Source organism: Heteronotia binoei, chromosome 13 (genome assembly GCF_032191835.1).
Source record: "Heteronotia binoei isolate CCM8104 ecotype False Entrance Well chromosome 13, APGP_CSIRO_Hbin_v1, whole genome shotgun sequence".
NCBI lineage: Eukaryota > Metazoa > Chordata > Lepidosauria > Squamata > Gekkonidae > Heteronotia > Heteronotia binoei.
Window position 1 is genome coordinate 70,478,784 of NC_083235.1, and position 288,358 is coordinate 70,767,141.

The window sequence follows — 288,358 nt, forward strand, 5'->3', positions numbered from 1 at the left end:
TCAATATTCATAAGTCTAAAGGTAAACTTCAGAGAGGCATGCTTTTTGGGGGGAAATATAACAGTTGCTTCAACAACCAGTTGCAACCTTCCACCCAAAGCTTATTCTGCCTTGTTAGAATTTGTGCTGTCAAACGAGGATCAGTATGTTTCTTGTGATGCTGCGGTAATCACAGTGCAATTGTGTCTGTGTGAAGAGGAATTCAGGCGGTTAGCCATGTTGTCTGAAGCACCAAACACAAGAGAAGATCACAGTTGAAAACAATGAGCAAAAATCAGACTATTGACTATACAATAAATAAATCACTGGTATTTAAATAATTATACTATATTCCTCATGTAAATCCAAAGAACAAACCTAGCATAAATCACACATAAGATTACTATGACTAGTTAGAATGATGCACCATGCTGAATTAAACAGGCCAACAATTTAGTGCAAAGTAGTGTTGACAGTCGACACAAAGTAAACAAATGTACTTCAAATCATAATTCCACAATATAAATCAAAGTCCAACATTGACAGTCCAGCTAGATGATCCATCTTCAGATGAATATACAAAAGTTCTAGCTTGGTCCCAGCTGATAAGCTGCTGGCTTTTGGGCCTGTTTCAAAATACAATCTTTGTGAAAGTTGGAACAATCTCATGGTTGTAATATCAAACACTTGCACTGGAACTTAACAAATTATAACAGTGTCACAATATATAATTGAAGATTTCATGTTTTCATGGCTGGTAACATCATTAGGGTTTGTAGACGCTTTCGGGCTCAAGTGCCGTGTTCTACTGGAGAAAGTTTTCCTTCCAGACGTTTCGTTCTCAGCTGCGGAGAACATCCTCAGTGGCGTTGCAGCCGGAGCAGGCGCTCTGACCTTCTTGGCTGCTGTGCATTGAGTGCTCCGGCTGCAACGCCACTGAGGACGTTCTCCGCAGCTGAGAACGAAACGTCTGGAAGAAAAACTTTCTCCAGTAGAACACGGCACTTGAGCCCGAAAGATTCTACAAACCCTAATATATAATTTCTTAAATATCAGTGGTTTGTTTATATGTTGATCTGAAGAAGCCGAACAAAGGTTCAGATGTATCTGAAGAAGGGTGCATGCACACAAACGCTTATGCCTTGAATAAAACTTTGCTGGATTTAAAGGTGCCACTGGACTCAAGCTTTGCTCTGTGTGAAGACAAGTCATCCAGCTGTATCTAATAATGTGAATATTCAACATCTGATTTTAGAGGCTCCAGAACACAAGTTGGACAAACCCTTGAATAATAGAACATTGTTGGGACTAATAACTACATTGATGATAGTTTCTTACACAGGAAAGCAGATTAAAGTCGAGGTCAACAGTTCAGTGCTCTTATCTACAAAGGCAGGCTGTAGGGCCATTGCAATCTTGTGCCTTGATTCTAAACAATATATTTAGAACATTTCTATACGGTCTCTATAGAGAATATACTTGAGCTGACAGACTGAATTTAGGCAAATCTACTACCAACGCAATGGTTTGTTAGATTCAAGCAGCTTCTTGCTATTGATGTTCCAATGAACGATTGCGACTGTCGTTGCACTTCGTTTATTATTTGTTTTATTCAATTTCTATAATTGTCTTTTGTTTAAAAGTTTTCGAATAAGTTTACAGACTAACGCCAGCCACAAAGATCATCCTAATAAAAAAAAAAAAAGGACTGGAAACAATAACAACAGTAAGATGCCTTATGTATCCAGAATGCAAGTTAGCCAGCAAATTTAAACCGATCTCCTTCAAAAGCATAGTGGAAAAGGATGATGTTCACTTCCCCCCCACCCCTGAATGAAAACCAGGGAACTAAAGGGAATATTCCCAGGGTTTTTCTTTGTAGAAAAAGCCCAGCGGGAGCTTATTTGCATGTTAAGCCACACCCCCTGATACCAAGCCAGCCAAAGCTGTGCTCCTGCTAAAAAAAAAAAAGGCCTGAATATTCTACAGTGTTGGGGTGACCCAGCTCCTGGCAAATTTTGGGACAACTTAAACCAGTACGAATAGCTGAAGGGAAAGCTGCCACCATCCAAGATAGGACCAGGAGTTCTCAACAAATCTACAACTAGCCTAGAAAGACTAGTTCCCTTAGAAGAAATGTAGTTTTGGAGGGTACGCTTTTATGACATCACATTCCTGCTGACTTCCCTCCCCTCTCCAGACTGGAGGGGAGCTTTGTCTCACTTTCTGTGGGTCTTCCTTCTCAGTGGTCCAGGGGTTAGTCAGTCTCAACTTGTGGGAAAAGCTCTAGGAAGGAAAGCCTCTCTAGGCTGCAGAGGTTGCTGCCCCTCTGAGGGAGTGTGCAGTAATGCCTGGAGGAGGGTCTAAATCTGCAGACTTGTAGGTGAGAAGTACACAGACTCTCATTCACCTGCTAATTGTAGAAGCAGAGACTGTGCCCTAGGGAAGCCTTCCGGAAAAGACAAACATAGAATCAGTTTCACAAAAGGGGTCACTCCTATTAAGGTAGAAGCTCCAGACAATGCTGCTCCTTCTCCTAAGGTGCTTAGGACTAGGGCAGAAGGAGGGGAGAATCAGGTCCTCCAGTCTATGAAAGAATGAATTTACTTTTGGAATAAATGCTGGGTCTGAATGGAGCCCTACTCCATCGTTACAGAAGATGCAGAGCTCTTTCTCCACAGAAAGAGCCCTAAATTCTGATACTGTCCTAGCCAAGATGATGCTGATCAGCAAGATGATTTAAAAATGACCTCAGGCTCTTCTTCATCTGATAACGCAACCTCATCCTTAGTTGAGAATCTGATCATTCAGCTTCCTCCTAATTGTAACCCAAGAGAGGACTTGTCTCTTAGCTATTCCAGGTAGAATGATCTAATCTCCTTCTTTTAGATTGAGAGGGAGAGTGGGAGATTCTCTGACCCCCTACTGCAGGATCCACTATTAGAGGGTTAGTGACATCCATATCTACTATGAGACTTAATGAGATCCCTCAAGTTAGGAATAGCCTAATGTCTTCAGAGATTCTATGTTTGTATCAAGGACTGATGCGGGAGCCATGGCATTGCTTGTGCCTAGTCATAAGAACACAAGAGAAGCCATGTTGGATCAGGCCAATGGCCCATCCAGTCCAACACTCTGTGTCACATAAGAACAGAAGAGAAGCCATGTTGGATCAGGCCAATGGCCCATCCAGTCCAACACTATGTGTCACATAAGAACACAAGAGAAGCCATGTTGGATCAGGCCAATGGCCCATCCAGTCCAACACTCTGTGTCACATAAGAACATAAGAGAAGCCATGTTGGATCAGGCCAGTGGCCCATCCAGTCCAACACTCTGTGTCCCATAAGAGAAGCCCTGTTGGATCAGGCCAGTGGCCCCTCCAGTCCAACACTCTGTGTCCCATAAGAGAAGCCCTGTTGGATCAGGCCAGTGGCCCCTCCAGTCCAACACTCTGTGTCACATAAGAACATAAGAGAAGCCATGTTGGATCAGGCCAGTGGCCCATCCAGTCCAACACTCTGTGTCCCATAAGAGAAGCCCTGTTGGATCAGGCCAGTGGCCCCTCCAGTCCAACACTCTGTGTCACATAAGAACATAAGAGAAGCCATGTTGGATCAGGCCAATGGCCCATCCAGTCCAACACTCTGTGTCCCATAAGAGAAGCCCTGTTGGATCAGGCCAGTGGCCCCTCCAGTCCAACACTCTGTGTCACATAAGAACATAAGAGAAGCCATGTTGGATCAGGCCAGTGGCCCATCCAGTCCAACACTCTGTGTCCCATAAGAGAAGCCCTGTTGGATCAGGCCAGTGGCCCCTCCAGTCCAACACTCTGTGTCACATAAGAACATAAGAGAAGCCATGTTGGATCAGGCCAGTGGCCCATCCAGTCCAACACTCTGTGTCCCATAAGAGAAGCCCTGTTGGATCAGGCCAATGGCCCATCCACTCCCAACACTCGGTGTCACGTAAGAACATAAGAGAAGCCATGTTGGATCAGGCCAATGGCCCATCCAGTCCAACACTCTGTGTCATACAGTGGCCAGGAAGAAAATATACACACACACTGTGGCTAATAGCCACTGATGGACCTCTGCTCCATATTTTTATCTAACCCCTTCTTGAAGCTGTCTATGCTTGAAGCCGCCACCAGCTCCTGTGGCAGTGAATTCCACATGCTAATCACCCTTTGGGTGAAGAAGTATCTCCTTTTATCCATTCTAACCCGACTGCTCAGCAATTTCATCGAATGCCCACGAGTTCTTGTATTGTGAGAAAGGGAGAAAAGTACTTCTTTCTCTACCTTCTCCATCCCATGCATAATCTTGTAAACCTCTATCATGTCACCCCGCAGTTGACGTTTCTCCAAGCTAAAGAGCCCCAAGCATTTTAACCTTTCTTCATAGGGAAAGTGTTCCAAACCTTTAATAATTCTAGTCGGCCTTTTCTGCACTTTTTCCAATGCTATAATATCCTTTTTGAGGCGCGGTGACCAGAATTGCACACAGTATTCCGAATGAGACCGCACCTTCCTTCAAGTGGAAGGAACCATTTTCCCTCCAATGCTTCTGTTACCACCCTCAAATGAGAGTGACAAATGGCTCTTCACAAAGTCAGTCATAAATCCATGTCACCAAAGAAGGATTTAGTGTTCTCTGAAAGCCCTCAGCTCTCTCTGTGGAAGACCCACTCAGCCAAAGGCCAGTCAGGTAAAGGTGGAGGCCACTCATCTAAAGATTGGCATTAGCGATACCAATTATTTGCTGAAGGATCTGGGAGCCAATGCTAGTCCAAAAAATGAAAGTGCTGGTCCCAAACTGAGAATCTGAAAAAGAGAGAGAGGGAGACCTTTCAAATTAGAGGTCAACCTGGAATGTAGATAGATCTCAAGTCTATGAAAAAAAACAAATGCCCCTGTTCAGAATTTTTACAATGGATTACAGGGAACCCATCCAGAACTGAGGGAGCTTCAGCAACTGGTTTAGAAACTGGGACCCAGAATGAGTTGCCATTTCCTGTTCCTTTTCAGAACCAATCAAGAGATTTATAGACCTAAACCACACTGATTTGAGGTAATAGATTCTGTGGCCCCTAGCTCTTGAAGATGTCAGAGCTTGAAAAACTAATTGAAAACCTTGTCTGACTAGAAGAACAGAAGAGCTGAAGGAACCTTCTTGGAGGTGAGGCAAACTCTAGTTAAAGACCCAAGAAAACTGCCCAGAGGATCCACTGATCCTGAACAGACTGTGCTCATTGAATGTTTAGTTCTTGCAGCTCACTTCCTACCCCCATAGAAAAGGCATCATCTCTAACTGTGGCATCTCGCTTAACTCTTGGACTGTCTATTACTGCCTGAGTAGGAACTAGATGATGGCTAGAACCTGTAGGAAAGTTTGTAGCAATTCCAGGAAAATCTGCTGTAGACCTGGGGGTTCCTAGAAGGTCCAAATGCTCTAGAGATCACAGAGAAAGAGCCCAAATGTCTGGATCCTCTCCTGAAGATCTATGGTCTGAGAGTGGAAGACCTTCTGTTTAGTCTCTATTAGAATAACTTCTAGCTTGTCCCCCAAGAACATGTAACCCTTACAAGGAGTAAGATGCCACTACGGTCTTAGCTGAAGCTTCCATCAACCAGTTCCTCAGCCAGAGGATTCATTTGGCAACCATGGTAGGACCAATGGCGCTTGCTGAACAGTACAGCAACTAAAGTGGTATCAGCTAGAGTCCAGGGCCTTCTCTGCCCTTATAAGGTAAAAGGTCAAGTTTGGGGGGAGGGGGAACAAAACCCTTTTTTTGCCTCGTGCACATCTGAAGAAGGGGCATACAAGCTTAAAAAGGCCACTGAAGCTTAGAGAGGGCTCTGGTCTCATAGGCGCTGTGCAGGGCTGTGTCGCTCCCATGGACTGCGGCCTCTCTAGACGTCCCTCCCTCCTCCATAGCCAGTCTGATCTGGATGCCAGCTTGGTCACAGTAGCATCCATGCCAGGATAAGTAGGAATTAGTCTGTTGAAGTTGGACAGGCACGACATTCCTTAGCCCAGGGGTGGCCAAACTGCAGCTCGGGAGCCACATGTGGCTCGTTCACACATATTATACGGCTCTCCACGCCCCCACCGCCCTGTCAGCCAGCTAGGAGAAGGCATTTTTCTATATAAACCACTTCTCCAAGCCAAACTAGCCAGAGGCTTGGAGAATGCATTTAAGATGTTTTCTTTTCACCTCTCCCTCCCTCCATCCATTTGCCTTCCTTTGTCTTGTGGGTCTCAAACATCTGATGTTTATTCTATGTAGGGTGACCATAATGTCTGAAGGCCAGCCAGGGACACGGGGGGGGGGGGGGTTATAGAGTGTTTCGAGCCCGTCCCTGTGGCATCGGTCCCATCGTTGTGGGACCCAGGGGGCCGGCGCAGCGGCACGCCGAAGCAGCCTGTCACTAATAACACCGGTCAAGATGCAGGACAGGAACCTGGAAGTGACCGACAGGCTGCTTCAGCGTGCTGCTGCGCCGGCCCCCTGGGCCCCACAACGATGGGACCGATGCCACAGGGACGGGCTCGAAACACTCTATAACCCCTCAAAAGAACAGCAGTCTAGCTCGCTTCCCCCGAGCCCTGCCGCCATAAGCCTCAAGGGGGCTCATTTTGCGGCATCTCCCGGCGGGAGGGTGGCACCCGCACGGGACACATATCAAATGAAAGAGGGGGCGCAGGGCTCTCAGAAACAGCCGGCGGAGGGAGTCGGGAGACCACTCCACTGGGGGATCCACACCCCGAAAGTGATGAAAGTGGCGCAGATAGAGCCAACAGAGCCAACAGGACAAAATAAATAGGCTGCATTATGCAGCACAGTTGAGAAAGTGCCTTATCCCATATACTGATGAAGTAAATACAGGATCTGAGAACAAAATTGCACTAGAAGACACAAACACAAAGCTCCCTTACACTGAATCAGTGCTTGGGTCCACCAAAGTCAGTATTGTCACATAAGAGAAGCCCTGTTGGATCAGGCCAGTGGCCCCTCCAGTCCAACACTCTGCGTCACATAATAACATAAGAGAAGCCCTGTTGGATCAGGCCAGTGGCCCATCCAGTCCAACACTCTGCGTCACATAACAACATAAGAGAAGCCCTGTTGGATCAGGCCAGTGGCCCATCCAGTCCAACACTCTGCGTCACATAACAACATAAGAGAAGCCCTGTTGGATCAGGCCAGTGGCCCATCCAGTCCAACACTCTGCGTCACATAACAACATAAGAGAAGCCCTGTTGGATCAGGCCAGTGGCCCATCCAGTCCAACACTCTGCGTCACATAACAACATAAGAGAAGCCCTGTTGGATCAGGCCAGTGGCCCATCCAGTCCAACACTCTGCATCACATAACAACATGAGAGAAGCCCTGTTGGATCAGGCCAGTGGCCCATCCAGTCCAACACTCTGCGTCACATAAGAACATAAGAGAAGCCCTGTTGGATCAGGCCAGTGGCCCATCCAGTCCAACACTCTGTGTCACATAAGAACATAAGAGAAGCCCTGTTGGATCAGGCCAGTGGCCCATCCAGTCCAACACTCTGCATCACATAACAACATAAGAGAAGCCCTGTTGGATCAGGCCAGTGGCCCATCCAGTCCAACACTCTGCATCACATAACAACATAAGGAGGGAGGGACGGAAGGAAGGAAGGAAGGGAGAAAGGGAGGGAGGGAAGAAGGGAAGAAAGGAAGAAGGGAGGGAGGGAAGGAAGGAAGGAAGGAAGGGAGGGAAGGGAGGGAGGGAGGGAGGAAGGAAGGGAGGGAGGGAAGGAAGGAAGGAAGGGGAGGGAGGGAGGGAAGGAAGGAAGGGGGGAGGGAAGGAAGGAAGGAAGGAAGGAAGGAAGGAAGGAAGGAAGGAAGGAAGGAAGGAAGGAAGGAAGGGGGAGGGAGGGAAGGAAGGAAGGAAGGCAAGGGAGGGAGGGAAGGAAGGAAGAAAGGAAGGGAGGGAGGAGGGAGGGAAGGAAGGAAGGCCGCCCCCCGCCCCCCCCCCGCTTTCGGCCCCCTTACCTTATTCCAGGGCGGCGGAGTCCAGCGGCGGCGGCGGCGGGGAGTCCTCCGGCGGCGGCGTCGCGGCGAGGGAGGGAGGGAGCTGCCGGCGCTGGCCTCCAGGGACCAGCGCCGGCTGCTCCGCGGCTTCCCCGCGGCCTCCGCTGCTCCCTGGAGGCCCTCCAGAGACTCTGGAGGGCCTGCAGGGACCAGCGGAGGCCGCGGGGAAGCCTTCGCTGGCCGGCGCTGGTCCCGGAAGGCCTTCCAGAGGCTCTGGAAGGCCTTCCGGGACCAGCGCCGGGTGCCCCGCGGCTTCCCCGCGGCCTCCGCTGGTCCCTGCAGGCCCTCCAGAGACTCTGGAGGGCCTCCAGGGACCAGCGGAGGCCGCGGGGAAGCCTTCGCTGGCCGGCGCTGGTCCCCGAAGGCCTTCCAGAGCCTCTGGAAGGCCTTCCGGGACCAGCGCCGGGTGCCCCGCGGCTTCCCCGCGGCCTCCGCTGGTCCCTGCAGGCCCTCCAGAGACTCTGGAGGGCCTACAGCGACCAGCGGAGGCCGCGGGGAAGCCTTCGCTGGCCGGCGCTGGTCCCCGAAGGCCTTCCAGAGCCTCTGGAAGGCCTTCCGGGACCAGCGCCGGGTGCCCCGCGGCTTCCCCGCGGCCTCCGCTGGTCCCTGCAGGCCCTCCAGAGACTCTGGAGGGCCTGCAGGGACCAGCGGAGGCCGCGGGGAAGCCTTCGCTGGCCGGCGCTGGTCCCGGAAGGCCTTCCAGAGGCTCTGGAAGGCCTTCCGGGACCAGCGCCGGGTGCCCCGCGGCTTCCCCGCGGCCTCCGCTGGTCCCTGCAGGCCCTCCAGAGACTCTGGAGGGCCTACAGGGACCAGCGGAGGCCGCGGGGAAGCCTTCGCTGGCCGGCGCTGGTCCCCGAAGGCCTTCCAGAGCCTCTGGAAGGCCTTCCGGGACCAGCGCCGGGTGCCCCGCGGCTTCCCCGCGGCCTCCGCTGGTCCCTGCAGGCCCTCCAGAGACTCTGGAGGGCCTGCAGGGACCAGCGGAGGCCGCGGGGAAGCCTTCGCTGGCCGGCGCTGGTCCCGGAAGGCCTTCCAGAGGCTCTGGAAGGCCTTCCGGGACCAGCGCCGGGTGCCCCGCGGCTTCCCCGCGGCCTCCAATGGTCCCTGCAGGCCCTCCAGAGACTCTGGAGGGCCTACAGGGACCAGCGGAGGCCGCGGAGAAGCCTTCGCTGGCCGGCGCTGGTCCCCGAAGGCCTTCCAGAGCCTCTGGAAGGCCTTCCGGGACCAGCGCCGGGTGCCCCGCGGCTTCCCCACGGCCTCCGCTGGTCCCTGCAGGCCCTCCAGAGACTCTGGAGGGCCTGCAGGGACCAGCGGAGGCCGCGGGGAAGCCTTCGCTGGCCGGCGCTGGTCCCGGAAGGCCTTCCAGAGGCTCTGGAAGGCCTTCCGGGACCAGCGCCGGGTGCCCCGCGGCTTCCCCGCGGCCTCCAATGGTCCCTGCAGGCCCTCCAGAGAGTCTGGAGGGCCTACAGGGACCAGCGGAGGCCGCGGGGAAGCCTTCGCTGGCCGGCGCTGGTCCCCGAAGGCCTTCCAGAGGCTCTGGAAGGCCTTCGGGGACCAGCGCCGGGTGCCCCGCGGCCTCTCCGCGGCCTCCGCTGGTCGCTGGAGGCCCTCCAGAGTCTCTGGAGGGCTTCCAGCGACCAGCGGAGGCCACGGAGAGGCCTCCACCACTGCCGCCGGGCCCCGCGCGCGGGCGGGGAAGGCGGGAAGTGAGGGAGGGAGCGTCCCTGCGCGTGCGCAGGGGCCCTGCGCAGGCGCAGGGACGCTCCCTCCCTCACTCCCCGCCTTCCCCGCCCGCGCCCGCGGCCCGGCGGCTCCTGGGCTGCCTAAACCGGGACCTTTAATGGTCCCGGTATAGGCAGCCCGGGATCCGGGATTGGGTGGCCAGATCCGGGATTGTCCCGGGAGACCGGGACGGTCTGGCCACCCTAATTCTATGTGACTCTTATGTTAAGCAAGTTTGGCCACCCCTGCCTTAGCCTGAGCCACCTGAAACCTGGAGTGAAAAGGCTCATCCTATTTGTTTCTCAGTACCTTTCTAGATACCTTATTTATTATTTATTTATTTGATTTATATCCTGCCTTCCCGGCCGAAGCAGGCTCAGGACAGGATAGCCTCCGCTACTAGAGTTGATCACAATCACCTAGAACTTCTCCTAGACAGGAACTCCATCCTCCTGATGTAGAAAATCCACCACAGGAGTAGAAAGTTTCAGGAACTTTAGGGCAGGGGTAGGGCAGCCGCCCTGACACCGCCAGGGGAGGGCAGGATATAAATCCGATTGAATAAATAAATAGGACTTCAGAAGACCTCAAGGTTTGCTGGGCATGGGAGGAGAGGCTGTGACCCTCATCACTGAGCTGACCTTCCTTCTTTTTTTAGACAGGTCAGGGTTACTATTAGAGAGAATAGGGAAATTGCCCAACTTTGGCAAGTAGTCTACTTGTGAGTAACCTGTAATGATCAACATTTGCTTTCATGAAAGTTAGGTGAAGACCTTGGGTGGATTCTGTCCCTCTCCAACTCATCTTGACCACTTAATACTATTGGGTTGCCTCTGTGGGGAGAGCACAGGTGTTTGCGGCTGCTGTGAGCCCTTCTGCTCATACCCCCTTCTAAAAGGTTCTAGCCACTGTTGGAAGCCCCTCCCCCGGGCATCCCTGGGGGGAGTGGGTCAGAGTACTCCTGTCCCAGTTCTGATGTCACCTTGTTCAACCCTTGTGCAGGGGAGAAAGGCGTGGTTCCAATCTGGTGGGAAGAACACACATGCCTCCTCTGTTGCTCATTGCATTCTCGTTCCTTGCCTGCTCACTTGCAGAACAGGGAAAAGAGGATAATTATTTTGGAAGAGCTCAAAGTCCTGATACAGGGCTCTGAACATAAGAACATAAGAGGAGCCATGTTGGATCAGGCCAACGGCCCATCCAGTCCAACACTCTGTGTCACACAGTGGCAAAAAAATTTATATATACACACACACTGTGGCTAATAGCCACTGATGGACCTCTGCTCCATATTTTTATCTAAACCCCTCTTGAAGGTGGCTATGCTTGTGGCCGCCACCACCTCCTGTGGCAGTGAATTCCACATGTTAATCACCCTTTGGGTGAAGAAGTACTCCTTTTATCCGTTTTAACCTGTCTGCTCAGCAATTTCATCGAATGCCCACGAGTTCTTGTATTGTGAGAAAGGGAGAAAAGTACTTCTTTCTCTACTTTCTCCATCCCATGCATTATCTTGTAAACCTCTGTCATGTCACCCCTCAGTCGACGTTTCTCCAAGCTAAAGAGTCCCAAGTGTTTCAACCTTTCTTCATAGGGAAAGTGCTCCAGCCCTTTAATCATTCTAGTTGCCCTTTTCTGGACTTTTTCCAATGCTGTAATATCCTTTTTGAGGTGCGGCGACCAGAACTGCACACAGTACTCCAAATGAGACCGCACTCTGGAAGCTCAGCTGAGCACGTAAGACAACCTGCTTCAGCCCAGAGGTCAGAAGATCCTGCTGACAGCTCCATTGGCCAGCTCCCCTGCTGTTTCCATGCGATGCCTTAATGGCTTTGCAAGACCGGAGAGATCGCTGTAAATGCAGAATGTAAGCTTTTGTGTGCTGGAGGCGCACTTCATCAGACAATAATATGGAATGGCAAGCAGTCTGAAATATAGAGGAAGTGGGCAGTGAGTTAGTATGGATAGCCATGGAAATGTTTTTAACGGATTAAGAGTCACAAGTTGTTGTCTGGTGTTTGTTAGTTTATGTTAACTGGGCTGAAAAAACGACGAAGGGTAATTAAGTTGGACTAGCAAATTGATGTCCATGTACTAAACCCATTAAGTATCCTGGGTGTGAAGTGAAATAACTTTGTTGGTCTCAAAGGTGCTACTTGACTCTTGCTTTGTTCTACTGCTTCGGACTAACGTGGCTGCCCATCTGGATCTATCTGCTGTAAATACAGACATTGGACTTAAAAGAGGGCTCTGAAAATGAAAGCACTCCGAGAGCTCTCTCCAAATGCTGCCTTCTCTATAGGCAGGAAGAGAAAATAGAACTTCCCTCTTAATAAATGCTAGGACAGGAGAGTTGAACTCATTTGTTATGAGGAACAAATCTGACATATAGGAGACCTTGTCGGGCCGGGTCATGTGTGTCATAAAATGTGATGCCAGATAGCGGAAATATAACCTTTATGAAGGACACAAACACAATTAAAAGATTTTTTTAAAACCTAAAAATAAAACATGCTTAAAACATTAGCACTTCAGAAGTATTTTATTTAACAGCCTGATAACCAACACCTCCTGCTCTGAATTACTGCATCAAATTCTGGAGACAAGGTCTGTGCTGCAGCGATCTTGAATATGCTGTTCAGGTGCGTATCTGAAAGTTGCCCTGTGTATTTTTAAAAAGACTCCCAACCTAAAAAAATCCTGGCTATGCTCTTATTGCTTCGTGTGCCGGTCAAGAACACATAAAGGCACCACGACACAGACTGAGGGCTATGTGCAAAATTATAGTCTTCCCCAGAGAAATAACTACAGCTCCTATGAGGCAGTGCAAGAATAGAGAGACAGCAATGTATAGTGGTTGGGATCAGCTTACCATCAGTGAAGTCCAAGTTCAAAATCCCAAGTCTACAAAGGAAATGTGCGGGGTGAACTTGGTCTGGACACACATTCTCAGCCTAATTCACCTCACTGGCCTGTTGTTATTCCTCATCTAAACAGTTCACATTGTTTTCCTACTGAGAAAGACTGGATTGTGAGAGCATGAATCCGGTGAAAGAGGGAGCCCTGGCATAATGAGCCCAACAAAACACACACACTCTCTCTCCGTAGCAAGGCAAAAAGGTCAAATCTTGAATAAAGCTTTATTGGTCTTAAAGGTGCTTTGTATCTCTTCTGTGTGATTGAGGGAACTGGACACAGTAAGTACTTGCTCTTTCCCTCCCTCCCCCTCTCTTCTTCCCCAAGGAAGGAGCCTCAGTCAATTGAGGGAAGAGGGTCTTTGCTGTGAGATTGAGAAAGCTTGGCAAAGCAACCTGTGACACAGAAGAAAGCAGGAAAGAGGTAGAAGGAAGCAGAAGAGAGCTGATTGCTCGCTGGATGGATATGAGCCCTGTGGGGGCTGGGTCTATCTTGTGGGCTGCTTGTTTGACACCCCTGGTCTAGGAGGCTAGCTTGAGCATTATCCTGAGAGGTTTAAAGCAAGAGTTCCTGCCAGGTCAGACTCCAGTTGTGAGCCATGTGGGGGTGGGGAGAGTGGCTCAGTACTAGGTTTTTTTTTTAACGTACCAGAAAGACAAAATTAAAGAATCTACCCGGGGATTCTAGTCAGGGCCCCTGCGTACTGAGATTCAGGAGTTCAGCGAGGACTGGAGAAACAGCTAAGCCTCACACTTGCTGCATTCAGCTGACACGGTGAGCTTTTGGAGGCCACACAGAGGGCCTGGTATTCTCCAATGTGGCTGCCACAATGGTCCTGTTGTCAAGAGCAACAGATCAAGAGCAACTGAGGAAGCTCTTGATCTGAAGGCTGTAGACCCCGCAGCTTAGGAGGATTCTGGGGGACAATGGAGCTGGGGGGGGGCGTGGATCCCTCATGCTGTGACTCCTAGTTCCTTCTGCTGCTGAAAAAACTTGGTGCATGGGGGAGGAGTGGACATGAAATTAAGAGTAGGAATTGTGGTGCTCAAAATGGAGCACATCAGACGATGTCTATCTGCCTGAAGGCAGGATTGAAGACTGGGGTCCAAGACAAAAGGTCCCTCCCCCTCCAAAACTTGTACAAATACTGAGGACCCTGCCGGTCTCTCAGAAGTTGAGATTGTTCCACCCAGGACCACTCGAGAACTTCCAGAAATGCCTGCAAGTCTCCAGAAAGTTTCCAAGCTGGAGGTGGCAATCCTAAAAGGAACCCGCTACCAATTGCATATCACTAAGGAACAGAAAAAATAAATACAAATTATTGCTAATGGAGAATCAATAACGCTCTTCTAAAAGTCTGAATGAGCAGTATTTTTATTTATTTATTTATTTGAGATTTATATCCCGCCCTTCCCACGAATGGCTCAGGGCGGCTTCCAACAATTTAATCAAACATAAAATTTAAACAATATTAAGTATAAAACAATTAAATATTTAAACAGTTAAAACTTTAAAACAGAATATTTCAATTTCCTGTAAACAGATGGCTGGCCAGTTACATCAGCTGTCATCATAGCTAGGTGTAGGCTAGCCGGAAGAGGGTCGTCTTACAGGCCCTGCGGAACTGCGCCAAGTCCCGCAGGGCCCTCACCTCTTCCGGCAGCTGATTCCACCATACGGGGGCCATAACGGAGAAAGCCCTTTCTCTGGTGGCTTTCAGACGGGCTTCAGTATGATGGACAGAAATGTTAACTGCGAGACAGATCTAACAAGGTCATTTTTCCCATTGCAAAACCTGCTTCAGTGACGATTGGAAACTTCCCTGTCAGTTTCATTCTCTTCAATCTTCTCTCATCGCCCAGTCTCTCTTTGGCAGCCATGGTCTGCCAGATCGAGAAAAATTAACGAAAGGAAGCCAAACAAGTTTATCTTGATATCGATTCATTTTTAAATTGTAATTTTCATTAGTTTTTCAAATGCCTATCGCTAGTCTCTAATCCGTCTATGCTAACAGGGGAAAACAGTGATAGCTTACATGGCAAGCACACAGGGAAGAAAGAGGTTGATGCAAGCACAAATTAGAAGCATATCCCAACATACTGAAGAACAGGGAGACCATGCTGTAACATATCGGCAAGGGAACAGACTTACTAAAGACTATCCAGCTACATTTAAGAACATAAGAGAAGCCATGTTGGATCAGGCCAATGGCCCATCCGGTCCAACACTCTGTGTCACACAGCGGCCAAAAAACCCCAGGTGCCATCAGGAGGTCCACCAGTGGGACCAGTGCACTAGAAGCCCTCCCACTGTGGGCTTTAATTTTAAAAAATTAAAAATTGAGTACATTGTAAGAATTAACCTTAGCCTGGGTGCTATGAAGCACATGTTAAAAAAAGAACTCCCAAGGAAAAGATCGCCCTTATTTTGCAGACCAAGGCTCAGAGACAGAGAAAGTGGCTGCCCAAAGAGTCCTTCACTCACATTCAGACTTACTGCTTTGGACAAGGCCAGAACAACTTTTCCTTCAGCTGTCACAGCCGGACTATTCAAAGCATATTCTGCCCTTCAAGCAGCAGATGCCAAGCGCTCTTCAATGGCAGTCGGGTCTCAGCAGTCTTGACACATGGATTCAGGGACAGGGCAAAAGCGTTAGGGTAGGTGCTATACAACTATGAAGACCAACCCTGAGTATGTGTAATTTTTACCATTGTGGTTTTACTGCTGCTAAAACTGATTTCTCACTGTTCAGAGAAACTGGATCCGTCTTCCTTTGAATGAGTCAGCTCGGAGGCTGCGGCTTCTGGCTGCTGTTCCGTCAGTAGTGGTCAGTCACAGTGTGTCCTGTCTCCCGTGTATTAGCCCTGCAAGACAACAAAAAACCCAGACAACCCCACTCTATAAAATAACCCAGACATCACTTTTATATGCTCATGATTCATTCAGTTAAGGCCAGTGAGTCAATCACATACATATTCTGTAATAAGACCTAATTTTGAACTTATAGCTTTTAAAGGCTTTTTTTGTTCAGATCCAACAAAAATATCCTCATTTTGAGTCATGATCTGCTCCAGAGCAGGAAAATAGGCTGAGATTGAATTCTTGGAAGCCATGTCTGCAAGCTGGACATCAGGATTTCCCTGGATCCAAAAAGGTAAAGGAAAGGTCCCGTGTGCAAGCACCAGTCGTTTCTGACTCTGGGGTGAAGCTGCTTTCACAATGTTTTCATGGCACACTTTTCACAGGGTAGTTTGCCATTGCCTTCCCCAGTCATCTACACTCCCCCCCGCCCCCCCCCCCCCCAGCAAGCTGGGTACTCATTTTACCAACCTTGAAAGGATGGAAGGCTGAGTCAACCTTGAGCCGGCTACTTGAACCCAGTTTCTGCAGAGCTTGGACTGCAGAACTGCAGCTTACCACTCTGCACCACAGGGCAGCAATTTCCCCAAATCCTACTAAAGCTTATTATCCATCCTTCCCATGAAGCCCCCAAGTAAATTCTACTTGCTTTGCTTCACGAGGGGTGATACCAGCTGTTTCCAGAAAGAAAAATCTGCCATAATCATGGCATCGGCACAGGTGTACATTCAGAGCACCCTGATCAGATTTTAGGCAAAGCCTAACAAGAGGGTGTGATGACAGTTTTCATTACAGAACTCTTTGAAAATACACCACTAACAGAAGAGAGGTAAGCTGAGGCCTATATACTCACGATCGATAAAATAACAAGGGTTAGAGAACAAGAAAAGGCATCCTGATGCTTCACTCCCCCAGCACTTAACCAAGGTTTCAAAAAGATGGGTTTAAGGAAAATATGAAATAATTGACCTATTGGCCCTAAGTTGTCCAAATCTACACAAGTTGGGGAGACAGACAAGCAGCTACTCACACATGGTAGAGGTCCCATTCCAATTCAAATACCTTTATTGGCATAGAAATAAAAAGTACAACATGGCAAATTTACATAGAGTTTCAGTTATAAAAACCAGTCAAACGTCAAGAAGGGGAGCTAGTCTTTTGCTCCCCGATTGTTATGGCAGCCAAAAGATACTTTGCAACTAGGCTTGTGATATGAGAACATCAGTCAGGTAGCAGAAAGAAAACTAACTTTCCTTCAGATAACCCATAAAGGTTAAATCCCCATGTCGTGCCTTTGGAATCTATCCGTCCTCCCACAATACTGATATTCCACCATCTTCAACAGAGCCCCAAATCATTTCCAGTTCTGATGATTTATTACATCCACCCTCAAAGGCTCCTCCTCCAATAATGATATCCAAAAATTCCACCAAAAATGGCAGTGTATTTCTTGACCAGGGGAGAGTTCTGGATAAGATATCAGAGCCCGATTGACTATTCAAAAGTGCCCAAGAACCAGTCCTAAAGATCTTATCCTGGAATATTGCAGGTTGGAAGAAAAAGTACAGACTTTCGGACTTTCCTCAAACAATTTGATATGTCAGGAAACTTGGGCTCCGAGTGAAATACAGCTTGAAGGTTATAAGTCCTATTCCATGCCAGCAGTTAAACAAATGGGCCGCTGTAGAGCAGGCCTATGCTGCTTAATCTCTTACCAGATTAAAGCAGAAACTATTTCTCTGACCTCTTGCTCGTCATTGGCCTGGGCGCTTTTGCTTAAATTGTCGGCCCTAATCTTAATAATGATTAATGTATATCTACTCCCTTGTCTAAATAGAGGGGTCCTTTCAGCAAAATGGAACAGTTTCAGCATGTATATTGAGAAGCTTGAGCAGGAATACCCCTCTGCTGAATTTATAATTATGGGCAATATTAATGCTAGAATAGGCAAAGATAATTATGTGTTAGGTAAATCCTTGGGTCTTGACCTGAACAGATTCCCTCCCTGAATTCTTGATCTTCCCAAGGAACTCCAAAGACCCCCATGTTAATGCTGCAAGAGTATTCCTGACAAACTTTACTAAGTATTCCTGGCAAATTACTAAAATTTGAGGCTGTTAGCCATTCATCTTTGGCTATTGTTATGCCCGCCCCCCCACAAGAGTTAGATTGTCAGAGAAAGTTCGAGAGAGCATTAACCAGTTGCTCCAAACAAGTAAATTAACGGAACTAAATCAACAACTGGGCGAAGCTGAAAACCCTTCTGAGGCCCTCCAAATTTATAGCAATATAACTTCTGCTATAATTAACTCCTATAAACAGCAATTGACTGCTAAATCCAGTTCCTCTGCTCGAAATACAGACCCATGGTTTGATAAGGAATGCCAAAAACTGAAACACCAACTGCATGCAGTATAACACACATTGTAACAGCCTTGCTGCCAATATCCCCTTGAGCGACTTTGAACTGAAAAATAAGCTTAAAAGATACAGTGGCTCATAAGAAAAGACAATTATGTATTAAGAACTGGGATTTACTTATCACTGCCCCTAACAGTAAGCTTTTCTGGTCATTCGTTACTGGTGCTTCTAACATGAAGAGCCCTTGTTTCAGACATCCCATCCCTGCTGAGGTCTGGATAGACCACTTCGAACATTTATTTTTTGACCCTCTGTCCATTGTGTTGGATCAGCAAGAACAAATCCCCCCCAATTTAGCTAAATGGCCCCCTATTACTCCCAATGAGATTAATAATCTAATCAGTCATTTGAAGGCAGGGAAGGCCCCAGGTCCAAGTGGACTCCCACCAGAATTATTTACAAACAATTCTGACCGGTGGGCTTCCCCTCTGGCAACTCTCTTCCCAGTAATCGATAAAACAGGGACCATGCCTGAATCAGGGACAAATTCCATAACGGTCCCAATTTACAAGAAGGGTGACCCACAAGCACCAGAGAACTACCGCCCAATTCGTCTGCTTGACACAGAAGGCAATTTATACGCGAGATGCCTCTTGGAAAAACTTACTTCATGGAGGCAAGAGCAAAATCTCCCAAGTAGGGAACAGATTAGATTTTGCCCCGAGAAGTCTACGCTGGACCACTGCATAACTCTTAACTATCTGATAGAGAAATACAGTGGTACAGGGGGGAGAAGGCTGTTTGCAGCCTTCCTCGATTTAAAAGAGCCGTTTGACTCTATTCCCAGGGACCTTCTCTGGAATAAACTAGACGTCATGGGTCTGGACAAATGCCTACTTTTTCTTATCTGTAAAATGTATTCCCGTAATAGCTGTCAAGTGCGGTATAACGGCCTAGGTGCGTTAACTCCAAAGATCACTTCCGATCAGGGAGTCAAACAGGGCTGTATTCTAGCCCCTTATCTGTTCAATCTATTCTTGAATGATCTGGCCCCCTCCCTAAATGCTATTGATGGCCACTTCCCTAAATTGGGGGCATACGTTATCCCTTTATTGCTTTATGCTGACGTTCACTCTTTCCAGCCAAGACAAGCAGCAGCTAAGCTGCAAAAAGAACCCACCCCTCTTTAGGCTTCCCTCCACCCCTCTTGGAGAACTTGGATAACGTACAAATCCCATAAGGCCTGCTGGAAGAAGAGACTGCACGAACCACCGAATTTATCAACAGCAAGGAAACATAAATCACAAGCCATTTTCTCTCCTTTATTACTACATCTTGATAAGCCAAACAAAGTTTGCAAGTAAAAAAAAAAAGTCACAAATTACTTTATACAGATATTGTAAGCAACCAAGCATCCACAGCTGCAAAAGTAACACATCTCTAAGCATTGCCCAATAGCCAGTCCCATCGGTTTTAAATACTGTACAGAATCAAGGCTAGAAATTGATTTTTTTTGTGTAATATTTCTTTCCCCCCATCCCTCCCCAGCATTTAACAAATAGAGGATTTTAATTTATACATCACAATCATGTAGCCCATCTCAAAACTAACAATATGCCTCATGCTTTGGCTTCTGTGTGTATTTAAGCATTTGTCTCCTGGAAATTCTCTTCACTCTTTATTACATATACACCAAAAAAGTTACATAGCTGCAGTGTGCTCAAGAGCAACTGCGTAATCTAGAGCTTCACATTATCCAAAAGCTTATAGAAAAAAAACCTGTAAACTTCTGTGCATGCCTCTGGTAGGGGCTGACCGCAAGGACAAAGGGACAGTGCTTGATCGATGCAAAAGGCGACAGCAGAGCCCTAGGAGGCTAGAGAAAGCGACATCTTTCCAGGGTTACAACCTCTAAGGTCAGACAAAGCTCTCCCTCGCTCTTCAGGAAAGGGAGTCCTCTAGCTCAGCTCTCTGCAGTTGATAGTGACATTGAGTAGCTCTACAATTCTCTGGCTATTCCTGCCTTGCTCATCTGCTTCAAATAAGGAGCGTGGCCCTCTGTTCAAGCTCAAGTGGGCCACTGTGGGACTGACATTTGGGGATGTTTGTGTCTCTGATGCATCATAATGATGTGGTCTGCTCACCTCTTAGGGAGACGAGGAACCAAATTCCCAGCAGCAGGAGGATTGTGATAACATATGAACATACTGCCTTTTTTTTTTTAAACTTCTTTTCCTCTTTCCCAAATTGTAGGCACCCTGGCTGCTATTTCTCAGGGAAAGAGGACTGGATTTTCTTTTTCCTGCTGAATAGCTTATCCCTTCACCATTGTGAGAGAAAAATGTGTACTTATGTTGCTTTTTTCCTAAGCCATCTATGCTGAGGAAATGAGGGTCAGAGTGAAAAAAGCCCTCTTACTTCCCCTTGAATAGCTGCCCCAGTGCTGCATGGGGGGGCAGGAAGCCTTGACATGACATAGAACTACACCTAATATGTAGCTTCACTAATTGTTCTGCTACTCTTTTACTAGCATGGCATCCCTTGAGACTTATCATTGGGCGGCCACAAAAACATATGTGCTGTCACCTCCCAGCCAGAGAATAAAGCCCGTCATAATCCATAGCACTATGGTGACTAATATCTGAGTAGCACAAGACACGTCCCATCCTCCCTGGTGTTTCAAACTAGATACATGTATTGGAAGGATGAAAGAGGGGAAATTAGGTCAGTATCAGAGAACAGAAGTACATGGGTAAACTGATACCATGCAACAGTGTGGGAACAGTGAATGAAAACCAGAAAGTGAGAATATGCATGTACCCCCAGCTTTGATTACGAACAAGTACAGGGCTGGGGTTTCTAACACCTGCTCTGTCATGGTATCATGTCATATCAGAGAAGTTGCAGACTAGGAACAAGAGACAGGAATTAACAGTGGCTTACAATGAAGGCTGTTGGACTAGAGTAACCCATTGTCTACCCATAGCATATAGGCTTGCGGCTGTGAAGTTGATATGAATCTGTGAAGACATGGAAGTCAGAACCTACTTGGCAAACCCATTAGTTAAAGCAGAAACTGAAAAAAAAACACCCCACAATTGTTCTAGCGCCATCCTGAGGTACCTTGGTGTACATGGTTCAGTAGATAGCCATTTGTTCATGTATCCAGGAGAATAGCAGGCTATACTATATACACTATTCCCCTGCAAGGCAAAGTGGAAATAACTGTTCTGTCCAGAAGTCAAGTTTCCGAGGGCTGGCCACATCAAGTTCACCTTGCGTAGCACTTAAGGTTTTGCCTCAAAATGGCCAGTAGTGAACTAGACTGTCAGGAAAAAGGAACAGGTTATATTCATCACTTAAATGATCTCATGTAGGAGTCCAAATCTAACACCATCTTCCACTGTTCTCGGAAGAAATGATCCATCTAGCTCAGAGTGGTATAAAGCGAACAGATCAGGAAAGGGGCGCATAATTAAAATGTGGTGCGCCAGAGCAACCACCAGGCTCCCCTCCCCCCTTTAGTAAACTTGGGTAAGAAGGCGGAGGAATAAGTAGAGCATTACATTTTCCTCCCTAAACAACCATCTTCATCCTTCACACATAGCAAACGCCCAAGAGGATCAAATGACGAGAAGGGAATTACTTCATACAAGCAAGAACTGAGAGGATCCCACTTCCAGGTTTGCATAAGATCTGGAATAGAAAGGCCTCAGCTCCTAGTCTCTCAGGATCAGACACAAAAAGAGAACAATGGCAGGGGTGTGTGTGTGTGTGCGTGTGCACACAGAGATGCTCAACCGTCCTGTGCATCTGGAATGTGGAAGGGAAGAACCAGCCTAAAATGAGTTATGGGATCTTCTGCTTTCTCTATAACAAACCAGGCCAAGGAGGAATGGGTGCAGCATGACACAGTCTATTTATTGTTGACAACTTTCGCTAGTTTCCTCCTCCCTGCTTCCCTTCTTTTCTGTGCATCTGTCTGTCCCCTATCACCTGATACTTTTTATTTGTCTTCTGTCCACTCTAGGATGTTGGCCTCTACTAGAGCAGCCCGGTACTGCTGCAAGACACCACAGATGCTCTTTATGAACCCCTTGGAGAGTGGGAATAGAGGAAACCCAATGTCGGGGTAGCCACTCCTTTCAGGAAGGAAGCTCCTGTAGCTCTTCCTCCTTTTCTTTGGTTTCACACTAGGCTGCTGAGATACAGAGTCCAGAGTGCCTTTACTCTCATCCGTAAGGTCTCTGGCAAAGCGTGCTGCTCTGGCCTGACCCATACTCTCCGAGTCTGAATACTGATGGATGTCACCAGAAGCAAGTGTTGACGTTCCACAACCGGAGTCTTCCAGCTCCTCTCTGTCTTCAGGCAATGGGTTAACTGCTGCAGCTGCCCCTAGCTCCTCTTGCTCGCTCAGTGGCCCCATGCTGTCTACAGGGCTCTCGGGGAGAGTGCTGCATGCTGAATGCACAAAACAGGAATCCCCCAGACTAGCTTGGTCGTGGCTTCTCTCAACCAGCTCATTTGTCTCCACCCAGGACTCAATACGGTGGACCAAGCGCCAGCCATTGCAGCAGAAGTGCTCATAGATCTCTTGTTCAAAGACTTCCACTGGCTTGCGCAGCAGCTGCATCATGGACTGCACCACACGGATCAAGGCCATCTCATTGTAGCAACGGCTGTTCTCATAGCCCTCTTGCAAGCCCCGGTCACTGTCAAAACCAGCCTCATTGTAATAAGGCTCATTAACTAGGATAAGCCCTGTTGGAAAACAATGAGAGGGGGAAGAGGGAGTGGGGAGAACAAGACGTTTAGAGCATTGTGATTCAATGGAAAATGCACACATGCTGCTGTTAGATTTGCCTTCTGAAGACAAAAAATCCCCAGAGCGAGGGGCTATTAACACATGCACGTGTTTGGAAAAGAGAAATCTGTGTGGCTCATACTTGGCGAACGTGAAGGTCTCAATCCATCCATCCAAATTCTTAAGAAATTCACTGAGTGTGATTCTATTATTACAACACGCAGTTTTTGAATAATACGTCCCTCTGTATCCCCAGTGAAGTTTGACAAAAAATGTTTCAGAGGCTTAAATGTTTGACATGTTCTTCTAAGTTTCAAGTCTTCCTAACTGTTATGTCACTCCTCCTCCTTCAAAGAAATAAAACTCTTGATCCCCCCCCCCCCGCCCCCTCCCCCAATCAAACCTCTGTGGACAAATTTGGCAATCTTGGGCCAGCCACTGCAGTCAGTACCTCATCCTGCACCCAGAGTCAGGGCTCACTTAATGTTTTGTTTCAAACAGCTCAGTACTTCTTAGAGGTACAACTGAACATGATGTTCCTCATGACGTACAAGGAACAATGCCTGTTGAAACTTAACAGCCTGTAACTGCAGGCTGTGTGTCTGCTTTTTCACCTCTGTAAGAGTAGCTCCAGTGGAAGGGAAATTGTTGTGCTGCTATGCAGAGAGAGAAGAAAAACGTGGAAACAAAAATGAGCACCATGTGGGCTGCTCTAGAGGTCTGATGGATTTTTAACAGCCAATCCAATGAGTTATTTGAAGCCCACTTATGGGCTGGCAGCTTTCTAGAGGTGGCCGTGGTTTTACCGTCAAGGCACGAGCAGTAAGCACCTGGATATGGATGGCTGCACTTATAGCGAGAGAAAAAGGAATGGAGAATGTTAAGAGTGGTGGGGGAATTCAGACTGCTAGAATGGGTACTTTGGAAACATTTCATTCAGGTGAGTGGGCAGGAGATTTAGCAAGCACCCTGCCCCGTAATCTCTTGCCAAAGCTAAATTCCGAGTCCAGCTTCAATACTGAAAAATACCTTGGATTGAGATGAGCACCTGGAGAAGGCTGGATTTGCTGGTCCACCTCTCTGTGCCCTGGAACAGACAAAATTATAGTGAACAGGTAGCAGTGAGGGCTAAAAGAGCATCAAAATGTAGGTGAGAACTAACTGGGGGCAAGTATTAGAGAACGTTTTAGTACTTATTTTAAAACGTCGTCATTTTGACCACACCCCGCTGGCATTACGTCATGCAAACGTGGCTTTAATCTACCTGTTCATTTGTAGAACTGGGGCTTGAGCAAGAACTACAGGATCCACGACGCTCACAAAAAACTCATCAAGCTCTGGCAAACTGACGTTACCTGCTCTGAGCCAGCTTTGAAAGAGCGGGTTATAAATCTAATAAAATAATAATAACAGCAGGAACTATGAAGCAATGGTCATTTGAATTCTTACCTTCCCCTTTCTGGGGGCAAAAACAGCAAGCAGGTTTGGTGTCGCAGTGCAGTGCAGTGCTGGACTGGCACACCCAGCACCCTCACCAATGGAAAACAGGGCCGCACTTATCCGTAAATGTTGTTTATCTTCTGTGCAGGCAAACTTGGGACTGCACATGGGCCAGAGCTGCATATCAGTAGGTTTTACCGCTAAAAGCCTCCGGGGGCACTGCGTGCCAGAGCAGAACTTGAGACCATGAGCTCCCACCTCAGACACTCTTCCACTGCTAAAGACAACACGCAGCTGGGCAGGAGGGAAGGCACGTGTGCTTGCGCAGAAGATACTCAATGAACAACAGTTACAGGAAAGTGAAACCCTGTTTTCATTGTCGATCCTCTGTGCAGTCCCACATGGGGATTTGAGCAAGCGACATGCCTATTTGAGCATGGACTGAAGGACCACCTTCCCCAGTTGAGCTTTTTGCCTTGCCTGCCGGTCTAGAACATATTGGTGAATGAGGTGTCTGCAGATGGCCAGGTAGCCACTTGACAAATCTCTGACAGTGGAACTCCACTCCTGAATGCAGCAGAAGAGGGCACAGCTCTAGTAGAATGTGTGGGCACCTCTAACGTGCATGGTATCTCGGCTGTGGCTGAGAAGCAGATTAAACACTGCTCTATTCCTATGGAACTTAAACGTCTATGGAACCTAGATACAACCTTGAACAAAAAACTGAGGCTTGGGTGAAGTGTAACCCTCTCTGGGAAGAACTTCAAAAAAGGGTGCTCCACTCAAAGTGTTGCTAGCTTGCTCACCTGTCTGGCAGATGTAACGGCAACAAAAAAAACAACCTTTCCTAGAAAGCAGAGCTAATGGGCAGGTAGCCATAGGCTCAAAGCCTGTTCTATGGGAAGGGCGGGCTAAAAATCGAATTAAATAAATAAATAAAGGGTTTACCAATCAAGTCGTCAGAACCAAGGAAAAAGACCATTGAGGTACCACAGGCTCCTTAGGTGGACAGATATTAGAGTGTCCCTTGAGGAAACTCTTCATCAAGTGATGGGGGGAAAGGGATTTTCCACCCATGCATGAAAAAAAAGAAATTGCTGCTAAGTGTACCTTTAATGATGAGAACGCTAAGCTTTTATTTTTTTAGAAATAAAACATACTAGGTTTTTTTTCCTGAAATCAGGCAATATATGGAGACCCTCTCTGTTCACACCAAAGAATGAACTGTTTCCACTTATAACCATAAGTCTTTCTGTTGGTAGGCTTTCTAGAATTTCATAATACGTAATTAACCTCCTGGGAGAAACTCAAGTTCCTGTCCTAATTTTCCAAGCTGTAAGCTTGAGGTGTTCCTAGTTCATGGTACAGTACCTTGCCAATACTGATCAGATCTCTGTGTTTGGGAAAGGGGATATAATGGCCATGAGAGAGTTCCAAAAGGCTCTGAAACCAAATTTGGTGAGGCCAAAAGGGGGCCACTAGAATAATCTCTGAACATTCTCTTCTGGCCTTCTCCAGAATCCTGAATAATAAAAGGAGTGGAGGAAATGCATAAAGCAATTTCCCGACCCAGGAACCCTATGCCCCTACCAGTGTGGGAACAGAACGTCCTGGCCTTCTCATTGTCCTGGGTTGCGAACAAATCTACACTCAGGATAACCCACTGAGCAAAAACTGGTGCTAGGGATATGGCTTTCAGAGACAACTCACTGCTTTAGAAGTAAATTTCTGGCAGTCTTTGCAGTTGGACATGTTGTGTTCCTCCCCCAAACAAAACAGACAGAAATCACGCTAGTTTGTCTGACTCATTTTTGCATCACAGCAAGTGCATTTCTTAAACAAAGTCTTCTAAAGTCATTCCAGAGCCCGGAAAATGATCCAAGGACACAAGAAAAAAGCTCCTCACCACAATGAACCTAGGAGACTCATGATCAACAAACCAACTTCTTCAGCTGCAAAAGAGGGACTGAGGTTAGGGGGCGCTGCTGTGCAAAGAATACGTGGTTCCTGGGTGGGAACAAGTTGTGCTCCAGCATGCTGCGTGCCTGGAGGCTTTTAGCTGTTAAACCTACGGATAGGCAGGCCTGCTCCATGCACAGCCCCCATATGTGGGTCTGCACAGAAGATCAACGATAACATAAACATTCTCGCATTAACAGATCCCCCCACTCGATAATAAAATCTGCCCTTAGTCTGACTGACCTTGCAGCCGAAGCCTCCATTCGTGTTTTAAAGGTCAGCTGGAAACAACCTGCCTACTGCAGAGTCCTCCAAAGCGTCATGCATGCTCAACAAGTATTACCACTAGCAGTCTTTGCAGTGGTGCCTTCAGGGCCAATTACTACCACTCATCTACCATGCCTCGAGAAATTTCCAAGAAAGAAGCAGGGTTCTGAAAACATGCTTGCATTTATAGCACATGCTTCTATGCGTCATGCAATCTCCCCCAGAGGACACGAGCAACTGGTATAATGAACGTTGCAGATGGGGCTGGACACCCTGTGTTATATAGATGGGTCTCTTTTATATTAAAGGTGGCCTCTGCCAAGCATCAACATGGATATCAATGTCACTGCCATGCAAGATAGGGATTGACTTGGGATTCCCACATTCAACAGTATATGGTCTTTAGCCACCATACTTACATCAATTTGGGTTCTCCTTACTGGAAACCAAATGAAGACCAACTCAAGGCAACTCAAGAGAACAGCTATAATTAAAATATTTCTTTCTCCCTCTTCTCCCACAAAGGGTGCCCAAGGCAGTAACAAAAAGATACACTGAACACTTCTAGTTACTTTCTGACCACATCTGTTTGTATTACCTTGCCTATCCATGTCCCCAGAAGGCTTACACAGACTTTTCCATTATCATACAAGTTGGGGTTCAGTCTCCCACTGCACTGGGAGAGGTAGCGGAAGAGAGGGGGGACAGCTGGGTAGATGTTGGGGAGCTGGATGTCAAATAAGAAGAGGCCATCTTCATATGGTGTGCGTGTGGGTCCTTTGACTAATGCCGAAAACAGATCCTGTGAAGAGGCTATATGTAAGATCAAGCAGCATTCCACAAAGAGAAAACACAGTTAATGAGGAGCTAATTGAGTTAACACCAGTAGGAAAGTGCTTCAGCCACCCCACTCAAATCTCTTCAGGTGTCTACATGCCCAGTTTACACTCTATTCCAAGATCCTCTAGTGTGAACTCCAAAGTGAAAACTTAAAAAGCAAATGGCGGAAGGCATCTACTCTACTACCTAACGCATTTCTTCTACATTTTCTTAATATGGCTAGGTGAATCAGAATGTCAGAAAACAGTTAAACTGACTCCACTACAGCTTTTAAAACACTGCAGAAAAGTGTGGAAGGGATGACTTTGTCTGAGGCACAGTAGTTCTACTCCAGCTGGTAAAGTGAATCTTTTTAAAGCATTTGGCCTACTGGTCAGAAAATAGCAAGGGGTTGGGGGGGGGGGAAGTTGCTGAAGACTCTTCCCTTATCCTCTTGCATGGTCATCCTTGATATAGAAAAAAACCCTTACTTTGCTCAAATCCTGTTCAGAGCAGCTTGCTGATCAATCCAGCAAATTTTTAAAAAAACGTGCTAGTGCTTAAAGTTTGAATGTTACAAATATCATTTTTTAAAAGAGTGATACGATGGCTGAACAGGAGTATGTGAGTCTTCATAGTGAAAGTAATGAACCCCGCAGAGGGCATAGCGGCATTGTGTTGGTGACTTATGTTTTAAAAAATGATGCATCAAACCGTAAGTTGCAAGATGGGTTATTTTATCAATTAAGACGGTACCGAAGGAATTTTTTGAAAAATAATTGTGCTTCTCTTCTTTTCATGACTTCTTTTTATATTAAATTTTGATTGAATGTACAATTTCCACATTAATATAAAACAGAGGTGGCCAAATTTGCTTAACGTAAGAGCCACGTAGAAGAAACGTCCGACATTTGAGAGCTGCAAGACATGAACATGACCAGACTCGCTCTGGACTGCCAGATCCTGAAACACCAACCACCCCCCCCCCCCAGACAATTCACTGTGCAGTTATATATTAGTAGCAAAAAGGCCCATTGTAAGATGAATTGTAAGATGAAATGAAATTGCTGAGCAGTCGGGTTAGAACAGATAAAAGGAGCTATTTCTTCACCCAAAGGGTGATTGACATGTGGAATTCACTGCCACAGGAGGTGGTGGAGGCTACAGGCATAGCCAGCTTCAAGAGGGGGTTAGATAAAAATATGGAGCAGAGGTCCATCAGTGGCTATTAGCCACAGTGTGTACATATTTTTGGCCACTGTGTGACACAGTGTTGGACTGGATGGGCCATTGGTCTGATCCAACATGGCTTCTCTTATGTTCTTATGTGACACAGAGTGTTGGACTGGATGGGCCATTGGTCTGATCCAACAGGGCTTCTCTTATGTTCTTATGTGACACAGAGTGTTGGACTGGATGGGCCATTGGCCTGATCCAACAGGGCTTCTCTTATGTTCTTATGTGACACAGAGGGTTGGACTGGATGGGCAATGAGTCTGATCCAACATGGCTTCTCTTATGTTCTTATGTGACACAGAGTGTTGGACTGGATGGGCCATTGGTCTGATCCAACATGGCTTCTCTTATGTTCTTATGTGACACAGAGTGTTGGACTGGATGGGGCCATTGGCTGATCCAACATGACTTCTCTTATGTTCTTATGTGACACAGAGTGTTGGACTGGAGGGGCCATTGGCCTGATCTAACATGGCTTCTCTTATGTTCTTATGAAATACAACAGGCTTTAGAAAAAGGCATGGCTTGATGAAAGTATAGCCAGTAGGTAGGGAAAGCATGGGGTAGTGTACTATAGGCAAAAGAACAGATGTGGAAGTGAAGGACAGCATACCTTTTGGCAGTAGAGAGTCAGTGTTCTCTGTGGTTATATGATGCAAGGTAGCAGTGCCCATAATCAGAGTGTTAATGAGTGGAAATGGGGCTATGTTGGCTGGGAAACCCAAGACAGCAGGCACCGTAGAGAAAGTTCAGCATCTGTGCAGTCTGGGAAGTCGTCTGGTGTTCGAGCTCCGTGTCAGAGCAAGTGGCCACCATGTCCACCTTGTAAGAGGACAGCTCTCAAGGGAAGTGGGGTGGAAGGAGCTACGTAGTGGTAGCACTCTATGTAGTGGTAGAACTCAGGGCAGGAGCGATGTGATGGCTGAACAGGAGTATGTGCTTATGAGTCTTCATAGTGAAAGTGTCAAGTGGGCACCCCGCAGAAGGCATAATGGCAGTGTGTTGGCGATTTGTGTTTTGGGCAAGAAAGTGAAAGTAGGGTAGAGTAAGTGAAGGCATGCATAGGCAATGTACATTGGTTGGCCAGTGAACAAAAGTTCTGAATGTAGTGTGGACTGTGAAAGGGAAAATTACTGTTGTGTGCAGCCTTTACTGCATGATAGATGCCTCACATGTGTGTGCAAATAAACATTGTCTGTATGGATTATAGAAGCGTTGTAACATTGTATACCAGTGGTTGGAAGAGGCAGACCAACACAGAATGACTGAAACCACAGATGGAAAGATTATGAGAAGTACAGGACCTCTTTGCAGACCACATTTCTGCTGAAGACTGTTGTCAGAATTGAGAGGGGTGTTGGTGATGGCAGGGGGGCCGTGCCCGGCAAGGTGCATTAGAGCGGCAGGGCCTGTCTTGAGTGTTGGGAAGGCGCTTGAGGCTCCGTGCCTGTCTTCCGGACCAGCTTTGGATTGTTCTAAACCGCTCAGTCTGGAGGAAGTTGACAGAATCCTCTCTACTGTGCGCCCAACAACATGTGATCTGGACCCTTGCCCACCCTGGCTGATTAAAGCTTGCCTGGGAGAGCTCCGATATTCTATATGGGATATCATAAATAGATGTCTCTCGGAAGGGCTTTTTCCAACGTCTCTTAAAGAGGTGGCGGTCTGCCCTCTCTTGAAAAGGCCCACTCTAGACCCGGCCAAAATGGTACACTACTGGCCAGTCTTGAATTTACCCTTTTTGGGTAAAATTATTGAGAGGGCAGCAGCGCTACAGTTACAGAGCTTTCTGGAGGATGCTTCTGTCTTAGATTCCCACCAGTCCGGCTTCCGTCCAGGCCATGGGATGGAGACAGTTTTGGTTGCCCTGGTGGATGACCTCCGGTGGCATCTGGATCGAGGCGGCTTGGCAGTACTGATGTTGTTAGACCTATCGGCTGCGTCTGATACGGTCAACTATCAGCTGCTGACCCACTGTCTCACCAATGCAGGGATCCAGGAGTTAGTCTTACAGTGGCTCTCTTTCCTTTGCAATCGGGGAGACAAAGGGTATTAATTGGCGGAGAATTGTCTTGGAGACACACCCTTAATTGTGGTGTGCCTCAGAGGGCGGTTCTATCCCTGATGCGGTTTAACATCTATATGCGACCCCTTGCCCAGATTGCCTGGAGGTATGGGCTGGGTTGCCATCAGCACGCTGTTGACACCCAGCTCTACCTACTGATAGACGACCAATCTGATGACGTCCCAGTAAACCTGGACCAAGCACTGCAAGCTGTGGCTGGATGGCTTAAACTGAGCCGACTGAAGCTGAATCCGACGAAGACAGAGGTCCTTTGCCTGAGTCATGGCGATCTGGGTCGGGAAACTCCCCTACCAACTTTTGACGGTGTGCCACTGACAACGGCACACAAGGTCAGACGCTTGGGGTGCTACTGAAGTCCTCCTTGACAACGAAGGACCAGATAGCAGCGACTACGAAATCCGCCTTTTTTCATCTTAGGCGGGTGAAACAGTTAGCTCCTTTCCTTGACCAAAGCGACCTGGCAAGGGTGATCCATACAACGGTCACCTCGAGACTGGACTACTGTAATGCCCTCTACATGGGGCTGCCCTTGTCACGAACCCAGAAGCTTCCAGCTAGTGCAGAACGCGGCAGCCAGGCTGTTATTGGGGCTGCCCAGGTGGGAGCACGTACAGCTGGCGCTGCAAAAACTGCACTGGCTGCCAATAGTATACTGGATTCGCTATAAGATGCTGGTCATTACCTTTAAAGCCCTTCATGGCCGAGGACCTGCCCACCTGAGCGACTGTCTGTCCCCACACGTTCCCCAGAGGGTACTAAGATCGGGAACTCAACATCTTTTAGTGATTCCCGGGCCCAAAAGAGGTGAGACTGACGACTACCAGGGATCGCGCCTTCTCAGTAGCAGCCCCCCACTGGTGGAACCAGCTGCTGGAAGAGGTTAGGGCCTTGCGGGACCTCGCTCAGTTCCACAAGGCCTGTAAGACCATACTCTTCTGGCTTGCTTTCAACTGACCCTTGAGACCTACAACAGCAGGAGGAATTCAGGAAATACTGACGCCATCGTAACTGAATAACACCAAAATGTTATTAGCACCAACTGTTTTAAATTGTTCTATTAATTAATGGTTTTAATTATTATGAGGTACCAATGTGTTAGTCTTTTATTGTTTTTACGACTAATGTTGTCAGCCGCTCTGAGCCTGCCTCGGTGGGGAGGGTGGGGTATAAATTTAATAAACTAAACTATTATCAGAGCAAGGGGGCCAGGGGCAGGTTCCCTGAGCCTTAGAGGGGGTGGAAGATGGCTGTTGCTGGAGTGGTGGCCAGGGCATTCTGGAGGGTGTGGCAGAGGCCGAGGGCTCAGTGAGAAGTCTTGGAAGGCTGCCAGAGAGAGACAGGGGCTGTGTGGGCCTGGAGGGCAGCCGTGTGGACTGGTGATTAGCTTTTTGGGAACAGCAGCTGCAAGGATGGTTGGGAGCTGGTGTAGAGCAGCAGCCCTGTCTGAGGCATGTTGACACAGAGAAGCATCTCTGAGGTAAGCCTGAGTAGAGCAGCAGTTCTGTCTGAGGCATGAACAGAGAGAAACATCTCTGAAGTAACAGAATTTTGATGGGTTTTTGCATCGCTTCCAGTTCTGCAGTGGGCTGGGGCAGGGCAGTCAGACAATTGTAGGCCAGAGACAGTGTCTGAGCCACAATGGGCCAATAGGAGACCTGGATTTGGCCACCTCATAGGGCTTTTATTATAGAGAGGATTACAGAGAGGGGGGGGGGAGGGAGCATCAGGCAAGAATAAAAGCAGCCTTGAGTTGCTGGCAGAGCATTTATTTATTTTATATGCCATTAAAGGTTGATTGATGATGATGATGATGTATTTATTTCAATTTTTAACTAATCTATGATGGTAATAAACTGGCTAGAATTGTTTCCTGAAATTTTTCTTGAAAGCGATATATTTTGGCAAGCATTCTCTAGCTCCCACAACCGGAAATGAGAGGCAGAGGGAGAGGAGAAGGGGAAGAGACGAGACGAGACTGGGGGAGGGAGAGAGGGTAGGAGAAAAAGCAATTTTAACTTTAAATGCGTTCTCCACATCCCCTGTGCTGGCTGGCTTAGTGAAGGGATGGCTGACAGGGTGGTGGGAGCTTCGAGAGCCACACAATATGTGTGAAAGAGCCACATGTGGCTCCCGAGCCACAGTTAGGCCACCCATGATATAAAGGGCCATTCTCACCTGTGACAATCAATGGCATTAAATGCATCTACTGTAAAAGGAGAGGGAGACGGGAGAAAAAAAAATATGGGACTGGTACCACTGACTGCAATGCCATGAGAGAAATAAAAGCCCCTTCTGGGTGTCTGAAGATCAAGTTAACAGATTTTCAAACACAAATTGAATCCTTTAAGGAAGACAGACTCAGGCTTGTGCTTCCTTTGGCCAGCTCTGCACAGAAATACGTGGACTCACCATTCTGTCTTCAAACGTTTTCACCATGATACCATCCGGCAGTGAGGTTGCTAGTAGAGCCATTTCTTTCCTTACTGTGCTGAAAAACTTCTTGGCTTCTGGAGGTTGGAATTCCATTTTCTTAAAGGCATGACTATCTAACAAAGCAAGGAGAAATCAAGGCAGCAGGTTTAAATGAGAATTTCCCAACAAATGCAAATATTCAGCCACCTTTAAAATGGACAATTCTGCCCCCCCCCCTTAACACAGAAGTTATTTAGAAGGAGAAAAAAAGCTGGTTGGTGAAGGAGGCCACGTTGTTTAAGAACTGACATTGAGGCCATTTACAGTTAAGGGAAAGAGAAGATACCCCTAGATTAGTGAACATTTTTATGTTCTTGGACTGTCAAGGAACAAGATGACATTCAGCCACACAACTTTCAGTCTGGCCTGACCTGGGATATTACTTGTTGAACTGATGCAAATGTACCAGAACCCCACAAAATAGCTTGTGAAGAGCCTTATCTCTTAAATAATATAGGCAAGCTGCTGCTTAGACTCACCTGGAGCACACTCCAGCACAGAGAACACTTCTCCCTTGGCACTGGTGAATGTGACTCCAGGCTTGCCACCACTCTGCTGGCAAAGCACAGGAGTCTCACTTGGCCACTCTGATGCCACTGGGGTCTGCGCCTGTGCTTCTCTCTCTTCCTTCTTCTCTGCCTCCACCATTGCCTCCATCTTCTCCTCTTCAACAATAGCTACATTGTCAAGAGTCTTCTTCAGATTCTCTTGCAGCTTTTTGATGTCATCCAGGAACTTCTTCTCCCGGGTGGGCTTCTCAGGCTCTACTGTTGGAGAAGTCGGGTAGCCTGTCAGCAACTGTTCGACTGTCATATTCTTCAGGCTCTCCAAGATCTTAATGGCCTCCTTCAACTCTCGGAAACTTTTGGGTGTCCCTTCTTTGCCACACTTATCTGCCGCTAGGTCTGCAACTGCCATTGCCACGGCACCTTGCACTTGTTCTTCCACTTTCTTCACCTCTTCCACAGGCGGTGGCTCCTCAGGCTCCCCTTCCTCAGTTTTTGGATGGTCGTCTTCCATAAGGCCATTGTCCGTCTCCCAGCTGTCACTCTCATCCTCCCACTCGTCTGAGGAGGCACCACTCGTACTGCCATCTATGGAATCGAGATCTGTTTCTTCATCCATCTCAGATTCTATGTTGTATAAGTGCTAGATGCCAGAAAGGGAGAGAAGTACAGTAATTAGGGAGAGACTGAAACAAAACATAACCAGCCAGTTTAGCATTGCTTAAGAGGGATCAGCTGCAGCATATTCCTTTGCTTAAAGTGTGCCTCAAATGGGGTGACATTCAGATGGATCCTACTTGTCCTAACTGCTGGTCTTATGCAATACTTGACTACAGGGCTCTGACTCAGCAGCTTACCCTCAAGAAATAGGGTGTCTGGGCTTAACGAGGGCATCTTATAAAAAGTCTAATGCAAGCAGCGGATTTTGCAACAGGCTAGAGAGCCACGCACATTACTTCTGATAGCCTGAAGACCTCTGCACACAGAACCCTTAATAATTCTTGTATTTTGCTGCATTTACCAAATGTCTCCCTTCTCATTTTTGCTTAAGCTGTTTATTGCCTTGTTTAAAAAAAAATGACTGCCAGAACTGAATCCCTCAAGTTCATGAGGATTTCTGAACTTGTCAAAAAAAGACATTATCATCCTGCATAATCTCTGTGATTTAAACAGTACCAGCTGCTATCCTTCACCTGTTTAAAATGACCAAAGATGTTTGTCTTAACGTGGAGTGATGGTTCATCTTTTGATCTTTGTCATTAATCTTTTGTGTATCATTTAGAACACAGTATGCCGTCCCCACCCCCCATTTGCTTATCAATTAAACCACAGAAGGATGCTTTACACACACGACTACCTTTCCATAAGGTATAGATCAAGGGTGTCAAACTAATTTGTTATGAGGGCCAAAGCTGACATAAATGAGACCTTGTTTGGCTGGGCCCGGCCAGGCCATGTGTGTACCTATTCAAGATTAAGTAGCAGAGATATACACTTTATAAAGGACAAACACAATTAAAGTTTAAAAAAAAATTAAAATAAGACATGCTTAAAACATTAGCACTCGTTGGTCTTAAAGGTGCTTTCTTTGTATCTCTCCCATGGGATCTGGGGAAGTGGGCAAAGGAAACTCTGGCTCTTTCCCTTCCTTCCCAGGGAACCAGGAGGAGGAACAGTCAATAGAAGGAAGAGAGGCTTGGCTCAGTAGCTCTGCTGTGCGATTGAGAGAGCCTGGCAAAGCAAGCTGAGATGCAGAAGGAAGTAAGAGAGAGGGAGAAGGAAGCAGACAAGAGCCAGTTGCTCGGGGGCCTGATAGGAGCCCTCCAGGGGCCTGATTCAGCCCTGAGGCTGCATGTTTGACACCCCTGGTGTAAATAATGATGCTGAACTATTTTTGTTGTTCAGTCACACAGTCGAGTCCGACTCTTTGCGACCCTATGGACAAAGTCACACCAGGCCCTCCCATCTTCCACCATCCTCCGAAGTCTGCTCAAATTCGTTTTTGTTACATCAGTAATGCTGTCCAGCCATCTCATCTTTTGCTGTCTCCTTCTTCTTTTGCCTTCTGTCTTTCTCAGCATCAGGGTCTTCTCTAGTCAGTGCTCCCTTCTCATTCGGTGGCCAGAGTATTTGAGCTTCAACTTCAGCATCTGACCTTCCAGGGAACAGTCTGGGTTGATTTCCCTCAGGACTGGCTGATTTGATCCTCTTGCAGTCCAAGGAACTCTCAAGAGTCTTCTCCAGCAGCACATCTCAAAAGCATCTATTCTTCTGCGCTCGGCCTTCCTTATGGTCCAGCTCTCACAGCCATACATTACTACTGGGAATACCATCGCTTTGACTATACGGACTTTGGTTGGCAGGGTGATGTCTCTACTTTTTATTATACTGCCCAGGTTCACCATAGCTGTCCTCTCAAGGAGCAAACATCTTTTAATTTCATGGCTACAGTCACTTTACAGTCATTCTGCGAATCATATTGTATAGATCTGATGTTAAGATTTTAAGGTTTTTAGGTTTTAAATGTTTTGACTTTTTCAATGTTTATATATGTAATAATGATTTAAATTGTTTTATTGTTTGTTGTGAGCCGCCCTGAGCCATTTTATGGGAAGGGCGGGATACAAGTCATAGAATAAATAAATAAAAATAAAATAAATTCTACCCCATGGCGGGAGAGGGGAATAGAAGCAAGTTTCCTGAGGAACTACATTTGCTATGACACTTAACCTACTGTCAGAACTCAAGAACTTCAAACGGATCCCATACTTAGTTACAAAGCTAGGATTTTATTGAAGAGAACTAGGTGCTGGAAAAGGCAAGATAACAGTAATGGCGAGAGCCAGCATCAGCTTGATTTTATACACGTAAAGCAAACATCTCACAAAGCCACAATTCACATTGTAGGGCGCAGCTGTCTTCTCACCATCACTATCAGTAGAGAGGATGCCTCCCTACTCTGAAGGCCATGCTGTTCGGCTTCAAAGGGTCCCAGTGTGAGAATGTGCAGAGACAAGACATAATTCATTCTACAGCCCCAAATATTTTGGATACCAGTGGGGCAAGGTTAATTACTATTCAGGCACTCTGGGTTAAGCAAAGGTTACAACATGGAGTCAGTTTGGTTCAGTAACAATACAGCTCTAAGCCACAATAAAACTACCATACAGCATTGGTTACATTATAGAGGACCAGCAGCAAAGATACAAGTTCTGACATACTGCCCCCCCTAAGCGCCCCCTCCCGCGGGGCCGGCCTTGGGCTTGTGTGGGTACAGTAGGTGAAACTTTTTCAGCAGTTGCGGAGCCACTACGTTCTGAGACTCGACCCACTCGTCACAGCTCGGGGGGAAGTGTTTCCACCTGATCAAATAATACAGTTTCCCCCGTTTGACTCTGGAGTCCAGGATCTCCTGGACTTCATGGTGACTCTGACCCCTCACTGTCGTCGGAGGGGGCGGTGGGGCCCTGGGATGGAAGGACGTAGCACCAGGGTCTTTCCGAAGCAAGCTGCAATGAAAAACAGGATGGATCTTACTTAGAGATTTGGGTAGTTCGAGTTCCACCGTTACTTTATTTATCACCCTTTTGAGGTGGGCGAGCGTGGGGAACGGCTTGCCCTCGTAGCCATTGATGATTTGAAAAGGGGAGGTTTTGGTTGAGCTATGGAGGCTATTGTTGTAGCCGTATTCTGCAAAAGGGAGGAGATCCACCCAGTTGGACTGCTGGAAATTAATGAAACAGCGGAGGTATTGTTCTAGAAGGCCATTAACCCTCTCCGTCTGTCCGTCCGACTGGGGGTGGTAGGCAGAACTCAGTCCTTGCTCAATGCCAGCTAGTTTGCAGAACTCCCGCCAGAAGTTGGCAACGAACTGCGTTCCGCGGTCACTAATGACCTTGTCTGGGAATGAGTGTAGGCGTACAATGTGAGTGAAAAAGAACTGGGCAAGTTTTTTGGCTGTAGGTAACTGTTTGCAAGGAATGAAGTGAGCCTGCTTTGAAAAGGTGTCGACTACGACCAAGATGACTGTTTTGCCTTGTGAAGGCGGGAGCTCGACAATGAAGTCCATGGAAACTACCGACCTTGGTCGGGTTGGTGGCGGGCGAGCCAAGCTGAGCCTACTACCACGTCGAAAGAGCAGGAGGGGGCGATTACGAAAGTCTCAATTCCCCAATGCTCCTCGGTCCCTACCGGGACCGCCTGAGTTTCTAAAGTACATGGTTCCCCTCTCATGGGCCCCCCGTCCATTTGCTGGAACTGCATCGGTTGTGGCAGGGGCGAAGTGGCTAATCCCAGCGCCTCAACTAGGCGGGGGGTGATCAAGTCCCTGTTACACCCTGAGTCGATTAGCGCTCGGGCGTGCATGAATCTCTTTAGGTTCGGGTTAAGGAGGGTGACGGCCATGAAAAGTAAACCCCCAGTTGCTCTCACCGTGAGGAGTGCCGGCTGTTGTTGGACCTGCTTTGCGGCACCCATTAAAGCAGGTCGCTGTCGTTTCCCGCCTACTCGGTATCGTCCGACTCCTCGGTCGATTCTTCGACTGCCGCCAGGCTGGTGGTAAAATCCTCGTCAGTCGCCAAGCAAGTGGCGACGGAGCCCCGACTGGGCTCCTTCGATCGGCTGCTCTTCTTCTTCTTCGGGCCCGGGGTGTTTGGCCGCGCCGTGGGTGGTGTGGAACCCGCTTTCCCAGGGCAGTTAGCAGCAAGATGATTTGGGTCCCCGCATTGGAAGCACTTGCGGGCGGGAGACGGGGTGGAGGTCGTCGGAGCCTTCTTCCCTTCGGATTTAGTTGGGGTGTGTTTGGCCCCCTTCCTCGCTAGTTGCTGTCTCCTCATCCCCACGTGTTGGAGGTTGGTCTCCACCTCCCCGGCCAGTTGGATCCAGCCGACCAACGTGTCGGGCCTTCCCTGACTGTAGCAGCGGTCGAGGATGCTCGGATTCAACCCATTGATGAACGCGGTATATTTCATGACCTCGTTCCATCCCCTCGCTGCCGCACAGTACCCTAGGAATTCGGTGGCGTACTCGCGGGTGGAGCGGTTGCCCTGTTCGATGCGTTGAAGGGCAGCGACCGCCTTCTCCTCCCGTAAGGGATCTCCATACTGGCGGAGCATCGCGTGCAGGAACCCTGCCACGGTAGCTAATTCGGGCTTTCTCCCCATGAAAAGCCCCACATACCACTTGCGGGCCGCCCCTCTCAGTCGAGATGCGATGTGGTACACTCGGCTGGCCTCGGTAGGGTAGTCGGCGCCCCAGTGGGTGAAAAACGTGTCGCACTGAATAGTAAAGTATTCCACGTCCTCCGGATTCCCATCGAACGTAATCTTCAACTCCCTTCCCCGTCCCTCGGCCCCTCCTGGCGCTCGCGGCGCCCCAGCCGGCGGTGCTGGGCCCGGTAGGGCCGGCTGGATCGGAACGGGTGGTGCAGGCGGCGCCGGGGCGGCCGGGGCCCCTGGTGCGGGTGGCGCCGGCGGTGCCGGGGCGGCCGGAGCCGGCGGAGCCGGAGGTGCCGGGGCCGCTGGGGCCGGCGGCGCCGGGGCAGCTGGAGCCTGCGGGGCGGGGGCCGGCGGGGCGACCGGCGGTTGCCCCAGTGGCAACACTCCATACGGTATCCCCAGGACCGCTGTTTGCAAAGTGCGGAGCTGGTCGTGGATAGCGCCCAGGTTCTGCTGCATCTCCTCGGCCATCGTCACGCGGGAACGGTGCACATCGCCGTGGATCTCCCGCACCCAATCGAATAATTCGTTGCGGAGGGTCCGGATCGGGTCTTCCCCCCCTCGGGGCTCCGTGCCCTCCGCCTGGCTCTCGTCGTCGTCTCCTGCCCCTCCTTCGCCCAACATGCTTCGGTACCGCTGCTCCGCGGCGTCGATTGCTGCCGTGGACTTCCGCGGGCTCCAGGTTCGCAGGGCCGGGAAGGCGGCGTCGACCGAGAAGGGCGCTGGAACCTTAATTTTGCGTCGGACCCCCGTCACGTTTGGGTCGAGCGGCGGGTCCTCCGATGGGGTGGTGGGCTCTCCGTCCTCTGGTACTTTAGCCGCCATCGAGCCAAGCCTCCAGTACAGATAAGCCACGAACAATGGGATTACTGTTATAATGTCAGAACTCAAGAACTTCAAACGGATCCCATACTTAGTTACAAAGCTAGGATTTTATTGAAGAGAACTAGGTGCTGGAAAAGGCAAGATAACAGTAATGGCGAGAGCCAGCATCAGCTTGATTTTATACACGTAAAGCAAACATCTCACAAAGCCACAATTCACATTGTAGGGCGCAGCTGTCTTCTCACCATCACTATCAGTAGAGAGGATGCCTCCCTACTCTGAAGGCCATGCTGTTCGGCTTCAAAGGGTCCCAGTGTGAGAATGTGCAGAGACAAGACATAATTCATTCTACAGCCCCAAATATTTTGGATACCAGTGGGGCAAGGTTAATTACTATTCAGGCACTCTGGGTTAAGCAAAGGTTACAACATGGAGTCAGTTTGGTTCAGTAACAATACAGCTCTAAGCCACAATAAAACTACCATACAGCATTGGTTACATTATAGAGGACCAGCAGCAAAGATACAAGTTCTGACACCTACAACCACCAAAACCAAATGTAGAGCCATTAGATGATTTTGTTAACTACATATATATTATAGAACTTGGAAAACTATGGCAAGGTATATTTTCTTTGTTGAAAGGTACCCATACTTTAGATTCCTCATGCCCAAATTCCGTGTGACATGAATGGGAAGGAAGACAGGTGAGTGCTTTGTATTCCATCGCTATAGGGCAAGCATTGACTATTCTACAGCAGTTAAGGCAACTGTCATGAGCGACGAGGATGAGTTGACATCTGAGCCCATAGCTGGCCCTGCTAGTGCTTCTGAGCCTGTAGCCAGTCCCTCTGGTGCTCCTGAGGTTGACAGCTTGCCACCAGCAGACCTCGCACCTGATCTGGCAGCAAAGGAGGAGGCACAGCTGCAAGCAGAGAGTCCGCCTGACTTGCCTCCTTGGGTAGTGTGATTGAGGGAGCGATTACACCTGACTTAGCAGCCCGGCAGAGAGATGCACGCCTACGAGGAAAGCGGTTGCTGAGCCCCGAGTATTGCCAAAAACAAAAAGCGGAATGCTCACGGTTAACACAAGCTGTGAATAACTATAGTAGTTACCATAGACAATAAAGAAACAATATGACTACAAATTTCTCGAAGAATTACAAAGGATGCCGGTCCCATACATTGTAACAGACAAAATTCAATGCGGACTTGACAATAACGCAAAAGCACAGGCAAGAAAACTTAGTCCATTTCCAAGAGCTCTCATTCCTTTCAATGTCCTGGCGTTGAAAAGATGAAATTTCTACTGGTCTCCGCACATACAATTAATGCAACAGATCGCCAGCAGTACCATGCTGTTTCCCAGAGGCTCCTTCAGGCATGCATGCTCTCAGGACACACTTTTCCAAATTCTTCCAAGAGTCATGCAAAAGGCTGGCGTCAGTCAAGCTGCTCAGCTCAGCCGCTGTCCTGAGAGCACATATGCCTGAAGAAGCCTCTGGGAAATAGCATGGTACCGCTAACAATCTGTTGCATTAATTGTGTGTGCAGGGACCAAGAGAGATTTCAACGCCAGCACACTGAAAGGAACGAGAGTTCCCTGGAAATGGACTAAGTTTTCTTGCATGTGCTTTTGAAAGTGCGCTATTGTCAAGCCCGCATTCAATTTTGTCTGTTACAATGTATGGGATCTGCATCCTTTGTATTCTTTGAAAAATCTGTAGTCATATTGTGTCTTTATTGTCTATCACAAATATAGTTATTCACAGCTTGTGTTAACTGTGAGCATTCTGCTTTTTTTGTTTTTGGCACTGCATTATATGGATTCCTCCTTGGTTACTTTGAGCCCTGAGTATTAGCAGGAGCTTCCCCATTGTTAACTGGAGCACCACTGGAGGCCCATTTAGCCCCCTGCTCAGGGCTGGGCTCCCCGTGGAAGCAGCAAGTCGCTTTGGCATGATGCACGTCCACCTCGGCTCTTGCATTCTCGCTTAGACTCTTTGGCTTCCTGACTCTTAGCTCTAGACAACCTCGCTTTTTGCTCCCTGACTCGACTGTTGGATTCCGCTTTTGTTTGAACTTTTGACTTGACTCTGAACTAGACCTGGACTTTGCTCACGCCTGTAACCAGCCCCATGACAGCAACACCCAAGTTCTGATTTCCCAACGCTTGCACATACAAACTGGATAATGAGCAAGAAAAAAATTCAGCATGGCTATAATGAGATGCAGCCGTTTCCCAAAAATAAAGGAAAAGGCAAAAGATGGCACTTAATACTGAGCTCTCGGTTTTGGGACAGAGTCTCCCAGTGGAGAAACATGCCATGACTACGCAATGCTGATCCGCAGTGCACTAGACAGAAACAACAGCTAGTTCGGGGGAAATAAGGCAGGCCATGCCCTCCAATGCGAATTCTGTAACCAGTGAAGCCTCTGCTTTGTATCACATTTCCCCTTAGCTATTGCTTCTTTTATTCCGCTTGATACATTTCCCTTTAGCTACTGCTTCCTTTGCTTCCTCTTAGCTACTGCTTCCTTTACCAAGTAGTTCATTCGTCGCATGTATGGAGACATGATATTGCAGAGAACTTCAAATGGGATTCTGGAGAACCCTGGCTGTCATGGAAGCTTAAGGGCTCTCTTGATGAGAGGGGCCAATAACTGTGGCTCTGAAGGAGCTATTTATCTACTTCATTTCTACGTTGCCTTTCCAAAGCAGCTTACATTGTTCTCCTCTCTGCCATTATTTCCTCACACATTTTATTGACTTTCTGAAAAAATGTGGGGTGGTGGAAAAGGAGAGCAAATCAGAAATGCAAGTCAAGATTAGGATACGTTATGGACAAGTGGCACTGCGAATGAGGGTGGGGGCTACTGGCAGCATTGTCCCTGTGTACAGAATTCTCTTTCAGATGCATTCAAGAAGTCCCCTTGGCTGATGAAAGCAACAAGGTGGCAGCAAGTTTAATTTCCAAACCAAAAATGATCGGTGAAGCCACTTGTGGGTGTGAGATTCTGCAGCAGCAGGAATTATTTCCCCAGAAACAGTGTAAATAAAGCTTGTTAAATCAAATCAAGGAGGAACAAGCAAGTACCTCTTATTTGCGAAGCAGAGAGAAACACAACTAGTCAGTATGGCGAGCCAAAGAGTAATGCAAACTACTTACTATATGGCACAGGGACCTACAGTGGATAGCCATTTCACCCAGTGGCAGCTCACCTGTGGCAGAACAATGGTCCTGGAGTTATCAGCCCACACAACTTCCACTTTGCTGCTGAAATCCACACGAGCCACCTGTCCCACTGAAGGCTAAGGAAACAAAAGCAACAGGCTTTAGAGCCATCCTTAGGCTCTAGAATATGAGCAATAACCACTTCTTAGTAAGCAAGCATTCTACAAAAGAGTACAATTGTCAAGGAAGGACTTCCCGCTCCTAGAATTTTATATATGAAGAGATCATGCTCAGGGAAGCCTATATTACGAATATCACAAACCCTGTGTCAACAAACCCATTTTTAAAAACGGATTAAACGCTGTGGAAGTCTCACCATCATTCCTTTGAAAGGGCTGCCACCCACTGGTGGTTTAAGGGATTGGTGTTTGGAAAAAAAGTCTCTAATCTTCTCTTAAAGATCAATATTTATTGTGGCATAAAAGTTTTTTACAGGCCAGAGTATGCTTCACCAGATGTGTGAAGTGTGTCCTCAATCAGGCCGATGTGCCTGTAGATGAGCATGGTGGAAAAATACTGGAAGTGAGATCACCACATACAGACTGGTTCAAATGTACCCAAGATAAATAGTGATCATTCACTGAAGAAGAGGCAGGTGATGACTGACTTGCTAGGACGATTACTCACCGATCACCGCTGCTCTGAATGATCACAGTGCTTATTCTCGTGTAAAGGTGATTTTTGCCTCAGAATGGCAGCCTGCAGCTACTACCATCTAACCTCATGGATCTCACTTTTTGTCTCTGCACCAGGACCTTTATTTAACACAGCATATTTATTTAACATACTTATTTCCAGGGCCAGTGCAACCCAATAGGCCAGCTAGGCCAGGTGCCTTCTTCCCCCTCCCCGCTCATGCCCTGACACTCCCTGTATGCTGGGAGCGCCTCTGAGCCACGCTGTCGTCCCTGCTCAGCCCCTTCTGGGTCTGTGACAAACCACAGACCTGGGAGAAGACTGAGCAAGGGTAGCACTTGGCATGTTTGCTTGCCTCAGAGGTGCTTAGAGCAGCTCCGAATGCCTCTGAGGAGAGCAAATGCACTGCACCATTGTCCCCGCCCAGCCCCTTTGAGGTCTGTGCTGAAGAGCAGAACCGGGGGAAAGGCTGAGCAGGGGTGGGGCAGTTGCTCCCCTTGGAGGTGCTCTGAACACTTCTGAGGCACTGTGGTGTCGTCCCTGCTCAGCCCATTCAAGGACAAATGCACTGCACCATTGTCCCCGCACAGCCCCTTTGAGGTCTGTGCTGAAGAGCAGAACCGGGGGAAAGGCTGAGCAGGGGTGGGGCAGTTGCTCCCCTTGGAGGTGCTCTGAACACTTCTGAGGCACTGTGGTGTCGTCCCTGCTCAGCCCATTCAAGGACAAATGCACTGCACCATTGTCCCCGCACAGCCCCTTTGAGGTCTGTGCTGAAGAGCAGAACCGGGGGAAATGCTGAGCAGGGGTGGGGCAGTTGCTCCCCTTGGAGGTGCTCTGAACACTTCTGAGGCACTGTGGTGTCATCCCTGCTCAGCCCATTCAAGGACAAATGCACTGCACCATTGTCTCCGCACAGCCCCTTTGAGGTCTGCGCTGAAGAGCAGAACCGGGGGAAAGGCTGAGCAGGGGTGGGGCAGTTGCTCCCCTTGGAGGTGCTCTGAACACTTCTGAGGCACTGTGGTGTCGTCCCTGCTCAGCCCATTCAAGGACAAATGCACTGCACCATTGTCCCCGCACAGCCCCTTTGAGGTCTGTGCTGAAGAGCAGAACCGGGGGAAAGGCTGAGCAGGGGTGGGGCAGTTGCTTCCCTTGGAGGTGCTCTGAACACTTCTGAGGCACTGTGGTGTCGTCCCTGCTCAGCCCATTCAAGGACAAATGCACTGCACCATTGTCCCCGCACAGCCCCTTTGAGGTCTGTGCTGAAGAGCAGAACCGGGGGAAATGCTGAGCAGGGGTGGGGCAGTTGCTCCCCTTGGAGGTGCTCTGAACACTTCTGAGGCACTGTGGTGTCATCCCTGCTCAGCCCATTCAAGGACAAATGCACTGCACCATTGTCTCCGCACAGCCCCTTTGAGGTCTGCGCTGAAGAGCAGAACCGGGGGAAAGGCTGAGCAGGGGTGGGGCAGTTGCTCCCCTTGGAGGTGCTCTGAACACTTCTGAGGCACTGTGGTGTCGTCCCTGCTCAGCCCATTCAAGGACAAATGCACTGCACCATTGTCCCCGCACAGCCCCTTTGAGGTCTGTGCTGAAGAGCAGAACCGGGGGAAAGGCTGAGCAGGGGTGGGGCAGTTGCTTCCCTTGGAGGTGCTCTGAACACTTCTGAGGCACTGTGGTGTCGTCCCTGCTCAGCCCATTCAAGGACAAATGCACTGCACCATTGTCCCTGCCCAGCCCCTTTGAGGTCTGTGCTGAAGAGCAGAACCAGGAGAAAGCTGAGCGGGGCTGGCAGGGCATGCCTGGGGTGCCGAAAACCCTGGCACCAGCCCTGTACATTTCCATGTTGTCTTTTCATCTAAATAGGATTTCCAAGGGGGTTAACATCAAGCATTAAGACATTTACAATAAAGTATATGCACAATAATTCAACAGAAACATAAACAGATATGATACTAAAACCCAGCGTGGAGGCCAACAAAGGTTATTGGAATTATGCCAAACAGAAAAAAAGCCTTCACGTTTTGGTGGAAGACCACTATTGAGGGAAAACAGAGTTACACCTACCTGCAACTGTTGTTCATCAAGCAGTCATCCGTGCAGGCACACTTTGTGTGTGTGTGGGGAGGGGCTCCATGTGTGCAGGCCAGCCAAAGAACACTTTTCCAAAGCTTTCTAGTAGACTGGGAATGCTCCTGCTCCCTCTGGCACTTTCCTGCCAAAATGATCACATGACCAGGAGGAGGGGTGCTACTCCCTCAGTTCTCTCCATGCAGCTGCCAGAGATCCCAAGAAACTAAAGTGCCAGACAGTTCACAGTGGGGCAGGAGGGAGGGATGTGTGCCCGCAGAGAAGACCACTTGATGAACAACAGTTAAGTGCAATTTTGTTTTCATCATTGTGGCTTCTGTGCAGTCCCACACTGAGAGATTGTGGGTGTGAATTTCTTAAAGGAAGAGACCATGGAGGACCACCTTCTCAACAGCTGTTTGACCACCCAGAACTGTCTTATGACTGAGCAGGGAGCTTACTACAAGTGTCCCAACTGAAATACATGCAGGAACGTGGCAAAGAAAAATAGCACTCTTTTGAAGAGAGAACCATGATACATAAAGTGGAATTTAACAGCCATGAACTCAGGACAGAGTTTGATAGTCTCTACTGACCCACAACTATGGGTTGTGTGAAGATGCTGACTATATGGGACACGAGGACTGAGAGAGAATCCCTGGCGAGGGATCTTGGCCAGAATATTACCTTCTGAAAGGGGCACGGGCCACAATGTCCTCATTCCGCAGCTGGAAGTGCTGCATACTAAAAACAAACAACCCCCCCCCCCCCCCACACGCTATTCTACATGAAGCACCAGGGGAGTGCAAAGAAAAAAAAAATCAAGTAAGGGGTTAAACTTGTGTTTTGTAACATCTTTAAAATCCAATAAGGAACAGGAAAGTTTAAAGAGTTTGGATCCCAACTAGTGGCCAAAACATAATCCACAACACAAGCAACAGGGTCCAAACCTTGTTACAGCTGCAGTAGAGACTCTTTTTCACTTGGAGGTGCAAAATATGGTAGCGAAGGAGTGGTGCTTGCCATTCAGGAAAGTTGAGAGGCTACTGTTACAATGCAGGAAAGGAACTTATCGAACTACCAAAGTTGTCAGTCGGAGTGAATATAAACAGATCTATGCCATTAATAATGAAGTCAGTGTAAATAAGCTGACGTGGACAAAGAAAGGAAGAACAGGATGCCCCATAAATGAGCCTTGTGCAGCTTGCAGAGCAATCCATAAGTGAACCTTGTGCAGCAATGCAGCTAGAGAAAAACCATAAAAACAGATTATCTTGCAGAGGGATTAGAAGGGCATTCTTCAATGACATGGACCAAAGCAAAAAGGACAGGGCATGGAATTTCCCACTGTGGGGCAGGCCAAATAGCCCAGAGTATCAGAAAACTGGTCTCCGCTAGTCAATTAAAACATAATCAATTACATGGCTATGTGGAGTGTTTGCACTAAAATAAAAGACAAAAAGTAAAGTATGTCTGGTGTTGTAGGTGAAAATAGCGGTATGACATACTAATTTTGCAGAACACCAGGAGCCACTGGGAAACACATTCCCATAGCAGGGTTTCCATGCTATAGGGAAGGAGACACCTGAGATGACGCTAACTTCTAAAGGCTTTGTCATGATCCTGGGCCTAGAGAGGCCTGCAGGCCCCAGGGAAGCCTGCTTAGGAGTTACTGGGAAAAGCCTACATCTCCCAGTATCCCCTCTGATTGGGTAGTGAGAGTTTTGGAGGGAAACAGGCCCAGAGAGGGGTGGGGCCTGGGAAGAGAATATATAAAAGCCAAGCCCAGGAAGTGGGTGTTCTTTTCCTAGGAGGCAGAGCTGAGGAAGGCTGCTGCAAGGAAGAGACCCTCACCCTTAGAGGAAGGGTGAGTAGGCCCAGATCTGACTGAGACAGTAGCGACTGTATAGAGAGACGTGTTAGGGCATTTGTTTATTTTCCCTTCACCCCTTTATTCTTCAATGCATCTTGTTTGTTTATACTGCACTGAACTTCCCTCTTAAAAAAAACCCTTTTTGTCGTTGTTCACTCTGCCTGGTCCTCATGCCTATTATTTGGCCTAAGCTACAGGAGACCTGAAGGGCTTGGGAGGGTACGCTAGGCCTTCTCAAGGGGAACCCTTAACCCAGAGTGGTGGCAGCAATTGGTAATACTCCCCTGAGTCGTGACAGGCTCAGAGTCAAAAGAATTGCTCTGAGAAAAATGCAATACTGAGACCACAAGAATGGTGCCTGTTAAGTCTTTTCCACGGCTGGCCTGCGCACATACAGCCTCCTGCTCCCCAATGTGAAACCGCACAGAAACCGTGATGATAAAACAGATGAATCTCCCTGTAGAACAGTGAGGCGCTTACTTATAACTGTTACTCACTGAGCTGTCTCTGTGCAGTCACACAGGGGACTATGCAGGCCAGCTGCCAGAAGACTTTTTAGCTAGCTGAGCAACAGAACAGGAGAAGCCCCTTCTAGATGGGAGAGTCATTTTTCTGCTCAACTCCATTAACAACTGTTACAGGTAAATACAACACTGTTTTCATATTTGTTGTTCTGCGCAGTCCCACGTGGGAGACTAGCACGCTGATTTACCAGGCGGTGGGATGAGCAATTCACTGGAATATTGAATGCAAGACTGCCAGCCCCACTGATGTCTCCCTTCTTCTAAGTGTCTGCAGAGGGCAGGAAATGCGGTCTGAGACTAGTTTAGGGGCTGAAAAGACAGGCTACTCTACTGGGGATGATGTTTTTTTGCAGCTGGGTTAGCAGATGTAGACAGAGCCCTCTCCCGTAAGGGGGCCCTGAGGTGGGAGCTGCGATGCACCCAGGCTTTTGTGTAAACTGCTGGGAGATTTTACCCTGCTGCAACATTGTGGTTCTCCCCAAGGCACAGAAGACAAAATTACTGCTCATCCATCTAAGTCATTTTTGTCGAACAGGATGAACATTTTCAAAATAATGACACCTTTTCTCAAAAAACCCGCAGAACTAAACTAGGCTTATTCTTATCTAGGCAGCAAAGAGAGAACCTGAGGGAGATTGTGGACCCCCTTCTTGGAGCACGTGACCACTGAGTGGGAAAACGGCTCTGTCTGGGGCTCCTCGTGCTCTGTTGGCTAAGCGTGCTAGAAATCTTCCAGGAGCTGGCCTGTGCAGTCCCACGTGGGATTACACAGAACAATGAAGATGAACATCCCCTTTTCAGGCTGCCACCTATCCAACCTCAAATGGCCAGAGCACCAAAAGAAACCACGACTCGCCTCATTTTCATTGACCGAAGCACTATCCTCAGCATTGCCGATGCGGATCACAAAATCGGTAGTGCGGAAGCGGAAGTCCGGGTGATCAGCGATATCGTACACACTGACATCCTCCTCCTCCCCAACAAGCTGGCAAAAAAAACAAAAACAATAATAGCTTAGTGCCTTTCCATGGATGCTTTTCAACTCTTTAATGCTTCTAACCAAGAAGAAGTCAACACCCTATGACTCAATGACATTTGTATTTTGTTTTAAAGAAGCACCCTGTCATTTCCTGCAGGTATTGCTACTATGGTGCAATATTTGAGATAAGATTTCACATCTTTATAACTTTCCAGTTTGCTCTCATAGTACGTTCAAAATGGGTAGGTACTCACACCACTGTATGGCTTCGGAATGCTTTCTTTTTCTCCAGATTTGTCTATTCTGCCACCCTGTTATTATTTATTGAGTGATACTGAGGGGGTGGTTAGTGAGGCTGTGGCAAAATTTCTGGCTGACATCCTTAAATTTAATTCTGACCATGTTTGAATGCATCTGTAAGCTCGGTTTTATTTTGATTTTATCTCCAATGTTTAAATTTTTATATTCTGTGTCTTTTTATTTGAATCTATTATGCCATTAAAGGTTTGGTATGGTATGTGTATGTTTGTGTGGGGAACTACAGGTTCATAAGTGCCTCTACAAAGACTCCTTTCCTGGGGAGAGCTGACACTCTTTTTCTATATGGAGGGGAACCCTTGGAGCATTCTGGGTGGTAGAGTCAGATGAAAGGGGCTTTACCACATGACAGCCTATGTATTTTTATCCACTCAGAGCTTCTGCACTGCATTCATGCCAACTGTCCCATTTCTCCTAATTCTGTGAGAAGGCAAAGGGTATTTTGAACACTGTGTATGGCTTCAAAGTCAGCTTTGCTTGCAAGAATCCTTCCAGGGCAGCACGCCATATAGTTCAAAACAGGATCAGAAAATGACATAGTAGTAAACATTTAATATAAAGCAGGATTTGACAAGATTCAATCAAGAGGATCTGAAAAAAAAAATAGGCAACATTCCACTGACAGCAAGATAGGAGGTTTTCATTCAGTTCTCACAATTAAATGGGCAAGTTTCATGTTGGAAATTTCTAGGTGAGGGATTGAAAATAGATTCAAAGCTAGGCCATGCTGCCACAAGCTTCAGACTGCCTTCACTGAATGAAATACCACACGAATGGCAAAACAAATGCACACACGGAGACTTTCAGAACATGAAGAGAACAGCATCTACAAGCTTCTATTTCATTTTTTTCAATGATTACTTTCATCAGAGGGACCAGAATATTCCCTAGGAACATCTGTAATGCTGCAACTTCATACTGGGGGACAGGGGATCTGTGGGTTAGGGTGGGGGCTTTTGCTTCTTACCTCCACATCATCCCCACTTGGTTTCAACTTGAACCATTTCACCACACAGGTACGGGCGACATGGTCTCCTGACTGCACCACTCCATACATACCAGGATCCAGAGAACTCTGTGCTATATGGGATTGAAGGAAGGAGAGTATAGTGAAAGAAAACCTGTGCACAGCAGCATCAATCCTCTGAGAACTTTTTTTGGCTATTACCGGTTTATGATGCTTCCATCGTTACTGTCCTCCTTACAACTAGCTCTTCCTCAGGTTTCCCTGGTTTTCCAAAGGAAGCACTGTCACAAACCACCCGGGCTTGGCATGGGAAAAGGAGTTCTTTGAGGACAACCTCCCACCAAGCCCCGTGTTGGCGGACCCTCTCAGTGAGGTGGATTTTTTCAGTGCCTCCTCAAAGGTACCTGTGCAAGAACTGGCACTGCCCACTGACCCAGCAGGGCTCTCAGGCCTGGAAGCCCCAGCATGGACCCACCCGTGACTAGACCTACCACAGTCTATATGGCCGAGGACCTGCCTACCTTAGGGACCGTCCCCATACGAACCCCAAAGAGCGCTGAGGTCAGCTGGGAAGAACTTGCTGACTATCCCCGGGCCGAGAGAGGTAAAGCTTCAGAGCACCCGGGATCGGGCTTTCTCGGTTATGGCTCCACACCTATGGAACCAGCTTCCAGAGGATCTGCGGGCCCTGCGGGAATTTGAACAGTTCCGCAGGGCCTGCAAGACCACCCTGTTCCGATTGGCCTTCACCGATTAATGGAAACTGCTAGGGAAACCTATACGATAGCACCAGTATATTAATTTTAAAGATTTTATTGATTTTAGAGTTTTAGTAGAATTTTAATTGATGTGTTAATTAGTTATGTTTAAATACTTTGTAAACTAATGCATTGATTATGTTGTTAGCCGCCCTGAGCCTGCTTTGGCGGGGAGGGCGGGATACAAATAAAATTGACTTGACTTGACAGTCTCCTGAAGAACCAGAGAAGCAAGGTAAAGATATAGGGCTGAAGCACAGACCAGGAACTGGATTGTGTGCCTGGTGGCCCAAGGCCTCCCCTCTACTAAAGAAATTCTAGAACAGACAGATAAGTCATCACAGATAAGTCATCACAGGCCCCAGTACTCATTATGATTAGCAGAACTGACTCAAGCTTGTGGGAGCAACCATACATGGAAACTCCCTATATAAGGCTGGATCTAGGGTGGGATTAACTTGCTTGCAACCCTGACAATCCTACCGGTTATCTGCCTTGCTTTAAGGTCTTGGAACCTTGCTACCTGACCTTAGACTACTTTTGGACTGTGATTCTGGACTGAACCCCGGACATTAACTTTAAGCTGGAACCCCAGAATCCTTGCTGAGAGGCCTCTGGTGGCCTGGAATGTACTGCACCCTGGTGGCCAGGACAGGAACAGACCAAGGGAACTGTAGAGAAATGCACTCTGCTTTGGACTGCATCACACCATTGAGGGTTTTGGGGACTACAAAACCCCCACATTCATTCTAAGAAGTTTCTCTGTTGACGCAAGGCCAGGAAATAGGAGAAAGGTTAATGGTCTCAAGCACACCCATCCCATTGATGGGTCTCATAGGCACCAAGTACTTGGTTTCTAGGTAGCAAAGAACAATCAAGGGCCATCTCACTCCTTGAAAGGAATGTGATAGCTATCGGATAAGAAAGACCCAGGGATGCCAAATGCAAGAGTGCATCTCTTCCTGGAAAGATCAGGAAGAGAAGAATTGACTTGCGAGGAGATGGAGTTAGAGTGGTAATAAATTCCCTGGTACTTTCATCTGGCAATGCCATGGAGAAAGAAACTCTTGTACCTGGGCTGTCTTGTTGGGGGTCGTTACCACACTGAGCTAAAAAAAGGCAGGCAGCGCAAACTCAGACTTGAAAGTAATGACTGACTGATAGAACACTCTGACTATAACAGTAAAAAGGCTACTGTAGAATAAGAGTCACAGTAAGAGAAAGGACAGAGTACATGTATGCACCTTTTATTTTCGTAGAATCACAGAGTTGGAAGGGGCCATACAGACCAACTAGTCCAACCCCCTGCTCCATGCAGGATCAGCCTAAACATCTTTGACAAATAATCATCCAGCTGTGTTTTGAAGACTGCCAATGAAGGGAGCTCACCACCTTCCTAGGCAGCTGCTTCCACCTCTGAACTACTCTGACTGTAAAAAATTTCCTCTAATATTCAGCTGGTACTTTTCTGCTTGTAATTTGAGCCCATTGCTTCGGGTCCTAACCTCAGCGGCCAAATGGAACAGCTCCTTGCCCTCCTCTAAATGACAGCCTTTCAAATATTTAAAGAGAGCAATCATGTCCCCCCCCCCCCTTCTGTAACCTTATTTGACTTGTTGCTGTGCAGTGTATGTGTGTTAACATTTTATTTTTAATAAATTCCTTATTTTGAATACTGGAAATTTGTTCTTTGAACCACTGTAAGCCTTAGAAATAAAAAGAGCTCCAGGAAAGGGGGGCAACTGGTCAATAGATCATTAGATCTCTCAGAATGTGCAAGTGCTGCAAACAATCCCTGTGAAAGCTAGTGGGAGTGGGGAGAAGAAGAAAGAGTAGGAGTTGGATTTATAACCTGCCCTTTACTCATAGTCTCAGAGCGACTTACAATCTCCTTCCCTTCTTCTCCCCACAACAGACACCCTGTGAGATAGGTGGGGCTCACAGAGTTCTGAGAGAATTGCTCTTAAGAGATCAGCTCTGAGAGAACTGTGACTGACCCAAGGTCACCCAGCTGGCTGATTGCGGAAGTGTGAGGAATCAAACCTGGTTCTCCAGATTAGAGTCCACCACTCTTGACCACTACACCAAACTGGATCCCAAGATATTTGGGCACTAGGAGAGGCTTTAAACAACCGTGCTAGGAGTCCTGGCTCTCTTAATTGCTAATACTCAACTGACCAGCTGCTGGCAGAGGAAATATAACAGGGTAGTGAGAAATCCCTCTGGGAGTTGGGTGGGATAGGGTGTGCCACTGGGTGAAGACTGGGGAGAGCTGCTGCGTACCCTTGACCTCTCAAGGGACATTAAGTAGAATGGCGCTCAAGGCTCAACAGGGCATTATTGTAACAGCAATACTACCTTCCAGAAGCAGCAAGCACAGAAGTTTTTCTGCACATGCACCTACACATTACTTATGGCAATCTACCCACTGAGAGCAAGTACCTAGCTGAATGAAGGTGGTCTCAGGGTCCCAATCACTGATATATCTAAAGAATGAATGAACCCTCAGCAGAACCACAGCTGGTCAGAGTTAATAAAACAGGGAGCTAGATGAAACTCTGGTCTAACTTGGTTATGAGGCGACTCCATATGTTCAAGACTGAGCTAATACTACATACTTATAAAGTATTACAAGGCTTGCTTTTCTACTGCAAACTGCAATGGTTTCAACTGGAGACCTCCCTTCTGGATACTGAACCTAAAGTTAAAATGCTTAGTTAGAAGGCCATCAGGATAGAAGATGAAGGTAATTTCATAGCATTTTCTCCAAGGGGCAGCCTTCCTTGAGTCTCTTTTACAAGAAGAGCAAGCAACACACTGGGCAAGGGGCTAGGATTTCAATAGAATCATATTGGAGAACTTTTCCTGACTGAAGGCAGGGAGAATATTCAAAGTTTTGCCTTCTTACACAAGTATGTTTGACACACACACACACACACACACACAAATAAACAGTCTGCCAAATGCATTAGGGTACTGAATACCCTTTTGTAAGTATCTTATTCCTCAAGTGAGAAGGCTGAAAGAGCAAAAAGTTGGTAAAATCTAATGATTAAATTATTTATGTACATATAGGGGAAGCAAACTATTTAAGTATCAAAATATCATTTTGCTATCATGATATCAGAAATTGGTTTGTGACACTGTCCACTCTCCATATGAAAAGTGGGCATATAATGCCATGCCTTCCAAAGGATGACTATTATTTTAAAAGATGGGGCAAGAACAAAATCTCACCTACAAGACATGATACTTAAGATTCTCGGCACACAATTAGGATGGTTTGGTCACAGATGTATAGATACTGCTAACCCAGCTGTGAGTAGTACATTAGGCATAATTAACGGGCATTATTTTGACGACTGTGTACAATGAACATAGACACACCCAAACAGCACATTCCATCAAATACCTCTTTTATCCACCACAAAATCCCCAGGGCAAAACTCATTGTTATCCAAGTGATGGACGGGAAACAGCTCATTGGAACGAATGTTTTTCTCCACGGTGCCGTCCTGCCACATCACATCAGCTGAAGTCATTGTGGTCACCACTTCTACAGCAACCCTATGACCCAAAATATATAACAAATTACTGAAGAAGCCTCTCACAGCAAGCAGAAAAGAACACACTTGTGCGACAGTAAACCTTCCCCTTAATGTTGGGGCCAAAGAAAAATTAATCATACGACAGCAAACCTCACCTTAAGGAGAAAGCAGATCAATGGAACATATGATTAAGACCACCAGACCACTAGCACAGAGCATGCCATGCCAAAGCTAGATCTTAAAATTACAGTACTTACTCCTATAAGAGTGTGGGTATCATATTCCTGAAACAATCCTGCTTATATATAGCCAGACTCCCAGGCCTGAATTTTTTTTAGTGATTTTTTGAAAACCCCCCAAAAATACACAGACATCTTTATTCATGTAGTGGTGGCAGAAAGAGGAGATACTATTGAAAGTTATATTCCCTTCACTCAGAACATGATATTCAGTTGCTTGTAATGCTCAACTTCAATAAGGCACCATATATTACATCGCTCCCTGGTCCTGATGGATATCTGAATGAGAACATTCTCTTCCCCTTGCTTATCTTCTGCAGCAGCTGGCCAGATAATGAATGAGAAGAGCACCCCTCCTTCTGGGTGACTCAGATCCTGTTCTACAGTGTCCAAGGGTAACTGTGCACCCTTGGTAAAATAGTTCCTAGGACATCAGGCATCCTGAAACTGCATTACATAAGGCATCCGGGGACATCAGGCATCCTGAAACTGCATTACATAAGGCATCCGGAGTGCTAGTACAGTACCTGGGCCATTGAATGGGAAGGCTGGGTAGGGAGAAAACGCCCTCTTTGTCCTACTCCCAAACCATCAGCTGGTCACATCCTGTCAGTGCAGTGGCAGCAAGCTGGGCTAGGATTTGTGAGGAGGGCTTTAGGACTCCTATGGTGTTTCCAATGTTGCCTTTTTAACAATAGTAAGAAAAACAGGTTGCTTACCTGTAACTTATGATCTTTGAGTGGACATCTGTGCAGTCACATGCTGGGTACTCTCCCTGCACTGTACTTTTCATTGGAAATCTCTAGAGTTTAGATTTGGGGTGGACTTTCCTTCAGCTCTGGGGAGCAGGCACTGATTGCACATGCCTGGAGCTGAGCGAAACCCCACCATCCACCTCAGTTCTTTCCTTACACCACTAGGAAAGCCCAGGACAGAAGGTAAGAAAAAGGAGAATGTCAGCAGTGGGGAAGGAAGGGTGGGCACGTGTAACTGCACAGATAACCTTCTTTGTGGTCTCTGTGCAGGCCACACACTGGGTGACTAGTGAGCTGCTGTATCAAGAATGGAGGGTGCTGGCAGAGATAACCCAAGAAAGAAACAACAGGGACCATTAGAGATAAACCAGTATGGTTACAGCAAGACACAAACACATAACAGGCAGTTTTGAACATATGAAGCTGCCTTCTACTGAATCAGACCCTTGGTCCATCAAAGTCAGTATTGTCTTCTCAGACTGGCAGCGGCTCTCCAGGGTCTCAAGCTGAGGTTTTTCACACCTATTTGCCTGGACCCTTTTTGGAGATGCCAGGGATTGAACCTGGGACCTTCTGCTTCCCAAGCAGATGCTCTACCACTGAGCCAGCGTCCCTCCCCTAATATGAACATATGAAGCTGCCTTCTACTGAATCAGACCCTCGGTCCATCAAAGTCAGTATTGTCTTCTCAGATTGGCAGCGGCTCTCCAGGGTCTCAAGCTGAGGTTTTTCACACCTATTTGCCTGGACCCTTTTTTGGAGATGCCGGGGATTGAACCTGGGACCTTCTGCTTCCCAAGCAGATGCTCTACCACTGAGCTACTGTCCCTCATAAGTTTTGTTATGCATGCGGTGTCACTATTACATATTCACAGACATATCATTACTGTGGGTTTGTCTGTGTGTGTTTTTTAACACAGAATAATAAAAAAAAAACCCACTGCAACACCCATTGTTATGGCCTTTATGAGCCTGCATCGGCGGGGAGGGCGGGATATAAATTAAAATTATTATTATTGGCTATATACAATAAATATAACTGCTCTGTTCACTGCAACACATCAACAACGAAAAATGGACTTTAAGACAGCTTGGCCAAAAGCCACACCTTTATGAGCGTGGACATCAAGGGCATAATGGGAAGCAAAAGTGGATGGTTTGCACCATATGGCAGCTGCACAAATATCCTCCAAGGATACTCCAGCCCAGGAGGCCAAAGATGTGGACAGAGCCCTCGTACAATGAGCTCAGGGTAAGGATGGGAAACGGTTACCCAATAACTTATAACATAAGGCAACAACCAAACAGATCCATTTTGACAAGCTTTAGGAAGAAATGGGTTTACTCTTGGTTACCCAGAATATGAAATAAACAGGTGAGAGTTCTGCCTAAAATCTTTAGCATGATCAATGTAAAAAGACAGCACCCTTCTAACATCCAAAGCATGTAAGATCAATTGTCCCTCATCAGTTGGATGAGGGAAGAAAACAGGCAATATCACAGGTTGTGATACATGAAAGGAGGAAACAACCTTGGGTAAGAAAGAAGGATCTGTCCACAACACCACCTTTTCAGGATGGAAGATAGTATATTGTGAGTCAACACGTAGGGCACAAAGTTCACTCACCTGACAGGCAGAAGTCAAAGTGACCAGTAGCAACATTTTCCAGGTCAGCAAATGCAGGGAACAGGTGGCCAAAAGTTCAAATGCCTTGGCTACTAACAGAGAGAACCAACAACAGACTCCATGCAGGGACAAAGTTCCATCGGGGGGGGTGCACAAGTTGAGGAGGCCTTTCAGAAAGAACTTCATCAGACTTCCGGGCTTTGGTCATGGAGGACTGAGCTGCTTCTCAGCTGAGGAGCAGACCAGAGCCTCTGTTCTGGGCAAAGAAGGTGATTTCAACACCTGCTGCCTACTTCTTCCAGGCAGGGAGAAGGCCAAGACATGCTTAGAAAATTCTGAGAGGATTTACTTTGGCCGACGAGGAATTCCAGTGGGGTTCCTTTTTGGCTTTGAAGAGTCCCCGGAGAAGAATTGCATTCCAATGTCTACAGAGGATTTCTGTGGTCATTAAATTGACTTACGGATTCAAAGCTTCTTTGGACTGATTAACATCTATCTTTGAAAAAGAGCAGTGTTCGGAAGGATAGCAGCTTTTAAGGTAAAAGATTTTTATGTATCACTGCGGGACTAATATAAGACTAATTTAAAACCAAATCAAAGGTCTGGATCCAACTACGTCATCTTAAATTAAGGAAGATAAAGGAGGGGGCAATTTTGGGACTTTTGTAATTGGAGAAATAAGGTTAAAAGAGGAAAAACAAACTTTGTTTTGAATACCTGTGGTTGGGTCAGACAGCCCCCTCTGAAATAGAACGGCTGACTTGGTGAAGACGTCACAGGAAATGGCGTCATAGAAACATCGCAAGACTTCTTAACCATCTAAAATGAGACTTCGTGGCAAGAAAGGAAGGAAGAAGCCATTAAGAGAAGGGAAAATTGTAAGCCTCCCAGCCCTCTCTAGGACTATAAATCATAGAGAAGTGCCGGTGGCCATTAAAAGGAGGTCAAAATTTTAAAAATTATTTAAAAGAAAACGGGACTTTAAAAATTAGTGGAGCCGGCAGATATCATCATTAGAAGGTCAAGTCAGTGTGCGTTTGCAATAAAAAAGGCCAACGCCATGCTGGGAATTATTAGGAAGGGAATTGAAAACAAATCAGCCAGTATCATAATGCCCCTGTATAAATCGATGGTGCGGTCTCATTTGGAGTACTGTGTGCAGTTCTGGTCGCCGCACCTCAAAAAGGATATTATAGCATTGGAGAAAGTCCAGAAAGGGGCAACTAGAATGATTAAAGGGCTGGAGCACTTTCCCTATGAAGAAAGGTTGAAACACTTGGGGCTCTTTAGCTTGGAGAAACGTCGACTGCGGGGTGACATGATAGAGGTTTACAAGATAATGCATGGGATGGAGAAAGTAGAGAAAGAAGTACTTTTCTCCCTTTCTCACAATACAAGAACTCTTGGGCATTCGATGAAATTGCTGAGCAGACAGGTTAAAACGGATAAAAGGAAGTACTTCTTCACCCAAAGGGTGATTAACATGTGGAATTCACTGCCACAGGAGGTGGTGACGGCCACAAGTATAGCCACCTTCAAGAGGGGTTTAGATAAAAATATGGAGCACAGGTCCATCAGTGGCTATTAGCCACAGTGTGTGTGTATATATAAAATTTTTTGCCACTGTGTGACATAGAGTGTTGGACTGAATGGGCCGTTGGCCTGATCCAACATGGCTTCTCTTATGTTCTTATGAAATCTATTGGAATATATGTTTTGAATCAAGTTTGATGCAGCCCAGGAGAAAAAAGGAAAAACTTTTTAAAAGGGACAGAAAAGCTGTGGACACCATTTTGAAGAAATTTAAACTTTAAAAAATTAATATCTGGACTTAGGAGCCTCAGGGAACGGTGATTTTGGGCTCATATAAAAGGGCATGGCCCGATCTACAAGATCGTGCTACTGAAAATTAAATCCGTGAGGTCAACTTTGGAGCCTATTTAAGCAATGGGAAGGCAGTGATGCCTGTGCAAAAATCAGGAGCAAAGCAGATTCAAACGAGGTCTGGGTCACTTGAAGAAGCTAAAATGGCTAAATGGCAGGAGGCAATTGATGCTATGGAGGCAAGATTGGTAAAATAATAAAAGAAACATTAACAGAAAGTAAGAAGGAAATAAAAAAAGACATTGAAGATCTCAGAAAAGACTTTCAAGCAGCGTTAAAGAACGTTCAGGAGATGGAAGAAAAGGTGAAAGGCCAAGATATAAGAACGGATACAGTGGATTCCACTATTCGCAAAATGCAGGAGAAAGCACTGCTACAAGACTGCAAACTAATGGAAAATCAGATATGGCTGAGAGGAGTGCCTGAATCTGCTGAGACTGACTTAAGGACATATATAATAAAAAACATTGCTGAATTCTTGGATGAAGACCCAGATGAAACCAGAAACAGGAGGTAAATTCTTCTTTCAAATAAATGAAAAAGAGGACACTCAATTTCAAATTGTGTGGGATACATATAAAGCGGTAATGAGGGGCATTTTAATTACATTGAAGATAAAAGAGCCAAAATAAGCAAATAATGGACATTCAGAAAAAAACTGGAAATAAGGAGAAGAAGCTAAAAAAGCGACCTAGGAAAAAGAAAATTATAAGGGAGATTACAATATTACAAAGCCAATTGAGACATTTGTTGAATAAAGAAGTGGAATGGAATTTAAAAAGACTGCAACAGAAATCTTTAGAAGGATGAATAAACCTGGAAAATATTTGGCCTGGCAAATGAAAAATAAAAAAAGGGAGAATAAAGTTATTAATAAAATTGTATTGGGAGAAAAGGACATTGTTGATCAGGAAGGAATTAAAAGAGAATTTTATAAATATCATGCCAAGCTATTTAAAAGTCAAAAGGTGGATAGAAAAAAAAATGATGTATATTTACAGAAAATTAAAGTAAATCCCTTAACAGAAAATATGGAGAAGGTATTAAATGAACCAATTGAAAAAGGAGAAATAGAGGCGATGATTAATGCAATGAAATTAGGGAAAGCACCCGGTCAAGATGGTTTTACGGCAAAATTCTATAAAGTCCTCGCGGAGGCGCTATTACCAAAACTTCAGAAATTGATGAATACTATAAGAATAGATGGGAAAATTCCTAACACATGGAAAGAAGCAGTAATTTCGTTGATACCGAAAGAAAACAGAGACGCTACGAATGTTAAAAACTACAGACCAATTTCATTACTTAACAATGATTACGAAATATATGCTAGAATTTTAGCAGAACACCTTAAACAGCGTTTGAACAATTTTATCAAAGAGCAAGCAGGATTTCTTCCCAGGAGGCAAATTAGAGATAATATCAGAACAGTTATAGACATTATTGAATATTATGAGAAACATCCTGAAAAAGAAGTAGCATTATTTTTTGCAGACGCGGAGAAAGCATTTGATAATGTGCATTGGGACTTTATATTTGCAGTGATGGCGAAACTGAGATTGGGAGAAGACTTCATAAGAATGGTGAAGGCGATATATACTGAACAACATGCAAGGCTCCGTGTAAATGCAGATTTGACGGAAAAAATGACAATTAGTAATGGAACAAGACAAGGTTGCCCTCTATCTCCACTAATATTTATAATGACTTTAGAGGTTTTGCTAATGCAAATTCAAGAAGACAAAGAGATAGAGGGACTGAAGTTGAAAGGTTTTTCTTATAAATACAGAGCGTTTGCAGATGATGTAATGTTTATAAATGAAAATCCCACTCATGTAACACCATTGTTGCTTCTTAAGATACAAGAATATGGAGAACTGGCAGGTTTTTATATAAAGAAAAGTCAAAAATTTTGTGTAAAAATATGTCAAAAAGTAAACAGGAAGAGTTACAGAGGTTAACAGAGTGTGAAGTTACCTCTAAAGTAAAATATCTAGGTGTGGAAGTAACAACAAAAAATCTTGATCTGTACAAAAATAACTATGAGAAGCTTTGGTGTAAGATTGATGGAGATTTGATAAAATGGAATAAGTTGAATTCGTCTATGCTGGGCAGAATTTCTGCAATCAAGATGAATGTCTTACCAAGAATTATGTTCTTGTTTCAAACAATTCCAATAGTGAAAGATAACAAACAATTTGATAAATGGCAAAGGAAACTTTCAGAATTTGTATGGGCCGGGAAAAAAACAAGAATTAAAATGAAAATCTTGACTGATGCGAAAGAAAGGGGAGGATTTCAATTGCCTAATTTAAAGTTGTATCATGATGCAATATGCCTGGTGTGGATTAAGGAATGGATGACATTACTAAATAGAAAATTACTAGCATTAGAAGGTCATGGAAATGTTTTTGGCTGGCATGCTTACATGTACTATGGGGAAAACAAGATGGATGGGTTTTTTCGCATCATTATATAAGAAGCAACCTATTAAGTACTTAAATAAATAAAACAGAATTGGAAAGAATGCTGTTTGGCGAAAAGGAAAAATTGATTTCAAGAACTTATAAATTATTATTTAAATGATCTACGGAAGATGAAGTAGTTAAATCTCAAATGATAAAGTGGGCGATACACATAAATAAGGAAATACAGATGGAATCATGGGAATACTTATGGAAGAACTCTATGAAAATATCGACATGTTACAATATTAAAGAAAATTGTTTTAAAATGTTATATAGGTGATATGACACCTAAGAAACTGGCAAAAATGAACAATCAGGTGTCAAACAGATGTTGGAAATGTAAAAAATAAGAAGGATCTTTCTACCATATGTGGTGGACCTGTGAAAAGGCGAAACAATTTTGGCAAATGATTCAGCAAGAGATTTCGAAAATTTTTGGTTATAATATCAAGAAGGCACAAGACATTTTTCTGTTGGGATTATAAATGGAAAAATTTCCAAAACAAGATAGAACGATACTTTGGGATATGCTTTCAGCTGCTTGGACATTATATGCACAGATGTGGAAGCAAGACAAAATACCAGAAAAGTGGGAATGGACTCTAAAAGTTATGCATTGGAGTGAAATGGACACGCTTACAAGAATCTTAAAAGAACATGATTTAGAGAAGTTTAAAAATGAGAGGATAAAATTTCAAAATTATGTTGAAAAACAATAGAATGTTAAGGGACACTTGGTGATCTTTGACAATGATTAAACTCTAAAGGAATGTTAAATGGATTATAGTAAAAAAGCAAGACTATGGGAACTTATTTTTTTTTTGGGGGGTGACAAGATTAAAGGACTACTATGAAGATGGATTATAGTTATAAAAACAGGTTTCCTACCTGTAACTGATGATCTTCGAGTGGTCATCTGTGCAGTCACACTGATGGGATATAGGCGCCCGCGCCGATCTCGATCGGTATTCTTGAAAGCTGCGGATTTCCGCGCCCCAGGCCCAGTGCGCATGCGCAGAAGCCCCACCGCGCATGCTCACAGGGACCGGAGCGGACATCCCGCCAGTTCCTTCTGACCGCTGCGTAAGCCCTTAGAGATGGACCGGCAGCGGAGGGGAAGGAGGGCGGGTAGTGTGACTGCACAGATGACCACTCGAAGATCATCAGTTACAGGTAGGAAACCTGTTTATCTTCTTCGTGGTCTCTGTGCATCACACTGATGGGAGATTAGCAAGCCAGAGTCCTACCTGGAGGAGGGTGCAACGGTCCATCAGCGAGAAACCTCTTGAAGCACCGCACGGCCCACTGATACACGTCTACGCCAGTCCAGGTCCAACGCATAATGGCTCACAAACGTATGCGAGGAGGACCAAGTGGCAGCATCACAAATGTCTTTCAGTGGTATTCCTCTCATAAAGGCTGCCGAGGTCGCTAGGGCTCTAGTGGAATGAGCTCTAACCTGTCTTGGCAGGGGTTGTTTGTTCAACAGGTAGCACAGTTTTATAGTCTCAGTTATCCACTTCGAGATCCGCTGTGGCGAAACTCTCACACCTTGCGACGTTGTGGAATATGAGACAAAGAGTCTAGGGTCCTTACGTTCAGGCCTTACTCTATGTAAGTAAAACGAGAGTGCCCTCTTTACATCTAGTGTATGGAGTCTCCTTTCCGACTCCGTACTTGGATTAGGAAAGTACGTGGGTAGGTAAATTTCCGCGTTCAGGTGAAAGGCGGAGGTTACTTTCGGGAGAAAGGTTATATCAGGGCGTAGCCCCACTCCCTCCGCGCTGAATCTCAAATATGGGTCGTCGCAGCGCAGCGCTGCCAGTTCACCGACCCTGCGAGCAGAGGTAACGGCCACTAAGAAGGCTGTCTTCCAGGATAGTAATTGCAAGGAACATGTCGCCATAGGCTCGAAGGGTTTCCCTGTTAAAGCCCGCAACACTGCTGGGAGGTCCCAAGCAGGAGCAGGGACTCGTACCGCGGGGTACAATCTTGCCAGGCCCTTTAAGAACCGTTTCGTATCAGGGTGTGAGAACACCGAGTGGCCTTCAAGTTGCTCATGATTAGCCGATATGGCGGCTAAGTACACTCTCACAGATGACACTGTCAGTCCCTTGTCAAGGAGTGAGAGTAGAAAGTCTAGTATTAGTGGGAGACCTGCAGTCTTGGGTTCCCTGTTAGTTCTAATCACAAATTGGCTAAACCTCGCCCATTTATATCCATACGATTTCCTAGTGGATGATTTTCTACTGTTTAGCATGACATCCAGGGCTCTATCAGATAACCTTGTCACACCAGTCTCCACGCCGTGAGTTTCAAGTGAGGCACGTCGTGGTGAATCACTCGTCCCTCGTGTGATAGCAGAAGGTCTGAGTTCGTTGGAAAGTGGTGGAACATTCCGCCGGACAGCTTCAGTATCGGGGAGAACCATTGTTGTCTGGGCCACCATGGTGTGATGAGGATCCCCTTGGGGCGTTCGAATTGAATCTTGTGAACCACCCTTGTGATTAGTGGGATCGGTGGGAAGAGGTACACATGTAAGCGAGCCCATGGGATCAGTAACCCGTCTCCTAACGATAGAGGGTCCGCACCCCCTCTGCAGCAAAATTTGGCGCATTTCGAGGTGTTGCGTGTGGCGAAGACATCCACTTCCGGTGTGCCCCACTTCTGGAATACCGGTTGGAGGAACTCCCAATTGAGTTCCCACTCGTGGAGTGAGGCCCCTCCTCGACTGAGGTAATCTGCACAGGCATTCAGATTGCCCGGTAAGTGCGTGGCTACTAGGGTAGCGTCCGATTCTCTGCAGATTTCCCAAATCTTTAGTGCTAGAAGGCATAACTTTCGTGAGACTGTACCGCCCTGCCTGTTCACGTAAGATAGGGCTGTGGTGTTGTCTGTCAAGATCGCTACTGTTTTCCCCACAATTAGGTGTCTGAATGAGAGAATGGCATGATGTATGGCCAGCAGCTCCAGGAAATTGATGTGGTAGCGCAGAAGATTCTGAGGCCATCTGCCCCCCACACACATGCCTTCTGCGTGTGCTCCCCAGCCCCATAAGGATGCATCCGTCGTTATGGTCAACGTAGGGGTCTGTCTGTGGAACGGGGCCCCTTGGAGGAGGTTGTGCTCCTCCTGCCACCAGGATAGGGTCCAGACTACCGTCGCAGGGACAGTCAGATGGCGCGAGGGGAGATCTGTCTGACAGTTGAACACGCGCAGGAACCACAACTGTAGTATTCGCATGTGGAACCTGGCGAATTTCAACACTGCTGTTGTCGCTGCCATCAGTCCCAGGAGGCGTTGGACTTGGAACGCTGTGACTGTAGGGTTGGTTAGGAATACAAGAATCAGAGACCTGATGTCCTCCGCCCTTTGTGTCGGGAGGAATGCCTTGCAGGTTTGTGAGTCCAGAATGGCCCCTATGAACCGTACCCTCTGAGAGGGCTGCAGTGCCGATTTCTTTAGGTTGACCTGTAAGCCTAAGTTTCGCAGAAGGGTTAAGGTGACCTCTATATGCTGTAGTAATAGAGGTTGTGAGCTTGCCACCAGCAGCCAATCATCTATGTAAGGAAAGATAGTGATTCCTTGTAGACGTAGATGGGCTGCCACCACCACCATAGTTTTTGTAAACACTCTCGGTGCCGTGGAGAGGCCAAAGGGCAAAGCTTTGTATTGGTAGTGGGAGTCTCCAATTGTAAACCTGAGAAACTTCCTGCAGTCCTGATGTATCGTTACATGAAAGTAGGCATCTTGCAGGTCTAGCGTGGCCATCCAATCGCCTTGGTTCAGGAGGGGTAGGATGTTTTGCAGAGAGACCATTCTGAATTTTTGGTTTGGAATGAACTGGTTCAGGCCTCTTAGGTCCATAATGGGTCGAAGGCCTCCATCCTTTTTGGGAATGGTAAAATATCGGGAGTAGAAGCCTTGTCCCATCTGGTTGGTTGGTACCCGTTCTATTGCGTCTTTTAGCAGAAGGGATTGAACCTCTGTCCTTAGTGTGGGGGATACCCTGGTGTGGATGACTGTGGGAACTGTCGGGTTTTCTCTGAATTCTATTTGATAACCCATCCGGATTATCGACAACACCCATTTGTCTGTAGTGATTGTGGACCATGCCCGGTAATATGGGAAAAGTCTGGTACGGTCCGGGTCCAAAGGGGAGGGGGTAAAACGGGGGGAAGGGCAGTCAAAGACCCTGTTTAGACGGTCTATTCCCTTTTTGTCTGGATTGCTGTGACGGAGTAGGTGAGTACTTCGTTTTGGGGTTGTACGGAGGTTTGGAGTAAGATGTGGAGCCTTTGGGCCTCCATTGTTGTTCTGCGGGTTGCTTGGAGAACGGCTTCTTACTCCACGGTTTGTTCCAGGAACGTCTGCTTTGGGTCCTAGATGAGATGGGAACCCCCAAATTGCGAGATGTTTTAATGCTTTTATCCATCTCCTGTAGCGTGGCATCTGTAGTGGAGCTGAATAATCCACTTCCATTGAATGGGAGATCTTCGATGCAGGATTGAGTATCCGGCTGGAGCGCTGTAGATCTCAGCCAAGAGTGACGTCTTAAGGTGATCGCTGAGGTAAGTGTCTTTGCTGCAATGTCACCTGCGTGTTTTGCCGAATTGATTTGTTGTTTTGCTAATGCAATGCCTTCCCTTTGTATCTTCTTCATTGCCTGTTTAGTTTGTTCGGACAGGTCTGGTAGAGCCGATAATTGGTCCCATAGGGCGTATTGGTAACGGCCCATACACGCTCCATAATTTGCAACTTTTATTCCTAACGAACCTGCTGTGTAGAACCTTCTGCCCAGGTTATCTAGCTTTTTTCCCTCTTTGTCTGGGGGAGCAGCGTGTGTCTTCCTGGCCTTCGAGGATGACGCTACTACTACCGAGTTTGGTTTCGGGTGTGTAAATAAAAACTCTGCTGTGGACTCCTGGACTCGGTACATATGGTCCAGCCTTCGGGAGCTTATCGGTGTTGAAGCTGGTTTGTCCCACGACGATTTTGTGGTGTGGAGCATGACTGTTGTAAGCGGTAAAGCGACGGCCGTCGAGGTGTCTAGCTGGACGACATCGAACACGTTGTCGGTAACTACCGGCTCCGGCTGGACCGTCGGTAGCGACAGGGTGTGTGCCATCCGTTTAATTAGGTCCCCGTACGATTTTAGGTCCTCGGATGGGGATATGGGGAGTTCCTCGCCCACCTTACTCGATGGTGCCGGTTCCTCTGGGGAGGAAATGTCTTGGACTTCCCGGGGGGAGCCTTCCTCCGATCTGGGGGAGCCTTCTATGGACTCCGAGTGCTCCGAAGAATGTCTAGGCGTCTCCGACGCTCTCGGCGACTCAGGGGTCTTCCGGCTCTCCGAACTCCGCTGTCGAGGGGAAGTTTTCTGTGTCTTTGGCGGTGTGTCAGGTGGTTTGGACACCGACGCCGACGCTGTGTGTCTTGGTCGGTAAGATGTCCGGGATCTGACCGAGGCTTCGGACTGCTGGTCCCAATCTAGGTGTCTAGGTGGGAACCAGGGAAACATGGAGGGCATAGGGCAAGACCCATATAGGTATTGCCATTGCCTCTGATCCCACGACATTGGGGGCGGTGGTTTCCGAGGAGAGCGATCTCTGTTGCGAGAGCTTTCCTCTGAATCTCGGGATCGATGTCGGCCCCGAGGGCTACGCCGAGGGCTGCTTGAGTCGTCGCGCCTGGGATCTTTCCTAGGCGTGGTGGATCGATCCTTCTTGGGGCTTCGGGTTCGCCGCTCGTCAGGGCTGACCGACGGGTCTCGGGCCGGTGTTCGGGGCTGAGCAGTGTCCTCTACAGTATGTATTTCTAGTGGACTGCCCTCCGCTCCCGACCGTTGCGACAGATCGAAGTCGCGGTCCGAATCCGAAGAGATGGCGATTTGTGTCGACATCGATGCCAGTGTCGGGGGGCTTGGACGGCGGCGAGGGGAAGCGAACAGCTTCAACGGCGGTACTCTCGCTGCCGATTCCGACGGCGACGTCGGGAGCGAAGTCGCGGACGATCGATGTTTGTCCGACTTTTTCCTCTTCTTCGCTTCCGACTGGAGTCCCTTCTCCTCCCTTAGCCGTTTTGCAGGAGTGGAGGAGGCGGACTTTGATGCCGAGCCCGTTTTTGTGGGGCGATCGGCGTCGGGGGCACTCTTGTCGGTGCCGAGCGATTCTGATGTCGACGGCTTGTGCGACGGCGCCGACATTTTCTTAGGCGACAGAGCTTTCTCCATCAGTGCCGCCGCCAAACGGCCCGCGCGGTTTTTCTTCGTCTGGCGGGAAAACTTCGCGCAGTGAGCACACGCGTCAGGGATGTGTGCTTCTCCTAGGCAAAAAAGGCAAAGAACGTGCCCGTCTGTGGGAGCGATTTTGCTGCCGCAGTTCTTGCACCGTTTGAAAAATCCCCACCGTTGTTCCATGCGGGGGGGGGGGAAGGGCGGGAAGAGAGATTTGAGGAGAAAGTCCCGAAAAGATTTAGTCTTCCCGCTCCCTAGTCTTTACAAAGACTGTTGTGTGGTCCAAGCCAAAACAAAATTTGTCAAAATCCAAAAGAAAAACAACTTCCAAGAAAGGATTCCACCGACCGTGGCGAGAGATCGACTGATCCAAGCGGCGGTCAGAAGAGAACTGGCGGGATGTCCGCTCCGGTCCCTGTGAGCATGCGCGGTGGGGCTTCTGCGCATGCGCACTGGGCCTGGGGCGCGGAAATCCGCAGCTTTCAAGAATACCGATCGAGATCGGCGCGGGCGCCTATATCCCATCAGTGTGATGCACAGAGACCACGAAGAAGATCATATGGTTTTTCTTTTTCTTTTTTTGCTTTATGATGCTTTTTTTTAAGAAGGTTCTTTAACAGATTTATTTGATTACCTTTTTCTTTTTTTTCTTTTCTTTTAAGCAATTTAATTATTATGAAGTAAGATTCTTTAATAGATAAAGTTTTACCTTTTTAACGATTTAAATAAAATACACTGCCAGGGGTCATCAAAAGGGGGGGAGGGGGAAGAAAATGTAATGTATATGTATTAATCTTTAATAACAAATGATGAGTGTGATTACAATACATTACAGTACAATAAATTGTTTTAAACACAGAAAGAACTTCATCACGGGGTGTGAGAATAATGTTGAGGGTCCAATGCCATGGAAAGGTGATACAGCTGACAAATGGACCTTTACAGAAGAAACACTGAGTCTCCTGTGATGACGACAGGCAGCATAAGACAGGACTGCTGGGAGAGTCATCTTGACAGGAGATGCACCTTGAGAGGATATATGAGATGTGAAGCGTTTCCATTTCAAGGCACATGACTTGCAAGTCAATGGCTTTCGAGTGTTCAGTAGAATGTCAGTCAGCCTCAGTGAAAACACTAGTGGAGGATACTCCACTAGTGTTAGCTTGAAGAAAGCTGGGTCGTGATGCAGAATTCAACCACGCTGTTGGGATAAGAGGTCGCTGGCATCTGGAAGCTTGATGTAAGTCTTGTTGCTGAGATGGAGCAGGGTAGGGAACCATGGTTGATGGGGCCATCAAGGGGTGATCAGTATGCATGAGGTTCTGTCCATCCATATTTTCTGCAGTACTTGTATAAACAGAGGGAATGGGGGAAACATGTAAAAGAGGTGACCCATCCAATAGTTCAGAAAGGGACCCCATGGATGTGTCCAGTCTGTTGAAGTACTCTTGGTGTTCAGATTGGTCATGAAAGCATTGATGGCTGGCATGCCAAATGCCTGAAAGACTAGAGCTAAGTAGATGGAACTCAGAGTCCACTCATGTTCCAGTGAATTTTTCCTGCTGAGTCAGTTGGCATTATCATTGCGCATTCCTGGAACATGAACTGCCCTCAGGTGGATGTTGCATGGGATGCACCAGTCCCAGATCTGAATAGGTAGGCAGCAGAGGGATGTGGGGAGGCAGTGTCCCGTTGCGTGTTCAGGTAGAAGACAGTGGCCACATTGTCGGATGTTACTTATTTTTATTTATTTTTAGCAAATTTATATCCCGCCCTCCTCTAAAGGGTTCAGGGCGGCTTATACACTTGCACACACATTCCTTGTATATTGTAAGCAAAGGAGAAAAGGGCATAATAGACTGCTAGTAGCTCCAGAGTGTAGATGTGGAGGGAACATTGACGTGGCACCCAGCATCCCTGAGGGCTCCCCAACCCCACAGAAAGGTATCCGTGTATAGAGTTGCCTTTGGTGTTGCAGGACAGAACGGTACTCCCGGTAGGAGGTTGTTCATACAGGTCCACCAAGCCAGGGACAGGAGGACATGTGAGGTAACTGAGAGGGCCAAAGACTGTGGGTCAACCCCTAAAGTGAATGTCTGGAGGAACCAGAGTTACAGTGGATGCATCCGCAGGTGGGCGAAGGGGATCACCACAGTTGTGGACACCATTAGGTTGAGCAGACTCTGAATTGTAAAGGCACATTGCACTGGAGCACTGATGACAGTCTGTGCCAGGTTCTGAATGGTCCGGTGGTAGGAAGGCTTTCTTCTGGACTGTATCCAGACATGCCCTGATAAATTGTAGAGTCTGGGTTGGAGACAAGCAAGACTTTTGGTAGTTAACACATAGGCTGAGGGCCTCCAGCCGTTGAAGTACAGTTGTGAGATCCGTAGTAAGTCGATGTGAGGAGCGAGCCACAAAAAGCCAGTCACTTGAGGAGCCACTGATATTCCAAAAGGGAGAACCTGGTACTGGTAATGATGCTGTCTTATGGCCGAGCAATATTGGGGCCACATAGTAATATGGGAAAAGGCATCCTTCAGGTCGACATGCCATTCAAGAGTCTGGAGGAATCAGGTGCATAACAACTTGAAGTGTGACATGTGAAACTTAATTGTCTTTATAAACTTGTTGAGACCCGTAAGTCTAGAATGGGCGTTAGACCTCTATCTGCTCTGGGAACAACAAAATATCAGGAATAAAACCCTTGATGGAGTTGGGTTACAGGTACTGGCATGATGGCTCTTTTGGTCAAAAGTTCCAGGACCTAATTTATGAGAACCGGTGATGGAGGGGTAGTGACATAGAGAGGTACATGAGGTTTGTGTTTGAATTCTATCACATATCCTACTCAGATGATGGCGAGGACCCAGGCATTGGTGGCAAATGACTCCCACATGATGGCAAAGGGGAGGCAACCTGGTTCATATTGATGGTGTGGCAGCAGGTGGAACAGCTTGTTTGTGGCTCGCATGATTTTCAAAAGGAAGGCTTTGTTTGATGAGTAGGCTTCTCAGTGGTGGAAGATTTTTGGTGAGGGTGATATATGTCCTTGGAAGAAGGTTGGCACCTCTTCCAGTTGTCAGAAGGAGGAGATGACCTCTGATGGTGGCAATAAGATTTCCATGGTTTTGGCCATGGTTGTTGCTGTGATTGAGGTATGGTGACTCTTATATGCTTTGCCTTTTTCTGGCTATCTTCCACAGACTTCAAAGTGAAGGAATGGAATAATCTGTCACAGTCAAAGGGAAGGTCTTCAATCTTTCCCTTGACATCTGGCTGCAAAGCTGTGGATTGCAGCCAGGCATGTCTCCATAATGCTACTGTGGAAGTCATAGACCAGGAGAAACAGGAAATCATGTGCTTAATTGTGGAAATCTGTTGTTTTGATGCGCGTGACAGCTCTTGAAGAAGATCGATAGCCTCTGCTTGGGCTTCAGCTGGAAGTTGTGCCAAGAGAGGGGACAATTTCTTGACCATAGCATGGTTGTATGCAGCAAAATAATAAAGATCAGTCTGCATCTTTACAGCTGTAGAAGTTAGGGAACAGATCTTTTTAGCAATCCCATCTATTTCCACCCCTCCGTGTCGGGGGGGGAGGGTAGTCAAGAAGCAGGCCTGTTTAGTCTTTGATGATGAATGGACAATCACAGGAAAAAAAATTTCGATCACACGGTCTGGAGAAAGTGAAGAACCTCCATAAAAGAAAAGACAGCCCCAAAGAGAGTCTTATCTGTCTGGAGAACGTCAAAGAAAAGTGGAGAGAGAGGAAAGATTCTGTCCAGCCAGCGGGTGGCAAAAAAGCAACTGAGGTGGAGGGTGGGGTTTCCCTGCTCCCCAGAGTTGAAGGAAAGCCCACCAAAAATCTAAGCTCTAGAAATTTCTGGTGAGGTGCAGTACCCAGTGCGTGGCCTGCACAGAGACCATGAAGAAGATGTTTACATCTCTTGACCTGAAAAACTTAAAGTAACACAGCACAAATATACTTGCTGAAAAGTATATACAGAAAACTGAGTGATGCCCAAATTCTGTTGAAACTAAGTTCTGTTGAAACCTACATAATTTATAATGTGATACGTGATGGCCACCTGAACACCAGATTGTACTGTCATTAACCCACTGACATGGTCATGATTGCCTACTGCAACTGTCTGCCTGTCTTCCAGTCAGCTGGTGACCCAGAGCTCTGCTTTGTGGCATATCTCCCAGACTGTCTACAACCCTTTAAGTGTTACCAGTGTGTTTTTAGTTCACCCCTGCCTGAACTGCCTTCAGTTTCTGAGGCAATACTTCCACACCGTAAGTCACCTGCTTCGTTTTGCAAAGTGCTCTGTTGTTTGAGTTTTCAGCTTGAATTACTGGCTCTTTATCAAGCAAAAAGGTTAAGTCAGCACATCTTCAACAGGAGCGTCTCTCTCCTATTTCACCCTATCCTTGGCTTGAGGCAGTCCCAGGAAAAGGTATGATATGAACTCTAATTAGTCATTTTTATTTGCTGCTGTTGCCTTCAGGAAAAAAAAACTTGGAAGCTATTTTTCTAAGGAATTTCTGAGGTCCACGCAAGACTATGGTTAGTTGGTGGGGAAAAGAACAATTTGCCAGTGCACAGAAACTGTAACATATTTGAGTTGATCTCTAGCATTCTGTATTGAGTTCTAGCAAGGCCCTACTTAAATTAAAAAGACAGGCAAGGGAGGAAAGACACTTTGAAAGCTCTACATTACTTTATAATATGTTTGGGCGGGGGGAGTTTGTCTCATTTTCAGTCACAGAATCTCTGAAAGGGACCAAGAGGCTCTTTTGAAGCTGTGGTCTCTTTTTAATATATATTCCTTTGTGCTTCTTTGAGTCACATCAAATTACAGTACATCATGTATAGATGGAACTATGCCTGGGGCAGCGAGGCTCTGTATACTTGGTACTTGGGGGGGCAACAGTGGGGGGGGGCTTCTGGAGTTCTGGCCCCACTGGCGGATCTTCTGATGGCACCTAGAGTTTTGGTCACTGTGTGACACAGAGTGCTAGACTGGATTGGCTATTGGCCTGATTCAACACTGCTTCTGTTATATTCTTAAAGTAAAATTCCAAAGCCCTTTCAGTTTTCTATTCTCAGTTTACAAACCCAAAACACTGGAAAATCTTTTCTGCAAACTAGTTTAAATTCTTCCAAAATCAGTACGTAGACTACTATCCATTTTTGTAGTATAGAAATTATTGTGAGTTTATAAGGCTACATTAGAATTTTACATCTGGGAGGAAATTTGGCGGCAAAATGTTCAACTAACTAAATCAGCGATCTTTAAAGAAAACCTATATAAGATGGCATATCGTTGGTACTTGACTCCAGCTAGATTGGCAAAGATTTACACGAATTATTCTAACAAATGTTGGAAATGTGGTAGAATAAAGGGTACTCTTTTTCACATATGGTGGCAATGTAAGCACGCAAAAAAAATTTGGGCTCAAATCTGATTGGTGCCAGAAAATTCTTAAACTAAGATTCTCTCATACTCCTGAGCTCTACCTATTAAGTATTGTTAAAGAGAAAATATCGAAGTCATCGAAAAAACTGTTATTGCATGTTGTAACGGCGGCCAGGATGTTATACGCTAAGTATTGGAAATCTCCTAAGATACCTGATAAGAACGAATTTTTATTCAAGCTCTTAGAAGCTGCCGAACTTGATATGTTAACGACTAGACTAAGAGAGGGAGATCTATTGATTTGTAAAAAGACATGGGACCCGTTATACTCGTGGTTAAATCGCATGGGATTAGATATGAGGAACCTGAAATGGAGCTTTGGATAGGCCCCTCCAGCTCCTTGTGAAGGGAGATTGGGTGAGGGTATTGGATTGTTTGTTTGTTTTTATCTTTTTCCTATTGGTATATGTATAGGCCTAGGCTTATATGTTTAGATGATGTCTGTTTGATTGTATGTTTGTCTTGTTCAATAAAATATATTTCTTTTGGGGAAAAAAAATAGAATTTTACATCTGGGATTATTCGGACGCAGCCACTAAGACTGGCACTTTTAATGTGGTTAGTTTGATTTAGTCTGCAGAGAGCTGCAAAAGTCTGTTTTCCCCCAACAATGCTGCACCACCGTTGCCAAAAAGTACTGCATCTTTCAGTTTTGTCTCCCCGTGATAAATGCTTCACAGACGTCAACTTGGCAAAAACCACAGTAACGTAATGCAGACTTTTTATCCAGCCAAAATTTCTTATAACAAAAGTTGACATGAAGTCAAAATTCTGATGTGGCAAGATTGAGTGATGTAAACTTTACCTGTCACCTGGTTTAAACTCACGGGAAACCTTGGTTTTCTTTTTTTTATGTTTCCGCTTGAGGTTTTTGATGGAGAGCGGGATACTCTTCTTGCGTCCTGTGCCACTGCCGCTTTGAGAAGAGGCTGTGGAGCTGGCAGAAGATGTCACAGAGCTGGTGTCATCGGTGTCGTCTGCAGCTTCATCATCAGCATCCTGCTCAATTGATTGCAGCTTGTAGTCTGATGACATGTCATCTCCTTTCAGGACAAACGGCGGTGGCAACTGCAGTCCAGCAGCTTCACAGGTGATACCTTTCCCTATTTCACCAAGATGGTCTTCCTTTATCTCTTGTACAGCACCATTGGCAGAATCTTCAAGTTCACATTTTAAGTTAGCTTTAAGATCTTCAGACTGTTGGTCACCAGCAGCAGCAGATTCTGCATCAGGGAGGTCACCGGTATCCCGAGAATCCGGAGAGCATGACATAATCTTCACTATCTGTTTCTTCAATAATCTCCTTACCTACAAGGAACACAAACTAGTCAGTTAACCAAGACAGTCCACGATATCTGCACACATTCAAGAAAGCTTTACTACTGCAGCCAGTCACACTGTTAAGCTTAACATTTAGTTAACAGCTGGTTTTGTATACAGTTGGCTGTTTCACTAAGAATTAGGGTTTGTAGAATCTTTCGGGATCAAGTGCCGTGTTCTACTGGAGAAAGTTTTCCTTCCAGACGTTTCGTTCTCAGCTGCGGAGAACATCCTCAGTGGAGTTGCAGCCGGAGCAGGTGCTCAGACCTTCTTGGCTGCTGTGCGTTGAGTGAAAATAATGCACAGCAGCCAAGAAGGTCTGAGCGCCTGCTCCGGCTGCAACGCCACTGAGGATGTTCTCCGCAGCTGAGAACGAAACGTCTGGAAGGAAAACTTTCTCCAGTAGAACACGGCACTTGATCCCGAAAGATTCTACAAACCCTAACGATGTTACCAGCCGTGAAAACCTGAAATCTTTGATCACTAAGAATTGCTTGAACACAAGAACTCCCTGATTTTGACCTTAAGAGACAGAATTTTTCTTGGGGAAGTGTGATGATCGCATCTTGCTCACCTGCTCAAGATTATTATTTTCAAACACCTGTCAGTCAAACTAGTTCCCAGTTTCAATTGCCATCATTTCCAAAGGGCTTGAGATAAGACTGGTTCGGTCATTATATATAGCACAAACTGTGACTTGTTTGAGAAACTCGCTCCTTTTACTTAATGTGATCCTTACCCTAATTGGTTTGACACAGTTCAATTACTCCTGCTGTATAACTGTCACTTCATATTCTGCTCTTATGTGTTGTTATCATTTCTGCACCCCCTTATCGAAAGCTTTAAAAAAAAAGATTTGCTGCAGAATTACATTGAGAAGAGCTACCAGTCTATGAGCAATGGCTAGTCCCAAGGCAATGACAAAAACTTCGTTTAATATATCCCCTTAAGGCTGCAGCAATTCTGGTGTATCTCAAGGGGCAACTTTAGAAGGAAAAAAGGGCAGGATTAGGAAGGGAGAAAAGATCAACGTGTATTTGTACCAGGGTCAGATACTGCAAGACACAGTCCCCCACCCAAGCAACAAGGCATGGCTACAAAGATCAAGACTGCTTTTCCCTGCCATCTATCCAGCTTAGGGGAGGGGCTGGGGAATAGCAGGAATCCACTGCAGATTGCGTTGGGCCTCCACTGCCCACTCAACTCCATAGCGGGGAACGACTGCAATGCTTTCACGTCTCCATAATTTCAAGGATACATGCTTGAACTAAATTGCCTTCTTACTCTTGCAAAACAAAGAAGGTGCACAGCATGGAAGTTTCATTTCCAAAAGGGACAGTTGCTGACAGTTGCTCATCTGAGTGTCAGTTCTCCACTGGAAACACAACAAGGCCACAATTTTTAACCTATATAACTCTAAATACCTACAGCCCTATCCACCTTCAAACCCTTGATGCTCCACCATTGATCTAGAGATTAATCTAGCACCCATCTTTCACTGTAACATCCATGCATGCCTGTATGCAATGTAGGCATAAAGAGGCGCTTGATCAAATAAGGAACTTCATAATGGAGCAGTTTAACAGATGTGCACCAATTCTGTTCTATCATGTCGAAACTTGAGTGTTATTAACCTCAAAATTAGCATCATATGATGCTCCTCTTGTATTTAGGTACTAATTTGTTTATGTAACAATTTATGAAGGTTGGATTTTTTTTAAAAAAAAAAGAAAAGAAAAGCAATAAAGCAGCACTAGGAAGTAGGGGCATCCCTGAACCCAGAAACTTCCCATCTGCATGTTTTCTAATGGATCTTGACAGTCATGAAACACACCAAAGAGATATTCAAGAACCCCCTTTTTTTGTAGGAGAAATGAGGCCAAGTTCTGGAGAGCCAGTTTGGTGTAGTGGTTAAGTGTGCGGACTCTTTTCTGGGAGAACCGGGTTTGATTCCCCGCTCCTCCACTTGCACCTGCTAGCAGGGCCTTGGGTCAGCCATAGCTCTGGCAGAGGTTGTCCTTGAAAGGGCAGCTGCTGTGAGAGCCCTCTCCAGCCCCACCCACCTCACAGGGTGTCTGTTGTGGGGGAGGAAGGGAAAGGAGATTGTGAGCCGCTCTGAGACTCTTTGGAGTGGAGGGCGGGATATAAATCCAATATCTTCTTCATCTTCATCATCTTCTATCAACAATTAAATGAACAACATCCCTGAGAATACAGGCTGTCAGGCCAGTTTAGGGAACTGGACTATGTCAGGTCCATTCATGGCACAGGTCCAGACTGGATACATAGTGAAGCATGTCCATCCTCCCCTAAGCCAAGCAGTAGTTGCTGGTAAATGCAGGAATCTTAATCATACAGTTCTTCCTTAACATGAGAAGGGGAGCAGTGATGCCATCTGGCTCTTATACATTTCTCTGCATGGTGTTCCCTTGTGGCATGTTAGACAGTGACAAGCTGAGGGGAGAAGACAGAAATAAACCCACTTAGCCTATCACAGATACAGGGCCTTTGGCCCAGGTAGATGTTTGAACTGAGCCTTAGAATGGAGAGCTTTCCTAAAAAGTGAGGTTGATGCTGGTCATGCTGATATGAAAATCTACAACAGTGCTGCATCAAATGGATACGACAACGTTTCCAAGGAAACATCCCAAATGCTGTCCTGGGGACAACAGCTTTTCGCATTATACAAACACATCTACATACTCTGGCTTTTTCACAAGGTTGTAATCAATTTATCATCGTACCCAAGAAAGAAGAATGTCCATCATTTTATACAACAACGATACTTTGCACAGTGAAGACAAGGTATCGGATAACTTTCCAGTTTTGTCTAGAAAGACCACTCCGCAGACCTAGATGTGCTCTAGTAGGCCTGTGCACAAAAAGGGGCAAAGGATGTGATGAAATGACACCGCAATGTAACTTCCGGGTATCCAGAAATATTGTGGACACAGCCAGAGCGGTCAAAGGCAACTTTTCTCAAGGAAAAGCCCTTGACACCACAGCACGAAAAATGGAAGAATATATGAGAAAATCGCTAAAGACTACTGGCAGTAACAAGTTAGACAAACAAAGACAAAAAAAGATACAGAATTGGAATAAGATACAGATATTTCAAAATTCTGAAGATTTTCTTCCAGGGACAGGATGTTTATCACTGATTCAGAACTGTCTTGTCACCTTTGCAGTACTTCTCTCATATTTCCCGCTCTGCAATTATTGCTGATTTCTATTCAGGTTTGTTTCTTAGCTATATGTGACATTTAGCTGCAGGCTTTGGGGGGGGGGGGGTTGCCATTCAGTCACAGGCTGGCTTATGGCAACCCCTTAGGGTTTTCAAGCCAAGAGACGTTCAGAGGTGGTTTTGCAACTGCCTGTCTCTGTGTCATGTCCCTGGTATTCCCAGGAGGTCTCCCGTCCAAATACTAGTCAGGGGCAACCCTGCTTAGTTTCCAAGAACTGACAAGCCTTGGTCACCTAGGCCAGGGCAGATACAACCCTGTCCAAATGGCCAGAATTCCACTTTAAAGCAAGCTCAGCTGACCTTATTATCTGAGAGGGGAGGATGCTGAACTTTCAGAAATGACCTCATTACTATATAGTTGACGTCTGATAATGCCAACTTCAACAGTGAAGAGAACTTGTTTCAGCGTATCAAAATACTCCTTACATATTCCTCAAAGCTGAGAGCAGACAAGTTCCATGCTGCAACCTGCTTCCTTTACACCTTGTTGACCCTGACAAGCATAGTACTCTCCCCCTTCACACATTGATATTGCATGAACAAACATATATTGTTCCAAGAGTTTTACCATGTTGGGCATGAATCCAAATTGCAGCTATACAAACAGAGGTTGTCTCAGATCTCAATAGGATGCAGATACTGTATCTCACCATAGCCCCAGATGCTGTATCACTAGCAAAAGGCTTACTGTGCTTTACCTTTCCACAGGGCATTTTTTGTAGCAGGAACTCCTTTGCATATTAGGCTACACCACCCTGATGTAGCCAATCCTCCAAGAGTTTACAGTCGGCTCTGTAAGAAGAGCCCTGTAAGCTACAAAAAAGCTGAGTTTTTAAAGAGGACTGATGTTCTTTACCCCAACAGGAAAAATAAAGCAAATGGAGCAAGAACAAAACCTTTTCTCCATTTCTAAGAGTGGATAGAGATGCACTACGAATAAGATTAACTGAGGGCTTTTAAACGCACCTATATAAAAATAACTGGGGGCTTTTCAACGCACTCAACTTTTTTCTGATTTTCTTGGGAGTCAACCCACAAGTATTGGAATCGGTTTTGGCACAGTTCTTATGTCTGCCCTCCTTCTGCATTTCCACCATTATAGTTTGTTTTCTTCTGCATGTGCCTTAAATAATCAGGATTTTCAAGGGAGGATGCTGTTGTTATGGTGGTGTCATAGCATCCCTTTTCTATTTTTCCATATATCAATATATCATTGCATTTTTAAAAAATGAAACTAAAATACTGATACACTGTTGTAATGATAGGTCAAGCAACTTTTCTGAATTTTTAGATTTCATTTTTAAAAAGTCTCCATCATCTTCCCTTATGGAGATATGCCTTTTTCCTTATATCACCACAAGGAAAAGTGCTAGAGACTTACTTTTTAAATGAAAACTGAGAATTCAGAGAACATGCTTGACCTAGCATTACAACAGGATATTGATAGAGCAAAATTTTAGTTCTGCTTTTTAAATTTTTTTTTTTTTAAATCAACAATTTCTTTGGCTGGGGAGAGGGAGTTGTTTGACCACAATGACAATCCAGTAATCAAAAAGAATGCTGGAGGTGTGTGGAGGTGGAAAAGACAAAGAAAACTGACAGAAACATCATGCATGAAGAAAAAGACAACTCCAAATTAGCTTCCAGAAAAAGACTGGGGTAAAAGTGACTGCAAAAGAAACAAAAAAGACATGGGGGGTGGGGAGACCCAAAAGGCCAAAATGAAATTAAAGGCACAAAAATGCATACAGAAATTTGTGAATAAATCAAAGTAGGATGGGGTCAGAACTGATAGGGGGAAAACACGTGGAAAAGCCCTGTTTTTTCCTCAATAACTGCTCTCAATAACTGCTCTGTCTGTATATCTCCTCTTATAACTACTAATAATAATGACAATAATGTTTTTATTCTTGAAAGAAGGCACTACTGACAGGGACAGAGACTGGTAAATGGGATCATGTTGGGGGCTGGTATAAGCGTTCCTTAAGGCTGCTGGATGGATCAGTATTTTCCCAGCACTACCCCTACTTCATACAATTTCCGAACATGGGGGCAGCAATCCAGAGTTCCCCTCTGAATTGCCTCCCCCTTCATGTTGCATGTTCTCTGGATCAAGAGGATGTTTTTGATTTAAGGAGCACATGTAAGTAAGGTTGGGTTTGAAAAAGTAAGTCCAGCGTAGGCCACGGCCTGAGTGATGGACGGAAATCTTCTAATCCTCCCCTGCCTGCCAAACTTCATGAGTTTTGAGCTGGGATCTATATAAAAATGATTTCTGAGTTCCATCATAAGTTAGCCTTTGCAACAACAGATTGTAGCTGTATAAGGAAGAATATATTTAAATGCTGAGGAAAATGGGATTTCTAGCACCATGTTTCCCTCGTAATGATAAGCTAATGCAATGACTGGAGTGGGGGGAGAAGAAGAGACCAAGATGTGTCGGGTACATAAGCTTTTTCCTTGCCTGCCAGTTCTGACACCCACAAATGCCCTCCCCAAATATTCTTAATAGGCTCTCTCTTGTGCTCTAAAACAAGAAGTGCAGCAGGGAAATTCTGCCCTCAACTGCTCCAGCCCCATCACATTTCCACTCAAGTCTTATTCACATCATCCTCATTGTAACAACCAATGAGGGCACAGAATAAGTTGACAAAGGGGAAAACATGCTCCTCACCTCAATACAGTGGTCATCAGGAGAAAACTTAGCCCCTAATTCACTTGCAAGATCTTGTGCTATCTTTTACTATAGAAAATTTAGATACTACATTCAAGACAATGTAGTGGTGGAAGAAGATCTCATCAGCACACTTAATATTTAGTGGTGAGGCTGGCAAAGAACTTACGTAAATATGGGTAAAAATGCATAGACCCTTCCTTCAAATATATGTCCACATCACATTGATGAGTATTTTGTTAACAGTAAAATAATTAGTAACTAGTAACAGAAAAAAATACAGTTTGTTCAGTAGTATAAAAGTGTAATTAGAAAATTCCTGAAAGATTAACATCACCTTTTTCTGACAGAATAATGGCAATTAAAAGAAATTATCTAAAATAAGCTCTTAAAATATTCTGGTTTATGTAGAATAAAAGATTAATAAATGGAAAGTTTTCTGTTCAGTTTTATAGAGCAGGGGTGGCCAACGGTAGCTCTCCAGATGTTTTTTGCCTACAACTCCCATCAGCCCCAGCCATTGGCCATGCTGGCTGGGGCTGATGGGAATTGTAGGCAAAAAACATCTGGAGAGCTACCGTTGGCCACCCCTGTTATAGGGGAAGAATATCTAGAATCATAGCATCCTTTAAAGAAGTAGAAAAGGTGGTCTTTGCATCTCCAGTATTATTAGACAAACTGGTCTTAACTGGATCTTAGAAATGTTATGAATTGGAGATCAAGACTTTCCCACATATAGAACAAGTTTTTAGTACAGTACCTTTTCAGGCTTTACGTTGGATACGATACAAAGACAGGCCATCTGCAATATTAAACACCATAATTTTGGTATTATTGATGAAAGCAAGGGATATTTACAGAGGCAAATTATATCTAGAGAAGTTACCCACAGTTTTGGCAGCATTTTATTCTAACTGTAATCCGAAAGGGAGAATCTGGATATTTAAGTTGTGAGAACACAAGGTAGCGGTTTTGTTTTGTGGAGGTGGGGAGATACACTCATACTGACACAGAAAGAAGGATTAATGTAGGTGCAAAAACTTCTGACATGCAGAGGCTAGCACAAGCCTCCAGCCATATTTTGCGGCCTGCCAGGTGCTGTTCGGCCTCCTTGTTTATAGAGTCTAAAGCAGGAAACACACACAAAGGCCCCTGAAGGTCACATGCATAGTCGATAGATCTGGCTTGGTGGGCAGCAAGCTTTGCAATCAGTGATTATCAGATACTGTGAAATGCATCAGATGTAAAGCTAAGAATATATCATTAAGTCTAGTTATAGCTGAAAACTTCACAACTCCCCCCCCATCCTAACAAAAGTCAAAAACGTGTTATGCTGTAACAACTGAAAAAAGACACCAATTCATTGTCATATATGGAGAACATGCGCCAAGAACTTTCTATCCAATGAGATACAGTATATATGCGGAATCTAGATTCCCACACTTTAGTGTTAATAAATCAAAAGAAAAAACACAATCAGAAGCAGCCTGAATTCTAAGTGTTCTAGACTGTTAAGAGACTAAGAATAGCAAGGCTACAGGAACCAAATTTACAAATAAGCAAACTATGTCCAGAGAAAAAAAAATGATGGTGTAGTGGGTAAAAAAAAAATCCATGGTATTCCACATAAAGATCTCAATGCATTCTGCAAACTACTTCATCAGGGGATGTAAAAATAGGATTATTTTAAAATTAAAAACAAACATAATTAGACATAAATCTGAAGAGACAATTCAGTGAAATCTTTGAGCAGACATTCTTTTCCATCTACAATGTTTTTAATTCCTTAATATGTAAATTTACAGTTGTCCAGTTCCTACAGGAAAAACGTCCCTTTGGTAAACTAGCTTGTGGTAAAACCATCTAGACGAGAGGTAAATTTATGTCATGTGCACCAGCAGATCTCTCAGATTAGACATTCATTTAAAATAAACGTCACATCTAGGGATTCTGTCCAGTATATTTCCGTATTTGGATATGATCTTATTAAGTTCATCTATTATATAGCTGAAAGGCTGAGTGATTAGACATAGGCACAAATCAAACCACGAATGCTCAAAATAGGCCAATTCGTGGTTCATTTGCTCATGTCATGCCCGAACTGGGAAACGAACCCCCTTTTTTTCTTGGTGCTTTGTTTGGCTCATCTTTGCAGTTTGTTTTCCCAGACGGCCTGGTACCGATTCAATCAATTTCTAGGCAACGCTGGGCGTGCACTTCTGGGAGTCCTAGAAACACACCCATAGCAATTGTCCTCAGCTTGACTGGCAGTTCTGGGAGCCAACAATGGAGCTCCCATTCTCCCCTACGGAAGCAAACACCCTGACTCCACTGTTTTCACTTTGCACTGCAGCACAAAGAGAGACGAGTTAGTTTTCATTGTGAGAGATGAAGCTGAGCCTTCCTGTGGGCACCTGCTTTGCGGGAGGGGTTGTAACTTGGACATTCCAAATCCAATCTTTTCTGAACGTGGAGGGCGGGTGGAGGAGAGTCTGCTGAAGACTCCCAGTGAGTTTTATACCTCCCAAACCAAACAAAACAATGAACTGGTTCCAGCAACCATACGAATCATGAAATGAAATGAACCTCTGGTTCAGGGCAATCACACAAACCACCATTTTCACATTCTGTGGCCATGCCTAGTGCAGATCAGTTTCAAGGTCAGTTTTTTTCTTTGTTGAAAGATTTATTTTCTGTTTTACAATAATGCAGACAAGACTGAAATGATGCTGGCTGCAAATGCAGAGATCTTGAAGGACACTGTGCTTCCCATCTTTGATTAGTTTAGCTAACCTTTGCTTAGTTGGTTAAGAGGCCAGGGGTTCACATTGGATTCAGCTGTATTTTTTTTTAAAAAAAATTCAGAGTATGGTAAATTTCTCTTAATATGTGCTAGATAATCAAAATTTAAAAATAAATTGTTAGCTGTAATTCATACTTCATGTTCTCGTCTCACTGGTTGAGCCAGTTAGGAAAATCAGTTGGTCTTGAATCTCTCTCCACAGAATTTGGCATCAACATAACACCACCATTTGATTATGCAGTTAGCAAGGGGATGTTACTAGAATAAAGAAATAGCCATTCAAAATTCTTCAGATAAAAAAATAGCAACCTGTAGTACCGTGGAGGATGTTATGGCAATACCACTTATCTGACAATAAAATCTGTTAAATAAAAAAACAATTATTTATAAAGGCAATTTCTGCTAATCTCATCAAGAAGTGTTATGTTATTTTAGATATTACTGAATATATATATGTTATTGAAAGTGAATCTTTCTGTGGAATGTTGGTATAAAGTGAGATAACAGAGTTCTGGGTTACGTCATCTTGACTTCGGGGGTGTCCGCAGATCGTCCTCCTGCGGCACCTTTGAATCGAAGAGGGGTTTTTCTTCGGCATGGGACTTGTGCAGGAAGTTAGGGGTTCAGCGGCAGCTGCTCCTGTTCTTGCATGTCCCGAGGCTTCGCTGCCATGATAGCTGGCGCAGCAGAAAAAGATGAACACCCGACTGCTTTCTTTCGCTCCTTTCAGTAAGCTTTTGATGTATTGCTTTTCTACTTCTAGCGTGGCAATTCTCCTTGGCAAGTAAGTGAGCTTTCAATACTACTGGCTAATGGGTCATGAGCGGGCAGCTCAAAGGAAGGGATAGAGGCTGACTATGCGCCTACTTCTCCTGCAAATGAGGCCTCGAAAAGTCAAAGAGCAATCTTAAGTATCGGTAATAACTTGAACTGGATTGAATACAAATACTTAAATCGACCCAGATTATAATTGGGCATATGTTAAAGAGACTATTATTTGGCTGCAATAAGATCTGAACACAAATAAAATATATTCTAGAGAGATCGGTCCCTGTTGTCTCACTGCAATTGAAATGATAATATTTGAAATCTCAGCTGGAGCTGATTTGGAATGACGATTCAACTTGGATTAAGAGACTGAGCTTGCTGACAGAGAAAAATGGCACTGCCAAACGAAATGTCTTATAAAAAGATATATTATGGAATATTACTTTTCCGAAACAGGATCTTGGCTCATTAATGCAGCTGATTAGAAAGCAAATGGGAGCTTTTATGCTGATAGCTAGCGAACTTTCAAATCTACATGACCTGACTGCTAAAGAGATTCTGGTGACGTCTATGGAATTAGAATGGGAAAGTGATCCGCTCCGAAACGAACAAAAGAAAACTAAAATGGATCCTTATGGCGCAGTTACAAAACAAGACCGGAAATCAAGATTGAGTGAAGTCATGCTGAGAGGAAGAAATGGCACAGAATTCTTCTTCCCATTATCGAGAGGGCTGGCCACATTGAGAAGAGAGAAGGTGCATTCCGGCCAGCAAATTAAGATGTAGAAATCTTTCAGCAAGAAGGACTATTGAACTTTTTCCCTTTGTGGATAGTTGGATATGCAACTCTCAATAAGAATTGACATGCGATTTTAAAAGGCAAAGTGTGATGTCTGGGTGGGAAGAAGGATTTCTGAGTTCTGGTTTTTCTTGTGGGTAAACAAATATGGAATTATTACTAATGAATTGATATGTGATTTTAAAAGACCAAGGGAGATTCTAAGGAAGGGAGAGAGTTGTTAAAATTTCAGTTAGATATACAGTCAATTTGGATCAATGCTAAAGAGTGCAGACAACACATTTATTTTTACATAGCAGATTTATTCTCAGTATGTTTATTTGGTGAAATTGCTCATATTGATATAAGAGTTGAATTAATTGTTAAAAAGGCAGCACAATTATTTTGTAATCTGGTAGATTGTTTTTAATATGCTCCTTTGGAGAAACTGTTTACACTGAGATAGACAAATTATTATGTTGTATCTTTTTAATTTGTTAAGGATAAAGATACGATTTTTATGTGCTTATTTTAATAAGGATATTGTTAAACCAACAAATTAGTTTGTGCTTTTAACATGGTTAAGCTAAATCAGTCAGCTTAGTGTTGAGATGGCTTTGAATTTTTTTTATACTTATTTGTATTCAAGAAGAATTGTTTAGATTTATATTGCTAGTAATAGTTTAGTAAAAAATTTCTATAATGAAAGACAAGGATGGTAAAATATATGGAGAACTTAATACTTGCAGGTAGAATGATCTGGGTATTTTAATTGGAGGTAGAATTATAACTAATATATTTGTACTTTTCTTTGTTTCTGTTCTTCCCACTCTGTACATGCCCTTTCCCCCCTTTTATGTAACTTTGCTCTTGCTTCTCCCTTTTGTAGTTAAAATCAATAAAAGTTAAAAACTAAAGTGAGATAACGAAAGTGACTAAGAGAACATCCACCTCAATTGTTAGTTATTTTATCTAGTTTACAGATGAAATGTGTTAGTACCATTTATGCAGAGAGGGGTGAATGGAACAAAGATTCTATGAAAGGAACCTACATATTTAGGCAGAATTCTAGTGTTTTATGTTCTGCCTAAGATACATAAGAATGTTTGCCCTCTCCCAGGGAGACCAATAATTTCTGGCTGTGATTCAGTTCCAGAATTGTGGCATGCATATAGATCATTGTATGGAATACCAATGAAGAAATAAGTAAATAAAATTTTAAGTATTTCCCCACTGCAGGACTGTTTTTTGTTCTCTGATTTGACTCTGCATTGGTTCCTGCTCCCCCCGCCCCCTATCTTTTCACATGCAAGGTAGACAAATTGTTGGGGGGTGGGGGGACTCAAAATTTGTTTACTGTAATGCCAAGCACAAGCAGAACAGAAGTACAAAACTACAATGGGACAAGGGAAGACAGTTACAACAAATTAAGGATATGCATTTTTCCTAGGAAAGTGTTAGTTTATGTACTTTGTATTAAGGATATAAGCAAAAAAACAAATGTTCAGGGTAGAAGCAAAAAAACCAAACGTTCTTGTTACAAAACTGATGCAAGTATAGCTGTATCATATAACAATTTAGTGACACACATCTTTTCCTGATACAGGTCTTTCTCCATCCCAAGTTATGCTTCGAGATAGAACATCTTCCAGGCTAACTGCAACATGGAAAACAACTTTAAAAAACTGTAGAAAAGCACATCCTCAATTGTAGGACTCAATTGCTTTAATAAGGAAAGGAAATTACTTGTCTACTGGAAATGCTGAAAATCTGCAAAGGGAATTTGAAACCAATCTCTGTTTTAGATTTAGAACTGTTAAGGATTTCAACAGATTCAATCGGGAAAGAATGCTTCCATCCCTATACCCAAAGGTACCGGAATGCATCAAGATGGCAGGCCGGTTCATGTGCTACCTTGTTATATGAGAATCAGCTACCATGGATCAGTCTTATTGCATGAATGCAACAACTGTCAAGGTAAAGCAGCCTCATCTCGCAACAGCTATGGGATGATCCTAGAAACTTGCTCCATGACTGAAGTATCATTTGCTTTACTCATAATGCTTCTGGGGACTGCTCTTCACCACAGATTGCACATTCTTCTGACAAGCTCCAGCTCAAAACAAATTACCCCTTCCCGGCTTTATTACCAAGATACCAAACTGCTATTCCTTAATCTGGATTCTTAACCCAGCAGACTTGAAGGTAATGATGCAGAGTTAATGATGCAGATTCTTATCCCCACCAGACATACCTTTTTGGCAACAGATCCTTCTCCCAGGACACAGTTTCTCTCCGGGCACTCGCACGTGATTTTCGCAGGCTCCACTTTCTCAGGAAATACATAGAGACACCTTTCCCCAAGCTGCCGCTCAGCATGGTCAAAGCACCCCAAACGTTTTACCCTGTTTGAAGCAAGGTGAAGGCAATGCCACTTTATTACTGGCTGGTATGATTTCCCCCAGAAACTTCAGGCACCTCGTATATACATAAAAACCCCACTGGAAATGACAGACATTTAAGAAATCATCAGTTGAGGTCTCTTGTCATCCATCCTCTGTTCCAAAACAATATTTAAAGATACTGTGATTGTACTTCCACATTATGCAAAAGTATAAGCTTAATAAAAAACACTGCTTTATGCATAAGCTTAAGATGAGCATATTTCTATGCTGAGCATACCATAGAGCTTAGATGTGAAAAACGTAAGTAGATTTTAACAATCTATTCATTTTCCAACACACAAAAAAGCAAACATATATAACTGTTTCATGTTTTCAGACAAGCATTCTAGCATAAAGTTGAGAAACGCTATAATTTGTTTTAATTCTGCAGTTTTACCATAATTTTGTAGGCAGACTATACAACTGTGTTGCTAGTTTTTCTAAGTTAACTTAGCCTTCCCACATTTCTCCCCAATATGCTATGCCCTAAATTTCTACCCTATCCAGATTTAACAATGATGTTTTGCATCGCTCATTCTAGAAATGCAGAGGCTAAAGCCTGTCTGAAGTCACACCTACTGCAGTCATTCATGGATTGTAGAGTCAGGATGTGGTTGCTCTATGATAACCAAAAGCTACAATGCCTATAGCTCCCAGGAAATTTTACTTGGCATGCTGTCCTTGGTCTTGATACATGGGCCAAAGCATACAGCAACCTTGCCGTAACCAAGAAGTCCAGGCCTGGTTAGTGCCAGAATGGGAGGCCTCTGGAACTCTATGTATGTCTCCTTGAGTACTACGACAGAACAAGTGTGAGGCTATAAATGCTATAAGCTATAATGTTCCAGAGCTGAGCCCATCTCTAAGAATAAATGCCAGGGATAAGCATTGAGAGCCCTGACTTCAGTTAAGCATTGCTCCTTGACTGACTACCGACTACTACAGGTAACACCCCCCAGTCCGACAAAGCATTAGCATCTATAAAAAAATTACACGTGTTACCATTATGGATTGTAATATTGCAAAGGTACAGTAACAGTTTGTTCATGGAAGCAAGTTGCTGCTATGCCAATAGTTACCTGCTGGCAGAAAGTTTACTGAGGGCAGAATTTTATGATGTTGAATATGAAGCATTTTACCTAGACAAATTCTCTTGTGTGATTACAGATGGTGGCGGACTTATACTATCTGTACCTCCAGGGCAGAAGCTTTTCGTGATCCAAGTAACTTTTAATTCTACCACCTGAACCTAAGGGGGAGGGAAAGGGAAAAAAGCTTTGAGAAGGTTTACCTAGAATACGAGTCAAATAGATAACATTTTATTACTGAACACACTTCCAGATTAAGCGCTTCAGCATTACTGAAGTATCATTATGTGAGAAATATGGCACTTTCCCACAGCTCCAGAGTATCCCTTGGAGCTCTATCTTTTCCGTTGGCTGAGAAAGAATTTAACCAGAATTAGGTGCTAGTGGGTCGGATCCCATGGAAAAGCTTGCAGCAACACTTGATTTTGTGGATCTTCCATGGCTTATTTCTGCAGTAGCCTGCCCGCTGCTTGTCTCAAATCTCCACTGAGAATTGTGCCAGAGATAAGCAGTGATCTCATCCCACTGCCCCTCCTCACTGCAGGGCCATATATTGTGATGCATTTCTTTCACAAGGATTTCCCAATGCCCAGGAAAGGAAAAAAAACTGCTACAAGAGGGGGAGAAAGATATACTTCATAAGTTTCTCTTGAGAGTTTTTTTCTGTGGGATCCAAGCCAACATCAATAGGATTCTGATTTTTTAAACAGAACCCACAACATACAGAGATAGTGCAGGGCAGTGGTTAAGAGTGTTGGATTAGGATCTGGGAGACCCAGATTCAAACCCCCCATTCTGCCATGGAAGCTTGCTGAATGACTTTGAGCCAGTCCACTCAGCCTAATCTACCTCACAAGGTTGCTGTGAGGATAAAATGGAGGACTGGTGAATAACGTAATCCAGTTTGCATCTCCACTGGGGAGAAAGGTGAGGTATAAATGAAGTCAATAAATAAATATCCATTTAAGTAACAGTGACACAAGCATGCAATCATTGCTTTCAGGAAAGAATTCAAACACACACTTCATTATTCGTTAAGATGCAGCGTTAAAAAAAAAGGATTACTCTGTTCAAATAACAACTTGATACAATCTAAAAAGCAGGTGCCTTTCCTTCCTACCATGTCCTTCTTCTCACTGCAAGAAGAACTTGTAATACTTTACTTAGTTAAGGAACTGGCAGTAATCCCTCTTGTTAAAACCTAATCTGAAACAGGACAAGCATAAATTCGGTACCCTATATACTTCAGCGCAACAGTATTCCCAAAGTTCTATCTTACTTTTTCTGTCTCCTGTAGATAGCTATTAATGGAACAAATACACCAGGTTTGGTTTAGAACACATGCATTTTGTCTTGTCAAAGCAGTGATTCAATAACACTGTTAGTTCACTGAGCCATACCTCTTCTACCACCACCCGGAACTTGCTTTTTGTGCTGAGAACAGGCTTCACTCCTGAAAGCCACTGCACATTTGAGAAAACTTTTGAGGGACCAATCAGAACTTGTCCAGGATAAAAGCCATACGAGTCATCGAAGAAGAGCCCCTGAAACACAGTAATACAAGAACTACAAGCCAACCACATTTTGTCGCTGTGAAACAAGAGTACTGTTTTCCATCATTAAGTACCTGAGACCCAAACTTAAGTTTCCCTGCTGCAAAAGCACTTCTCTCCAATGAACTAGTTTGTTTGGGTTTCCTCCCCCCCCCAGTAGTTTCTGCAAAACTCTGAGAGAAAATCACGTATACATAATACTAGGTAGTGAGGAAAATTCAGAGGTACTTTTGAAAAGGATCATTCTTAATTTCAGTTATTTCAACACTGTAGTAAACAGCAGAAATTCAAGAGCCGAGTCATCTAACGCAGGGAAAATTTGATTTATTCATAATCAGTTATTGCAGAGACTTTCTGGCTTGATTTCTTTATTAGCAAGGTGGAGCCAACTGTGGGTTACCCATGAAATCTCAACTTTCAGCCAAGGATGCAGCTGGGGGCAGTAATTTGGCAACCATCTAAAAGCATTACTTGGCATTTTTGTAAATGGTATCCCATTTCTTGAGGGGGGAGGGAGTGCTTGCTGCTCCTAAGGAAGGGGAGGGACGGTGGCTCAGTGGTAGAGCATCTGCTTGGGAAGCAGAAGGTCCCAGGTTCAATCCCCGGCATCTCCAACTAAAAGGGTCCAGGCAAGTAGGTGTGAAAAACCTCAGCTGGAGACCCTGGAGAGCCGCTGCCAGTCTGAGTAGACAATACTGACTTTGATGGACCAAGTGTCTGATTCAGTATAAGGCAGCTTCATATGTTCATATGTTCAAGCCATTGCCAAAATGGCTTCCTTAGGAGTCCAAAACTTGCCTATTGAGGACACCAAGCTGAGTGAACAAAATAAGGTGGCTGTTTGAAATATTAGTTCAGTCTTGTGACAAAAATCTGATTCTATCTCAACTCCTGCACTGAGGAACAGTGGCAAGCTTGGGTCCCAACACATTTTCTCTCATATAAATTGAAAAGCTACCATTTGTCGTCATGGGGAAAAGGAAGTGCTTCACAATTAATGGCAGCACCAATGGCCAAACATGCTTTCTCTACCATCCCTATCACAGAACAGTCCTTTGGCTGCAGATGGAAGCCAGCGCGGCCAATGGGACACACAGCTACATTGCACCTCTGCAAGATGGAACTATTCTAAGGAGAAATGATATTTGAAAAAACCTTACCGAGTCGCTAACATGAGGACAGACATCATAGAGTTTTGCTGCATCTTCTGTACTCATGGAACACCTAAGAAAAAAGCAGAAACAGTTGGAAAGCAGACTTTGTGAGGGTCTATGCAGCTTTCTTAACATGAAAGATTTCAGGTTTTCACAGCTGGCATCATCATTAGGGTTTGTAGAATCTTTCGGGCTCAAGTGCCATGTTCTACTGGAGAAAGTTTTTCTTCCAGACGTTTCGTTCTCAGCGTACGCCACTGAGGATGTTCTCCGCAGCTGAGAACAAAACGTCTGGAAGAAAAACTTTCTCCAGTAGAACACGGCACTTGAGCCCGAAAGATTCTACAAACCCTAATTTCTTAACATGGCCTTATACTTAGATTTAGCAGCATTAACCCATGATTTATTTATTTTATTAGATTTATATCCCACCCTCCCCTGATGGGCTCAGAACGGCTAACAACAAAACATTAAAAACAAATTACACAATAAAATCAATCATACAGTGATATAGCAAGATGCTAAAAGAATGGCAAGCTGAGTCATATTACTTTAAGAACCAGTAAGGGTGTGATAGTTGGAACAAAAAAAAAAAGCCAGGGATGAACTATTTTTACTGCTTCCAGCCATCAGTTTGGATGCAACAAATGTCACTATATGAAGAAAGAAGAAAAATATCCCGATGAAGTCATGTAACTGTGAGATCCTGCAATTCAGAGAACTTCATACAAGGCCTCTGACAGAAACTGACCCAAAAGTTTCTACTTTCTTTTTCTCTGAAAACACTGGGATAGGACAAAGGACATCTTCAGGAGCACATGAGGCTGATGCCACAGAATATCACAGAGCAAGAAATCCAAGACCGATTATACAAGAGTTGGTTTTATACCCCACTTTTCACTACTCAAAGGAGTCTCTGAGTGGCTTACAATCACCTTCTCTTCCTCTTCCCACCTTCACTTCCTCTCCCTGTGAGGTAGGTAGGGTTGAGAGAGCTCTGACAGAGCTATAACTTACCCAATGTCACTCAGCTAGCTTTATGTGGAGGAGTGGGGAAACAAATCCAGTTCTCCAGATTAGAGTCTGCTGCTCTTAACTAACTGGCTCTCAGAAAAGGAAGAAGCACTTAGGAAGGAAGGTCAATATTATACTCCAACACCTAGTTGGCGTTATTACTAATGGTAAAACTAAACATTACATTTGAAATCTGTGAGAGCATACCAGTATGCTTGACCCATAAAACAAACATGGGTGCCTGTGTGTTATTCACACCATGCTAACTGCAGGGATGGAGTCAGGATGCAACAAATGCTACTATATGTAGCTGGGGGGAGAGGTGGTACAAGTTGTAAGGTGGAGGGACACAATGCAGAGTAAAGGATTATCTCTCTGAGTAGCACATCTCCAGTACAAACTGAGGCTCTCGTGACTGCTCTTTAGAAATACACACACCCTGGAAGATCCAACACAGATCTCAACACAATGTGAAGAAGGTGACTAAATTCTCCAAGCAGCCGAGTCTCCAGAAATTACTTCACTAGTAAGGTCAGACTGATTTTTTAAAAAATTGATGACTGTTTCATTATACATTTTTGGCACTTACTAGGCTACCTACTTCAGAGCTCTATGATATCTTATGTCCAGGACCCTCCAGTTTAAGAAGCTGCTGTTACGCAGGAATACCATTTCCCCCAGGAAAGTTACTTTTGATAATTTGAATTATGCTCATATATTGGAAAATGGTAACTTTCTTTGGAATAAATACTTGTTTTTGTATGGATAAATATACTAATACACCACTGCAGTTTTAAACCGTACTGAAGCGCAGTACTTAAATGAAGAATAAACCCTCAGCGTCACAGTCACCCAGATGTTGCGGTCAAGCCATTCCATTCTCCAGACAGTGGGTCCAGGCCTAGGAAAGGTTAGCTCCATAAAACATCAGTTACAGAGCATATTAAATTTTCATAAACATATATATTAACTTGAACTCCAACCCAGGGGATTTCACATTAAATGTGGCACTTTTTTCTCACAATATGAAGATTAGAGCAATGGTATAGCCATGCAGCATATCAACTGCAGAAGTGTCAAGACTTAGCACCCTCCCTCCCAATATGGTTTGCAGATGGCAGCAAGAAAACTTGAGCTGATAGCAGCTTTGTAGTTTTTTGTGCGGAAGCATGCACCTTTCAGGGTCATGCAAAGCTGTAAGTTGTGAGGACCACACTGACGAATCTGTGCTCTAGATATTTATGCATGTGGTTGACAGAACAAGCACAAGCAGATTTAAAGCAATACATTAATTTGGATGCCATCAAAAAAAATCATGTGTACAAAATTTTTGCCACTTTCTTCCTCCCAAAGCAGCCCTTCATCTCCTCCATCATGATGCTTGTCCCTGTTCCCATGAGCAGCCTTCTTAGATGCAACAGGAGAGAGGGGCAGGGAAATCACACTTTAGCGTACTGAAAAGACCCAACCCATGAAAACTGCCTTAATTAAGAATGTTCTTTAATAGAAGGAGCAAAGTACCTGGCTCCATTGGAGAGCTTCAGAATGATCTGGTTCTTTAAATCGTACACTTTTCCCAGCCACCAGTCATAGGCTATGCAGTCACCATACATGAATGGCTAAAGAGGGGGAAAAAAATGAAAGAGTTAAAGTTACTGTTTTCATGGATCTTTGTTTAATTACAGATACATATGGAATGTTTTTGAGCTCAATCCAAGCACATGGATGGTAACAGGATAACCCAAACTTCAGAATCAGGAAAGAACTCATCATACAAAACAGTTTAAGAAGAACATTTTATTTATTACTTGTTTAATTTATTGACCACCCTTCCCTGAGAATAGGGCTCAGGATGGCTTACATCAGGGACATATACAATGGGTGGTAAAATTAAAACAGTATTAAAACATCAACAGTAGATCAATATAAAATCCAAACAACAGAAAAAGTTTGCACCTACCAACCCCCTGGAAGAATGAGGCAGGAGGGCGGGGTGGGGTATGAGAGTGCCAGACCATTGCTGTCCTCAAACAAATGTCTGGAGGAACATCTCAGCCTTGCAAGTCCTACAGAAAGGCAGCAAATCCCGCAGGGCGTGGATGTTCTCAGGCAGCGAGTTCCACCGGGCAGGGGCCAGGGCTGAGAAGGCCCTAGCCCTAGTTGAGGACAGCTGGATCTCTCTTGGGCTGGGGACTACCAGACGGTTCTTATTACTAGAGCATAATGCTCTTCCAGGGGCATACTGAGAGAGGCAGTCCCACTGTGGGCCTTAAAACCAGAACCTTGAACCAGATCTGGTGTTCCACTGGAAGCTCACGCAGCACAGGTTGAATGTGAGTTTCCATAAGGACCCAGGCGGTTGCATTCTGGATCAATTGGAGCATCTGGGTCAGGCCCAAAGGTAGGCCCATGTAGAGCGAATTACAGTAGCCTATTATGGAGCTGACTGTTGTATGGATTACCATGGCTAGATTGGGGCAAGACAGGTAGGGGGCTAGTTGCCGAACCTGGCGCAGGTGGAGAAATACCAGTTTGGCGACTTTCACAACCTGTGCCTCCCTAGACAGACTGGCATCCAGGGTCATGCCCAGAAGCTTGATGGTAGGAACTGGCGACAGGGGCACACCATCAAGAGCTGTGAGTTGGCAGCCCAACTTTGCCCCCCCCCCCACCAGCCAGAGACCCTCTGTCTTACCCAGATTGTTTCAGCTGACTGTGCTTTAACCACCCAACCATGGCTTCCAAAGCCTTGGCTAAATTCACAGGAACGGTGTCTAGTCAGCTGCTCATCAACAGAAATAGTTGGGTGTCACTGGCATGTTGATGACACCCCAGCCCAAAGCTCTGCACTAGCTGGGCAAGAGGGAGGATGCAGATATTAAATAACATCAGGGAGAGAAGTGCCCCCTGGGCAATCTCCACATTTTAGCGGGGACACTGACCCTCCCAATGCCGCCTTCTGTCCCCGACCCTAGAGAAATGAGGTAAGCCACTGCAGGACTGCCCCATAAATCCCAGCATCTTTCAGATCATTAAAATATTTTTTCCATAATGATGTCACAAGATGAGGGCTGCAGAAGTATGTCAGATGTGCTTTATGACAGATGCCATGATGGAGCTGAACAGACATGTTAGCTAAATTCTGGAACAGCTTCATTTCTTGCAGTCAAGTATTTTAGAAAAGGGCAGAAATTATGCGACCATGTTGTCAAACAAAATCACAGAAGGCAATGCGGTATTTCTGATCATTTTAGGAAGGTTTCAAGATGCAACCCAAACCATTTGTTTTAAGCAGACTCTTCCGAGTTCTGTTCAAGGAATTCATTTTTTTAAAAAAGAAACCACTAATCAAATTCTGTTTCACAGAAACGGAAAAGATGCAGACAGTAAATACCCTTTATATTTTTAAAGTATACTTTTGTTCTTCTAAAGGGTTTCCTAGTCTAAATATTAATCTGTTAAAATGTTAGCTTTCCTGCTTTAAAAGAACAAGGAGAATTAAGCATTCTCACCCAGATATTCTGAAGGTCTTTGCTGTTGACGGGATAAAGGATACAGTTGGTTCCCACCAGTTTTACTGCACACTCTATATTTACATCAACGACTGTCCCACACTGGCTGTCCTGGAAAGGTGCACAAAGGGTTTTTTTAAAACTGCAGCACATTCTTCAGTTGCACAGAAATAAAACTTGAACACATCAAAATTTTTACTTGTTTTATGGATAAATAGCAGTTATCAAAAAACACACCGAACTGTTTTCAGGTCCTGAGGAAAACAGTACATTGTGCATAAATACAGAAGAAACCCTAAAATAACTATGAAAATGTTGAGTTTGCACAAAGGATTTTTTGTGTGTGTGTTTTCTCTTTCCCCCGAAAAGACATTTGTGAGGGTTAGGGGATCCTCAGGAACAGCAATGGATGTTGGGGGGAGCGGCAGTCAAAAGAACTGTTAACAGAAGTTGCTTCTTCTTGCATGAATTGCAGGTCAGCTGCCACAATGTCTGCCACTCTCCCTTTGCTGGCTGCAGCTCCACACACTACATCAATTGCCATTCCAGAGTGTCCCCTGACCATCAGAATGGCTTTTGACTGTCCACTGGGAAGCTGGCACACACCCACTCTGATACTTCCTTCTCTCCATGGTTATTTTAGAATCCTACAATGTGTTAACAAGAAAGACTAACCAGTCAAGTCTTCCTGTGCTTCACCCCCACCCCGAATGAAGAGAACTGCTACTTCCTGTTGACCTCTGCCTGAGCAAATCACTCTTGCTTCATTATAACCCAGTCTGTATGACTCCCTGTCTTTCTAGGCTGGGAACCTGAACAAGAGGATAATTTGACAATGACTGGATGACATCTGCCCAAAATGCAAAATTTCAGATCAAAATATTACAGTTACTTACATTTAACATTAATCACATAGAAACGGTTTTATTAAAAGTCAATATTTTCCTTGCCTCCCTGTGTAAAATATGGATAACACTAGTTACTTTACAGCAGTCCATAATCACTGAGAACATATGTGAAGCTTTTGGAACACTAGAACTGTATTACAGTAGAGTAAAATATTTTATCCTGTATATTTGCAGGAACACACATGTATCTATCATTAGAAATTAGTTATTGTCATGTTGCTTTGAGCCAGTGAGAAAAAAACAAAAATGTTCTACATCAATATTAGGGGAGGGACGGTGGCTCAGTGGTAGAGCATCTGCTTGGGAAGCAGAAGGTCCCAGGTTCAATCCCTGGCATCTCCAAAAAAGGGTCCAGGCAAATAGGTGTGAAAAACCTCAGCTTGAGACCCTGGAGAGCCGCTGCCAGTCTGAGAAGACAATACTGACTCTGATGGACCAAAGGTCTGATTCAGTAGAGGGCAGCTTCATATGTTCATATTAGGGGAGGGACGGTGGCTCAGTGGTAGAGCATCTGCTTGGTAAGCAGAAGGTCCCAGGTTCAATCCCCGGCATCTCCAACTAAAAGGGTCCAGGCAAATAGGTGTGAAAAGCTTCAGCTTGAGACCCTGGAGAGCCACTGCCAGTCTGAGAAGACAATACTGACTTTGATGGACCGAGGGTCTGATTCAGTAGAAGGCAGCTTCATATGCAGGAGGGACGGTGGCTCAGTGGTAGAGCATCTGCTTGGGAAGCAGAAGGTCCCAGGTTCAATCCCCGGCATCTCCAATTAAAAGGGTCCAGGCAAGTAGGTGTGAAAAACCTCAGCTTGAGACCCTGGAGAGCCGCTGCCAGTCTGAGAAGACAATACTGACTTTGATGGACCGAGGGTCTGATTCAGTATAAGGCAGATTCATATGTCCATAAACGATGCCACATACTTGGCTCACTGGAAAAAAAAGAAACCCAGACACATCATTTACTCATCCATTTCTAAAGACTACTGGAGCTGGTGCAACAGCATACTTTTATTTATTTATGAGCATACTCTATTACAAAACCTAGAGGATTGCTGGCTCCTGTAACTGTTCTCAAACACTAAAGCCTATTAACAGAAACAAGTGCACACACACACTCACTCGCTTTGGAAGGCTGATGCTATATAATAGATGAATTAGTTCATCAACCATAACATGCCAATTTTTCAAACAAGTTAAAACTTTATTTATTTATTTATTTTTCGCATTTATATCCCGCCCTCCCTGCCGAAGCAGGCTCAGAGCGGCTAACAACGACATTAAATCCACAATAAAACAATAAAACCATAGAATACAAACAATTACAGTAAGATCAATTAAAATTAACAATTGCACTTTAAATATTGAACAAATTTTTTAAAACAGTTTTGGTGCTAAGTTCCATACCATGATGTTAAGCAGCTCTGTACTTTAGTTGAAGGCCAGATGAAAAAGTGTTGTTTTACAAGCCTTGCAGAATTGGGCAAGGTCCTGCAAGGCTCTAACATCACCAGGGAGTTGGTTCCACCAGTGGGGGGCCGCAATAGAGAAGGCTCGTTCTCTGGTAGCCTTCAGTCTCGCCTCCCTCGGCCCGGAGATTTCTAATAGGTTTTGTGATCCAGATCTCAGTACCCTCTGGGGAATATATGGGGAGAGACGGTCCCTAAGGTAGACAGGACCTCGGCCACATAGGGCTTTAAAGGTAATAACCAGCACCTTGTAGCGAATCCGGAATACTATTGGCAGCCAATGCAGTCTCCGCAGCCCTGGCTGCACATGATCCCAAACAGAGAGACCCAGTAACAGCCTGGCTGCAGCATTCTGCACCAGCTGCAGCTTCCGGATTCGAGACATGGGCAGCCCCATGTAGAGGGCATTACAGTAGTCTAGTCTCAAGGTGACCGTAGCATGAATCACTGTCGCTAAGTCGCTGTGCTCTAGGAAGGGTGCCAGCTGTCATGCCCGCCTAAGATGGAAAAAGGCGGAGAAATTCAGATGTGTTCACTTGCAGTATGTATTCTACTTTCTTCTACTTCCATTACTTACCAAGAGTATTATCTTCTAAAAAAATAATAACCTTGAGCGTAACTCATGTAGTTTTGACCTCAAAAAGACTGGGTTTTTTTAACGGCTAAGAAAAACTTCACTCAGAGGTTCTTTAAGCAATCTTGAAACCATAACTCCAACTGAACCCTGCTAGTATATCTTGCATTACTAGTTTTCTGAGGGCACCCCCCTCCCCAGTAATCACTGTTTATTCCCTCTACAGAGTGTTTTGTAGCCAACAAGAACAAGAGGAATGTATACAAATGTATTATGCAGTACAGGACTGTTCCGCCTCGGGACTTGGCCAAAGGGGGGGGTCACCCCCCCGTGGCCATCCCCCTAGCTGAGGTCGCCTCCGGTGCGGCCAAACCCCCAGCCGAACCCCACCAGCGCCGGGTCCTCCCGATGAGCGCTGGAGCTGCCCGCAACACCCCCACTTACCCCGGTGCTGCCCAGGAAGCCTGGAGAGCTGGACGGTGGCCGCACCAGGCCTCGCAGCTGCCCGACATGGAGGAGGCCTGCCTGCGAATGAGAAGGAACCGGGGCTGGCCCACAGTGAGCCAAGGGAGCCTCCCCCAAGCCGTGGCTGCTTGTGCCACCGCGCCCCACAGCCCAGCCCACCAGGGAGCCAGCCCAGGAGCCGGAAGAGGGAACCGCCCCAGAACACTGTGGATCGGTGTCGGGGCTTATGAGGGGCGGGGCCAGCCTAGGGAGGGAACAGAGAGAGGGGGTGGGGCCAGAAGGGGAATAAAAGTAGCCACGGTGGGAGGTCAGGGAGGAATGAGGTGGGTGTGAAAGGAGGGCTGCCCATTCAGGGAGAGCTGCAAGGAGCCCTGAACACCACTGGGGATAGGAGGCTGGGTGGCGTAACCCCGCCCCTACCCAGTTCTGAGACCTCCACAGCTGGCTATGCAGAGCCACAGGGAGGGCTGGCCACAAGGAGACCTCCCAGGGGTCAGCAGGGGAGCAACAAGGACAGTACAATAATTTAGTTGCCTGCTCCGTGTGAAGTTTAAATTAATTTGTGTACTAAAAAACAAAGGGATTTCTAGTTCTCAGTTCAGCTAAGGTTTCAGAAATCCCTTTGATAATTGAAGAATAGTGCAACACTAAAATTCCATACAGAGTGCTTCCTATATCAACCATTACAGGCCACTTGTTCTATTAAGTGCAAAAATAGTTATCACATTCATCATTTTACTTTTTTCTCATTTATTAGAATACTTTGCAACAAAGCAAAGCTAGCATTCCATATATCTTCAGAAGTGAGATGCTTCTATGCATAAGAATGGGCCTTTTCTGTGTGAGTGCCTTTCTTGAGGAACTATTTCCTGCAAATGTGTGTCTGGCACTTACCTTTCACATTTTAGATTCCAGGTAAGGCAATGGCAAACCACCCCGTAAAAAAGTCTGCCGTGAAAACGTGAAAGCAACGTCACCCGAGTTGGAAACGACTGGTGCTTGCACAGGGGACTACCTTTACCTTTTTAAAGATGTGTGATCTCCAAGACTTTTGCACTGACTGGTTTGCTGACCGCATCAAAGGAGCAGCAAAGCTAAAACCAGGCCTCTGATCTTAGGAGTGCTCTTGGCAAAGCAAAGAGCCAGCTATATTCCAGGTTTGTCCACAGCTCTTTTTAAACTGCTGGCAGTTTGCTGTGAACTTATTTTCATTAGTGAAATTTTCTGAAGCAGTGTGATTGATTAAAGCATATGATCATACTAGGAGTAAGGCCTGTTGTGAAGAAAATACGAGGTCTAGGAGACGGCTCTGGGCGAGTGCCCACCACCCTTGCTGTCTTTCCACCCACCCAACTGAAGGCACTGACTCTGCACCCCCCAAACCTTGAGGGGAGCTGATCTCTGCCATCTAGAGAGTAACTGTAAATCTGAATGCTCTCTAGTGGTTCCCCAGAAGGAAATGGCATTGTACCTGTCTGAGGTCCTATCCTGTTTCAAGCCCCACCCTTTCCAGGCCCCACCCCTTAAATCTCCAGGAATTTTCTAACCTGGAGTTGGCAACCCTATCTCCTTCCTCTATATAGGAAAAGGACAACCCTGTGAGGCAGGTTAGGCTAGAAGTCTGTGACTGGTTTGAAATCACCCAGCCAGCTTCCACAGCAAGAACCTGGGTCTGGAAGATTCCGCTCTGAAGCCCTAACTCTTATGCCACAGTGGCTGTCATAGGGAGGCTGCTGCTCTACAGTTGCAAGCAGCCAGGCATAGTGTAGCCAACCCCCAGGTGGAGCCATCCCTATATCTGCCTTTCTGACTTCAAGTTTCCATTGCCTTCCCCCTCCCTGCAGCCTCTACATAGGAAAAAGACAGTCTTTCTTCACAGTGTGGAGGAGACCAAAGGAGTTTATGTCATTCTCCTCTCCCCCCCACCCCCGTGATCTGAACAACAACCCTGTGAGGCAGGTTAGGCTGGAAGTCTGTGACTGGTCTGAAATCACCCAGCCAGCTTTCACAGCAAGAACCTGTGTCTGGCAGACCTCACACTCTGAAGCCTTAACTCATATGCCCTCCTCGTGCTCCAACACAGAATCTCCAGGAATTTCCCACTAACCTGGAAAGGTATCACTAAAGACCTCTGGGTGAGTGCCCCCCCCCAGCCCTGATGTCTTCCCACCCACCCAAGTGAAGGCATTTATTCCCCACCACCACCTCAAGGGGAGGTGATCTCTGCCATCTGGAATTCCCTAACCTGGAGTTGGCAACCCTTCAGCCTCTACATAGGGAATGGACAGTCTTTCTTCACAGTTTGGGAGGGGGGGGGGAGGCACCAAAGCAGCTTACATTATTCTCCTCATTCCTCTCCCCTCTTTGATCTGAACAGCAACCCTATAAGGCTTCTCTATCTTCTTCTCAGGCAACTATCCTGGGGCAAGGCAGAGGGGAGGAGGGAGAGAGGGAGTGAAAGACAGTAAAAGTGGGACAGCCATGCCCTCCGAAGTGCTGCCAGGCTTCCTGACTATTGCAGAGGCCTTCAGAGACTGCATGTGCTGGGAGGCCGTCCATGTGGGCTGTAAATAGGCCCTTTCATGAGGCCGTAGGAGATCTGCAGCCCTTTCTGAGGCCGACTGACAGAGAGGAGATGTGGCTATCTCTGAGGTAAGATTGCTTTTGGCAGTGTGTTCAACATTCCTACAGAGGTGTTGGCAAGGGAATTAGCCAATATGAGGGCAGAGCTGGTGACCAACATGTGATGGGTCAATAGTGTGTTCCCACAATAATTGCTGAGAACCCAGACAGAATGTGAGGACAGCGACGGTTACCATCTCAGCTGCATCCTCTTCTCTCTATATTCACCTCACCTCTCTTCCCCCCTGCCCGTAAAGTGGCCGGCATTCTGTACTTGAAATAATCTGTACAACAAAATACTTAAAACATGAAGCCACTACTGGGTAACCATGGACAATAGAGGTACTTCCCATAATTCATAAATACACAGCTATGTGCTTTAAATACATTCTTTTCCAACTCCTTAAACATTTAAAAATACTTCAAAACTAAGCATACTGACAAATCCTTTTGATTTCTTGATAAACCAAATTCAGAAGCTTTGGATGTATGTTTTTGCAAGTTCTAATTATAGTGCACAAAAGAATTTATGCTTGCATTTAAATATTGCAGTCACATAGCTGTTTCTGATAGTCTTATTGTTGCCCAGTCATGCAGAAACAATGCAGGAACTGACAAATTATAACATTCAGGTTAAAAAGCAGCCCTACGAATGAGAGCAAAAGATCAACACCTCATTTGTAGACTTTGCTTTTTAGCTGAGAACTGTTCAGACATTTTCAGCTGCTAGGATTTTAATACTGCATTTTTAATTGTTAATCTTTTATTGTGCTATTTTGTAGCCATTTCAAGCAAGTACAGAGAGGCATTACAGAAATTTTCTAAATACATGTTATTATTACTACATTTATGAATCACCCAATCCCTGCTGCCGCAGAGCTCTGAGTGAAGTACAATAACAATAAAAACATCAGCGTAAGATAAACAGTTACACAAACATTAGTACCACAAGTACAAAAAGTCACATGACGAGTTCTGATTATTTGTCTAAAATGGCCTGCCTTCACTGAAGCTCCCTCTCATGCACTGCTGCTTTGACGTGGCGAGAGGGCTTGCGCGGTTCAGTAAGGCTGTGGGCTATGCCATGCAGGGCCACCCAAGATGGACAGGCCACAGCTGAGAACCCAGACAAAATGTGATCCACTGCAGAAGGAAATGGCAAACCGCTACAGTATCCTTGCCAAGAAAACCCTATGGACAATAAAAAGCAGCTAAAAGATATGGCACTGGAAGAGGAGCCCCTCAGGTTAGAAGGTGCCCAATATGCTACTGGGGAAGAGCGGAGGGCAAGTCCAAGTAACCACAAAAAGAGTGAAGTGGCTGGGCCAAAGCCAAAAGGACGCTCAACTGTGGATGTGTCTGATGGTGAAAGGAAAGTCCAATGCTGCAAAGAACAATACTGCATTGGAACGTGGAATTTAAGATCTATGTATCAAGGTAAGCTGGATGCAGTCAAACAAGAGATGGCAAGACTGAACATCGGCATCTTGGGAATCAGTGAACTAAAATGGATGGGAATGGGTGAATATAACTCAGGGGATCACTACAACTATTACTGTGGGCAAGAGTCCCGTAGAAGAAATGGTGTGGCCTTTATAGTTAACAAGAGAGTGAGGAAGGCAATAATGAGATACAATCTCAAAAATGACAAAAGTGATCTCGGTCCGTATCCAAGGCAAACCATTCAATATCACAGTAATCCAAGTCTATGCCCTAACCACTGATGCAGAAGAGGCTGAAGTGGACCAGTTCTATGAACATCTACAACACCTTCTAGAATTAACACGCACAAAAAGATGTCCTCCTCATCATAGGGGACTGGAATGCCAAAGCAAGAAGTCAAAAGGTAACCGGAACAACTGACAAGTTTGGCCTTGGAGAACAAAATGAAGCCGGGTAAAGGCTAATAGAGTTTTGTCAAGAGCACTGGTCATAGCAAACACCCTCTTCCAACAACCTAAAAGGTAACTCTACACATGGATATCACCTGATGGGAAACACAGAAATCAGATTGATTATATACTCCGCAGTCAAAGATGGAGAAGCTCCTTACGGTCAGCAAAAACAAGACCTGGAGCTGACTGCGGCTCAGATCATAAGCTACTCATTGCAAAATTCAGGCTTAAACTGAAGAAAACTGGGGAAGCTATTAGGGCATTCAGCTTTGACCTTGATCATATCCCTTATGAATATACAGTGAGGATGAAAATAATAGAATGGGAAGGACAAGAGATCTCTTCAAGAAAATTGGAAAAATCAAGGGAACGTTTCGTGCATGAATGGCCATGATAAAGAACAAAAATGGTAGGGACCTAACAGAAGCAGAAGAGATCAGGAAGAGGTGGCAAGAATACAAAGAAGCATTATACAAGAAGGATCTCAATGTCCTTGACAACCATGACAGTGAAATCGCTGACCTTGAGCCAGACATCCTGGAGTGTGAAGTCAAATGGGCCTTAGAAAGCATTACTAACAACAAAGAGAGCGCAGATGATGGGTATCCCGGGTGAGCTATTCAAAGTCCTAAAAGATAATGCTGTTAAAGTGACGCACACATTATGTCAACAAATTTGGACAACACAGCAGTGGTCACAGGATTGGAAAAGGTCAGTTTATATTTCAATTCCAAAGAAGGGTAATGCCAAAGAATGTTCAAACTACTGCACCATTGCACTCATTTCACATGTCAGCAAGGTCATGTTAAAGATCCTACAAGCTAGGCTTCAGCAGTACGTCGATCCGGAACTACCAGAAGTTCAAGCTGAGTTTCGGAGAGATAGAGGAACTAGAGATAATTGCCAACATTTCCTGGATATGGAGAAAGCACGGGAGTATCAGAAAAACGTCTATTTCTGTTTCATTGACTACACTGAAGCCTTTGATTGTGTGGATCACAACAAACTGTGGCAAGTCCTTAAAGAGATGGGAGTATCAGCCCACCTCATGTGTCTCCTGGGAAACCTGTAAAAGGGTCAAGAAGCAACTGTCAGAACGGGATACGGAACAACTGATTGGTTTAGAATAGGAAAAGGAGTTCAACAGGGATGTACATTGTCACCCTGCTTACTTAATTTATATGCAGAATACATCATGCGGTATGCTGACCTGGATGAAGCAGAAGCCGGAATTAAGATTGCCAGGAAAAACATCAACAGCCTCAGATATGCAGATGACACCACTCTAATGGCACAAAGTGAGGAGGACCTAAAGAACCTCTTGTTGAGGGTGAAAGAGGAGAGCACAAAAGCAGGCTTGAAACTCAACATCAAAAAAACTAAGATCATGGCATCCGGCCCCATCATACCTTGGCAAATAGAAGGGGAAGACATGGAAGTAGTGACAGACTTCACATTTCTGGGATCCAAGATCACTGCAGATGGTGACTGTAGCCATGAAATTAAAAGACGTTTGCTCCTTGGGAGGACAGCTATGGCGAACTTGGGCAGTATAATAAAAAGTAGAGACATCACCCTACCAACAAAAGTCTGTACAGTCAAAGTGATGGTATTTCCAGCAGTAATGTAAGGCTGTGAGAGCTGGACCATAAGGAAGGCCGAGTGCAGAAGAATAGATGCTTTTGAGATGTGGTGCTGGAGAAGAATCTTGAGAGTCCCTTGGACTGCAAGAAGATCAAATCAGTCAGTCCTAAGGGAAATCAACCCTGACTGTTCCCTGGAAGGTCAGATACTGGAACTGAAGCTCAAATACTTTGGCCACCAAATGAGAAGGGAGCACTCACTGGAGAAGATTCTGGTGCTGGGAAAGACAAGGCAAAAGAAGAAGGGGACGGCAAAAGATGAGATGACTGGACAGCGTTACTGATGTAACAAACACCAATTCAGAGGATGGTGGAAGACAGGAGGGCCTGGCGTGACTTTGTCCACGGGGTCGCAAAGAGTCAGACTCGACTATGCGACTGAACAACAAAGAATTACTGCTGGAATTAAGGTTGGTTGCATTTTACTGATGGAATCAGCTTTGCTGTCTGGCAACAGCCACTTGGGCAGGAGAGAGGAGCTGAGTCAACCAATGGCACACAAGTAATCTTGACTGATAGTTTGACTGGCCAAAGGCTTGTACCATACAGTCCCACTGAACCCCAATGAATCAGGATGGTGAGATTTGCCACCACGCCAGGATTATTATACTTTATGATGACAATCAATCAATACTGCTTTTAAAATTAGCCCTTGGGAAGCTTAAGCTGCACAGTAACTTTTTCAAAGTCACTGCTGTAGGGAAGTAGATGTTAACAGAAGACCTGGAGCAGACAGAGGCAGGGAGAAATACCTAGCTTTTATCTGCACAACACAGAGACGTTGGGGGATGGAAGGAAGCAAAATGGAGCTCAGGGTTTGCAGCCTGTGTCAGTCTTCAAGCCTAGCTTTTCTCTACACAACAGAGAGGCGGAAAAGGAAGGAAGCAGAGCAGAGAGTTTTGCTGGGGGCGGGGCTAGCTTTGGCTTTTCTTGTGACCCGGTATTGAGGCTTCCGTAGCCCGGTGCCGGGTCGCGACCCTGCAAATGGGAAACACCGCTCTATACAGTCAACTGCATCCAAGAGGCTCTGGCGAGCAGCACTACTGAACCACCTGAAACATCTGAATTGGAATGCAATGACAAATGAGTCTGGGCTGTCTTGATAATAAAATTAGCTACTGCTGATAATTAGGGAGCCCACAACTACAGTTTGCTGGAAGGTTAAAACAGCAGTTTAATCAAAGCACAGCATCTCTGTACATTATTCTTAAAAATGCATTACTAATTGGTATCCCTCAGTGTTCATGCAAAGCAGATAAATGCTTAACTGCAATATGCAAATTATCTGTGTGGCTCTCATGCCTCATTATGGCGCTCAATGTTCTCTTACATTCTCCCTTCTCCCCCGTTTTGGTGAACAGTTTCAGATACTCCAATTGGTTAACTTGCAAACCAATGTCATATGTGACCACTGTGATTTGCAACAAACTAGATGCAAATAATAAACCTAAATATTTTATCTAGTCTGACATGAACTGCATCTGGGCAATTAATCTACCATTCATTATATAGCTCCATTTGGTCCTGAAACTGTGTGATAGTACAAAATGCAAATGACCATCAATTTGAGTCAGAAGGCCATTTAGCAAGACTTAGATTAACACTCTCCCAATCCCAATTTTGTCACTCAAACCAAACTGTTCAACCCACAAGATGCACTTTTATGTGCTGGAACTGCATTTTTACTGGACTATGTGAGATACAATTTGTAGGATAATGCATTAGTGTAAGTTACTATCTGTAGCGCAGCGGATATACTGCACAATATAAGCAGATGACATACAAGCAAGTATTCTCTGTGATACAGAGAATTAGATTAAGGCTAAGCAACATTACCATTGATGGAATCCAGGGCATTGACTGTGCGCGCACACACAACAGCAGCACTTACCCGTGAACCCATATGCCTGACGACATCCCGAGGCACCACTGACCGATCTTCAAGTTTTAGCTATTTGTAGAAGAAGAACGGAAAAGAAAGAAAAAGAATCAGAATATTGCCCTCATATATACAGGCTGTTACCTCTAACCTTAGATTACCAGTCGTCTACACAGGAAAAAAACAAGTCTCTCATACTGATAACAAATCACACGTTAAACTTACTCATAATGAAGTTTACATTGACCAGCACAATGTCATTGCCTTTCATAATTTCACAGTGATTACGGATACAGCAGTCAGGGAAGAACATACAAAGCCCTTAAGACAAATCATTCATATTTTGAGGGTTGGTTGTCATCAATATAAGGATGATACTCTGCTCCAAATATTCTTATCCAAATCTCCTGGTGATGCCAGGGCTAGATTAACAATTAGGCCAACTAACTGGTCTATGGGCCCCCACACCTTTAGAGGCCCCAGGCTGGCTCCCCACCCCGGTTTCCCCCCTGCTTGCAGCCCTCCCAGCCTGCACACGCAGTCAGCAACTGAGCCACTGTTTGCCCAACTAGCCTGCTTTGGCTGCTGCAGGAATCGTTGCCAAGTATGCCTCTCTCTGCCTCTCCCCCACAACTTTGTCCAAGGGGCTTTTGAGAAGGTGCCCACAAGCTGCAGTGGGGGGCGGCGGGCGGGAGCTCCAACTCTGAGATAATTTGCAAGGGGGCCCTTGAGATTTTGACTGCCTAGGGGCCTCCACAGGGTTTAATCCGGCACTGAGTGATGCAGTAGAGGTCCTAAATCACTGCCTGGCTGTTGTGGTAGATTGGCAGTGAGCAAACTGAAACTAAAACCATGAAAAGACAGAGAGAATTCTGGTTGGAAAAGTGGAACTCTTGCTGACTTAGCTACGATCTTTGAGGTAATACTGGACCCAGTGTTATTGCTGGAGAAGCACATTAATGCAGCCGCAAAGGCTTTCTTCCAACTCAGCCTAGCCTGAAAGATGGCCCCTGGCCTTGATCCACCAGGATCCATACCATGATGACAGTGAGACTAGACTCCTGTAATGCACAATACATTGGCCTCCCTTCAAAATCTGCTCAGAAACTCCAATTGGTGCAGAATGCTGCAGCTTGGCTATTATCAGAAGCTAGATGGAGCATGCACATTACTCCCATGCTACAATCACTCCACTAGTAGTCCATGAATGACTGGACTCAACTGAAGGTACTGGCTATCACAAAAAGAGACATTCCTGACCCTGAATCCTCTTATCTGCAATATCACCTCTCCCCCTAAGCATCATCATGACAACGCTGCTCATGCAAGCAAGATCTTCCGTAGGTGCAACCCTGCAAATGGGGAAAATCAACAACTGTCCATACCTGTGATCTCTGTTGTGGCCCTCACCTTATGGAACGGCCTGCCTAAGGAGGTCAGTGAGGCCCCTCCTCCTGGCTTTCTGCAGCTATGCAAAACTGAATTATTCAAGGAGGTTTTTCTATGTAGGCAACAGAGTTGCATTGCGCTAAATTATGCACAGAGTTTCTTGGATAAATTATTAGGTACTGTGGCCTATACTAATGTGTTTAGCTTGATAAATCTAAGGTCCTGCTATATAATTTTTACATCATTTAAATCCTATTGCATTGTTTATTGAATATCCCATCCTGTTAATTGTATTGACTTGCTCTGTGTCACCTGCCTTGAGTCCAAGAGAGAAAGGCAGATTATAAATAACAAACACACACACACACATATATATACACACAGAGGAGTTCTAGAGGGTGAGGACAATCAATTAACCAATATGATATTCAAAGACTCAGAAAATAATGGAAGGAGGAGCTAGTTACCCCATTTTACCAAACCGAGGGGCTGTGACTCTAGACATTATACCGGTTTCTATGGACCTCAAGCTGTGACTTATTCAGTAAAATCAGGATATATACTGGACACCTCAGTGCCTTTTAGGGAAAGACCAATAAAATGTCTAATTGCTGCCATAACTTGTAAGATATGTCTCATAAACATATTCTTTGGCTATGTCCATAGATCCAGGTGTTGGTCTGAAGCAATAGAATGAAGTTGGAGTCCAGCAACACCAATAAAACCAACAAAGTTTTATTCAAAATGTAAGCTTTTGTGCGCCTGCACACTTATTTGGTCTTTTTGGGAAGAAGTAATTACTCATATCAATTTTCTATTAGAATATTCACTTTTCTTTCTGTACTTTTACACTATTTGACTATCTCTTGGAGACTGATGTTCAACACAAATCAACCATATGTGCCCTTACTGCTGCTAAAAGATTTATATTGTTACTATAAGACTTATATAGGATAGGGCAGACTTGTCATGGCAATAGTTTGTGTGAAAAGGATCTAGGGATCTTAGTGGACTGTACACTGAACGTGAGTCAGCAGCGTGATGTCGTGGCTAAAAAGGCAAATGCAATTTTGGGCTGTATCAACAGAAGTATAGCATCCAGATCACATGAAGTGATGGTATCATTTTGCTCTGGTAGGACCTCATCTAGTGTTCAGTTTTGGGCACCACAATTTAAGAAGGATATAGACAAGCTGGAACATGTCCAGGATGGCAACAAAGCTGTTGAGGGGTCTGGAGGCCAAGTCCTATGAGGAAAGGTTGAAGAAGCTAGGTAGGTTGAGCCTGGAGAGGAGATGACTGAGAGGTGTTATGATAGCCATCTCAAGCACTTAAAGGGCTGTCATATAGCGGATGGTGCAGAGTTGTTTCCTGTTGCCTAGAACCAATGGGTTGAAATTAAATAAGAGTTTTCAGCTAAACATTAGGAAGAACTTCCTGACAGACAGAGCAGTTCTTCAGTGGAACACACTTCTTTGAGAGGTGGTGGGATCTCCTTCATTTGAAGTTTTTAAACAGAGGCTAGATGGCCATCTGACAGCAATGCTGTGAGCTTAGGCAGATGAGGAGGGAAGGAAGGGTTGCTTTAGTGCTTCGTTTTCATAGCCCTTTCTTACACGCCCAGAGAAATGCTGTTTGCCTCTTTGGGGCATGACAGCAATTTTTCTTCAGGCCAGTTTGGCCGAGGATCCTGGAGGGTTTTTTCCATCATCTTCTGGGTGTGGAGCAGGTGTCACTGGGTGTTCATGCAAAGGGAGGTATTTATGAATTTCCTGCTTTGTGCAGGGGGTTGGACTAGATATCCCCAGAGGTCCCTTCCAACTCTATAATTCTATGAACACCAGAGAGATAAATTCCTACTTCCCATATTGGACCTTACAATCTTATCAACATTTGAACACATGCATGTTGACAACAAAGACTATTTTATGATATATAAAAACCTTTTACAAGCCGTAAGTGTTGGCACTGTAAGAAAGAGAAGGGATGGTATCCCCACATGTGGTGGGAGTGCCCTGAGGCCAAGAAACTATGGGATATGGTAGTGGGAATGATAAAGAAATTCTTTCAGGTAGAGCCGAGAATTAACTTTGAACTAATGCAGATGAGTTTATTAGGGAATGAAAAAATAGGGAAGAATAATCAAGATTTACTAAAAGCAATGATATCAGCGGGTAAAGCGGTAATAGCGGCAGGATGGAAGGATAAAAGTAAATAGAAGGCAAGAACTTGGCATAACTATCTCTTTGATTTTGTCCAGTCAGATATAGCTGCTACAATGTCGCAAGAAGAATCATGGGAGGAAAGAAGATCAAGAATCAAAGAAAAGTGGCAGACCTATCTGAAATGGACGAAGGAAGAAAGGAGAGTGGACATTCAGTGGAAGCTTCAAGTCCTTTGTCCCTGGCTGGAAGAAGAAAAGGATGCATAGACTAAGGGGGGTGGGTTGAGGGAAAATGTAAAATGGATATCAGAAATCATGTAAAGAAATGGATAATGTATAATAATAATAATAATAAAAATATACATTAACAAAAATATAAAAACCTTTTACAGATGCTTATCTGTAAATAAAGATGGGAACCCTAGCAACTGTTTGGAGTGAAAGGATAGAGATAATGAGGGAACTCATGAATACACATGTGTGCACACCTGCATCCTTAGAGATAGTGTCTTTTAAGTTTTGACACAAGCCCATTTCTACATTATATTGCTCCAAATTTGTAGCAGCAGCAGCAGCAGGGGAGGCGATTGGATTCATACACTGCCCTTTACTCGGAGTCTCAGAGTGGTTTACAATCTCCTTTCCCTTCCTCTCCACACAACAGACACCCCCGGTGAGGTAGGTGGGGCTGAAAGAGCTCTTTTGAGAACTGCTCCGAGAGAACTTGTGACTGATCCAAGGTTACACCAGCAGCTGCATGTGGATCAAACCTAGTTTTCCCACATTACAGTCTGTGTTCTTAACCACTACACGGAACTGGCTCTCCAATAAAAGCCAAGACAATTTTTTAAAAAACCACATTTGAATAGATTCCATATAATATTAATGTTTCATGAGAACAATTAGATTTTGAACAGGCAAAGAATCATGTCCACGGATGCCATGTATTTGCAGCCCATATCCATTATATTGGCTTCTTACTATTACATCAAAGCAGAGCTAATCACACTTATGAAGATGCTAAACAGTATTTTTAAATAACCTGTCCCTTACCAAGCTTGCTGTCTATGGAAAACAATACCATGACTCAGTTTCTACATTCTGTATCAACATATTCCATGAAATACCTGCAGATATTATAGCTCCTTCAGCAAAGGCTCACCTCACAACTTAATCATTCCCTGAACACAGCCATTTATTTCAGCTAAACTCACAGTTCTGTTCTACAGCCAACATATTTGGCTGTCCCTCATGCATCTACTGTTTGAGTTCACTAAGAATATACAAATAGAAAGGCTTCAGCCCCAACATGACAGACCAATGCTTCTCAACAATATTCCTTAGTGTCTAATAATCATCAAAACAAAGGAAAGCTTTTATTTAGCATGAAAAGAATGCAAAGCACTCACATTTAATAGCATTCTTACGTTTCTTTGACAGCTGAAAAATCAAAACCAGACAGATAAAACACAGGTTGCACCCAACAAACGGCAAGTGTATGGGACGTTGCCACCTTTCTGCTGCAGCCCCATCATGCCACACAACATTGCCTCCAGACACCTGGGAACAGTACTGAACACATGGGGTCTACAATGAGGGAACAAAAACGGCGTCCCTAGAAAAAACCTACAAGCATTACTGTAAAGTTCAACATTATATTTCTCAGCCTGTGCTACCATTAATTTCATAGTACGGAACTATGTAATTTGTTCAGTTAACAAATTTGTTCAGTTAACAAAATGTAGTTGATACAAGGAAATATACAACCAGGTCTCTCTCTCTCTCGGCTTGACTTCGCGAACGAAGATTTAAGAAGGGTGCAGTAGTCCACGTCTGCTACAGGCTCGCTGGTGGCTGACAAGACCAATGCAGGACAGGCAGATCCGGCCACAGTGGCTGCAGGGAAAAGTCTGATTTGGGGTTGGTGCTGTAGCAGTGTGATTCTTCCTCGATCTCCTTTTGTCCTCAAGACCAGCTATGCGTGCGTTCTCAAAGGAAGAGACAGCCTGGTGGATGGTGTGCCTCCATGCTTTGCGATCTGAGGCTAGGTCAGACCACTGGTGATGGTTGATGCGACAGGTGCCAAGGGATTTCTTCAAGGAGTCCTTGTACCTCTTCTTTGGTGCCCCTCTATTTCGATGGCCAGTGGAAAGTTCGCCATACAGAGCAATCTTGGGAAGGCGGTGGTTTCCCATCCTAGAAATATGCTCTGCCCAGCGCAGCTGCGTCTTCAACAGCAGTGCCTCGATGCTTGTAACCTCTGCCCGCTTGAGGACTTCAGTGTTGGTCACAAAGTCACTCCAGTGGATGTTGAGGATGGTGCGAAGGCAGTGCTGATGAAAGCGCTCAAGGAGTCGCAGGTGATGACGGTATAAAACCCACAATTCGGAGCCGTAGATGAGGGTTGTCATCACAACCACTTTGTAAACATTGATCTTTGTGCCTTTTTTCAGATGCTTGTTGCTCCACACTCTTTTGTGCCGTCGGCCAAATGCACGGTTTGCCTTTGCCAGCCTGTTGTCAATCTCCTTGTCGATCTTGGCGTCTGAGGAGATGATGCACCCCAGGTAGCTGAACTGCTGGACTGTCTTCAGACAACCAGGTATTATCTTCTAAATTGGGAGGGAGGGCTAAGTTCTGTATTTAAGAGGCATTTATTTACTATACTCAAAGTATGTTACTGGTCAGCCTTCATAGTCAATCAGGCTCTACAATGAAGTTAGAACCAACTACCAGTTATGGGATACATGGTTTTGATGACAGAATAGTACATACAGAGTGAAGTGTAACCTAATTGTGGAATAGAAACCCCACCCTCTCCAGCCTTGGTCCTCAAAATCTCCAGGTACTTCCCAAGCAAGAAATGGCAAACCTACTGACTAATAATCTAATGCTCTATAACAATGGTGGCAAGAAACTATTTTACAAGCATGTTAAAATAAGGTGAGAAGGTTACCTTTATTGCCATTTCAGTACTGCACAGCTCCTGTTATACTGCTGCTCTATTGTCTATTAAAAACCCACCCACCCAGATTTGACTAAGTACCTTCACTGAACAGAAATAAATACACCCTCCTGTCAATCAGGGTCCAGGGATCTTTGCATAAAATAAAGCACAGTTCTACTCTGGCAAGTTAAATTTAGCAGTCAAATCAGCAACAACTAGGTGGCACTGTTCCCTACTAGGAAAACTCCCGTAGGCTCCTTAATCCAAGACTAATATCAAGTGCTGAAGCACAAACTAGGCTTGATCATTTCCTACCCAGGTATAACGACATGACATCACTTAAGACGCACATACATAGTGTACTGTACAGGAAATGACAGGGGTCATCCTCCAGAGGATATAACAGCGTGGTGGTTCCTGAGTGAGCTAGGCCGGATGAGTTCCGACAGGCATGCACAGCCCTTCAATTCTCTAGCAGCCTGGAAAGTGGAGTTCTTGCAAAGCCAAACCAAAGCAGAAGAGGGAGAAGTCAGAGAGAACTGTAGATCTGTTACATCCCAGGGAGATCTCTTTTTTTGCTTGGGTGATCTAACCACGTTTGAACAGAATGGTTGCCATATTTGCCCATGGGATGCTGGTTAAATTGGCCTCGTGCTGATTTTTCTTCCTGCTATAAAATTTGATTTTTCTCAAAATCGTGACTCGGGAAATGATTATTTGTGAATGCTCAATGTGATATTCCTGGCCTAAATGTTGAATTCTTTAAAATGTTATGGCTGAGAAACAGATCAGTTGCCACGAGGAGGCCATCACTGGTAGCAGCTGTATTTCACATACATTATTTTCCTCCTTGTGAAGGTAGATCTAACATGTAGAAAAAGGGAAAAACTTCATCCAGAACATGATTCTAAATAGCTAGAAAGACTCTTAGACGTTTCCAACAAACAAATTATAAATGGGAAGAATCCCTAACATAATTGCTCAGGTAATAGTGGACCTTTACCAATGGAAAGTTCACAGAATCTAGAAATTCATAAAGTAGATAAAGGTGTGCAGCTAATTTAAATCTAAAATGTTCAACTGTTTTGGTGAGTGCAGGAAAACAAGAGTAGCCAAGAGTTAAATAATTTATAGAATCCAGTTGCCGTTGGGAATAATACTGGAAATTGTTAAGGCAAGTCCACCCAGGCTGAAATGAAACACATTTCAAAGACATTTTAAAAACCACACTATTCTAGTATTAAAGGTCTAGTCCAGGGATGACCAAACTTGCTTACTGTAAAAGCCACACAAAATAAATGTCAGATGGTTGAGAGCCACAACACATGATCATCAGATGTTTGAGAGCAGGCAGGCAAGCAAATAGGTGGGGAGGGATAGAGAGGTGGAAAGAAAGCAACTTTAACTTTAAATGCATTCTCCGAGCTGCCAGACAATGGGCTGTGGGAGCTTTGAAAGCCACACAATATGTGTAAAAGAATTTTTATCCACTATTTGTAGCGTTCTTCTTCCACACAGCACAGAAGTGTTTAATAAAGCACGTGAGGTTAATCCTATGAAGCAGCAATGGAACAGAAGTGTGATTTAGCATAGCATTGAGAAATGAAAAAAGATTGTTCTCATGTTTGCATGCTCTCACCTCCATGTGATGGTGAAGTGGAACTTGAGCAAGCCAAGAAATTTTAAAATCATGCTCCATGTACACACTTGGGTGAGGTGGGAGTACACCACCACTGAAAGAGTCTTACTTCATGCCCTAAAAAGGTAAAGGTAGTCCCCTGTGCAAGCACCAGTAGTTTCCGACTTTGGGGTGACGTCGCATCGCGACATTTTCACAGCAGGCTTTTTATAGGGTGCTTTGCCATTGTCTTCCCCAGTCATCTACACTTTCCCCCCAGCAAGCTGGGTACTCATTTTATCGACCTCGGAAGCATGGATGGCTGAGTGAACCTGGAGCCGGCTATCTGAACCCAGCTTCCGTCAGGATTGAACTCAGGTCATAAGCAGAGAGCTCAGACTGCAGTACTGCAGCTTTACCACTCTGTGCTACAGGGCTGCTACTAAAAGCCCTAGCAAAGTTAAATTTCAGCTTGTCCCAATGTATGCCTCGAATCCCTGGCACCAGTAGATAAACCAGTTTGGATACACGTTCTTAGCATAAGGTTCTTCTGCTAGGCAATTACTGCTCATCTACTGGTGCTACAGCCATTATGCCAAAAGAAGGGTTCTGTAGAATCCAAGCCATTGTGCATACACAGAAGTACATCACTGTATGCTTGTGTTAAGCCTATATATTAAGCAACTCTACAATAACGTGCCAAATTCAGCCATTTATTTCATGATTTAAGCTGAATTTAAGAAAGTCAGAAGAATTTTTGAAAGGGTGCAACTTGAGTACGTATCCGCTGAAAGGCTGATCTGGAAAGCAAAGTATAACTGGAAAGCAAATCAGTATGAGCAAGTGAAGTGGTTCTTACACTAAAGAGTATAACTGATGGACTTGTTTTCACATTAAAACATTTTATTTTGGTTTCCCTCAAGGATGCGAAGGATTACTGAGTTGAGTTCAGGGTTTTCATATTGACCTTCAAGGCCGTGAATGGTTACAGACTGATGTACTTACAGGACCATCGCCTCCATTATGACCCTGGAGTGCGTTATGCTCCTTGGACAACAATTTGTTGGTGGTCCCCCAGCCTCAAAGCCATCCGGCTGTCCTTCTAGAATTAACACACAAAAAAAGATGTCCTCCTCATCATAGGGGTCTGGAATGCCAAAGCAAGAAGTCAAAAGGTAACCGGAACAACTGACAAGTTTGGCCTTGCAGAACAAAATGAAGCCGGGTAAAGGCTAATAGAGTTTTGTCAAGAGCACTGGTCATAGCAAACACCCTCTTCCAACAACCTAAAAGGCGACTCTACACATGGATATCACCTGATGGGCAACACAGAAATCAGATTGATTATATACTCCGCAGTCAAAGATGGAGAAGCTCCTTACGGTCAGCAAAAACAAGACCTGGAGCTGACTGCGGCTCAGATCATAAGCTACTCATTGCAAAATTCATGCTTAAACTGAAGAAAACTGGGGAAGCTATTAGGCTATTCAGCTTTGACCTTGATCATATCCCTTATGAATATACAGTGGAGATGAAGAATAGGTTTAAGGAACTAGAGTGCCTGAAGAACTATGGACGGAAGTTCGTGACATTGTACAGAAGGCAGCAATCAGCAACATCCCAAAGAAAAAGAAATGCAAGAAAGCAAAGTGGCTTTCTGATGAGGCTAGCTGAGGAAAGAAGGAAAGCGAAAGGCAAAGGTGAAAAGGAAAAATTCACCCAACTGAATGCAGATTTTCAGAGAACAGCAAGGAGAGATAAGGAGGCCTTCCTGAAGGAACGATGCAAAGCAATAGAGGAAAATAATAGAATGGGAAGGACAAGAGATCTCTTCATGAAAATTGGAGAATTCAAGGAAACGTTTCGTGCATGAATGGCCGTGATAAAGGAAAAAAAAAACGGTAGGGACCTAACAGAAGCAGAACTGATCAGGAAGAGGTGGCAAGAACACACAGAAGAATTATACAAGAAAGATCTCAATGTCCTTGACAACCATGACAGTGAAATCGCTGACCTTGAGCCACACATCCTGGAGTGTGAAGTCAAATGGGCCTTAGAAAGCATTACTAATAACAAAGCGAGTGCAGATGACAGGTATCCCAGTTAATAATGCTGTTAAAGTGACGTACACATTATGTCAACAAATTTGGAAAACACAACAGTGGCCACAGGATTGGAAAAGGTCAGTTTATATTCCAATCCCAAAGAAGGATAATGCCAAAGAATGTTCAAACTATTGCACCATTGCACTCATTTCACATGCCAGCAAAATCATGTTAAAGATCCTACAAGCTAGGCTTCAGCAGTACGTCGATCCGGAACTACCAGAAGTTCAAGCTGAGTTTCGGAGAGATAGAGGAACTAGAGATCAAATTGCCAACATTTGCTGGATTATGGAGAAAGCACGGGAGTATCAGAAAAATATCTATTTCTGTTTCACTGACTATGCTAAAGCCTTTGATTGTGTGGATCACAAAAAACTGTGGCAAGTCCTTAAAGAGATAGGAGTATCAGCCCACCTCACGTGTCTCCTGAGAAACCTGTAAAAGGGTCAAGAAACAACTGTCAGAACAGGATACGGAACAACTGATTGGTTTAGAATAGGAAAAGGAGTTCAACAGGGATGTACATTGTCACCCTGCTTATTTAATTTATATGCAGAATACATCATGCGGTATGCTGACCTGGATGAAGCAGAAGCCGGAATTAAGATTGCCAGGAAAAACATCAACAACCTCAGATATGCAGATGACACCACTCTAATGGCAGAAAGAGAGGAGGACCTAAAGAACCTCTTGTTGAGGGTGAAAGAGGAGAGCACAAAAGCAGGCTTGAAACTCAACATCAAGAAAACTAAGATCATGGCATCCGGCCCCATCACACCTTGGCAAATAGAAGGGGAAGACATGGAAGTGGTGACAGACTTCACATTTCTGGGATCCAAGATCACTGCAGATGGTGACTGTAGCCATGAAATTAAGACGTTTGCTCCTTGGGAGGACAGCTATGACAAACCTGGGCAGTATAATAAAAAGTAGAGACATCACCCTGCCAACAAAAGTCTGTACAGTCAAAGTGATGGTATTTCCAGCAGTAATGTATGGCTGTGAGAGCTGGACCGTAAGGAAGGCCGAGCGCAGAAGAATAGGTGCTTTTGAGATGTGCTGGAGAAGAATCTTGAGAGTTCCTTGGACTGCAAGAGGATCAAATCAGTCAGTCCTAAGGGAAATCATCCCTGACTGCTCCCTGGAAGGTCAGATGCTGAAGTTGAAGCTCAAATACTCTGGCCACCAAATGAGAAGGGATCACTCACTGGTGAAGATCCTGATGCTGGGAAAGACAAGGCAAAAGAAGAAGGGGATGGCAAAAGATGAGATGGCTGGGACAGTGTTACTGATGTAACGAATTTGAGCAGACTTTGGAGGATGGTGGAAGACAGGAGGGCCTGGCGTGACGTTGTCCATGGGGTCACAAAGAGTTGGACTCGACTGTGCAACTGAACAACAACACTGAAGCTCAGGGTTGCTGCTTTTTAAAAAGTTAATTTAGCTATTTATACCAGTGTTTTTAAGACACACACACAATCCTTATGTTGTGACCCATCCTGAGTCTGCTTTGGCAGGGAGAGTGGGATACAAATTGAATAAATAAATAAATATAAATATCCTTTTAGCACTGGCCTAGTTAGGGAGGAACTAAAGCCCTATGCTGAAATTTAATTTAAAATGTCTAAAAGTTAAACAATTCCTAAAACAAACCATTATAACTAAAAGCCGATTTAGCAGCATGTAAGTATTGTAGTCAATAGTCCTTGAAACCAGAAGCACACACTTAGAATACAGAACAGTGAACCTCAACACCCCCCTCCCAACAAAAAAACCAACCTTCTAGGGGAGGGGAAATACTGGTGAGAAAGGACAAGATAGAAAAGAGAACCTAACTAAACCCTACACATACACCAGACCAAAAAGGAGGTGGAGGGGGGAAAGCAGAGGAAATAAGCAACAAAGTCTCACATCCCCAAGAAGGAAAAAACAGCGAAAGATAGTGAAGCAGAAAGACAGAAAATTCTAGTAAAATGATAGATTTTTTTAAAAAAAAAAACAAGCAGAACTCCCCTCAAGCTCAGAAAAACAAAAAAAAATGAATAAGTTAATCAAATTTCAAACCAAAGAATCAAAGGAGAAAGAAGGAACCCTTGGCTTCCCCAGACCCAAACAATAACAAAACTCTGCAAAAATAACTGCAAGCCAGGAGGAGGCAAAATCTAAGAATGAAATCAAAGGAAACAACAGTAACAACAAAAAAGACACGAGGCCCTTGGCCTCACCTCATCCCTTACAACCACCAGGCAAAAACAAGAAGTAAAAAATCCCTCCAAACTTAAGCCACACAAAAAAAACCAACCAAATTTAAAAACCCCCCACCAGAAACAAGGAACTAAAAGCCTAAGGATAAAACCAAAAGGAACAACAACAAAAAGGCCTGAGGCCCTTGGCCTCAACCCCCCCCTCTCCCCCAACTTACCACTTACCAAGCTCAAAGAACACCTAACAGTAAAATAAGAGAACTTTTTAAAAAATGTTGTTTAGTCAAACCAGCCGCTGTCTACACTTCTCCAGACCAGAAGGCAGGATCTGATTTATTTATTTATTTATATTTAGACTTATATCCCGCCCTTCTCGCCGAAGTGGCTCAGGGTGGCTTACAACATTGTAATTCACATAAATTCAGCTTAAAAACATTTACATAGTAAAGTTAAAACCATAATTAATAAAACAGAACAAAAGTAAGAATAAAAACCAGCGGTCTGTAAATACATTTTTAGTTCCATCCAGAAGATATTCTCATTGTCAGTTAGATGTTATAGGCCTGCCGGAAGAGGGCTGTCTTACAGGCCCTGCGGAACTGCCCTAGGTCCCGCACCTCTTCCGGCAGCTGGTTCCACCAGTAAGGCGCCGTTACCAAGAAGGCCCGATCCCTGGTGGATTTTAGGCGGGCCTCCTTTGGCCCGGGGATTACCAACAGGTTTTGTGAACCCGATCGTAGTACTCTCTGGGGAACGTGTGGGGAGAGACGGTCCCTAAGGTAGGCAGGTCCTAGGCCATATAGGGCTTTAAAGGTAATAAGGTTGTGATCTGAAGTCCACAAGCAGAGTCTCTCAGGAAGCAGGAGTTAGGCTCAGAGCATCAGCAAGTCAAAGCAAGTGCACTCTCTCCAAACTTCTCTCAGCAATGGAATTTAGCTCAGCCAGACCCTTGCTTTTACACTCTTTGACCATGCACAGAAGAATTTCAGAAAGAACAAACTTCTGTGATTGGCTAAAGAGCAGTATTCCCCCTAACCTGAAATCCTATTTGCTAAATTTCTACTGCTCCTTCCCTACTCCCTCCTGTTCCCTGGGCAATGGATAGGAAAAGCAAGGTAGTTAGCTGGACTTCACATTTGAAACCGGCAACAACTTTACAAAGTTGAAAACTTGCAATGCAGTGACATTTACAAATACACTGCAGTGATTGGCACTAAAGCGCTACATCTCCTCCTATAGTGCTTTTGCCTTTGGGCTCTAGAGATGCCTCTTCCCCCTCCCTCTTATTGCCCTGGAAACCAGAGCAAAAGGCAGGAAAGAGCCCTAGAGAAGTGAAAAGTAACTTCGTAGCATTTTAAAATTTAAACTTCTCTCCCCACCAGCAGCTTTTCAGTACTGCTGAATGAAAGTCAAATAATTTTGGCTTTTTTTTTTTTGTATCAGCTATACTGGTTAGCCAAAAAGATTCTCTGATGTGTATTCAGCTTAGAAAATACCCAAAGAATAATAAGGTATTTTCTTGGGTTTTTTTTTTTCAGCTCAGATACACCTAAATGCACACACACACACCCCACTTAGGAAGCTTCTGAGAGGGCTCACTTATTTTTCGTTTTTAACCTCAACCACGCTTTGGGCACTCAAGACATTTCACTGTAGTGTTTTATCCTCACAACTACTTTGAAGCAGATTGGGTCTAATGGGCTTAACGGACTTCATGGCTGGAACCCTGGCTCCTCCAGCTTAAATCCAGCATCCTAGACTTTACACTGTAACTTCTTATAGATTTTCCTTAAAGCTCCACACAGTCTCCAAATAAATCAGCTGTATATAAAGAAAATCAAGCAATTACTTGTTTTTGAAGAAGCATACATAAGAAGTTCAAGTTATGTCCGATTACGTTCAATGGGACTTTCTCCCCAAATATGCAGGGCTGATATTATGGAGAGCCAGTTTGGTGTAGTGGTTAAGTGTGCGGACTCTTATCTGGGAGAACCGGGTTTGATTCCCCACTCCTCCACTTGCACCTGCTGGAATGGCCTTGGATCAGCCACAGCTCTGGCAGAGGTTGTCCTTGAAAGGGCAGCTGCTGGGAGAGCCCTCTCCAGCCCCTCCCACCTCACAGGGTGTCTGTTGTGGGGGGAGAACCGGGTTTGATTCCCCACTCTTCCACCTGCACCTGCTGGCATGGCCTTGGGTCAGCCATAGCTCTGGCAGAGGTTGTCCTTGAAAGGGCAGCTGCTGGGAGAGCCCTCTCCAGCCCCACCCACCTCACAGGGTGTCTGTTGTGGGGGAGAACCGGGTTTGATTCCCCACTCCTCCACTTGCACCTGCTGGTATGGCCTTGGGTCAGCCATAGCTCTGGCAGAGGTTGTCCTTGAAAGGGCAGCTGCTGGGAGAGCCCTCTCCAGCCCCACCCACCTCACAGGGTGTCTGTTGTGGGGGAGAACCGGGTTTGATTCCCCACTCCTCCACTTGCACCTGCTGGTATGGCCTTGGGTCAGCCATAGCTCTGGCAGAGGTTGTCCTTGAAAGGGCAGCTGCTGGGAGAGCCCTCTCCAGCCCCACCCACCTCACAGGGTGTCTGTTGTGGGGGAGAACCGGGTTTGATTCCCCACTCCTCCACTTGCACCTGCTGGTATGGCCTTGGGTCAGCCATAGCTCTGGCAGAGGTTGTCCTTGAAAGGGCAGCTGCTGGGAGAGCCCTCTCCAGCCCCACCCACCTCACAGGGTGTCTGTTGTGGGGGGAGAACCGGGTTTGATTCCCCACTCTTCCACCTGCACCTGCTGGCATGGCCTTGGGTCAGCCAGAGCTCTGGCAGAGGTTGTCCTTGAAAGGGCAGCTGCTGGGAGAGCCCTCTCCAGCCCCACCCACCTCACAGGGTGTCTGTTGTGGGGGAGGAAGGTAAAGGAGATTGTGAGCTGCTCTGAGACTCTTTGGAGTGCAGGGCGGGATATAAATCCAATATCTTCATCTACCTCACAGGATGTCTGTTGTGGGGGAGGAAGGGAAAGGAGATTGTGAGCCGCTCTGAGACTCTTTGGAGTGGAGGGCGGGATATAAATCCAATATCTTCATCTACCTCACAGGGTGTCTGTTGTGGGGGAGGAAGGGAAAGGAGATTGTGAGCCGCTCTGAGACTCTTCGGAGTGGAGGGCGGGATATAAATCCAATATCTATCTTCTAAACAACAGAATATCAACATGAGTTTTAAAACAGCTTGTTTAGTTAGATGCTGCCTGCAAGGGACTAAATGCAAAAACACAGTATATGAAATATGAAATTTCATCAATGTCAAGCTCTTAAGATGATACTTCCTGAAATCAAGCTGCATTGTGCATACTCAAGCCCTGCATTTAATTTCCTTGATAAGCAGCAGAGCCACTCCCATAGCTCACACAGCAGGAAGAGAGTGTGAAAGCCACTGGGACAATGCAGCACAATTGCATCACTGCCTGAAAATCAGAGCTGCAGCTTCTATTCACTAAAACTGCTTCAGCTCCCTCCCCCTTTACAGTGATGTATGAGCTGTGTTAAAGGTTGGGGTGGGAAGAGAGAGGATTCAGAATTAAATATGCATCAACTTGGCTGAGCATATATGTCACGTTTGGTACCTCAGTTAAGCAGCCCCAGCATGACACTGCAACACTACTTCATATTCTACTGATGTATTTCATCACAAGGAAACTGGTCAACAAAGAATAATGCATTTTGCACACAGCACAGCTCAAACATGACTCCTTTGCAACAGCAGAACTGCTTTCATTTTTAAGTGTCAAGAGGCAAATCTCAAGTATTCAGTTTCAGTTTGCTTTATTACGGTCCATGACCAAATACACAGCACAATGCAGGCCAACAACAACCACATAAAAATTGTAAAAATCAAGATGGACCTAAATAGGTAAAATGTAAGCTATTTAAAAAACAAATGTGAAAATAAAATATAGGACATTAGTATGAATAATGAGATATGACAAATAATACAGTAGTGGTCAAACATCTTCTGGAACTGCTTTCATTTCAAGTGTCAAGAGACAAATCTCAAGTACAATATGATGGCAGTGAAATATCAAAGACAGGAACTGTGAAGACAGTTAAGAACTGATATTCCACAAGTCTGAAAATGTCATAAACAAAACGCTTAAAATGCCTATAACTGAACGTGAATACCTTCAACCACACATTTCTGGAACTTGTTTCCATGCTTAGCAAGATGGCCACTATTTCTCGTAACTACTCCAAAATATGAATGCACTAAAATTTTTAAATAAAGAATGCCATCTGGTTCCATGTTTTACTGATTACACATGATACAAAAAAAACAAAGTTTCTTCAGTGATGATTAGACAACACAAATGACTGTGTTCTATGGCTCTCCCTATGGTATCAAGGAACAAGATAGAGGACTTACCTTTTGAGGACTCCACTCTTTTTTCAGAGTAAATAAATAAAGAAACATCGCCAAATGGAGTTTCACAACTGCCTTCCTCCTAGTGAAAGCTGTGACTGTCAGCAGCCAGGTCCCAGTATCCATACTATAGAGACCGACTTCCATTTAACTCAACCAGGTTCCTGTATCCTCCTCAGAGGTCAACTTCCACCTTTGACTCCTCCACTAGGGAGTAGAAAAGGGTCCAAAAAGAAGTCTAGCCAACAACTTGCCTCCTTCAGGGACCCCTAGGGTCACTTTGCCAAACCATGTTTCTCATTAGAGCCGTTTTCTGATCCCAAGCCAGCTTTCACGGACAAGCTGCGCCCCTTCTTATCTTGCTGGAGTGTCATTACCAATGATAAATGAGTCCTATTTTTTGTCGCTCAAGGCTACAAAAATTTATGTTGTTACCTCTGATTCAAAGTGTTTCTGAGGCAGTTGACAACTTACAGTCAAGAGTTAGAGTCCCAACTTGTTAAATTGTTACAAAAAGAGGTGGTCCTGCAGGTCTTAGAACCTGTCCTGACCCCTGGTTCTACTGTAAGTTCTTTTTGGTCAATAAGAAGGCTGGCAGTTCTTGCCCCATTTTACCTCAGACAGCTGAGTGACCGCAATCTGAAAACAATCAACCACTCTATACAATGTACTTTATTTCCATAAATGAGGCTCAGTTAGGTTCTTGATGGGAAAGCCCTTTATTTCTTTCAAAATAATGTGCTTCGTAAGTGCCTCTCAAAAGAACTGACAGTTACTTGAGTCATCTCAGCAACCCATATTGGAAGCCAATGAAATTTTCGTGCCATTTTTACAATCTCCTAGATTGCAAATGGAGAAAGCTCAAATAGCCAGCATGGTTTAATATGCAACTGAGCAACCATGACTCTTCATAGCCTGTAAAATATCAAATGAAGCCTAAGAAAGTGCTGAGGAACTTTATGACCCTGACTTTTTAACTTTCCTTTGCAATTCTGACATTCTTTGCTTACAGGAAATGTGGGTGCAGGACCCCAGCTCTCCAATTATCCAGGAATACCAGGCCTTTCCTATCCCAGCAATTAAAATTCATTCTAAAGGCTGGGCCAGTGGAGGCCTTTATTACGGTTGATTTGAAAGTAGATGTACTAATTCTGGAAAGTAACTGCCCAAGATACATCCAGGCCCTTCTAATTCAGGGGCAACAAACAGGTTCTCTTTTATTTATAAATGTTTACAGTCCCCCTAAGCTACCATCACAGAAGACGACTTTTGGGGAGCTTTTGTGTGATACTCTTGATACCCCGGTCAGTCGTTTTCCTAACGCTTAACTTGTTTTATGTGGTGATTTTAATGCCAGGATTGGTTCTGGCTCTGCAGGCTTGCCGGCTGATGTCAAGACCTTGATTGCAGAACAAGTCTGTCTTCCTGACCGATCTTCCCATGGTACAGTTGTTAGCAAATCTGGTTTATGTTTTTTTGGAGTTGCTTTCTCTCTATAATCTGTGCATTTTGCATGGCACCAAATTAGACTGGATGGCAACAGAAAAGAAAATCCTATATGTAGCCCCATAGCTAGGCCAGAACATAGACATCAGTAATCCTATAGGCCAAAAAAGCTGTGGCCGTCTGAAGCAGGGAGGCCATATGATGTTTCGTCCACTGGCTCAACTAAAAGGTTGGTGGAACGGCTCCAAGTTTACAGGCCCTGTGGAATTGCATCAGGCTCTGCAGGGCCCTGATCTCTATTGGAAGCTTAGAATCATAGAGTTGGAAGGCACCTCGAGGGTCATCTAGTCCAACCCCGTGCACAACGCAGGAAACTCACAAAGACCTCCCCCTAAATTCACAGGATCTTCACTGCTGTCAGATGGCCATCTAGCCTGTTTAAAAACCTCCATGGAAGGAGAGCCCACCACCTCCCGAGGAAGCCTGTTCCACTGAGGAATCACTCTAACGGTCAGGAAATTCTTCCTAATGTTGAGCCGGAAACTCTATTGATTTAATTTCAACCCACTGGTTCTGGTCCTACCTTCTGGGGCCGCAGAAAATAATTCCACACCATCCTCTAGATGACAGCCCTTCAAGTACTTGAAGATGGTGAACATATCACCTCTCAGCCACCTCCTCTCCAGGTTTAAAATCCCCAGCTCCTTCAACCTTTCCTTGTTCCACCAAATAGGGGCCAGGACAGAAAAGGCCCTGGATGAGGCTAAGTGGACCTCTTTTGGGCCAAGGATAACCAGTAAATGTTATTTACCGGAGTGCAAGACTCTCCGGGGGGTAAATGGGGAGAGGCGGTCCCTTGGATATGCTGGTCCTAGGCCACTCAAGGCTTTAAAGGTCAGTACCAGAACTCTGAACTGGTAGCCAGTGCAGACGGCAGAGCAGCAGCTGCATGAGTGCCAGTATAGGTGCTGCAGACAGCAAGCAAGCTGCCACATTCTGCACCAACTGGAGTTTCTGGGTCATGTTCAAAGGTAAACCAGCGTAGAGCAAACTAGTCTAATCTAGAAGTGACCATTGCATGGGAGGAGACTATCAAACTTTAGGTAGGACTTAGCCTTATCTCCTCCTCATTCCTTTCTCCCCTCCTGTTTCCAACCAATAATCTGAGGGTGACTCCCTAGAGAGGACAGGAAATCTATCATGGTTATGAGGAAATCTGCCCCAGAATGCTGCACAAGGGAGAGCCAGTTCCCGGGTGGGAAATGCAGTATACATTATTGAGTTTTTGGGTGCGAAGCCAGTTAGTCGGTCAGAGTTTGAAAGAGACAGAGGGCAGGTATAGTCCTGCTCCCAGGCCAGAGACAGTGGCCATTTTGGGGGGGAACACGTTTGACCAGCTTACCCTACAGCAACAAAGTAACAGACCTGTCTTGAATAGCATCTCCATAGGGCATGAGTGTAGAGTAGGAGAGAGATGAAGCATTTTTGTCCACGTTATTTTACTTCTTCCATTCACTTCTGATGTGCTGGTATATAGTGAATTTCAAATAAATCCTTTGATTGTTGCAGGAGTGAAGTCCCTCTGTATCATATAGTTCCCTCAACCACTTGGAAACACTAGGAGTGAGTCAAGGAATCCTCAGGGAGTAGTAAAATGGTCAGCTGCCAGCTCTCCAGGGGAGCCCCAAAGATGGATTCCCTGAGATGGATTCTTAGCAACACCACAGGGAGGGTAGGAGGCTGCCCCGCCTAACTAGAGCCCAAGACAGGGACAGTAGTGGTAGCAATACCCTGAGGCAGTAGAGAGGCAAGTATCAGGTCAGAACCACAGGAGGGGTAGGCAGAGTGGGGCCCACCAGCTGATGCAAGGCCAGTCTGTTACAGGGAGACTGCCAATTAACTGTTCCCTGCTGGCATAGGTGTTAACCAGAACAAGATGCAAGGGGGAAAAAAACCTATGCTGTCAATGACCATGTAATCAGTATTTGCTGACTTTACTTCTGTGACATAATGAAGTGCGGTGTTGGTGTAGTTAGTACACATCTGCCTGATGAGTAATTAAGGAAAAGAAACATGGACACAGAAATGGCTTGACATCTGAGAAAACTGTAATATGCCCCATCAGACATGCTACCCCCACGGAAAGAACACACACACAAACACACACGGCCAAAAACAAGCAAAACAAACCCCTTTAAGTAAAATAACACTGGCGGGGGTCAAGTAACGGGGGGAGGGGTGGGGGAAAAGTAAGATATGGGGTAGAAAGTTTTTTCTTTTACTTTAAGTTTTTATAAGTTGTAGATATAGTTTTGCTACCATATGTTACTAATAAAAATTGTTTATTCAGAAAAAAACGGCAAATGCGCCCAATACTTGAGGAGTTGTACACTGCTGCATTCTGTGCTAAGCGCATGTCCTTAATTTGTGCCATCTGAGGTTGAAAAAGAGAAATACATTGAAGGAAGAAAACCAATTCTGTAGAATTTTATTTGGACACCCTCATAACTGCAATTGGTGGAACTACCAGTGCTATTTGGATAAGAAGTTCAACTTTATCATTGAAAACACCAAATATATTATTAATAATATATTATCATTAAACACAATACAGCTTTATTTATTCTGGTAAATACACTATAGTGTGCTTAATTTATATTTAAATGAAAATATATCCTTGGACATTTGTATGTATATAGTAAACGTAGGTGTTATCGAAATAAAAATTGTGATATTTTATTCATTCACAAAACGGAAAAAAATCAAAGAAGGTTTTTTCAGTACTCCCTATGCAGCTTTTCTGTAGGAAAAATTAAGTCCTCTGAAAAAACAGAAAGCATCCTTTTTTCTGAGCCTCCTACAGTCCCATGTTGTCTTGTCTTCATAAAAAAACAGGTTGCTTACCTGTAACTGATGATCTTCGAGTGGTCATCTGTGCATTCACACCAGTGGGATAGAGCGCCTGCGCCGATCCCCGGATCGTTATCTAAAAAGCCTGGGATTTTTCGCTCTCTGCTCCCAGCGAGCATTTGCAGAAGCCCCCATGCGCATGCTCACAGGGACCAGAGCGAGGATCCCGCCAGTCCCTTCTGACTGCTGACAGCCCCAGAAAAAGAAAAAGCATAAAGGAGCCGACAGCAGAGGGGAAGGAGGGCGGGTGGTGTGAATGCACGGATGACCATTCGAAGATCATCAGTTACAGGTAAGCAACCTGTTTATCTTCTTTGTGGTCTCTGTGCTTCACACCAGTGGGAAAATAGCAAGCAGACATACCTGGAGGTGGGAGCTGGAGGTCAACCAGAGGAAGCAACCAGTAGCACCAGATGACCCAGCTGTGTTTTCTGCTGTCTGCACACATCCAGCGCGTAGTGCTTCATAAACACATGGGGTGAGGCCCAGGTGGCTGCTTTACAAATGTCTAGAAGCAAGGCACCCTGAAGAAAGGCAGTAAAGTGGTTATGGCCCTTCTGGAATGCGCTTTGATCGGGCCCGGAAGAGGCTTCTTAGCAAGCAGATAGCACAGTCTGACTGTTTCCCTCAGCCACTTAGAAAGTCTCTGCTTAGAGATCTTGCAACCTAACTTGGGTGCAGCATAAGACACAAGCAAATGAGGATCTTTCCTATAACCCTTGGTTCAATCCAAAAAGAAAAGTAATGCTCGTTTAACATCTAACGGATGTAAGCAACGTTCTTCAACTGAACTAGGAGAAGGAAAAAATGTGAGCGATGGATGCTTACATGGAAGTAAGCATCTTTTAAGTCCAGGGTGGCCATCCAGTCTCCTTTGTCGATTAGTGGCAAGATGCTCTGGAGTGTCAACATGCAGAACTTTTGATAGGCTATAAATTCGTTGAGATTGCGGAGATCCATAATGGGTCTCAAGCCCCCATTCCGCTTGGGGACCGCAAAAAAACATGAGTAGAAGCCCAGGCTCTTGCAGTGATCTGGGACTGGTTCTATTGATTGCTTGGTTAAAAGATTCTGAACTTCCTCCAGAAGGGGAGCAGATGGTGGGGTGACTATGAAGACTGGTTGCCTTGGAACATAGATGAACTCTATTCTGTATCCCTCTTCTACGATGGACAGGACCCATCTGTTTGTAGGGATGGTTCTCCATACAGGCAAGTAGGGTATACGTTTGACTAAGTCCCCGTAAGACTTCAAGTCTTCTGATGGTGAAATAGGAAGGTCGTTCGTAACGTTGGGGTTGGGCAATGGTTCTGCTCCTGTTTTGTCCCCGAGATCATCGTCTCCAACCTCCGAGTCCGACGCTGAAGAGGTGTCTTCTGGCTCAGGAAGACCTGCGGACGACTGTGGGTCTGATAGATGAAGCGGTGTCGAAGTAGAAGCATGCACTTCCTTTGGTTTCCTTTTGTTGCTTCGGTACCTGGAAGGCTGTCAATACCAACGCCGATGGGATATGCCTCACCGGCAAGCATGCTCTCGAGATATGGGAAACCTCCGAGCGCTGATCCCAGTCTGGGGGCTCCCTGGGAGGATACCACGGATACGGTGAGTAGTAGGGATAGGCTCCATACATATAAGGCCAAGGACACTGATCCCAAGCCAGAGGCAATGTGGGTCTGCGAAAGTGGTCCGCCTCTCTCTCACGGCTGCAGTTTTGCTGTGTGGTTAAGGTCTCCGTATCTCTTGGGATCAGGGTGTCAAAATCGGAAGGTGAATCAGCCTCACTCCGAAGGCGGGAGCTCGAGCATGATGATTGTTGTGTCAAGTCAATCTCCTGGTTCGATTCGAAAAGGTGGACTGGCTGAGAGGTATCATGCGCCGATGCCGAGGGGCTTGCCCGATGGGCAGGCGACGCGAGGATATTCCGGGGCAGCTCCTGCAGAGAAGTTGGGTCCAACATCAATGTCTTAAGGAGTGGAGAGGTCCTGCACGAGGAAAAACAGGTTGCTTACCTGTAACTGATGATCTTCGAGTGGTCATCTGTGCAGTCACACACATGGGTCTTGCCGCAGGCAACGGATCCATACCTCGGAGCTCCAATAGCTCGTCTATAACGTCTTTTGGCGCGCTTTCCTCCCGCCCTGAGGAGCAGGCAGCGACCGCGCATGCCTGGAGCGGGGGGAGAGCGCCCATTCCACTCAGTTTCTTCCAGCCGCCGGTGGCACTGACACTATACAAGGTTAAGCAACAATTACAAGAGGCCAGCAGCGGGGAAGGCTGGGTGGGCGTGTGTGACTGCACAGATGACCACTCGAAGATCATCAGTTACAGGTAAGCAACCTGTTTATCTTCTTCGTGGTCTCTGTGCAGTCCCACACATGGGTGACTAGCCAGCTAGATATCCTGGAGGAGGGTGCTGGTAAAGAAAAAGGTTAGTCACATAAAGCAATCAGGTCAAATGCAATCACACCATATTATGCGACATGGTATGCAGCATAAAGATGGAAGCGGAGGCACTCACCCGTGGCTTCAGTGGAAGATGGATCTGAGGACCGCTTGACCGAAGGAGGCGTCACGTCTCGCACGAACGTCTAGCGCATAATGGGAGACGAACGTGGATGGAGAGGACCAGGATGCAGCCGCACATATGTCCTCCAGAGAAACGCCTTGCAGAAAGGCCGAAGACGTCGAGACCGCTCTAGTAGAGTGGGCCTTAAGGCCTTCGGGCAAAGGCTGTTTGGCCAGTTCGTAGCACAACCTGATGGCACTGACTACCCATTTAGACAGTCTTTGGGTAGAAATTTTAAGACCCTTGTGTGGGTTCCCGTAGGCCACAAACAGGTTAGGGTCCTTACGGAAAGGTTGTGTACGATCAAGGTAGAAGGATAAGGCCCTTCTGACGTCCAAGGAATGCAGGGCCCGTTGTCCCTGGTCGGATGGGTTGGAGAAAAACGTTGGTAGAGAAGTTGAAGTTGATAAGTGGAACTGGGAGACAACCTTAGGCAGGAACGCAGGGTCCGGTCGCAAAACCACTTTGTCCCTGTGGAAAATGGTGTAGGGAGGATCGTAACGGAAGGCGCATAAGTCACTTGCCCGTTTACCTGAGGTAAGGGCTACGAGTAATGCTGTCTTCCAGGAAAGAAGGTTGAGGTCTATGGTGGCCATAGGTTCAAAGGGAGCTTTCATCAGGCAGGAGAGGACTAACGATAAGCCCTTTGTTCCTACTTGGAGTTTAACAGGTGGGTTGAGGTGCAACATGCCCTTAAGAAAGGACTTAGATAAAGGATGGGAGAACACAGTCTTGCCATCAACCGGATTGTGGAAAGCAGAAACTGCAGAAAGGTGAACCTTCAAGGAGGAATAACAGAGTCCTGATTTTTGTAGAGAAAGCAGATATTCCAGGATCAGGTTCAGGGGTGCCGATTCCAGCTGTAGATGATTAGATGTCGCAAAGGAACAGAAGCGCTTCCATTTACGCTGATAGGAAAGTCTCGTGGAAGGCTTCCTTGCGTTGAGGATGATATTAGCTACCTCTGCAGAGAGGTAGGAGGACGTATTCTCCAGGCTGCCAGGGCCAGGACTCGAGGGTTGTGATGAAGAACCTGACCGCTGGCCTGAGAGAGAAGGTCGCCCACAGGAGGAAGTCGGCGGTAAGTATGGCAGGACAGTTGAAGAAGCCTCGTGAACCACGGTTGCCGAGGCCACCATGGCGCAATGAGGATGCAGTCTGTGCCATCTCGAGCTATTTTGACCAACACCCGTGTCAGAAGGGGGGTCGGTGGGAAGAAGTAGTGAAGGGGACCCGTCCAGTTGTGTAGGAAGGCGTCGTTGCCCCTCCTGGAGTAAAACTGAGGACATTTGGCATTGTCCCTGGATGCAAAGACGTCCACCTTGGGTGTTCCGAAGCAGCGGAAGATACGCCGAAGGTAGGTCGGATTGATGGACCATTCGTGGTCGTCTATGCGAAACCTGCTGAGGGAGTCGGCCAAAGTATTCTCCACACCCGGGAGATGAATGGCAGTCATGTATATGTTGTGCTTGACACACCATTCCCAGAGCATCACGACTATACGGCAGAGACGGAGCGATCTGGTGCCCCCTTGCTTGTTTATGTAATAAACTGTTGCCATATTGTCCGTGGAGATCTGAACGTGCCGACCCCCTATCAGAGGGAGAAAGGATTGAAGAGCTCTGTGTACCGCAATCAGTTCTAAGCAGTTTATATGCATGGCTCTCTCGGAGGTTGTCCAAAGTCCTCTGACAGTTTTGTCCTCTAGGTGGGCTCCCCATCCCCACTTGGAGGCATCTGTTGTTACTGTGGCCGTCGGGGAAGTCGGGAGAAACGGCCTGCCCTCGAGGAGATTGTTGGGAACAGTCCACCACGTGAGGGATAGAAGCGCTCTCTGTGGAACAGTTAACAAAACGCTTTGTGGTTGTGTCTGAGGGTGGTAGGCTCGTACAAACCAGATTTGTAGTTGTCGCATCCGTAGCCTGGCAAAGTGGAGGACCGATGTTGTGGCGGCCATAAGGCCCAGCAGGCGCTGGATTGTGAACGCAGACTGACAGGGTTGTTGTTGCACTGACCTGGCTAGGGCGATAATAGTCTGTGCCCGATCCTCGGGGAGAAAGACACGATGTAGGGAGGTGCATAGAAGGGCGCCTATAAATTTGAGGTCCTGGGTAGGTGTGAGGTGTGATTTTGATGCATTCACACGAAGGCCCAGGGAAGTCAGGAGAGTGAGAGCTATGTCGAGGTTGTGCTCCAACTGTTGTTGAGTCGGGGCCACCAGAAGCCAGTCGTCGATGTATGGGAAGACTGGGATGTTCCGGATGCGAAGCGCAGCTGCCACCACTGCCATGCACTTGGTAAAGACGCGGGGCGCAGTGGAGAGGCCGAATGGTAGGGACACATATTGGTAGTGATCCCGGCCCATGGCAAACCGTAGATACTTCCGATGTTGAGGTCGGATGGTCACATGGAAGTAAGCGTCTTGAAGATCTAGGGAAGCCATCCAGGAATTCCTGGGGATGAGGGGCAAGATGGACTGCAGGGAGATCATTCTGAGCTTCCTGTATTGGATGTGCTTGTTGAGCTTCCTTAGATCCAGAATGGGACGCCTGCCTCCATCCCTCTTTGGGACTAGGAAATATCTTGAATAGAAACCTGTCCCTCGATGTAGGGGGGGGACGGGCTCTATGGCGTTCTTGTGGAGTAAGTCCAGAATCTCCTGATGTAGGAGAGAAGACGGTGGAGTAGCTATGAAGTAGTGGTGGTGAGGAGGAGAAATGAACTCGATTGCGTAACCTAGGCGCACGATGGTCAGCACCCAGGAGTCGGTTGTTATCGAGTTCCAAGTGGGAAGGAATGGTGAGAGACGGGTGCGGAGTCCTGGTAGGGTTTGAGGAAAGTCAAAGAGACTGCTTAGCAGGGAGGGAGGACTTTTTAGGCTGCTGTGACCGAGGCCTTTGTTGGAACTGAGGCTTCTGCTGACCACTCTTCCTCTTCCAGAAGTCATTGCGCCTAGGTGACCGTTGGCGCCTCTGGAATGATGGTCTCCAGGGTTTTGTACGGTTGGGTGGTTGGGAGAACGGTTGAGAGACTCCCAGACGTTTTGCACGCTTGCGCCCGTCATCCACCGAGGTGAGAACCTCATCGGTAGAAGCATGGAAGAGGCCCAGGCCATCGAAGGGGAGGTCCTCGATCTTTTGCTTAATGTCCGGTTGTAAGTTGGTGGACCTTAGCCAGGCGTGACGGCGCAGGGCAACAGAGGACGCAAAAACCCTTGAAGAGCAGGAGACAGCGTGGCGAATAGTATTTATTTGTTGCTTCGACACCCTAGACAGTTCTGATACCAGTCCAGAAGCCACCCTTTGAGAAGGTTCCGGAAGGGAAGGGATGAGAGGCGTAAATTGGTTGGCCAAGTTGAAGATGTAAGCCGAGAAGTAGGCTAGATAATTGTTCAGCTTAGAATTTGTTGATGCAAGGTTGAACATTTTCCTGGCCAAGGTGTCCAGTTTCCTGCCCTCTCGGTCTGGAGGTGTCGGATGTCTGGAGGGCTTAGCCTTGGTGGCTGAATGCACAATAATAGAGTTGGGTGCCGGATGGGAAGCCAGAAATTTAGCCTCGGGAGCATGGACCCTATAAAGCGAGTCCAAGCGCTTAGAGGTAGGTGGAATTGAAGCAGGTTTGTCCCAGGTTTCACGGAGGCCTTCGAGGTGCACCGGTAGCATAGGAAGTAATGAACCAGGTGGAAAGTCCGTTTGTACAAGATCATGTACGATGTCTGAGACCTTAGGCGAGTCCGACGGAAGGGTAATGTTCAAGGCTTCGGCCATAGTGGTAATCAGATGGAGGTAGGCCTTGGAGGCATCAGATGGAGAGAGCCGGGGCTGTGGCGCCGAATCCGAGACTACCGAGTCTGGATGGTCGTCGGAGTCAGATGAAGCTAAAGAATCGGCGTCGGAACGGGAGTCCTCACCGGAAGGAGGATGTGGAGGCGGAATCGGGTCCGAAGGGGCGGTCTTAGGCTTCACAACCTGATCGCGTTGGTCCGTGTGGGTAGAGACCGGGGGAGCAATCGAGGCAGAGGCTGACGGAGTGCGCGGCCTAGGACCTTCTAGCTGGTAGTGGTCCCGAGATTGCTGTACACATTCCCGTAGTCGCTCACGGAGTCGGGGGGAATAGCGTGAATAATCAGGTTCTCGGGTCCGATCAGGTTCTCGGGTCCGATCTTGACCACGGGGCCGTGGGTAGTACCGATCACGGGGTCTAGGCGAGTCCGGAAAGCGCTCGAGATCACGGAATCGTGGGGAATCCCGGTGTCGTGGGGAATCCCGGAGTTGTCGCTGGGAATCACGGAGTCGATCACGGGGTCTAGGAGAGTCCTCGTACTGAATAGCAGAGTACGTTGAGTAACCTGAGCCCTCCACGGATGGGGACCGAGAAGGATGGCGGTACGGCCGGCGTCTAGGAGAAGGAGACCGAGAAAAATGGCGGTCGTACCTTGAAGGGGCATAGTAGTGTTGATAATACCCCGAAGAGTCGGAGTCTCGGCGCCGACGTGGCGATCTGGAACGGCCTCTAAGAGGCGGCGACCGGGATTGGACTCGATGAGGAGGTGAGCGAGAGCGACCTTCATTTGAAGCTTGAGTGGCCGAATCCCTATACAGGGGAGAAATCCCGATGTCGCGGAAGGATCCGATCCGAAGCGGAGGCTTAAAGTAGGCCTGAGTCGAATCAGTAGTCAGGTCGGGTTGCATGAAGTCGGTAGGAACCACGCTGTGCACTGAAGGTGAACGAGAGTGGACTGGTATAACCTCTACTGCTGTAGATGAGTGAGGAGTCAGTTGTGGCATGTCGGTGATGACGTCGGATGGAGTCGACAGTTCCGCCGGAAGTGCGGGCTGCATCGAGGCCGCGGGATCCATAGGCGTCGAAACTGGAGCCCGAGGCTTCTTAGGAGCCGAGTGCGAGTGGTGGAGTTTCCTTGGAGCCGAATCAGCCGATTCGGAAGGGCGAGATTTTTTAGGCGCCGAATCCGAGGATTCGAGATGGCGCGATTTTTTCGAAGCCTTATGGCCAGGATCGGCGTGCTTCGAAGATTTTTTCTCGGACCTGTGCTTCTGCTTAGAGAGAGACACGTCCGTAGAGGCCGAAGCTCCCGTTTGTTGTTGGGGAGGCGGCGAGTCCGACGCGGGCATAGCCCTCAGGGACAATTCAATAAGGAAACTCCGGAGCCTGGCTGCACGGTTTTTACGGGCCTGCTTGCCGAAGTTCGCACAGTGAGGGCAGGAGTCGACTCGATGAGCTTCACCCAAACAAAACAGGCAGTGGCTGTGGCCGTCTGACGAAGGAATTTTGGTCCCACAGCGCGTGCACTTTTTGAAGGTAACTTTCCCTTCCATGCGCTCCGGACAAGGGAGGGGAGGGAAGGGAGAAAAAGGGGAAAGATAGCGCAGAAGACGGGTTTTTTTTTTTTTTTTAAATTTTTCGGGACGAAAGAGAAAATGAAAAGGTGAGAGAGGTAACGGACGAGCTAAGGAGGAACGCAGCGAGGAGGGTGTTGTCCGGGCGGCGGTAGGAAAGAAACTGAGTGGAATGGGCGCTCTCCCCCCGCTCCAGGCATGCGCGGTCGCTGCCTGCTCCCCAGGGCGGGAGGAAAGCGCGCCAAAAGACGTTATAGACGAGCTATTGGAGCTCCGAGGTATGGATCCGTTGCCTGCGGCAAGACCCATGTGTGGGACTGCACAGAGACCACGAAGAAGATCCATCATGTCTCTTGTGTTTCTCCTTCTCCTTCTTATATTTCTTGGAGCTCGGAGCCTTGTGCTCCGCACTGGACTTGTGCTTCTTAGTTGGGGTCGAAGCAGCCGATGTTGGAGAAATCGCCCTCTTAAGGGTATGGGCAGGCTCAGACAGTGCAGCTTAGCGCTTGAGGGCTCGGTCGACCCAGTCGGTGCAATGGTCGATGCCGTGAGGGTCGCAGTCGAGGCTGATGAGTTTGCTGCCATTTTGGCCAGTAAGAGTGCCAATTCGGTCAAGGTCACTGAGAGCCTGGCCGCTCGATTTTTCCGTGTTTGGAAAATTTCAAGCAATGCAGGCACGAGTCCACACGATGTCCCTTGCCCAGGCACAACAGACAGAGGGAATGTCCATCGGGGGGTGCGTACTTACTGCCACATCGCAGGCAGCACTTAAAAAACCCACAGCATTTTTCCAAAGGGCGGGCACGGGCGGAAAGAACCCCGAGGGGCAGGCAAAGACAGTTAAAAAGTCCCTTCTCTCCTCCCCCCCCCCTTTATACGCAGGGGAAGAGAAAAGAAAACGGGCGATACCAGAACTAAGGAAGAAAAATTTTAAACTACCGACCGGAGCAGCTAAGGTCTATACAGGGCGGCGGTCAAAAAGGAACTGGTGGGATCCTCGCTCTGGTCCCTGTGAGCATGTGCGTGGAGGCTTCTGCACATGCTCGCTGGGGGCAGAGAGCGAAAAATCCCAGGCTTTTTAGATACCAATCCGGGGATCGGCGCAGGCGCTCTATCCCACTGGTGTGAAGCACAGAGACCACAAAGAAGTTCTGACTGATTTCAGATCTGATATCCTCAGTTCTTAAGCACTTTCATAAATAAAAATTCTCTTATGAACATATATGTTTAGTTCTCTGGCAAATAATGCATGAAACCCAAGTGCCACAAAGAAAATATTATTTACATGGATAGCACTGTTAAATTTCTCTTCTCTCTGTGAAAAAAAAAGTAGTTCCCTTGTTTTCACAAGCCAATTCAAAACTTCTTACTACAATTTGTGTATGGCAAGTAGGTCTCAATAATAGTCAGGTATTTTACCTAAGAGGTTTAAGGATACATGCCTATATGTGATCACTGCCATCATCCCAACCAGGAGTCATTTTGTAGAAAAATAGGTGGTGGAGCTCATCCACGGATTGTTATGCAGCTGCACCTACTATTCAAGGGACAAGGTGGGAAGGAGGAGCTGGAACTGTCAGAAAGGTTCAGGAGCTGTGCTCCTGTGAGCTCCCACTGAATCCGAGCCTGATCTCAATGATTAAAAAAGTCCTTCTGCAGCAAATGTCAGGAAATATTCCTTCAGTATTGCACTAATGTTAATAAATCCCTCAGAGATTCATTAAAAGCACAACCTAAAGCAGCTTTCCTCCTTCATGCAGTGACACTTCTACCCTTTCATTTGCTGATGCATATTCATTTCCCATTACCATATACACCATGTCAGGTTTATCCTGTTGGCTACTTAATGGCATCATACGTCACTATTATTTTTTTGCTTCAGGCTATTCTGGAATGGTGATAACGCATACAAGAAAAGATGCAACAAAATAGAAGAGCGTCTGCCTAGAGTACACAAAGCTGTTAACCTTTACGCCCTACTCTTGCTCTTTTGTTTTTAAATGGACTTTAAAGTCTCACTGCAGCTATACAGAGCAGTAAGGCATTATCCTGCCTACCAATTCTAGCTTTGGAGAGCTAGAAAGCTGTTTACAGCTATGCTTGTGAAAAAGCAAAATTCAACACTAAACCCCCCCTGTAATATCTTTTAAGATCAACGCAAGGAGCTGGGGGAGGGAAGGGGGAAGCTGCACAGACATTTTTAGGTGTTACAGGTTTTGTTTTCTTCTAACTGCTGCGGTACAATTCCCCCTCCCCCCCGATGTGCAGTTGCTTTTATACTGAAGCATAATATGAATCAAGACAGATTCAAGTGTGTAGCTATATTGGTCTGAAGCAGCAGAGCAAAGTTTTGGTCCAGTGCCATTTTTAAGACCGACGAAATTTTAGTCAAGATATAAGCTTTCGTGTGCATGCACAGTTTCCCCTGTATCTGAGGAAGCGTGAGTACACAAGAAAGCATACCTTGAATAAAACTTCATTGGTATTAAAGGCGCCATTAGACTCAAAAGCTTTTGCTGGTTTAAGATGAAACGATCATCTTTCAAAAGATTGTTTGCCACCTACAACATCTTGCTAAACTCTCAAGCACCACCATCTGCTAACGGTTTTATCAACCTAGAGATGATAGATGGTGAGAAACCACAACAGATCTCATCCATTTCCTAATTTAAGGACATAATCAGAATTAGACAGAGAAATCTAGCATCCCAGATGAAAGAGTCACAGATAGGGTGATAGAAGGGAGGGCAAGATGTCCTCCTATCCTCTTAGGAGAAGGACCCCTCACAAGAAGTGCCAAGGGTCGCTCTCCCTAAGAGGCGGAGGACATCATGGGTGCTCCCAGAGCAGTATGTTAGTCAGGGGGGGAATCGCCCTATTCAGGCAATACGTGTTGCAGGATTCATCTACCAAATGCTGCATCTGCCAAGGCATATGCATTCAACTTGTAGTGGCGTACAAATGTAGAAATGGATGACCACGTAGCTGCTTTACACACTTCTTCGACTGAGGCCTTCTTGTCAAAAGCCGCATTGGTCGCCGCACTTCTGGTCGAATGAGCTGTAATCCCTGGGGGTACCTTGAGATGCAATGCCTTGTAAGCTTCTGCTATGCACTGTATAATGGCATAACTGATGGCTGATCTGGACATCTTCTGACACAACCTGGGAGCTGCTATGTTAATAAACATAGAATCGGGTGTCAACGTGGCAGATGCAGTTCAATGTGGCCAAGTGCAAAGTAATGCACGTTGGGGCCAAGAATCCCAGCTACAAATACAAGTCGATGGGGTGTGAACTGGCAGAGACTGACCAAGAGAGAGATCTTGGGGTCGTGGTAGATAACTCACTGAAAATGTCAAGACAGTGTGCGTTTGCAATAAAAAAGGCCAACACCATGCTGGGAATTATTAGGAAGGGAACTGAAAACAAATCAGCCAGTATCATAATGCCCCTGTATAAATCGATGGTGCGGTCTCATTTGGAGTACTGTGTGCAGTTCTGGTCACAGCACCTCAAAAAGGATATTATAGCATTGGAGAAAGTCCAGAAAAGGGCAACTAGAATGATTAAAGGAACACTTTCCCTATGAAGAAAGGTTGAAACGCTTGGGACTCTTTAGCTTGGAGAAACGTCGACTGCGGGGTGACATGATAGAGGTTTACAAAATTATGCATGGGATGGAGAAGGTAGAGAAAGAAGTACTTTTCCCCTTTCTCACTATACAAGAACTTGTGGACATTCGATGAAATTGCTGAGCAGTCGGGTTAGAATGGATAAAAGGAGGTACTTCTTCACCCAAAGGGTGATTAACATGTGGAATTCACTACCACAGGAGGTGGTGGCAGCTACAAGCATAGCCAGCTTCAAGAGGGGGTTAGATAAAAATATGGAGCAGAGGTCCATCAGTGGCTATCAGCCACAGTGTTTTTGTGTGTGTGTGTGTGTGTGTGTGTGTGTGTGTATATATATATATATATATAAATTATTTGGCCACTGTGTGACACAGAGTGTTGGACTGGATAGGCCATCGGCCTGATCTAACACGGCTTCTCTTATGTACTTAAACCCAACTTCCACCAGGATCGGACTCAGGTCGTAAGCAGAGCTTGGACTACAGTACTGCAACTTGTCATGGAGCTCTATATTGTGATCTAGGTATAGATAAATTTGTCATTATTGAACTGACAGCATTCCTGGCTAGATAGTTTGGTGCTGAAGCCTTGTTGAAGCACTGGATGTTGCCTTCTATTAGGCTTCTCCTCACCAGCAATTTTGGGATCTGACTGACCTCTGGATCTGATTGGTTAAGACTTTTGAGGCAGTAATTTTAAACTGTATTTTAGGTGTTTTATACTATAAATTGTTAATTTTTTTAATGTTTACTTTCTGATGGAACCTGCTCTGAGCCTGCTTTGCAGGAAGGGTGGGAAATGTAAATCGAATGAAATAAAATAAATAGTTCCACATGGCACTTGAGAACCATGTCCCCGTTCCACAATGCACTATCTCTATGATAACAGTGAAGCAGAGAACTGATACAGATTTAGGAACAAGCTGCGTGGATAGGATTTCAGAATGAGAACAGTAATCTGGCAAAACTGGCCTTCAGGCACAGAAAGATAGAGACTCAACAAGAAGCCAAGCAGCCCTTACCCAAACAGCACTCCTTCTCTATTCTCCTTCAACTTTTCCAGAATAAAGTCTGTTCCTGACTCACTTTGGGCAGCTGCTCAGTGGAGAACTCAGAAGAACTAACTTACACCTGAACAACAACAAGTTAGCAGGTTCTCTTCTTCAATGTGCTTCCACTTCCATCTTTCCAATCCTCCAGTGTCTGTGTACAAAAGATGGATAGATTGGGGCTGAAGCAGCCTCCTTCAAAGAGAAGCTCTTCACTTCCTTCTTCCTGTTGTTTGTTTTAAAAAGGAATGTAGGATGTCATAGGACATATAAATGGCATGATAACCTGGTAAGTTAAGAAGATTACTGCACACATCATCAATTTCCTCACAGACTACTCCTCCAGCCATGTGTATCTAGCTAGATCTTTGAGTCTCCACCAGACAGTCCTATACTGCTACTCTGTTATCAGAAAAAATAGACCTTAAAAACAAGAGGAGAAAGGGAACACGCTGGAATGCAACAGTGATGTCATCTGCATTGTGCATAATGGCTACTGTGGAAATAACCAGAGCTAGGTGGTGCTTAAGCCTATTATAATGGAGGCAGAATACACATAACTTCACATATAATGGCCTCTTCTTTTTAATTCTTTGACTACTCAAAGTAGTGGAATGAGCAGACAGAGCAAAATAAGCACTGATTATTCTTAAATAAGTCAATATTATTTCTACCTCCTCCCCACCTGCTAATAAAAAGGGTTCTTTTTTTAATAATATGCAGACTAGGATCTGAATTTCTGCCTTATCATCCAGTGATACTGACCTACATTTGTGACCAAACAGAAGCAGCTCATTGATTCATACAAGCAAATCGGACTGAATCCATTTTTGTGCAGTGTATCTACAGCATAAAGAATACACTAAGTTTTGCTTGCTTACATAATTCAGCTCAACAAGCCGTTTGTGTATTTGGGACCAGGTAGATGTCTCATGCCTCAATACCGTACAACACACCTGTCTTGGGTAATTTGTGGCACAGGTGTACTGGAAACAGATGTGAGTGTGTGCATACAACTTCCCATCCTGCTGAGATGGGAACAAGGCCAAAGGATTTGTCAAAACATCTGCAGCATCAAGAAAATTCTGAATACTGTGCTGAACTGCTTTCTCAGCCTTGTGGAAGATTCTTGTTTCAATAACGATGTATGTATATTTGTATGCCCATCTGTCTGTCTCTGATTTCTAACCCTCCCTCCCCACAAGCGTATAGCTTGTATATAGCTAGCACCTAGTGGATTTGGACTTGCAAGCCAATTTGGAAGACATAAATGGATGTCTTTTCCCCAAATGACTTCAAAGTGTTCTATTTCATGTTCTGAATCTCAATCTAAATCTACAACAAATTTCATTTTTCTCGTCGTTTGGGTTTTACTTCATACAAACTTTTTAGAACCTAAAAATAACTATCAGACATCCATACAAAAGTCTTCAATCTTCACTTTCATCCATGATGCAATTTAATATACTTCCATTTAAAAAAAAATGTATAAAACTGACTATCAGAGAAGCAAAAAAAGAAATCTAGTTCTAAAGATTCTTCAATACTTAGGAATGTAGAACAAAACTGCAATGCATTGTTTTCCTTTCCTCAGAAAAGCACAATTATTTGATTATTCTTGCTCCCTGACGACAGCACTTGTGAAAAAGAACAAAACATCTAACACATTCAGTACAGAATAACCAGATTTCACAAAACTAAGCATAATCAGCTTCAAGCCTGGAAGTGAAAAGGGCAGGTAATGATGGATTAGTTTAGCTGGATGGTTCCCATAGATGTCCTCTAACACAAGTGGCTATTGTGTAAATGACAAATAGAAAGACAAAACCATTTGCAGCATTCAATCATTTCAAAGGTTTTTGTTCTAAATGTATCATAGCTAGAAAGTTCATTTAAAGAATGAGGCCAATACTGTCAACTTAGAATGTAGTATTGTGCTGTAAGTTTGTAGTCAGAAGAGGGAAATCACCAAAAGTTATCACACTTTTCCCTCAGAAGAAGCTTTAACAGGATCCAATTAGTCGCAAAGAGTCGGACTCGACTGTGCGACTGAACAACAAACACCAACATTTTCCACATGCCCAGCCCAATTTGTGGATGCCTGGTAAAGACCAAGCTATGCTAAGAACTGCTCAAGAGACATTATGTAGATACACAAAATAGGGGGGGAAATGAGGCTGAACTTACCTATAACTATTGTTCATTAACATCTTCTATACAGACACATAGTGGAACTGCGGCTGAGCAGACCAGCTGCAGGACATTTTTTTCTAGTACAAAAACTCCTAAACATCCTTTCCTGCAGGCAGCATGAAAGGTTTTCCTGTCCAGGCTTCACATGCTCTAGGAGCAGGCATCCCCTTCCCACAGTTCCTGCGAGGCCGCCATGATCTCCCACACATCAAGAAAAACCATATGAAAGTTCACAGATGGACAGGAGGGAGGGAACATGCATTTGCACAAAAGATATGGATGAATAACAATTACAGGTAAGTGCAGCTCTGCTTTCTATCTGCTTTCATCTTCTATCTCTAGTGCAACCCCACACTGGGACCATCAGCAAAATGCCTACTAGAGGAAGAGGAGTACTACTCCCACTGGAACAGAGCCTGAAGGACCACATTTCCCATATCTACGCCTCTCCTAGCTTGCAAGTCCAGTGCATAGTGTTTTACAAACAAGTGCAAAGTGCTTTACAAACAAGATATCTTCTGCCAAACAAGTAGCTTTGCAGATATCCAGTAGGACAGTGTTCCCACTTAGCTGAGTTAGCATGAGCTAGCGCACAGATTTTTAGCCTCCAGCTCACACATTTTTGTCTTAGCTCAGGAAAAATGGTCCCAGAGCACACTGATAGATGCAGTGGCTGACAACTTTAATGCCAGTAGCTGACAACTTTAGTGCCAGTAGCTCACAAAGTAGAATTTTTGCTCACAAGACTCTGCAGCTTAGAGGGAACATTGGCAGGGGAACCCTTCCATGGAAAGCAGCTGAGGAGCCTTGTGTATGGTAACATCCATCAGAAAGGGCTTTCCTGCTGCCATGTAATAGGAGCGGATGGCAGCAACTACCTACACAAAGAGACGACCCTCTCCTTCTTAGGGCCCCAGTTACACACAAACAGTGCCTTTTGCTTATGAAAAGAATTAGTCCTGTCAATATAATATAGTACAGCCCTTCAAATGTCTAGTGGGTGTAGGGCTTTTTCAGCCTCTATTCCTCGGGATGGGGAAAAACCCAGCAGGAGAATTCCCTGTGCCATGTAAAACTTTGAGACTACCTAGGGGAGGAATGCCAGCCTGGGGTGAAGTACCAACCTTTCATTAAAAACCTTTTAAAAGGGTGCATTATTTTGAGGGCTGCTAGCTTGCTCACTCACCCTTCTGGCAGAAACTGCTGCTACCAAGAAAGTCACCTTGGTCACCTTCCTAGAAAACAACACTAGGCATGGGGCCATGGGTTCAAAGGGTAGTTTAATCAACTGGGCTAAAACCAGCAGCAAAGACCACTGGAGGACAATGGGGGTGGGTGGGAAGAAAAACATTTGACTATCCCTTAAGGAAGTGCTGAGCTAACTTGTGAGAGAAAAGGGAAATGTCAAAATGGCTGTAAGGTGGGTCTTAACCAAGGATGCTGCCAACCTTTCCTGAGCTAATGAAAGTAAGCACTCCAAGACCAAGGGTAGCAGACAGACAAAGGAAGTAAGCCCCTCGATGATGCCCAGGCCTCAAAATTCCCTACCATAGGAAGATTTTCTGGCTTGCATAAGAATATCTCATACTCCCAAGGGGGAAGGGAAGATGCCATTACGGTAAGATTCTCCATGCTGCAACATGCAGTATTGCTATATCATATTGAACCATCTGTCAATAAATCTGGGGCAGGTGGGAATAGCATGAACTTTGAGCCCACTGAAAACCAAATCTGACCTGGCCAAAAGGGGGCTATGAGAATGGCATCTGATCCCTCAGCCAATAGTTTCCCTATCACCCTGCTTAGAAGGGAAAGGGGCGGGGGAGCATAGAATAGCACTCTTGATCAGGGGACCTGGAATGCATCCTCCAATGAGGCTGGGTTGCTGCCCACTAGGGAGCAAAATTCCATGGCCTTCCTTGACTAGGTCATAGTAATCAGATCCCCTGAGGTTATCCCCAGGTGTAGAACCCCACGTTGAGATACTTGAACTGGATGGACTGCTCACAGTTGCTCTGATACACCCTGTTCAGCCTTATCAGTCTCCACATTCAGGTTTCTCATTATGTGAATAGCTCTGGGAAATGCCCTGGTGTTTGCAGTCACCTCCCAAGTCAATATGACCTCCAGACAGGGACCCCATACCACCCTGCTTGTTGAAATAATGCATTATGGAAGTATTGCCCATTTGAATCAGAATCCTCTTGTCCCCGAGGATATCTGCAAAGGAGGTAAGGCAAGTCTAATGGCATGGAGCTCTAGAACACTGATATGTAGGTCTCTGCTAATGTTAGACCATTGCCCTTGCACTGAAAACCCCTCACTATGGACATCCCAACCTACTAAGGAGACATCTATGGTAAGGGAGAACAGGGGAACCCAAAAGCCAAACTGAACACATGTGAAAAGGTGAGCCTTCTCCAACCACCAACAGAGGCACTTCAGAATTACCCTGGGTACAGAGAAGCAATGGCCTGGAGCATGTTTGGTGGGGTCAAACCAGATCTGCACCCCACGCATGTGAAGCCTAGCAAGTGAGATTACAGTCGTGATGGATGCCATCTGGTCTTATAGCCTCCAGATGAATTTAACTGACTGCCATCTTTAGCTCAGGAAAAACTGCATCAAAGACTAGATGCTCTGTCTGCAGGTATGAAGGCCCTTGCTCTGACAGAGTCAAGGGAAGCTCTGATAAACCAGACCTGTTGAGGAGGCTCCAAACAGGATTTCTCCCAATTCATTACCAGGCCTAGTTGGGCACAAGTAGAGAGGACTAAATAAACATGATCCTTTAAGAATTCCCTAGTGGGAGTGACAGTGAGCCAACTGTCCAAATAAGGGAAGATACTACAACTCCTTGTGTGCCACCTCTACTGCCATACATTTGGTAAAAACCCTTGGGGTAGTAGCAAGGCCAAATGGGAGAGCAGGGTACTGAAACCTTGTCTAAAATGAAAGTGTTTTCTGTATGATGGATGGTCACATAAAAGGATTGCAAACCATGATTCAGGAGAAAGAGAACACAGAGAAACTGTCCTAAATGTTGAAACTTAAAAAAAAAAATGTTTAATTCTTTCAGATCAAAAACAGATCTTCAACCTTTCTTATCAGCCAAGAAGAACCTGGAATGGAAGCCCCGAGTCCCCCTGAGACCCTTCCTACTGCTCTCTTCTGGAGGAGTTCACTGAGCTGAACACAAAATTCATGGTATACATTATTTACTGCTTCAAAGGCTGGGCTGCACAGTGGAGGGGACAAAATTTCTAGCATGTAACCTTCAAACACTATCAACTTTCAAAAACTATCTGAACAAATAGGTTAGCAAAGTTTACAGAGGCTTGGTACTCTATCTCTAAAAGTAGGGGCAGCAGCCCAAACTGGAATGAATAGGCGGAACTTAGGGGGTTTCCCTCTAAGTGTTCTGATGGTTGGTTGACCTGGGCTGTGTCTTATTCTTCCTTTTTGGGAAGGGGGGAGACTAATAGGGATGTTAAGGATATGAGCAGAGCAATTGTGCTTGCCAGGGCTTTTTAAAAGCAGGAACACACAGGAATGTAGTTCCAGCTGGCTTGGGGTCAGGGGTGTGTGGCCTAATATGCAAATGAGTTTCTACTGGGCTTTTTCTACAAAAAGCCCTGTGTGAAACAATGGCGATGTCCGATAGTGAGGCCTAATATGCAAATGAGTTCCTGCTGGGCTTTTTCTACAAAAAAGGCTCTGGTGCTTGCTGCTGTCTCTGACCCTAACAGAGTGGCAAAGCCATGCTGCCTTTGGGTAAAATGCTGCCTTGGAGCAGAGACAGGTGAAAACATTCAAGGATCAAGCTGTCTATTTTTCACTGTTGAAAGGAAGATCTTCCACTTGTCTCCATGTCTCCAAAGGAAGATCTTCCACTTGCACCATGTCTCCAAAGGGAGAGCCATCGCATGTAACCCTGAGTGTCATTCTGCAGACTACTGCAGGCGCCATGGATCTGGCAAAGACATCCACAGCATGTCAGCCCGCACTGATCTCTCGCTTTGAGAACTGAGTCGCTTCAGAATAGACCAGTTTTGCCAGAGACTTGGGAGTCAAAACTTAATAAAATACAATCAGGTAAAACAATAATCAGAATAAAACATACACAGTATGATATAATTTCCCTCCAGAACACTAGTTAGGTTCCATAGCCAAGGCATTCAGTTGGATATTTCCCTTAGGAATTGCTTCCGGAGACTTATAGCTCACGAAGCAAATTTTGCCGCACATAAAGTGGGTTTTTTTATTCCTAACCGCCAATAATTTGTCTAGCTGATATCTAATATTTCTCCCAGGGACACTGGAACAGATCGGGAGTATATAGTCGGCCCTAATACACTGATATAATTTACATTGGAATAATACATGCTCCCTATCTTCCGGTTTCTTGTCCCCACAAATACACAATCTCTCCTCGTATGGTTGTCCTGTGTATCTGCCTCCAATAATAGCTGACGGTAACATATCAAGTCTGAGAAGGGTAAATGCTCGCCTATACTCAACTTTATCAAGATTATGCAAGTATGGCATCGGTGTTATTTTATGTAGCTCCTCTATTCCTGGTAAATAACCTTTAAGCTGATTCAAATCATGCTGTCTTTCGACATCCAAGATTCTCTGTTTAAGAAAGGGTTTAACCAGATTGTACTCCATGTTGAGCAAATATTGTTTAGATAGTCCATAATAACCCAACTTGGACTCCGTTTCTCTAATCCACGGAGGCACAAACGCGTCTCTTGCTATCAGACCCGCCAAACTGGTGGGCTGAGTCATTAGTTTATACCGGTAAAGAATAGCAGCAATCCACAGTCTTGCTTTCACAGTGACCATACCCATTTCTACTCTGATAAATGAGTTGGGAGCACATGGAGGGACTTGTAGTATATGCCTAAGGAACTTTGATTGCACTTTCTCCACTAAATACCAGAGATGCTGATATGGTGTTATACTCAAGGGTGCCCCATATAGAATTTGGGCGAGGGCCTTGGCCTTAAAGACCTTAACTGCAGCCGCCACGTTCTGCCCCCCAGAGGTCCAATAGAATTTCTCTATGGCTCCTGAACTTTTTGCTGCACTTGTTGTAACATATTCCACATGTGCCTTCCTGGCCCCTGAGGCCTGAAAGACTACCCCAAGGTTCTTAAAGCAGCGTGTCTGTTCAATAGCCCTATCGTTTATCTTCTAATGATGTACCTTGGGTCTATTTGCAAAGGCTAAAATTTTGGATTTTGAATAATTTATTTCAACCTGATTAGCTTGGCAGTAAAGCGCAAGAATTTTCATTGCTCTCTTTAGCCCAATTGGGGTCCTAGAGACCAGCACTGCATCATCCGCATATAGCAGGAGCGGGATATGCCTATCTGCAATCTTTGGAGCATGCACCTCTGGACCACTTAAATGTTCCCCCAGATCGTTTATAAAGAGGTTGAACAAAAGTGGTGCCAAGATGCAACCTTGCTTAACTCCCTTCCCTACTTTGATGGCTTTCGTGAGATGTCCCTTCGGATTTATCCTTGTCCTGATCTTGGTATTCCTATATAATGCTTTTATCAATGCCAGTAGCCTCTGATCAATTCCCATCCCTCTCAGTTTTTCCCACAGTACGTCCCTCTGAACCATATCAAAGGCAGATTTAAAGTCTATAAAGGCAGCGTATAGGGCAGAGGTGCTGTTAGAGGGATATTTGGAAATAAGATGGTCCAATACTACACAATGATCCAGAGTGGAACAACCCGGTCTAAACCCAGCCTGTTCTTCTCTCAGGATGTTATTACACTCAATCCACTCCCACAGTTTCTCTTTAAGATGGCTGGCATATAATTTGCTTAGGATACTTGAGAGACTTGGGAGTCATCAGGCAACTTAACTAAATATTGGAAGAGTCTTCCAAAAGAAGAGCTGATATTTGCCCTTAATGCTTCGTAGTTTGCAATGGAAGTTAAGGGCGGCCAAAGAACAGATTTTTTAACCCAAGTCATCCAAATGGTGATTCTCCCTATTCACAAGGGACAGGCGTTGGCTGGGTCTCTGTTGAGCCTGCAAGTACTGGGTACATGCATAACTAAGGATGAAGGAGGTGGATGCATGTTCAAACATTCACTGGAGTCTTGCTTGAACTTATATAGGTTCTCTATTATACGAGGGGTGGCTGGGGTAAACGCCGGCTTCTGCCAGATCTGGCCCATAAAATACGACAACCAGCATTACAGGTAAAATGTAACAGAGGTGGAACAATCAGAGGTGGAACAAACAGAGGTGTTTGCTAGGTTGCCTAACCTAGCAAACAAGAAGTTGCTTAAATGTTATCAACCTGCCCAAACTACTTATTTATTCAAATATTCATATCCCACTTTTCACTGTGACTCAAGGCAGCTTACAAATCATACTGAGAAACATAACAGGGGATATGCCAAAAAAACCTGATCCCATCCCCAGTTCCACTATAGCCCACTATAGGGGACCATTACAGTCAATGGGTCATAGGCTATAATGGAGAACCAATCGAGGGGGGGGGGCTTTGGGACTCTGAGGGGCTGTTTTCTCAAAAAACCCCACCAAGTTTCAAAAACATTGGACCAGGGGATCCAATTCTATGGGCCTCAGAAGGAGGTGTCCCCATCCTCCACTGCTTCCAATGGAAGGGAAAATGCCTTCTCAGTTCATTTGTGGGCTAAGGCAAAAATCCCTGTACTGTCAGCTAAAATATTGTGTGCCAGCACCCCTTAGGAGAGCTTAGAGGGAACTCTGGTCATATCCCTATGGTGTCATTGGGTGAAGGACCAGATGCAACCTCAGAACTGTAATGGGAGGCAACAGAAATTTCCTCAGTGGGTTAATAAGGAGATTGAAATAGAGCAGAGCTGGCATGGGTTTTGATATATCTACGGCCGCTTGGTTTGTGTTCAGTTTCAAATGCTGGGGTTGTTGGACAGCCCATCTTTTAAGATATGTTGGTGACATATAATAGGGGCGTCCCTGAGGTGGGCAAACTTGCTGCCAAGACAGTGAGGGTTATCGGTTCTGACAGCAAGAGCGGGCCCTCTAGGATGCTGAAATGGTCTTCCTCTAAGTCCAGAAGGGATCCACTTAGAGAGTCAATGTGCAGTGACAGAGTACAAGGAGGTACCAGGATAATTTCCTGGTCAATCAATCAACTTTTAACGGCATATAAAAACAGGTTAGGAAACAATAGGTTAAGAAACAGTAAATAGGTTAAGATACTGTACATAAGGATTAAAACACAATTACATAAAATCACAGTTAAATGAAACAAGACTGTTCCTTGTCTTGACTAATCTTTTTGGCCCAGTACAGAAATGAGCAGTATTCACAGTTATGTCAGGAGTAACATCCTTCAGAACAAGCTGGATCAGCCAGACCCATCTTATTTAGAAGAATAGGATCCAAAAATCGACAACGAATACTTACATAAAAAGGGCAGTACAAAAGAATATGTGAAATGGTTTCAATAGATCCGGACTTACACGGACATAGTCTGGCCGGGTAGGGTATATTATGAAATCTACCCTATATAACTGCTGGCCCTCTGCTGGTCTCTTAGGTGGCAAGTGATGTCAACCCTGCTTAGGAACAGAGTCGGTCTTCTCTTTTTATGTTTTTTGATCGGAGGTTCCAACTGAGAATATGCCAGAGCTGATGCAGCAAGAGACTGGGATCAAGGCCTTCTTAACTCTGAAGCAGAAGCTATGGAAGAGGCTCTTTTTGATGGGCTAACTACTCTCTTCATGGTGAGACCACCTGGAACTGACGAAACCGACAGTGGTCTAGAATGGGCTTCTGATGTTGCAACCAAAGCTGACCTACCCGGTGGGGTATGATCCAAGTTCAGAACAACCTTGGGAGGAACCAAGGAGGATAATACCTTCTCCCAGAGAGTGTTTCAACCAGGAAGCTCTATTGAATTGAGCTTTGGCCATGAAGTGCTAGCAAATGGAACAAGTGCTGACATTATGGGACTTTCCTGGACACAAGAGACACAGCTTGTGTTCACATTGCTATGAGTCATCTTGGTCCTGCATTTTGTGTGCTTCTTAAACAACACCTTGGTCCCCATTCTGGGCACCACAAATGATCATTCCACACAGGAATCACTCAAAGCTGAAGCCACACAACTCACTGAAAAAAATCAACAGGTAAGAGGAGCACACTAGATTCATGAGGTGGCAAAAAAGGAATTGAAGGAAGGGGGTGCCTGCTGCCAGGGTTTGTGAAACCTGAGCAGGACCCCCCCCCCCAAAAAAAGGCTCCCGAAAAGAGCAGGGTGCCCCCTTTAGGAGTTTTTGTACCAGAAAAAATGTCCTGTAGCTGTCCTGCACAAGAACATCCCAGCGTGGGGCTGCACCAAAGATGGAAGATGAACCTCCGTGCTAACAAGTTTGAATGCCAAAGACTGAAGTGGAAAAACAGGCAAAAACTCTAGACACAATAATGGCTGCTTTCCAAACTCATTCTTAAATTACTTACTGTGTTTCTTTGTTCAAATGTTGATACACAGCACCAACATCAAAACAGCAATTGCTGGTGTACAGCACAACATCAAAACAAACTAATAAGGACTTGTAGAAAAAAGGTTCAACAACATATGAGAAAAGAGAGATCAGGTAGAGTGCAAACAGTGATGCAGGTTTTTCCAACCCAAGTGCTGTCAACCTTCAGAGCTTGTAAAACCCCTTCTGTAATTAGACAATCATATACAGTCAAGAGGCATCTCTATTTGTAAGCATGACTACATAAGACTGCTTCTTGTATTAAGATATGAAACGATAGTTTATGCATCAATCCCAATGACATACATTTAAAATAATGCCTTCCCTTCAAGGACGGGCAGGTTCAAAAAACGAGGGGGAAGTTACACATCCATTCCAGAAGACTGACAAAAATATCCACCAAAATCAGTATTTCATGAAAAAATAAAAATTTGTTTCCCCAAGATCCTTAAAACATTTGTCTACAGAATTCTGCACATATGCATTTGAGAACTACAGCATGGTGGCAAAAAGATTTAAATTAAAATTACATCATTCATGGAAAACTTATCTAACTTCACAAAACACTTGTAGGACTGAAAAATCAGATGACAATTTAATTTCTCCTACCACATAGTGGCAGACCTCACGCAGTTTTTATTGCACACTCCTACAGAAGGAGAACAGATGAAAAAGCACATCACCTTAAAGGTTCCAGGACAGCAGACAAGTTTTGGAGGACAGTCTGTCTGTGCTAGATAGTAAAACACTTTCCATTAATGCTTCTCTTTCTCCAGATGACTTGTGTTATCACATATGCAACCATAATTAATACAGTTTATAGACAGGTTGGCCAGTTTGGTGTAGTTGTCAGGAGTGGAGGCCTCTGTTCTGGAGAACTGGGTTTGATTCCCCACTCCTCCACAAGCAGCTGCTGGGTAATCCTGGGTCAGTTACAGTTCTCTCAGAGCTGTTCTCTCAAGAGCAGTTCTCTGAGAGTTCTCTCAGCCTCACCTACCTCAGAGGATGTCTGCTGTAGGAAGAGGAAGGGAAGGAGATTGTAAACTGCTATGAGACTCTGAATAAAGGGCGGGGTATAAATCCGATCTCTTCCTCCTCCTCTTCTTCTTCTGATCATGCAATCATAAGACCCCTTTCAAGAAGTAAGCATCATTGAAGAGATCTCAGCAGACCACCCTGCAAAGCAGCCGTTTTCTCCAGGGGACCTGACCTCTGCCATCTGGAGAACAGTTATAATTCTGAGTGAACTCAAGTCCTTACCTGGAAATTGGCAACAGTGGTTCCCAGGAGGAAATGGCTGGTTTGGGGAGTGGAGTCTATGGCACTGTACCGTCTGAGGTCCCACCCCTCCTCAAATCCACCCTTCTCCAGGCTCTGTTAAATCTCCAGGAATTTGCCAACCTAAAGTTGGCAACTGCTAAGTCACACTGGCTGTCATAGAGGGGCTGTGGCTGAACTCAGGAGGAGGGAAACCCAAAGCACAACGCTACCATGAAACCAGCCTCAAAAAAACAAACAAACCAATACAAAATTGTCAAACAATAACTTCAATATGCTATATAATCACCATTTAGAAAATTAAATTCACAATTCTCACAATTAATTTCAAATACCGGGTAAGAACACCATACACTTGTACAACACTGAATAATTCTGAATAAAGTGTTATTCAGTGTTATAAAACGCATGGCGTTCTTACCCGGTATTTGAAATTAATTGTGAGAAGCTTGAAGAAACTAACGTGAAACAAGGGCACCAGTACGACCTTGTCGCATCCTTGGACTGCTGGCTGCATATTTTAAAGATTTCTGGACTGAATGGACTGATTTCTCATTTATCTCTACTTCACCTGGATCCTCCTAACTCTTAAGTTGCCAAGAAGAAATGGGACTGGCTTCCTGGTGAATACGTTCCTTGTACTTCGTATAAAGACTGTTTGAATTTAATTTTCTAAATGGTGATTATATAACATATTGAAGTTACTGTTTGACAATTTTGTACAGGCTTGTTTGTTTGAGGCGGGTTTCGTGGTAGCGTTGTGCTTTGAATTTACCTGCCTGTTTTTGCCGTGATTCTCTGTTTGGGTTTGCTTAATAGGAGCAAGCAGCCAGGTCTAGTCAAGTCATTTATTTATTTATTTATTTATTTGGATTTATATCCCACCCTCCCCAACGAAGCAGGCTCAGGGCCATGCCAGCCAGGTGGCATCAAGTCACCCAGAGGGTGCTGTCAGGCCTAGGGTAGCCAACTTCCACCCTGAAGATGTCATGGGATCATAACTGAACTCTAGAAAACAGATCTCTCTCCCCATCCTGGAGAAAATAACTGCTTTGGAGGGTGAACTCCATGCCATTCTATTCAACTGAAGCCTCTCCCTTTACTGAAAGCACCAGCCTTGGTTACCTAGCAACAGCCTCTGGCTAGGGGCAAGGTTGAGGGGAGGAGGGAGAGAGGGAGTGACAGGAAGGAAGTGGCAACCATGGTCTCGGAGGAAACGCTCCCAGTGGGGCCAGGCCTTGCCACCTAGTTGCATTAAAGTGGTGGTGGGGGCTCCCTGGCTATTTCAGCAGCCTTCAGAGGCTGCTTGTGCTGGGAGGCCATCTGTGTGGGCTGTTGATGGGGCAGTGCCTTTTGTGAGGCTGGTTGACAGAGAATACACAGAAGAGTTGGAGATATGTTTGTTTCTAAGGCAAGACTGCTTTGGTGGTTTGTTCAATATTCCCAGGCTTGCAGTAGGCGGGGGCAAGAGAGTCAGCCAATGGGAGGCCAGAGACGCTCACTGAGCTGTGATGGGGCAATGGTTTATGTATTGCATGGAATGCAGCTCTAAGCCAATGGGAGAGCTCCATTTGCCCACCACCATTTTATTTTTTAGATAGATAGATAGATAGAGAGAGAGAGAGAGAGAGAGAGACACACACACACACACACACACATATATATATAAACACCAAGGGCTCTTCCCCCCCACTCCCACAAAGACATTATTATTCCCTGTTCCCAGGGAACTCATCACCTTATTTTATTCCCAGGCTCTGGATGGTACAGAGCAAGAGAGGGAATGACCAGTCACTAACACTCTCTCTGTGAGATATGATAGTCTAACCCACCCACAACAATATATGGTATGACAGCAACAGGAACAAGCAAAGCAAAACATGGCAGGAGACATTACATGGATCCTGACAAAGTAACACCCAGATTCAAATTTCTACTCATCTTTTTTTGGTCAGCACTGACTTAAGCTGGGATTAGGATCTGGTGAATACAAAGTATGGAGGCAGGCAAAATTGACTAGGCTATGTGATATCAATAAGCAGGGAGTCATATTACCCATGGAAGTAATTAAAAATTTTTTACCCAGCTATGAAATTTACAGAGTGATCCTGCGTCTCTGTGGTTAACCTCCTTGACAAGGCTGCAGTGAGGATGAAGTGAAAGAATCTAATCTTATGTATGCTGCTCAGAGCTCCTTTGGAAAAAGAGAATGATAAATACCTCCTAACAAATTTTAATAAGAAAAGTAGTCCCAACATAGACTGAAATTCTTGATCTGCCAAGTCTGGGATAGATGGGATTTATGAATACATCCTGATCACCTTGAAGAATGGGAATCCTGGGATGGAAACTGCATTAGCTGACGTAATCACAGAATTGAGGAAAAAACAAAGCCAGAGATAAATGTTGTTGCAGCATTTCAGACACTCCCCCTCCACTAACTGTAATAGAGCAATGGAATACTCAGGAACATTCTAATTCCTGAAGAGTTAAACTGTCAGCGCTACTGACTTAGAACAGAAAGGAATGAGCTTTTGGTGAAAATGAATACAAGGATACATTCATGATCATTTGTACATGCATGAATAGACAGGTGCATAAATAGGCTCTGACAAGTTATTAGAAATAAAGAACAGATCATCAAATGTTTATGGATTTATACATTTACAGCGTAAGTCTAAGCACAATTACAATCTTCAAAGTCTGTTGAAGTCAATGGGCTTTCCAGGGGGTAACTCTGTACCTTACAGTCAAGTTTTCTGCATATACAAACTGCCTCTTAAACTGAAGTTCCTATCATTTACAGTTCTTCAGCAGTTACATGCATCCTCATTAGAAAAATTTTGAGGTCATGGGGGAAGATATAAATGATTTGGATGAAGGAATAGAGTGAATGCTTATTAAATTTGCTGATACTAAATTGGGAGGGGTTACAAATACAGTAGAAGATAGAAACAGGATGCAAGAATACAGCTGCGAGAATACGGCTGACACAGCCTGTGCCCTGGTTGAATGGGCCTAAGTCATCAGCAGACACAGCTCTCCAGCCTGGTTGTAGCACCACCTAACTGCCCTTGTAATCCACCGAGAGATGGTCGGGGGAAAAATGGCTCTACCCTTTGAAGGGCCTAAATAGCATACAAATAAACACACTGATTTTTTGAAAGGTTTTTTCCTACATAAATAATTTAAGAAAGCCCTTCGAAGATCTAACTTGTGCAGTGCCTTTTCTGCTTCTGAAGTAGGAGAAGGGAAGAAAGCAGGAAAACAATGTCCTGCAACAGGTTAAACGGGCACAACTTTTGGCAAAAAACTCAACATTGGTCATAATGCCACCCTTTCAAAGTGGAACTTTATAAATGGGGGGTCTGCCCTAAAGGCAGCCAGCTCTTCAACCCTCCTGGCTGGTGTGACAGTCATCAGAAAAAGGACTTTCACTGACAAGGCTTCAAGGGAGGAGGTAGCCATAGGGTCAAATGAATCTGAAATCAACTAGGTTACAACTAAGAACAAGGACCATTGGGGAACTATTGGTAGTGAGGGTGGAAACGTATTAGACAGGCCCTTGAGGAACAAATGAGAAGATCTGTGTGAAAACAGGACCTTGCCTTCCACCAGCATGTGTAAGGCTTTTATGGCTGCTAAGTGGACCTTGAGGAAGCCACTTAAAGGCCAGAGGCCTTGAGGAACCACAAGTAAACAGAAACTAAAGGGCAAGGGCAAGAAGCTTTGGAAGCTGCCCACACTGAAAAACGCTTCCATTTGCTAGTGTACAACACCCTAGTAGAGGGCTTCCTGGCATTAAGGAGAACCTCGACAACCTGCTCTGAGAACTGTTCTGGGAGTGGGGGGGGGGGGGAGCAGCCAAGCTGTTGGGCACAACCTCCATACCTTGTAATGGAGAAAGGGGCCATGGTGTAACAGGCCTGGAGCTGCAGGAAAATGCAAGACCTTCCCCTGGGGAGGCTAATATCAATATTTGGAATAATGTCTGTCTCAGACAAAACAGGGTCACCAACATGCATCAAATCTGCTCTGCTAAGATCTTGGCCATTACCCTGGGAATTAATGGAAATGGGGAGAAGGCACAAAATAGCAATCCTTGCGACCTGATTTGAACTGCATCTCCTATCGAACAAAGGTTGCTCCCTACTTTGAAGCAAAAACTCCTGGCCTTGACATTACTCCTAGTGGAAAACAAGTCTACAGCTGGAGTTCCCCAATGGCAGAAGATGATCCAATGAAGCAGACCACTTGTGGTCTGAACTGCTCATTCTACTGCAGGCATTGGCCCTGGTATCCTTGAACGCTGCAATGTGGAGCACCAGTAGTGAAGCCCCCTGGAGGACAGTCAGTTCCAAAATGGCCATCCCCTCTTGGCAAAGTGAGAGGGACACTGTGCCCCCTTGATGATGGATATAACACATAGCTGTCATGTTGTTGGTCTGGATCTGGACAACTCGGTTCCTCCCAGATGTTGAAGAGGAGTTAAGGGCATGACGTACAGCATGCATTTCTAATAGATCAATATGTAAAGTCCTTTCAGAGGGAAGCCACCTACCCTGTATCCAAAAGGGGCCACAATGTGCTCTCCGCCCCACAAGTGAAGCATCAGTGGTGACAGTCACTTGGGACTGTTGCTACCCAAAGCAGACCCCAGAGAACAGACTGCTTTCTAGCAACCACCAATGCAACTGTTGTATCACATAGTACGATAAGGAGGAATTTCTGTCCCTAAATGTGTCTGGTGGGGTTAAAACTCTGAACAAACAAATTTTGAAGAGGCCTCATCCTGAGGTGTGTATATAGAACAGCAGCCACTGTAGAGGTCATAAGGCCTAATAACGTTAGGGGAAAAAAAGAAGGCTGACTGGTAGCATTTTTTTAAATACCTGACACCATTGCTCTTATATAAGGTGCTCTATCCCTGGGTAGAAAAACCCTCCTGAGAGGTTCAGGAGAGAACCAATAAAGGAAGCCTACTGAGTGGGAGTTAATCTGGATTTTTCACAATTAAGCATCAGACCTAGGTCACAAGGTCTCAAGAACCAAAAGGCAATCCCTAGAAGGGGTGATACCCAGCCAATCATCCAGATAGGGGTAAACAGTACAGCCCAGTGATCTAAGATGTGCTAGCACCACGTTTTGTAAACACATGTGGGGCCACAGCAAGCTGAAAGGGGAGTAACTGTGTATGGTATACAGTGCCCAGGGACTTAGAATGCAGAAACCTGTGATGATCTGGGCATGGGGTTACATGAAACTTAGCGTCCTTCAAATAAACTACAATGAATTGTGGACTTAATTCCAAGAAAGGTAGCACAGCAGAGAAAGTTAACATTTTAAACCTTTCAAAGTTAGGCAATGGTTGCGACCCCTTAAGTCTAGGACAGGCTGGAGCCCCCCATCCTTCTTCGGAACTGGGAAGAATCTGGAATTGAAACCTTTGTTAGCATCAGAGGCAGGAAGCTTCTCTATTGTTCCTTTGAACATTAGAATCTCCAATTCAGGGCTGAGTTTGGGCATAGTATTATCTAAGGCAGTGGAGGGGGGGATTTCCCAGGGAGGAAAATTCAACAAACTCTAAACAGTAACTTGAATGAACAATGGCCAGAACCCAGGAATTAGATGTTAGCTGTTGCCAACTGGGGTAAAATTTAGCCAACCGCTCCAGGGGAGAAAAAAAAGGTTGTGCCTTCAACAGCCAGTCTTCTAGTCAAGAAGGGAACCCTTGGACACAGAGAGGCATCCCTGGAGAACTGCTGCTGTTTCTGCTGCCCCCTGGGATCTGATCTGTCGTGGGGTCTATGGCTGGCCCATTGCTAAGATGATTGAAAAGCTGAGATTGGAAAGCTCTCTGCTGAGGATACTGCATATGGTAGGACAACGGTGATGGCTGATAATGACTGTACGGATGATACTGGGGCTTCGCAAGGGTCCTCTGCACTTCATTTGCAGTTCTGTCAGAGATGCCCAAAGAACATACTGTCTGTTTTTTCTAGATCTGTGAAAGGGCATCATCTATTCTGGAGAAAAGAGTCTTCTACTTTCTGATGTGTTTCCACAAAAAGGGCAGTGGAATGAAGACACACACATGTCTGTGAAGAATTACAACTGAAACCATGGCCCAGGCAGAAGAGTCTGTTGTGCATCTCCTGGCATTGATCTGCTGTTTTGACAGACGTAAGACCTCGGTTTGAAGAAATGTGGCAAGTGACTTCTTGTCAGGTCAATGTGAGTAGACATCCTTTCCATTAAAAAAGTCTGTAACCACCCATTACCGCAGCATAACAGGCAACCTGGGGGTTGAAAGCCAATGAAGAATACACTTTTCTGCTGACTGCATCAATTTTGCTACTTTCTCGGTCAGCAGGGGAAAAGTGGACACCCAGCTGGTGACAAGTTTTCATTTCCTCTGTGACAAGAGATGATGAACAAGTAAGAACAACCCCCCCTGCCCCGTTGCTCCCTGTAAAGGGTTCCTACTATTCTTGAAGTGGCAGGAATAGTGGATGGTTTTACCCATATAGTGTTGGAAACACCTAAAATACCCTCTAGCGTAAGAAAGTGATCACTCCTGAGGAGTCAAGAGTAGAGCCTATCCAATATTTTGTCTTTAGGTCTAGGAACTGATGAGGTAGCTTGAATTTCCAATGTTTTGGCCATCCTGATCATTTCCTCAGTGTACACACTGCAAATCCTCATTAGGTAAGATCAGATCCATACTTCCCACTATGTCAGCAAGTGGCAGATCAGAGGGTGGGCCTTATGTTCTGATGGAGAGAGGGCACTCTCATAATCCTGACTTGAAAAACATAGGTAAGCTCTTCTCAGTGGGCAGCACAGCGGCCATCCAGATAGCAGAAAGGAGCGACATTCCTGAAGAGGAGGCTTGGTTCAGCACATATAGGCTGTGTCACGTTCTCAGGGTGCAGGCAGGCAGAAGTCCAAAGCCAGTCCAAGGTCAAAGTCCAGGAAGTCAAGTCACCAATGCAGAATCACAAACTGGAATCAGAAGTTAATGTCCAAAAGCCAAAAGGTCAGGGTGCCAAGGAAATCAAGCAGGTCAGGAAGGAGCGTGGATGCAAGCCAGAGAATAGACTTGTTGCTTCCACAAGGTTACCAGGTCCTGGGTGGGAGCTATATGGGAGTCTCAATCAGCCTGCTCCCTGGGTGGCAGTGACTCTACTAGAACTCAGGGCTGAGATCTGAAGCATCGGCGTGCCTCATGTCTTCACTCTGAAAGTTCTTTCCGGAGCCTGCTTCGAACTCTTGAGATGGGAGGGAGGAGAGCTTGGAGGAGATTGATCGTCAACAGCTGACACTGGTGCCTGGAAAGTGACTGATGGGCCAGCTGCTGTTTGTTCAGCTGAGGAACTGGCTGGCAACTCTTCCAGGTCTGTTAACCCTTCCAGCTCCTTGTCAGGGCTCATGACAGGCTGATCACCCCACTCAAGAGGAAAAGAGAAAGGTTAATAGAAGGAATACTGTTACCAGGGTTCAGAGGGCCATGGAACCGGCTAAGTGAACTGCGACTCTGGAATTAGATCATTCTGAGTTTGTGGAAGTGATTTGGAATTAACCTCTATCTTGCCTTCCAAGCATGATGACTGCAGGTGTGGCAATGGAATTCTTGGAGGCACGATTACCGGAACCAAAGTTGAACCGATGGTGTTGGATCTGTTGGAACCGGAGAGGAGGCCAAGGTCAGGGAGAGTCTAGAAGCTAAATGACATTCATCGTGGTGTCTGCCCTTATGTTCAGATTTTGCTCTAGGCTTCTTAGGGGGCAGTTCTGAAGCAGAGCAAAGCTGCCTGAGTGATCTGGAACTATGCCAGACTGGAGCCATGCTCAGACCTGATGGAACCAATATGATCGAGGGTGGATGTGACAGTTGATTGATCAAGGCAGGAGACTTACTGGTAAGGGTATACTGTCACTCCACCAAAGTTGAAGACTCTGTGGTTGAACTCTCAGAGCCTGAAATGACTTTCCCCCCAAATGCCAGCCTTAAGACATGGGCACTGTCTTCAATGTTATCTGGAGGCAATGTTCGCAGATGACTGTATTGCACCCTTCACCAAGGCAAAGAAGGCAAAATGGCCTGTCGGAGTGGGCCATTTTGGTCCCATGCTAGGAAAACTTATTTTAAAAACCGAGGAAGGGAAGGAGGCCCATCCCAGGAACAAGTGACTGTCTGGGGCAGGGGCTCCCCTTCAACTTTCTAGAGAGAGGGAAAGTTGCTAAGAAATCCTCTGGTGGCTGGCCTGCACAAGTGCAGTTCCAATGTTTGAATGTGCAGAAGACTGAAGAACTGATGATGTTCCTAGGCACTCCCCAATCTTGGCCTCCTCACAAGTTCCAACAGATCCAACACCATCTGTTCCAGCTTTGATTCCAGTAATCATTAGAGTAGAATTAGGGATAGTAGCAGTTTAATGCTTTTTTAACTAAAGGAGTTCAAAAACTGAGCTTACCACACTTTCCAACGATTCAGCATAAAAATCTAAGAAATCACAGCAATATAAAGAGTGGGAAGAAATAGAAAAATGTACATAAAACCAGAGTGGATAAAAATCAACCAAAAACTAAAAAAATAATAATAAAAAAATGGATTTTTTTCATTTAAATCAGATTATTAAATAAAATGCTTTTTAAGGAAAATATATTATCATCCAAAGGTTGTTCCATCATGCAATATGGACTAGTTTTTAATTCTGAAGCATAAGGCTGTATATTCATGCAACGTTTAAATTTTTTTGTAATAAATTCTATAAATCCATTCACAATGTCATGCTCTTCCAGAGGTTTCTGTAAGATTACCGGGCAGTTTCTCTGTCTACAAGATATTATCACAGAACACAGATGCTTGGTTTTGCAGTTCTCAAAACTGTAATTTGTGTCTGCAGAGATCACGCCTCTTCCACATAGCAAAAATGTTATAAAATGAACAGAGTTGAGGAAAAGGCCTTAATCTCATTGTTCTACAAACCTATGTACACAGAATCAAGCCCTTAAGTGCTAAGTTTCAAAAAGTTCAATGAATAGAAAAAGACTGCTTGGAGTGGAATAGATCTGCACAAGAAGAAACATAAGTGTGAGGAGGGAGGGGCAAACAGTAAAAATGAAAGTGAAACTTTTTAAGCAGAATACTCCACAAGACTTTGGATCTTTTGTGTGTATAACCCGAGGTTTATCACATTATTCTTTCCCTGGAGGAGAAAACCTATAATAGCATCAGGACGTAAAAGAGATCCAGTTTGGGAATATTTTAATGAAGTTCCTCTACCTATGGGTAAGGCAGGCAGGCCTGCATGCAAAATGCAAACACTGCAACAAAGAAATGCAAGGCCTGGTGGCCTGAATGAGGCAACATCATGAGAAGTGCTATGATGAAGATGACAACAGAAACATGTTTGAACAATTGATATCGCTAAATACTTCCGTAACAATCACTTTGCTGCAGCAGCTCTGAAAAGAATGGGTGGAACCAAGCTAACGCTCCCACAAGATGCTAGATGGAACTCTGTGGTGGACTGTTTTGAGCACTATATCAAGAACTGCCCTATTCTGATGACAATTTGTGAATAAAATCGAGATTTTATTTATTTATTTAGAATTTATATCCTGCCCTTCCCACAAGTGGCTCAGGGCGGCTTCCATATATGGCACTGTCACGGCCAAAATTCTCAACATTGGGCTTAAGAGAAATGTTGAACATATGCTGAGCATCCTGAAACCCATTTCTGAAGCTTTAAACAAAGTACAGAAAAGTAGCTGTTTAATTGCTGATGCTGTTGAAATTTGGAAGGAACTGAGTGAGCGCTTAAAAACAGAACTACACATTGACAGAATTAAATTACAAGCAAACGAATGGGACAAGCACTGTCTCCAGCTCATTTTTTGGCAAATATTGTCAATATCTGGTACCAGGCTCAACACTTAAGTGCTGAGGAAGAGGAGTTAGCTATGACATGGGTATCCAGCAATCATCCATCTGTAATGCCAGCTTTAATAAACTTCAGCGCTAAGGGGGAACCATTCAAGAAATATCTGTTTGATGAAGATGTTTTAAAGAAAGTCACACCAGTGAACTGGTGGAAGTCACTTAAGCACTTGGATTTAGAGACTATTCAAATAATGATTTCACTTTTAACAGCAGTAACTTCTTCTGCAGGCGTAGAAAGAATATTCTCTTCCTTTGCACTCATTCATTCTAAATTGAGAAAGCGTTTGGGACCCGACAAAGCAGGAACGCTTGTTTTTCTTTTCCAGATTATGAACAAAGAAGAAGATGAAGATGACGAGTGAGCTAAAGAGGACAGGATTTACGTTTTTCATGTGTAGGCTGGGCTAACAGTTTAAGTTTTTTAAAATATATATATTTTGTTTAACCACATCAGTTAACAAATATGGATGTTTAAGCAAACATATGCTATAATGTTATCATTTTAGTTGAATAAAACAATTTAAATTATTATTATTAAGGTAATGATTATTCTTCTCCTTCCAATAAAGTACAGCAGAAAAGTTGTCCAAATATGATTAATCTATTAAACTGGAGATAATTCACCTCACAATAATTTCATAATTATCTATCTATAATGTGTTTCTAATAGTATTAAAAATCAATATTTTTATATAACTGTAAAACTAATGTGAACAGTTGTTATTCTAAAAATGAAATCTTCATCTAATTGTGAATATTAAGGTTATACCAGCAAAAATGAGTCTTTATGTAGAAAACTATTATTTAAATCAAGTCTTAAAGACTTGACTCCACCCTGTGTCAAGCATGTGGTTTCAATGACGAGTCGGGTTTGATACAAGACTACATTTATTGATAGACCAATACTTTCAGTGTAACAGATTCTTGAGAGTGATGCTACAGATACATTGATACAATACTTTTAAGGCTAACTTCAAAAGGATTCCAAAAGGTGGGGGCGAGGGATGCGCTCTCGCACATAAACTATCATAAATGTCTACATTCTCATGGCGTTATCAGGACTCCGTCCTTGCTTTCCCCAGATGTGCCGCACTCCCTAACAGGAATGTATGGGAAGGTGCTGATTACTTTTTCTCAAGTTAGTTTTGTTTCTCTCTACTTCTACTTTGCAAGCAATAAAGCAAGAAGGGGGAGGGGAAAGAATAACAGAGCTAACAGACCTTGGTCCTCCATGATATTTCACAGACCAGTTTTATGGAGAACCCTAAAACAATCAATTACCAATGGAATTTTACCACGCTTGACACCCTGCATGAAACTGAATAAACAATGGTGAGTGCTAGAGGAGAGCTTGAAATTAACACTGACTGTCCATTGAACTAATACCAGAAATACCTACGATCTAAATTTGATTCAGTTCAGTTCCCATATTACAGATAAAAGAGAAGTTAAAGCTGAACATGTTGCATTCATGTCACCTACTGCTGTAATTATCTTCCAAATCTACTTTTCATAGATAATTTTTTTCTTGTGGATAAAGATTTGCACACAACTTGTTCCTCGCTCACAGCTGACTAGAAATTTTGTTTTGACAACATATCCTAACTGCTGATAGGGAAGAACCATCTACTCTCTCTACTAATGCAGTCACTATTTAACAGCTGACTGTATCCTCCAACACATGGCAGGCCAAAATGATGAATCTGGTTGGATTTTTGTACCATTTTAAGTGCTACTGGCAGATTCATAAGGGATAAAGATTAAAAGCAACATTTTAGAACTCATTAGTATCACTTCACGACCAAACAACAACAAAGAATACTCATCCAGAAATGTATTCGTTATCTGAAACATGTTTTCCTAAACTGCACCACCTATTCCCAGAGGGGGAGGAAGAAGAGAAAGACTTAATGGATAACGACTGTTTATATCTATCTGGAGAGCACGCAGCAGTAAAAAAATGTGGTTGAACACGTGTACAAATCAGGAAAGATTTCCTGTAACAGATTTTCTGTAGCAATGACAGGAAACCCAATGAGTTAACGGATGGCAAAATACTCTAGTGGAAGGTCTCTAGTTTGGTGTAGTGGTTAAGTGTGCGGACTCTTATCTGGGGGAACCACATTTGATTCCCCACTCCTTAACATGCAACTGCTGAATGACCTTGATTCAGTCATAATTCTGTCAGAGTTATTCTGCTCAAGAGCAGTTTATGTCAGCCCCACCAACCTCACAAGGTGTCTGTTGTGAGGAGGGGAAGTGAAAGGAAACTGTAAGTCAATCTGAGACACCAAGTGAAAGGCAGGATATAAATGCAATCTCTTCTTCTTCTTCCATTACCTCCACTCGCTTAGATGGCAAGAGAACTCATGATGCATTTAACCTTCTAAGAAAGCTCAGAAAATTATCGGAAGCTTCTTATCTAAGTAAAACAAGCCATTCCCATTCAGTCATAATCCTGTGGATTTTTGATAATATGAAATTTAGCATGCCATCTGAAGTTGACTCATTTGAGAATGCTAGCATCCTTTGGTATGAAGACAAGCCTACTATATATATTGTTCTTGAATGCCCATTCCTGTTGAGTACAAAATCAGATTCAAGGTTCTGATTACGACCTTCAAGGCCTTGAGTGGTCTGAGACTGACATGTCTATGGGACCGCCTCCTCCGCTATATGCCCCTGGAAGAGCATTACACTCTACTGGTTGAAACTTGCTGGTGATCCCTGGCCCTAAAGGAGTCTGGCTGTCCTAGATGCAGACCAGGGCTTTTTCAGTGGTGGAACTCTATGCAGAGGACATCATGGCCCTACGAGATCTTCTACAGTTCCACAGGGCATGTAAGATAGAGATGTTCCACCAGGCTTTTGATAAAGGACAGCAACGGTTGCAAGCTAGCACCTCTCTTCTCTGCCCCTAGGCACCACCCCAATGCAGTGTCCAGAAATACGGCTTAGAAGAATTTTATTAGGATGCCATCAGAGTTTACAAATGTTTGTGTTTAACTGGTTTTAACTGTTTGCATTTTTATCTGTTGTTGTACGTCACCCACAGCCTGGCACTAGCCGGGATGGGGCAATTCATTAAGTCAAATAAATAAATCATATTTAATTAAGCTGCAAGAATTATATATGGGAATAAGAGGAAGAAATCTTGAACATATAATGGATGTAGACTTTTCAAAGCCCAAACAGTAAAGACTACATTTATTATGGCAAGTTGAGCCTTGAAACAAGAAGCAAACTGCGTAGAATACAGAACTTGCACTTAAACTGACAGATCGAAGATGACACAAGCAAAAACATACACAGTACATCCCCCATCATACCACTGTCCCTGAGTTACAATATCATAGGCCTCTTGAGCCCCATACTTCTTGGCATTAAATAAGGCCCAGTACAATGAGCCACCATTCTTTGTGAATTCTAAACGGTGGAATTAATCTAGTGACCAAAATGTTTATTACACTATGATGATTTAGTAGCAAAACATTAACACTTCCTTATGGAGAAGGAAGCTACCTTAAAATTCAGAGCCTGAACACAAAATAAGCTTACTGAACCAGACCATTAGTTCATCAAGTCATTATTATCTACTCTAACTGGCAGTGGCATTCCAGGGTCTCAGGCAGTTGGCTTTCGCATCACCTACTGCCAGATCCTTTGAGATGCTGAGGATTGAAACCAGGTCCTTCTGCATGCTAAGCAGCTGCTCTACCATGGCTTCTCCCCTGGCAGTTGTATTTAAAATCTTGTATTTAAAAATATTTGAGATAATCATTTCCCTAAAAACCACTGCCTGCTGAAGCTTGGTAATGAAGTACAGTGCAGTCTTACCATACTTTTACACAAAACATTTATTTAAGTTATAATGGCTGTTGACACAGCAAGCAGTATCACAAGCATAAATAATCATACAAGTGACTGCTAATAAAAGTACATTATTAAGACATACAAGCAGGTGGCATACATTGGGGAGGGATGGTGGCTCAGTGGTAGAGCATCTGCTTGGGAAGCAGAAGGTCCCAGGTTCAATCCCTGGCATATCCAACTAAAAAGGGTCCAGGCAAATAGGTGTGAAAAACCTCAGCTTGAGACCCTGGAGAGCCGCTGCCAGTCTGAGTAGACAAGACTGACTTTGATGGACCCAGGGTCTGATTCAGTAGAAGGCAGCTTCATAAGTTCATATTAGGGGAGGGACGGTGGCTCAGTGGTAGAGCATCTGCTTGGTAAGCAGAAGGTCCCAGGTTCAATCCCTGACATCTCCAAAAAAGGGTCCAGGCAAATAGGTGTGAAAAACCTCAGCTTGAGACCCTGGAGAGCCTCTGCCAGTCTGAGTAGACAGTACTGACTTTGATGGACCCAGGGTCTGATTCAGTATAAGGCAGCTTGATATGTTCATATTAGGGGAGGGACGGTGGCTCAGTGGTAGAGCATCTGCTTGGGAAGCAGAAGGTCCCAGGTTCAATCCCTGACATCTCCAAAAAAAGGGTCCAGGCAAATAGGTGTGAAAAACCTCAGCTTGAGACCCTGGAGAGCCGCTGCCAGTCTGAGAAGACAATACTTTGGACCAAGGGTCTGCCAGTCTGAGTAGACAATAGTCTGAGTAGACAATACTTTGGACCAAGGGTCTGCCAGTCTGAGTAGACAATACTTTGGACCAAAGGTCTGCCAGTCTGAGTAGACAATACTTTGGACCAAGGGTCTGCCAGTCTGAGTAGACAATACTTTGGACCAAAGGTCTGCCAGTCTGAGTAGACAATACTTTGGACCAAGGGTCTGCCAGTCTGAGTAGACAATACTTTGATGGACCCAGGGTCTGATTCAGTATAAGGCAGCTTCATATGTTCATTGCATCACCCACATCATCATTCCACGTACTGCATCCTAACCAAGGCCTGTCTTCACAGGTACATAAAATCACGCTGTCTCACATCTGCAACACAAGAATAATTACGGTAATTCTATATATTAAACAACAAAAACATCAAAAGCAAACGTTAACCGCGGGGAGACCGCACAAACTTAATAAATAAGACTTCATCATAAAAGCTGACAAATTATCCGCACAACAAAGAACACCCCCCCCCCCCACCCCCGATAATGGAAGGTAAGGTTAACGGAGCACAGCTGCAATCATGTCTCCTCGTAAGAATAAAGAGAAAGGAGAATCTCCTTTTGGTGCAAAGAACATAACGCATAGGGAGAGGTGCGGTGTGGTGTGGAGAGTGGATAAAGCTCTTTTCGTCATCCAAGCTCACTGCAAGGCAGGCGTGCCAGCCTTCTCATAACCCCGTGACCACACAGAACGCCTGCCCCTTCCCTCCCCAGCCAGCCCCTCTTTTCTTACCTGCAGGCCTCCTCCTCCCAGCCCCCTCCAGCCCCTCCGCCTGCAGCAGGAGAGACCGCCGCCCTTGGCAGGCGCCGCCACGGCCTCCTCCTCCTCCTCCTTCCTTACCTTGGTCTCCTTGACGTGCTGCTTGATGCCCTCGGGGTACCACTGGACCCGCACGTAGCCCCGCCGAAGGGTGCTGCCGCGGCCCTCCTCTCCCGCGCAGGGGCCCCCGGACTCGGAGCCGCCCGAGCTGCCCACGCCGGGCCCGCCACTGCCGCCGCCTCCCCCGCCGCCGGGGCCTCGTCCGCCCTCGTCCTCCTCCGAGTCGGAGTCCTCGCCGTGCATGACGCGCACCAGGCCGAAGCGCACCGAGCCCCGGTAGCGGCCCGAGACCAGGTCGTGAGTGAAGAGCAGCCGCTGGGAGACGCCGGCGCCGGCTGAGGCGGGAGGAGCGGGGGGCTCCGCCATGGCGGGCGGGCGACTGGCTGAGGAGAGGAGGAGGAGGAGAAGGAACAGCCGCAGCAGCGCTGACCGCCCGGCCCGAAGCGCAGTCACCGTCCGTCGGGGGCGGCGCTACGGCGGCGAGGTCCCGCCTCTCGTCAAATAGCGGCCTCTGCTGCGGCGCCGGCGTCGAGGACGTCACGAGGGGGCGGGGCGTCGTGGGGCGGTTCCTCAGGGCCGCTGAGGCGGGAGGGCAGCAGAGGAGGTGGCAGCGCGGGAAGGTTGATGAGGGTGGGGTTGCCAAGTCCGATTCAAGAAATATCTGGGGACTTTGGGGGTGGAGCCAGGAGACTTTGGGGGTGGAGCCAAGATCAAGGGTGTGACAAGCATCATTGAACTCCAAAGGGAGTTCTGGCCCTCACATTTAAAGGGACATCACACCTTTTAGATGCCTTCCTCCCATAGGAAATAATGAAGGATAGGGGCACCTTCTTTGGGGGCTCATAGAATTGGACCCCCTGGTCCAATATTTTTGAAACTTGGGGGATAATTTGGGGAGAGGCACTAGATGCTATACTGAAAATTTGGTGCCTCTACCCCCCAAAACAGCCTCCCCCCAGAGCCCAGATACCCGCAGATCAATTCTCCATGATTTTCTATGGGAGTAAATCTCCATAGGGAATAATAAAGTTCCCATCAGACATTCCCCTCCCCCCGCTTTCTGACAACCCTGAAGCGGGGGGGGGAGGGCCTCCAAACTGGGAGACCCCCTGCCCCCACCTGGGGTTTGTAACCCTAGATGAGGGGCTGCGGCTGGGTTCGAGGAGGGGAGGCGGGAAGGATACGCGACGGGGAAAGCTAAGAGGAACCCGTTCGAGAGAGCAAAAGCCAGGAAAGCTGTCTGTCAAAAGAAAGTGGCTGGAGTGAAAATGGAGGAAGGGGTTCAGAAAGGTGGAGCTTTTGAAGTGGGGGGGGGGAGTTGAAAGTAAAACGGGACTGAAGTAGAAGATGGAAGTAGGACACGGGAGACGGTGGAAGAGGAGTAGCGTTCAGTTCATTTGGATTTGAGCTGCATTTTTTATTTAAAGAGGTTCTTCCAAGTAAGTATATCATTAGGGAGGGACGGTGGCTCAGTGGTAGAGCATCTGCTTGGGAAGCAGAAGGTCCCAGATTCAATCCCCGGCATCTCCAACTAAAAGGGTCCAGGCAAATAGGTGTGAAAAACCTCAGCTGGAGAGCCACTGCTGGTCAGGGGAGGGACGGTGGCTCAGTGGTAGAGCATCTGCTTGGGAAGCAGAAGGTCTCAGGTTCAATCCCCGGCATCTCCAACTAAAAGGGTCCAGGCAAATAGGTGTGAAAAACCTCAGCTGGAGACCCTGGAGAGCCGCTGCCAGTCTGAGTAGACAATACTGACTTTGATGGACCCAGGGTCTGATTCAGTAGAAGGCAGCTTCATATGCAGGAGGGACGGTGGCTCAGTGGTAGAGCATCTGCTTGGGAAGCAGAAGGTCCCAGGTTCAATCCCTGGCATCTCCAACTAAAAGGGTCCAGGCAAATAGGTGTGAAAAGCCTCAGCTTGAGACCCTGGAGAGCCGCTGCCAGTCTGAGTAGGCAGTACTGACTTTGATGGACGGAGGGTCTGATTCAGTATAAGGCAGCTTCATATGTTCACATATGTTAAAGGGAGGAGGGACCAGATCTGGAGCTCATGTGGGAGAAGGATGAAACAAGATTAGCACAGGTCACAGAACCATGAGGGGAAAGGCAGAAAGGGAAATTGGGTGGGAGTAGGAAGGAGTTGGGGAAGAGGGGGCAAAGGAAAGGCAAAGAGATTGTGAAATTTGTGGTATGGAGAAGAAAATGAAGAAGAGCTGGGGGGGGGGGGGGAATAAAAGTCGGATCTTCATGCATTCATATGATTTTTATGCTGAAATTAAATAAAACCACCATCATATGCAGCATCACGCCTCCATGGGTTTACGGCGCCACACCGGTGCAAAAACAGGGTTCCAAAGCATGGATCTTCATGAATTCATATGATTTTTACGCTGAAATGAAATCAAAGCACCCTTGTGCTGTAGACCGTCTTAGACTATAGGCAGCACAAGAGAAATCATGCCTCCACAAATCTGTGGCACCACGACAGTGAAAAAAAACATGTTTCCAAAGCACGGATCCTCGTGGATCATTATGACTTTGGTTTGGGTCCCCCCAAGCTTACCATGAATTCTTACATCATGTCCATTGGCAGAGTTTGCACCACAAAAATCGTGGATCCACAGCTTTGTGGCAGAACCACGGAGCAAAAACACGGTTTTGAAGCATGGATCCTCACAGATCCTGGTGGGGGAGTGTTTTGGGTCACCTAAAGCTCAACCTCAAATCACATATTGTGCCCGTGCGCAGAGTTTGCTCCACAGGGACCATGGATTGACAGCTTTGTAGCAGCACCATAGAGACAAAATATTGTTTAGAAGCATGGATCCTCATGATTTTCTCATTGGGTCACCATAAACTCACCATCCAACCACATATTGTGTCCCTGGGCAGAGCTTGCACCCCAGAAATCGTGGATCCAAAATATGGTTCTGAAGGACAGATCCTCACATTCTCTAGGTTTTTGCTTTGAGCCATCCCAAGCTCAGCATCCAATTCCATATCGTGTCCATGGGCAGAGCTTGCACCCCAGAAACCACGGATCCACAGCTTCGTGGCAGCACCATGGAGCCAAAACACAGTTTTGAAGCACGGATCCTCACAGATCCTCATAATTTTTGCTTTGGGAAGCCCCAAGCTCTCCATCCAATCATGTATTGTGTCCATGGGCAAAGCTTGGACTCCATAAATCATGAATCCATGGCTTTGTGCAACACCATAGAGCCAAAACATGGTTTTGAAGCACAGATCCTCATGGATTTTGCTTTGTACCACCCCAGGCTCACCATCCAACCACATATGTCCATGGGCTGAGCTTACACCCCGGAAATCATGGATCCACAGCTTCGTGGCAACACCATGCAAGAAAACTATGATTCCAAAGCACAGATCCTCATGGATCCTCATGATTTTAGCATTGGGTCACCCTAATTGCACCATGAAACCATATGTCATGTACATGGGTAGAGCTTGCACCCCCGAAATCATGGATCCACGGTTTTGTGGCAACACCATGCAAGAAACTATTATTCCAAACCACTGGTCCTCATGGATCCTCATGATTTCTGCATTAGGTCACCCCAATTGCACCATGGAATCATATATCATGTGAATGGGCAGAGTGTGCACCCCAGAAATTGTGGATCCACGGCTTCAGGACAGCATCATGGTGCAAAAACTTGGTTTTGAAGCACGAATCCTCACAGATACTAATGATTTTTGCTTTAGGCCACCTCAAGCTAACCATCAAATCAAATATTTTGTCTATGGGCTGAGCCTACACCCCAGAAATTATGGATCCATGACTTTGTGGCAGCACCACAGAGCCAAAACATGGTTTTGAAGCATAGATTCTCATTATTTTTGCTTTCGGACACCCAAGTTCACCATCCAATCCCATACTGTGTCCATGGGCAGAGCTTGCACCCCAGAAATCATGGATTCACAGCTTTGTGGCAGTGCCAGGGAGCCAAAACATGACTTTGAAACACGGATTCTCATATTTTTGCTTTGGGAAACCCCAAGCTCACCATCCAATCACGTATTGTGTCCATGGGCTGAGCTTGCACCCCAGAAATCATGGATCTATGGCCTTGTGGCAGTGCCATGAAGCCAAAACATGGTTTTGAAGCATGGATCCTCATGCAACCTCATGATTTTTGCTGAGCGCCTGCTCCGGCTGCAACGCCACTGAGGATGTTCTCCGCAGCTGAGAACGAAACGTCTGGAAGGAAAACTTTCTCCAGTAGAACACGGCACTTGATCCCGAAAGATTCTACAAACCCTAATCATTGTTTTTTTGTTTTGTTTTTCAAGAAAAAAACCTTTATTTAATTTTCCATATTCATTCTATACAATCAGAGATACTAAATTATATAATCATTCTCATAGAGAAAAAATACTAGTACCAGATACAATATCTCTACTCACTGTGTTTAACAATACGTAACTCAAAAGAATAATAACTCCTTGTAAAAAGCGTATTTTGGAATGATATCTTGTTCACTTAGGTACCCAACTACAGGAAACCAAACTGTCTGGAAAGAAGTAAAAATTGTTGCCTAGCTTAGGAGTTGACAGGTTGTCTGCTACTTTCCCTATTAAAAAGTGGTTCCATAGTTTGTTCTGCCACATATGGAGGGAAGGTGGATTCTTGTCCCTCCATTTAGATGCAATAACTATTCACACACGATTCTGCCTTATACAGAAGCAGACCCTTGGTCCATCAACGTCAGCATTGTCTGCTCAGACCGGCAGCAGATCTCCAAAGTCTGAGGCAGAGGTCTTTCACAACACCCTTCACAACGCCCAGCCCTTTTTAACTGGAGATGCTGGGGATTGAACCTGGGACCTTCTGCATGCCAAGCTGACGCCCTATCACTGAGCCAAGGCTCCTCACCTGGAATAGCAATATTCTTGCTACCGCCAACAAAATGGATATTAAAATTTTTGTTTTCTTATTTCAGGGTGAGTCAGGCCAGGGGAACAGAAGAGCAATTTCTGGTGTTTCAGGACTCCAGTTATGATCTGTATCTGCTGAAAAATGTGTGGTGTATGCTGGGGCAAAGCCACCAGCAATGTTTGAGATCTGCAAACTGACTGCAATTTTTCCAACATTTTGGACTGATGTTGGGATATTTTCTGGTTAGCTTGCTAGGTGGATTGTGCCACCTATATAGTAATTTGAATGAGTTAAATCTGATATTGAATATAGGTAAAAGAAGGCCTGGAGAAGAATATATCTCTGTCCAGTGTGTATTTTTTAAGTCTAAAATTGCAATCTATTTCCCAGGCTTTGTGAATCATTTTATTATCTAACTGAGATGAGCCAAGCAACATTTGATAGATTTTTTATATCAAACCTTTGTATTCTCCTGTTTGATTTTTAAAAAGCAGCTCAAAAGGGGATGGTGTTTTCTTAAGTTGTTCTGCATATCTTTGTTTTTGTATCATATTTTGTAATTGTAAAAATTGAAACCAAGGTACTGTCTTTCCAATCTTTGATTCTAATTCCTGCTTATTAATAAATTTGCCTTTGTGAGTCAAATCAATTATTCATTTGATTCCTTTTCCCCTCCATTCTTTACAAGCTATAGAGTCTTGCCCAGGATTAAACCAGGGCTGGTTCAGATGTAGTCATGAGAGAGTTTTCTGGAAGTAGGGATTTTCTTTCAGTATCCCATATACGTAAGGAAGCTTGCAAAAATGGGTTATTTTGAATTGCTTGGAGCCTGAACTTTGGTTACTTCCAAAATAATTCCAAAGAATTTAAAGGTTTAACAAATGAATCTTCTATGGCAGGGGTGGCCAAACTGTGGCTCAGGAGCCACATGTGACTCTTTCACACATACTGTGCGGCTGTCAAAGCCCCCACAGCTCCATTGCTCAGCTTGGAGAAAGCATTTGTCTCTTTAAATCACTACTCCAAGTCAAGCCAGTCAGGGGCTTGGAGGATGCATTTAAAGTTAAAGTTGCTTTCTTTCCACATCTGCCTCCCTTCCCCCTCTATTTTTCTACCCTCTGTCCTTCCTTCTTGCCTGCCTTGTAGCTCTCAAACACCTGACATTCATGTCTTGCAACTCTCAAATATCTGATGCTTATTCTATGTGGCTTTTATGTTAAGCAAGTTGGCCACACCTGTTCTATAGTTTGCCAAGAAGGAATACTTTGCGCAGTTAAGGACCTAATTATGTCTGCTGCCTCGTAATATGAAGTTTGGAAAAAGGAAAGGTCCCCTGTGCAAGCACCAGTCGTTTCCTACTCTGGGGTGACGTTGCTTTCACAACGTTTTCACAGCAGACTTTTTACGGGGTGGTTTGCCATTGCCTTCCCCAGTCATCTACACTTTCCTCCCAGCAAGCTGGGTACTCATTTTACCAACCTCAGAAGGATGGAAGGCTGAGCCAACCTCGAGCCGGCTACCTGAAAACCCAGCTTCTGCTGGGGATCGAACTCAGGTCGTGAGCAGAGCTTAGGGCTGCAGTACGGCAGCTTTAACACTCCGTGCTATGGGGCTCTTCAGGTATGTTTAGGCCACCATTTTTTGCAGTATGTCTGAAAGAGGAAAATTTAATTCGAGGCTTCCTGTATGCTCAAAAAATTTTATTTAGAGACTGCTGCCATTTGTTAAGGTATGAATTTGGAATTGAGATAGGTATTGTACGAAACAGAAATAAACACTTTGAAAGGATAACATTCTTTAGTAAGCTGATTCTGTCAGCCAGGACAAATACTTTGAAAGGATAACATTCTTTAGTAAGCTGATTCTGTCAGCCAGGACAAACCAGGGTATTCTGATGCTTTAATTGGGTGTTTGTACTGTGACAGAGTTTATCAAAATTGCAGGAAATCAAATCCTTACGGTCTGGAGGTATCTGCATGTCTAAACAATGCCAGGAAGAATTTTGCGAAACATATTTGGTTTTGTTTTGAAGCCTGATTGCATTAGACACTTCAAGGCAGATCAGTATAATGCTGGATTTGTTGATGTTCACTTTTAAGCCTGAGATCACACTAATTTTTAAAAAAGAGGGACTCCAGATTTGGTATGGAAGATTCTGGGTTTGTTAAAAACACTACCAGTTTATCTGCTTATAAACTGACTTTATGAATGAATCCACCTATTTCTATGCCAAAAAATACTGTAATCTAAGTGTATAGCTTTCGCCAAAGGCTCAATTGCCAGGGCGAAGAGCAATAGAGACAACGGGCATTCTTGGCATGTCCCTCTAAAAATCCTCATTGGGTCACTTAAAAAGTTGTTTGTTTGGATTCTGGTGGTGGGCTTAGAATAGATAGCAGAGATAGCATAATAAAACTTGATTCCAAAATTTATGGCCTTCAAAAGATGAGTTAAATATGAAATTTCCACACTGTCAAAGGCTTTTTCTAAGTCAATTGACATTAGAAGAGAATTCACTTGATGTTGTTTGCAGTGTGAGATAACACTGACCACTCTACAGATGTTGTCTGTTAATGATCTTTGGGGTATAAACCTCGTTTGGTCTGGCTTAATGTAATTGGTGATAATTTTTATAAGCGATTGGCTAACACCTTAGAAAAGATTTCAGCATCACAATTCAGTAATGCAACTGGCCTGTATTATCTAAATTTCTGTTTTCTTTTGGAAAGGAAACTATGTAAACTTCATTCCAAGAGGCTGGCATTTTGTTAGACTCTAGCACGTGGTTACAGATTTTAGTAAATGTGGTAATAATTTCAGCTTTAAAGAGTTTTAAACATTCTGGAGGAAACCGATTTCATTTGTTTAATTGCCTCCAATATTTCAGTTGATGTTATTGGTTTACCTATGAAATTGTGATGTTCACAAGATAACTTATTTGTTATTGGACAAAGAGTAAAAATTTTTTTGATGGCCTATACTGTTGGAGATGTAGTGGCATACAGGTTTCCAAGGTATTTAGCAAAGCATTGGCCAATATCTATTATGGAATATATTTTCCTTTCAAGGGTTTTTTTCTTTGCCCTGCAGGCCAAAGTTTTAACAAATTTAGGTGATCTCTGCCAAGAGGATTGTTTCAAGAACAACAGCCTTTTTTCTGTATTAGTGGTCTCTAAAGTTTCATATATTTTTCTTTCTGTTAATAATTTCTTTTTTTAGAGCCAGTTAGTTTGTGTTTCCTTTCTAATTCTTGTAGTAATTCTGTTATTCGTTGGGACTTTAATTTTTTGTAATGTGATAATAAAGCTATTATTTTGCCATGAATAACAGCCACATAAGTGTCCCATACAATGGAATTTTAACCTCACCTGTGTCATTTTCATTGCAATAATCTCTGGTTATTTTAATCAGTTCTTCTGTGCAGCATTGCCTCTGTAAAATATATTTGGGTAACTTCCAGTTAAAGCGTGGTCTGCCCACATAAATGGGCCAATTTAAGCCTCTAAAAGTATTGAAACTACTATAGAATTAGAGCATAAAAGATAGTCTATTCTGGTGTAAGAAGAGAAATGAGGAGAGAAGTAGGTGTAATCATGAGTGGTCTTATGAAGATTTCGCCAAATATCACATAAGTGATATTTTACTAACATATCATGCAGTTTGGTTACTGTTCTACCTGATCTAGTTGTTTTCTTTTTGGGGTGGTATGATTTGTCCAAGGTGTAGTCTATTATTAAGTTAAAATCTTCACCTACAATCAAATAGTCTTCAGCAAAGTCGAGCAAGGATTGGAAAGTTTCACCCAGAAATCGTTCTTAGTTGTCATTGGGTGCATAAAATGACATGATCGTATACATGACATTGTCCAGGTTGCCATTTATAAACAAAAAATGGCCATTAGAATCATAAAAATCAGTGCAAGTAAAACATTGTTTCAGCTAAAAGTATGGCCACCCCCCCTAGCTTTGGAGGAGCCATGTGCATGAAATTGCTGTGTATAGCATTTAGATTGTAGTGTAGGGTGGAAGTCCTTCCTTAAATGCGTTTCTCGGATTAAGAGTATATCAGGTTTAGCTTTCAAAATAGAAGTGGTAATCTGTTTAGCCTTAATCCTGTTGTTGAGACCGCGGGCATTAATTGTATGTATCCTATAGTAGTCAGACATATTCTGAAAAACTCTAAAAATGGAACTTAAGTCACAAATTTGTTCTATAAACACTTCTTGTGTGTAGTGTAACGAATATAATCTCAAAATACCCATTATAATTTCCACAATATCTGTTATAAACTCTGCAAAATTAACCAATGTAGGAGCACAGGTAAACAAATAAATATTTCTACTGTTCTATAACCCCCTAATACTCTACCTACCTAATCTATAACAATCTCACTATATTATAAATCTAACGAAATAACTTATCTGTGATCTATTGTGAGCTAGAGCCCTCTCCTTCATTTTTATATGGACATTGTGATTCCTGGCTAGGGTACCAAGCTGCCTGGAGTTTCAACTTGCACACATCTATAATCTATAAGAACTAAAATAATAGTAATTATTAGTTTATTTCTATTCCGCCCCTTCCCCCTTTTGGGGGGCTCAGAGCGGAGTACAACAATTTAAATTAAAATCACAATAAAATCATAATAAAAACAAGTTCAACATTCAGTAAGTGCAGTAAGTTAGTTCAGCAAGGTGATATAAAGCAAGATAGTATAGCACCACAATACTATGATGCAGCAGGCCGTAAAGGCGTAGGGGGAGGCCAACCGATCTAATAGGTAGATAGATGCCCATTGCCTCATCCAAAGACCTGGTGGAACAGCTCCATTTTACAGGCCCTATGAAAGGCCAGCAAGCCAGGTAGGGCCCGGATCTCCATAGGGAGCTGATTCCACCAGGTCGGGGCCAGGACCGAAAAAGTCCTGACCCTGGTAGAGGCAAGATGGGCATCCGGGGGATAATGAAGCTAGACCACCTATGTAAGAAATTTTATAGCACCATTTTAAAATTTTTAATTTTTAAATTATAAATTGTTATATGTTTTTGATTTTATAACCATATGGCATTGTTATTATGGTATTGTGACTGTGAGCTGCCCAGAGTCTGTATGGAGTGGGCGGCATACAAATGTAAGGTAAATAAATAAATAATCTACACGTGGGTATAAGCCATGCTACCAGTTTGTGATTAGATGAGGGCCATGTGGGTACTAGTCCCCAAGGAAGGGCTTCCATGAACGGGTCCAAACCTGGCAAGAGGACTTCCAGCCTGCTATCATGCACAAGCCCCCTGCTCTGCAGAGCAAGAGATTGTGTGGTCGCCATGAGCTGTCCAGCTATGTGGTTTTCAGCCCTCCTAATGGAAGCCATTACAAGAGATAGCAGCATCAGTGGTTGTCTTCCTGCCTCTTCGGACTCCATGAGAGCGAAGCAGGAACCCCATGTACTTAATATGCAATCCGGACATTTCCATAAAGCAATCAAGCTTATCTCTATGTGCATCCTGCCAAACATTTCAAACTATCCATCTTACAATAGACTGTGCCAGCCGAGATGAGAAGAAGACAAAGACCAAACCCAACCCAGAGACCAACGACATTGTGTAGGTTGGATGTCACTCAGGGCTTTTTTGGTAGAAAAAGCCTAGCAGGAACACATTTGCATATTAGGCCACACACCCCGATGTCACCAATATTTCACATAGGGCTTTTCTATAGAAAAAGCCCAGCAGGAATTCATTTGCATATTAGGCAACACCCCGTGACACCAAGCCAGCCAGAACTGTATTCCTGTACATTCCTGCTCACGAAAAGCCCTGGTGTCACTTTAGATAACAATTTGGCCCTATATTGTTACTGGAGATAACTTGGTTTAGTATAGTTAATCCCATCTTCTCCTGTTACTTTCCAAACATCACCATGGAGCCTCCCCTTTTCTGAGGTCACATACCACATGTCCCAGCATCATAGCCCATCTGACCTCTACCTCCTGAGGGCATAGGGTAGTCCTTAAAAGGTCTAACCCATGACTTCTCAGGTGTTCAGCTGACAGTATACCTACCCTGCTGTTAGACTCACCCCCTAAACCTGATCAGTTTTGGGTCCCCGATAGTAAGATACACATGCCGTGCCTTACTCCCCCTTTCCTTTTTCATCGCTCTTGGAGCTTCACCTTGAAGACTACGAGAGGTAAAGTATCACCTTTATCACCTTATCTAACCCAACTAGCCAAGAATAAAGACTATTTCCTGGGAAAGTAGCAAAAAAATTCTCAACTAAGACCTTATAACAAGAATTTAAATAGTATCAATACTAAAAATAAAAATTAAGATTACCCCCCCACCCCTCCTTTCCTGATTCCTTATGGAATTCTGTTAAAGGTATTTTGCTTAGATAAAAAGAGAGAAGAAAAAGGGAAAATATTCAAACTTGATCCCGAAAGACTCTACAAACCCTAAAGTATCACCTTGTCTGTGTTACCCCTTATATGTGACCCCTATCAATTTCACCTCTATTTTTCCTAGAATGGTATGTATGTTGAATGAATTTATTCCTTTGTATGCTTGACTTATTTTTCTAATAAAACCACTTTATATTTTATTCGGAGACTCCCCTTGTTATGCTAAGGAAATTTCTGGAGGTCATCTCCTGTATACATAGATTCTGTATCCTGCTGAGCCATTGTTGCCCACTACTTAAATTCCCCAACCTCTCATTGAGGGCAATTTGGCTTACACTATGTCCTTTAAATCTTAACCAAAAACAATCTATATCCTATAACACTTACAGTCCTATTCCTACAATATTTTATATTAACTAAAAAACAAGTATCCACAGGCCCTGACTGATCTAACCCAACTAGCCAAGAATAAAGACTATTTCCTGGGAAAGTAGCAAAAAAATTCTCAACTAAGACCTTATAACAAGAATTTAAATAGTATCAATACTAAAAATAAAAATTAAGATTACCCCCCACCACCACCCCTCCTTTCCTGATTCCTTATGGAATTCTGTTAAAGGTATTTTATTTAGATAAAAAGAGAGAAGAAAAAAGGAAAATATTCAAACTTTGATACATTTCAGATATGGTGTAGAAAACAAGTTTGCTGGATTCTTCTTTCAGTCCATAGGTTCAGGGACTGGAATTATGAAAATGTGGTGTCAGTGGGTCCTGTCATTTCCTTTTGTTGAGCAGTCTATCTTCTTCATGTTCCATTGGAGTGTCAGTGCTCAATGTCAGCTTGTATACATTGAAGTTTGCTTTATGACCTGATCTGTTTATTTACTGTCAACTAACCCCATGCCTTTTACTATACTAACCATAGTATTGTAGTGGAATGTGAGGAGTGGCCAGGAGGGGGGAAACCGAAGTCCCAACAGGCTTTTGAAGTGTAAAACATCTAGCCGGTTCCCAGGCGCCCAGCAGGAACAAGTGGAGACGAGCAAGGCCATTGCAGGGGAGGAGAGGCTGCTATGTCGGTGAGAGATAACAGATAGGTGCCCTGGCTCTTCTCAACAGAGGAGCCCCAGTTTTATTGTGGGAAATGATTTAAACCCCCTATCCTTTGATGTGTATCCGTATATGCTCATGCTCGCACCCCTTCGTAGTGAAATGCATTGCTGTAATCAATAAAAGGAAACTTTGTTTTTAACAAAGCTAAGCCTGTTCATTGTTGAAACTTCAATGCCCCTTCGCTGACACGCAAACCCTGTAGTAAAGCTTGCCCACTGTCTTTGTCGCAGACATAGAATTGCTTGCCCATATATGAGACCAGAAGCTTCCCTGATGGTAGCCAGAGATATTTCTGTTGTACCTCTCAGAGCTTCTGTGTTACAAGCTTTAGAATGTGTCTGATTTGAAGTGCAGCTCTAGGGAGGTTTGGGTATACATGAATCTCAGTTCCTTCAAAAAGAAACGTCTAGCTTTTTTTAAGATTAGTTTCTGTACCCTGGCATCTAGAATGGTGACAAGTCCCGTGGGGCTGGTTTTTAGCAGTAGTTTGGTAACCAGCACGATATGCTTGAGTTATATTTGGTCAGATTTCTTCCTCTAATTTTAGGCATTTAGCAATCCAATCAGCCATAAATAAAGCAAGGTTTACATTAATCTCAGCCCCTTCTCTAATGCCTCTAAATTTCAAATATATATATTTAACTTCATGTTCTAAGATTGCTAAATGATCTTTTAGTTCGTTGTTTTCTGTTTGCAACACATATGTCTCACCTTGAAGCGTCTTGCTTAATTCCCAAGCCGTTTCAGCTTTTTCGTTTACAGTGTCTAGGGAGCCTTTTATTTCATCAAGCTGAGAAGATAAGGAGGCTATATTGTCTAAAGTGCCTTTCTCCATTGATTTTAAATATTGTAATACTTGTGAATCAGAGGGGATCTCCGCCACGTTTTATTCGGCTGCCATTTTTGTTCCTGCCGTCGATTGCCGCCCGTTGCTTTTTTCCGGCACTAGTAATTGTTTTTCGACTTTTGCTGTTTAGGAGACAATTTTCCTTTGTGCCCCTCGCTTTTGCCCATAGCGTGAATCCAATAGCGATTTTTAGCACTGCATTAAGTTGAGGAAAGGAGGGCATAGAGGAAGAGCACAGTGCTCAGGCATCTGCCATGCACGCCACGTCACCATGCCTCCCTTGATGGACCATTGTTGATAGATACATCTTTGCTAGCTTTTGGCTTTCAGATCCTAGATAATTTGCTACTAGAGATGGGCATGAACCGATCCACAAATTGTGATCTGTGCATGAATTGCACCAATTTGTGCTTCATTCCGAACCAGTTTGGCCCTTGCTGATTAATTTGGTTCATTTTTGCAGTTCGTTTTTCCAGACAGTCAGTCAATTCTTAGGCAATGCTGCGGGTGGACTTATGGGAGCCCTAGAAACACCCATAGCAGTTGTCCATGGCTTGATTGGCAGCTCCGGGAGCCAATCACAAAATTCCCATTCTGCAGCATGAAGAGAGAAGGGTTAGTTGTCATGAGAGCTGAAGCTGAGCTTTCCTGGGGGTTCCTGCTTTCGGGTGCTGTAACTCAGACATTCCAAATCCAATGCTTGCCATACTTGGAGGGCAGGTGGAGGAGAGTCTGCTGAAGACGCCCAGTGAATTTTACACCTCACAAATCAATAAACCATGAACTGGTTTGGCAACCATACAAACCATGAGCCAACATGAACCACCATTTCCCATGCCCATCCCTATTTACTATCTGTTCTTGCTGTTATTCTGAGCTGGTCCACTGCAAATCTGGAGGGGTACCATGGGGGAGGAGGTGGCTGTCTGAAACTGGTAGGAGTACACTAGAGCAGGTGTGTGTGCCCTCCTCAGCTGTGCTGCTGCCAACCTGGCTTCAGAATTGATCTTTTGGAGTTGGCAGCAGCAGCACAAATGAAAGAGGCAGCATACTTCTCCTGCAGCTCAGTGTGGCAAAATGTTTTGAGCTGCTGGCACTAGAATAATTTTGAGTCCAGACTACCTTGATCTGTGACATTCCCTGTGTTTATAACTTCTTGTGAAGCAGAGTAGGACACACAGTTTTCCTTAGCAGACCTAACATCCTCAGTTCGCCAAGCATGTATGGATACATGCTCCCTCTACAGAAGCGTGCAAACACAGGCACACCTGCTTCATAGAACCATATTGTTGGAAGGGACCTCTAGGGTCATCTAGTCCAACCCCATTCAAAAGCTTTTCAGTAACAGATCAGGAGCAGATCTTTGCCCTACAACGCAGAAGATTTGTTAACAATCAATATTAAATATTGGTCTGGCTCATGATACAGTAGTTTCTTCCTTGTTCCCATCCTGTCAACATTTACGGCAAGCTATTTAGGCAAGACTATGCTTGTTTTCATCTGGGTCCTGCGGTTTTAACATTGTTAGGGGCTCTACAATAAGAAACTTCTGTGAATTCAAAGTAATACGTGAAGTAATTATCTGAAATAATTTTGAATAATGATTTAACACTTCATCTTTGTGCCCGTGCCTTTAGAACAGAGCAGGAGACTTCTTCCCTTATAGGAATTGGACAAGTTAAATGTAATTTTCACTGTTTGACAAAATGTCAGATTAGTAAACCCATAGAAGATTTGAAACGCAAGGAAACGGCACGTTTCAAGATACTTAGCTCAAATATCACAAGCTTGCCCAGTGTCCCTAAATTTCCATATAATTTAATAAATATTCTTGCTCCACCTTGTAGATGTTCTTTTCCGTTGACAAAGATTTCAACATAATGATGATTTCAAACTAATTAGGATAAATTATCAGTGGTTATAATGACATTGAGAGTGATTTTATAATGCGCTATTCTTCCACGGCATAAAATGTGAAGCGCCTAACTGTTAATTGCTGAAGGAGTGTAACTCCATCACAAGGCTGTCACAGATGGAAACATCTTTTTCCAGTGTGCATGCTAAATTCTGTACTGTTTTGCTTCAGAAGTGTCTTGAGTCAAAAACCTAGTTCACAGCAGTTATTCTTTTAAAAATACATCATAAGGGACGTAAAGCTATACAGTATGCAGGGATGGAGCAGTATTCTATTCTAGTGGCTCGTCCGTGACTTGGAATTATCCCCATCTGCTGGTAGTAGGAGGAAGTAGCTCAGCGACATGATATCACCAGCTGCCCTCTTACTATAGAAAGTCCAAAGTCAGACAGGTAGTCTTGGTGAAGTCAGAGATTTATTTACTTCATTTATCCTTGGTGGAGTCAGAGATTTATTTACTTCATTTATCCCCGGGAACTCAAAGTGGCATACGTAGTTCTCTTTCATTTTATCCTTATAACCACCCTGTGAGGGAGGTTAGGCTGAGGGGGTGTGACTGGCCCAAGCTTCCATGGCAGGGTGAAGATTAAGACTGGGGTTTCCCAGTTCCTAGTTAGATGCTTTAGTGGCGACACACCCTAGTGCATTGTTCTGAGATGTAAAGGAGATTACAACGGTATTGGCTTTTGGAAGCAAATGTCAGTTAACCTGATAACACTGTTGATGGATGTCTTATAGGGTTGCCAAGTCCAATTCAAGAAATATCTGGGGACTTTGGGGGTGGAGCCAGGAGACTTTGGGGGTGGAGCCAGGATACATTAGGGGTGGAGCCAAGATCAAGGCTGTGACAAGCATAACTGAACTCCAAAGGGAGTTCTGGCCATCACATTTAAAGGGACGGCACACCTTTTCAATTCCTTCCTTCCATAGGAAATAAGGATAGGGGCACCTTCTTTTGGGGCTCATAGAATTGGACCCCGTGGTCCAATCTTTTTGAAACTTGGGGGGTATTTTGGGGAGAGGCACTAGATGCTATATGGAAAATTTGGTGCCTCTACCTTAAAAAACAGCCCCCCCAGAGCCCCAGATACCCACGGATCAATTCTCCATGATTTTCTATGGGAATAAATTTCCATAGGGAATAACAGAGTTCCCAGCAGACATTTCCCTCCCCTCCCCCCGCTTTCTGACGACCCTGAAGCGGGGGGAGGGCCTCCAAACCGGGGGATCCCCTGCCCCCACCTGGGGACTGGCAACCCTAATGTCTTAAGAGGCCTGAGTTATGGACCTAACCTGTTATTTTTAAAAGTAGTTAAACACTATAAGGTAGTAAAGGCCGGGGAAAAATTTTAAAGCTTATTTTGTAGATGTTGTGGATGTATAACCCTTTGTTATTTTTAGAGTGTTGTGGACACATCAGTATGGAAATATACAAAAAAGTGAACAAATAATTTCTACAGTTTGCTGTTTGACAGTCACTGCTCAGATCAGTCTCTCCTTCTTTGCTGAAAATTTTTTTAAACATTTAAAAAACATTTTAAACATTTGTCAGGCTGACACCTGATACCTAGAATGGTCAACTTTGAACTGGCACTTCAGCTGTGTCTTTCACTGTCATTTGATTTGTGGCAGTTGGTAAGCAATAACTTTTATCTCCATCTGGAAAAAAGCTTTTAACTTCTAATACCTGCACATCAAGGTGTGCTAAAGGTTTTTCGTAGTTTCTTGGCAACTCTACTAGCACTGCACACCGAAGTGGTAATAATAACCTTTATTATTGGTTAACCTGAGGCAGATTAAAACATCTAGTTGTACTATCTGATGTGATTCTGCTGCTAACAAGAAGCATAAGCATCTTAGTCCATGGGCGTTTTCACACTTACCTTAAGCCGGAGTGACGTCCCTCTTCACCGCGCAGCGTCTGCACGGTTTTCGCACTAATTGCTCTGGAGCACCTGGAAGAGCCGCAAAGGCCCGTGGCTTTTGCGTCGCAAATGTAAACTGGTTTCTGGCGGTTTACATTTGTGACGCAAAAGCCGCAGGACTTTGCAGCTCTTCCAGGTGCCCCATGACTTCTGAGTTACCTCAGTCGCCTTTCATCAGGAACTAACAATTCCTAAAGGTTGCTGAGGCAGGGCTTCTTTTTGCAAAAGCCATGCTGATTCTTTCTCAGAACCCTTAATAAATAAATGTTTTAAAACTCCTTTTAGTTTATCTGCAATATACTTTGGGATGACTCATAATTTTCCTGGAATCCTTTTTTAAAAATTGACATTTGATGCTTTCTGGTCCTTTGGTAAGATGGCAAATGTTAGCGATAAGTTGCATATTTCAGTTTGGAGTTCAGTCATTTCACACTGAATTTTAAAAGAAGCCTTATGTATATGCTACTAGAACTAGCGAGTTTCTTTTTAGCTTGTCATTTCTTTTTAGAATGTCTCTACTTCTTAAGACACCTTCCCTCAAAATAATGGTTGTGCTGCAAGTTATCTGTCCAACATTTCCACTGTGAAGACTGATGCAAAGGATCTCTGTAATCTTCTTATCTCCCTCTTTTGCTTCTTAGAGACCTAGTATGCTGCTTCCTCCCTGGATATTTCCGATTTCTTAATGGCCTGGATCCAACAAATATGTTCTGTTTACAGTGGTGCCTTCCACCAGTGCAAGAGGCTCTGCTGCTGGTAAAACAGATCCATTGGATCCAACTTTTGAACCATATTGTTCCTCAAATCTTCCTCTTTGTTTGCCTTACTGTCAAGTTTTGTTCTGTCAGGGCGTTTTCGCACTGACCTTAATCGGCAGCGACGCCCCTCTTCAGCGCGCAGGATCAGCCCGGATTTCGGACCAATTGCCGCGAGCACCCGGAAGAGCCGGAAAATCCCGCGGCTTTTGCGGTGCAAATGGAAACTGGATTTTGGCGGTTTCCATTTGCGCCACAAAAGCCGCGGGACTTTCCGGCTCTTCCGGGTGCTCCGCGGCAATTGGTGTGAAATCCGGGCAGATCCTGCGCGCTGAAGAGGGGCGTCGCTGCCGATTAAGGTCAGTGCGAAAATGCCCCAAGAGTCTGTGCTCCTTTATGTTTTATCACTTGGACAAGACCTTCATTTAAAAGAAGTCTTTTTATGGTTTCTTTAACCATAAAACAAACTTATTAAACATGTTGGCATCCTGTTGGCTTGATAAAAGTTTTTAAATTTTTTCAGTCCATCTGAGTTTTAGTTATTGTGGTTTTAAAGTTCTCTTTAGGATACTTGGAAGCGTTTACCCTCTTTATCTGTTCTTTTGGCTTCTGTTTGACTAACCCCTACCTTTTTTTTTTTTTAGAAGTTGGTTCCTGTTAGGTACTGAATTTACAGCTTCGCAGTAGCTTTTGCGGGCATCCGGGCAACCGCGGGAAACACTATAGACTCTAATAGATTTCAACTTGAAACAGCAACCACTGAGCGGTCTTGGTGCGAAACTTGACCACCGTGATTTGGTATGGGAATCAGGAGGGGGGGCATTGTTCATGCAGGTATATAACCGGGATCATGGCCTCGCCATGTTGCTTTAGTGTGTAGTTGCTAATAAAGCACGTTCCTGGTTGAACTCCTATGTGTTGAACTTAGTATTTAACACTGGCAATGAGGATGGAATCCTGTTGAGTCAGCCTATCACTCAGCTGCACCGCACACACTGCGCACTGCTCTAGTGCCCCATGCCCTGCTAACAACGCATCACGGCTGGAATCATGGCTGTTGCTCCAGGACAACATCTGCCGGAGTTCGACCCCGCTAACCCAGACCTCTGGGAAATCTGGGTGGATCGGCTGAAGGACTACGTGCCTTTCCACAAGATCGAGGATGAGGCAGACAAGAAATTGCTCCTGCTCAGTACTTGTGGCATCGTGACCATGCAACTGGCAAAGCGCCTCATCATTCTGACCACCCTCGATGACGCCGCATACGAGGTCCTGATCTGGGCAGTCACTAACCATTTGGTGCCCCAGCTGACCCAACTGGCACGCCGGCACAAGTTTTACACCTGACAACAGAAGCCCGCCGAGTAGGCAGCTGACTACATGGCCAAGCTGCTAAGCCTCGCCCTACACTGCAAGTTCCTGAACCTGGACAAAGCATTCCTGGACAGGTTCGTGGTGGGGATCTGGGCAGACAAACTGTGCCGCAAGTTCCTCATCCAGGATGACCTCACTCTGACCAAAGTACTTCGGCAGGCCATGGTGTTCGAACAGTCCCACAGAGACCACCCAGCGACAGCAGCACATCAGGCCACCGCATCCTCTACATCCGACGCTTCGGATGGTGAGGAGACCCACCAGCTCTGTTGTCCGCCTCTCCACAAGAACTGACCAGGGGCCACCGCATGCCCTATGGACAAACAAGCCACAGTTTCCTGTGCCGACTGCGGAGACCAGCATGAATGCAGCTCCTGCTCGTTCCAGAATGCCATGTGTCAGAATTGCAGAAAGGTGGGCCAGATTGCCCGAATCTGCTGGGCTAAGGAGAACTGAAGGCGCCCAGCAGCCTGCCAGGACACAGCAGAGCTACATACCACCTCCTCAACATGCCTAAAGGTACTGAATCTACCCCAAGACACCCAGACAAGATTAAAGTAACAGTCTTGATCCATGGGGGCCCCTGCTTAATGGAAATAATTTCGGGGTCCTCTATCTCGATCATTTCAGAGGACACCTTTAAATAGCTTTGTTCCACAGGGGGTCCTCAGCTAAGACCTGCAGGGTTCATCCTCAGAGACTTCCAAAAGAACCCGGTGTACATAAAGGGGTGGAGCCGCTTCTGAGTGCAGTTCAAACATTTTGATGGCATGTAAGACTTTTTTGGGGTGAAAAGCTCACGGGCATACTTGGACTGGTGTGATTTGAGCCCCAGGAATTGAAACCATAGGGGTAAACCAGACCCAGTCTCCCAGTTTCATGCATATCTGTGAAGAGTTCTCCAAGGTGTTTGATGGCACTCTTGGTTGCTACAGGGGTCCACCGGTGTCCTTCCAACTCGACCCAGCAGTATAGCCCATAAGGCTGAAGGCTAGGTGCGTCCCATTCACACTCAAGCCCAAAATAGACACCGAACTAGACCGCCTCATAGCCCAGGGGGTACTAGAACCAGCCCTGCCTGCCTGCTGGGAGACCCCAATAGTGACACCAATTAAGCCAAACAGAGATGTCCATATCTGCGTGGACTATAAGTGCAGTATTAATAAGGCACTACAGGAGCACGTATACCCGGTCCCCTTAGTCAGCCATGTATTAGCCTCCCTGGTTGGCTCAAAAATTTTTGGGAAGCTGAACTTAGCTCAAGCCTACCAACAACTCCCGGTTGATGACAGTATCACAGAGGCCCAAACAACTGACCCACCAGGCGGCTGCAATTTGGGGTGAGCATGACTCTGGGTATCTTTTAGAACCTAATGGACTCTATTCTCGAATCCTGGGAGTCCAGCCATTTTTTGATGGCATTTTGATCACTGCCCCCACTACAGAAGAGTTGGGCTGCTGCCTCCACTGTGCTGCAATGTTTCAAGGCAGCCGGCCTAAAGGTGAAAAGAGAAAAGTGTTCCCTGGGCGTCCTGCAGGCGGAGTTCCTGAGTTTTGCAGTTGACGCAGCCTGCATCCACCCAACTCCTGAGAAGGTCCATGCCATTGTTCAAGCCCCCACCTCTGGCTCCAAAGTGGAACTTCAGGCATTTTTGGGGCCCTTGAACTTATACCATTCCTTCCTGCTCCACAAAGCTGCCCTTATAGAGCCACTCCACTGCCTGATGGACAAGAAGTCTCCATGGGTCTGGGGAAAGAAATCGGTGGCCGCATTCCAGGATGTCAAGGACATTCTGGTTTCAAACGAGGTCCTGCACCATTTTGACAAGACCTTACCTGTGGCCCTCGCCTGCGATGCTTCTCCCTATGGCATTGGGGCTGTGCTGGGTCATCAGTTGCCAGATGGCCAGAAGGTACCTCTGGTCTACTATTTGTGCACATTGCCACCAGTGGAGCACAACTACCCCCAAATTGATAAAGAAGCACTCGCAATCATGGTGGGGGTGTGGAAGCTCCATGATTACTTATATGGGTGCCCCTTCACCATAGCCACAGACTACAAGCTGCTGCTTGGACTGCTTACCCAAAACCAACAGACCCCCCTGATCCTGTCACTACAGGTCCTCAGCTAGAATATTTTCCTCGGTGCCTACTGGTACAACCTAGTCTATCACCCCAGGAAGTCTGTGGGTCACACAGATGCTCTCAGCCGCCTGCTGCTCAGTTCTATCAACCCAGACCCGGCCCCAGTGCACCAGATCCTGTTCATTGAGACCCTGCCTGATCAGCTCCTGCATGCGGCAGATGTTGCCAAACAAAGGGCCCGGGACCACATCCTCTCCTGTGTTCTGGATTGGGTGGGGAGGGGATGGCCCACCAGTTCGTTGGGCCCATAGTTTACAGCTTTTGCTTCCCACAAGCACGAACTGTCAGCCCACAAGCATTTCTGCTCTGGGGAAGCCAGGTAGTTGTTCCACAACTGCTGTGGAAGCAGGTCCTAGAGAGCCTACATGAGACACACCCTGGCATCGGTCACATGAAGGCTGTAGCCAGGAGTGATGTGTGGTGGCCCAGGCTGGATGAAGAGATTGCAGCATGGGTGAAGAGGTGCCAGGCCTGCCAGGTAATGTGACCAGATCCCCCAAGCGCCCCCGTACATAGGTGGGAGTCCACCCGCCCCCCCCCGGGCAGGGCTGAACTTAGACTTTGCTGGCCCCTTCAATCCCAGGAAAGTTGGTAGAAACCATTATCAAAGAGAGAATGAGTAGGCACATTGATGAACACAAGTTATTGAGGAAGACTCAGCATGAGTTCTGTAAAGGAAGATCTTGTCTCACTAGACTGTTAGACTACTTTGAGAGGGTGAACAAACATGTGGACAAAGGGGACCCAATAGATGTTGTTTACCTTGACTTCCAGAAAGCTTTTGATAAAGTTCCTCATCAAAGGCTCCTCAGTAAGCTTGAGAGTCATGGAGTAAAAGGACAAGTCCTCTTGTGGATCAAAAACTGGTTAATTAATAGGAAGCAGAGAGTGAGTATAAATGGGCAATCTTCGCAGTGGAAAGTGGTAAGCAGTGGGGTGCCGCAGGGCTCTGTACTGGGTCCCATGCTTTTTAACTTGTTCATTAATGATTTGGAGTTGGGAGCAAGCAGTGAAGTGGCTAAGTTTGCAGATGACATTAAATTGTTCAGGGTGGTGAAAACCAGAGAGGATTGTGAGGCACTCCAGAAGGATCTGTCGAGGCTGGGCGAGCAGGCATCAATGTGGCATATGAGGTTCAATGTGGCCAAGTGCAAAGTAACGCACATTGGGGCCAAAAATCCTAACTATAAATACAAGATGATGGGGTGTGAACTGGCAGAGACTGACCGAGAGATCTTGGGGTTGTGGTAGATAACTCACTGAAAATGTTAAGACAGTGTGCGACTGCAATAAAAGAGGCCAACGCCATGCTGGGAATTATTAGGAAGGGAACTGAAAACAAATCAGCCAGTATCATAATGCCCCTGTATAAATTGATGGTGAGGCCTCATTTGGAGTACTGTGTACAATTCTCGTCACCACACCTTAAAAAATATAGCATTGGGAAAAGTGCAGAAAAGGGCAACTAGAATGATTAAAGATTTGGAACACTTTCCCATAAGAACATAAGAAAAGCCATGTTGGATCAGGCCAATGGCCCATCCAGTCCAATACTCTGTGTCACCCAGTGGCCAACCCCCGCCCCCCCCAATGCCATCAGGAGGTTCACAAGTGAGGCTAGAAGCCCTTTCACTTTGCCCCTCCCCCCAAGCCCCAAGAATACAGAGCATCACTGCCCCAGACAGTTCCAATAAAATGCTGTGTCTAATAGCTGCTGATGGACCTCTGTTCCATATATTTAACCAATCCCCTCTTGAAGCTGGCTATGCTTGTAGCTGCCACCACCTCCTGTGGCAGTGAACTCCACATGTTAATCACCCTTTGGGTGAAGAAGTACTTCTTTTTATCAGTTCTAACCTGACTGCTCAGCAATTTAATTGAATGCCCACGAGTTCTTGTATTGTGAGAAAGGGAGAAAAGTACTTCTTTCTCTGCTTTCTCCATCCCATGCATAATCTTGTACGCCTCTATCATGTCACTCCGCAGTCGACGTTTCTCCAAGCTAAAGAGCCCCAAGCGTTTTAACCTTTCTTCATAGGGAAAGTGTTCCAGCCCTCTAGTTGCCCTTTTCTGGACTTTTTCCAATGCTATAATATCCTTTATGAGGTGCGGTGACCAGAATTGTATTGGGATAGAGAAGGCAGAGAAAGAAGTACTTTTCTCTCTTTCTCACAATACAAGAACTCATGGGCATTCAATGAAATTGCTGAGCAGTAGGGTTAGAACTGATAAAAGGAAGTACTTCACCCAAAGGGTGATTAACATGTGGAATTCACTGCCACAGGAGGTGGCGGCAGCTACAAGCATAGACAGCTTCAAGAGGGGAATGGATAAGCATATGGAACAGAGGTCCATCAGTGGCTATTAGCCACAGCTTATTGTTGGAACTCTCTGTCTGGGGCAGTGATGCTCTGTATTGCTGTGCTTGGGGGGCACAGTGGAAGGGCTTCTAGCCTCCCTGGTGGACCTCCTGATGGCACTTGGTTTTTTTGGCCACTGTGTGACACAGAGTGTTGGACTGGATGGGCCATTGGCTTGATCCAACACAACTTCTCTTATGTTAACTCTTGGAACTCCCTGGAGGTAAAAGCAGTCCCATTGTCTGTGACAACCATGTCGGGCAGGCTGTGAGTGCTAAAGACCTGTCTAAAGGCCCGGATGGCAGTTTGTGCTGATGTGGAGGCAACAGGTATCACCTCCAACCATTTGGTGTAGGAGTCCACCAATATGAAAATGTGAGCCAATCCTGTGCAAGCCACATCTAACACATGAAAATCCTCAGAATTGCCACCACGGTTGGGCTTTTATTTATATAACTGATTTGGTATCCAATTCATTTCCGATCATTTGATGTATAGAACGGTGAATTGGATTAGTCCTTCAAAAATTATGTTTGTAAGTAAGAAGCATGGGCATACACCTTAAAGTAGGTAAAAGATGAACAACTAGATGCTATATATAACATATAGGTGCAAATGGATAAACAAAAATCATACGAACAAAGAATAATGTACAATTATGCAAAGGCATGGGGCTCGCAGAATCAATTGGCATCTGGTTATCCTTTACATGTAGGTACATTTCTGAATCAACAGGACTGGAACGGTTGATTGTATGGCAGCCACAGCAGTAGTATGGTTCTATAATATAGTGGGTTTTATGCATTGAAGAGGCGAGGTGGTAGTGATAACAAGCTCTTTACTGAGTACAGCATGGCAGGTGGCTGCACTAACAAGACTGGAGAACGGGGCCCGCTGGCCCAACTATATACAACACTCGGTTCCCGCACTAGCACGTGATTGGGTCATTCGAACCAGCAGGGGGCCTGTGATTGGAGCAGGGCAGTCTGGATTTGGATCCTGCGTATTGCCCATTGTTCTTAAGTCCCCAAGCTCAGTCCTTCAGGCTCCAATGAGCCAGGCAGGAACACCATTGATGACAACATTGGCTCTCATACATAACAGGTTCATTTTTTTTTTAAATGAGCATCTTGTGTTATTTTTTGTTTTACACCCTCGTATCTTTCGTTTCAGATAGGCAGTGGATTTTGCCTTAGCGGTTAACATAGCGGTCTCTTTTTTCTGGACAGTAAGGTGTTAGAAGAAATAGCATCTTGTGAGCATTTGACTATTTTGTTATAACATCTGCAGAGCTCCCTTGGCCTCGGTAAATGATTGTCTGCCATGATAAATGGTTTCAGCATCTGGCACACCCATCTTTGTCCAATACCACTGAAAAGGTGGGGTTGTTTCAAAAATACCTTTCAGCGGGATTTCTTTCTGTGACTATTGAAGGACACCACTATCGCAGCCTGTTAATATATAGAAGCTTTAGCATATTATGTACAGGTTTTGGAAGCCTTGTGTCAGTGGCCTGTATCGAGTAGCATTTTTTTTTCTAGCTTTTCCAGAGACCATCTTCGTTTAAGTTGGTTTTGTGATCCACTGATAGGCCTAGCAAGTTGTTCTGTGGACACTCATATCTAAACATTTTGGAGCTGGTGACTGACACGTGAGCTACTGCAGAAACCAGGAAGTGGCCTGTCTGACCCCTAGAAAATCTCACTTTGTCTCCTTGCCTTTTGAAGAAATTCATTTCCTCCAATAGGTGGCACTCCTTGACAATCCAGCTCATGATCTGACTACAGATAATGCCAGACTGTGTTAATCGCACTGGTTAATACTGCATCTGCAAATGTATTAGGACCTGAAGTGAAACTACAATAAACTGAACCAGACACAACCAGTAAAGTTCAGACAGCTGCTCAAAGTACCTTGCTGTTTCTACTAGTTTTAATTTAAATGCCTGCTTTAAAATACCTAGCTGGCAGTTTGGTGGTTAGTTACATTTCAGTGTGCACTTTCATGCCAGGAAAAGACGGTGGAACATTTTGATGGAGTAACTCAACCACTCCTGATGCCAATAAATATGAATAGTGCCATTGAAAAGGAAGAAGATAAGAAGATATTGGATTTATATCCCACCCTCCACTCCGAAGAGTCTCAGACCGGCTAAAATTTCCTTTACCTCCCCCCCCCCCCCACAACAGACACCCTGTGAGGTAGATGAAGATATTGGATTTATATCCCGCCCTCCACTCCAAAGAGCCTCAGAGCGGCTCAGAATCTCCTTTCCCTTCCTCCCCCACAACAGACACCCTGTGAGGTAGATGAAGATATTGGATTTATATCCCGCCCTCCACTCCGGAGAGTCTCAGAGTGGCTCACAATCTCCTTTCCCTTCCTCCCCCACAACAGACACCCTGTGAGGTAAATGAAGATATTGGCTTTATATCCCACCCTCCACTCCAAAGAGTCTCAGAGCGGCTCACAATCTCCTTTCCCTTCCTCCCCCACAACAGACACCCTGTGAGGTAAATGAAGATATTGGCTTTATATCCCACCCTCCACTCCAAAGAGTCTCAGAGCGGCTCACAATCTCCTTTCCCTCCCCCCCCCTCAACAGACACCCTGTGAGGTAGATGAAAATATTGGATTTTTATCCCGCCCTCCACTCCAAAGAGTCTCAGAGCGGCTCACAATCTCCTTTCCCTTCCTCCCCCACAACAGACACCCTGTGAGGTGGGTGAGGCTGGAGAGGGCTCTCACAACCGCTGCCCTTTCAAGGACAACCTCTGCCAGAGCTCTGGCTGACCCAAGGCCATGCTAGCAGGTGCAAGTGGAGGAGTGGGGAATCAAACCCAGTTCTCCCAGATAAGAGTCCGCGCACTTAACCACTACACCAAACTGGCTCTCCTCAATTGAGTAATTGAGGGAGCTGAGACAATTGAGGCAAGGGAGGCTGACATTGTTTGACGTCCTCAGCCTCAACCAAAGGCCTGGTGGAACAGCTCCGTTTTATAGGCCCTGTGGAATTGCAACAGATCCCACAGGGCCCTGATCTCAGTTGGAAGCATGTTTCACCAGGTCAGGGCAGAAAAGACACCGGCTGTGGTCAAGGAGAGATGGACATTTTTCAGGTCAGGGATTACTAAACAGTGCTGGTCAGAAGAGTACAAAGCACTTGGGGCACATATGGGGAGTGATGGTCCTGCAGGGATGCTGGTCCCCGGCTGCTTAAGGTTAATTATTATATGGTATTAAAGATTAATACTGCAACCTTGAACTTGACTCGGTAATCAATTGGCAACCAATGCAGTTGGAGCAGCACTTGCTGAATGTGCACCTGTGCAGGTGTCCCTGTCAGCAGGCTCACTGCTGCATTTTGTACCCACTGAAGCTTCCGAATCAGGTTCAAGAGTAGGCCCACAAAGAGCGAGTTACGGTAATCAAGCCTGGAAGAGACTATTGCATGGATCCCTGCCACGAAGTCACAGGAATAAAGATAAGGAGCCAGTTGCTTGACCAGCTGAATATGGTAAAAGGCTAATCTGGCAACATTAGTGATCTGGGCCTCCATAGAAATGGAGGCATCTGGGATCACCCCCAAGCTCTTTGCCATTGGTGCAGTGTCAGTGGTGCCCCCCTTGTCATTGGCATGTCCCCCCTGCGGCCTGGGTGTTCCCTGCCCCCTGCTGTGAGGCCCCAGGCGAGATCCGTCCTCTGGTGAGGCTGCTGGGCATAGTGTGTCCACCATGGTGGGTGCGTCTGCTCCGGCGGCCTGCTTAGGACCGCCTGCCAACGGCCACGCTGCCACTACCACCCTCCTGAACACCCCAGACCCGGCCAGGGACTGTTGCTGCCGTGCTCTGCTGTCGGGACGGGCTGGGTGACATGTGGCTGCTTTGAGCCAGGGCATCAGGCCCACCAGCTCCTGCTCCCCCGCCGAGCCCCCAGGATGCCCATTGGAGGCACAGTGAGTAGAGGGGCTCGGGAGCGTCTCAGACTGGGTGGCCATCTCCCGGGTCTCGGCAGCATCAGCCCATTTGACTGCCAGCGCTTCCTTTTCCATGGTTGAATACCGGAATTCTGGTGGCTGGAGTTTTCAGCTCAGAAAAAAGATGGGTTGATCCTGCTCTTCAGTTTCCTGCACCAGTACAGCTCCGAGCCTGATGCCTGAGGCATCAGTGCAGAGAAGGAATGGGCGATCGAAGTCAGGGTCATGAAGGACCAGATGGTGGGAGAGGCTGGATGTAGGGTTTCATAGGCCAGCTCCTTTTCTGGGTCCATCAGATGTGAGGCCGCTGGGTTTTTCGGAGGCTATCGATCAGGGGCCCAGATATGGTGGCATAATGTAGGATGAATTTTCCATAGTAGCCAACAAACCCCAAGAGCCAGTGGAGTTGTTGCTTTGTCTGTGGCCAGGGGAGGGTTTCCAGCACTGCCACTTTTTCGGGTGGGGCTGCACGAGTCCCCGGCTGACTTGGAAGCCTAAGTATTTCAGCTTCCTGAACCCAAGCCGGCTCTTCTTTGGATTAGCCCTGAGGCTGGCTCGCGCCAATGCCTGGAGGACCTGCCGTATGGGCATGAGATGAGTGGTCCAGTCTGGGCTGCAAATGATTATATTGTCTATGTATGCTCAGGCAAAGTGGGTGCAGCCGGCGAGGGCATGGTCAGCCATTTGCTGGAAGGCTGCAGCAGCTCTGTGAAGGCCGTCGGGCATACGGCAGAACTGGAAAAGCCCTTGATGGGTGGCAAATGCCGTCTTTTCGCAGTCCTCTGGCTTCATGAAGATTTGCCAATACTCCTTTGTGAGATCAAGCACCGAGAGGTATGAGGCCTTCCCTATTTGGTCTATCAGATGTTCTGCCCGGGGCATTGGGTATGCATCAAAGGTGGCCATGGTTCACCTCCCGGTAGTCAACACAAAACTGGATGCTCCCGTAGGATTTCGGAACCAACACCAAAGGGCTGAGCCACACACTCTGGGATGGCTCGATTATCCCCATTTGCAATATATCCTGCACCTCTCTCTTGACCATTTCCTATTGCTACCTGGGAATCGGTCTCCATCAAGCTCACACGACCACCCCAAGGGGCATGTGAATGCAATGTTCCATTAGGATTGTGTGACCCGGCTCTGAGGAGAACACTGGGGGGCTTTGCTGTAGGAGGTCATGGAGGTCTGATTGTTGGGTGTCGGAGAGCTCAGCATTGAACATGGGCTCTGGAGTAGTCCCCCCAGCCTAGGGCCATGGCTGGTCTTGTACATCCAGTTCTCCAGGAGAGGTGATGAGATTGCAGTCATCTCTTGAGCCTCCCAAGACATCACCAGCAGGAACCCTGGGATGCCACGCTTTAATGTGGAGTATTTTTTGCTGGCTGCAGCAGGCCCCACACTGTACTTCATACATCACTGGGCTCAGAATGTGGACTACCAGGAAGGGCCTTTGCCATGGGTCCCCACAGGAACATAGGCGACTTTCTGGCGACTTTCTGGCGACTTGATTGCCCTCCCTGAAGGTTCACACTTGCGTGCCATGATCATAGGATTCCTTCTGTTGGGCCTGCGTATGTTGGAGCTGGATGTCAGCTACACGGCACACCTCCTCAATCTGCTCTTGCAATTGTTGGATGTATTCCCCAACAGGTTGCTCTCTGGAGGTCGCGGGTCCTACCCACTGGTCACTTAATAGACCAAGGATCCCTTGGGGGATCTGGCCATATAGAAGCTTGAATGGGGCATGCCCAGTTGCCGCCTAGGGAGTTTTGCAGATGGCGAAGAGCACTGGATCGACTTACAGGTCCCAAGAGGCTGGATGATCATGGGCAATTGGCTGATTGGCCTGTTCCATGAACCTGTCTGTCTGTGGGTGATAGGCGGCTGTGTATAACTGCCAGATAGAGTGGCACAGTTGTTTTTCATCAATTGGGTAGTAAATGGCATCCCGTGGTCTGTCAACAACTCCCAGGGTAACCCCACATATTCGAAGAAATGCATCAGGGCCCTGGTGACACCAGTGTTCTTCATGTTCATCAGCGGTATAGCTTCTGGGTATCGAATAGCATAATCAACCAGCACTAGGAGGTAGCGAGCCCCTCGAGGGGTTCAGGGAAGGGCCCTAACAAAATTAATGGCTATGTGATTGAAAGGGACCCCAATAATCTACTACTATCTATGGGCATGGGCAGCTTCTGGCCCTACACTTTGACCTCCAACAGTAGGGGCAGTACGGGGACCCAGGGTCTCTGGCATGATAGGTCGATTCCCAGCGTGTGTCACATTCCATTAAGGGACAGTCCCGCCGGAAGTGCCCATACTGGGATCTGGACCCCTTGTGGCCCTGGCCCCTGGCTCTTTGCTGGATTTCGATTCTGATGACCGGGGTTGCACCGCATCGCTCTTTGGTCCCGCTGCTGGCAACGGGACCCACCACCATGGAATTATGGGTTCCAGGCTCAGCTGTGGTGTCCATGGGGGCTGGACCCACCTGGGCTTTGGGCCCCCTTCAAGGTTAGGTCCTCCCCGGGTGGGAATAGAAGTGCCACAGCTGGAGAGTGCTGGACTCTGGTTGGTACTATTCGCAGTGTCTGTTCCAGGACCACTTGTTCCACCACCTGCCTGCCATCGTAAGTTGTGGGTCGTAGCCACCATGTGACCGTGTCCTTCAAGGCTGCTAGCACCGCCTGCGCATGGTCGCTGAGATGCCATTGGATTGACTGGAACTTGTGACGTGATGACTCGGGTGTAATGGCATACCGGTCTAGGATGACTTGTGTCTCTTGTTGCTGCTGAGCGACATCTTTGACCAGTCAGGTGTTGTGCTCCTTCAGCCATTGTCCAAACTGTGTAACGTCTATGCTGCCAGGACCCAAACCACCGCCTTGGGTGCCTCTGAGTGGCTGCTCTATCACAGAGTCTTGGTTACTGTTGGAACTGGTGCTGTCATCCATGGAACTATCATGTTGTTCCAGGTTGTCAGGGCCTGGAGACCAACTGGACCACTGGGCGTGTTACCCCAGCAGAGCAGGGAGGTGTGGCCGGGGACGTGTCAGTGGGGTTTCTGTGCCCACATTCTCCATCATGTTCTGACAGCCCCTCTCGCCGCCCCTGCCCTGTGGGACGTCCATTGTGATGTGGAGGGAGGCAAAGGAGTGCTTGTCACCTGAGAAAATGGAGGGGGGCCTGTGTTAGGTTGCACAGCCTTCACTTTTGCGGATTCAGGCATTCCCACTCTCTCTCTGTGTCTGCCTGGATCTGCCTCTGCTCCATTCTTCCTCCCTGGCCGTCGGTGTTTCCCCCCTTTTATTGCCTCACACATCCGTCCCCATGCTCTCCTCCCTCCACCAGCCCTGTGCTTTCCTGTCAATCATACCTCCCCTCTTGTCATTGGTGCATCCCCCCTGTGACCCGGATGTTCCTTGCCCCCTGCTGTGAGGCCCCAGGTGAGATCCGTCCTCCAGCAAGGCTGCTGGGCATGGCGTGGCATGTCCACAACAGTGAGTGCGTCTGCTTTGGCGGCCTGCTTAGGACCGCCTGCTGGCAACCACACTACCGCTCCCGCCTCAACCCTTCTGTCCACCCCAGACCTGGCCAGGGACTGCTGCTGCCATGCTCTGCTGTTGGGACAGGATGGGTGATGTGTGGTCGCATCGAGTCAGGGCATCAGGCCTGCCAGCTCCTGCTCCCCCACCGAGCCCCCAGGACACCCATCGGAGGCATGGTGAGTAGAGGGACTTGGCAGTGTCTTGGACTGGGCAGCCGTCTCCCAGGTCTTGGTGGTGTTGGCCCTGCCCCCTCCTGTGGACCAAGGACTCTGGAGAGGTGGGATTGCTGCGGGCCCAGGAGAGGCTTGGGAGAGGCCAGGACACCATGGCCCAGACAGGCTGGAATTCCTGAACCCATCCCCCCATGATTCAGGAACAGGATCTCTGTCTTTGCTGGATTAAGTTTCAGCCAACTCTGTTGTGAGCAGTCAGCCACAGCCTCTAAAGCCCTAGCCAAAATGTCCGGGGCAGAGTCCGTCCTGCCATCCATTAACAGATAACAGCTTAGTGTCATCAGCATACTGGCGACAGCCCAGTCCAAATCCCTGGATTAACTGTATGAAGGGGCTCATATAGATGTTGAATAATATTGGGGAGAGGATTACCTCATGTGGAACACCACATACCATAGGGTAATGTGATAAAAACCTCTCTCCAAATGCTGCCTTCTGTCCCCAACCATGGAGAAAGGAAGACAGCTACTACAAGGCAGTTTCCTGAATCCCTGTGTAGGTGAAGCAGTGGGTCAGAAGGTAATAATTGGCTGTGTTGAACACTGGTGTTAGAGTAGCAACAACAGTGCTGATCTACCTTGATCCAGATGTCTGAGGAGGTCATCTGTGGGGCAACCAGTGCAGTCTCTGTCCCATGGTCCAGGCGAAAATGGGTCCAGAATAGGAGTCATCCAAGAACACCTGAACCTGCTTATCTACCAACCACCTTACCCAGGCTCGGAAGGTTCAAAACTGGGCAATAGTTGGTTAGGACCTTAGGGTCCAATGATGTTTTTATTCAAGAGTAGTCACCATCGCTTCCAGGCACTCTGGGACAAGTTGATAATATCTCCCAGGGAAGCTCAAATTCTGTCTCCACTGGCTTTAACAAGCCACAGATAAAGGAGGCAAGTCATGGGCTTCACAGCTGCCAGGGTCTTGTCAACTTCTTCCTGGGACAGTTGGCTGAATCGGTCCAACACTGGACCAGAAGATGACCATGGGACTTTCAGTTCATGTACTGTTTCAATCGTGGCAGGGAGGTTCAGGTGGAATGACAAGTCTTTATCTGTAAATTAGCCTGTGAATGCCTCACAGCCAGTAGCCAATTCCTTATCATTTTGTTTCCCTTGTGGTAAGGAGGCTAGTGACATAATTGTCCTAAATAATTGGGCCAGGCGAGAGCTTGCAAATGCAGCGGAGGCCACATAGAATGGAGGCAGAGGCCCATTCTTAGTGGTTTTTACTGCTATCTCATAGACTTTAATAAGTGTCCTGAAAGATGTTCTTGCTACTTCGTCACAAGTTTGCCACCATGCTCGCTCTAATTGTATGAGCTCCCACTTCAACTTCCAAAACTCTGGAGTATACCATGGAGCCTGTTTGATGCAAAGGTGAAGAGGGCACCCAGAAGTGATTTCATCGATGGCTTTGGAGATATGGCTATGCCAATCCTCCAGTTTATCCAATGAATCACAGAGCATTGTGGAAGCCAATTGGTTCAATTAGTCTCTGTGGGTAAGCATAAATTAGTATGCTGCTTAAGCAAGGAGGGGTTGGAGTGCTCAGTCGGGCCTTCAAAGCAAAGTTGTCTGATCATGGCACTGCCACCATGGCTATCAGTTCCACATCTATTCCCTCCCCTAAAAAAAATGATAAGATCCAGCATGTGGTCTGCTTGATGTGTGGGAGCTGATACAAAATGGGAGACTCCCAGTGCTGCCATGGAAGACACTAGGTCCCTGGCTTGAAAGGAGATTGCATCATTGGCATGGACATTGAAGTCACCCAGGAGTAGTAGGGCTGTCAGGGTATCTGCTGGTGTGTTAGCCAGCAGGTTCAAAACTGGGCAATAGTTGGCTAGGACCTTAGGATAGCCAAACTCTCCTCAGCATTTTATACTAGGCCCACACATTCAATATTGGCAAATTTTGGTTCATGGAGAGCCCTGGAGGAGAAAGACTCGCAGATGAGCAGCACCACCCCACCGCCCATTAGTCTGAGACTGATGAAGGACTGAGAAAGCTGAGGGGGGAAGGGGTGTTGTAGAACAAGCACAGCAGGAACTCATTTGCTTATTAGGCCACACCCCTTGTTATCACCATTGTTTTACATAGGGCTTTTTGTCGAAAAAGCTCAGCAGGGACCAATTTGCATATTAAGCCACACGCCCCAACACCAAGCCAGCTGGAACTGCGTTCCTGTGCATTCCTGCTCAAAAAAAGCCCTGGATAAAGGACTCCAAAAAGCGAAACATCACCAGAACATGTAATCAGCTTGACTGTCGGCTTCTGTCCATAATTTTCACCTATTTCTGACTTTTATAAGAGATTTTTATGAAGCACTCTGATTTGGGTGATTCCTGGATGTTTTGTTGTGAAGGAATCGTATTTTGATTATTTCATTGTTTGTAATTCGTCGCTTGCCTGTGTGTGCCACCCAGGTGGCAGAGTCTTTCACGGCGGGCTCTTTAATAAATGCTATTGGATCTAGTTTAAAAGCAATTTTATAAGAAATAATAGTGTTTGACAAATCAGTTATAACATTGACGGCGATAGATTGGAGGAGACAGTCTATTGTGTCTTTATACAGGTCTACATCTTGAGCTGCAAGATAATCCTGCAGTGTCAATGTCTTATTATTAACAGACCTGCCACTACACCTGCCAGGGGAGGGACGGTGGCTCAGTGGTAGAGCATCTGCTTGGGAAGCAGAAGGTCCCAGGTTCAATCCCTGGCATCTCCAAAAAAAGGGTCCAGGCAAATAGGTGTGAAAAACCTCAGCTTGAGACCCTGGAGAGCCACTGCCAGTCTGAGAAGACAATACTGACTTTGATGGACCGAGGGTCTGATTCAGTATAAGGCAGCTTCATATGTTCATATTAGGGGAGGGACGGTGGCTCAGTGGTAGAGCATCTGCTTGGGAAGCAGAAGGTCCCAGGTTCAATCCCTGGCATCTCCAAAAAAGGGTCCAGGCAAAATGGTGTGAAAAACCTCAGCTTGAGACCCTGGAGAGCCGCTGGCAGTCTGAGAAGACAATACTGACTTTGATGGACCCAGGGTCTGATTCAGTATAAGGCAGCTTCATATGTTCATATGTACACAACATCAATGTTGGATATCCTAGCCCCACTACCAGCATCTTTTGGGATGGGGCAATGACTGGAAGGGGACTGAGCACAACCATACCTCCACCTTCCTTTATAATACCTCACCCCACCATCATACCTCTCATATACACTCAGTCACTGGAATCCCCAATATTATTATGGCCTCCCTTCCTAGATCCTTCCAGCCCAGATCTAATCTTACCTGCCATTCACAAACAAACAATTCAGAAAACAAGGACCCTCCCTAATACAGCAGTTCATTAATAACCAGTAAACTTAACCAGGGAATTACAATTTAATTGAGCTAAGAAATATTCTTAAAAGCAAAAATGTCCCAGTGTTGTTCTCCCCACCAGACAGTCGGCATCCATCTCAAAAAAGCAGTTGCCAGTAATCTTCTGTAGGAGCAGTGGCACCAATGTACTATACTACACCAGTGCTTCTCTGGTCAGGAAGATTAAAACCATGAAAGTAAGAGTAGCACTGATTATTCATTTGTCTCTGTAGTAAACGCTGAGCATCTCATAGTGTTCAAGATGGCCACCTTCACCATATTGAACAGTTCTTGGACAGCTTCCTTGGTCTCTCTTCTAACTCTCACTGGAGGGGTGCAGAGGTGTGTGGCCTTCACAGCGTAATAGTGGTGGTGGGTTGAGGTCTCCTTCCCCTGCTATGCAGCCCTAAAATAATCCAGCCAATACTGCCAAAACCCATAGTAGTCCAGATTTGCCTCAGAAGAGACCAAGGCCAGTCCAAGCTCGCACCAGGCTCCTGAGTCAGGGACACAAGGTCTGTTAATCTCTAGTGGGCTCTCGTAACTGCATCTTATCTACAGATCCTCCTTAGACCAAATCAACTTCCCCAGCTTCACCCACTGTTCATCCACGCAGGGACTCCAACAATGGTGACCCGGCAAAGATCAACAAGCCTGCAGGAGATGGTAAACTGGCAACAAAAGTCCACAAGCCAGATGCACATATCATCTGGCAATGATTCCAGGAAATACCTAGGGGATAGAACAGGTCTATGGTGCTTGTCCTAATTGCAAGCTAAATCCATGAGACTTATCCAATTGTATTACAGTAAAAATACAGTTTAATATACAAATCCGCATAGAAGCTGCAACTCAGTGCTCCTTGCCGGGCGCCATCTTGCTGTATAATCTTGGATCCTGTGAAGAAAAACGTTTCTCCATCAGCCACATGACTAAAACTTCCCGGTAGGTCCTGTGAGTTCTGGCTAGCATAGAGACAGTGTGGGGCTAGTGAATTGTATAGTATTGTTACAAATGTGTCATTTTATCTAGGTGGTTTGGTGTAGTTTGATCTGATTATTCAGACTGGTCAGTATAACTTACTATCAACTCAATTAGACTATTACTTACTATCAACTCTATTACAAGTTGACGGGGTGTGAACTAGAGGAGACTGGCCAAGAGAGAGATCTTGGGGTTGTGGTAGATAACTCACTGAAAATGTCAAGACAGTGTGTGACTGCATCTGGATTGGGGCAGCTCAGCAGTGCTGTTGTTACTAGGGATGTGCGTTCGGCTCGGCCGAGCTGAAAATACAGCCAAATCAACGCTGATTCGGCTGTATTCGGAATCAGCTGTAGCCGATTCCCATTGCCGCCCATTGTGCGGCAGCCGAATACGGCTCGCCGCATACTTCCGAATAGCCATTCGGAAGTATGCGGCTGTCAGCTGTCAAAATTTCAAAACTTCAAAAGGCGGGAAAAGCAGCCTCTGCAGCCTCAAAGGAGCTGCTTTGCCTGGTTTCCCGCCTTTAGTGGCCTCTTCCCGCCCTCAGGGAGGGGGGGAGGGGGAAGAGGAGCCCCAGCAGCCAATCCAAAGCATGCATTTGCAAAATGCATTGGAAATGCATGCTTTGCAGGGCTGATGTTGTGTACTGTGTAGCTGATGGCCCACCCATCAGCTACATTGTTATTTTGATCTTTTGCTTACTTGGGTATCCAAGTAAGCAATGTTCTCTGGCCAATCAGAGAGAGCAGTGCTATTTTTTGAAATTGCTCTCTGTAAGGCCAGAGAACCTTTTTAAGGAGTCTTCCTGCTGGACTCCTCCATTGCTGTGTTGGTGTATGTGGTGTGGGTTGGTGTGAGAGAGATTGTGCTTCTGCTGGTGGCTGGCCCTTGGCTTCAGCTCCTGCCTGCTGCTCTCTCACTGCCTTACCAGAGACCTCCCTGGACTCAGAGAAGACAAGGTAAGACAGTTTTGGGGTTCTTGTTTTAGTTTTTGTTGGTAAAAGGACTAGAGTCCCTTTACTTGTTCAGATTTGGGTGGGTGAGTACTGGGTGGGTAGGGTAGCCTATTTGGGGTTGGGGGTTAGGTTCTGCTGGGGGTGTGGGCCTGGGGTGGGTTTTTTTTGCTAATTTGCCCATATCTTAATTTAGTGAGAGGACTTTTTAAAGTGCAGTGCCCTTTTACTTCTCCTGATTTGGGTGGCTTGGATTTCTTGGGGTTAGGGTGAAGGGTTTTTTTTGGGGGGGGGGAGTTCCTGTATTATTAAAAGTTGAGTTTTTTACTGTTTCATTGTTTGATTTTTTGCTGCTGTGTTACTTTTATCTTCAGGTTATTGGGGGGGGGGTGCTGTTTGGCCTAATTTTCATTGTTTAAAAGGCCACTTTTGTCCCCCTTTTCTTGTTGGTGAAAAGGCCACTTTTTTAACACTTGGCCTTTTGTGATTCTGCTGGTTTTGTTTTGGTTTTTTAAATTGCCTCTGGTTGGTGTGGGGGTTGGTGAGGGTGTGTGTGGGCTGGGTCACTTTCTTGTTTTTATAGAGTAGGTTGTGTGTGTTCTGTGGCAGGGAAGCTGGCACCTGGGTGAGAGACCCAGAACCAGCAGGTTTGTTGTGGTTGACCAGCTCTCCCCGTGTTGTTTGGGGCAGGGCTGGAGAGCTGGCATCTGTAGATTGTGTGTTCTGTGGCAGGGAAGCTGGCACCTGGGTGAGAGACCCAGAACCAGCAGGTTTGTTGTGGTTGACCAGCTCTCCCCATGTTGTTTGGGGCAGGGCTGGAGAGCTGGCATCTGTAGATTGTGTGTTCTGTGGCAGGGAAGCTGGCACCTGGGTGAGAGACCCAGAACCAGCAGGTTTGTTGTGGTTGACCAGCTCTCCCCGTGTTGTTTGGGGGCAGGGCTGGAGAGCTGGCATCTGTAGATTGTGTGTTCTGTGGCAGGGAAGCTGGCACCTGGGTGAGAGACCCAGAACCAGCAGGTTTGTTGTGGTTGGCCAGGTCTCCCCGTGTTGTTTGGGGCAGGGCTGGAGAGCTGGCATCTGGGTTTGCTGGCATCTGGGTTTGCAGAGCAGACCTTGAGCAGATTGTGTTTTGTGTGGCAGTGATGTTACAACTTACAACTGGGTTTTATATTGCTTCCAGGCCTGCCCTGCAGGGTTAGAGTAGATAGAGGGATGTAGTGCATTTGGGTCCTATAGAGATTCTCTGATGTGGTTAGGTTTGGCTTTGGGTGCCCCAGGAATTGGACCCCCTGGTCCAATTTTTTTTTGGCCTTGTGGGTTTTGTGTGGGACAGTGCCCTGAAGCTGCACAGCAGTTTGGGGGGCTCTCCTCAAAACCCCCTGCTCCCCAGAGCCACTTTTCCCACGACAATTACAGTGAGGAAGTGGCTAATTGGGCTTTCCCCATCATTGTTAGCAATGGGCCTTTTGGGGAGCCCAAAGACAGGGACCCCCTGGCCCAATCATTTTGGGACTTGGGGGGGTTGGAGGGGAGAGTCCCCTGCAGGTCCCCTGCAAATTTGGGGGCTCTCCCTCAAACCCCCTGCCCCCCAGTAGCCTCTAATTATGCCCTATGTTGCCATTGATTTCAATGGCCCATAGGGTATAATGATGGAATAGGGGCACCCTCTTTGGGTGCCCCTGGAATGGGATCCCCTGGCCCAATCTTTTTGGGACTTGGGGGGGTTGGAGGGGAGAGTCCCCTGCAGGTCCCCTGCAAATTTGGGGGCTCTCCCTCAAACCCCCTCCCCTCCAGGTGGCTTCAAATATACCCTATTTGCCATTGATTTCAATGGCCCATAGGGTATAATAGGGCCGTATATTCGGTAATAGCCGTGCACCTACCGTATATGCGGCTATTCCGAATACGGTATTCAGTAGTGCATGGGGAATCCGAATTTTTTTTCCCCGTGTACTTCCGAATCCGTGTAATTCCGAATTTTTTTTTTTGCACATCCCTAGTTGTTACTAGACCTGTCAGCTGTGTTTGATATAGTTGACCACCAGCTACTGTTTTGACGCCTCGCCGACATGGGGATCCAGGGGTCTGCCCTTCAATGGCTTATCTCCTTTCTTCATTGCCAGGGACAAAGGGTGGCTATAAGGGAGCAGTTATCCCAGAGACACTCACTTGTATGTGGTGTGCCGCAGGGGGCAGTTGTCTCTCCAATGCTATTTAACATCTACATGTGCCCCCTTGCTCAGATAGTTCGGAGAGATGGGCTGGGTTGCCGCCAATATGTGGATGACACCCAGCTCTATCTATTGATGGGGTGGGGGTGGGGGTTGCAGTCCAGCTGCGCCCTGGGAGATCTGGACCTGGCTTTACAAGTCGTAGTAAAATGGCTCAGGCAGAGCAGACTGAAGCTCAATCCAGCGAAGACAGAGGTCCTGTGCCTAAGTTGTGGTGGCCTGGGTAGAGAGATCCCTCTGCCGGTCTTTGATGGCACACCGTTGGTGCCAGCTTTGAAGGTCAAGAGCTTAGGGGTGTTCCTGGAGCCATTACTGGTAATGGAGGCCCAGGTAGCAGCCACTGCCAAATCTGCATTTCATCATCTTAGACGGATAAGGCAGTTGGCCCCATACCCAGAGCGCAACAACTTGGCAACAGTGATTCATGTGATGAGCACCTTGAGAATTGACTACTGTAATGCCGTCTACATGGGGCTGCCCTTGACTCAAATTCAGAAGTTGCAACTGGTGCAAATTGCAACAGCCAGTTTGTTAATGGATCTACCTGTACGGGTGCACATTCAGCCTGTGCTGGAAACATTGCACTGGTTGCCTGTGGCATTCCGGATTCGCTTCAAAGTGCTGGTCAGAACCTTCAAAGCCCTATATGGCCTGGTACCTGCCTACTTTCAGGACTGCCTCTCCCTATATGTGACCCTGAGAGCACTCCGTTCGGGGTCTCAAAAACTTCTTAAGATCCCTGGACCGAAAGAAGCTCAACTGTCCATCACGAGAGTCAGAACATTTTCAGCAATAGCCCCTGCTTTGTGGAATGCCCTCCCTGAAAACATGAGGGACCTGTGAGACCTGCCACAATTCTGCAGGGCCTGTAAAACCAAATTATTTAAACTCGCCTTTAGCCACTGAGGTGTAGATGACTGGGGAAGGCAATGGCAAACCACCCCGTAAAAAGTCTGCCGTGAAAACGATGTGAAAGCAACGTCACCCCAGAGTCGGAAACGACTGGTGCTTGTACAGGAGACCTTTCCTTTCCTTAGCCACTGAAGGGAGATAGCTATTACTCCACGGCACCGATAATCCCACTGAATCATTATAACTGAATCAAGAACATCAGAGTAATCAGAAACACACATCTTGATTTCATGATTGTAAACTTTATGATGGATTTTTATTGTGTAATTTGTTTTTAATGTCTTATGTGGTTTAAGAAGATAGAAGAAGATGATATTGGATTTCTATCCCGCCCTCCACTCCGAAGAGTCTCAGAGCGGCTCATAATCTCCTTTCCCTTCCTCCCCCACAACAGACACCCTGTGAGGTGGGTGGGGCTGGAGAGGGCTCTCCCAGCAGCTGCCCTTTCAAGGACAACCTCTGCCAGAGCTATGGCTGACCCAAGGCCATTCCAGCAGGTGCAAGTGGAGGAGTGGGGAATCAAACCCGGTTCTCCTAGATAAGAATCCGCACACTTAACCACTACACCAAACTGGCTCTCCGATAATTTGTTGTTGTTAGCCGCCGTGAGCCCGTCAGGGGAGGGTGGGATATAAATCTGATAAAATAAATAAATTTAAAAGGCCAACGGTATGCTGGGAATTATTAGAAAGGGAATTGAAAACAAATCAGCCAGTATCGTAATGCCCCTGTATAAATTGATGGTGTGGCCTCATTTGGAATATTGTGTACAATTCTGGTCACCGCACCTCAAAAAGGATATTATAGAATTGGAAAAAAGTCCAGAAAAGGGCAACTAGAATGATTAAAGGATTGGAACACTTTCCCTATGAAGAAAGGTTAAAACGCTTGGGGCTCTTTAGCTTGGAGAAACATCGACTGCGGGGTGACATGATAGAGGTTTACAAGATTATGCATGGGATGGAGAAAGTAGAGAAAGAAGTACTTTTCTCCCTTTCTCACAATACAAGAACTCGTGGGCATTCAATGAAATTGCTGAGCAGTAGGGTTAGAACGGATAAAAGGAAGTACTTCTTCACCCAAAGGGTGATTAACATGTGGAATTCACTGCCACAGGAGGTGGTGGCGGCTACAGGCATAGACAGCTTCAAGAGGGGTTAGATAAAAATATGGAGCAGAGGTCCATCAGTGGCTATTAGCCACAGTGTGTGTGTGTGTGTGTGTGTGTGTGTATATATACGGTACATATATATGTATATGTATATATATATGTGTGTGTATATATATATATATATGTGTGTGTGTGTGTGTGTATATATATTTATATATATAATCCAGTTACTTAGAAATGTAATCCAGTTACTTAGAAGGTACATTTTTAATATATATATTTATATATATATATATATAAAAACAATTTTTTGGGCCACTGTGTGACACAGAGTGTTGGACTGGATGTGCCATTGGCCTGATCCAACATGGCTTCTCTTATGTTCTTAAGTTCATAGTACCATCACTTCCAGTGCTGTTGAGATATACCACAGTAATCTCCAATAATCTCTTTCTGCCCCACACCTCTCATTCTCACTCACACAGAAATCTCATAGAAGGCCACCTGGCTACAACTGGGGGTGCCAACTTTTCGTTGGCAGAGCTCCTAAGTCTGCAACAACAGTATGATGAACAGAAAAGTTTCATCCAGTAAAAATGGAAGGAAAGAAAGAAAGAGAAAGGGAAAGAATGAAATGGAAGGAAAGGGAAAGAAAGACATGGAAAGAAAGAACATAAACATAAGAGGAGCCATGTTGGATCAGGCCAATGGACTATCCAGTCCAAAATTCCCTCATACAATGCCCCAAAAGCACCAGAATGTCCTCCAGTGGGGCCAGGGCATTAGAAGCTCTCTCACTGTTGCTTCCCTCCCTCCCAGCACCAAGAATACAGACAAAACATCACTTGCAGGGAAAAAAAGAAGGAAGGGAGCAAAGAAAAAAAAGCCTTCCTCACCATCAGATGACCCCAGCCAGCAACAATTCTGCCCAAGGGTTGTTTGGTAAAAAAAATAGCTGCTAGAATGTCCACTCCTCGCCCCTCCCAGCTGAAAAGAAACACACACACACCCTTCTTTGCCGCCCAGGCCTCCCGGGAAATCTCCCCAAAAGAACATACTGCAAGGCACATGAAAGCTCATACCTTGAAGAACACTTCATGGGTCTAAAGTTCCATTGGACTCCAGCTTTTCTCACAAACACGCAGCGGGGGAGAAGGAAGGAGAGGCAGCCCAGCTCCTCTCTGCACAACACAGAGATGGGGCGGGGCCAGCTATGCTGGGGGTGGGGTTAGCTTTGGCTATTCTTGTGACCCGGTAGTGAGGCTTCCGTGGCCCAGTACCGGGTCACGACCCTGCAATTGGGAAACACTGATGTAGCCTGTTCCCAGTGCCTGCATGTCTTTCCCACACTCCAGATTGAAAAAAAAAAATTAAATTCTATGCACCTTGCCCCTACCTTGCATTGGAAATGTAATCCAGTTACTTAGAAGGTACATTTTTAATTTTACTATGCAGTAAATTTTACTATGCAGTAATTTTACTATGCAGCCAGTATACCTGGCTAACTGACTGGTGATACTTGCAACTACGTCTAAAAATGTGCATAATTCAGTTATGGAATGCAACAAGGCCAAAGGCAAAAACGGTAGACAATGAGATACCTGGATTTACAGTAACATTTACTGAGCCACATCCACTCTCAAGAAAGCTTACATTTTACATGCATAGCAAGTGCTTGAGTGATGGTGTGCTCATGCATTCCACCTGGTTTCTGTTGGCACCTTTGCTTGATTATTTGCCTGTCGCTCATGTCTTGCCTTTCATATCTAGCAATCAGCTAAAACACTTTATCCCTCAGCAGAAAATCATGCCAAGGAATTAAATCCTGCTCGGATCCTCTTGTTTCCATGTCACCTTGAAGCCTTTTTACATCTTGCTGTGTCTCTTGAGGGTTTAGAAACGTCTTAAGAGTATCATCACATGCTGTATAAATAACTAATATATAAGCTGGAGTTTCTTAAGCCTCTGCGGAACAAAAGCTTGGAAACACATCAAAATTGACTGCAGTCTGCTTTCTTTTTTCTTTCCCATCTTACCTCTCTAAAGGCCACAGTGTCACTCGGATGGGGCAGCTGTAAGCATCCTTAAAGGAAACTTCATTTACTGGTAAGAGTCTGCATTTTTGCACTGTTATAACAATTGACCCGCAAACCTGGAAAAAGTCACCTTGAGAAAGTGGTTGTATATACTTTATGTATTGTGTGTAGACTGTAGAAGTTTATTTTTATGAAACCGCTGTTACAAAGTATGAGTTAGAAAGTATCATATAATACCTCGATTTAAATAACCAACAAAGTAAATCCACAATAAGGTTCCTACCATTTCTGTGACTTGCGTTCATGGCAAATCTGGACATTATGCTCATACTATAATTTTTATATATGTATTTTTAAAAAACTCTTCACATCTTGTATAGCAAAACTAGTCCTACACGGGGTTCATAATTAAAATAAGATTTACTATAGTTACCCAAAAGAAACACTAGGACTTTTTTCTAAGATTGCCAAGAAAAATAATGGATTATTTTACATCCATATAAAGGTAGGTACAGGAATAAAGACTTTTGATACATAACTGGTTTTTGGCAAGCATCATTTTCCTTTCAGGTAAATATGGTACATGTATATAGCTATGGACGGGATCACTACCACAGACTTTTTAAAGCTGCATGTAGTTTTACGCATCTGAAACTTAAATTTAACTGTGCACATCTGTATTAAGTCATGTTGAGCACAGTGAGACTTACTTCTGAATAGTGTTTGGGGTTGAGGCGCTAGTCAATGTTTAGGTGGTCTTTCAGTGGACTGATATAAATAATAGTCCTGAAACAAATTAAGGATACTTGATTTGTTAAGGACATGTAACAAATACTGCAATTTATTTACCTGCAGAAATAAGGACACTTAATGACTGCCACAGTTAGAGGGCTAGAAATGTATCTAAATAAATAGCTGACGCAATGTCGTCCTAAAAGACCCCAAACACATTTTCTGATACCAGAGATTTGTTTTTATAACGATATAATAAGCGCTTAAAATCTTTCACAAAGTGTTTTTTCCAGTGCATATTATGAGCCAATGACTAATGACATGAATCAGTATATTAATTATTAAAGCTTTCAGTCTTGGGGCAAAGAAAATGGGATGGAATTTCTAGACCTCAGATTGTGCCTTGGAAAACACAGTCACATTTTCCAGACCTAAATTATTAGTCAGAGTTCAAGTAGGTGGGTGTAGTTCAATTACCAGTGGTCTGAATTTTGTTCATGATTGCTAGAACCAATTCTGGTATATGAATAGATTTATACATCTCTATATCTGGAAATACATAGACTCTTCTAGAGCTTGACTGGTAATGTTAGTTTATATGGCATTAACATGGGTTGTCAATGACACAGAAGGCATTTTGTACCTTGGTCAGAGTTTCTCTAGCTATGCAATCCTTTCTCTGCCAAAAGACCCCTGAAAACTGAGTTATCCCTTTATCAGTGTTTCCCAACTTGTGAGATGGGACCCAACAGTGAGTTGCGAAGCCTCTGGAAGGGGGTTGTAGGTTAGTCCTCTCTAACAGCTGCTGTTTCTTTCCTCTTTGCCAGTTTCTTGCATTCTCATCTTCCCCTCCCTTTTTGCGACAATATTGAGGGTTAAAAAAACATAAGGCCACTAGTAACATCATGCTAATTGCTGAAAGAAGGGGGTGGGGGAAGGTTGAAGAATAGATGGGAGCTGTTCAGCGTGCCATGGGAAAACCAAAGGAGGAAAGAGAGATATGTGTGCGGGCTCTGTCAGTACTGCTCCTTCAGCATCCTAAACTCTTCCCCAGCCCCTTGAAGCACCTCATCTCTCTATACCTGCTTTGGAAGATATACTGCACCTGAGCCCTTTGTTGCTCACCTCTTCACTACTATCTGCCATATTTGCATCTCTCTTCAACACAGTGCCCTCTGAGTGCACGTATTCAAACTCCTGCTATGGCCCAGCTGACAGAGGAGGAGAACTTCCACTTGCTTGGGGTTCATAGTGGCAGTAGCTGCACCCTTTGTATGATGTCTGTTGGTTTCTCCAAAGCTCCTGGTTGGGTACTATAGAAAATTGAATGCTGCAATGGATGGGTGCCAAGGTCATTGTTTGCCTATGATGCCAAAAAGCCTTGGGTAGGTCACTGTACAGAGTAGATTCAGACTTGTGGGTCACTATATCAAAAAGGTTGGGAATTACTGCTCTAGATTATGCTGTATTAATAAATCATGGATTTTCCATGTTATGTGATCTTGTTTCCCACAAATGCTGTGTGAACAAGGACATCTGCATCAAATACCAAACTCTATATTTCCTTCATTTCTGCAGAATCACATACACATATACAGCTCTGTTCTGAGAATGGTGTTCAGTAGATCCTACCATATATCTCTACGCTACTTAAGGACTTTTGCACGCTCACTTTTATTGGGCTGGGTCCTGTGTTGTGTAGGCACAAGAATTATGGACCTTCCCTCACCATGGACTGTACACTAGGAATATACGTAGCCTCAAGAAAGATTCAGGCTTTAGGTCAAATTACTGCTGCTATTTCCTAAGTACTGTTATTTTGCTTCTCATGGCAATGCACAATTAATATGTCTGATCCATGTTAATATAGGAAGTGGCCATCAAGAACTGGTCCCTATAAATCTCGTTGGGAGAATGATACTTGAGATTTCCATGTACAGATCACTTGTCACGTCTAAGCACTAACCTCAGGGACCTGTAATAATGGGCTAATCTCTTTCACCTGATCTGTCCGCCAGTTCCCCTTTCACTCAGAGAAGCACACTGAGAAACAGCACACGGAGATGTAACACGTGGAGCATACGCACGTATGTTGCATGTTCATTGTTCCCTTCATTCCTCAGAGTTATTGTATCTGTAGGGAGCCCTATCAAAAATGTGTATGGGCAGTCTCTTCCTTTGCTGCCCATTTGGTTTAAAGATCACAAATCCTTGCAAACATAGGAAATGGGAGCACTTTGATCTTCATCGTGGTCTCTGTGCAGTCCCACACATGGGTCTTGCCGCAGGCAACGGATCCGTTGTGTGGGACTGCACAGATGACCACTCGAAGATCATCAGTTACAGGTAAGCAACCTGTTTTTAGTCAAACCATACAACCCCCTGATACCATTAGCTAGTAAACAATCTGTAATTGGACTGTGAAGTGGAACACATATGAAGCTGCAACCATTAATGAACCAGTCTCGTTTTTTGTTTTGTTTTTGCACAGCCACTCATTCTACATCTGGTGTATGATAACAAGGCTAAAATCTCTCATCACTATCCAAATTTGTGTAGCATTTCATGTGGGAGTTTGAAATGGATTTAGAGCCTGCACTGCACAGAGTCTGCCATTTCATCGTTTTAATATTCCATTCTCCAAAAATAGTAGCTGTTTCCAAAACTAGGCAAGTTGTGAATCATAACTTGAAGCGTCCAGCTGTGAGAATGCAGGGTGAATGAGTAGCAGGAGAGGTATAACCTTTTCCCTGTTAGCCATTTTTCAACTAAAAATTGTCCTCCAGCTGCTTTTGTCCTTGAAGGATTCCCAGTATGTCTTTATATAGGAAATATAATTTTGAACAGAAAGCAGCTGGAGTTGGAAAAGCTTGGCACCCTTTTCCTTTAATTTCTCCCCACTCCTCTCCTCCCACAGTAATTTTCATTAAAGCCACCTTCATGTCCAGTTTGTCCCTGAGGCTATCTGTTGAATTAATGGCTGAGATGATAGCTGATTAATCCAAAGATCTCCAGGCTCTTAACTGGTTTGCTTTCATATATTGATGTGCAGATCAACTGTCTGATTAAGGACATGGCCTTAGCAGGTTATATTATTTAGTTTCTCTTGGTTTGTCCAAAGTTTGCTTTGCATTGTAATTCGCTTAAATCTATCTTGAGTTTCACTGAGAAAGCTGTGCTATAAAGTAAATAAATAGTTTCCTTTGAATATCCACTCCTTTTTGTGTGTGTCCAAGGAATCCTGGAATTTTGGCTTGTGCAGATCTTGCTATTGTGCAGTATTTCATATTCATTTATTCATTGCTTTTCTCCCTAGTGAAAACCCAGAGCCACTTATAACATTGTTCTCCTCCTCCCTCCCCCTCCATTGTATCACAGCAATCCTGTGTGGTAGGCTGGGACAAAGTAACTAGCCCAAGATCAGCCAGTGAGCTTCCATGGTAGAGCAGAGATTCATATTTGGGTCTTCCAGTCTCTGGCACTTGAATCACTACATCATCTTTCTTCAGATGCCTAGCTTCATTATCCAAGGTCTCCAAACATATCACTTTGCTTTCTCATTTTCCCTTCTCATAGAGCAACTCACTTCCCCAAAATCAGAGACCACCATTCTGTCCAAAAAACTTTACATGCGTGATGCAAAATTGTGAACGTTTTTGCTTCGGTAGCTTACCCTTGTGTCTAAAGCTTTAAAGTTTTAAACCAGAGGTCTCCCAACGGATAGTTACTGGCTTGTATGGCTCCTAGAAAACACAGGAAACACAGGGAACATTCTCATGAGACTCTTAGTAGCTGGAAAGACTCAGCTAAACAGGCCTGATATGTCTGTCTGTGCAAAGGGAACCAGTGCAGCCATTAGATCTTTCTGAGTGACTCAAGTGAGAATGAAAGAGTATGGGAATGGAGAATGTTTCCTCAAATAGAGGTGAACCGTGAGTTAAACAAGTTCCAGCTGGAGCTGTGGGACTCTGATGCTTGAATACAGGGTTGTTGGGTTTTTTTTTAGCAGGAACGCAGTTCCGGCTGGCTTGGTGTCAGGGGTGTGGCCTAATATGCAAATTAGCTTCTGCTGGGCTTTCCCTACAAAAAAGCTGTGTGAAACAATTGTGACGTCAGGGGATGTGGCCTAATATGCAAATGAATTCCTGCTGGGCCTTTTTTGGTGGAAAAGCCTTGAATATACAAAAATGGGTGGTGGTGGTGGTCTGTAGCTTGCAATTTAGAAAGGGCAGTTAGGAATAGGCGGCTTCGGGGTTGTCTTCTTGGGAGTCAGTGGTTTGCCTTTTTTGTGATGGTAATTATATTTATCTTTCTCACAAGATTACTGATATTGGAAATTTGTTAGCTTCAAACTTTCTTTGCAATGGTCTTTATTGGTTTCAAAATGGCCTTCCAGCAGGGTATTTATTTTTTCCTTTCGTTTAGCAAAGTGCTGTAGCTCGTTAATATATATATACTGTCATGGAAATACGACTCTAGGGCTCTGATCACACACACTAAATAATGCACTTTCAATTCACTTTCCAACTGTATTTTACTGCGCGAACTGGCAAAATCCAGCTGAAGAGTGCATTGAAAGTGGATTAGTATTTAGTGCGTGTGATTGCAGTCTAGCTTTAAAAAAAAAAAAAAGTTTGTGTGTGTTGGCTTGTTATAGTTTTCATTACTCAGAAGTAACAAAAAGGTGACTAATTTAAAGCTGGACGAGTTAGAAGAATACCTGAGCCCTGCTGGATTAGATGAAAGGGTCTATCTAGTCCAGCATCCTGTTTATAGGCATCCCAGCCTATAAGCAGGACACAAAGGAAACGCCCCTCTCCTCTCAGACCTCAGACTAATCATTCCTTCAAAGACCACATCTGTGTACTGACTCTGCCTTTTCTGTCAATACTGCTGATTCACAACTGCCGAATCGTTGTGTGTGTGTGAGCTGAAGTGACACACCTCTGCAACCTTGCGGACCTTCATTTTTCCCAGTAGTGGTGGTAGTGATGACAACAATTAAGGGGCTAGACATTAACACCAGGCACGTGTGTGTGTATATATAGAGGGATGCAAATAACCTAATTGGATATGTTCTGTGCAGGTATTTTCAGCTGCTGGCTGATTGTGCTGGAGGCGGTTGACTGAAATAGCAGCGTGCTGCCTCCAAAAGCAGGCAAAACGTCTACAGAAGACACAGAAATAAACAGCGAGGATGTCCGTGATCAGTGTCCTGCCATTCCTCAAACCAATTCACTTCAGAGCTCCGCGGAACTCTCCTGGGCGCCAGCGTCGACATACGCTTCCTGCCAGTGAGTTTCGATGCCTCACACCTGAAGATGCTGTTAGCGTGTTTGAAATAGAAAGAGAAGGTAAGACAGCACCTCACCCACATCCTGTGTTTCCTAAATTATCCGAACCTGACCCCCAGCTTTATTTAAAAGACTTGCACCCTGCCATATGGCCTTAAACTCAAGGAAGCTGGGACACAAACATTTAGAAAGGTCCAGCAAGCAAATTTAAAATGCAGCCAGACCAGCTGCCCCTTAACCAGAAATAGGTTTTGTGTGCCTTTTTAAATGGAGCCAGTGAAGGTACCTTTTGTATCCACTCTGACTGGCCATTTCGAAGAACTGAACCTACCACAGACTAAGCCCGTTTTCCAGCTGTCTCCATGTGTGTAAAGGCCCTGCTTCATTTCAGAAACAGAAGTTCTGGATTTTACTGGCTTCTTTCACTGAAGTTGGAAGGGGGAGATGGGAACAAAACAACAGGAACAAAGTCAAGTTGCACCTTTGAGACCAACTAAGTTTTATTCAGATTGTAAGCTTTTGTGTGCTAAAACAGGTATAGCGGAGTGCAAGTTTCTTTGCAGGGTTGAGCTGTCTCTTCCCAAAGGTGCTGTGAGGTGCCAATATATTACAAACCGCTGCCTGCCTGAAGTACAATCAAAGGCATTGTTTCCCTATAGAAGTAAGGATCCTCCCATGTTTGGCCTAGTGTCTCAAGAGGTCACAGTGATCAGTACAAGATTGATGGAGGGACCAGTGAAGTTTGAATTTGCAAAACTTGCGATGGAAGGAAAGACTGCTTTTAGAAGCAACAGTGGGTACGTACTGTGAAGGACAGCTGAGAGTCTTGCTTTCAGCTCTCCAGTGAAGATGAGACTAAAACATATGAGGGGGGAGGGAAGCACAATGCCATTATTTGTCTGAAATATGAGGGTTCAAATCGTGACGTGAAAATCCACATACGTTATCCACAGAGAAGCACTACACAGTGAAAAATCTGGAAAACGTAAATTTGGGCTTTCCGTATTCACTGATCAACGGCAGAATCTGAATGTCGTTGGCTATATTAAGATATTTTCACTTCTATTTGAATAACGTTTTGTCACAGACATTTGAGATTTGCAGCCAAATCTGAAAATTATGAAAGTTATGTATATTTTAAAAATAATGAAAATATATTAAAGATGTCTTTCAATACTACTGTGTATTGAGTTCTGCTAGGAACAGTGTATAATATCCAGTAGCCTAAAATTAAGCACTTGATAACATCAGAGGTGTTGTTTCTTACTGTGCTGCATTACAAGGTTTTTAAAAATTCTCTCCCTTCCCTGTTTAAAAGACAGCTTGTAACATGGCACGAAAGAGTAACTTTTCAACAGAAAAAACTTAAGTTGTTGCATTGTCTAAAATCCCTTGCACATTAGTTCTTAGTCACAGCAGGGAACTGAGGTAGCTGAGGAGAGCCAGTTTGGTGTAGTGGTTAAGTGTGCGGATTCTTATCTGGGAGAACCGGGTTTGATTCCCCACTCCTCCACTGGCACCTGCTGGAATGGCCTTGGGTCAGCCATAGCCCTGGCAGAGGTTGTCCTTGAAAGGGCAGCTGCTGTGAGAGCCCTCTCCAGCCCCACCCACCTCACAGGGTGTCTGTTGTGGGGGAGGAAGGTAAAGGAGATGGTGAGCCACTCTGAGACTCTTCAGAGTAGAGGGCGGGATATAAATCCAATATCTTCATCTACCTCACAGGGTGTTTGTTGTGAGGGAGGAAGGGAAAGGAGATTGTGAGCCGCTCTGAGACTCTTCGGAGTGGAGGGAGGGATATAAATCCAATATCTTCTTCTATTGCTTTGAAATAAAGCTGTTTCGGTGTCATTTTGATCCCGAAGACTGAATGAAGCAGAAAGTGTTTCTCTTGTATCTATTCAAGAGATATGGTTGTACCTGTGGCCACTGTCCTTTTTATGTGTGTGCAACATGTTACCTTAAGCATTTGAAAGCTTAAGTGTTCAGTAATTTAGACAGCTATCCGCGAAAGTACCTAAAGGGTTTGCTTTTGCCTTCTTGTTAGGACTAGCTTTGTATGAAGAATAATTATTTGGTTGGTCCTTATTTAGTTTATTCAGGAGACCCCCTCGTTCCCAAACTAGTGTGACAAAAGGTGTTGCCTGGATATTTTCTCACAGGAGCTATAGGTAGGAATGAGTAACTCTTTTTTTCACCTGAACTTGGAAAATGAAAGCAGGAAGAAGCCAGATAGGAATCCTTGAAAACTCCTGAATCTAATGGATTACAGTTAAATCCTCTAACCATAAACATTCCTGTTTTCTACAGCATTTATTTCCGTATCCGGAGACTGCCCCCTCCACCTAAATGAGATTCGTCACTTTCTGAACCTATGTCCGGAGCTCTCACTTGGTTGGTTTGAAGAAGGGCGACTAGTGGCTTTCATTATTGGTTCTCTCTGGGATCAGGAAAGACTCAGCCAGGTAAGAAACATTCTTTTAAATGTTTTTCCTTATCATTTTGTAATTGTCAAGACGATATGTAGATATGTACAAATACTACAGTTGTTGTAGTGTTAATCAGCTTGTCACCTTTTAATAGTAACAACTACAATATTACAAGACTGCACAAGCTTTTGATTCTCCAGACGGTAAAGACTCATGAAGAATTCTGATGAAGAATTTTGGAGAACAAAAACAAACTAATACAAAAAACAAACAAAAAAAACCCCTTGCACATATTTGAGATAATTTTGAGGTAGTTCAGTTCCTGTTAGAAGGTGTTGAATTGACATTTGTGATTGGATTTTTTTTGGCGGTTCAACTTGACTTCCACAATCTTTGTGTTTGCAGAATGTGCATGTTTTTCTTCCCTAGAAGCCATATTTTTGTTTGCAGAATGCAGACATTTTGTTCAGATTTTTTGAAAGCAACAGATTTCCCAAGTTGTTTTCTGGGCTAAAACCTCTGGCAGAGAAGAATTGCAGATTTATACCCCACCCTTCTCTCTGAATCAGAGGCTCAGAGCGGCTTACAATCTCCTATATCTTCTCCCCCCACAACAGGCACCCTGTGAGGTGGGTGGGGCTGGAGAGGGCTCTCACAGCAGCTGCCCTTTCAAGGACAACCTCTGCCAGAGCTAATCACTAACCCAAGGCCATTCCAGCAGCTGCAGGTGGAGGAGTGGGGAATCAAACCTGGTTCTTCCAGATAAGAGTCCACGCACTTAACCACTACACCAAACTGGCCCCCTAATGTCTTCCGTAATGGAATTGATTGGTGGAGGCAGTCCCCCCCTCCTCCCTTACACTTTCCCTAACAGCCATCTGTGGACCTCGCAAAGGTGAAGTTACAGATTGAGGGATGCTTCTGCCAAGAGATAGACAGAGGTGATTCAATATGTTCCTTCATAGAGGTGTAGTATATGAGCCAGTTTGGTGTAGTGGTTAAGTGTGCGGACTCTTATCTGGGAGAACCGGGTTTGATTCCCCACTCCTCCACTTGCACCTGCTGGAATGGCCTTGGGTCAGCCATAGCTCTGGCAGAGGTTGTCCTTGAAAGGGCAGCTGCTGTGAGAGCCCTCTCCAGCCCCACCCACTTCACAGGGTGTCTGTTGTGGGGGAGGAAGGTAAAGGAGATTGTGAGCCGCTCTGAGACTCTTCGGAGTGGAGGGCAGGATATAAATCCAATATCTTCATCTACCTCACAGGGTGTTTGTTGTGGGGGAGGAAGGGAAAGGAGATTTTGAGCCACTCTGAGACTCTTCCGAGTGGAGGGCGGGATATAAATCCAATATCTTCATCTACCTCACAGGGTGTCTGTTGTGGGGGAGGAAGGGAAAGGAGATTGTGAGCCGCTCTGAGACTCTTCGGAGTGGAGGGCGGGATATAAATCCAATATCTTCATTTACCTCACAGGGTGTCTGTTGTGGGGGGAGGAAGGGAAAGGAGATTGTGAGCTGCTCTGAGACTCTTCGGCGTGGAGGGCGGGATATAAATCCAATATCATCTTCTTCATCCATTCATCTGCCTGTATTGCATGAACGTGGGTTGCCTGACCCTCAGATTCACAAGGGGGGGAATCTAATGGATCACAGTTAAGTCCTCTCACCATAAACATTCCTGTTTATGGTGAGAGGACTTAACTGCTTATGGCAGTCTCATATACTGGTGCTGCATAGATTTCTGCCCACTGCAATGCAACAGGTGTAGAGAGACTGAACCAGAGAAGCTGGTGGTGCACAAGTCCTATAATGTAATCAATTACTGCCTCATTCGGAGTACATTTTTTTGCATACAAGCACCCATATAAACAAGCTGCATATTACAATCACATATCTCTCCATGAGAAAACTACAGGCTGCAAGTCTTGTATTAGAACAATTCTCAAGTCAAGAATTGTTTGTCTGTTTCAACCAAAAGGCAAATTCTTTTCCTAGTTTGATTTTTGGGTTTATTTTGATACAATAGGGAGTCAATTTCTGTATCCTTCCCCGCCCCCCCCCCCAGTGAACCCCATCCCATTGGGCTAAATCAGATGTAGCATGATGAGACTAATTCTGGTGGAACCAACGAACGCACTGATCGATAGGCCAGACGTAATACAGAATACATGGTTGCTATTTGCCATTTTATGTGCTAGAACCGAGTGTGTATCTCCATTGGAAAAACCATGTGTAATGACAGCTTTCTCTCTCCTCCTTTTGGCAGGATGCTTTAACTCTACATGAGCCCCACGGCTCCACAGTCCACATCCACGTTTTGGCAGTGCATCGCACTTTCCGCCAACAAGGCAAAGGCTCCATCTTGATGTGGCGCTACCTACAGTACTTGTCCTGCCTGCCGTATGTCCGCCGAGCTACACTGATGTGCGAAGACTTCCTCATCCCTTTCTATGCTAAATGCGGTTTCAAAGTGCTAGGCCCTTGTGTGGTCACCGTAGGCTCGCTGAACTTTATTGAAATGCAATATGCCATTCATGGCCAGGCATTAATGCGCAGGAATAGTGGCTGCTGAGCTCATGCCTCATTTTTCCCCCTACTTTCCAGCTTGTGTTGCTAGTGACTGGCAAGTTCCTTTCCAGCGACATCCAAGTCTTCAAGTGGAACCCCAGTGAGGTATAAGGGGGGAGACCTGTCGTTGAAGCACTGAACTGACTCTCCTAGGTACAACATGCTACAAAGGCCTTCCACATCATTCGCTGGTCAGGCACGCTGACTCACACAAAATAAAAGTTGCGTTACTTCATAAGAAGTGCGACAAAAACTGCTAAATTCACATTAATATGTCAGCAACACATGACACGTTACAGTCAACATCTACTATCCCAGCTGTCATTTATATAACAAAGCAGAAATCTAAGGCCTAGCCTTCCTGGCTTGTCTATTTCACCGTCTTTAAACATAGTCACTAAAGCCTCAGCCCAGCACTTTTCTAATCTGTATCTTAGCACGGCTCTGTAATCACCATGATTATACAGACGAGGGAACAACTAACATGTGAAAGTCCCAAAAATCTGGCATGACAACACCTTTAAACTTTTCTTCTGTAAACGAGAATACTTCAGTGGATTGCAACAGATTTTGCAGTTAAGCATTTGTTGATTTTCAGAGGACCTCAATAGTAGTAGCAGTAGTCAAGTAGTCAAGCAGTAGCAACTATCCCTTGCAAACTTGCATCTTTAACTACCAAATCAGTATTTGCATAAATAAGCAAACAGCAGACTCTCAATGTGGCTTTGCTAGTGACTGTTTGCATCTTTCTGGGGTTAGTAGAACAGTCAAATTGCCTGAAGAAGAGCACAGGTTAATTAGGTTGGTGCAAAGAAACTCTTCCTTCCGTCCGATTTCTTGTGTTGTTATGTTTGGTAAATATGAAAGAAGCCTCAATTGCTAAAAGTGTCCCCCTCATCTCAAGAGTGAAAGACTTCCTACATCTTAGCTACTTTATCTCACAGGTTTTAGAAGAGATATTACATACTAGCGTCAGTTGTGGGGGTCTGAAAGCCGCCTTTGCTGATAAGAGGCAGTGCAGAGGGAGGAGCCATGAGTCAATGGCAGAGCATCTGCTTAGCAGGCAGAAGGTTCCAGGCTCTCCAGTTGAAAGGTAGGAGGTGATGCAAAAACCAGATACCCTGGAGAGCCACTGCCGATCTGAGTAGATAATATTGACTTTGATGGACCAAGGGTATGATTCAGTATAAAGTAGCTTCACGTGTTCAACTGCATGGAACCCTATGGGGAGGGGGGGGAGAAGGGAGGGGCCTATTCAGCATGTTTTTCTTCATTGCTGAATTAGTGCTTTTTAAGACAAGCGTTAATATGGATTGATTCAGTTAGACGAAGCACCCTGACTAATGGCTGTCATCTCCTTGAGTGGGGGAGTAGGGAATGATAGCATTTGCCAGTGAGCAACAAAGAAGGCACCACTGCGTGACCCAAAATGCTTTGATTGTAAAAGCAGCATTCAAAACTCTTGTCCCTACTGTAGTACTTGCCACATTTCTATACCGCATGCCTGCTGAGAACAGATCAAACCTCGCCACATTTCCTGTCCCTTGAAACTTAGACGTCTAGGTGGAGCTTCAGCTTCAGCCAGCCAAAGGGTCACGGATGTATGTTCAGTGTATCTTGTCAGAACTTCAGCTGCTGTGAACCAAGTCAGGTACCGTCCATAATGGAAGAAAGTTTTTTTTAAAACGTTAGCTAACATACTAGTGCCAGTTACCACATTCAAGCTAGGCCGGGTTACCACTTCCTTCAGGCAGTATCTAGTCCTAAGAAGGGCCCTGCTGGGTCAGGCCTGTGGACCATTTAGTGCAGCAAGCAGATGCTCTGGAGGTCCAGCAAACGGAACGTAAGAAGCCAGGGCCCTCCCCAATGTCATATCCTAGACTCAGTTTTAGAGCTTCGCTGCCTCTGAAGGTGGTGGTTTCCTTTACTCACCATGGCTTGTTGGTCTGTCTAACCTCTTTTAAAAATAATTTATATTCTTAACCATTATTACATCCGCCAGTAATGAATTCCACAATTTAATTACTCCTTCAAAAAAGAAGCATTTCTTTTTGTTTCTCCTGACAAAAATCGAGTTATGGATATAGTTACGCTCCGTAGTGCAAGATGACTTGTTTGTCACAGCTGAGGGGGAAAAAGCATTGATAATCTTATGGGCAAGCTACCTCATCCTGCACAGAAAAAAGATGCTCATTTTATTAATAGCTTTCAGGACTGGGAAAAAAATGCTTCTCAAAAGATAATCTTTTCACAAGCTTATTCCTAGTATACAATTTATCATGGTAATGTAAATCATTCAGGCAGCTATGCGTACAAGTGATATTTGTAACTGTTAACTACGCCGTTGTGGGACACTCATACCTTCTGCATGCCATATTTTATTTGCAATAGCTTTTGTTGAATAAAAAATGTGTATTTTGTAATGGGCACTTACTTTAATTCTTCCCTCCCACTACTGTGTCATAGAAACAGCTATCAGGAAGCTTATTTTATATGGGGGATAGGGCAGGGAAGAAAAAGGATTCCCACAGTCAAAAGGAAGCATGAATGCTGGCTTGAGTCCTGCACGAAGAAGATAAGAGAGTGAGGTAATGGTGCAGGGTGAGTCTACAAGGGGAGGAAGCAAAGCGATTGGGAATCAGTAAGGCATAAAAGTATTACAAGAGCTTTCACTATTGGTTACAGTGCACTGGCTGACGGCAACCACACAAACAGCCGAAATGAAATTTAGTCTAATGCAGGGGCGTCGAACTCATTTTTTATGAGGGACGGATCTGACATAAATGATCCGGGCCATGTCAGGCTGGGCCATGCGTATAGCTATTTAAGATTAGGAAGCAGAGATATAGACTTTATAAAGGACACAAACACAAATATGCATTTTTTTTTAAAACTTAAAGCATGCTTAAAACGTTAGCACTCATTGGACTGAAAGGTGCTTTCTTTGTATTTCTCCCATGGGATCCAGCGAACTGGGCAAAGGAAGCTCTGGCTCTTTCCTTCCTTCCTCAGGGGATTGGGGGGGGGGGAGACGCCTCAGCCAATAGAAGGAAGAGAGGCTTGGCTCAGTAGCTCTGCTGTGCGATTGAGAGAGCCTGGAAAAATAAGCTCTGCCTCCCCGCCCTTCCTCCCTCAGCCAATAGAGGATTTGCTCTGTAGCTCCTGTGGAATTGAGCAAGCCTTGCCAAGCAAGCTGTTATGCAGAAGGAAGCAAGATACAGGGAGAATGAAGCAGATGGCAGCCTGGGGGCCTGATAGGACCCTTCAAGGGCCTGTTTCGGCCCCCCTGACTGCATGTTTGACGCCCCTGGTCTAATGAATTTTTCACTGCCTGCATTGGAACTTAAATCCAAAGTAAAGCTTGATGGCATTAACCTCTGATTCCAACTTGGTTTATTAGATTTCAGAAGGATTAAAAGTATTTTAATGTTCAGCTATTTAGAATTAGGGTGCAACATGGGTCTGAAGTAAGAACACTTCACTTGTAAATTTTAACAAGGCTGCGCTATAAAAATGGAAGTCTGGACAGATTGTCAGGGAACTCCCCTCATAGGAGTCCATGGGTTACTGAATTGCACTCTAAGTTCTATCTCACCAGTTTTTCTGCTGATGCGTGTAGAGGAATACCCCTTTTATTCATGAAGAGGCCATTGCCCAGGGACATGAGGCCCATGTGTTTTTGGATAATTCAGTGCAAAGATCTCTACACAAAGTTATTTATTTAAAATATTTTTAACCTCCCCCACCCCCACGCAAAGGGTCCTAAAGTTACAGCTCACATTCACTTTTTCCTTATACCCCTCCCAAACCAACCGCCAGAAGAGTAGCTTGACATGGATATGCCAATTTCTTTTTACAGGGTCATTTGCATAGCAAAGTATTTCCAGTCCCATATAAGAGATTTAACACAAGGTGATTATGCACTTTAAGAAATCTGCACACACTTGCACTGATTTTCAAAACTCATTCATTAATTCAGATACACACCCCAGCCCATTTGGTCTCTCACCACTGAACACGGTTGGCCTCTTTTCTTTTCCAGAGTGATTCCAAGCCAAGTTTAAATTTGCTTTTACGAAAATCCTTGAGCGCTCCCTGAATAATTGAACACAAGGCCTGGAATCCTTGCAGATGGCACAAGATTTCTTTAAAAGCACCAACACACTTTGCCAGAGAAGGATTCAACTCTAGTTACACACACAAGTTCTGAATAGAAGAAAACAAAATGCATATAAAACACCCCCTTGGTCAAAAGGGGGTGGGGGAGGTATTTTCACAGTACATTTCATAGTACCACAAAAAGGCACTAAGGCAGGGACAATTGCCACGAAGTTCAAGCACCATATTCTGCCAAAAGGCATTAGGAAAGGGACCAAAGATCAAGAATTGCATAGGAGAAAATGACCTTCAAAAAAGAAAAGTCTAGAAACAGGCAGTGCGACAGGACATTGCCTTGTCACTTCCTACCAGGCCTCCCTCTCACAGGATCCTGTCAGTCCCACAGATGAAGGATGTCACTGAGTCCTTTCCAGCTCATCAAAACCAGACCAGGCACAAGAGGAAGAGGTGGGCAGAGCAGGTTCATTGTTCTTCCCTGCAAACTGGGGTCACAGCATCAAAGGTTTGGCAGAAGACTGCAGTCTACCGCTGCACTGTAGAGCAAATGCCTCCAGTACAACAAAACTACATCCCAGCTGGGGCTCAAGACATGACAGGGAAATGATCTTACTTCACTGCTAAACCCCCCAGAAGCAGCTACTCAATGCCCAGAAACTGCCATGCAAGAGCATGAAGCACATATATGTTTCCGCATATCCAGGAAGTTTACAAAAGTTACAGTTGTTCCACTTCATTTTTTTTTTGGGGAAGGGGGGGCGGGGATGCATCTCAAAAACCAGACTCTACTGCATGAGTAAAACTCAGGGACAGGGGGATTTCCATGGGGAAGCCAGAAACAGATATGCCTTGCATTTTGTCACCAAAGTGACTTCTATCCACTCCTAGTTGCTGAAAATCCAGCAAGATTATAATCCTCTCCCACAAACTCATTTAATGGCCTCCCAAAACCATCAGTGCAAGATCTGGTCCAAATCATACTTCTCACAGAACTTGGTGGTGAAAGGCAAACAAGTGAGATACTCAGTCCAGTGCCAATTAATGGGGTACACATACAGCCAGATCACAAGAGAAGCAAACAGACCGATGAAGACCAGCAGGGAGACTATGATCATGATTCTTTTGCGATACTTGTCCACAGTACCAAAGGTGATGTAGGGTAGAAACGAAAATGAAAGCAAGAGGCCACTGAGGAAGCCAAATATGTGTGCTATGTTGTCAATCCATGGCAAGAGGCCACAGACAAAGAGGAAGAGGACAATTCCAGACAGGTTCAAAAAAGCCTTCCAGGGCTTCTCGAGAACCTGCCAGCTCTGGAAAAGTTCCACAAAAAGGCAGGCGAGCAAACCAAATTGGGATCCTGCTGGACCAACCTGAAATAGAGGAAATGGAATAAAGTTAGTTCTGGTCTAATTAATCCATCCAAGATACCTTGCCGCAACACCTCACTCAACAAAAACCCTGTAGACAGTATAACTCCAGTGTGTTCAGTCATGAAGCTTCAGCATAATGACTCCTGAATGGTCTCAAATTCTGAGATCTTGTGACCTTCCCCCCACCCCCGCTGGATTACAAATACTGGCTAGCTGATCAAGGAATCTAACCAAAGCCACGGTGTTCAAAACTCTAGATCCAATCTGATTCCAAGTGAAGGGTAGGTAAATATTTCTACATATTTCAGTCTACAATGCGCAGGCAAGTTGGGGACTATACCAGTGAACACCTTGAGGAATAGGCAGAGCACAGTTGAAGGGTGGGGGGTTCTCAGGAAGGAGGACTGGGAAAAGCCAAAGACCCTGCAAACCTGTCGCCAATCATGGTTCAGTGGTCTGACTTGGATTATGCAGCTCCTTTCCAGTGAAATGCGTCATGAACTGTAAGGAGATGTGCTCAGCTTTACTAAAGCACTCTCTGACTTGAAGGTGCATCTCCAACTCCCCTTTTACATAATTTCTTTTATTTAGTCCTGGATTTTCAATGCAGCAGCTATATTACTAGGAGAGTACACTGTCACAGGGCTTCCTTCCTGTTCTGTTCCACAAGATTCTGTGCTCACCATTAAGAAAAGGGTATCTTTGCTACTTTGCCTAAGCTTAATCGGTTTGCATGTTTTATTCCAAGTCTGAGGCTTAATTTCAGCATTTGGAATTCATCCTCACCCTGGTTTCTGTGCATTACACTGATGGGATCTCAAGTGTCCCTAGAATCCCCCCCCTCTGGGAACTTCTAGAGCTTAAAAAACAACTTTGGTGCAAACTCTGCTCCCACTTGCCTCAAAGACTCTTTTTCTTTGGGAAAGCTCATTCCCTCTCTCTTCTCTCTTCCCTTATTTTAATCAAAACAAACAAGATACAGAAACAAGAACAATTGACTCAGAAAGTTCCCAAAGGGGTAATTGCTGGGGAGGTCTATGAAGAGACGAGTGGTAGAGATGACCCTACCTACTCCAGGCATGTATGGCCTTGCCCTTAATGCTGAAGAAAGCAGAGCTCATGCCAAAAACATTTTTAACTCTGGAAATTTCCAAAGGACTCTGTGCATTTGCAAGAGCCCATCAATGTAACTGCATGGATGACCACTTGTGGAACACCAGTCACAGGTAAGCAACCTGTTCTTTATTAAACAGAAGCAGGAGACCAGTCCTTGCATGTTAGACCTCTTAAATTTGGAAATGTACACAGCATCTTGTTTGCAAGATTTGAGATTCCTGAGAGTCTCTGCTTTAATTTTCATTTTAAAGTACTTTAATATGGCAGGCGGTAACGCTGGGGATGGTGTGGGCTTTGGCCTCCAGTCATAACATGTCAATTAATCCTTTCTGGACAGGACAGCCTGGATCTTCAAGCGATAGACGCAGAAGCCTTATGGTGCCTGGACAGCTCCACATGATGCCTTATTCCCATTCAAGTAATGAATCACTGACCAAATTCAATGCCAGCAGGTAGACTGAACAGTAAGAGCACAGCACCGCGAGCTTTAATCAAATGCTGTTTTACTCACCACTGTGTAAGAACAAGCCCAGGGTCAGATTATAAACAATGAAAGACGTGTTTGGCTTCCCAACTCAAGGGCAGTAAACACACTTGTTAGCCAACTCCTACGCATGCTACAACAAAGCTCTGGGATTCTGGTGTTCAGTGATATAAACAACGTCCACTTTGGATAGTGGCAGCCCTTCTTTGCTCCTCAGTGTCCTGCTGCTCTAGCATATGCTGCATGCATTCTTCTGCCTCCCATAGGGATATACTTGTTCAAGCATCAGCAGAAATAAGCCTTTTAATCACACTATGCTCCATTCTGTCTGAGAAATAGGCTAAGCCCACGGCAGTGTATTCTACTAGTTCACAGAAGGTAGCGCCACTGTGGATTAGGCACCTGAACACAGAATTCAACATTCTAAGGATCCAAGTTTTCATTAACAGACAATTCACACTGCAGGCCCTCATGACTATCAGCAATACACAGGCCTGAAAGTGTACAGGCAACGCCTATGGGAAGGCTCAGAAACTAGAAGTGGAGCTCCAGAACCATGCAAAACTACCGCCCTAGGATGAGAGCGAATTGGCACAGTGACTGGGTGAAATAAAAACCTCTGCGTCAAGGAGAAAGGGAAAAGAGATAAGAAGGGCCTGTAATGTTAGCACAGCATCCATTTTTAACACTCCAAAGAAGAAGAACAAAACACAACAAAACAGCCATTGCTTTATTGCATCCATCTCACGGCAGATGACAAGGCCTGAAGTATTCCATGAAGAACAAGTAAACCTGGATACTTGAAAGAAACTTTCACTATCCCTCTCCCAGTGGTAAGAAGCTGACTGTTCCTTTCCTTGTTTGGTTCAAACATCAACAGTGACCCAGAGCAGCTGTGTGGGCCTATTCCAGGTATCCATCCCTCCTGGTTTCCAGGACAGGGAAGGCTAAACAAGGTCTGTGAACCAAAAGAAAAGGACTCTCTAAGCCATGAGGCTCGTGAGCATCCAGTGACTCAGCAGCAAAACTGCAAGCTCCTCTCCCAGAGCTGCATTCCAAGAAACTGCTGATGCTGCCCCAGAGATTAGCAGGGTGATCTCCTTTAGACCTCACAGATTAGCCACCTGCCTGTTGTTATCAGTGGAAAAAGGGTGTGTGGGAACTCTCACGTGCAAGCCAATTGGGCAGCCCCCACGTGCTGGCATGGCACACGGAGGCTGGAGGGCCGCTTTTCTGACAAGTATCTCTTTGCCCTACTTTTCAAATAGCCTCCGAAAAAGAAGCAAGTGAGGTCACACCTCCATTAAGAGAGAAAAAGGATTACTGGTGCCTTATTCTCAGCATCCACCTTATGGAAAATGTTTCGCCTGTCAAATCATACAATTGTGTCAGCATTAAATTAATTACAAGACACTATCGCAAGCAGTCATTTATTTTGTCCGCACAAGGAAGTTTAAATCAGTTGATCCTCTTTCCCTGTTCCCCAAAGGAGTAGGGTGCTTTTCTCAGAGTTTCTTTAGATGAAGTTAAGCCAAGCAGTCAAGAGGCCTCTTAAGCTCCCTCTGGGGATTTTATCTTCAGCATGCCATGCTAGACCCACTTGTGAACCTCCTGATGGCATTTGGGGTTGTTTTTGGCCACTGTGTGACACAGAGTGTTGGACTGGAGGGGCCATTGGCCTGATCCAACATGGCTTCTCTTCTGTTCTTATGTGACACAGAGTGTTGGACTGGAGGGGCCATTGGCCTGATCCAACATGGCTTCTCTTCTGTTCTTATGTGATACAGAGTGTTGGACTGGAGGGGCCATTGGCCTGATCCAACATGGCTTCTCTTCTGTTCTTATGTGATACAGAGTGTTGGACTGGAGGGGCCATTGGCCTGATCCAACATGGCTTCTCTTATGTTCTTCTGTGACACAGAGTGTTGGACTGGATGGGCCAATGGCCTGATCCAACATGGCTTCTCTTATGTTCTTATGGTGGTTACAGAGTCAAAAGAGGATCTAAGAGACCCAGGTTCAAAATCCCCATTCAACCATGAAACTCACAAGGCAGCTTCCAGTGTTGTTGAAAGGATAAAATGGGAGAATGAAGTACTTGTTGGAGAAAGGGGTGACCACAATGTTCTCATTCTATATTAAAAACAAGCACTCATCATCTCTGAAAGGTGTATCAGGCTTGGAGACAGGAAGATTTGACCAAGGCCACTCTCCTACAAAGTTTCCTGAGTAAAAATTTAAACTTGAGTCTCCCACATCTAGCAAGTTCTGTTATCCAAAAAGCAGCACAATTGCTTGCTGACTGCGAAACAGAAACTGAGGGGCTGATTCTGCACTCAACTTGCTCCGGGGCAGACTTCCGTTTCTGGGCGGAGCAAGCTGGCAATTTCGCACCAGTTGCTCCGCGTCGCCATTTTGCATGGGGGAAACCTGCAATTTGCCGTGCTGCAGTGTAAACCTGCTTTTTTCAGGTGCGAATCACCAGCTTGCTCCACACAGAAACGGAAGCCTGCCCCGGAGCAAGGTGAGTGCGGAATCAGCCAAGGTTTCCCCTGTGCACAACTTACAATTAAGTTCCAGCAAGAAAAATGCCTTCAAGGCTGGACAGATACTACCTTAAGGCACCTGAGCTCTGTGGCAGATCTTTCAATGGATGGCAACGGGGAAATGGGAACACCATCACTGACTACCCTTTTCTGGTGATAGTTGTTTAGGAACCTTTCCTAACAAGTAAGCAAGGAAGCCAAATCCCATATTATCCAATTCCCCCTGATTTGCATTCTTGGTTTGAACTAGGCCAGGTCAGCTTGTTTAAGGGACTGACCAGTTATCAGCTGGTGCTTACAATCCCCTTAGGGGGCTTCTTGGTATGAGAATGAAGAGAGAAACTTGTGAGCAGTCTTATAACATCCCCGCCCCCCAAGCCAGTTGTCTTCAGAAACCAAAGGGATACCTGGAATAAGATTTTCACAGGGGATTTTTAGGGGAAGGATGGTGGCTCAGTGGTAGAGCATCTGCTTGGGAAGCAGAAGGTCCCAGGTTCAATCCCCGGCATCTCCAAAAAAGGGTCCAGGCAAATAGGTGTGAAAAACCTCAGCTTGAGACCCTGGGGAGCCGCTGCCAGTCTGAGAAGACAATACTGACTTTGATGGACCAAGGGTCTGGTTCAGTAGAAGGCAGCTTCATATGCAGGAGGGACGGTGGCTCAGTGGTAGAGCATCTGCTTGGTAAGCAGAAGGTCCCAGGTTCAATCCCTGGCATCTCCAACTAAAAGGGTCCAGACAAATAGGTGTGAAAAACCTCAGCTTGAGATCCTGGAGAGCCGCTGCCAGTCTGAGAAGACAATACTGACTTTGATGGACCAAGGGTCTGGTTCAGTAGAAGGCAGCTTCATATGCAGGAGGGACGGTGGCTCAGTGGTAGAGCATCTGCTTGGGAAGCAGAAGGTTCCAGGTTCAATCCCCAGCATCTCCAAAAAAGGGACCAGGCAAGTAGGTGTGAAAAACCTCAGCTTGAGACCCTGGAGAGCCGCTGCCAGTCTGAGAAGACAAGACTGACTTTGATGGACCAAAGGTCTGGTTCAGTAGAAGGCAGCTTCATATGTTCATATTAGGGGAGGGATGGTGGCTCAGTGGTAGAGCATCTGCTTGGGAAGCAGAAGGTCCCAGGTTCAATCCCCAGCATCCCCAACTAAAAGGGTCCAGGCAAATAGATGTGAAAAACCTCAGCTTGAGACCCTGGAGAGCCGCTGCCAGTCTGAGAAGACAATACTGACTTTGATGGACCCAGGGTCTGGTTCAGTAGAAGGCAGCTTCATATGTTCACAGGATCAGAAGGAGCTCAGGGCCTGCAGCTCCCTTAATTAACATTACTTTTTGACTGCCTTCCCAAGGGAGTGTGTATATAAGTCTTGGGAGAAAGAGGAAAAAAAAGTGGCGGAGACCTCTATGAGAAACTAAAGAGGGCACTGAGTACCAGAGGTCACACAAAAGAAAAGGCTACGTATTGAAATGTGTGCAAACCAAATATTAACCATATACACTGCAAAAAGTAGAGTGTGATGAGTAAAAACAATCTCTATATACAGTGCAAAATACAGTAAAAGTATGACCATTCAAATATATATTAAAAATTCAATGCATAATACAGTAAGTACAATACAGTAAAGGGACTGACGGTCTGCCAGCTCATTAAGACACCATGTCACCCTTGGCTTATGCATCAGGTTTAGAGAAGAGGTTCAGGACTGGCTTGCTGTTGATATAGACACTCAGATGGTATTGCGAGGATAATTTTGAAGAAAATAAAAAGGTCCGCGGAGAACATTTTGCCACCCGAATTCAGAGGGTTTTTGCATCTGCTTAGAGAAGAGGTTGTGGACTGGCTTGCTCCCAAGATAAACACTAAATTGTAACAAGAGGCTGATAACTTGGAAGAAAATAGGAATACTCCTGAGGAAGACTTTGACAAAATGAGTCTACATTCGGGTGCTCATTGTGTAACATCATGAGGATAGGTAACATGGACTTCACTTTAATATTATAAAGATGTACTTCTCTATAATATGACAAAAGATTTATGTAATTATCGTACAAAGTTTTACTAAACATGTTAACTGCCATATAACAGTGTTTGTTTGTATTCCCTGTAATATAAACTGTAATCCCAAATTGTTGGTTTTTTTAAAGAATCTTTTCAAGGCAGAAGCAAGGGAGACAAATATACACATGTAAACATCCAAAAGCCCTCTCTCTGAAATAACAACTTTTCAATATTATAAGATTGATGAGGCCTAGACTGAATCTTCTCAATGACAATTTTTTTTTTTTTAAATTAGTGGGTTGATGATGTTTTTCAACAAAATGTGTCATTATGGGAGTTTCAAAACTGAGATTCCTAATTTTGCTATGATGTTTGGATAATCCGTTCTTTAAAAGATGTTTTTGCTCTCACATACAAAAGAGTACATGGGTGTATTAAAACATAAACAACTTGAGAAGATAAACAATTGGAGAAGTTATTTACGATGAAAACTTTTTTGCCGAGAGGTTGTGTGAAGCTTTTAATCTGAGCTGCCTAGGCACAGCTAATGCATCCACTGAACATGCAGCGACCCATCAAAATAGGCAATGCCTCCGATGTCTTCAAATCAGCATGTACCAGTAAGTCCTTAATGGATTGTGACTTCTTAAAACCAGTAACAGTTCATGCTTCACAGGATGGAATACACTTTAGACGATACCAATGCCTGAGAATTATATTCTTAATCTGTAAAGCAAGTGAGGAAAATTCCAGTGGAAAAAATATTGCACCTTCCTTGTTGGGCTTGAAATGAACAAACAATTTCCTCCTTAATTTGCAATTAGCTTGATTTAAGGCTGATGTCACTACTCTTCTGGGATATCCATGCTGATAAAAATTTCTGAGTCATGGATTAGGCTTCACCAGAGTAGACAGAAGCAGATGAAATATTATGTTTAATACATAAAACAATTACCGCAAGGAAGGTTCCTGATTAACCATGGTGGATGAAAATTGGAATAATGAAAAAAAAAGAATTTTTATCTTTAGGTTTCACAAAAGGTTTAACATATAAATAGCCTGCATGAGCATATACCAATGTATCAAAAAAAGAAATCTGAGCAGAGTCTGGGATGCAAGCTACTCAACCACTCTACAGATTTACAAAATTTATCATTTGCATTAAAAATCATAAAAATATTGTCCATATATCTGTAATAAAATTAAACGAGTCAAAAAAAGAGGAAGAAGATTATAGATACGTGACTTAAATACACTTCTTAATCATCTGATTAGTGGATAAATAGCAAGTGTAATTTTTCTGCTCTTAATAAGTCTGCTTAGATGTTATATTAGACTTGAAGTTGTTCTGATTCTTGTCTTTTATAGACAATTTACTTGAACATACATAGCTGCTTTATACTGAATCAGACCTTTGGTCCATCAAAGTCAGTATTGTCTTTTCAGACTGGCAGCGGCTCTCCAGTGTCTCAAGCTGAGGTTTTTTATGCCTATTTGCCTGGATGCTTTTTAGTTGAACCTGGGACCTTCTGCTTCCCAAGCAGATGCTCTACCACTGAGCCACCGTCCCTCCCCATCTGGTCAATAGAATTGTGACAGAAACAATTATGATGAAGAAACTGAAACAGCGTCTTAAGTAGCCAGCAGACCATCAATAGCTGTACTTTTCCTTGTTATAGCTTAGTGTATTATGCATTTAATTTTTAAAATATATATCTGAATGATCACACTTTACTGTATTTTGCCCTGTATATAGGTCTTGGCCATTGTCACTGGTCCCTGCCATGCCGAATGCTGCCTCTTGCTCACTGTGCACCAAATATTTTGAAAACTTGGTGTTGAAATCAAAATGAATCACACATTTTGCACGCTCTTGTCTCCAAAAATGGATACATAAAGTGCTCTTGACGGCTGCTCAGTTACTAAACTGCGTTTCCCCTTAAGGCTTATTGGCGCCTTTCATTGCTGGGCTACGGAGCCTACTCAACTCGGAACGCAGTTGGCGCATTTTCAGTTTAGACTGTCATATACAAGAGAATGTAATCCACCTCCATCCAGAAGCCCAAATGCCCTTACCTCTGCCCTGTACGGGAGGAAGATGGCGCTCGCCAGATTGCCTGTGATGCCGCTAAGGATGAAAATAATAGTGATTCTATGCCAGCCTGCCAGCTTCTCCAAATCCCTGAGAACTGTCATCTGAAAAACCACTGAAACCAGGCAGTGGATAATTCTGCAAGGGAAAGAAACACACGCTGCATGTATAACTAAGTGCCGACTGCTTCAAGCAGCTTCAAACAAAATTGCTTCATCCACACTGAAACCAGGCTGGGTGACAGCAGGTGCCCTTTGAGATATATCAGCTCATCCTTTGATGAGTTGATATGTTCACAAAATTTATCATTTGAGATATATTAATGTATTTGCAAAGGCATTGTGAAGTCTAGCAACTTTTGGGCCACCCTTCCCCCAAGGTACCGTATTTTTCGGACCATAAGACGCACCCCCCCCCCAAAAAAAGTGGGGGGAAAGTGTGTGCGTCTTATGGAGCGAAGGGACGATAGGACGTACCTTCCTCCTGGGGGGCGATCCGCTGCCTCCGCCTCCGATCCCGGCGCTTCCCCCGCGCCTGCCTGCCTGGCTCCAGCTCTGCTTCCAGCAAGCGCTGGGATCGCTCCACGCTGCCCCCACCACAAACCCAGCGCTTCGCGAGCGCCGGCTGCGGAGGGGGCAGCGTGCTTCCTCCGTGCCTGTCTGCCTGGCTCCAGCTCTGACGCTTACAGCAAGCGCCAAGATCGCTCTCTCTGCCCTCCGATCCCGGCACTTGCTTTAAGCATCAGAGCTGGAGCCAGGCAGACAGGCACAGAGGAAGCACGCTGCCCCCTCCGCAGCCGGCGCTCGCGAAGCACTGGGTTTGCAGTGGGGGCAGCGTGCAGCGATCCCAGCGCTTGCTGGAAGCAGAGATGGAGCCAGGCAGGCAGGCGCGGGGGAAGCGCCGGGATCGGAGACGGAGGCAGCGGATCGCCCCCCAGGAGGAAGGTGTGTCCTATGGTCCGGAGCGTCTTATGGACCGAAAAATACGGTACTTAAGGAAGCATACATGATTCTCCCTGTAAGGGTGAGACTGGCTTAGGCCCCAAACAGCAGCTCTGGTGAACTAAAAGGAAAGCTCTAACCTGCGTTGCAGGAATGATCTGGCTTTCATCTTGGCAGAACTGCTGAGTCACCTTAATTAACAGCTGGACTGAATGGAGGGATGGGGAAGGGGCAGCAAATCAAGGTTTTCTCTCTCAGAGCAAAGCTAAGCAGGGGGAAAAGGTTTTTTATTGCGGGTCTTTTGGGGCAGGGAATTCTTTTGCCTTTGAAGTTTGGATAACGTTTGCCTGGTTTTAATTGATTTGTTGTCATTTGTGAACCTCTGGAAGTACTTCGATTTTCTTTGCCTGATTAATTACTGCCATTTGAAGTCTCTCTGCCTTCTCTGCAATAATAAAGAAACTTCTGTCTGATCTGCTGGACCTTTGAGTTCAGGATCCCAGAAAAGGATTTAAAAGCTGGTACACTATATTCCCCCCTCCTTCATTTAAACCTAACAAGTCTGTCAGATAGGTTATGGTCAGAGAGGGACAGACCCAAGGTCATGCCTTGGGCTTTGTGGTTATGGAAATTTGAGCCGAGGTCTCTGCACGTCCAGTATGCTAACCACTACACAATACCGGCTCTCGAGTGAGACATGAAGAAGACCCTCAAGCTGCCAGACATCTGCTGGCAGAACTCAACCTCTACGACAGTTTCGAGGGAAGAGACCGAAAACTTCTCACAGGCTGAAACCAAGATTATGACTCCACTATCATCACCAGTTGAACTTCTTTCCAGCTAAATTTATCAGATAGGATGGACAAACAGACAGACAAGTTAACTAGATGGAAATCTAGGAACTGGGGGAATGACAGAGAGCTGAACAAACAACACTGCTGAGCTTACAGCAGCCGCAGCACATAAGATTCCCCAAAGCAAAGCCAGCTTAGATTTTCCTGGTAGACTTTCTATATCACCCCTATGGCCAATCAGGCTGCAGCTGATCACCAACAGGCCGAGCTCATACTAGAAGACCAGAAAGCCAGCCTGAAGGTTCCCTCCTGCACAAGGATGAGTCTGCACCTCCCTGGCATTGTCTTCCTCCACTCTTCTCACCTACCCTGCATGAAGGAACAAGGACAACCAGAGTCTGTAAAACTGGTCAGGAACCTCTGGGTTCAGAAATGGCAGCAGGCCACACACTTCATCCATGCAGTGAACCTGGGAAGGGAAGGGAAAACAAATATATTCAAGCACATAGGAAGCCAGAAAGCTTTGGGAAGGGAAGAATCCAAGCCCCTTCTACTTTGGTAAAAGCAATGCTCATTAACACGACTGAATCACTTTTTTATTTATTTATTTGATTTGATTTATATCCTGCCCTACCCCACCGAAGCGGGCTCAGGGTGGCTCACAACACAAAAGTTCTAACAATGAAATTCGAAATTATAAATACAATAACAATTTACATAATTAAAACATTAAAAACATTAAAATCCGTACATCAATCCAACAGTGTGCTATCTATAAACTCCCTTCAGTATTTTGGTAGTTTGGTGCCGGTCAGTTATAGGCCAACCGGAAGAGGACTGTCTTACAGGCCCTGCGGAACTGTCCAATATCCCGCAGGGCCCTGACCTCTTCCGGTAACTGGTTCCACCAGCAAGGGGCTGTTATTGAGAAGGCCCTGTCCGTGGTTGACTTCAACCGGGCCTCCTTTGGCCCGGGGATTACAAGCAGATTTTGGGAGCCAGATCGCAGTACTCTCTGGGGAACATATGGGAAGAGACGGTCCCTAAGGTAGGCAGGTCCTAGACCATATAGGGCTTTAAAGGTGATAACCAGCACCTTGTACCGGACTCGGTATATTATTGGCAGCCAGTGCAGTCCCCGGAGGCCCAGGGACTGAATGTGCTCCCGTCTAGGGAGCCCTAATAACAGCCGAGCGGCGGCGTTCTGCACTAGTTGCAACTTCCGGGTTCGGCACAGGGGCAGCCCCATGTAGAGGGCATTACAGTAATCCAACCTTGAGGTGACCGCTGCATGGATCACTGTTGCTAGATCGTCCTGCTCCAGGAAGGGAGCCAACTGCCTCGCCTGCCTAAGATGAAAAAATGCGGACTTAGCAGTGGCTGCTACCTGGGCTTCCATAGTTAAGGCAGGCTCAAGTAGTACCCCCAAGCTCTTGACCCTGTGCGCCACTGTCAGTAGCTGATGATCAGTCTCCCCCCACTATAGGCTCAGGGAAATGGAGACTATTGCTCATCACAGGGTCACTCAATCTACTGCTTTTCCCTTAATGTAAGGTAGAACTGGAAGGCAGATGACAAGGGTATAAAGGCATCTGCCTTGATGCAAAAAACAGCAGCTGCTTTCTGGTTGATCTAACTTTGAACATATGAGGCCAGTGTGGTGTAGTGGTTAGGGAGTCAGCCCAGGACTGGGAAGACTCATGATCAAATCTCCAATCAGCCAGAAAGCTTGCTGGGTGACACTGGGCCAGTCACTCATTCTCAGTCTAACCTTCTAGTAGAGTTGTGAGATTAAGATGGTGGAAATAAGAGCAATGGACCATGAGGAACTTCAGAAGAGGAAGAACTACATAGTGGGGACAAAAAGTTACAACCTTGGGTAGCGAACCCAACATGAATAATTTTAGGGGCTCTCCAGAATGCTATTCACTGTTCCTCAAGGTTAGGAGTTTTTCCTATTCACCTCGTCTGTTTCCAGAAGCAGAAGAGGGAAGCTATATTAAAAAGAACATTTTTTGGGGGAGGGGGAGAACTAAATTTCCCCTCCTTTTTGCCTAGATAAAATCTGCTTCAAACTCACAGTACAGAAATAATATTTTTTTTAAAAAAAGAAGTTCAACTGAGGTAACCTCCACCAGTGGACAAGAACATCACAGACTGTTTCCTTGCCTCTGTAATGAGAATGTTGGGCCATGGTTTAGGTATGCCCGATGGTCAACTCTACTCTGAAAAAGCACTGAAGATGGGTTAGGGGATATGAAATCACAAGAATGATGAATCCAAACCTAACAAGAGGCTTTCAAAATGCAGAAAGCACAACTTGAGTGGCAGCAGAGAAGCAGCCCTTCCTGCCTAGATTATCTAGAAGGAACAGTTTGATAAATTTCTGCTTCTGTCTTTAGCAGTGGAATACCTTGGCCTCTATGCCCCATTTGTTGGCCCTGCAGGGCAGTTGGGTGGTAGCTGTGTGAAACAAGATAGATAGATGGACCATTGGTCTGATCCAGCAGATATCTTACTATTATTATTACGCTGTTGTTGTTCAGTCGCACAGCCGAGTCTGACTCTTCACGACCCCCATGGACCACATCATGCCATGCTCTTCTATCTTTCACTGTCCTCCTAAATTCACTCAAATTTATGTTCATTATTATTATTATAGATGGCTATAAAATTCTGGTCTTCTGCCCATACTCAGAAGTATAAATAAAGATCAATAACTTGAAGCCCTACCCCATTTCTGGTAATTATCAATGTCATTTTTAGAAAGAGAAACTAGGAGATATGCTTAGTCCCATGGACTTCCTTGGTGTTACATAGATACACTTACTAAATTACAAACATGAGGCAAACCATACAGATTTTCCTGTTCACACTTCCTAATGCATCACTTGCCTGTGAACAGAGAGTTGCTTCTTCATGGAAGTAGCCATGCATGAATTCACAGTATTCCCGAGTAGTGATCTCGCAGCTGGGAGTGGAGAGGGCGGGGGGAGACAGAGAGAGACAAGCAAGTTGCATCAGTTAACCATTCAATCCCCACCAAACTATACTTCAGCTTCTCTCCTCAGTAAATAGATTTGTAAACCAGACCAGCCTTTGAGGTTACATTAGTTAGTTCCTGCATGTCAGTACAGTACCATGAGGTCACTGGTGAACAAGAGGTCCTCAAACCTCAATCCCTACTCCCCACTCCTCATGCTGAACTGCCCCTCCCTTGGGCAGAACTGATTGGTGCTTTTTTCCAAAAAGGGAATAAAGGAGGTACACAGAAGGGGAGGCCTCTGAACTTAACATCCAGAGGAGGGTCTAGACGTCTGGACTTGTAGGTGAGAATTAATACAGCCTCTAATCCAGCTACTAATGGTAGAAGTAGAGACCCTGTGTCCTAAGGAAGCCTTCCTGAAAGAGACAAACATGGAATCAGTCTTATGAAAGGGTTTAGTCCTATCAAGGCAGAAACCTGAGGCCCTCTTTACATCCAAACAATGCCACTCCTTCTCCTGAGGGTGTTTGGGATTAAGACAGAGCTTTCTCTGTGCACCAGGAGCTCTGTGTCTTCCATAACAATACAGTCGTGCTCCATCTAGATCCAGCCTTTGTCCCAAATGTCAATTCTGTTGATTCTCCTCTCCTTCTGTCTCAATCTCCTTTGCCCCCTGTCACACATCAGCGGACCAGGAAGGGCCTTTGAGTGGTTGCCACCACTCTGGTAGGGGTCTGTACAGGAGAGCCCAAACCACCCCTGCATCTTCCTTATTAGCAAAACCTTTTAACCATGACCAGTGAGGACCCAGGTAGTTTAACAATAACAAGAAGGGTATTATAAGTGCTCAAAACAAAGTGGGTCGTAAAACTTCTTAGTGCACAGTGAATATGAAAACAGTAAAGGTTGGTACAAAAACGAAAAGCCGTCACACTGCTAGATATATGTTCCCTTTTTCTAATTTAAACCAATTCTCTCACCCTCCTTGAGTGAGGTAATCCTCCTGTTACCTTCTCTCCTGCAGCCTTTTCCAGAGAGAACACAGCCTGTCTGTGGCCTGGCCTTTTTATGCTTTCCTCCAGATCCCACTCCTCTGGGCAAGTTTTCACTCCAAAACCTCTTTCACCCAATCAGAGGGATAGAAGGGATTTTGAGAGATGTAGGCCCACTAGCCACTCCTACACAGGCTTCTATGGAGATTGTAGGCCTCCCTAGGCCTAGGATCATAACACCCTCATTCCTTTTCTATCAATCTACCACTCTTCTCTGATAATCTACCCATTTCCCCCATTCCTGTTATCTCAACTTCCTTCCCTCTTCCTATCAACTCCCCCCACACTCTTGGCACTCCACTACTCCCCCTATCCTTGGCATTCACTCACTCATACTCAGTTCTTCCTGAGTGGGAGTCACCATGGCTCCATAACAGACTGCCTCATTAGGTCCTGGAACCAGGACCTCTGTGGCCAAAACGGAGCTACTAACACTACTTCCACTGAGGACTATGATTCTCTTGATCACCTTTTGTATTATCTGTGTTGGAGGAAAGTCATATAGTAGTTGATTTGGCCACTCACAGCTTAAGGCTACCCCTATGGCTTGCTGGGACCTTGTCCTTGAGAGGAACCTTGGAACTTGGAAGTTTTGTTCCATTACAAAAAGGTCCACTTCTACCTTGCCGAACTTGTGGCATATCTGCTGGAAGGCTGCCTTGTTCAACACCCATTCTGCTTGGTTTAGAGCCCTCCTAGTGGGCCAGTCCACTAATGTGTTTCTTGTCCTGTCCCATGAACAGCCTTGATTGACCTCAGATGGGTTTCTGCTGATCTCATCATCAGCTTGACCTCTGCAAGGAGTGTCCTGGATCTGGTACTCCCCTGGCAGATGACATAGGATTTGGCTGTCATATTGTTTATGTGAACCAGGACATGCTGCCCTGTCAGGAGATCCTGGAAAGACCACATCCTTAGCCTTATTGCCCTGAGCTCCAGAAAGTTGATGTTTTCTGACGACTCTTCCCAAGACCAGATACCCTGAACCATGCCCTCCCCTGTGAGTGGGCCCCCCAGCCAAAGAAAGAAGGAAAGAAGGAAAGAAGGAAAGAAAGAAGGAAAGAAAGAAAGAAAGAAAGAAAGAAAGAAAGAAAGAAAGAAAGAAAGAAAGAAAGAAAGAAAGAAAGAAAGAAAGAAAGAAAGAAAGAAAGAAAGAAAGAAAGAAAGGGTTTGGTTCTCTGCTAAGCCTTGTATAATTACCTAATCTCCTTCTTTTAGGTTGAGAGAAAGAGAGTGGGAGATCCTATCCGTCCCCTGACTACATGATGCACTTCTGGAAGGAGAGTGATGTCCATATTTACTAGGAAAGGAGCTGAGGCTTGCTGTATCCAGTCTACCTGGAAAGCCTCTAGAAGTTGCACAGGGGGCCTGGGCACCTATTAAAAGAGAGCAACCGGGGAAGCCCCTGACCTGAAGGCTGGAGTCCCTGAGGCCTGGAAGATCCTGGTGGGGTGACAGATCCTGCCATGAGTAGTCAACAGAGCTGGGGGGAGGAATCCTCGCCACTGCAAAAGGATCCCTATTCCTTTTGCCACCAAACTTACTTGGTGCGGCTGGGAGGAAGATGTCCTTCCCACTCCCTGGTTAATCTCCCTCATAAAAAGAAAGGTTAAACGGAAAGAATGAACAAAAATAAACAATTAAGAATCGTGGCAACTGAGCAGAGTGCAGCCAAAGCCTTGAGGCAGGGCCAAAGACTGGGGTCTGAGAGAGAAGCCCCTCCCCTTCAGGAATCACAAAAGAGATCAGCAACCCTGCCTGCCTATAGGGAGGTGGTTGCTGTTCAGCCGCACAGTTGAGTCCAACTCTTTGTGACCCCATGGACCAAGTTATGCCAGGCCCTCCTGTCTTCCACCATCCTCCGAAGTCCACTCAAATTCATGTTAGTTACATCAGTAATGCTGTCCAGCCATCTCATCTTTTGCCATCCCCTTCTTTTGCCTTCTGTCTTTGCTTCTCCCAAAAGTTGCGACTACCCCACCCTGGACCACTGGAGAAACACCTATCCCCTCTCATTTGTTAATAATTCAGGGAAATATGAACTGTCAAATTTGCATGCCTTCAGACTGTGATCCCAGATAGCTGCACAGCATGTTACCATGCTTTAAAGATGATCGCTAAACTGAAGCATTAATCTCGATCTAGGCATCTCCCATGTAGTTTACTGACAAGAAAGTCAACAGTAAGCTATTAAGAAACTTTACTAAAACGGAGCTTCTAGAAAGTCCACATCACCTCCAGCGTTCCCTCTAAGCTGAGTTAGTGTAAGCTGCCTCACAGTTTAGCCTCCGACTCACACATTTTTGTCTTAGCTCAGGAAGGATGGTCCCAGAACAAACTAATTTCTACAGCAGCTAAATCGCTTGCTCACAACTTTGGAGCCATTCCAGTCTGGCTTTCGTCCAGGTCACGGGATGGGAGACGGTTTTGGTTGCCCTCATGGATGACCTCTTGCGACATCTGGATCGAGGCAGCTCAGCGGTACTGTTGTTGCTAGATCTGTCAGCCGCATTTGATATGGCTGACCGCCAGCTACTGTCTAGCTGCCTCGCCAAAGTGGGAATTCAAGGGTCTGCCTTACAATGACTAGCTTCTTTCTTTCAAGGTTGGGGACAAAGGGTGGTGATAGGGGAATAATCATCCCGGAGGCACCCACTCACATGTGGTGTGCCGCAAGGGGCAGTTCTTTCCCAGATGTTATTTAACATCTGCATGCACCCCCTTGCCCAGATTGTCAGGAGATATGGGCTGGGGTGTCATCAATATGCGGATGACACTCAGCTCTATCTATTGATGGGTGGCTGATCCGGCTGCACCCCGGACAACCTGGACCTGGCACTAGAAGCCGTGACATCTTAGCTCAGCCTGAGTCGACTGAAGTTGAATCCCATGAAGACGGAGGTTCTCTATCTGAGTTGCGGTGGCCCGGGAAGGGAGAGTCCCTTGCTGGCTTTTGATGGGGTGCCACTAATTCCAGCCCTGAAGGTCAAGAGCCTGGGAGTGCTCCTGGAGCCCTCCTTGTTTATGGAGGTCCAGGTAGCAACCACTGCCAAGTCCGCCTTTTTCCATCTGCGGTGGGTACGACAGTTGGCCCCTTTCTGGAGCACTGCGACTTAGCAATGGTGATCCATGCTATGGTCACCTTGAGAATAGATTACTGTAATGCCCTCTACATGGGGCTGCCCTTGACTCTGACTCGGAGACTGCAGATAGTGCAGAATGCTGCAGCACGGTTGTTAATGGGGCTCCCTCGTTGGGAGCACATTCAACCAGCGTTGAAAGAGCTGCACTGGCTGCCTATTGTGTACCGAGTCCATTTCAAAGTGCTGGTATTGATCTTTAAAGCCCTATATGGCTGAGGACCTGTCTATCTAAGGGACCACTTTCTCTACATGTTCCCCAGAGAGCAGTGTGTTCGGGAACTCAAAATCTACTGTCCATCCCTGGATCAAGGGAGGCCAGACTGGGCTCTATACAGGCCAGGGCCTTCTCAGTGGCAGCACCAATGCTGTGGAATGCTCTCCCCGAGGCCATAAGAGCCCTGCGGGCTCTCTCCCAATTCTGCAGGGCCTGTAAAACTGAACTTTTAAAACAAGCCTATAACAACTAGGGGAGAAGGCTGCCACTCTTATGCTGCTGGGCAACTCCACCAGAAGGACCACCAAGAGCTAAATGGAAGGCCTAGTATGCTCTGAGCCGCCTAAGCTTTTAATATGTTGTAAAGCACCAATTTTGTTTTAAATTGTTTTAAATGGTAAATTATTATGTCTTATAGTTTTATATCTGAAACTGAGATGTTGGTTTTATTTGATTGTTAGCTGCCCTGAGTCCATTTGGAATGAACGGGATATAAATGGAAAACAAACAAGTAGTTCATAAAGCAGAATTTTTGTTCACAAGACTCCACCTAAGAGGGGAGCTTTGGTCATCTGAAGTCCTGGTATCTTGCTGCTCAGATTTAGCAAAGTCTTAGTTACTTTGGCTAATGTGTTGGCTAATACATTACAAACCCAGAAGGGGTGATGAGCTCTACTTCTTGGGTTTAACCACATTACATGTAGCTGACCTTAACCCAACACTAACTTTGCTTAGTAAACTGACTGGAGCAAAGGTCAAACAAACAAAACCCAGGAGCACCAAGATAGAATTTAACACTGTGCAGTTTTTTAGCTGTGGAGCTGTTGGTATTATCTTGTTAGCAGCTTTGGGAGATGCTTCCACAATCACATGCTTACCTGCCTTTGGTCCCAATACAGCATGGCCTTCCTTTAATGTCACAGTCCATGTGCAAATAGCCAGTATGATTATTCTTGGCCTGATATGTACAGATCTGTGAAAGACACACATTGCACAATTAGAGAAGAGGCTTTGAGCATATGCTTGGGAAACCTATCCTAACCACTCTTGCTCCTTTTGCCTCTTTACCTTTGCTAATTAGTTTAATAACCTACTAGGGCTACTGCGATTCTACTACCACCATCAGGCTATCCTACATCCTTGACACACTACTTGTACATACAGGAATCCTCCAGTCCCTAACTGTGCTCTCCAGCTGGATCACTGGGCTCTTTAGTACTGAACTGGATCCTGAGTCAGAAGGCAGGAGAGTGAAAGGCATTAAGGCTCGGTTTGCTGTAAGGCCCAAGAAAGGAGCAGGGGAAGTGTTATCTAGGTATGTTCAGGCTTGTATATCTAGACTTCCTATATTTCCCTGTTCTCACTACACAGCTTCCTCCTCTTCCTTGTTCACCTACATTTGGCAGTCTCTGGAATTAAGCAATGAATTTTACCACTCAAACCTACCAAGGTTTTACTCCCCCTCCTCAGTAACATACCCCTACCCAGTAACATTACCTTCTCAAATGCGATTGGTGGGTATACTCAAGAGAGGAGCATACCCGTGAGTATGTGAAGGAACAGTGCACGAAGAGGTTTGCATTGTGTGCGATAGCCGGCACTGGCAATACACCAGAGCCATTCTCACTTCCCTACAAAACTTCCCAAAATCACCCATTTGTGCGCTTGCATGGCAGCAAGCACTTTGCAAAGTAAAAGCCCAAAATTAAGCGAGAAAGAAATCTTTACCGGCCACTTGGTGATGTCATCGGGCCATATGTGAGGTCTATTTGAAGCTGGTTCCTCACAAGTCCTGTTGGGATATAGCCAATCAGCAATGAGTGCTTAGAACATAGTGTCCAGCTCTGTTAAAAGAAACCCACACTTTCTAATTTATCTAAACATTTTTATTTTGCCACTCTTCCAAGATGCTCAGGATGACCTACACACCTCTTCTCCATTTTTATCCTCCCAGCATCCCTACAAGGTAGATTAAACTGAGTATAGGACTGGATCATGGACACTCAGTGAGCTTCATGACAGAGTGGAAATTTGAAGCCAGGTGTCTCTGTTTCTAATTCAACACTCTAACCCAGGGGTCCTCAAACTTTTTAAATAGGGGGCCAGTTCACTGTCCCTCAGACTGTTGGAGGGCCGGACTGCCGTTACTGTACAAGGCCGCGGGCCGTCAGTTCTCCGTCTTCTGCATCTCTCTCCCTTCCCCACACCACACACCCCGGCCTGGGAACTCACCTCACCTCGGTATCACCTCACACTCTGTCTCCGCTGCCTCAGCCCAGTGCCGGAAGTGTGCGTTGCTAACGCGAGTTTAGGTTGAACGTCACTTCCGGTCTGATTTTGCCATAACCCGGCGGGCCGCATAAACGTCCTCAGTGGGCCGCATCTGGCCCATGGGCCGTAGTTTGAGGACACCTGCTCTAACCACTACGCCACAGTGTCTTTCTGGATAGACCTTCCCTTTGTGGAATTAGGGAGGCAGAGCTACCTGGGATCCTGATGGCACACTGCTCCTGATGACCTTTCCAAACTGGAATTGCTGGGGTCAACATCTGGTGGGTTATGATCTGGCCACTTTACAAAAGTGGCTAAGGTTTCCTATTTGGAATAGAAGAAAAATGATTTTTAAAAATTAGGGGAAAGTTTAGAAGGAGCACAACCCCAGAGGAAGCCCCTTTATACAGAGTTCTTATTTGGGGCACACAGAAGTCAGCGCGATAAATGTGTGATATTCCTAGGCCCAACGAGGTATATCAGTTTATAGAAATAAAAAATAAGGATTTTTTTTAATCCAAAAAGGCATTTATGGACATTCTATGAATGAAATCAGCTCTATAAATTTTCTTAAAGTTACAAATTATAGGAGTTTCCCCAACCCCCATTCTTCTCAATTTTGGTTTGGGTTTTATACTGTTTTGTTATGGTCTGATATGTTATACATTTATGGCATGAGCTGGTCAAACAAAAGAGCAATTTAACCAATAAAATAAGTGAAGCAACCACGCTTCCAGAGGTGCCATTATGAAAAGCAATTCTTTGGATGCCATGGAAGCATGGTCTCACTGCTTCAGAATGACTCAGCAAAAAAAAAAAGCCTCACATTTTAGTTACAGTTCTCCGTCTTACTAATATTTTTGAGCCGAGCCAGCAATTATTATATGATCTTAAAAGAACAGATGTCATGCTTTTTGTTATTATAACAACAAAGATAAATCAAGATGAAAGCTGTTATCTAAAATTCTATAGAAACTATTTGGCATAAGCTGACCGAATGATCTGACTGGATACTAGTATAGCTGAGCTTGAATAAAAGCTGATTTTTCAGTGTTTATTCAGGGATCTGCTGGGGTGTCGGGAGCGGAGAGCTCCTCTCAGCTCTTGCCAGTCCAGCTGATTCACTCTTGTCCAGCTTCTCCAGAAGAAGCCCTTCCAGCCAGGTCTTCATGCGGTGGGGAGAGGCCTCCCCACCGTGCACAGATCCCAGGACCAGCTACTCCTGCAGCAGAGGTTATTTTTCTTCTCAGGTCTATTGGACCAGAAAAAATTCAGGATTTCCAAAAAAAATCCAGGTCTGAATGCAATACCAATGTCCTGAACCCAAAAATACCATTTTTGTACACCCCTAATAGAAACAGGAATTGAAATGCCCTGCGCCCTGAGCCTGCTTCAGTGGGGAGGGCGGAATATAAATCTGATAGATAGATAGATGATAGATAGATAGATAGATAGATAGATAGATAGATGATAGATAGGTAGGTAGATAGATAGATAGGTAGGTAGATAGATAGATGATAGATAGATAGATGATAGATAGATGATAGATAGATGATAGATAGATAGATAGATAGATAGATAGATAGATAGATAGATAGATAGATAGATAGATAGATAGATAGATAGATAGATAGATAGATAGATAGATAGATAGATAGATAGATAGATAGATAGATAGTTGTCTTCCAGAGCAACTCTCTGCTTGGCCCACTCACTGAGCAGTCTTCTCGCAGAGTCTGAATGCAGCCAGAGTTATCATTCTGGACGCAGCAGCCTGACTTGCGTTCTCGGTCTCTCTCCTTCTGGATCAGCTTCTCAATCTGTAGGTCCTTCCTTATGCAGGGGGAGAACTTAGCTCCTAGGTGGATCAAGTCAATCTGAAACGCAAAGCAGGGACGGAGGGAAGAGACCAAGAATTCTCAGTGGAAAAGGGGGATTTGCTCATATAATTTCTTTTCCCTCCACTTACAGTGAATGGTAACTGCCATCTGGGAAAGCCATTAGGGATGCGAGCTTCCAGGTGGTACACAGAGATCCCCTGGAATTACAGTTCATCTCTACAGAGATCAGGTCCCCTGATGAAAAAGGATGCTTTGGAGGGTGAACTCTATGGCATTGTACCCCACTGAGGTCCCCTCAGCTCCCCAGGCTCCACCCCCAAATCTCTATGATTTTTCCAACTTGAATCTGGCAACCATATTCCCCTTACCCCACCAGTGGCCAGGGGGGCACAGAAAGACAACTTTCTTGTATATCAGATTTTATTGGCTGGTATTGTTTCTCAAGCATTGCAAATGCAAATTAAAAAGAGAAAGAGAGAGAACATGTGCGCAGAGATATTCACAGGTCAAACCAAAAAACCAATGTCCACTTTGAATAATGCACGCTGTCTCATCCTTAAAATGGAAGGAATTTAATCCTCTTGGAAAAGTGCAAACAAAAATGGAAGCACAGCCTTTACCGAACTTGGGCCAATCCAGAAGTTCTCTTGCTGGATGTACTTCACACTCTCATAAACACCTTTGTTCCTCAGTACCTGCATTACCACAAGAGAAATTCCTACGTTAAGTCTCAGTAGCAAACAGCTTAGAAAAGGGGGCATATTGTAAGGAATTGGGAATTATTGTTCAGCTGCAAAAACAGATCCAAGATCAGGGACTGAATTTAGGCACATCATCTGATGCAAACAGAGCCACTGGCAAGAACTTCAGAGAAGTCCACCACTGAAATACGTCTTCACTCATTCAACTTCCAAATTGACCTCTGATAACTTTTGCTGAATTAAGTTTTTCAACTGGCTTACTACATCTGATGGAGTCTACCAAACAACCATGGCTGAATTTGTATAACTTGCTTATTTTATCCTGTTTGCAAAAAAAAGTCACACAAACTGGATTTTCTGGTTACAGATTTTGGTTCAACACCCAATTAGCCACTATCTGTCTATTTATATACATCAAGCAGAAATTAAATAAGTAGTATTAAGCTCACAAGTGCTGTCGTCAGGTGCTGGGCAAAGCCAACTGGAGCAATCCCATATGTGCAAATGATCAGCAGGGTAATGATGATATGGACAAAGGTGATCCAGTAGGTGAAGTAGGGCCTATTACAGAAAGAGGGAGAAAAAAAGCTTCTATGTTGATAAGAGCAGCCCTGTTATATAAAACCAATAGTCTGTCCACTATCAAGCATATAGGCCAAGGCCTTTTCCCAATGTTTCCTTCTAGCGCTGGTATTACATTTACTGTCCCTGATCATGGAGGCTTCCCTTTAGTCACCATGGCTAGTGATCACTGACAGACATATTGTCAGAGTATAGGAAGTTCTTCGTGTAGAGCAGTCTAATCAGCCCAGCCCCAGCTATAGTTCTAGTGAAGGCAAACTCAAACAACAGCCGGTTCAACAAGTATATTTGGGTTCAGGCAATAAGCATTAGTCCAAGTCAGTCCAATGGTGAGGTCACGCACATTCGGTCCAGCCAGTTCAGTAGTACAATATCACAATCCAGAAGAATAGTCATTTACCAGTCCATCAATCCAATATAGCCAATCAATCCAACAGAATAACACGCCACTCTCCAACTCCTCTCCACGTCTCTCCTTCAATATTCACCCACACGAGTTAGAAGTGTGGCCACTGTTGTTATACATCCATTAGCCAATCCCATTGCCCAATTAGCTAATGAGCAGCACATGTTGCTCACATGCTTCTAGTTTCAGCTGTATAGTGGGAGTTGCATAATCTTACGGCAGTATTATGAACCCTTAAAGTGACATATACTGTCACATGTCTTCAACAAATTTGAGTCCCTTTTGAAAACTGCCTTTTCTTATGGCTATCACAACATCCTCTGGCAGTGAATGCCATGGGGGCTACATGGGGCTGCCCTTCTCCCAAATCTGGCGACTTCAGCTAGTGCAGAATGCTGCAGCCAGGCTGTTAATGGGAGTTCATCTATGGGAACACATTCAGCCTGTGCTAAAAGCGCTGCACTGGCTACCGATAGGGTACCGGATTCGCTTCAAGGTGCTGGTCATTACCTTTAAAGCCCTATATGGCCAGGGTCCTGCATACCTTAGGGACCGCCTTTTCCCATACATGCCCCAGTGAGCACTTCGGTCCGGGTCTCAAAACCTGTTGACAGTCTCCAGCATCAGAGAAGCGAGGCTCAAAACAACGAGAGTCAGGGCCTTTTCCGTTGCTGCCCCTAGCTGGTGGAATGAGTTGCCGGAGGAGGTTAGGGCCCTGCGAGAGCTTTCACAGTTCTGCAGAGCCTACAAGATGGCACTCTTCCACCAGGCATTTACATGACGGTAACATCTGCAGCTACGGGACTGGCCCACAAGACCACCACCAATGGCCTACGTCACCTCACTGTGGCGATCCTGAGACCTCTGAGCACAACTAACCACCAGAATTTAATCGCTGCCTGAAATCATGATAGTAGCACATGCAAACGTTTTAAGATTGTTTTTATGTCTTATGTTTTTGTGGTTGTTTATTTTATTGGTCACACTAATGTGCTTGTGTCGACCCTTGGTCTGTGAGCCGCCCTGAGCCTGCCTTCGGTGGGGAGGGCAGGATATAAATTAAACAAACAAACAAACAAACAAACATGCTCACCCTTGGTTCTTTTCTCCCCCCACCCCGTCCTCACCCTTTGCAGCTCCAAGGCTGCCAAAGTTCCCATCTCCTTCTGCCTTGTCTTTGTCAGCTTGAGCAGGAAGCTCTTCTGAGCTTGCAAAGCTGCAAAGAAAATGCAGAATGGATTTTCCATAAAGGTCTGGGAGTAGTCCTTAATGGAAAATCTATTCTGTGTTTTCCTTGCAACTTTGTCTGTGCTGCAATGTATTTCACTGGAGTAGTTTCACTTTCCAGCATTTGTATGGCCAGTTGAAGCTGTTACTTGCTGGAGTTGGCTCTCCTTGCAAATAAAGGTTTAATGCTTTGAGCTAGCTTGCCTGTACTGAATGGACCTGAGAATTGGTGCCTAGTGAGTACTTTAACCTGGGAACCCACAGCCAAAGGGCGATATTACATTGGAGAGCCACTGCCAATCTGAGTAGACCTGGGGTGGGGGAGAAGCTTGCAATGCCCAGCCATTTTATGTTTTCCTAGGCTCAAAGCATTTTATATTTTCAGTTTATATTTTTACTTTCTGCTGCAATCCTTGTGCTTTTTCTCGATGTTTTATTTTAAAACTTGCATCGCTAAATCCCACTATCCCCTCGTGTTTCCATTTTAAACAAAATATCGCAAGAGTTTTAAGTATGTTTGTATTTTAAGTAAGATTAATATCTTTAACTGTGTCTGTTTGTATCCTTTGTAAAGTTTACATCTCCACTACCTGGCATTACATTTTAGGACATGCATGGCCTGGCCCCACAAAGCCCAATTCATGTAATATCCAGCCCTCGTAACAAATGAGTTCAGCATTTCCCACTTTAATCACTTGCTGAGTAGAGTACTTCCTTTTGCCTGTCTTGAATCTACTGCTCATCAACTTCACTGGGTGCCACTTAAGTTCTAGTACTTTGGGAGACTATGGGAAAGGGCACTATTAACTCTCTCAATCTCATGCATAATTGTATAAACCTCTATCATGTCTCCTTTCGGTCATTGTTTTTTAAGCTGAAAAGTCCCATACTGTTCAGTCTTTCCTCATAGGAAAGGTGCTCCAACCCCCTAGTCATATTGGTTGCCCCCTTCTGTATTTTTTTCAGCTCTGCAATGACGTTTATGAGATACGGTGGCCAGAATTGCACCTCAGTATCCCAGAAATTCACCCCAGTATTTCAAATGAGGCTGCATCATAGATCTATACAGGAGTATTATCATACTGGCCATTTTTGTTCTCAATTCCTCCCCTAATAGTCCCCAGCACGGAGCATACACTGCAAGTTACTCTAGGCACATGGATGGGAAGAAAACTGCCTGTGCTATTAATCTAATACGTACAGATTTCAGGACCAGGAGGAAGTAAAACAGCTGGGACATGAGAAAGGGTGACAGAGATTTTAAACAATGCATCCCCTCTGAGTTTGGATATATGGTGCTGCTTTGCAGCCAAAACAAAACGTAACGCCTTAGGCTGAACTCCACTGTGAAATTCCCCCATTTACAACAGCCAGCTTGGAGCCTGCAAAGAGTCAGGGCAGGGAGGCTATTGGGAAATCTCCCCATCCAAGTTACTAAGATACAGTAATATAAGATTAATACACATTTAAAAAAAACACACAAATTGAAATAATATTTATATAGTTCTGTAAAGTGTTCACAGACCACTTAACATACAAGGTAGTAGTTACAACAATTTTGTAAGGCAGGCCAGTATTAACTCAGTTGGCAGCCTTAAGCAGAAGCAATATTTGCACCAGGAATTTCCAGATTAATTGTTCAGCCTTTTAGTCACTCTGTTTAGCCTTTTACCCAGTTTGCTATCCTTGATCAAAACTCAGCAAAACAAGGGAGGGAAATGAAAACTTGCCAAAGCAAAAGCATATCTAATACAATGTTACTAACAGATTGACATGAAATAAAGACCAGCCAAATGGAGAGGGAGAGGAAAACATGACAAGGAAGACATCAGCCAAACATCACTTCCACAGTGTTATATTCTGGGAAGAGGACATTTGAGGCTTTTTATCCCTTCTCTCCTGGTTATGAACAAATTTGCAATGACACAAAACTCATCCTAGCAGGTGAGGCTCATCCATCGCACTCCACGTGTGCTGACTTCTGCAATTTCCCCAAACTTGACTGCAGAATTTGTGGTAGTGGGGGACTGTCAAGCAATGTTTAATCTTTCTATAATGGTATTCTGTCTAACTGCAAATGCCATATTTCCAGATGTTTCCAAAATGTTACTAACCCTAACCTAGCTGGGCACATCAAAGTAGAGAGATAGCTGGCACCTCTTTCGTGCCTCTTTCGCTTTCACTAACAAATGCAGGAATTTGCTCTTTGAAGATAAAGCCTCCAGGGAAGGTTTCCCAGGCCCTGGAAGAGTAACCACAGGAGAGATAAGAAAGTTACCGTGTGAATAGTCACACGTGAATAAAGCATTATTTAGAATTGCAGCTTTGTTTAGAGAAACTTTGATGTGCCATCTTCAAATATGCATTTCACTGTTACTTTGTATCAGTTCCAATACCTTGCTCAATAGAAGCACACGGATTATCAATAAACCATACTTTGTTTCAACTCAAGGACTGGTTACTTTGAAATCTGCTTGCTTTACAGGGACTTTGTCTGCACTTTCCTGTGGGGGGAAAAAAAGGGGAGGAGGCTCACCCTGGCAGGATGGTCAGATCATCTAGCAGGTGAAAGTTCTTGAATTTCCCTGTACTAATTTTCCCGGTTCTTGAATTTCCCTGTACTAATGCCATAGGAAACACCAGACTAACGCAAGTCAACAAGCGGACTTCCTACCTATGGCTGTCCACGATCTCCAACTGAGACCGCACCACACTGCTGATGCTCCGGCGATATGTCCTGTTCAGCCACTTGCCCACCACTCCCAGGCCATAGTAACGCTTCTTGCGATCAAAGGCAAAATGTTTCACTTTAGAAGCAATTCGCGTGCCCCTCTTTGGGGCAGCTACTGGAGACGGCATGACTTTGGCACCATCTGCATGCCTGCAAAAATAGAAGAAATGTCTTCTATTAAAAGAGTAAGGACAGCATGGACACATAAGGAACTCCTCCCCAGCAACAAGTGAAATTCTTCCATCTCCCACAGGTGAAAATTGCGTTTCCCCTATCCAAATGATACTGTAAGAAAGTACAGGCCAACAGTTTTGTTTTGTTTTGCCTTTCCCTTTTCTTGGCAGGTGGTGGGAAGAGAGATACTGTCCGTTCACTGCATTCTAGGGAGAAGTCTCAAACTCAATATCAGCATTCATTTGAACCTGACAAAGTGAATCCTAAATGTTTATGCAATAATACATCCATTAGTCTTTAGGGGATGGCCCATGGCTCAGTGGTAAGACATCTGCTTTGTACATAGAAGGTCCCAGATTTTGTGCCTGGCATCTCCAGGTAAAAAGGACCAGGTAGCACGTAACATACCTCAGACCTCTACCTGAGACTCTGGAGAGCCACTGCTTCTCAGAAAAGAAATACATGACCTTGGTCTGACCCAGCATAAGACAGCTTCAATGTGTCTGTTCATACTTGGAAGCAAGAGATAAACAGTTACTCCCTTGGAATTTATCCTTGCCCACTTGATTGAAATTAATCCTTTCCAGAAAGAGATCACATAGTCAGAGTGTTCAGACGCTGTTCAGCTGTTTGGTGATTTAGTTTTTTAAACATCTATGTAACAAAATATGCAAAGATCGCATCATTTTGGTTCACTGGCTGCCTATTTGTTTGAGTGCAATTTGAAGTGACATTTTTGGCATTTAAAAGCTAAATGGTTTGGGTACAGATAGCAGATAGGCCCCTTTCCTTCAGTATGAATTTACCCAGATGCTGAGCTCTTCTGCTAGCATGGGCCTGCTCCATCTGCTGTATGCATGACATCCCATAACAAAACCTTTTCAATGGCAGCATGAGGGTTATGGAATGCCCTGGCCTTAGGAACTCACTTCCAAGATGAACTTTATAGACAAAATGCACCTACGCCGTCTAGCTCTTATTTGATCTTGTTTTATGGGCATTATGAATTTGTAAGATCTATCTGTTGGAATGAATGGTTTCTGTTTTAATATTATCTGCTGGTTGGTTACTATCATTGTATAGCATTGTAGGGCAGTATCACAGTCACTTTTATCATAATATTTTGATACTATTTTGTATTGAGGGTGCACTTTACTGAAAGGCAGAATACAACACTTTTCAATAAAGAAAGACCTGCTATACTGTGAAACAAACAAAGGTTCCCTACATATTGTATGTCCGGCTTTCTTCCTCCATAATCCCGGTTGGTCATGGTTCAAACAAAGCCTAGGTTCAAGAGGTCTTCTAGAAGCATATCCATGTCAATATCCAGACTCCATTCTTAACTGGAACCCAAGACTCACTGTAGTGCGTGCTCAGCCACAGGTGATACGCTTTCTCCTGGCTGAGGAAGTCCTCGGAAATATGTTGCAGAGAGGGGTGGTGATTCAAACACGTCGTCTGGCATGGAACACATCTCCTCATGTGTGTCAACCTGTGAGAGAAAAATATATATAGACACCGTCTTGTAAGCTAGACGATACCAACAAACATAGCGGTTTCAGATGACCAAATATTGCAGCTCAGCCTAGCCATCGTGGCCAAAAGACACAGCAGCTTTTATGAAAATCAACAACAACAACAACAAACAAAATTTTATTTGTATCCCGCCCTCCCAGCCGAAGCAGGCTCAGGGCGGCTAACAGCATAATTCAGGTTCATTATACAAATAGATAAAATTACGTTTAAACATTATGAACATTTTAATTAAAATCTGCTTAAGTTTTAAAATTAAATTAAATTAAATTAGTAAAAGTGCTAATGCGATATTTGCTATATATAAATCATGTATTATAGTAGCACTTGATGGATAAAGTGAGAATCTTATGGCCTGAGAATAAATTCTTTTGTGTTGTGTGGAGCTGAATTTTATTTAGTTTGACAATTGACAAACTACATATGCAATAGGTGGACAGCCACAATAAAACAAAAGCTACTTTTTTTTTTAAAAAAAGGCAGCTATCTAGACTTCCTGCCTCAAATTGACAGAGATTATCCAATGAGCATTTAGATAGGGAAATTGGAGAGGCGATAAAAGGCAGTCACGCTGTGCTGTAAAACATAAAAAACAACATGCCCAATGAAATCAGAAGTGGGATGGAGGGTGCCTGCAATCATCCAGCAAAGAATGCAATAATTCCAGACTTGGGAGAAAAGGGAATGTGTTCAAGGACAAAGCATTTGGACAGTGGCTAGAGAATCTGTTGCAAACCTCTGGTGGCAGCCACAGAAGGACCCTTCTCCCATTGCCTTCGTGGCAGAGGAGCTCCTGCAGCACATCAATTATGCAATGACAGGAGCTCCAGCCCTTGCAAGAGCAACTGTCCAAAACTGGGGAAAAGCTTGTGTTGGGAGCAGCAGCATGTACTGTCAAGTCTCTGTAAAACCTTGCTCAAGTCTGTACTGTACTTTGGTTCAAGCAAAGAGCCTTCTGGGTAAAGCCTTTCTGTATTCCAATGCTGCTAGCTAAACCTCTCCTTAACCCCCCTCCTTTTTCTTTGTTATGTAGCCTTGCTTTGAAATGGGAATATGGGAAGCTGTAATCTGTGCCTTCTCAGGCTGGGCATCGGGGGAGGTTGGAGCCAAAAGACGCTCAAGGCCAAAGTCGGCCTGAGAAAGAAATTGTAACATCAGTGTGTGAATGTGCCCTGCATAGTGCCCCTCCCTTAAGAATCCCTTTGAAGTGTACCTTATATGATGGCACTGTACTGTATGATCTTTAGTCTTTCAATCTGAACCTATCCAAGTACGTCCTTATCAATAAACTAGCAACTTTGTTTCAACAACGACTCGTTATTGAATTTGGAGACTTGACATGTATAGTACCACACCACTGCAAATTAACATGACTATGCCCCTTATGTTATTCTGTACACAGAGTCAGCAGAAGAGTCAAGCAATTCACAGGAGCATGGCTTGCTCAGGACAAAGAGCCATTCCTCTTTGCTTTGAGGCAACTGAAAGATTTTAGTTTATTAATGGTGAAGCATCTTGCCAAATGGGATGAAAGAGTCAGTATCAAAGATTTCAGGTTTTCACGGCTGGTAACGTCATTAGGGTTTGTAGAATCTTTCGGGCTCAAGTGCCGTGTTCTACTGGATTGTTCTGTGTAATGTGCTGGTTGTTCTGCAGAAAGTCACAGAACAACCAGCACAGTCAACAACCATCTTCCTTATCTTCAAACCCCTTCCAACCTTCCCAGCAATTAACACAGAACAATGGTCACATTCAACAGCTAGTTTCCTTATCACTACCCTTCCAGGAAGCCCCACCAAACAATGGGCACATCCACAAACCAATTGCCCTTTCATCACATCCCCTCCAGCCTAGAAATAGCAGCTCTCCAGCAGCCCTGGCCCCACTCAATGCACAGCAGCCAAGAAGGTCAGAGCGCCTGCTCCGGCTGCAACGCCACTGAGGATGTTCTCCGCAGCTGAGAACGAAACGTCTGGAAGAAAAACTTTCTCCAGTAGAACATGGCACTTGAGCCTGAAAGATTCTACAAACCCTAAAGAGTCAGTACATGTGAACAAACAGCAGGGATCCTGCTGCGGCCAACAGAGGGGTCTTGTTGAGAACTTATCGCTTGCCCTCTACCATATGATATTATGTGCACTGAAATCAGCACATGTAGAAGGGGAGTGGGCACTGAGCAGGCCATCCCCACGCCCCACCACTACAAGGCTACTGGCTTGTGAACAGGAAACCTACTGTACATGAATCAACTCCTTCCCCATCATCAGGAACACTGGAAAAAGCAGCATTCCTGACCACGGGGAGGGAACCTGCACAAGCACACTTCCTATACACACTGGCTCATGCTCATGCTCATGAGCCAGAGATCACATGTCAGTAGGAGATGGGGACAGTGCGCTCTGGCTACCTCCCCCCTCTATACGTTATATATTTCAGTGTGTTGTGGCAAGGCTACTGTGCTTACTCTTAAAAGATTAATTGAAGAGGTTCCTACACAGGTCTTGATAAGAGAAAGGAATAACCCATGGAACTATGCTTGCCTTACTGAAGAAAGAGGAGTCAAACATATCCATGCCATCCACCACGTCATCTTCCAGGAAGCTGGGATACATAAAACTCCGTTTATTGCCTCTTCGCTTTGGCAAGGGTTCCAGAACTGAGCGACCCTTTCAGGGAAAGAAAACAGCAGTGACTAGCCAGGTTTGATATATTTGACGTTGGTGTTTTGCAGTTGTCTTCTGGGATTCACCTGGAACAATGGTTTGAGCTGCTTTTTAAAAATGAAAGAAGAAGATGAAGAAGAAGATATTGGATTTATATCCCGCCCTCTGCTCCGAAGAGTCTCAGAGTGGCTCACAATCTCCTTTACCTTCTTCCCCCACAACAGACACCCTGTGAGGTGGGTGGGGCTGGAGAGGGCTCTCCCAGCAGCTGCCCTTTCAAGGACAAAGCCTCAGAGCAGCCTACAATCCTTTCCCTTCCTCCCTCACAACAGGCACCCTGTGAGGTGGGTGGGGCTGAGAGAGCTCTCCCAGAAGCTGCCCTTTTAAGGACAGAGTCTCAGAGCAGCCTACAATCTCCTTTCCCTTCCTCCCCCACAACAGACACCCTGTGAGGTAGGTTGGGCTGAGAGAGCTCTCCCAGAAGCTGCCCTTTTAAGGACAGAGTCTCAGAGCGGCCTACAATCTCCTTTCCCTTCCTCCCTCACAACAGACACCCTGTGAGATGGGTGGGGCTGGAGAGGGCTCTCACAGCAGCTGCCCTTTCAAGGACAACCTCTGCCAGAGCTATGGCTGGCCCAAGGCCATGCTAGCAGGTGCAAGTGGAGGAGTGGGGAATCAAACCCAGTTCTCCCAGATAAGAGTCCGCATACTTAACCACTACACCAAACTGGCTCTCCAGTTTGCATCTAAGAATTCAGATTCTCTATGCACACACAGCTGAGACAGCAGATCAAGTGACTGTTGGTCAACATAGCTGCAGGAGCATGTTAGATCTTGGCAACAAGAGTTATTTATTAATTAGACTTGTACCCCACTTTCCCTGAAAACTGGCTCAGAGTGGGCAACAACAATTTATGGAAAATACAGTCTAAAACATTATAATAATTACAATAAATATACTAACAAATTAAATAATTACAATAAATACAAAAAATGAAACACAAATACTATACAACTAAAAGATGGTGTAGAACAGTAGAGCAGCAAAATATCATTATTTGATAAGAGCGAAGTGAAGAGGCAGGGAAGAGAAGGAGGGGGAGACCAATCCTAGATGAAACCTATCATAAAGGAGCCCGTCACTGCCCTTAACCATAAGCCTGGTGAAACAGTTTTGCAGGCCCTTATCTCTCCTGGGAGAGTGTCCCACCAGGCTCATGTTGAGCCTGCGAACACCAGCAGATTTTGATCACTTGAGAATAGTGCTCTTCAGGGGACGTACCAGGAAATGAGGTTCCTAAAGTAGGCTGTTCCCTGACTGTTTAGGGCTTTAAAGGTCAACACCAAAACCTTGAACTTGATCCAGTCTTCAGTCTGGAGCCAGTGCAGCTGGTAGGGCACCATTTTGTATGTGTTCGAAAGGCATTTTGGATTAGTTGCATTTTTTAGGTCAACCTCAAGGGAATCTCAAGTTACAGTAATCTAACCTGGAGATGATCATTGCGTGGATCACCATGGCAAGGTCAGAGGGCAACAGGTATGGAGCCAATTGTTTAACCTGGCAAAGATGATAAAAGACCAGCTTGACCACCTTTGTGACCTGGGCTTTCATTGAGAGGGTAGCATCCAGGATCATCCCCAAACTCTTGACAGACAGTCAAGATGTTAGTGGTTCTCCATCAAGAGTTGGGAGTTGGCAACCCAATCTGGCATCCCCCCAACCCAGTCACAGGACCTCCATCTTCAATGGATTACTTTCAGCCTGCTCTGCTTTAGCCAACCAACCATGGCCTCCAAACACCTGGACAGATTTTCTGGAGTGGGTGGCTGGCCGGCCACTCATCAACAGATACAGATGGATGTCGTCAGTGTACTGGTGATACCCAAGCTCAAAACTTTACACCAGATGGGCAAGGGGGTGCATAAAGATGTTAAATAACATTGGGGAGAGGATTGCCCCTTGGGAGACACCACGCACCAATGGGTATGGTAGTGAAGCCCTCTCTCCTAGCACTACCCTCTGTTCCTGGCCTTGGAGAAAGGAGACAAACTACTGTGTCTCCTGAATCCCCATGTCGGCGAAGCGGTGGGTCAATAGACTGTAATTGACTGCATCATATGCTGCTGATAAATCAAATAATATCAGCAACGCTGACCTACCTTGTTCCAGCTGTCTGTGCAGATCATCCATAAGAGTGACCAGAGCAATCTCCATACTATGGGCAGAGTGGAAACTGGACTGGAAGGGATCTAAGGCCAAGGTGTCATCCAGGAAAGCCTGGAGCTGCTCTGCTACCGCTCTCTCAACTACCTTACCCAGGAACACTAGGTTCAATAGTGGACAGTAAGTTTGATACTAGGATCTAATTTTTTTTTCAAGAGCAGTCTTACCTCTTTTAAACTCCCTGGGAAGATCCCCAAGCTTAGGGACAAATCTACAATGTCCACCAAGGGAGCCCACGTGTCAAGCATTGTATATCTACCCTCTGTTATAGTATCCAGATCATAGAATTGTTACTAACCCTGAGTTAGACTAAGGCACATCAAAGTAGAAACCCCCACCTTTCTTCTTTCGCTTTTACTAACAAATGCAAGAATGTCCTCTTTGAAGATAAGACCTCTTGGGACTTGTTCTCAGGCTCAGCCAGGCCTGAACCCAGGATGTGCTACCCGCAATATAGATAAGGAGCCCAGCATGTGAATTTCACACATGAATGTAGAATTGTTTATAGAACCTTTGATGTGCCATGTTAAAGCATGTAGCCTAGTATTACAGAGTATCAGTTCCAATCTCCAGCTTGAATGAGCCACATGGATTATCAATAAACCTAACTTTGTTTCAAAATTCAAGGACTGGTTATTTTGAGATCTCATGCTTGACACCACGTTCCATCAATGCCAACTTTGACCAGTCATGATGGACATGTGTCAAGGAAGCAAGTGGTAGCATCCAGAATCTTGTCAACCTCAGTCTGTGAGAACAGGCTGAATTGGTCCAACAGTGGACCAGAAGGCGGTCAAGGGGCCTTCAGTTCACATACTGTATCGATGTTGCTGGGCAGATCCTGGCCAAGTGGCAAGACAATATCCACAAAAAAGCTTGCAAATGTCTTATAGCTAACTGCCAAATCCCTAATATTTTGAGATCTCTCAGTGAGAGATGTTAAAGACCTGATTACCCTAAACAATCGTGCTAGAGAAGAGCTAGCAGATGCAATGGAGGCCATGAAGAAATCCTTCTTTGTTGCCTTCACTGTCATCTCACAGGCTTTCATAAAGGTCCTATAAGATGTTCTTGCAGCTTTATCATGAGTCAGCTGTCAAAATCACTCTAGCCGTCTAAGCCCCCATTTAATTCTCCATAACTCCTCAGAATACCAAGGAGATATTTTTTGCACAGGAACAAAGAGGCTATTGGGAAGTGATTTTGTCAATGGCTTCAAAAGACAGCTATGCCATCTTCTACCAGCTAATTTAATGAATCACCAGGGGGAATCGGATCCTGCAGAGCATTCTGGAGCCCAACTGGTTCCATTAGTCTCCAAAGGTAAGCATAAATCAGCTCATCGGCTAAATAGGATCAGATGGTCCTTCAGGGCAAAATGGTCCAACCACAGCACTACATCTGTATCAATCAAATTCACATCTAACTCCATGGCAAAGATCAAATCCAGTGTGTGGCCTGCTTGATATGTGCGACCTGATACAAATTGGGAGAGTCCCAGTGCTCCCATGGAGGACACCAGGTCCACAGCCTGCAAAGAGGCAACAGCATCGGCATGGACATTAAAGTCTCCCGGTACTAAAAGTCTGGGGAATTCAAAGCCCAGCCCACTACCACATTTAGCAGGCTCAGAAGAGTATCTGCTGGTGTGTCAGGTGCTCAGTACAATACTGGCTAGATCGCCAACTCTCTTCAGCATCCCACACCAGGCCAACACAATCAATGCTGGAGATCTTTGGCATGGGGAGTGCCCAGGTGGCTGCTTGCTGGATATAAACCCATTACAGCAACTCTGATTCTGAATATCAGGTATGCTGCTTTATACTACAAAATTAACTGCGAATGCCTTCCAGGCCAGTTGTCCCCAGCCCCAACACTGCTAAGCTTCGTCTCTGCCGTGGAGTGACACCACCTGGTGATGGGAGCTCTACCCACTTGATGGCGTGGGCTATCAGTACCATCTCAACCGCTGCATTTTCCACAAATCCTGGTTTTGAACATATGAAGCTGCCTTCTACTGAATCAGACCCTTGGTCCATCAAAGTCAGTATTGTCTTCTCAGACTGGCAGCAGCTCTCCAGGGTCTCAAGCTGAGGTTTTTCACACCTATTTGCCTGGACCCTTTTTTGGAGATGCCAGGGATTGAACCTGGGACCTTCTGCTTCCCAAGCAGATGCTCTACCACTGAGCCACCAGGTGTATTGATATGCAAGGCACACTCCAAGAAATCTCACTTTCAAATGGATTCTTTATTACATATAACTAAAGAAATTCAAAACAAGATAAACTTCAACATTCTCATGTCTACCAAAAATCAGATTTGATATAAATTTAAACTGTGTTTTTGTCAACTGGATTTTTCAGACAAATCATTAGCACCATGATGTGCCGGGCTAAACGTTTGCTTCAAATACTTGTCACAGAAGATGGCTACCGATGAGCTTGTGGTTCCCCCTCACAGTGAATACTACAATGGCTTTACAAGGCAAAAATATGAGGAGAGGAGAGTGTTTGGACACACCTTCACATCGCAACAGGCAACCAGGCCACGAAACAAGCATGACGTGATCGACAGTGGGAGAGAGTGTTTTTAATCACCTTTTAATTGCATTCCATTTCTCACACAGATTTAGCATTCTGTCTCCATCCATCCCAGCCCCTGTTGTAACCTCCCACAGTACACTGCAAGGCGACAATGAGGGGGAGGGGGTAAAGAGGATATATGGGTCCTCGAATAACTCACTTTGATTAATGCTGCCGCTGCCTTGAAACTCATGTGAGCGACAGATTTCCTTTTTCTGCGGGGCACATGGGTGCAGCCAGACCGAATACTGCTGAAGGACGTCAAGGAGATTACACCAGGGGTCAGCGGGGGTAGGACGGGATGCGGGGTGCGAGGGCGATCCACCTCATCTGGGTGCCGGAAGGGACGGCCTCGGGCCAAAGGGTCCACAATCTGAAAGACAAACGAAAGCCACTGTTACTGGAAGGAGATTGTTTCATTTGACAACCTTTCCCCAGTAGAACTCGAGAGTGGCATTTTAAGCAGAAGACAGTCCTATAACCTGCCTGATCCACCTCACTGCGTCAGCTCTATCTTCAAGGAGCATACAAATCCATGTTTGCCTCAACCAAATCCAGCGCTCTGGCTGCTACGTGTTGCTGGGGCCTCATGGACAATTAAATGAAAGGTCACACATGGGGCTGCTTACCTTCGGCATCTTGCCTGGCTTTGGGGACTCTGTGCCTTGGAAAGAAGGCACTTCTTGGCTGGGCAACTCCATTTCTCGGTAGGCAGCTTTGAGTTTTCCATACCGCAGGCTGCAGTGCTGCAAACTTTTGCGCTGCCAGTGCTGCCGCTTTCCTTCCCAGTCACTGCTGACTCCAAACCACTGAGCCGTCCCTCTGCGGGTGGGAAAAACTCAGAAATCAGCTACTAAAACACTGCTCCCTCACCCTATAAGTGAATCAGAATACTTCTAGAGAACAGTGCATCCAGTTTACCAAGGCATTTCCTCTGGAAAAACTTCCACTGTCTAGAAAGCCAAAAAACCCCTCCCCCGGGGATGTGACAGGAGCAATGGGGTGGAGAAATGTCTCTGAGAGGGGTTAAGATGTAGGACATTCATTGTCTACCACCAGCATAATATACATATTGCCCAACCTTTGAATGCTGAACCCAGGAAGCTGGTTTCTGAGAGAAAGTTCTTGCCCACAGCAAAGGCACCTGGTTTCATAACACAGGAAACCACACCCTCAGAGCTAGCAGAGAAAATATGACATTTGCTGAGGGAAAACAAATGGACATCAATTCATCTCTCATCAAGGCTTCAGATTTTTCAAGAGAAAGTCTGGAACACAGACGCTCAGGGCTGTTTTTTTGTTCAGAAAAACAAAGTCAGATGTGGGAGTGAGGAAACACTTCTGGGCTGTGGGAACTGTTTCTCCACCACCACCACGTCTGACAACTGCTTCTAAAACTGGTTAGATGAATGAGTCAACATTCAGTAGCCAGCCTCTTAAATGGGGGCGGGACTTATTACTTTTGGCAGCCAAACCAAGAAGCTGTGGCTTGGGTACCTGGTACTCACACGTCCATTGTCCATATCTCATACAGCTTGCAGAGAAGGAACCACAGCCATACATGAAGCCCTCCCTCTGATTTCATCATCCCCTCAAATGCTCTAGTGTCAGTCTGCCTCCCACCCCCCTCAAAAGCTTTCAGGATGCCTCACTAAAAGGGAACAGTGTGAACAACGCTTCATGAAGGGGAAAAAAAAGCTCCATGTCTTCACCGTGTGTGCACCATGGAAACATATGCTATTGATTGACTCCAGCTCGCAGATATATGTTTCTGCGATGTCGACAGGGATTCTGTAGCCCATAAACAAGTATGTGGAAGATATATTGTGATTTTTATTTGCAAAGGAAATGTATCGTTCTGTATTCTGAGTAAATTACGGTGAAACACAAAAGCATATTTTAAAGCAGCTTTTTTCCCCCAAGATAAACATGGCCAAAAATCAGAAGCTGCACACTCCCAAAGGGACAAAATGTATTTTTTTTTTACAAGCACAAGACCATTTACAGAAGTCATTTTCTTACTCACTATCCCAGAACAGCGGCTGCCTTAAAAGCCAGGGAAGAGAGATCAAGGGAGATCAGAGCAACTCCTTCAAAAAGAAACAAGACTTTCCTCAGCACCCCTTATGAAAATGACGACCCAAATCCCTCCTTACTTGCGGATACTCTGGGTGAGTGACGTTTGCCTGCGGAAGCCAGGATGTTTTTCGAGGTTGCTGTCTTGCCTTTTCATTCTGGGCTCTTGGAGGCTCACACTCTTTTGATAGACAACGTTCTTTTGCAGAGGCTAGAAGAAACATTGAAGCAATGCGGGAGGATGATGGGAAAGAAGAGATTATCCACCCTACCAAAGACACAGATTATCCTCAGGTCTGTCCTTGTTACAGAACACCTGTGAACAGGGCCTTTTGTTGTAGAAAGAACTCATTTGCGTATTAGGTCACACATCCCTGATGTAACCAATCTTCCAGCGCTCTTAGTACAGGGCCTACTGTAAGCTCCAGGAGGACTGGCTACATCAGGGTGTGTGGCCTAATATGCAAAGGAGTTTCTGCTACAAAAAAAGCCCTGTCTGTGAATTATTTGTGAATTCCCTGCATTGTGAAGGGGATTGGGTCAGATGACCCTGGAGGTCCCTTCCAACTCTATGATTCTATGATAGTCCAGCCACGACAACTGTGCAGCTTGATTAAGTAGGGTGGAAGCAGAAGAGTTTCTATAGGCCTTTGGTTAAGCAAGAGCATTTTAGTCATGGTGTTTAGTTGGGAGTTGATGTACTGCAGCAGCTAAGAGAATGAGCTGTGACCCAGGAAATCCCAGTTCAAGTCTTACCTCTATTACAAGGCAAGCCATACTACCTCAGCCCTCCCTTCTACAATATGTGGTTAATACTAGCTTCCATTAGATGGCTATTTCAAGGATTACAAGATTGCACTGTATTTGTAGGACTCCAAATCTTTCCTGTGGCACAAGTTATAGGTTGGAGGGCAGTGTAGGAGAAAAAAAGGGAAGTGTATCAGGGAACTGGTAAGTGAAGGTTTTGCTAGTATTCACAATGTGACATTCAGGAGTTGTGTCTCAACAGAATAGTAACAAACAGGTGCATGGGGCAGATATTTACTCTTCTGCTGTGGGGCACTAGATCTGACAGGTGTTTTCTGTCTTTTCTCCAAGGAAGGAATCAAGGACTGCCACCACTGGAAGTGGAACACTTGGGCAATTTGTGAGGCTGCATTTCAACAAAATACACTCAAGATAAGAACATAAGAACATAAGAGAAGCCATGTTAGATCAGGCCAATGGCCCATCCAGTCCAACATTCTGTGTCACACAGCGGCCAAATATATATATATATATATATATATATATATATATATATATATATATATATATATATATATATATACACATACACACACACACTGTGGCTAATAGCCACTGATGGACCTCTGCTCCATATTTTTATCTAACCCCTTCTTGAAGGTGGCTATGCTTGTGGACGCCACCACCTCCTGTGGCAGTGAATTCCACATGTTAATCACCCTTTGGGTGAAGAAGTACTTCCTTTTATCCGTTTTAACCTGTCTGCTCAGCAATTTCATCGAATGCCCACGAGTTCTTGTATTGTGAGAAAGGGAGAAAAGTACTTCTTTCTCTGCTTTCTCCATCCCATGCATTATCTTGTAAACTTCTATCATGTCACCCCTCAGTCGACGTTTCTCCAAGCTAAAGAGCCCTAAGCGTTTCAACCTTTCTTCATAGGGAAGGTGTTCCAGCCCTTTAATCATTTTAGTTGCCCTTTTCTGAACTTTCTCCAATGCTATAATATCCTTTTTGAGGTGCGGCGACCAGAACTGCACACAGTACTCCAAATGAGACCGCACCATCGATTTATACAGAGGCATTATGATACTGGCTGATTTGTTTTCAATTCCCTTCCTAATAATTCCCAGCATGGCGTTGGCCTTTTTTATTGCAAACGCACACTGTCTTAACATTTTCAGTGAATTATCTACCATGACCCCAAGATCTCTCTCTTGGTCTGTCTCTGCCAGTTCACACCCCATCAACTTGTATTTGTAGCTGGGATTCTTGGCCCCAATGTGCATTACTTTGCACTTGGCCACATTGAACCGCATCTGCCACGTTGACGCCCACTCACCCAGCCTCAACAGATCCCTTTGGAGTTCCTCACAATCCTCTCTGGTTCTCACCACCCTGAACAATTTAGTGTCATCCGCAAATTTGGCCACTTCACTGCTCACTCCCAACTCTAAATCATTTATGAACAAGTTAAAGAGGATGGGACCCAGTACCGAGCCCTGCGGCACCCCACTGCTTACCGTCCTCCACTGCGAAGACTGCCCATTTATACTCACTCTCTGCTTCCTATTACTCAGCCAGTTTTTGATCCACAAGAGGACCTGTCCTTTTACTCCATGACTCTCAAGCTTTCTAAGGAGCCTTTGATGAGGAACTTTATCAAAAGCTTTCTGGAAGTCAAGGTAAACAACATCTATCGGGTCTCCTTTGTCCACATGTTTGTTCACCCCCTCAAAGAAATGTAACAGGTTAGTGAGGCAAGATCTTCCCTTGCAGAACCCATGCTGAGTCTTCCTCAATAACCCGTGTTCATCAATGTGCCTACTCATTCTGTCCTTGATAATGGTTTCTACCAACTTTCCCGGTATTGAAGTCAGACTGACTGGCCTGTAATTTCCCGGATCTCCTCTGGAACCCTTTTTAAAGATGGGGGTGACATTTGCTACCTTCCAGTCCTCAGGAACGGAGGCAGATGGCCTGACCATCTGCAATACTGGTTTCTAAGGAAGCAAAAGCACAGTCCTACATATGAGATTTAAACAAATACCTAAATTCAAGATACTTATCATCACAGATGCTCTCCCACCCCACCAAATAACCATGGAAAGTGAAAAAGCTAATAAGCATTTACATAGATCTTTTTCACACAGCCTAAGTATTCCGGTATGCCAGCTGGTCAGTTACTGATCAGTAACGGGTTTCTGCTGGCATTTCAGACAGACCCGATTCAGTAACTGGCTGCTACCGGAATACTCTCACCTTTTCACACAGTCCCGCGGCTGTCCCGGTAGTGAGGCATGCCTGAGTCGTTACTAACAAAGAGCAGCTTCTTCCACTTTTCAACCCCTTCTTCCGGGTTGAAATCGCTATGGAGTGCTGTGTGAAATGTCCAGTATCTAACTTGGGAGCAGTTTTCGCGCCCTTTTTCGCCCGCCGGCGTGCGCGATCTCTGGCTTTTTTTTTTTTGGAACATCGGGCTAAGATTGCTATAGCGCTATAGCAACGTATCACAACAGCATCGCCATAGGGATGTCTGGGCTCCATTAAGATGCCAGATATCGCCGCCGCTGAAACCTGGGAACTTATCTCAATAGAGCCTAGCCATCTCTATGGTGTTGCTGTTGTGATACATCGCTATAGCAATCTTTGCCGACGTTCCAAAAAAAAAAAAAAAGCTGGAGATCGCGAGCCGGCAGGCAAAAACAGCTGGCGCTGGTGGAAGCGAGATAAGAGCGGAACAGTGTGAAATGGCTCGCTTCAATCACGGAACCCTACCGGGAAAAAAAACATGTGTCTGAAAACTCCCATCCCTGTCTCGGATTACTGCAAGGCGGCACAATACCGACTCCCTTCCGGCTTCCACTGGTAAGTGTGAAAAGGGCCATAGTAATTCATACCACAGTTTGACTGCTTTCATCCTCTGCTTCCACCGGTGGGATCGTGATGGAGAGATTGGGGGGCTTTTTGCTCTGTAGGCGGCTGCTGCTGGTGCTAGACCGGCTGTTTCCATTCTTCTCAACAGCTGCCATGCTGGATAAGACGAATCAGCCTAAGAGGAAGAAATAAACAGAGTTAGGATCCTGTCGACTTCCTTGGGCCAAAGTCAAAAAATTAAAAGCAAGCAAGTAGCTCAAACTTGTCTAATGTCCACTGTAACAATTTATAATAATTCCTTTGTAAGTACCGTTGTACGTGAGATGTCCCAGGAGCAAATATAAGTTGATTAAGAGGGGATGGAAGCGTCATTCTATGCCAAGAACTAATTTAGAAATAGATGAGCTGAAAGGCTTCAGATAACCCAACATGTCACAATTTATAATTTTTATTTAAATCAGTGTATCCCTGATTATCTAAATCTTACGAGCCAACAAGGTGGCTCACAATTATAAATGTCAACCCAAGCATATTGTATGCAGGGCAATGATGGCCATGTTGAATTGCTTGAACGACTTTCTTCTAATGCAAGATCAAACTTTCAGGAAAAAAATTCTGCCATGATAAGAAGAGAGCCTTCCCAATTCCACTTAGGAGAATCTTTCATCCATAATTGGAGGTGTGACTGCAATACAGTTCTGTGGAGAGCAGAATGCAGTATTGGCAGAGATTTCTGCTTCCTGTTGAAATGGACACATTTCCCAGTTCTTACAACTGCAAAGATGCTTCAAAGTGTGCTGGCAAAAACCACTACAACAAAAACAAAACCCTGGAAGCAAGATAGATAGTAAAATTTCTGCTGCTTAGGATGGAGCTGCAGGGCCCCACTCACAGCTTCTTCCAGGTGCTAGCAATGCCAGAATTATGGAATAGTTAACATTGAAGAATAACTAACACAAGTTGCACCCATGGCATAATTTCTCCATCCCATAGCACAAGAATAATATATGAAAACAACACTATGATATGGCTGTGCCTATACAATTTTCAATGATTAAATGGTATATTAATTTACACACACACACACACATATATATAGAGAGAGCGTCTTGCTGATGACTTACCTACTCTCCCATTGACTGAGCTGTGTGTCACTCAATCTCCATGGAGAGCAACCCCACCCTCCAGCCCCAGAACAGATGAGGATTGGGCCACTGGGGAAGCTGCCTTTGCATCCTATTGGCCTATCCCTTTCCCCTCAGTGGCTGTTGCTAGGCAACCACAGTATTCCAAGCTTGGTTCTGTCAGTAAAAGGCAGGGGGAGGAGGCTCTTTCCAAGCCTATTTTGGTCTTTGAAGGAGAACTCATTGAGCCCAGTCCTGACTAGGGTTACCAACTCCAGATTGGGAAATTCCTGGAGATTTTTTGGGGAGGGGAGAGGCCTCAGTTGAATATAATGCCACAGAGTCCATCCTCCAAAACAGTTATTTTCTCCAGGGGGAGAGATATCTGTTATCTGGAGCTCAGTTGTGATACCAGGAGATCTTCAGGCTCCACCTTCAGGTTGGCTATCCTAGGCCTGGCAGTACAGTCTGGGTGACTAGATGCTACCTAACTGACTAGCATGACTTAACTAGGCCTGCCTGCTTGCTACTGTTCAGCAGCAGCTCCCCTATGACAGTCAATGTGGAGTAGCAGTTAGCGTTTCAGAGCAGGGTCTGCCAAAGTCAGGCTCTTGTTGTGGAAACTGACTAGGGTGATTTTAGATCAGTCACAGACTTTCAGCCTATCCTACCTCACTGGGTTGTTGTGCAGATCAAAAGAGGGAGAGGAGAATGATGTAAGCTGCTTTGGTCCTCACTGTCGAAAAAGACTGTACTTTTCCTACGTATAGGCCAGGGGGGGAAGAGATGGAAAACTGAACTCAGAGGGGCAGATAAAAGTAGACTGATAGCTGGCTGGGAAGGAGATAGGGTTGCCAACTCCAGGTTGGGAAATTCCTGGAGATTTAAGGGGTGGTGCCTGGGGAGGATGGGATTTGAAGAGGGGTGGGACCTCAGACAGGTACAATGCCATAGACTCCACCCTCCAAACCAGCCATTTCATCCTGGGGAACCATTGTTGCCAATCTCCAGGTGAGGACTGGAGATCACTCAGAATTACAACTGCTCTCCAGATGGCAGAGATCAGCTCCCCTGGCTGCTTTACAGGGTGGCCTCTGTGTCATTGTACCCTGTTGAGGTCACTTCCCTCCTGCTTTTGTCCTTACTATGGAGAAAGACTGTACTTTTCCTAGGTAGAGGCTGCAAGGAGGGGGGAGGAGATGGAAAGCTGAAGTCAGATCAATCCCCTACAGAAAATTGCTGCCTTGAGGCACATACTCTATGGTATACCATAACACAGCATGTCAGGCCAAAAAAAAAAATGCTACAAGCACACGCTGATGCTAAACACCCCAAGGCTGAATATGATTGGAAAAGGCAGCAACAACCCACTGCAAACAAAAGGAATGCTAAGCTTCAGTGTCTGCATCATAATCGTCATGCTATGATGCCACAGCAAATTAATCCTGAGTGCCGAACGCTGGGGCACTCACTCAGAGACTCTTTCTAGAGCCCACTATATTTATTCCCACAATGAGCCTTATTCCTAGCAGTCAAAACATAACAATAAACTAAATCTATACTTCCTATAGCTATCAATATTATTTTATAGTCTACTAATCACGAATACTGGTTTTACTATTAATAAATGTACATTTTAGTCATTGAGAATTGTATAAGTACAGTCTTATCACAGTGTTGTTTTCATATACTATAATTTCTACATTCTTCATAATCTAGTTTTTCTGGAAGTGCAATATGTGGGAACGCAACCTTAGCCATAATAATAAATATTACAACCATGAAGAGCTGTAGCTTGGTGGTAGAGTCTACTTGACATACATAAGGCCCCAGGCATAGTTTCCAGTAGCAGGTGCTGGGGAAAGATTGTTCTCTGCCCCAGATCCTAGAGCTGCTGGCAGTAGACATGATTAAGCTACATGGACCAACGCAGCCCATACACGGCGGGTTTCTATGCTCATCTGAAATCAGGTTCTTTTTATTTATCTTCTGGGTTTGAAAGTATTTTACACATATGCAAGCTTTTCCACAGCCATGAGAAAGGCCCTGGTGTGTGTGCGTGGGGGTGGGGGGAAGAATATATTGGTATTCTCCAGACTTCAAGGAGGATGTTTTTGATGCGCTTGCGCTTAGATGCCATGGAAGCATGCTGGGTGACCTCAAGCCCGTCACACTCTTGGCCCAACATACCTCACAAGGGTGGCTGCAAGGATAAAATGGAGGGAGAGAATGAGGTAAGCCACTTTGAGTCCCCCTTTGGAGAGCAGGTGGAGAAAAAAATGAAGTAAAATCAAATAAATAAATTTAGTCTGTAAGTGAAAAGCCAGGGGAATTTATTTCAGTTGCTTTGCGAGCTCATTGTTTGCAGGCACAAAGTTGAATTTACAACCAAATATAGAAATCACACAAAATAAAGCAATGCCACCAAAACAGGACAGAAAAAGTCTAGAGTGGATTAGCAGCACAGAGTGGGTCAGCCGAGGTTTACAATATAGCTCTTAAGCGGTCTGCTTTTGGAGCTATTTAGGTTAGTCTGACTAAGCTTTGTGATCTGTCAATACAAAAATGGGAAGGGTTAAAACCTCTTGACCAGTAGCAAAAGGAGGTGACCGCTTACACAAATAGTCATGTAATCAATCTTGTAGGTTGTGAGTGGATTGAAAACCACCTATTTTTAGTCTGCCCCCACACATGAATTTGCAAAGAGTGCTCTACATATTCACAGGCTGTACCCAGAATACAAGTAGCAAAAGCCTGCTTCATTTGGGACCAGTCAGCATATTGAGGCTAATCATGACACACACACACACCCCACATGAGATAAACTGGAGTAACATGGGAGGCTGGTAGCTGTTTTCTCCTATTTTACCCTTCTAGAGGTATTACTAGTTCCATGGGAAGAATATACAGGTATTTATGGCTCCCCTACAATCACATGGCAAAAAACAGCTTGGAAGGATGACTGGCTTGGAAGGGGGGAGACACCCACCATGACTGTTTTTAGCATTTGAAAGAGCCAGAGGAGAACATGGCCATGGATCTGATACCACATGCCATCTCATTCTTGTTTAAGCAGCTCTAACCTGTTTTGACCCTGGTACTGAAAAAAGGAGGGGCAGGGGGAAGGAACCAACTGACCTTCAATTTTGTACATCCTTCTAACAGATGCATGCTAGAAACAATTGTGAAGACAGAAAGATAATTCAATTGTGCAGAGCAGACTAATACAGGTAAGGGTTCACTGTAAGAAGGAACATGGAATATGTTGAGACAATTATGTTTTTTTATTAGACTAAGAAACAATACCAATCAATAAAGATTATCTGAAGGGTTGCCAGGGCATTAAGACAAGGTCATAAAATGAAAGGGTTAATTCCAGAGGGGCAGTCAAGTTACTTAGCCGCAGCAAATTTAAACGGATTCCCAGTGGTACCTTCACAACAGACAAAAAGTATTAAAACGCAAGCTTTTGAGAGCCAGAGCTCACTTCATTAGATGCATGAAGAATATGCTTTTGAGATGTGGTGCTGGAGAAGACTCTTGAGAGTCCCTTGGACTGCAAGAAGATCATATCAGTCAGTCCTAAAGGAAATCAACCCAGACTGTTCACTGGAAGGTCAGATGCTGAAGCTGAAGTTCAAATACTTCGGCCACCAAACGAGAAAGGAGCACTCCCTGGAAAAAACCCTGATGCTGGGAAAGACAGAAGGCAAAAGAAGAAGGGGACGGCAAAAGATGAGATGGCTGGACAGTGTTGCTGATGTGACAAACAAGAATTTGAGCAGACTTTGGGGGATGGTGGAAGACAGGAGGGCCTGGCATGACTTTGTCCATGGGGTCGCAAAGAGTTGGAGTCAACTGTGCGACTGAACAACAACACCACATCCCATTAAGAAGATACATTCATACCTCAAAGGACAAACAATAGAAAGTCAGGTGGGGAAGATGATATAAAGGACTTTCTCCACCCCACCAAAAGCTTCCCTCAGGGCCATCATGCCTTAATTCTTGTTCTGACACTTAAAAACCACTGATTTCTACTTCTGCATTGAGCTCAAACCTTCTCCACTTTCATTTTGGCCCTGCTGGTCTCTTATACTCTGCTTATGCACAGGGTAGAGAGAGTGGACAGAGAGAACTTTTTCTCCCTTTCCTAAAACATTAGAACTTCAGAACATTTAATGAAGCTAATGGGCAGTAGATTGGGGATGGATAAAAGGAAATACTACTTTACTCAAGGAGTCAATAAAATGTAGAATTTGCTGCAAGAGAATATAGCGAAAGCCACAGGCACAGATGGCTTTTAAAAGAGAAGAGACAGAGTCAGAGGCTCTTAGCCATGGTGACACTCAGAGGCAGTAAACCTCTCAATACCAGTTCCAGGAGGTAACATCAGGGGATGGCCTTGGCCTCAATGCTCTACATTGGCCCTCAACTGGTTGGCCACTATATAAGATGGGATAATGGTCTGATTCAGCAGGTCTGATCCAGCAGGACTTCTCTTATGTTCTTGTATTTATTATCTGTTTGTTTCATGGATGATCTGTAAACCACCTCTCCAGACCAGTCCTGCTTCTTAGGCTGAGTACAGCCAGTAGTTTCTTAGAAAAATAAAAATAGATAACTGAGAGTGCTGATGTCTGTAGTATGCATTCTCTGTCCTGTCACAGATTTTTTCCCAGTTCTTAGCCGTATCTTTATTCTGTCCCTCAAGAAAGCTAGATCCAGCCCTCAGCCAGCACTGCCAGACAGAGAAGATCAACTGAAGAACTAAACACATGGGTGTGAAACATTACCTACTAAGAGACATGCAAGAAGGGCTTGTGAGTTGGAATACTGTCCTACAGATGAAATGACTGCAGAAGCACTCACCAAGCGCCTTTCTCAAAAAAAGTTTGAAAGCCTACATAAGATGTGGACTTTGTACACCTTGAGAAGTGGTGTTGGAAAAGGCAATGACTGGTATACAAAGAAGAAAAGAAGACCCTGAAGGGGGCAGCTAGAAGACAATTAGATAGGATAGTAAGAATAGTACCTTTTCTCAGAAGTTCTGTATGCAGTCTCCTCTCTCTCTCTCAGCTAGAGATGTAGTTAGGAACCTGTCTCTCCTCTCTCCTATCAAGTATGTTAGTTCCTAAATAAACCTTTATCTGCTCTTTAGGCTGTGCACTGTTGCTGTGTTAATTACTCTGCCAACACTTAAAAAGTACGTGATCAATGGATTCAATGCAATTAAGGTCACAATTGCATGTTCTCTCTGAATTTGAAATATCAACGTATCTACCTGACACGACTACTGCTAGTAGGGTGTTAAGATGCAACAACATAAGATGCATCTATATTAAGATCACAAAAATACACTGGGATGTGCTAACTGGTAGGGGAATGCCAACTGTGAAGTTTAAGCAAACTCTTTTTGACCGTAGTGCTTTACTTTTATAATCTACATTGGCTTATCATTCACCAATTTAACCCAATTGCTCTTATGATTGTCTTCTAATTTAATAAGATCAAGCAAACTTAGGTTCAGATCTGACTGCAAGATCTTTAACTTTAAATTAAATGCCTTGCTCCTTGCCCTAGCTTTGTAATCAGTAGGAAAAGTAGAGTGAGGGGAAGGGAAGGGAAGGGAAGGGAAGGGAAGGGAAGGGAAGGGAAGGGAAGAGAGTGCCATTGGTGGCCTCAGCCAAAAGCCTGGCGGAACATCTCTACCCTGCACGCCCTGCAGAACTGCGTAAGGTCCCACAGGGCGTGGATGTTGTTTGGCAGAGAGCTCTTAGAACAACGCTGGCCACACATTTGGGGACCTCCAGTATATCACAAAGAAAGATTAATTGACAATCAATCAATATCTTCAGTAACAGCCTCTATCCATACACCAGCTGCATATAACAAATGGCCAGCTACCTCAGGATTAAATACTCTGAGCATCGAAGGCACATACTGTCCCCCTGAGATAGAAAAGAATTTAGTGATGGCTTTCCCAAAGCCACTTGCAGCTCTTATTACTGATGTCTTGAGTTCTCCATGAAAGATCAGCACTGAACAATACACCCAAGTATTTAAACTGAGTGACCTGTTGCATACAATTCATTTGTAATCCCTTACTTTTTTGTTTTCTACTAAAAATGACCTTAGATTTTGATATGCTGATTTTATTTAATTATAATTTATTTTATTAGGTTTTTATCCTGCCCTCCCCCGTAAGCAGGCTCAGGTGGGTTCCATCATAAAATTCACATTATAAACACATTGTTAAAATATAGCTAAAACCTATCTAAAATTTAGATTTGTATACCGCACTTCTCTGAATTCACAGAACCCAGGGTGGTTAAAAACAAAACATACAATTTAAAACCAAAGTTTAAATAGTTAAAATTATATCAGAATGGTGCCAATTAGAATATGTACTACTATCACCACAATCAGTAGGAAAGGTAGAGGGAAGGGAAGGGAAGGGAAGGGAAGGGAAGGGAAGGGAAGGGAAGGGAAGGGAAGCAGCCCAGACCCTCCATTTCTTTTACAATCTTTTCAGAGGTTGTTTGCATAGTAAAGGATAAACTAGAACTTTTGGTTTCTCTGTATTAGTCTGAAGAACTTGAACTTGGAACTTCAGCAATTCGTGAGTATTTGTGATCCCCAGTGAGAGATCACACCAGTGTGGGATTGCAAACTGTTTCTATTGGTTGCTTTCTCTCTCTTTCTCCCTGTGTGAGTGAGAGAGAGAAAGAGAGAGTGAGTGAGTGTGTACACAGGGCCATAAAGCTACTTGGGGCTGAGGAAATGAAGACTATTCAGGCAAACTGCACTGCTGTATTTTTACTTATTTATTTCAGGGAATGTGAATTTCCCTGGCTCCACCCCCAAAGTCTGCAGATATTTTCTGAGTTAGACTTGGCAACCTTATAGTGAAACAGGATCTCTCAGTACTTCTGAAGGGCTGCAGCTAATTTGGGCAGTTGGACGGTCATAGAGCTGGTGAATAAGAAATAAAAGATGTTAATCTGCAGGTATAGCATCAAAACCATTTCTAAGATCCATGAAGGCCGCACTTAATGATGCCTTATTGCCAGTATATTTATTGACACGACAATGATTGTTTGCACACAATTGCACTTTAAAATAATTACATACTGCAACCCCGCCTTCGATTCTACCCCAACTTCCTGTATAGAAAATTCTGGAATCATAAGCTTAAACAATAGGAAAATGAACTTTAAAACCTTCATACGCCAGTCAAAAGTGTATTTTTCTCCCACTGTTCAGACATGAGGTGTGCCTAGTCTAAACCTAAAAACAACTGGCCTACAAGGGAATTAGAAATGGCCACTAGAAGGCAGCAGCACACTAAGGAAGTTTTAAGCCACAAAGAGTCTTGGGGTATCTTGATAACTAACAGGTTTGTTGTGGGATAAACTTCAGTGGACTAGCTCTCACCATGTCACCAGATATAGGAAATATTACCCTTATTTAATAGAATATATACTGCAGGTATACAGAATTCAGATGTGAATAACTGCACTTATCTTGCTTACAATGGACAGAAACATTACAGGCTGTGCTTTTTGGACAAGCTGTTTGCATTTTCCCCTCTGTGTGCATATGTGCTTATGCCTGTATGCAACAGGCTAACGCAACTACCCTCTGGAATTTGTCAATATAAGAATTAAAAACAGTTAGTTCCACGAGGCTGTTACTTGCTAATAGTGCTTCTGTCATTTGCAACAATGGAACCAACACAGATCATACACAGTACACATAATATACTTCCAATTATTGGGTCAGCACAAAATAAAATACAATTGAACATACCTCCCCCTCCCCCCCCCCAAAAAAAAACCACCCATCCCCAAACTGCCTCCAACACAAGTGATGCTAGTGGCTTGGGCCACAAAAGGATTTCCATCTGTGGAGACTTTATTTCACCCCACCGTCCCACCAGAATCTTCCCCCAAATGATGCTCTTGGGAAAAACCCAGAAACAGCATGAGGAGGGAGTCATAGGTCCACAGCATAAGGGGGAATGGATGCCGCCTCTCATTCACAGAAATCCTCAGGTGGATTCAGACATTGCTATGAACTTATCCAGGACAAAAAAGAAGTGATATCTATCTGATGAGATATACTATATGAGTAATGATTCTTTTTAACAGATTTATATCCTCCCTTCCCTCATAAGCCAGCTCACAGCAGCTTACAATCGATCCAATAAAAGCGCAGAACAGAAAGCACACACAACCCTACCTTTCCCTGCCAAAGAAGTTGCACCAAAGGCCACATGCAGTTCAAGCCTCACTGCACTTGAGCTTTTTCCCTGGGACTTTCATACAGCACAACCAAATATTAGATGATACCTCAACAATTCTCTTTCTATGAATACAAGATGGTTCACTGGTACTTTTCAACAGTCAGCCAACTAACTTCCTGATCAAGGACTGATCAAACATGGTGATCTGCAATGGTTTTTCTATAAATGTGTCGTCATGATGAACGTCTGCAAAAAAAGATCATGTTTTATAAGGCGTTGCTACTTTGAGGATTCTGTTCAGCCTCTGAATATACTGCCTTTTATTTTTAGCTCTCACATCATCAGCTTGTTAGGGAAAGTGGGAAACACCCCTAGCTGGTCATGACCGACTCATACTGCCTCATCTCCAACAATTAGCCAACTGTTCCAGCTGACTTCTTCTAGCAGTCTGTCATTCACAATATAAACAGACCTTAATGAGGATAAAATTGATGTTTAATGCACCTGAATTTAACAGAACAAGGCCATTTTCAGCACATATTTCTGACACAGCATTCCATGGGGGACAAATTCAGTGTCGTTCTTTGAAATATGTATATTTGAGATAGTTCAGAACCTCTTCCTAAGATGCTAAAATCATTCAGCTTCTATAGCTCTTCCCCATATATTAACAGCCAGTCCCTGACAAAAATAATTACAGCCCTAACATATATAAACATCTTAATATTAACTGGTCCACAAGGCTATATTTTGGCATCGCTGTTTCTTGGAAGAAGAGAAAGCTGGGCAGTTAGTCAAGTTCTCTGGAAAGCACAAACAGTTGGCATAATCCTTGCCTGGCACCAGTAGACAGATCTCACAATTATTTCATGCTCTCTTCCACTATATTCTGCTCTCAAGAGTGTTTAAAGACAATTCCGTTTCAAACAGTGACTCTCTCAGGATATGACCATCACTTTAGGACGACCCCAAGTCGTAAGTCCCTTAGCGAGTACTGTGTACTGTTCTGGTCGGAGTACTGTGTGCAGTTCTGGTCGCCGCACCTCAAAAAGGATATTATAGCATTAGAGAAAGTCCAGAGAAGGGCAACTAGAATGATTAAAGGGCTGGAGCACTTTCCCTATGAAGAAAGGTTGAAACGCTTGGGACTCTTTAGCTTGGAGAAACATCGACTGCGGGGTGACATGATAGAGCTTTACAAGATAATGCATGGGATGGAGAAAGTAGAGAAAGAAGTACTTTTCTCCCTTTCTCACAATACAAGAACTCGTGAGCATTTGATGAAATTGCTGAGCAGACAGGTTAAAACGGATAAAAGGAAGTACTTCTTCACCCAAAGGGTGATTAACATGTGGGATTCACTGCCACAGGAGGTGGCGGCGGCCACAAGTATAGCCACCTCCAAGAGGGGTTTAGATAAAAATATGGAGCACAGGTCCATCAGTGGCTATTAGCCACAGTGTGTGTGTATATATAAAATTTTTTGCCACTGTGTGACACAGAGTGTTGGACTGGATGGGCCGTTGGCCTGATCCAACATGGCTTCTCTTATGTTCTTATGAAAAGGGACTTTTTCAATCATTCTGATAAACAGAGATTGGAACACATAATTATTCAGTTCCAACAGGAAATGCCAAAGCAATTCCAGAAATTCAGTCTATATGGACTCGGAAATCTTTAGAGCTATAGAGCTCTTGCATATCAAACCGTTTGTAGCATTGCTGTGTGTATTTAGTTAAAATATTTATTGGCCACTTCCATCGAAGATGCCTGAGGCACCTCAGAATGTTATAACAGTATAAAAGCACTAGACAAAAAAAAATTAATGAACAATTTAAACAATAATAGCTACAAGGGCAGAAGATTACAAGATTATAAATTCACCAAGTGCCTGAGGAAATAAAGTTCTTGCCTGTTGTTTAAGCATGAACTAGGCAGCAGGTGAACTGCTGTGGGCAGACAATTCTACAGCTGCGGCACTGTTGCTGATGTTGACTGACAGGCAAGCTCATACAGGAGAAGGGGGCCCAAGGCCTCTTACAGATTGAAAAGACGAGAACAGCCAACTGGAATTTCACTTCGTTTGGAAAATTTGCACTCTGCCTTCATCAGGGCCACCGAGGCGGTTAACAGTTAAAATATACATCACACAAACATGCCTTTTAAAACAAAAGCTAAAATACGAAAACATAAAAGCCACGTGGGTCAGAAAGTCATCCAAACAAACTGACATTTTTAAAGAAATTGTAGGATATGATTAAACACCGATAAACAATGGCACTTGCATGTTTTGTACCATTTGTAAGCAATGTGAAGCCAATCTGGCTGCGACATCCGTCACCCCACTGATTGCCAGGGCAGCAGCCTGCTTAAAGAGTGCATTGCAGTTACCTCTCCTGCAGCTGATCAGAGTATGGGCACCATCACTGCATCCTGCTTTTATCAAGAAGTCAAGCACTTGGCAGACTACAGTCTCCATTTCACTACACGGACCTAACATTACATCCCCCACCCCCACCCCCAAACACACACACACCAGCTGTGACCCATCCAAAACAGGCCAACTCCTTATCTTTAAATTAACTACTTTATTGGCTCTACAAGTAATATGGATTTCCCAGGAAAAATCAGAGAATTTTCTGGAAAATTTCCTAATTCAAATTTGAATAATGTTAGTAAAAGAAGGCAAATGCACAAGCGCTGGGGTTGGTCCGTGCTTTATATCTCACATTAGCCCGTCTAAGCTGATTGGTTTGTAGCACTAGCCCTGGCAACTATTGATAAGCAGGCTTGCGGTATGACAGCACTGAGAACTATTGATAATTGGGCTATATTTACAAATGTGGGGTGGAAATTTTCCCATGGAGAGCCGGTTTGGTGTAGTGGTTAAATGTGCAGACTCTTATCTGGGAGAACCGGGTTTGATTCCCCACTCCTCCACTTGCACCTGCTGGCATGGCCTTGGGTCAGCCATAGCTCTGGCAGAGGTTGTCCTTGAAAGGGCAGCTGCTGTGAGAACCCTCTCCAGCCCCACCCACCACACAGGGTGTCTGTTGCGGGGGAGGAAGGGAAAGGAGATTGTGAGCTGCTCTGAGACTCTTCAGAGTGGAGGGCGGGATATAAATCCAATATCTTCATCTACCTCACAGGGTGTCTGTTGTGGGGGAGGAAGGGAAAGGAGATTGTCGGCCGCTCTGAGGCTCTGTCCTTGAAAGGGCAGCTGCTGTGAGAGCCTCTCCAGCCCCACCCACCTCACAGGGTGACTGTTGTGGGGGAGGAAGGTAAAGGAGATTGTGAGCCGCTTTGAGACTCTTCGGAGTGGAGGGTGGGATATAAATCCAATGTCGTCGTCTTCTTCTTCTTCATGTAGCATCAGACCATTTTCCACCCCAAATCACTGGGCCCAACACATTTTAGTTTTATTTGGATTGAGCTTCAGTTTGATGGCCTTTATTCAGCCTAGTATTGTATCTTCCACACTGTAACCTGCCCTGAGCACATTTGCAGGAAGGGTAGGATAGAAATTAAACTAATAACTAACTAATAAATACTACCACTTCCAATTATTTCTTCAGAACATCACTAATGCTCAGTTTTGGAGTCAAGTAAAAACAGATGAGTGAGACGGGATTTACTTTTGTACACCTCAGTTATCAGAAGGCTAACATGTATACACTAATAAGTTTCAAAACCATACCGATAAGCTTTATTAGACTCCAAGCTTCTCCTTCAGACAGAAGGCGTAATAATATATATAGAAAAGCAAAGCAATAGAGAACATTAGTACAATTTCAGAATACAGCTACACAGTTAGAATATAGTCAAGCACAAAGCATATTTCCACAGTAAAGCATAATTCTATAATGCATAGTTCTACAGTCAAGCATAGAGCATAGTTCTTATGAAAAGTCTAAGTCCCAACAGGGACGACATCCTGCTAGGCTACATTTTCTTGGTTAGAGTCTAAGTCCCAAGTCCCATTTAATTTGGCACGACCAGCATAGAGACAGTCTCCTATCTCTAGTGCAGATCAGCAACTTCTGCTCAAAATCCCAGGGTTTATAAAGAGCTTTCCCCCAGAAACTTTATCACTTATCTCTATCTTATCTGATTTATATGTGTCAACTACATTCCAGAACTACCAACTACATTCACAGATGTCCAGTTATCTTTACTCTATCCGGTTCCTGCTCATACCATATAAGGCTAAAGGTGCCCTTAGATAACTCTTACCTGTCATCCACTTTCTACTGACCTACATTCTAGCAGCTAGCTCTCAGCCTAAGCTGTTATTAGCAATATGGATGCATGATAGTGCTGGATAGCTTGGACCCCTTGAGGCCAGTTTCATAAAGAGGTCTGGTGGCCAATTTCATAAAGAGGACCAATTTCATAAAGAGGACCAATTTCATAAAGAGGACCAACCCCAAAAGAAATTCCGCCACAATGAGGAATAATAGCATACTGATGACTACTCAACTCCAAATCCCCGGCAATTTCACATAGATGTTGAACAGCGCACGGGGCCATGGAGCCAAGTGGTTGTCCCCAGGGCCTTCAGAAACCATCCAACAATTTAAAACAGGAGCCAGTGGAGAATAGCATATGTAGCTCAACTCAGCCAACCAGATGCCCTCCAACCCAAATATTTTAGCTGATGATAGCAAAAGCATCTCTCTTCCAGTAGGTTGATAACTAGACAGCTTCTACCCCCAAAATTAAGCTTGAAAACTGGGTTGAAATGGGTGCAAATGACCTCTGTGAAATAGCTATCTTTCATTAAAAGAACCTCTTGAACTCTGTAGACCAAGTACAGCAGCAGCTTTTATAGCCAGTATCCCAAAGGGAGGCTTACAGATACCCCAGCCAATTTCAGGCAAGATGAAATCACAAAATATCTAAGAGGTCTCTCTTGGGAAGAGCACTGTTATAAATAACTCAGGACAACAAGCACCTGGGGAGAGCAAGTGTTCTATATGGCAAGTCTCAAAGTGCTTCAGTAGGAAGCAAATGGAGATTATGTTAGTGAAGCACTGAGGGACCAGAGCATTAGATGCTTGCCTCATCCATAATACATTTTATAGCTCCTGCTATTCCTGAACCTTGAAGGAAAGGAAATATCTGAGCCAATACAATCCACAAATGGGAGCACAACATCAGCAAATAGAGGTCCTCGGGGCTAGTTTGAGAAACCATTCTTACCATTCTGAAACACAGTATTTTGCTTTGGATATAGCTAACATTGGGATGTCCCTTAAATAGAACATCCACACATTATTTTGGAATAAGGTTCAGCAGAGAAGATGCAATGGCCTGGGATAAGCACTGAGAGTTTTTTCCCCAAGGACTTCTTTCAATTTTCTGGAAATTCTAAGAAGCAGAGAAAAGATCCTATTAAATATTTATCATTTTAAATGAGTAGAATACTTTTCAATTCAAGATTTTAATCACTCCAGATATAAAGCAGGAAAATATTTAAGACCATCTATAGCATTAGATAACACATTTTCTAGGAGATACTGCTTTAAATGTGACTATTTCCCCCCACAATCAATTATAATATGGATAATATAATACAAGATAATGCAATGTTTTCAGTGTCAAAGTTTAACTTTGCATTTCAATTATATGAGATCGTGGAAACAGTATACTTTTCTTTTTCAACGTTTATGTTTCCTTATTACTTAGCAAAAACTAAGCTACATTAGCTAACATTGAGCAAAGTACAGTAGTTTTTAGATCTCTCTTCAGTAATGGGGATATTTGTAACTCTGCTTGTAGAAAGCAAAGGCATTCATATTTTTAAATTTCATGAATATGACAAAGAGTACATTTTATGCCTGCTCTAGAAATGCAAAATGCACCAAATACATTTAGGTTTGATAAGAAAGTGTATTTCTCTTAATTTTCACTCCCCCCCCTCCTAAAAAATGCACATTTTTTTTCTCAATGGCTTCAAAATGTCTGGATATTTTAACATCTAGAGGTGTAAGAACCAGTAAAACAGTAACATGTCACTTAAAAAACTTATGAGATAGAAATGCCCTCAATATGGCCCAGGCTTGCTTATAACAATAAAGTGATTAAGAGACATTCTCACATTTTGACATAGGCTTCCCAACCCTCCCACCCTGGCGGGGGACCCCAGGATTTCCAGCCTCTTCCCCCGCTCCCCAAAAAAACGGAAGTGGGGGAAGGGGGGGAAACGGCGCCAAGGAGCATGGCAAGTCGCCCCATCCCGGAGTGGGCTGCCCCCTCCCCGCCCACCGCAGCTGCTCCTCTGAGATGGGCCCAGGCTGAGTCCATCTCGGAGGAGCAGCCATGGCGAGTGGAGAAGAGGCGGCAGCTGCGCAGTGGCATCGCCCACCCCGCCTCCGAGGCAAAACCAGAGAAGGGGAGGGTGGAGGCAGGCCAAGAGCATGGTGAGCCGCGAATCCGGGCCCTTCTAGGACCCGGACTCGCGGCTCGCCATGCCCCCGGCCCGCCTCCCCCCCCTCTGATTCCACCGCAGCTGCTCCTCCGAGATGGGCCCAGCCTGAGCCCATCTCGGAGGAGCAGCCACGGCGAGTGGAGAAGAGGCGGCAGCTGCGCAGCGGCGTCGCCCGCTCCGAGACGGGGCGGTTCGCCACACTCCCCGGTGCCGTTTCCCCCCTCCCACCTAGCTCCACCCCAGTGTCTCCTGGCTCCACCCCCAAAGTCCCCAGATATTTCTGGAGTTGGACTTGGCAACCCTATTTTGACATGTTACTGTTTTACTGGTTCTGACGCTCGTGTTACCCAGATCAAAGGTTTGCTCAATTTGTTAATTTTACTATTCTGTCAATGGATCTTAAATCTGTACCATTTTGCATTCTAAACCACTGTCTACCAGGCCAGCTATATGTAGCTCTGCTCACTGTCCCTGATTCCTTGTCTGATGAAGTGTGCTTACAGCACACGAAAGCTTACATTCTGAATAAAACTTTGTTGGTCTTAAAGGTGCTACTTGACTCCCGCTTTGTTCTACTGCTTCAGACCAACACGGCTGCCCATCGAGACCAATTGCAGCCAGCCCCTGAAACATGCATTACAGCGTAGTAGACCCACCCACATTTTCCGGTGCCCCTACCATGGCTTCTTAACAAAAGGTTTGCGTGGGAGATTGAAGGAGCAGCAAGGAACACCCTGCTTAAAAACAGCTTTGAACTGCCTCTCTGGCAGTGAGATATTAGAACGAGCTAAGCAAAATTGGAATGGTGTCATTTAAAGCTGTGTTTCTGCTCCTTTGCCAGGTGACCCCTCGAGAGAAATTACACTAGCATCTTACCCAGGAGACTCTCCATGATGCAAGCATCTTGAGAGCAGCAGCCTCCCTTTCCATCAGGACTGGCCTCAGGGCCCAGGGCTTCTGTCGAGGCTCACTGCTGCCAGCCCTCCCCATGGCACACACAATCACCGGAGAAGGGTAAGCCGATGATGAAGGATGGCAGCATTTTTATGGCCCTAGCATTAGCCCTCCCAGCTGTGCACAGTTTAGAACCACCTGGAAATGGAATGCAGGCAGTTGTGAGTATGGGTGTTAGGAATGCTTGCAAGCAGGTGGAGGAAGGATGCAACCAGGGGAAAAGGGATGAGTGGGGTGGGTGGGTGTGCAAATGGAGAAACAAGGAGGTGGGTATGATGGTGAGCAGAGGAGGTGAGGGGACACAGGGTACTCTCTGCCCAGGGCCCCGTCCCCCCAAACCTGTAACCAATCCTGCTGCTTTCTTGAGACCACTATTGAAAATGTGCAAAAGCTTTAGTCTGGAAAGGAGGCTTCTGCCTTACTAACTAGCAAAACAGAACCTAGGATCCTGTGGACCTCACATCTATAGTCAAAAAGCCAACAGTTGAAGCTACAAAGTATGGGTAGTTTACCTCTCACAGATTGCTAGAGATCCATAATCTTTCTCATGTCTGTTTGGGTCATTCTGTAATACCACCGCCTTGTGGTTGTAGGTGCATTAATACAACAACTCAGATTGCATGGGTCTTTCACACTCTACCCACTGGCACCTGTGAGCCAGTTTGGTTTGGTAGTTAAGAGCATGTACATTTATCTGGGTGAACCATGTTTGATTCCCCAGTCCTCCACTTGCTGCTGGAATGGCCTTGGGTCAACCATAGCTCTCACAGAGTTGCCCTTGAAAGGGCAGCTTTCTGTGAGATCTCTCTCAACCCCACTTACCTTGCATGGTGTTTGCTGTGGGGGAGGGAAAAAAAGGAGATTGTGAGCCACTCTGAGATTCAGAGTGCAGGGTGGGATATAAATCCAATATCATTATCTTCATAGAAAACAGGAAAGGTACAGACCAGGTAGGACAGAAATATGTGATCAAACCCACAAGTGGCTGTAATTACTCATACATATCATAAAGGCTTTTTTGTAGAAAAAGCCCAGCATGAACTAATTTGCATATTAGGCCACACCCCTTGATGTCACCATTGTTTCACACAGGACTTTTCTGTAGAAAAAGGCCAGTAGGAACTCATTTGCGTATTAGGCCACAACCTTTGATGCCAAGCCAACCGGAACTGCGTTCCTTCTCAAAAAAAGTCCTCCCAGAATGGCTCATTGAGTGAGCAAAGGAAACCTTAGTCCAGGGGTGTCAAACATGCAGATTGAGGGCTGGATCAGGCCCCCGGAAGGCTCTTATTAGGCCTGTGAGCAACTCACTGTCATCGGCTTCCTTCTCTCTCGCTTGCTTCCTTTTGCATTGCCACTTGCTTTGCCAGGCTTGCTCAATCGCACAGGTGCGACAGAACAAAGCTTCTATTTTCTCCATTGGCTGATCAGCACATGAAGCAACTTATGTATAAAAGTTTGCAATGCCCAGCCATTTCATGTTTTCCCCTGTGTCTTAGGCTCAAAGCATTGACCATGAGATTTCTGTAATGTCAATAAATCAAAACTAGGTTTGCAACTTTATATATGCACACTTGAACAACACCTGAACAGCATACTCAGGATTGCTACAGCACAGATGTCGTTCCAAGATTTTGATGCAAACATTCAGAGCAAGAGGCGTCAGTTATCAGATACTGTTAAATAAACAAAATATTGCAAGAATGCTAATATTTTAAGTACTGTATTTTTTGGACCATAAGACTCACTTCCCCCCCCCCAAAAAAAAGTGTGGGGGAAAGTGTGTGCGTCTTATGGAGCGAAGGGACGATAGGACGTACCTTCCTTGGGGGGGGGGCAATCCGCTGCCTCCGCCTCCGATCCCGGCGCTTCCCCCGCGCCTGCCTGGCTCCAGCTCTGCTTCCAGC

General features: G+C 45.1%; 3 protein-coding genes across 3 annotated transcripts; 1 reads left to right on the forward strand and 2 right to left on the reverse strand.

Annotated features, from left to right (window-relative positions):
• Window positions 1-19,213: 19,213 nt before the first annotated feature.
• On the reverse strand, window positions 19,214-168,480 carry UBE2O (ubiquitin conjugating enzyme E2 O). The gene is made up of 18 exons (XM_060253506.1): window positions 168,131-168,480; window positions 106,946-107,005; window positions 95,486-95,596; window positions 93,495-93,592; window positions 90,966-91,029; window positions 89,653-89,796; window positions 88,304-88,413; window positions 86,975-87,125; window positions 73,939-74,441; window positions 54,307-54,461; window positions 50,137-50,249; window positions 48,729-48,857; window positions 42,763-42,852; window positions 33,473-34,142; window positions 32,931-33,067; window positions 26,979-27,182; window positions 23,744-23,801; window positions 19,214-22,671 (listed from the first exon to the last, which is right to left on the reverse strand). Exons 1-18 carry the CDS (start codon window positions 168,473-168,475, stop codon window positions 21,917-21,919), a joined length of 3,897 nt encoding a protein of 1,298 aa, XP_060109489.1. The 5' UTR covers window positions 168,476-168,480; the 3' UTR covers window positions 19,214-21,916.
• Window positions 168,481-210,914: 42,434 nt separating this feature from the next.
• On the forward strand, window positions 210,915-222,255 carry AANAT (aralkylamine N-acetyltransferase). The gene is made up of 4 exons (XM_060252507.1): window positions 210,915-211,261; window positions 217,010-217,277; window positions 219,525-219,679; window positions 221,905-222,255. Exons 2-4 carry the CDS (start codon window positions 217,121-217,123, stop codon window positions 222,208-222,210), a joined length of 618 nt encoding a protein of 205 aa, XP_060108490.1. The 5' UTR covers window positions 210,915-211,261; window positions 217,010-217,120; the 3' UTR covers window positions 222,211-222,255.
• A 3,653-nt stretch (window positions 222,256-225,908) lies between these two features.
• On the reverse strand, window positions 225,909-269,873 carry RHBDF2 (rhomboid 5 homolog 2). The gene is made up of 17 exons (XM_060252457.1): window positions 269,719-269,873; window positions 266,155-266,285; window positions 264,628-264,820; window positions 264,159-264,371; window positions 259,069-259,194; window positions 256,357-256,487; window positions 254,762-254,968; window positions 250,322-250,433; window positions 249,792-249,866; window positions 249,046-249,207; window positions 247,545-247,654; window positions 246,788-246,851; window positions 245,938-246,032; window positions 240,560-240,635; window positions 238,033-238,133; window positions 235,914-236,067; window positions 225,909-227,695 (listed from the first exon to the last, which is right to left on the reverse strand). The coding sequence occupies exons 1-17, from the start codon at window positions 269,848-269,850 to the stop codon at window positions 227,276-227,278; spliced, it is 2,502 nt and encodes an 833-aa protein (XP_060108440.1). The 5' UTR covers window positions 269,851-269,873; the 3' UTR covers window positions 225,909-227,275.
• Between the last annotated feature and the right edge of the window lie 18,485 nt (window positions 269,874-288,358).

What these genes read in the sequence shown, in the direction of transcription:
- RHBDF2 (XM_060252457.1), bottom strand. Translation starts at nt 269,850, where the DNA reads ATGGCAGCTGTTGAGAAGAATGGAAACAGCCGGTCTAGCACCAGCAGC. An exon ending in AGCCAGGCAAGATGCCGAAG is followed by an intron (nt 264,372 to 264,627) that starts GTAAGCAGCCCC and finishes TTTGTCTTTCAG; the next exon opens with ATTGTGGACCCTTTGGCCCG. An exon ending in TCCTCCCGTACAGGGCAGAG is followed by an intron (nt 227,696 to 235,913) that starts GTAAGGGCATTT and finishes CCTCTATTTCAG; the next exon opens with GTTGGTCCAGCAGGATCCCA.
- AANAT (XM_060252507.1), top strand. Translation starts at nt 217,121, where the DNA reads ATGTCCGTGATCAGTGTCCTGCCATTCCTCAAACCAATTCACTTCAGA. An exon ending in GTTTGAAATAGAAAGAGAAG is followed by an intron (nt 217,278 to 219,524) that starts GTAAGACAGCAC and finishes TGTTTTCTACAG; the next exon opens with CATTTATTTCCGTATCCGGA. An exon ending in ATCAGGAAAGACTCAGCCAG is followed by an intron (nt 219,680 to 221,904) that starts GTAAGAAACATT and finishes TCCTTTTGGCAG; the next exon opens with GATGCTTTAACTCTACATGA.
- UBE2O (XM_060253506.1), bottom strand. Translation starts at nt 168,475, where the DNA reads ATGGCGGAGCCCCCCGCTCCTCCCGCCTCAGCCGGCGCCGGCGTCTCC. An exon ending in AAGCTCTCCAATGGAGCCAG is followed by an intron (nt 91,030 to 93,494) that starts GTACTTTGCTCC and finishes CTTTTTTCTTAG; the next exon opens with GTGTTCCATGAGTACAGAAG. An exon ending in AAGGATCTGTTGCCAAAAAG is followed by an intron (nt 74,442 to 86,974) that starts GTATGTCTGGTG and finishes TGTTCCTTGTAG; the next exon opens with GTAAGGAGATTATTGAAGAA.